Genomic DNA, 252,171 nt, shown 5'->3' on the forward strand with positions numbered 1-252,171 from the left:
ACATTCATACCAAAATGTGTAAGACATACCCTTTCTCTGAATTCTTGCCAGAAGTTGCTTTTTTCTTTTTTGTCTTTTTTGATTTTAGTCATTTTAACTAGTATGCAACAGTATTTTGGTTTTGATATGCATTTCTTTACACTTTTGTTGAGCATTTATATATCTCCTTTTGAATAATGTATGAAAGATCATTTGTCCATTTAAAATTATTTATTGTATTTTTTATTCTTTCTTTTCAGTTTATTTATTTATTTTGTTAGTTTTACTTCTTCTTATCATTTTTTGATATAATTCCTTAGGTCCTGGGATTTTCCCTTACTCCTTCCCTGACTCCCCTCCCTCACCCCCTCTGAATTCCTCTATATCATTACTATAGTATAGTTCTTCATACACAGTCGTATGTCCATCATTGCGGGCATGGACAATGGCAGAGAGTCCAGCGTCCTATTGTCAAGATATTGTTGACAGCTTCATTGGGAGTCCATCTTTGATCTGCAGGTAGAGATGAATACTGCATTGTATCCTCACATCTGGATATGATAGTCTCCATTTCACAGTTACTATACATCCCACAGGAAGAAAAAAATAGAAATTTACAGTGCCATGTGCTTAAATAACATGCTACTGGACACGATACTCCATTTCACAGTATATTTTATTTTTTTTTTTAAAGGTGAAGAGTCAGACGGAGGGGTACACTGAGAAATTTTGCAGCTACCAATGTATACCCCAAATGCCCACAACATCACAGTCTGGGCCAGACAAAACCCCAAGGCCTGGGACTCAATTCAAGTCTCCCTAAGGGCTGCAAGAAAGTCAAGTACTTTGATCATCACCTGCTGTTTCCAGGAGTATACATTACGGGAAAGTCGGGTCAGCACAACTTAACCAGGATTCCAAACACGTTCTCTAATTTGAATACAGGTACCTCAACTGGCTTCTAGCCCCCTGACTCAACAACCTTCCCGATTTACCAATTTTAAGAAATTGTATTATTTTGGGATCGGGTTTTTCAAGATCCTTATGTATTCTGAATGTTAATCCCTTGTCAATAATATTCATCTGTACATTTTTTTTTCCCATTTGGCAAGTTGCTGCTTCACTTTGTGGTTTCTTTTGCTGTGCAGGGTGTTCGTAGTTTGATATAATTTTATTTAGTTTTGCTTTGGATACTGGTGTTTTGGGGATCTTATACGAAAACCATTCCCTGTCTGGATCTCCTAAAGTGTTTCCCTTGTTTTCCCCCAGTAGGTTCATCGTTTCTCTGTATGAGGGTGTTTAGTTTTCCCAGAACTCATTACTAGATAGGCTGTGTTTTCTGCAGTGTATGACTTGGAGCTTTTATCAAAGATCAGGTTGTTGTATAAGAGTGGACCCACTTCTGGGTTCTTTATTAGCATTCTAATACTGTATTATATCAGAATATTCACTGGGCTCACATCTGTGTATATTTTGTATAACATTACCAGTTGTTTTGGTTACTATAGTTTTGTAGGGTATTTTGAATTCAGGAAGTGTGATGCCTCCAGCGTTGTCCTTTTTGCTCAGGATTATTTTTGCTACCTGGGATCGTTGTAATTTGGCATGAATTTTAGGATTTTAAAACTGTTTGTATAAGGAATTTAATTGGCATTCTCATCAGGATTCCACTGACTGTAAATTCCTTTGTGAATTAGGAACATATTAATATTCATTCATCCAGTCAGTAAACATTATAAATATTTAAATTTTCTGAGTCTTTTTCAATGTGTTCCGAGACTAATTTGTAATTTTTCTTGTAGAGAGCATTTATTCCTTAGTTCTAGGTTTTTTTTTTTTTGAGATTTTGTAGCTTTTGTAAATGGAATACACTTTTTGATTTCTTTTTCATCAAGTTTGCTCTTGGTGGGTAAAAAAATGTTTTTGACTTTTGTATGTTGATTTTGTATCCAAATCACACGGAATTGTTCATTAAAGTTATTGGTATATAGTTCCCCTTTTTTATGTGCATCTTTGATTTATATGACAGGGTAGAATGAGATTGAGAGAGTTCCCTCTGGAAGGACACTTTCAAAAAATTGATAACACCTGTTGTCTACCTGTTGTCTTCAAAGATGGGAAATTGATATCTGGCAGATAGAGGTGGGGGGGATTTTACAAGTACAGCTTTAGAAAGATCTTAAAATTAAAAAAAAAACTTGTAAGATTAACACATTTCATGGATCTCACAATATACATACAGAAATACAGGCACAGATACATAAGGTAATGATTCTGGATGTCTATTCAGATTTCTTTAAACAAAATGAAGTGTACATAAATGGAGGTATTCCTGATCACTCTGCAGGTTCTAAATTGCCCCAAATAATACACAGATCTGGTAGGCAGAGGTGGGGAAATCTGTTAATATATAGTAAAAGATGACTTTCAGTTGATTGGAAAATGTTTATTTAGATGAATGTAGAGTTTATTTTAATGAATAAGTATGTCCAGACTGATTCTGATTCTGTCCAGAATTCTGTTTAATTAAACTGTTCTTACATCCATTCTGAAATAGCTGAATTGTCACATTAGAAGGTATTAAAGGTCACATCTGGCATGAAGGAAAAGTCAGTGGAAAGGAATATTTTTATAGTTGAACTTTTGGGCACTTTACTCTAGAAAAGGACTTTATGGATGACTGTGTTTTATCTTTGGCATTGCTAGTAGCAAGTGAATAAATTCTTGGTCTATGGGAATCCTTGCACCTTCAGTTTTCTTTTGAGAAAATCATCTGAACTGTTACAGCACGCATTCTGTGAACCCTAACTCCACTTCCAGACACTGTTGACATTTATTTAATATATATTATGAAATGCTTATCAAAGAGCAAGGATGATCTGCCTGGGAGTAAGAGCAACACATCCTTACTGAGATGTGAACAACTCACTTTTTCATTCAAGGAGATACACAGCTCATGTTCATGTGACTTTCCAAGCCTCTTGCGAAAGAAGAGCATGATAGTACTGCATGCATACCTCTTGCCAAGACCTTTGTTTTCCCTTTTTTAAGTCCACAAGTGGGAATTTCCTTGGTTTATTTTCCTTTGTTAGAATTCAAATCCAATAGGACAGGTAGGAATGAAACTAGTACAATCATATATGCTCTAAAATTGGAGGCGGAACCCGAGACCTTGAGCACATTGGGACTTTGATGAGGCAGAAGTTAGGTGGAGCTGAAGCTGTGGAACTTGGCCTCTGGGTATCCTATTGAAGGGGAGGGCCTGAGTAGACAGTGTTGAAGAAATAGATCTGAGAAGACATCTTTATGTCTGGGCCTATTGAGAAAGGAGGTTGGGGGAGCTAAGGATATTTGTGAAAGAGAACACATTGGTATATCAAGGAAGGATGCAGAGATGGAGGAAATATACAATTTTTACAATTTAGGCATTTGGTATAGTGTTTAGGGAGTTGCTGGGTTTTTTTTTCTCTGTGTTTATGATCCAAAAATTGCTGGTAAATTTCACTACAAGTAATATCTTCGTTCAAGAATCAAATTCTTAGCCTTTGAGTGTTTATGTAACTGCCAATAAACTTTCCAACTGTTCAAAGAAAATAATATTTAGGAAGGGTTTCCCTTTTTGACCATAGAGCAGTTTCCTTGATGAAGAAGATAGCAAAATAAAAAGGAAATTTGGTGTCTTTCCAATTAAATTCTTTTAGAAATAGAAATGTAAGAAATAAGGTAAAACAACTAGTTTTCTTTTGCTTAATGGTGTTGCAACTGCAAGTATTTGCAATTTAACAGATACAGGAAGGATTTAAATTCGTTCTTTAGCTAGAAAGTTCAATTCAAATTATACGGCTGTAGCAGTGAGGCCTCAGTGAACTCTTTTCTGAAGAGTAATGAATGGAAGGTGGATTACTCATTTCTTCATGTTCTGTTAGGCGAATCATGTCTCTGAACATAAGCAGTTTCAGTGTTTGTTAAAAACATCATGTTCTCAAACTCATCCCAAGGCTTTTCTTTACCCCTCATCTGGGAATAGGGGAAGCAGTCCTGCATTTTCTAAGAAGCAGGGAATTTTTAAGGCTCTAAGAATAACTTATGATTGCCTTATTTTGATTGATGCCGAGCATGGCCCATACTGCAAGCATGATGCCATATCTATACACAGAGATTTGGGGTAGAGGAGAAGAATCTCTATTTCCATTGGATGTGATATTTTCAAAAACTTCCCTGTGCCTTCTGGAGCCTCAGTTTCTTTATAATTACATTGAGAAGTTTGCACTCAACCACTTAAAGGAACAATTGATTCTAATAGTCTACTGTATGGGATTGGCATTATTCAGCAAGCTCTGCTGCTGCTTACAATGCTGGCATCCGAGATGAAAGTGCCAGTTCATGTCACTGGCTCCTGCTACATATTTGGGAGACAAACATAGAGTTCCTGGATCCTGTATTTGGCCTAGCTTAGCCATGACTGTTATGACCATTTGGGGAATCAGCCAGTGGAGAGAAGTGTTTGCTCATGCACACGCTCTCTCTCCCCCCACCCCATTCTCTTTCCTTTTATCTAATACCATCTCCTCTCTTCCTTTCAAATAAATGAACTGATAATAATAATACATTACTGGACTGGTGTTATAGTCAGTGGGGTAAATGCTCTCTGTGTCTTGGAATTTAATCCTTCCAGCCGGCTTTGAGGTAACTGAAGTGACTGTTCTTCTGCCATAGAAACCACCAGAGACAACTGGTGAAGAATGTCCATTTATTCAGCACAAATTCCAGGATTTTAAAGATTAAGGAAGGGGAGGGCAGGAGAGCACCTTCTGGCTGTGACCCCTCCCGCCAAAGATGCTGTAATTGTCTAGAAGGCATGTCTATTACCCTTGACCTTCCAGTTATGTCAGAGGTCAGGTTCTGCATATAGGGCTGGAAGCTGTGCTTCAGGTGGGCTGGAAGCCACACCTACAAGGTAGCAGAGACCTGGGAACAGTTGCCCACATCTCCCCTCTCTGCTCTTGGAGAAAATTCTACCAACAAGACTTTTGCCAAAAGGGGGCCTTATGTTCTGTGAATTCTAAGATGTTGGAATAGACATTTGAGGGCAAAATTTAACGTAAGAACATCATCTGTTAGAATGCCTGTCACAACAATGTTAGATGTCTTTGATATAAGTCCAGTTTCTATTGGAAAGCTAGTACGGTGAATCTATAAGTAATTGACCTAATTTTGAGTCCCAAGGGCACAGGTGTCCCGCATGGTTATGTTAATCACAGTCCTTCCAGCGTGGATGGTTTGAGACATTGAGACATTGCAGTGGCAACCACTGCAGTCACAGGGAGACAGCAGTGGTGATGACGAGGGCAGGTACGTGCTGTGTCCAGTACAGAAAGGAAGAGGGGATCCCGTTGTGTGCCTGCTCTCAGGGTCCCTTCCATTGGTCATTCTGCAGACTGGAATCCAAGGCACTGGTATCATTCTTGTCACAAAGATTTTAAAAGACATATTAAGGCACATGTAATTAAATAACACAAGAGGTAAGATGCAAAATGAAAACATCACTACCATTAGTAAAGGCTATATGATTTCAAATGCACAACTGGTCGCTTTAAACCACGGTATGGGGTTACGGAGACTGCACGCTGTAGAAATGAAAAGGTGAGTTTGCCAGGGAGTAGAGATCCTAGCTGCCTGTTACCCCATCTGACTCCTCAGGTTCCCACCCTTCCTCCCCCCAGGAAAATGGGCCTTAGCTGATGCCATCAGGGACAGGGGCTGATGACCACTCTGGCTGCTTCATGCTGAAAAGAGGTGTTGAAAGCAGGGCATTCTCCAGGGGGTCCATCTAGAGGGTCCTGATAGAAGGTGAAAGACATCAGGTATTTGAAGTATTGCTTGGAGCTTAAGTGCTTCTCTTTGTTGAAGTCTAGATAACAAAACATAACACAGTTATGATTTCTTCCAAGCTAGTATGTCTTTAAGGCTTAGGTTTACACCTCTGTCAGAGTAGATGTTACATGATCTAGGTTAAGATTTACGAACAAGTAAGTCAATAAAGACAGCAAAACACAGGAAGCCTCCCTGAACTGCAAAGGATTGTAATCTAGATTATTGAAGAAGCACAGGAACAATGAAAGGGTTAGCATTAACAACAGGCTGTAAGTCCATCACATACGACAGTTACATACAAGTTTAATTTCAAAGTTTACATGGAGTCAGATTTTATCTGGCATTAACAGTTTTGAATTAAGAAAAATATTTTCATAGAGGATAAAGAACTTAAACCCGTAATCAATTAAACTTATTTGAACTTTGAAAAGACTAAAGCCACTTTGCATCTAGTCAGGAAATAGGCAAGTGTTAGATTCTCTAAACAATTATACTTTTCAAAATTGTTTTGAACCCTAAGAGTATCAGAAAGACATTTATCCTAGAATATAAAGCACAACAACAAAGCGCTTGTTATAAGACTTACATGAATCATACAGAGGCTGATAAAAGATCTCAAACTGATTGTGATTTACAATAACTCAGCAGCTTGTGGCACTCTAGTAAGATTTTACAGAACTTTATACACGTATGGCAGAGATAGGCAATTAAATAGTTCCAAAAGCCATATGTTGATAATTAAAGAATGGAATCATCTTAGGTAGGTAAGGAGAGAAATTCTCAATAAGTTAACAAACAAGGAAGACATGAATCTTGCTAACAGAGCAGTAAGGTTGTCCTTCCTCAATAGAAACTAGCAAAAACTGAAGAAAGATACTGACAAATAGCTCCAGAGGCTGAGTAGTAACAGGCCAGCCAACTTTCCTGGAGGATCTAAACTTCTATATTAGTTTCTATCCCTGTTCTAAATAAGAACAGTGGTCTTTATCTGCGCTAAGTTGTGGCTCCTGAAAGACCCTTATGGTCACACTAAGAGGAAAGGATAGCAAGGCTAGAGCTAAGGACAAGGAAAGCTGCTCTCCCATGTCCAGAGGAAACATAAGTTTCCCTTCATCTGTGATACTGGCATCTCATGTGATTCACATTCCAAAATGAACTAGCAGTAGGAAGATCTCTCTGTCTCTCCCTGTATCTCAGTAACTCTGCTCTTCAACTAAGAATAAGAAATGTGAGTTGTTGGAAAATATAAATCTGCTTCCAAATTTTTCACCAAGCTTGGGTTATAAATTTCAGCTATTATAGCCACCCATTTTGAATTAAGTTATGGAAGAAATCAGTAATATGAAGTATGGGTATTTGTTGTGGGTCATATATATGTGTATCAGTATTATCTGAAAAAAATTGGAGTTGTCATTTTGTAAAATGCAGTACCTGTGTGCCCTTTTAGAATTTATAAGCCAATAAGGGGTGGGTGTGTGGGTGTGTGCAATCCAGAGAAATAAATAGAAAATGCAATGATATGATATTGGCTATAAACACAGTGCTTACGGAGTGCTAAGATTTGAATATCCTCTCCATAATTCATGTTGAAATTTCAGTTGCCACTCTAATGATATTAGGAAATGGGGCCTTTAAGATTTGACTATGTTAAAGGTCTGCCCCCATGAATAGTCTGTCATTGAAGAGTGGGCAGCTGACAAAAGAGTTATTCTAGCCTGTCTTTTCTGACTTGGATGCGTTTTCTTACCATGTGATGTTTATGATGCTCTCATGTTATGGTGTATTAACAAGGCTCACACCAGATAAATGAGACCTGTCAGTCTTGGACCTCCCAGTTTGCAGGGATGTGAGCTTCAATTGCTTGTAACACATCCAGTTTGTGGAATTCGGTTATGGTGACAGAAAACTGACCAAGGGAGAGAAGAGCATTTCTAAGAGAGGCATCCAGCAGGACATCGAGGAAGGCTTCCTGTTGGCTGTGATGTCTCACAGAGATACTTCAGGATAAACAGGAGTAAGTCAGGGAAGAAGGGATGGGAGGAAGATTACAGGTAGGTATTCGCTTATGTGAATATTTAGACCCAGAGAGAGTCTAGAGGGTTTAGGAAATTTGGAAGTAATTCCATATGACAAGAGTCCTGCAACTGTGGGAGAGGATGGGAACCCTAGAAATAGAACAGTAATTCAAGTTCCTTTGAGATACTTTATGATGTGGGCTTTGGCTGACAAACAAAAACATGGAGGGCATGATCTTCAAAGAGGAGATGGTAGCCTGAAGATGATGAGAGAGTGAGAAAAGGGGGCACATTTATATTGCATCAAGAAAACAGAAATAGAAATCTTCAGCAGGTCACATGTAAGGAATGAGATAGAGTGGGGGCAAGGTGAGGACTGGATCCTTTCCTCGCTTGCAGTTCCATGAACAGTAGTGCCATTTGCAGATAGGAAATGGAGGGTGGGAGAAGCAGGCTAGGTAAAAGAAAAGCTTTAAAAAAACGAAACAAAACAAAAAAACCGAGTTGAGCCTCAAGTGATATTGCATAGCAGGTGCTCAAGACAAACTAATTTGGATAAACATACAAGTAAAAATTGCCCAAAAGGTATCTGGAAATGTGGATCTCTACCAAGAGGGGAGATCTTGGGTGTAGATTCCTATTTTGAAGTTTGGTGTACAGGCGAAATGTCAGACCTTCATGGTGGTCATCCAGGGGAAGGAACGTTGAGGAGAAAAGAGATGAAGGACCAGGGGAGCAGTAACACCTGAGAGTAAATGGAGAAAGAGGTTGGAAAAGATAAATCACTGGACTTGAACCACAAACCCTGTTAGTTATATGAAGGCTGAGATTTTTGTTTACTTTATGGTACCTTTTACAGGTTGAACTATGCCGCTTTCATATTCCTATGTTGACATATAACCTTCAATGAGAATGTGTTTGGAGGCAAGATCCTTAGGGGACAGTTAAGTTTAAATCAGGTCATCAAATGGGACCCTGCTGATAGAACCCTGCCCTTATTACAAGAGGAAGGGCCTTCTTTATGTCTTTCTCCCCGCTTCTCTTCCCCTTGTCATGGGTGGACACGTTGAGAAAGTGGATCCCTGCAAGTCAGGAAGAGGTCTTCACAAGAACTTAGCATGCTGCCACTCTGATGTTGGACTCGCAGCCTTCTGACCTGAGAGAGAATAGGTGCTGCCTAAGTCTCCCAGCACTATAGTATTTGATTAAATGCGGTGGGCCCAGACTCACCAAGCCAAAATCCCACACCTAGAAGTGGTCCTACTGAACAGAGGAAATCATATTTTTTCATTGAATTGAATGAGTCATTTGTTGGCATGGCTTTGCAAATATATTCCTCCCTCAACCCAGTGTAATTACAATTGAGGGGGTTGGGAGAGGAGCTAAGCACTTGGTGGCATAGGAATCCTGGGTTCTTGGTGGAAGAGGGAGGCAGCTATGGGAATGCAATTGTAAGGAAAAAAGAGACTCCAAATGCATAAATATCTTTTTTTTTTTGCCAAAAAGGTTAGGTCTGGCTCTGAAATTGTGGTTGGCTCATTCATTCACTCATTCATTCTCTCTGTCTTTCTCTCCTTCTCTCCCGTGTGTGTGTGTGTGTGTGTGTGTGTGTGTAAGTGTGTGTAAGTAAAGGACTTGCTTAACATTAGGTAGGATTATCTGATGCCAGCTGAAATTAGGCACAATCTGGCTATTGCTGTTCATGGAGAAATAATACCCCACGCTGGCTACAAGATTCCTCAAGTAAATAACAGAAAAAGGGAGGAAGAAGACACAGTGTAACAGTAATTAGGATAATTGGAATTCTTGTAGCACTCATGGCACTTATAGTGAAACTACTTTCTAAATTGTCTTTCTACCACATACAATATAGAAAAAAAAATTCCAAGAAAATGCAAGATGGAAGTTACTCAATTCTATCAAGCAAGTGAATTAAATCTGAATCATTCGTTGATTCATAATAATGATTAGCCATTCTTCCTGACAACCAAAAATTCAAAAGCTCTTCATCAAGTCCTGGGTAAGAAGCTGGGAAGTAGCATCTGAGGTTTGCAAGATTAAGGGCTTTTACTTGGTTCATGGTGCACAAATCATGTCTCTCTTCTCTGAGTGGCAGTGAGGAAGAAAAAGCGATCTAGAAAGATGTTTATAGTATTGATTCCACTCAGTGTCTCATTAGTGTGTAGCCTTGTAGGCTTAGGTAACATTTGAAAGCATTAAACTCCTGTCATACTTAAAATGTCCATGAACAGAATGATAGCACAAGTCTGTGACCATGAGGGTCCCCATTCCAGGGAAAAGGGCTTGAAATACAGGAGAGCCTGGTACCCTAGTGCCAGGTAAAGCCGCATACCCAGTCCTGGTTGTGCCAGGGGTCGGCAACGGGTCTTTCAATCTGTGAGATATCCCAGTGGCCAATTACATCTCTGGTAACAGGAATCAGAACCATGGTGACCTGAAGGATTTAGGCATTCGGCAGGATATGCATTCGGGTATCTTCTCGGGGTGATGGGAATGCTGTTGATGTTGTTGAGGCTGTTTGTTGCATCTTTGCAAACTCACCTGTGTCCTTCAGATATATACATTCTGTCGTATGCAGATTTCATCTCCAGAACAAAATCCAAGGTCAGGCGAGAATTGTGTAGAAGCGAATATAAAAGAAATCTTTAAAGCAAATGACTAAAACATCTGAAAATTAGTGGAGACGTGCAATGATTGGTTTTCTGTGTTGGAGAGAAACAGATGGTGTCAAATAAATGCTCAAAACTAACTCCTTTACAGAGCATTTATAATTCATATCTTGATCAGTTTGAACATGCCTAACCTACATCTCACAGGGAAGAACCCATTTCTAGTAATCTAAGCTATTACAGAGATATTTCCACATTTATTTTCTTTTGTGTTTCTGTTGGAGGAATAATGTTTTTGTAAATGTAAAAAGCTTTTAATGGAGCTAGAGAAGAAGCTATGTTTGGTCATAGTATTATCTGGTTATGAACTAAAAATTCAGAGCTCTCTTGTGAATCATGCTGCCAAGAATTGCAAGCTTAAGCCTCGAGATTGTACAGATTTGAATTTTGACTTCATGGCCTTAGTCGGTATGAAGATACAAGATAATCTTCTAGCAAAAACAGTTTTGAAAAATCCTAGGATATCACATGGAAATCAAGTTTTTAGAGATGGTTGTTCAGACCGGTGTGACATTATTTTATCCCTAACTATATGGATTAATGGGTGAGATAAAACTTGATGACTTAACATGGGCAGACACAGTTTGAGGCACCCAGAATTAAAAAAATAAATAAATAAAAAAAACTTTATCCAGAACTTGTCCTGAAGGAATTTCTGAGCAGAATGGAGGGATAATATGCAAATGCTTCCAATTCAAGGAAGAACATGATAAATAAAGCTGCCATGGATTTCAGAGGAGAGGACACTGTTCAATTAAGGAATGGAAGAGGTAGCATGGGTAGGGAAGCACTTGGTGTGGGCTTTTAAAAGGGCTTCCTTGCCCTGAGGTCCAGGACAATGAGGGTCCTGGGCAGATGAGATGTGTTGAGTTGTTGGAGCACAGACAACATGCCAGAGAGGGCAGGGGAGAAAGGGGGTTACAGGCAGAGCGGGTAGCGGTCGGACTCCCAGAGTAACTGTGGAGCTGGAAGATAAAGAACCAGAAAGATCTCAGGCAGGGGGCTCTAGGGAGAAGAGATGGGAGACTGGAAGAGGCAGAGAGGCTCCCCACCACGCAGGATGCTTTCCTACACTCTGTCACCAAGACTGAGATGGGCTTGCCAAGAAGGGTGTGGCAGAAAATGCCGGGGTGAACATGGCCAGGGACATCTTAGCTTCACTGTGATTGTGCTTTTCTGAGTTCTTGTAGTTTCTTATCCTGGATTCAACATTAACAGTCAGATTTCCTTTCCTTCCCTTTTTTCCCCTCTTCTCTCTGTTCCCATTTTCCTTCCTTGTACACTCATTTAATTTCAGCCGGCCTAGTGCGTGGTGGCCTTGGTTGACCTACAGGGGGAGTGTAGCAGTGTTTTCTCACATTCAACGTTTGTTATCATTGCTGAAACCGGAGGGAGCACTACTGTGCCCCAACAGTGTGATATCTTGCATCTTTCAAAGTTATATATATTTGCATTGTGACATATTAGCATTTATAATATCCTTCTGGGTACTGAATTCAACAGCCACTTATAAATCTCTTGGTAACTGTACAGGGTCCCAGAGCAAGAGACTAGCACTCCTGGCATTGTGATTACAGCCATTTAATACCACAGAGGGTGACTAATGCCTGGCCACTGTGGCTCCACTAAGCGGCATGTGTCCTGGGACCCTGGGTGCACTAGGAACACCTCATGGTCTCTGCTATTACTGTGGTCAACAGAAAAGTTGAGGACCAGGTGGATTCCTGTGGGCATGACTGGCAACCCAGAGACTTCTCCCCATGTGCATGACCAGTTCAACTTGAAAACTTAAAAATCAGTTTAAAACAAAAGTACCCACCTTTCTTTTATCTCTGTACCCTAGGTGTTTAATAATACTTTCTCATATGGATACGTAGAGCAGTCAATGTGACATTTGTGGAAAGATTTGTGGATTTGGTTAGCGAAGTAGAGAATTGCTATGTTTCAGCCCTGATACACATCCCCAGAATGCCAAGGCATTTATTCCCGAGCCCCATTTCCTGGTGCGGCGGCAGGGATCGGCCACGTGTGTCTGTGCTGACACTGGGAACTGGGGCCAGAAAGACTTTTGTTAGATTATTTAGGAAAAGCCACCCATGTCACATTTTGTAAACCTGATATCCATGCACTTTTGACTAGCATTCTATTTTAGCTTTAAGCCTATGATTTACAGCCAACCTGTTTTCCCTCTTGCCTGGGGTGGCAGTGGAAAGTAGGGGACATGCTCCAGGCTCCCCAGGTAAGGAGCACCAGGGGCTAACTTCCGTGTTCTGGGTGAAGCTGACTTGAGCTGTGCCTCACTGTTCTCCCTTCATTCCTTGCTGCCATTCATCCAGTTCCGTGCAGCAACCCAGCTGCCGCGTCTGCCGGGAGGGGCTGCCAAGTGCCCTGCCTACTGGCTGCTTCCCGAATCCCTGCCATTCCACACACAAACACATCCACACACGCTCTGCTTCGCTCACACACGGAGCCACTCACACGTGCAGACACACTCCTGCCATCCGCCTCACGCTCTCGGCCCTTGACTTCTACAAGCCCATGGAACATTTCTGGAAAGACCTTCCTGGTCCAGCAGGGTAATGTTTTGATTTCTTTCTCTGTAGCTTGAGCGTTTTGAGAAAGCAACTTACCTTCCTGCCTGGGGTCTGTATCCTAGCCGGGAGATGAGGATAGCTGTCTTCCGGGGTGGGGTGGGGGGGGGGGATATGTGTCTCCTTTTTCTCTCAGGACCTTTAGGCTTCGTTGTGTCATTTGTGTATAATTTGGCAGGTTCAGAATTTTTTAAGAGCCCCATGAAGTGCTCTCGCATGGCTTTTAAAGAGGCATTTGAAAATTGAAAGTGTGATTTTACAAAAAGTAAATCATCTGTAAAAAAAATGCTTTAAAAACTGACCATAAAGAGAAATATCTGTGATCCATATAATCTGTTTTTAACCCTTTCTTGGCTTATAATTTTTGGTTTCTAATGCCCACGTCAATCTCGGCTTCACAGTAAAACAGCTACCTTTGCACATTACTCAAAAAAGGTCTGTTTGGGTAAGAACTAGAAAAAAAAATGTGTGCTTATGTTTATAAAATTTTTTTTAAATGTTAGGATTAGCAATAACAACCTTGGCATTTATAGATCAACATCTGGCCAGGTACTCTGTTGGGTGTCGTGGTTGTCTATTAGCAAGGCAAGTTGATTGAAAAGTAAAAAATAAGATTTCGGATGTATGATATACTTACTGTATCTCTTGTCTCATTAAAAGGTGTGTGTGTGTGTGTGTGTGTGCGCGTGTGTGCACAAATGAGAGTGAATTCATATAAATACTTACCTTTTACTTTATTTCAAAACTTTCTTTTCCATCCAATATTTTAGCGTAAGTGAACTGAAAAGGGTCGGTTGTAGGATTTCAAGAACAGAAATACATTTAAAATTTGGTGGTGAGATCAGCAGGGTGATATAATTGCCAAAGCTTTGCTTAATGACCTGAGGTGATGTTCTGTCGGGGAAAGGTCACATTTCATGTTCCGTTTTTCAAAGTTTTGGCTGGCTAACCTGCCGTAGGCATGAATACCCATGCGTGCCTAACCGAAGTTTTTTTCTTTTCTTTCTTTCTTTCTTTTTTTTTCCTGAATCATTCACATGAGGATTTCTAATGGAAGAAAATAAAATGTTGCTGCCCAACCATAGGCAATTTTGTGTGTGTGTGTGTGGGGGGGGGCGTCGCAGAAGAGGGTGTCTGGAGGTACATGTTGCGCATGGGGAAGCAGTCCCAGCAGCTGTCTGCTGGGTGTAAAATGGGGTGCTTCCCATGTGTACACCTTGCCTCTGCTTCCCCAGTGCACCCTCCCCCAGCCCCAGATGCCTCCTACCAGTTCCTGAGGCTGCTAAATATAGCTGACTGTGGCTGGCTGCATATGCACCCCCCCTCCGATCCTATCTGCGTATCTCAGTTACACAGGAGCCCTCCCCAGGGTCATTCTATGTACACAGGACATCTCTCTAGCCAACGAGGAGCGTGAATCCAGCAGAAGGGGAGCCAAACAGAGATAGGTTGGAGTCTGGCACCGGGCACATAAGGCAGCGCTTTGGAACGCGCCCTCCCAGGGCTTAGTCCTTAGTGTTTGTTTTAAACCAGGTCTTTCCTGGGCCACCTTTAGGAGCTCGCTCTGCGCTCTTCCCCCGCCTGTGCTGGAATATCAGCCTTCAGCAGGCAGCGACCACAAGTAAAGTAAAGTTCAGGGAAGCTACTCTTTGGGACCGCTCCAAAATGAGTTGCGCCTAGAGTGATGTTTAAAACAATGTTGGTGCGAGGCAACTGTCCCTGGACAGCTTCCAGAACCTTTGTAATGCATATGAGCTCGGGGGAAGACTATTTAAAAGTTGGAGACCTAGGAGCCCACGAGTTGGCGGAGCCTGGGCTCCCTCACACCGGGGCTGCACTTGCTCGCCTCTGGAAGCCCCAGGTCCAGCCGACCCGCGGGCTCCGGAGCCAGGACCAGGGCTGGAACGCGCTCTAGGCAGGATCTGCACCGCGTTGCGTCTAACCGTGGACTCTGCTTTCTTTTTTTCCCCCCAGGTGCTCCTTCCTTTGCTGAGCCCCCTGCCGCACTGGGAGAAGGTTCTCACCTCGCCCGGGGCGACTGATTTTCATCATGACACTCCACACCAAAGCTTCTGGAATGACCCTGTTGCACCAGATTCAAGGGAATGAGCTGGAGCCCCTGAACCGCCCGCAGCTCAAGATGCCCCTGGAGCGGCCGCTGGGTGAGGTGTACGTGGATAGCGGGAAGCCCTCGGTGTACAACTATCCTGAGGGCGCCGCGTACGACTTCAACGCCGCGGCGGCCGCCGCCAGCACCCAGGTCTACGGCCAGTCTGGCCTTGCCTACGGCCCGGGGTCGGAGGCTGCGTTTGGCGCCAACGGCCTGGGGGGCTTCCCACAGCTCAACAGCGTGTCACCGAGTTCTCTGATGCTGCTACCGCCGCCGCCGCAGCTCTCGCCCTTCCTGCACCCCCACGGCCAGCAGGTGCCCTATTACCTGGAGAATGAGCCGAGCGGCTTCGGCGTGCGGGAGACCGGTCCTCCGGCGTTCTACAGGTACCCGTGCCGCCGCCACGCGCGCCGTCGGGGTGTCAGCCACGCGCGGGGCGGGAGGGAGCCAGCGAGCGGGTGGGCGTGCGGACCAGGGGGCAGAGCCTCCCGCAGCTCGCCAGAGGCCACCAGCCCTGGGGCTGTTCACCCTGAGAGGAGCCCCTGCCAATGCGGGACTGTGGGAGCCACTGGACGCGTGACCCGAGGGCGCACGCTGCGCAGGCAGGCGGTAATTCAGAGCCCGATGGGCAGCTAAAGGGGGAATGTAATCACCACCATCCTAGCTGTCTGTCCTCCTAGGAGTGCTGAGGATCTGAAAGCTCTCGCGCTTCCTTACTAAGCAGTCTTTGGCAAAGCTGGCAATGCAGCTTTTTTTTTTTTTTTTTTTTTTTTTTTGCGGGAGATGGGGTGGTGTTGGGGAACACCACAAGCACCCCAACACGAGGTGCTTTGAGGGGCTCAAGTCAGCTTTGGCATGGGAAGCTACAGGTGTTGGGGGTTAAAGCAACTCCACCTGGAGAGGTTTTTTTTGTTTGTTTTGTTTTTTTATCTTTCCTATTTACAGCCTGATTTTGTTCTGGCAGCATTTGTTTTTCTCTCGAATCTGGGTTGAGAAATGCGCAGGCTGAGGTGCAGAAGCCAATTTCCACAGCCCTCTCTGGCTTCCCCTTTCCTGTTCTCCCTCCATGCCATCCTGGCTCCGGGCTTTTGGGATCGAAGTGAGGGGCTCAGCAGGGCTGTCGCTGAGGGCATTGGGTCCCTACAAGTTGCTGCTCTGCCAGGAGTCCTGCAAACTCATCCCCGTCTTAGCAGACAGCTCCTGTGGAACGCCTGACTCCTGCCAGTTTCAAACCTGCCTTATCAGGGCACCAGTGCCTGCCTGTGGTCTGCTGGGCAGAGCATGCACCCGGTGCTCATGGTGGAGGGGCCCTGGCCCAAGACACAGGGCAGCACTTGGTCAACTCATTGACAGGTCTTTGTTGACCTTGTTTTAATTTTCTGCTAAAAGGGGCCAACAGAGTGTGTCTTCCTGGGAAACACCTGCCAGAGAGGAGCTGGGGCTCCCAGGCCAGGGTCGTGGAGGCTTCAAGGCCCACGTCCACCAGGCGGGCGGTGACTTTGGTTCTTCCCCACCATGCACCAGCTTCTACCCCGTTTCCTGCTCTGGTTCAGATGCCAGCGCAAGCTGTGGGCACCCTTCGCTCGAGTGTTGTGTTTCCAGAGATATTTATAGCAGAGGAAATAGGACTAAGGTGCAGGTTCGCCCCAGAGGGCACCGGAGGATAATTCTTGGAATCCAAACATAGCATCTTTGGTCTGCTTAGAGTATTCTAGAACATTTCCTAGGCAGTTTTAGGGTGCCATCACTTAAAACACAGTGGACAGAACTTGAAAAAGTTGATCTATTTCAAATTAATTTCTCGTAATTCAAGGTTAAAATAGAAAGAGAGAAAGGATTTCTTCTGCCCACTTTTTCTTTCTTTTTTTAAAAATTCTGAATGAAAGAACAGAACACTGCAATTAAGTTTAATTCACACAGCGTTTTAAACTGCTTGCTCTGAGGGAAGGCACTGGTGGGGTGTGAATTCCATCACCTTATGGTGGACTCTAGAAACTGTTTCTTTTCCATTTTAATTTTCAGTTCTTTCATTGCAAATTAATGCCACTAGATTTCAATGGGCACTAATGAGAAGACTCCTTACAGACTGTTTACTGCCTTGCTAATAATTACAAAGTGAATGTGGCCAAACAAAGAGGGGATCGTGTATTATTCAAAACTGTTCATCAGTCCAGTGGGGAATAACATCAGTATCATATACCCTATCTTAAACTTTTCCGATGAAATCATGGTGAAGTACATTTAGACTAATAGTACTGCTGCTGCTACTAATAATAAAAATAATAAAAAGCCAAGGGACTTTTAAAAATAAAAAATTTGTGCCAGGGGGATTCTGAGAGGAAATTCAGTCTTGGGCTGCTTTTTCCTCCAGGATTTATTCCCCATAACTTCCTTGCCTGGTTCAGATTCCAGCTACAATTACTTAGGGAGGAAAAAAGTTCCTATGAAAGTGATTCAAAGAATCGGATGTTATTACTCTTTTGCCTCTCACTTTTCCTTCTCAAAAATAACTCCGTAGAATAAAAGAAACCAATCAGTCATTTTTGGAGGATTTACTTTTCTTAAAATGTTACTAAAAGTTTTGGAGTTGTTTTCAATCTGTGTGCCTTGACCCAGAGGATCACAAAATCAATTTAGTGCACCTGTAACCTATTTTTTTTTTTTTTACTTAAAAGACAAAGTGAAAAAGAATATTGCAGGAAATATCAGAGTATGTTATCCTTACAGAGTTTTATTTAAATTTAATTATGTGTATGTATGCTTGGGTGTGCTGATTTTGATATAGAATATATCTCTTTGGGTTGAGGTTAAAGAAGTTTGAAAGACGCTGGCCTAAAATGTGATGTTCAGAAGATAACAAACAAAAAATGCAGGCCTGGAGTGGTTATTCTGTACACACAAACAAGATAGCCATTTTGATACTCTATATTGTTCTATTGTAAATTAATCTGGTGCCTTTAGGTCGGTTAGACTTAGCTGTAACGGTTTCTGATTTTTCCTTTTCCTCTGATAGAACGACACTTTTCATGAGACTTCGTGCACAGTGAATTTACGTGAAGTGTATGTTGTTTAACATCAGGATGCTAGGATGAGTCCCCTATAAGGACCGTAATCTCTAACAAGAATAAAGTAGATTAAATTGCTCTGGACATAAAATCGTGTGAGAAGGATTCTTCCGTATGCCAACAAATTATGATGAAGGAGTCATACATTTGTAACGCGGCAAGCAGGCAGTGGTTTGCAAGATGTGTCTTCTCTCAAATTTCATAAGGTGACTAGGATTCATGTTTTCCTGGCGTCCACTTTGGCAGATCAAAGAATTTAAGGACTTAAAAGAAAACTAAGATGAAACAATGATAGTTCCTTTTTTAAAAAAAGAAATCCAAATTAAATATTTGATGCTGTATGTCTATTTTAGCTTTATTACTCAGTATCTTTTAGGTTAATCACCCCCTCCTCCAAAATGCTTGACAAGGTGCACAGCACCTCTGCATCTAAGCCAGAGCTCTGGTCATTTGTATGTTTCCAAGATAACTAGTTTGCCTACCCATGGCCACTTAACATCGGGAGTCCATTGAGAACAGGACTTGGAGAAATCCGAGACGCTCATTTTCAAGTTTCCATAATACTTTCCTTGTACCTGGGTGATATTTCAGCCCCCTTTCTCTCTGTTCTTACTTTTTTCATTCATGTTAATTGTCCCTTATCAGCTCACACTCTGCGCTGATCTAAGAATAGTCCCCGGAGCCACAGATTGCCTGTGTATTTTCCGAGGCAAACGGAATCACATCTTCAATCTCCATTTCATTTTCACCTCCTCCATGTGGCTTGTGCCTGTTTGGTGGAGAGCTTCTGGAGGATAATTGCCACTTATTCTAATCTTTCTCACACTCAGTTAATTTGGATCCCTGGCTATAGCTGCCTGTAATTTACTTTTGTGAATATATTTGGGTTATGATGATCATCATTTGGGAAAAATCTAGGTTGAAGGTTTTAGTTTCTTAGACTTTTGAGGATAAAAAAGAGGGAACTCACATTAGGAAAAACTATAAAAAATGTCAAACTTCTCATGAAGGATGAGAAAATGGTGTTTTTGTCAAGTGAGATTATAGCTGTGAAAGAAGCGCATAAACAATGCAGTATTAACTATTTAAAAATTATTTTAGCTACATAATAATATGTGTCTTAGTGCATTTGTAACCTAAAATGTGGTGGGAAAGCACAGAAGTTTTAGTATGCAGACAGGAAGGTGTTCGTATGAAATCTTTTTCTGTGGAAGTCAAATTTAGAGAAGATTTTTTTTGTCATCTACAGCATTAGTTTGTATTGGCTGGATTATCATAGATAATACTTATTTTATGGGTACATTTATAAAATGTCAAAAGCCAGATCATATAAAAACAATTTTATAGAAATACAAACATACTAATTAAATTTCTGTAAAAGCCATGAACATCACACCGTTGATACAGCTAGCTCCTGCCTGTGATTTTAGCATTAATTTTAATATGACTTGTGAGGAGTCAGGTCGAGAACGCGGCATGCTAACTCTGTTCTTTTCCAGGATACTTTGAAAGGATAGGAGCAAAATGTCTCAGTTGAATTCCAAGTTTCAGGTTGCCTGTTTGAGAGAACAAAACATACAGAGGCTACACTTGTTTAGAACCCAAATGCATCCTCTGAGGAAGGTGCTATGTAAATCCACAAGCTGTTCCTCCCCGACACCCCCCCCCCAAAAAAAAGAGAAATAAAACACAGAGACACACAAAGGCAACCAAGCAAAGTGAAAGTGTAAGGGGTTTCACGGGCAGGAGGTAATTCATCAGAGTCACCAGCATTTTTTATTTTATATTTTAAAGTCTGTTGATGATTGGGTGGATAATGTCATCAAGAAAGCAAAGCCTTCCATGGGTTCTTACTCCATCGCTGCAATGTTCTCTTGCTACCCTGGGAAAGCCGTGGGCTGTGTGGCTGGAGGTAGGGCGGCACTTGTAGGAAACACTTTGATCTCAGGATGGAAGACGCCGGGACCCCTGGGTTCTGGACCTCCTGGAACAGTGTTAGAATTGTGATCACAGTTCTGTAGAATTCCGTGGTGCTCTACATTTTGTTTACATTTTCAGGTCCTATTAGAAATACAAAAGCTAGGAAGGGAACTTTTTTGGTTCTGAATGACAAAATTGTATATTGCTTAGTAAGAGAATTTAAAGGAACTTGACTAAATAAAAAAAGAGGATTATGGCCACTGCTAGTGAGTTGGAAGGTGGTGTGATGGGTTAACCCACAGATGATGATACAAATGGTGAAGATGAGGATGATGGCATGAAGGGTTGGTCTCCATTTTGGTAGGGGATGTTTCACCTATTGTATAGCCTGGATATGTTTATCTTCTACAGAAATCAAATCTTTCACATATTCTTATGTTTTATTTTGTCTGGTTATAATGTAATACTCTGAAAATTTCAACATTGATATTATCAATAATATCACAGGGCTATGATTGCTATACAGGAAATTAAAAACCAAACAAGTGTGGATGTTCTTTGCTTTTCCTCTTAACTTTGTGGAAGGACAAATTGTGCCCTTAATTGCTGCCATCACACCTCGTACTTTCGTAGAAATGCATCGTTTTTAATTAAGTTGGCTTCTTTGTTGTGTCGTATTCTGCTTTCTGAAGTTCCGGTGCATTGCAGTTCAGTGAAGTTACTGACATCAGAGCCTAGACATTCCCGAGGGAGCCCCGGCTAAGCACAAGGGGGGTTCTCTCTGAAAGGTCCCCAGATGTCATCAGCCCTGTGAGGAATGAGGGGGACTCTGCTTCTCACCGCAGTTGGGAGCTGAACGGCCGTCTGGCCCCGGCAGCCCTGCTCCTGGCTCTCTATTCCTGTTCTGTTTGATTAGACTCAGCCGGCTTGTTCCCACACAGTGGTTCCACCAGCTCACGCCAGTGTTCTTGGACCCCGGACTCCTTTATAGATGGGATTTCCTGTAAGGCCCTGAACATTGGAGAGAATTTTTGTTTTTTAACTTCTTGCAACTAAACGATGGTAGAAGCCATCATTTTGACCAGTATACTTCCTCTTTCCTCTGCTAATCTTTTTTTGAGTGAATAGTTTTCTTTTTTCCGTTGATGCCTGGACCTCCCTTTAAACTCTTTCTTAGCGTTCCATCTGTATTCTAACATTTTTCTTTTTGTGATTTGTTTTCTTGTTAATCTGTTTTTATCTGTTTTTTAAGTAACATTTGGAAAAAAGTTCCGCAGAATTCTTACTAAAGCCGATAGCATGAGAGTGACATTAATGAGATTAAATGCTTCAAAAGTAGTTTCGGTTCCCTTTAACTGTAAGGATAGAAACTCAAAATCCGAGAAGAAATGTCCACTTACTGGATTGCTTTGATAGTTCACTCATTTGGCTGGTTTTATTCCAAACTAAGTAGTTCACAGAGGGGCAGAGATTACATAAAATATGTTTCTGTATTCCCGGGAGTTCATATCATCATGTTGCATGTAACAGTTGGAAACTCTTACAGGGTAAGCTGCTGTCACTAACATTTGCTTAGAAAGGTAGAATTGAGAATAATCACCATGCTACCTTGGCTATTGTCTACTCCTGGATCATGTTTCACCATTCTACATTCTTACGGGCTTGAAAGAGGTATTTATGGCAACCGAGATTTCTCATTCAGTGAACAAATTTGCTCCCCCCCCCTTTTTTTAGCAATCATGGGTGCATCCCTAGCTACTTACATCATGAAGATATTTTAAATGGTGATTTTTGGGGCAAACTTTCAGAATGCCATGTCACACTGTCTGAAGCAATTGATTTCATGGGATTTTTGTGGTGACTTTGAATTTTACTTTTTTTGAGAGGCCCGATAAATTTATCTTGGTGCAGAAATATTGGAATGTATGCATAGTTTTTCATAATATGTATTCTCTGTCAACTTTTTGAACTATTTGCGTTATCTAGTTTCTGCTGGAATATTTCAAACAATTCAGACAAGGATATGCTTTTCGATTTAAGATACAACTCAGCTCCACTGAGAGCTTACTATCATTAGGGTCATTATTAATTATGAGAATAAATAACATGTGGCCCCTTAGGAAACCTCTGGAGTCCCTGGTCACTGGTCTAAACAGACACCGTGTTAGCAAATCACTTGACACATAACAGTCCTAAGAAGCTGCAGGTAGAATGAATGCATGGCGGTGGCAGGAAGTACCAGTTGTGTGGATTGGCTCAGATTTAAGAGCTGTAGCAGAGAGACCAAGGCCATTGTTGGAAAAGCATGGGGTATCTCTCTCAGAAATAAAGGACTCCACAAGACATTTCAATATTCACATTGCATCTGCAAATTTGCTTACTTGCTAAATTTTAGTTGTAAGATTCCTCACTGGGTGTTTTCTTAGCCCTTTGTGGATATGTGAGGAGGCAACAATGCTGAGTGTTCCACTGCTCACGTTTCCAGTTGAGGCTGAATAGGGTGACACTTGGCCTTCTCTGTTCCAGCGCATACTGTGAGCCAGTGCTTTTGCTTTCATTGTCAGGTTGTGGATTTCACTGCTTCCAATGGCCCAACCGTAGGGTGGAAGTACCTCCTGTAATCCTAGTGCAGCAAGGCTGTACTGTGTCTCACAGAGCACATGAAATAGCTGAACTTTTTTAGGCATGAGTTACGGAGCTGATGGCTGAGTTTGAGCTAATGAGGGAACTGTATGTATTAAGTGTTCTCAAGTAGATATGGATGCTAAACGAGGATGTGTTTAATTGGCTGACAAAAATGCCTTGATCAGAGACTCCCAGGAATCTACCATCTTCCCCCTAAGGTGTAATGATTCAGTCTCAGCATTTCGGCATTAACTTCAACTTGATGGAGGAACATGGTTTTAGTATGTGTTTGGGAGACAGGCAGCTCATGTTTCTTGATTCTCACCTGGTTGTGATTGCTGGCAGCAGTAGCTCAGTTTATTCACCTGTAAACACCAAGTCAGCTTGCATCTTTCACGTATTTTGAGGATTAAATGAATTCATAGATGTCAGGACTTAAGGCATGACTCGCATATGCTCAGCAAGCCACTTTTTTTTTTTAATTTCTTGTTTAGAAGATATTATTATTGATGAGGCTGAATAAGGGAGCTCTCTGGTCTGAAAAGTTTATATAACTTCCCTGCATTTGTTTTCACTTGTGTTCAAGGAGCCGACTTCTGTATTCTGTTGTGATCACAAGTTAAAATTTCCCAACCAAAAGGAAGCAGGAAGTTAGTATTTCTTGAAGTGCCTGCTACACGCCAGTTTCTTGGTTGGAAAAACAAAGCAAGACTCTATAACACATGCCAAAGAAGTAAAAATCAATCAATTAATATAAGAGAGTTGGAGGCGGGAGGGGCAAGAATGCTGTGCTATGAAGTAGTCCCAGAGAGGGTCGCAGTGGAGCTGTTAGTGCCCTGGCAAGGAGGGCACTGCTGTGTGACCAGGACCTGAGCAAGCCAGGGAAAGCTGTAGGGTGGAAGCTAGGCTTAAGGAGTGGATTTTCAGTGCTGGCTGCACAGTAGCATCGAGAGTGATTGCAGAATCATTCAGAAGTTTCAAAAACTACCGAGACCAAGGATCTGTCTCAGTGGTTCAGATAATTGTTCTGGACTTAGAGCTGAAATCGGCAATTAAGAAAAATAAGAACAAATGCAATTCCTGAGAACTTTTCTCCCTTGCAGTCTTGGGTTTCCCAGCTCGTCTGCAAGAGTCAGTGCCATTCAGATTCCTTTGGCTTTAGATGGATGGGGTGTCTTAGATGGGGAAGTGGAGATAGTAAAGGTCCCTGCCGGGCATCAGGACTCGCTCTATCTGAACCCTGTGGAGCAAGCGTGAAAGCTAGAACTGCCTGATTTCCACACCCTCATTTCTGTTTCAAAAGCAGAGGACCAAAGGGGTGTTGAAGAGGAAGATGGAGTAACATTAATTTCAACTCTGTCCTTCCAAAATAAGAGTTGAGGTAGACAACTGAATTTGATATCTACAAAGAAAGCAGATTGAAAAAGAATATGAGAATATAGACTTTTGCTGTAGGATATAAACATAAAACATGGATATTTACCCACGTAAACTGCCTTACAGAATCAGGTTTTTGTTAGCTGTTAAGGTAATTGAAGGTAACTGGAGTCCCCATACCTTTCCTGCAATAGTATTCTTTTTCATTCACATTCTGCAGAGAGTTGCCACAACACTGACTGTTAGCGGTAACTTTAACCACTGCCATTGCATCTACAATTTTAAATCCTAAGTATCAGGGCATTAAGTTAATAGCAAAGCGTTGACAGTAACGTGTTGGATAAGTCCTTCAAGTTCAAATCCAAGAACAAGTCATCAGTGTTGAAGCGGATTCGAAGTTCTCCTGGGGGACAGGCATTTGGTGATTGTGATGCCAGGTAGGGCCCAAACACTGCAGTACATTTCCCTAACCAGTTCCTGTTGCTAACTTCTTGTTGATGCAGACCCTACAAGGCAGCAAGTGTCCCTAACAATTGTGTCACTATCACCCCTGTGGGAAACTTAGATTATCTTCCTAGGCCTGGCTTTGGCCACAGTCAGAGCCGTTGTTGGCAACTGGGGAGTGAACCAAGGGATGAGAGCTCTTTCCCTATTTGTCTCTTTCTGCTTCTGCAAATAAATAAATATTAAAAAAAAACTTTCTAGAACCAATCCCTTCTGAAATATTTGCAGAATTCTTGACACAGGTAGTAGCATGTGGGCTGTCTTTCACACACCCACCTTGAATTTTAAAAGGCTATGCTGCTGCTGAGGGAAAGGCACTTAAACACTCCAGCTTGGCTCTGGAGCTTCAGGCTGTCTGCGCAGCCTCCTGTCCTGAGCTGTTTAATCAGCAGGGCCACTCTTTTCCTCAGGTGACTCTGCCCAGGATAAGCAGCTGAAAGCAAGTCTTTGAGATCGCAGACTCCCCCACAAATGCCACTCCTTGCCTTAGAAGTGTCTCTGGGCCTCCTCTAGTGCCAATACTACTTGACCAACAGACTGTAATAGCTCATGATGAGGAGCTAACAACCCACAGCTCCGTGCTGCTTTGGTCTTTGTTTTTGATGCTTAAAGATTGGGATGGATGAAATAAAAGTGACTTTTCTATAATGAGTTGAATAGTTTTCTAAGAACTCTGTGCTTGACATTTGCAAATAGTAAAGTGATAAAGTGACAGGTACCAGAATTTTGCATCCAGACCTTCTACTTTGAGCAACTGCAGTTGACCTAAGTACGATTTCCATCGTTTTCTGACACAGCTTCAAAATGGAATCGTTTCTTCTCAAATATCCTTGTGTCATTCTCTCCTTTTTTGTAGACATGACCAGTCCTCTGTTATTGCTGCAGTCAGTTTGCCACTGGTTTTGTAGCTTTTGCATTTTCAAATTCTCATATTGCTTTGACACCTTAAGGTACTACCCAGTGTGTGTGTGCGTGCGTGCGCACATGCACATAATCTATGTCACAAAGCTCATAGGAAATGGCATTACATGATTTATTTTGGGGCAAAATTTTTTAAAATAAATCAGATTTTTAATAATATGCATTTCTTATGAACTGTTTGAAGAATCTTCTTATGGATTTCAATATTTTAAAACAAAATTAAATGTTTAATTTTATTTTTTCAAAATTTTATTGAAGTCCTACATATGAGGACACTTCAGAAGTTCATTCAAGAATGGAACTGAAAGATAATATGTACTTGCATGTATTCTGGATCTAGTCCTGTCTCTACTTGAAAAACCTGTGGTGCCTTTTCAGTCATCACAGAACACATGCATGTTCCACAGTGTGGCATTGAAACCCTTTTCATTCTTTTCCTTTTAAATGACTGAAAAAGCTTTATTCTTTTTTTTTTTAAAGATTTATTTTTATTATTTTTTGATTGGAAAGGCGGATATACAGAGAGGAGAGACAGAGAGGAAGATCTTCCGTCCGATGATTCACTCCCCAAGTGAGCACAACGGGCCGATACTATGCCAATCCGAAGCCAGGAGCCTCTTCCTGGTCTCCCACGAGTGTGCAGGGTTCCAAAGCCTTGGGCCGTCCTCAACTGCTTTCCCGGGCCACAGGCAGGGAGCTGGAAAGGAAGCAGGGCTGCTGGGATAGAACCGGTGCCCATATGGGATCCCGGGCGTGCAAGGCAAGGACCTTAACCACTGCGCCACCGCGCCGGGCCCAAAAAGCTTTATTCTTAATTGAAAATCTGAGTTACAGAGAAAGAGGGAAAGAAACAGAGAAATCTTCCATCCACTGGTTCATTCCCTCTCTAGTCACAAGTCAGAGGTGGACTCCGAATCTCTGAGCCAGGAGCTTCTTCTGTGTTGCCCATGTTGGTATAGGGGTCCAGGGCTTTAGGCCATCTTCTGATTGGAAATGGAACAGCCTGGACTTGAAATAGTACCCATATTGGATGCTAGGCTGGTGCTGGCGCAATGCCTTACAAAGAAGTTTAGCCTGTTATGCCACCCTGGTGGTCTCTAGATGCTTTTAAAGATTTATTTATTTTAGAGTCAGTGAGAGTAAAAGAGAGAGAGAGAGAGAGAGCTAGAGAGAGCACAAGTGTAAGAGATTGATTACATCCTCTGATTTATTCCCCAGGTGGCTGTAATAGCTGGGGTTAGGCCAGGCCAAAGCGAGGAGCCAGGAATTCCACTTGGGTCTCCCATGTCGGTGGTGGGAGACCGAATACTTGGAATATCTGCTACTTTCCCACATGCATTAGCAGGGAACTGCATTAAAAATGGAGCAACTTAGACTGGAATCGGTGCACATATGAGATGCTGGCATTGTAGGCCATTGCTTAACCTTCTGTGCTACAATGCCAAGTGCATGTAATCGGATTCTAATCGGATTTTTATTGAGAGTCTGGAGCTGCTGCTTAAAATCATGTTCAGATGGCACTGTCCTACACTGTTCTTTATATTCATCCCATCTGTGCCATTTGTCTTCCTTTTGTTGAATCTCTCTTAGCCACCGCTACCCGGAAGTCAAGGCTCAGATGAATGCTATGTTTACTGGATGAGTGCCATATGGAATTCCTTTCCTGTACATTGAGCAGATAATAGAATCTTTTGGGTGTAACTATATGGTAGTTTCTGTGGACTCCCTTTCATATTTGTTGTAAATAGATTTGTCTCTCCTGTTTAATGCACTTTGTTATGGATGAAGGCGATTTAGTGGACACTGTTAACTCATTTCTGTACTCAGCAAGCTTTCCTGGGCAGTGTACTGACTCCAGTAGTAGCTACAGACACTGGGAACATTGTTATCAAGGAGTTTGCAGTCTGTGGAGGAGGATAATGGGCACAAAGACAAATTTAAATCTGTGAAGGGTTGTGTTAGAAGAAAAACTACCAGGAGTGTCAGAGATAGGTGGTTAACCATGTGGGCAATGCCTTGAGGCAAAGGTCTGGGAAGGGTGGATGGAGCAAGTGCTACTTCCAATTGAGTTTTTAAGAATGGGACTTTTTGCTAGGCAATGAAAGGCAGCTTGGGGGTTTTGTTGGGTATTGTGTGTACCACGGAGAGCTGATGCTGGCCCCCAATATGGACACTAGTTTGTGTCCCAGGTGCTTATCCAGTTCCCTGGTAATGGCTGAGAAAAAGCCTTTGCTGATGAGCCAGCAAGTGTAAGATCTCTCTCTCCATCTCCCCTCAGCCTTCTCTCTGTAACTCTTTCAAGTAAGTCAGCAATTTATTTATTTATTTTTAAAGAAAGATGAAGATGAAAAAGAAGCTATATTTTGTTTATCCTACACCCTGCAGTTCCATCTTAGGTTCTTGGACAGAATGAATGTTGAATAACTTACAGAGACAAATTGCTAAATCAATAATTTCATATTGTTAAGAATCAGGGAAATGATTCTAATACTGATAGCTAGTGGTTTTCTTTCTTTTTTTTTTTGAGCCCAGTGCCCCAGATACACCAAGCAGAATATTATATTTCTCCTTTTATACATAACAAAACAAGAGAGATGGGAAGTGAGTTTTCCCATGGTGAAAGCCAGTGTTGGAGGGTTCGGGATTCTAGGTCAGACTCCGGGGCCGAAGTTTTGACCAGACTATGCTTGTGCAGAAACACTGGCAGGGTGCTTTCTACTGCTGATGAACTTACTGGCCAGTTGGTTTAATTTCTTGTAACGTCTTTATTTTAGTTGTGACAATGCTTTCATCTTGGACTATGTCCTCAGGCAGCTGCTTTTAGTTTTATGGGAAATGGCTATTTTTATGTTTGCTAAAAGCATGTTTAAACAGATTCCCATTAAGTGGGGAGGGGGGTTGTTTTCCACTCTAGTATCAGAAGTCATTACATGAAAAAAAAAAGGAAGGAAGAAAAAAAACCCAAACTTGCTGAGAGTAACTTATTCATGTCTCTGCCTGTGAACACCAAGCGAAGTCTGGACCGAATTAAGCTGTATATTCGGTTCAACCCTCCTGCACAGGTAAAGTCAGAAAATCCCAGGAGTTTCATTCAGAAGGGACATTAAGCAGTATCTCATTCTGCCATTTTGATTTTGCACGGATAAAATCATGGGATGGTGGCATTTTATATCTAAGAGGGATCTTAGCCATTATGTATTTTAGATAGGGGAGTGATTTCTCCAAGTGGAGTCAGAATCAGAACTGTGATGGCTCGGTGTGCCCCCTGTCCAGTGCCTACACCTCCCGGACGCAGGCCTGGTCGGCGCCTATTCACAGAGGCTTTGGAGGTTCTGTTTTACTCATTGTTGGTTTTTTTTTTATATATTTATAGTGAAAATTCAACAAGATTGGATGTGTGGATTGTTGGTTTGGGGTACCAGAATTGTAACAATGGTAAAGTGAATGTGTCGTTGGACTGACCATATTTTATTGGCAAATGGTTTATTCGAGAGTTTTAAATCCGTACTTATTTGTGTTATGTATTTGAGAGGTAATGAGCAACAGGTTGCTGTGCGTTGATTTACTCCCTAAATGGCCAGGACAGGCTGAGCAGGACCGGGGGCCAGGAGCGGGAAACTCAGTGCAGGTCTTCCCCACGCATGACGGGCATGCGATGGCAGGGCCGCTCCCTGCTGCTTCCAGGAGCCACAGGAAGGCTGCTTGAGAACTGTATCTGCTGCGTCAGTTTTAGGTCTCGAGCGGGAATTCTCTTCTCCGCGTCAGTTCAGATCATCTCCTCTCAGGTCTGATCATTGTATCTTGTTTACTTTGTGCTTGAAAAAAATTCCTTTGTTGTTTTCCTTATTTCCGCTTCTCCAGTTTAGAAGTTAGGAATGACCTCGCCAGATGCCCCTGGAGATCCGTGCCAATTCCTTTCAGATTTCTGAAACAGCTCTGTTTTTATCCTACTATGACAATGAGAAAACAGAACTTGCATTGATTCATCAGAGATATTTCACGCTAGCATTGGCAAAGTTAAAAATTCAATCCGTGCTGGGTTCGAAAGAAACATGTGGTTACGTGGTTACTACGTTGGAAACCAGTATTGTGTTGGACTAATGGTTGGACATAGTATTCACTGTATACTATTGACTATTAAAATTTTCTCCCTGGATTTTAATATTGTCCCAGAAAATGAAATGTAAGCTAAGTAAGAATAGCAATTGATGGAGACATATGTCAGAAGTATAATTAATGTTCTTGATAAATGTGTTCAAAGACTGACTAATGAGTTATAATTGTAGTAATGCTAGAAAATAGGACAAAATTATTCTGTAGACTTTATAAGATAGGATTTATAATTAAGCAAGACTGTAGCATGTTTTCATTGTCATTTAAAAATATTTATTTATATTGTTTGGAAAGTCTGATATTCAGAGAGGAGGAGAGACAGAGAGCAAGATCTTCCTTCTGATGGTTCACTCCCCAAGTGGCCGCAATTGGCCAGAGCTGAGCCAATCCAAAGCTAGGAACCAAGAGCTTCTTCCCACACAGGTACAGGGTCCCAGGACTTTGGGCCATCCTTGACTGTTTTTTCAGACCACAAACAGGGAGCTTGATGGGAAGCGGGGCTGCTAGGGTTAGAACCAGCACCCATATGGCATACTGGCACGTGCAGGGCACGGCTTTAGCCACTAGGCTACTGCGCTGGGTCCTCACTATCATTTTAAATGTGAGTTAAATAACTGTTAATGTTATCAATGAAAACAGTCCAAAAGGAAATATTAATTTAATCATAGTAATTCACCACAATTTAAAACATGTAGGAGTTAAATATGTTTGTGCCAATATTTTAACACTTTTGTGTGTGAAAAAGAAATAAAAAGAAACCTTTGGGTTGGAGAAAATAAGAGATTGCTTAAAGTTGACCTTTACATTTATCTTCTTTCTTTGTGAAAAATTGTAGGCCAAACATATTTTCTTCTGATTCTTAAATTAGTGTCATTATCTTCTCAACAAAATGACTTCTAGCAAAGAATCGAAGACAAAGCCATCCCCTGCTACTCTGAGATGCATTCAGCCGGATGTGTCCTGCACTTTTTGCATCCTTGGTGGCAGGTAATACCAAACAGAGGGAAAATGACTCAACGGCAGCCTTGTGGAAGTCAGTATTTCTCTTAGAAAGGGGATCACTTTAAGCTTCTCAAAGTCTAGGTTAAAACTTTTTAATTGCATCTCCGGGAAGGAGAGGGGCAACAGGTGCAGGAAAGTGAAAAAGACATAGCGAAGCTACTTGCCTCGTGTGACTGGTGAGGGGGCTGCTCTCTGCGGACTTGGGCTGCGTGAACCAGGGTTCTTCAGTCTTTTAAACTCACAGGCCATTTCTGTAACCTAGTGGGCATAAAGTTAATGTGAAAGACTACCAGCCCAAGAGTGAGTGACTTTTACAATCCCTAATTATGTCCCAAATAAATTTTGTCACTTGTTAAAAAAAAGCATGAATAAACATGTGAGGGATTCATTACTTCTATCATCCTAAACAAATCATGCTTCTAGACTTTGGCAATTGTTTTTCCTTTTATTAAAAACACACTATTGGGCCCGGCACGGTGGCACAGTGGTTAAGGTCCTCGCCTTGCACGCCTGGGATCCCATATGGGCACCGATTCTATCCCGGCAGCCCCGCTTCCCTTCCAGCTCCTGCCTGTGGCCCGGGAAAGCAGTGGAGGACAGCCCAAAAGCTTTGGGAACCTGCACCCGCGTGGGAAACCCGGAAGAGGCTCCTGGCTTCGTATTGGCTCAGCTCCAGCTGTTGCAGCCGCCTAGGGAGTGAATCATTGGACGGAAGATCTTCCTCTCTGTCTCTCCTCTCTGTATATCTACCTTTCCAATAAAAATAAAATAAATTTTTTAAAAAAAAACACACATTGTTAGTGCCAGCGTAATGATATTGCAGGCTAATTCTCTAACTGAAGCGCTGATATCCCACACAGGTGCAGGTCCATGTCCCCACTGCTTTTTTGCCAATTTAGTTACCTGCTTATAACCTGGGAAAGCAGTGAAGGATGGCTCAAGTGTTTGGGTTCTTATACCCACGTGGGAGACTCGGAAGAAGCTTCTGGCCCCTGGCTTCGGGTTGGCTCAGCTCCTGGCATTTGGGGAGTAAACCAGTAAATAGATCTCTTGATCTTTCTCTCTATCCTTCTTTATCTAAATATGCCTTTTGAATTAAAAAAAAAAAATCTTTAGGACCCGGCGCGGTGGCGCAAGTGGTTAAAGGTCCTCGCCTTGCACGCCCGGGATCCCATATGGGCGCCGGTTCTAATCCTGGAAGCCCCGCTTCCCTTCCAGCTCCCTGCCTGTGGCCCGGGAAAGCAGTTGAGGACGGCCCAAAGCTTTGGGAACCTGCACCCACGTGGGAGACCCGGAAGAGGCTCCTGGCTTCGGATTGGCATAGTATCGGCCCGTTGTGCTCACTTGGGGAGTGAATCATTGGACAGAAGATCTTCCTCTCTGTCTCTCCTCTCTGTATATCTGCCTTTCCAATAAAAAAATAATAAAAATAAATCTTTAAAAAAAATCTTTAAGGAAAAACACTGGCCGGTGCAATGGCTCACTGACTAATCCTTGCCTTGTAAGCACTGGGTACCATCCGGGTGCCAGTTCATGTTCTGGATGCTCCACTTCCCATGCAGTTCCTGTTTGTGACCTGGGGAAGCAACAGAGAATGGCCTAAATCCTTGGAACCTGCAGGGGAGACCCCGAGGACACTCTTGGCTCCTGGCTCCTGGCTTTAGATCTGCTCAGTTTCTGCCATTTGAGGAATGAACCAGCAGATGGAAGATCTTTCTATCTCTCCTTCTCTTTGCAAGTCTGCCTTTCCAATAAAAATAAATAAATCTTAAAAAAAAAAGGAAAAACTAAGGCATTGTATTTAGAGTCACGAGGTCAATATATAGGAATTAATGTATAAAATGACATTGTTATTCAGGTAATTATAGTTCTTGATAACTCTGAATCTAGATAATGTTGCAGATAATGTATTCAGGGCATATTATGATGCATAAGGGAGAAATAAAGAAGTAAGAGTCCTTGGATTCAATACCATGGATAAAGTAATTTCTATGAAAGAGTAGTGTTGAGGAATATAGAAATTATATTTGCTTTGATTTTCTTGATAACATTTTGGGCTTTTTTTTTTTTTGGTGTTTGTATAGTTCAGAAAAATAAATCCCTGAAATACTCTGCAGTGCTTGAAATATAAGGAAAGAGCGTGCCCCTCCTAACTGGATAAAACCCCTGCTCTACACCCAGGCAGGCCTAGCGCTGTTGGTGAGGGGTTGGATTGACAGCAGGAGAACTTGAGCTTGACTGTGGCAGCATGGGATGCAGTGCGCTGTGTCAGGGGGTGCATGGTTACGATGGCCTTGTAGTTTTAGGGAATCTCCTGTTGGCGTGGCGTTTGTGAAGGAATCCAGGCCATGATTTGCAAAGGCCTGTATGTGGGCATCACTGAGATAAAGAAACACTGAAGTACTTTTTTTGAGTCTTGGTCTGTGCAGTTTTCTTTTTCTTTTTTTAGCATTTTTCTTAATTTAATACTTGTGACTTGCAAAAAGCATATACACGTGAACCATTATTTACAAATACTAATCCACATTTAGCTGTGAAGGTATAGATGAAATATATAACCAAAATTCAAAATGTTTCTGGTGTATAGTACAAATTCCATTAAGGGTATTATAGCCTACTTATGAAAAGGTCATTAAATCATTCCATCTTTTTAAAGTCTTATCCATAACATTTAGATCTTTGCAAACTGTGGGACCCAAGAATTTGTTTAAATCCTCTTACATCTTATGTCACATTACTTTGGATTAGTTATATATGGCAACAGTTAAGTATTCAGCCCATGTGTCAGCTTACTGCATTACTATATTACCAATGATAATAAAGTTTTCTGAAGGGAAATTGTCTGAAGTCTTTTTTGATGAAACCACGGAGAATCGATTGTGAGAGTCCTCCAATCCTCTGACATATTTATTTTTACTTTGTCCTAACCCGAGGGTATTCTAGAACTCTGAGGGTCACACTTGGAGGTGTAGTTGGGAAGAAAAGTTGGAGGAAGTAAAAATTAGGGGGAGAGGTGGATATTTTCAACGCAGTCCCATATTGGGGTATCTGAGTTCAACACCTGACTCTGCTCTTACCTCTAAATTTCTGCTCATGCACACCCTGAAAGGCAACAGGTAGTGGTTCAAATCATTGGGTTTTGCCACCCACATGAAGGACTTGAAACAAGTTCCCAGTTTAGCCACAGCGGGAGTAAGCCAGCAGGTAGGAATGCTATCGTTGCCTCTTTCTCTGTTTCTAACCCCTGCCCCTAAACTGTGCGAAGGACTAAAACTGTGCTCTGCAATGCTTGAGAAATGTGTCTCTTTGGCTGGTAGCAGCTGGAGCATGTGGCTAATAGCAGAGTGATTCTGCCCCAGTTGGGTGTGAGCCCAGGTTTGTGCTGAGAGCTGGGGGAGGGAAGAGCAGGGAATTGGAAATCAGGCCTAGTTTGCTTTTGGCTTATTGGCTTCCTAATATCTTGGAGAATAGCAGAAGGATCTGAGAAAATATTCCTGAGCTACATATAAAAGTCATAAGCACCACATACAGCGATAATAAAGATATAAAATGCCGATTTACCTTTGAGCATGGTCGATTTTTATAGAGTTGATGTGCTGGAGGCTACAGGTCTGAACTCTTATCCTTGGAGATTTCAGGTTCCTTCTGATTGCGCCATCTATACATAATTAGAAGAGACTATGTGGAAATGAGTGAGGGGTTTTCAAGTGCAGAGGCTAGGATGTGCCAGCCAGTGCTGGAAGACTGTGATGCCAACGTGTCTAAAAGCAGTGTAGCAGGGCAGCTTCATCTGCAGGCTCCCTGGTACCCAGGATTTGGAAAAAAATGTTCTCTCTTACCATATTAGACTCTTGTTCTCCTTCCTTGTAAGGGGTCATTGAAATTGTTGTGTGGCAATCTGGCTTGCAGCAAGCAACATGCCCATCTGACATGCTTTTATCCAACTCTGTGTTGTCACATATCTTGTTAACTTCACTGGATGGCTGCTTCAGTTCACTCATTCATTCATTCATCCATCCAACCATTCAACCAATGTTTACTGACCATTGCTTCCATGTCAAGTTCTGGGACTAGGCAAGTGAACAAATCAAAGAGATCATTAGAGTTTCCATTGTGATGGTGACGTTTAAAAGCATGGCAGTTGAGGGCAGAGTGGTGAAAAGCTCTGAGATAGGAACATTCCTGTGTTGTAGGTTAAGGTGCAGATGCCGGTTTGACTGTGGTGGAGTAAGTAGTTGGAGATACCTAATGAGGATGTGTGGTGAGAGCCAGCAAGGTCTTTGTGGATTCCACACAGAACTCCAGCTTTATGTCTCTGTGGACTGAAGGTCCAGTAGAAGGTGTTGAAAAGAGAGATGACCTGTTCTGGCTTTCTATTTTGCAAGTTTGCAAACATTTATAGAGATGGAAAAACATAACGACCGTGGTACTCATCACCCAATTTCAGCAATTATGTTTAGTAGGTAAATATTTTCATATATATCCATATGCCCTAATGCATGAGGATTAATGTGAAAGACCAATGTATTTTAAAAATAAAACTATTGGGCCCGGCGCGGTGGCACAGTGGTTAAGGTCCTCGCCTTGCACGTCCGGGATCCCATATGGGCGCCGGTTCTAATCCCAGAAGCCCCACTTCCCTTCCAGCTCCCTGCCTGTGGCCTGGGAAAGCAGTGGAGGACGGCCCAAGGCTTTGGGACCCTGCACCCACGTGGGAGACCCGGAAGAGGCTCCTGGCTTTGGATCGGCATAGTATCGGCCCGTTGCACTCACTTGGGGAGTGAACCATCAGACAGAAGATCTTCCTCTCTGTCTCTCCTCTCTGTATATCTGCCTTTCCAATAAAAAAATAATAAAAATAAATCTTTAAAAAAATTAAAAAAATAAAAACAATTTATTTAAATTTTAAAAATTGGAGTTGCTTTTTACGTTGGCAGTTGGGTTGGTGGGATTTTCTGACCAGTTTGCTATGGCCAGTAAAAGCAGGGTTAAAGACTGCTTGGGAGTTAGAATTCTCGATTTAAGTAGGATTTAAAGATGAATATCCAAACATCTGGCTTCCTAATTTAAAATTTCTTTTCATGAACATTCTGTGGTGCTAACAACTCTCAGGAGACAGTAAGTCTTGGTCCTCTTTTCAAATGAGAAACATGACACATCATTACTTACATGTTAAATATCTTGTTCTCTAAAGCTCCTTAGGTAGTGGTTTAGAAAATCCTGGTAAGCCACACGTGACTTTCCAAACTCACAGTTCCTTCTGGTGTATTATCTACTCTTGCTTGTGGGAAATTTGGTTAGGCAAATGGATGTATCAGGATTGATTTACTGACCTTTTAAGGCATTTTAAATTATTTCAAGGAACGTCATGGAGCCAGTCCTATGCAATTCAAATGAAATTATTTTAATTAAACACATTCAAAGGATTATTAGTTGCTTCCCAAATATTAGATATTGTTTACTGGGATGCTGCAGTGTGACAGGTAGGCATCCTAAGCAGCTGTGGGTTAGAATGGAGTGGGTCAAGAAAATGTGAACACAGAATAGCTGAGTGAACTTGGGGCCCCGGATTGGTAAGGGTTTCTCCAGGATCACAAGGTCTGTGAAAGGATATGCCTGGTAGGAACATCATGACTCAAGGCAAAGGGATTTGTGGCGGGAGGGAGGAGTAGGGAAAAGCATAGAAAGTTGGGAAAGGTATGCAATCATTTGCATCTTGCAAGGTATGCAGAAGGGTGGAGGAGAATTGGGGTATGAATCTGAAGAAAGAGGTTGAAATATTCTGGAAACCATGTTCATATGAGAAGTAGTACTAGCATGCTCCATGATGAAGTTGTTCTGTGTGAAGGAAGCTGTCTTTATCTAAACCCTTCCAAGCGGACTCCTATCATAGTGTCATGAATTTGCTTCATAGCTATCCCCAGCCTTGTATGCTAACCTGGGTCATACCACCATAGAATGGATTATGTTTCTTTTTACCTTTGATACCACAACTCGTTTTGCTGTTGTTGTCATTCTTGATGAAGCATAGTGAATTAAGATGAGGTCAGACACAGAGAAGTACTTTTTTCCTCTTTCTCTATATCCGTATATTCCTTCTCTTTGATTTTCCTTTCCCTTCAGTTTTCTCACACTTCATGTTAGAAAAGAGGCGTTTTTTGTGGGCAAGTACTTTGAGCAGTTGCAAGGACAATGGCTATTACTGATGGTCCTGCATGGTGGTTTTGAGTGCTAGTCCCTCTTCCAAACTTATCTGTTATGCATGTATTATTCTTAGGAAACAGTTTTGGAAAATGGGCCATGCTCTCAGGGGGCCCATTGGAGAAATTCTAGCTGACTATAAATGTTACTGTTGATCAGAGCCTTGGGATGGAATAAAGGTTACAATCGTAGAGACTGAGAGGAGTTTAGGAAACAGAGATCCTGAGAGGCTTGGCGACTTGCTTAAACCGCACAGCTGTCAATGGCAGCTTTTGGGATAGTGTCCAAGAATCTGACTCAGTCTAGAACGTTTCCACCACAAAACTCTGTCCCCTTATCCTGGCTTATCCCATTTGCAACAGTCTGATCCCTGATGATGTGCAAGTTCCCAGATGCATTTTTAGGAGAAAATTTCCATTTGCAATTATGGAAATGTTTATGAGGAATTCTAATATGGTGACTTGTTGGTTAATGCTCTCAGATGGGATCATAAAAGAAGATTTATGGATCACGATCAAAACCAAGCCAAAGTTCAGCCTTTCAGTGGGGTTGTTTCTGGCATAGGACTTCTGCACTTTAGTGCTAGAGGGTCTAGGATTCTTGCCTGGAGTCTGTTTTCCCGAAGGTCCACGTCTTCCTCTTGAAGTTGTCTGTGTTCCAAGCCAGATGTTGGCCTTCTACATTTCCTTCTGTGCTCCCTTCCTGTGCACTGCCCCTGGCCCCCACACCCTTCCTCCTCCTCCTCCTCTGACTGTGCTCCCTTCCCGTGCACTGCCCCTGGCCTCCACACCCTTCCTCCTCCTCCTTCTCTGACTGTGCTCCCTTCCCGTGCACTGCCCCTGGCCTCCACACCCTTCCTCCTCCTCCTCTGACTGTGCTCCCTTCCTGTGCACTGCCTCTGGCCCCCATACCCTTCCTCCTCCTCCTCCTCTGACTGTGCTCCCTTCCTGTGAACTGCCCCTGGCCTCCACACCCTTCCTCCTCCTCCTCCTCCTCCTCCTCCTCTGTTCTTCATCCCAGTACACCAATATGCACCCTTTCTGGTGGTAGCTAGATGCTCTCTCAGTGCTGTTGAACAAATGAGCGGATTTCTTAATTCTGCATGTAAGTAAGCTTATTTTTCTTTGATGATGGTGTCATCTGTGAAAATTAGACTGGAAATCATATTTTAAAAAAAGTGTGGTGTCAAACTGTAGTACATGCGCTCTCTTGTCTCTTCATGTACCTCTACTCAGCCATCCATACCCCTTGTGTCTGAATTCTTGGGCTCCTAGTCTGCAGCATTAATTAGCACTTGTTACATATGGGTGTGAGTAGAAAAAGAGAGGTGATGAAACCCAAACTGGGTCATTTGATTATATGTTAGTAACTGATAAAAGATACAAAGATATTGAATAAATGGAGTTTTTAGGCAACTTTAGGCCAAGCTCCTCTTATTTCCCATTAGTGTGGAAAATCAGAGCTTTAGGGTTGAGGTGAAGACATTTTGCTTAAGTGGGTGGGAAAACCTCTTGACATTTTTACAAGAAAACTTAAATTTGAATGGTGACTGCTAATGTTCTTTGCTTATAAAGAATTTCAGAACTCTTGCATATGCACATTAGTGACATCTGTGGGTTAAAGTAGATGCTTTCTGTAATCCTATTTTAAGACATTTTCAAACTTTGAGCAAGCCATTCTTCTGCAGGCTTGCAGCTCCACTGCCTCTTTAAGGAAAATCAGTTGAGTTCATTTTGCACTAGTAATTAATTGGCATTTTACCTAAAGAAAAAGTAAAATCCACAATTGATCCCGTAACAAAGAATTGTGGACAATTTCTAGTGGGATTTATGACTTTAGGGATGGGCTCTGAGGCAATGACTTTGTCCCAGATGTGAAAGACTTTGCCCTTGGCTTCTGTTGCGTTTGGGTGGAGTTCCCAAGGATTCTGTCCTCTGGGCAGCCAGGGCTCTGGGGTCACACTGCCTGGGCCCTTGACTCCAGTGTTTCCCGATTACATGACTGGGAGTTGGCTAATCTCTGTGTGCCTTGGTTACCTCACTTCTAAAACAACTGAAGTTACAATAACACTGTTTAGAGTCGTTTTCATGGTTATCTAAATACACACAAAGCACTTAAAATAGTGTCTGTCACAACCATCAGTTTATGATGGAAATTGTCTTGCCTCCTGGACACATGGCTTTTATCTTATTAGAACAAATGTCAGGTAGGTTTTCCAGAAGTCCATGGTATAGTCTGAAGTCAGGCTCTGAGTTTCTCCCTAGGTGATTTTCAGAGCCGCCTAGGCCTGCATTTATCCAGTCATTTTTCTAGGAAGTGTTCTTCTGTATCTTTGAGGGGAGGGTACCATCTCCCTCCATTTTCTAGCAAAAAGGCTCAATCAAAATAGAAATACAATTTATTCAATGGATAACATGAGGCAGAAGACATGTTTTGGGCTTAACCATGTATAATCACTAGAGTGATTTCCAACTCGGCCTTCAGGGACACATTTTGCTATGTGACAGAATATATTTAAATTTTCCTATTCCACAAGATAACTACTACGTGGTCCACAGGATTACCCTGAACTTGCCTAAAAATGAATCCTCTCTAGACTACCATTTTTGGTGGAGTTCATTTTTTAAATATAGCTACTTGCTTCTGTGAAAAATGGAAATTATATCTAAATTGAAACACAGGTAAGAAATACTTGAAAGATTTGCTGTAGTTACAGCTACAAAGCACCTTCAGCTAATTCCCATCCCTTCTGATACTTGAAGTCAAAAGGATTCACATTAGATTGATCTGTGAGTTGGTTTATGGACAAACATGAATAATTGCCTTTTCATTACCTCATCACATCATTCTGTTACAACAACAGATTCAGCTATGCCTCTGGCAACATTGTTCTTTGTCTTGGATTGGCTAACTTTTCCAGTAAGCATTTATTGGCTGCTTCCTGTATGCAGTGCACCATAGCACATACTTTGGTGGTCAGATACTAAGAAGGTACTATTCCTATTCTTGAATGGCTTATGTCCTCTCTGGGATGAAGAATTTTGCTCATTCCACAGTCACATATCGAGTGCCTGCTACTGGTCAGTAGTATGTTGGAAACTGGGAAATAATGTTACGGTATAACCACTTTTCCAGAAATCCACAGTGAACATGTTGTTCTGTGATTACCTGAAGGATTCTGAGAGTCACATATGTGACCGTATGTGGTACATGTGAGTTATTTGAGAAGGTCAGTGACTGCCATCTAGTAAGGAAGACTTTAATACAGGAGCTCTTGACTTTTGCCATAGATATGAAGCAGTGGTGCCAAAGGCCAGAGAGATATCCTAGCTTGGTTGGAGAACTGAGTGAAATCAGATGAGCCATCACAGGGCGCACAGTGGCTCAAGATGCAGACAGCAGCGGGATCACGAAGGACTGGTGCTGAGGAGTTGGTGTTCCTTCCTTAGGCCGGTGGGTCTCAGTCTGAAATCTCCCATGGAAATATTCTTGGATCTTTAAGGAGGACCGTGAAATACCTTAAGAATGTAAGCAAAATCAACTGTGTATATAAATAAAAGATCAAGCCTTCTTGGGGGAGTGGGCATTTAGCCTGATGATTAAAATGTCAGAATACCTGTAGTTTTCTATATTGGAATATTTTGGTTTGATGCCTGACTCTGGTTCCTGATGCCAGCTTTCTGCTAATGCAGGCCCTGAGAGGCAACAGAGATGACTCAAGCTATTGGCTCTTGCCACAGTTGCAAGAGATTTGGATTAGAGTGCTGGCTTCTGGCTTCAGCAGTGTCCAGTCTTAGGTGTTGCAGGCCAAAAGGAGAAGTTACAACACCAAGGGGAGAAGTTGATCTCTGTTTCTGAATGCCTTGCAAATAAATGGATAAATTAAAAAAAATCTCTTGTGATATAAAAAAGAAGTTTTATTATAGTTGATAAACCATGAAGTGCTTTGGAGGTAGGGGGCTTTTGTAAGGCAGAATGTAGTTGGTTCTGGAATTTTGAGGTCAGATTTGTGATGTGGGGAGAGAGCAGTGATGGAACTGAGTAGGTATGGGAGAAGATCACCATGTCTCTACAGTCACTCAGATGGCTAACATTTATTCACCACATCCCTGGGAGTGAGACGCAAAGGAGGATGAGCTAGGAGATCAATGGCACAGGGATGCCAGTCCTGGGTGTGGCGGAGGATGTGGTACACAGGGTAAAAGAGACCATTGACCAGAAAGAGCACAATAGAGAGTGAGCTTTCATCAGCACTTTATATATACATTTGTCCAGTTATTTCTATACTTGATTTTCTTCAAGGTGCTATGTCAATGAAACATGCATGTTAGTAGAGAAGAGACAATGAAAGGAACACATTCAAATGTGGTTTGATGTGATAGCATGACAAGCTTGTAAAGAAAACAAACTCGTGTGATAGAGTAGAAAGTAGTAAGGAGGTCCATTTAGCACGCTCAGAAAGGCTGCTCTGAGAAGCAACGTAAACCTTCACACCGCCGGGAAGCAGGTTACAGACAAGGGCAGAGACACGGGAGAACCTAATGTGATGGCTGAACAGTGGCAATGGCAGCTCCAGGCTGGGGTGCACAAGCTCTGGAGTGTTTGGAGACGAGGGTGGAGGGACAGCCAGGGGACAGGTAGTGCTGGGTCTTCCAAGTCACCAAATGGACGTTGTGGTTTCTTCTTGGCTTGGAGCTGGCAAGTTACGCGAGTGAAAGCATGAAATGGCCTGTGTGTTTCCAGGGAGAGTTCAGGGTCCAAATTACCTGATGAGTCAGCAGAGCTCAGGGAGGGTAGCCAGTTTAAACGGAAATGGAAGAAGCAGTAGTAGTTATTTAGAAAAAGGGATATGTGAGATAGTGAGGGCAGCAGGCCTGAGTGCTTCAGCAGTCAGACACAGGGGGAAAGGTGCTTGTGAATGATAACTGAGCAAATTGTACAGGCGATTGTGTGAGTTTCTTGGATTGATCCAAATGAGAGTGAGGTGTGGGTAATTTGCCTGGAGGTCTGAAGTCCAGGAGGAGGGTGGAAGGCGGCAGCTGAGTGTCTACTCTCAAGGCTGAAATGGTATAAGAACACACAACACGTGTTAGCAGAGGCTAAGGACAGAGTGCTGAAGGAAAGGAGCCTGGTGGAAGATGATACCTTTTGCCAAGAAAGTACAGATGGAGGAGACTCCACAAATAGAAGCCAATTTCTTAATGAGATGTTGAAACAATGTGATGAAGGTTTTAGATACTATTAGAATTCAAAGCAGAACCGGTATGAGTCAAAAATGTTAGGATGGAGCTCATGAGTGATGTGTGACTAAAGCTAGGTTTTCCAGGAGAGATGAGATGTATTTAGGTGTCAGAAAGTACTGAGAATGTGTGGGAGAATTGTGTGAGGAACTGGAAAAATTTTGCTTAGGAAGCTGCAAAGAGAGCAGTGCCAGTTTGGACTTAATTTTGTTATGTTCATGATTTCTTAAAAAATATGAATGCTCTTGGCTTACCACCTCTCTAATAATAAAGTCCAAAGTTGAGAGCTGTTTATTGTGTATTTTCACAGATACACACAGTGAAAAGTAAATGAGTAAATGTGGTGTTTTATGATAATTAATTCTTTAGCAATGGCTTGCAGCATGAGTCTGAGAAATGAAAGGATCCTGTTTAGAAACTCTGGTAATTCAAGCACAGAGAAATGTTGATCTCTTGGATAAGAATGATGATTACAAGGAAGGCAAAGAAGAATTGGTAGAAGGTTTTGAATAATAATCAACTGAGTTTGATGATATGGTTAGATGCAGGAGGCACACTTGGCAAATGTTTATTGAGGATCCATGTGTCAGTTAACATTGGGAACCAGTGAGGCATGCTACATACCCTCTTGGAAGGGAAAGTACATTTGCCAACAGCCATGTAAACAGAGCAGGTGGGAGTGATAAATGAAGCAAAGATGTCCTTATGTGGCATAGCAGGTTAGACCTCTTGAGACACTGGCATATAATCTTGAAGTCTCATCCTTGGCTGCTCTGCTTCCAGTCTAGGTCCCTGCTAATGTGTCTGTGAGAAGAACAGCAGAAGATGATGCAAGTATTTGGGCCTCTGCCATACATGTAGGAACCCACATAAATTCAGCCTTCTGACTTTGGTTTTATGCAGCCCTGACTGTTGTAACCATGTGGGATGTAAACCATTGGATGAAAAGATCTGTTTGTTACTCTGTGTCACTCTGCCTTCCAAATAAATAAAGTAAATCTCTTAAGCAAAGAAGTGGAGAGAATTTTGAGTGCACAAATCATAAGGGGCTTGATTTGGTAAAGGAGCTTTAAGAAGTCCAATCACTAGCACTTAATTAAGTCACATTTCATGGGAATGGACATTCGTTATTGTTTTTAAAATGTTGCTTTGCAAATTATTTCTTCTAGAAACCAAAGCTTTTTAGTTCTTTTTTTTTTAATGTTTGGCTAATCAGGGGGACAATGCTTTTGGATATCTGGTACTATTATTTATAATTGGAAAAATGACAGTGTTTGATTATGTTAGGCTTCAGACATTTCCTTTGCTTAATGAAAATATTGGCAAGTGGTTTTTTTTTTTAATTGTGTTTCATTTTGGCCAATGCAGCCCACTTTCTGGGCCCAAGATGAATCCCTTCAGATATCACTCTTTGCTACGTTAAATGGAAATATTCAGTAGTCAGTGAGCACAATGAACATGAAAGTGAATCTCTGCCGGTGAAGTTTTAGTTTCTCAAGGTGCAGTGGTGCTCTCCATTTTGTACTGTCCTGCATCTCTCTGGCCAGGCTTTCTCTGCCACTTGTGTGTTTCAAGGTTTTAGTGCATTGGATAATTCATATAAGATATACCTCTGTTCCTCACTTGAGCTTCTGCTTTCTTTTCCTCACATTATCTTGAAAGATGTCTGTGGACTCAAGAACATCTAATGTGTTAGTGTGAGGTTTGGTAAGGTGGTCAGCTTCTTGACACATGAGACAGTCTTGATATAAGATGAGAAACTGTAAAATCTCAGTGACAATTCAGTTAGATATAAGAATTTTGAAAGGAAGGAAATGTTAAAGAATTAGTTAAGCATTTACTTATATGGAATAATGCTTTTTAAGAATTTGTGCAGTTCTGGCCTACATTCATGTGCTCATGAAGTATATGATGGCATCATTTTTCCCAAGAGACTTCAGTGTTTGTCACGCATGTGTTGGCTATTCAGTGGTGTGTTTCTTTTTTCTGGGTGATATAACTTGTTGATGTTGTTGTTGTTCTTGATGTGGCTGTTATGAATTGATGTCAATCCGAAACAGTAATATTATTTCAACCCCAAACAGCCTGTATCTCATGCAAAAAGATATTGTGAAGTAACCAATGAATCAACAATCGATATGAGTCAGACTGCTTCTGATCTACATCAGAGAATTGTAAAACCTAATATACTTGTAAGGCCCTATGCTACTCAGAAATGGGGAGGGAGAGCAGAGAAATCTTTCATCACCCAAGAAGGTGTGAGGAAGACGGGAAGGATAGCCTGTCAGGATCATGACTGGTAACTCATAGACAACAGACTCAAATCAGCATTAGACAATAGCAAAACTACAAAGGCATATGGGGGGAATCAGGAGCAATCCCAACAACCTCTTATTAGGAGGTCATATGCACAGAGCAGGGGGGACCCCAGAGTGGAGCAGGCAGACAGGAGGAGGCTTGTATCCCAATCCTGAAGACTCCTAGATCCTCACCAAAGACTATAAGTATGAGCTCCGAGGATTACATCCCAACTGCCAAGGAGACCACGGGGAATTGGAATGCCTTTGGAGGCCGAGAACTCTGAGGTCACCCATCTCCATTTGGATCTCCCACATGGGATGGAAGAAGCCCATACCCTGTCTTGCAGGATCCAAGGTCATTGGAATGACAACCAGGAGCACTGAGTGGTCTGCAGAAACAACACAGTAAGCTTCCTTCGGGACCAAAGAGAGGAGCTTTCTCTGGTTCTTGCCTGGTGCCGTCTTTGGGTCCCCACCCTCTCTCATAATGACCATCAGGATTGCTCCAGAAACCCCTCAAAACAAACTAACAAATAAACAACAAAAAAAAACTAGACTAGATAGAGAACAGCAAGGAAAGCTTAGAAACAGGAAACAGGCAGTGGGGATGCACTTATAACTCACTGGGTGGGACACAAAGATTAGTTACTCCTCACTAGGGTATTGAAGATTTCTCTGCACACCCCTCCTAAAACTGTTCACCTTGTCTGTTGACATATGTCTTGTTAGAGTTATAGAGTTAGACTACTCAAAAAACAACCAGGTTCTGCAAAATCATGCTTCAACTCTATAAACTGCTAAATGCTAAAATTAAAACAGACAGCTGAATAGTAATCTATAGCCACTTCAAGGTGTATAGAACCCAGTTGTATATAAACTAATAATTGTAATGTCAATGTAGAAGTCATAGGATGTGGTTCAGAACTTGCACTCTTTTTTTTGTTTGTTTGTTTGTTTTTTCTCTTTCTCTTTTAACATGCTTGTTACACAATACCATGTCAACTAGTTCCATTATGTTATAAATTGTTACTGATGTAATGTCGGGGCTTTTAATTGCTTGGGATGATACTCTGTCGGCTCTACCTTCAGACCAGAGATGGTCTCCCCAAGAAACTGTTGAACTTATCTGGACAATAAGATGCTGGACTCTATGCTTTGTAGATGCTTGCAAGGAAAGAATCTCAACTGAATTTGAACTGTGGTAATGCAACAAGGTGGAAGAATCCACCATGGGGAGGGGGCAGGTTTTGGGGAGGGGAGGGAGGAATCCAAGTGCCTATAAAACTGTGTCACATAATGCAAGATAATCAATAAAAAAAAAAAAGAATTTGTGAAGTTGTATTAGGAAGGCATAACATGGAAACACTTTTGAGTATAAAAGGAATGATAGTGGTTAATTTTAGTCTTACAAAAGTAAGTTGAAGCCAAAGAATCTCAGGCTGGGGAAAGAAAAGGAAGGTTGTATTAGATGTGGAATAAGCACTTTGTACCAAGAAATGCCAGGCTGAAACCGCCATGTCTGTCACAAGTGCAGTGAGGAGACAGCAGAAAAGAGGTGAGGCCTAAACCCACAAACCATGCTTGTAGCACCACCATTTATGAGACTTAAAAGTTCTGCTCAAGGATGACTGGACAAATGTGTTGTACACTCAGGGTGGAATATTAGCCACTTTACAAAAAGAATTAGAATTAATTCTGACACATGCTGTGATATGAAGGATATATCTTAAGGATATTTTGCTAAGTGTAATATGCCAGGCGCAAAATGATTAATACTGTATGATTTTTCTAGTTTGACTATTAAAGAACAGTCAAATTTATAGAGACATAAAGTGGGATGGTGGCTGCCAGGAGCTGGAGGAGGAGGAAGCAAGGGGTTATTGTTGAATGTGTGTGAAGCTTCAGTTTTGTGAGAGGAGAATGTTTTGAAGATTTGTTGCACAACGATGGGAATACACTTAACACTTATAAATTGTACACATAAAAGTGGTCGAAGTGATGATAAAGTTTATGTTCTGTATAATCATACCACAATTAGAGTTTCTTGATTCATTATTCAAGGAGCTTTTGCCTGTACATATGCCATTCATTTGCTTGCTGCATTCATTCATTCATTCATTCCTTTCTTCATCCAATCACTCATTCAATACACAGTGTTGAATGCTGCTAAGTGCTGGAAACTAAGTTATTAGGGCAGCAACAATTGTAAGGTTTATAAAACAATGAATCTATCAACTCCAATCTGGCCCATTATTAATTCCCAGCCACAAAGGCATTATGCTTTTGTCATTAACAATTTGTAGTGCTCCCTGTTTGCTTGAATCATGCATACGATATTAGTAAATAAAGAGTAGAAAGCATTAGCATTGATGGTGGGGGAGTTCAACAGCATTATGGTGACATGGAATAAGATGTGTTATACAATATGAACTCGGCTTGAAAAATGAACCAGTGTTCTTTAAGGTCCATTAAAATTTCTCTAAGGATCTTTAAAAATAAAAAGCCTTGTTTGAGGCTGTCAACCTCAGAGCTGTGATATTTAGAATGGAAAATGTTGGCCAAGCCAGATGTGCTCAATCCACATAGCTGATATTTTGGCAATATTGTGGTAAATATAATTTTACAAGCTTTGCCACAGAATTGTATGCCATATAAATGAGTGAGAAGGAGGAGATGGTTGTAAAATCTGAGTAAGAAGCAAAGACTTTGCGTTGAGTCCTGCCAATTTGCTTCTGCTGCTTTTGTTTGCATACGCCTAGCAAGTCTTGAATGAATTATACTATCTCCCTCTATACCTGATCCGATCAGAGGTACAGAGCCACAGTCATCTAATTCTTTCTTTCACGTCTTTCTTCCAGTCTACTTCAAGGAGGTGACTATAATCCTAACTGATGCCATTTTCTTCATGCCTTTGTCTTTAATTCTGTTTCTGAATCTTCAGCCATTCCCTTCCACGGGCCAATTCCTTGAGCACTTTGTCAAGTCTCTTTCATTCTAGAAGTCCCTTTTATTTTATATTCCTTAGCTTCCCACCTGCTTCATTTTTCTTCAGGTTTTCATCCAGATTATTTTTTAAATTTCCTCACATCCCTCTACTCTTCCAGCTGATGGATTTTGGCTTGTGTTATGAATACTCCTCTGCAAGAACTGTTTGCTAAACATTCTCTTGGTCAACTCCATGTTCACTTCATGAGCCCTTGCTTTATTCAGATTTTCTGTCCCAATCAGCCGCACTCATTATATATTTATTAAATATTTCTTCTTTTTTTTGAGCTTTTTGTTACTCCATTTTCTTAGTTCTTCTAGAAGTTTCTCATTGCCCACTCTTAATTTCCTTTCTGTTATTTATTTCTTCCATAGCATCTTGTAAAAATTTGAGGTTAATTATGTCTCTGTCCTTGTTTGACATGTTGTTAAAGAGGAGTATTGATTATTAAACAGTATCCTGTTATGTTATAAAAACTGGTATTCAACATTACTGGTTACAATGACAAAATTTTTAGCTTTTAGTTTTTAGGTATGTGTTCTGTACAATGTGTCAGTTTATCTGACTCTGTAAAGCTCTATTTGCTGGTTTGTTTCCGGAAGACACACAGTGTGGTTGAGAATTGGAATGGATATTGGTGTCTGATGGTGCTGCATTAATTATGAATCTCTGAGAAAATGAAAACTATTAAAAATCATCTAATTTCCCTTTGTTGTTTTCTGAGTCATATATTCTAGGGTAGGCAGTCAGGTTTTTAGCAACTCTACCATGAACAATTTCCCCTGAAGGTTAATATAATAGGCAAACACCTTTTGCTGCAACAGAAGGCAAGAGGTAATGAAAGATTAGCTTACATTATGATTCATTATTTCAAAATGTCAGAATAAAGTGGGTCTGCTACATGTCCCCAAACCCTTACTCTTTATAAGAGAGTGAAGGTTTTGCTTTTCTAATGATAATGGAGGATTCACTGTTTTTTTCTTTCCCATTTTCCTCCCATAGGCCCAGTTCAGATAACCGACGCCCGGGTGGCCGGGAGAGATTGACCAGCAGCAGTGACAAAGGAAGCATGGCCATTGAATCTGCCAAGGAGACACGCTATTGTGCAGTGTGCAATGACTACGCCTCGGGCTACCATTATGGAGTCTGGTCCTGTGAGGGCTGCAAAGCCTTCTTCAAGAGAAGTATTCAAGGTAATGGTTATGTTGCCCCACTTTTGACCCTATGAACAGGAGGGACATGTGCTCAGCCATTTATGAAAAACGTTTCTTACCTGGTAGGTCCTCTAGTGTCCTTAGTGGAAACATGGGAAACTGACGGGGTCCCTGAAGGGCTTGATGGATGTAAACTGAGGTGTCACTCAGCAGTTCTGCTTCTTTCACTTGGTGAGAACCAAACAAGATTGAACAATTTCTATCCAAAGAGGATTTCCACTGCTGGTGTTTGAAGCGTACAGGAATGTCTCCACCCTGATTTGCGAGGGCAGAGTAGGGTGTTGTGTTTTCTCAGGCACCCAGGCCTCTGTGATGCCCTGCGATACCAACTGTTCTACGTCATTATCACTGCACATCGGCCTGTTCTATACACATAGTCTTCTCTGATCTTTGGTCCTTACCACTTCCGTGGTGTCTTCTCTTTCTTCTTCCAGCCCCGTCTGGTTTAAATGGATGGTGTAAACTCTTGTTAGCTTGAGCAGACTGGCTATTGATGACTTCTGATAGGGGAAAGGTCATCTGCACTAAGCGTTAGGAAGGATCCAACTGTAAAATCATATCTTTTCTGTCTACTTCGAGATTTTCTTGTATGTAGTTTATCAGTTACAGATGTTCTGATATTCTGCCAATTATATTTCATTTCTATCTTAGAAGTATCTATATAATTGTTTTGTATAGGGATACTTAGAAAAGCCTAGGGAAAATGGGATTTCAAGATGAGTTTATTTTGTTACAAAATTTTTTGGAAGCTACACTTGTTTTTTTTTTAGAATATACATTATCTATGACATTTGGGGGCACCCCCTGTATCTGATAGCTTGGGAAACATCAGTATTACTACCTAAAATACATATGCTACAGTAGCTTGGTCTACTGGGAATAGAGTCTGAGAGAAATTTCCGTTTATGAGTTTAGTCTTGATCATTCTAGAGGGTCATTTTCCTCTCTTTTTATTACCTAAGTTTAAGTGAAGCTTAGTGTAATAAATATAAGAATATTTCAGATGGAGTTTTGTGATTCTAGAGATATGCAGAGGTAAGTAACTTGTTGAAAACCCGATTTGGTTAAGAGACTGGTTCAAGAAGTGATGGTCCTGTACTTTGCTCATCTCTCCTGTCCCGATACAGGATGAAAGCTGGGGGTGGCACACTCTATTTTTCCTTCCATTGACAATGAGATTTCTTTCTTTAAAACTGTTTGTCTCTTAATCGAGTAGCATGTGAGGTCAGTGTGGTCTTTTTTAAAAAGCATTTTCTTTGACACTTATTGCTTTCAATGTCTTTTAAAGCTCTGCAGAACGACTTGGACTTTTTCGATAATTTTATAAAAATTAATATTCTCTGACAGAAAAGTTTTTGCATGTGTGCCTGGATGATTATGTTCACACAAATTGTTTATACCAGAGGTTACTATCTTAATTTGGACAAATTAATATTTATAAACTCTTAAAGGGCTTTAGACAGCCATTATAACTTGTGTATTTGGTTTTCTGTAATTTTAAATGCCACTATTTTTACTAAGTGTTTGCTCTGGTAGTGAAATCCTATCGGACAGTGTTGCAGTTAATGGGAAGATTTGACAGCACATTTAGATATGCTGTTTATCTGAGACTGAGTTCCCTCATCAGGAAAAATGATTAGGGCAGAGGTCAGTAGTAGTTTTCTGTAAAGGATCAGGGGATAATTCTTTTACGCTTTCCAGACTCTACAGTCCATTGTATCTGCTGGACACTGGCATGGTGGCTTGAAAGGAGCCATAGGCTCTATGGAAAGAGATAGGAATGGCCATGTGCCATTGCAATTTTAACCCTATAAAAAGATAACAGAAGTAGACCATGTGCTGTAATTTGCTGGTCTCTACTTCAATATTTGATTTCATGTAACTTAAGTACCATATTTTTTATGGATAGGAAATAGTTGGTTTTAAAATCTGAAGTTCTGGTTATTCACACTTTATTGAGAACTTGTGCTGTGCCTAACTAGATGTTTTCAGGGAAACTGAGAGATGTGCAAACACACAGTCCATTGTCTTACATTTGCAATTCATTTGAGCAGGCGAAGACTCTTGTTTTCATGACACAGTTAGAGAACAAGAATGTAGAGCAGATGCTACCTGTTTCACAAAGATAAGGAAAGCATTCAACATATCTGAGAAAACACATTGCTATCAATTATAAATGTGAAGATACAGAGGGTAGAGTTGTCTCTTGTCAAAAAAAAATAACAAAGCACTCAAAATTTATCCTCATTGTATTTGTTTAGCATTTAGCGGCATATTTCATAAATTACCATCAAATGTAATGTTATTTCTCAGTCAAAAGAGAAAACATGCAAATGTTAAAATACATATAAGCTAATGCTGAAAATGGAAGCTGATAAAAAGGGTGTTTTATTAGCATGGTGTCAAAATCAAGTATATTTAAAATTTTTTTTGCTGATTAAGTAATACATAACACAAAACATTTCTTTGTAATATTTATTCAGTTTTGTGGAACACAAGAAAATGTCGCAACATGTATATAAATCATGTACTGATAAAATTAGGTAACTAGGTTCATTTCCTTATCATTTGATAAAGTATTGGACCTTCAGATTCTTGTGATTTTTAATAAGATATAATATATGCATTATTTTGAGCTAAACTCTACTTTGCTTCTGTTAATTGTGTTTTGGTATCTGTTACCCAGGTTTCTTTTATCCTGCCTTCCCTCTTTCCTCTCTAGCCTCTAAGAGTCTAGTTTATGTTCAGATAATTTTTTGCCCACCTCAATATGAGAGGGAGCATGTTTCTCTGTGTCTGACCTAGTCAATTTAATAAAATGTCCTCTAGTTCCATCAATTTTCCTGAAAGTCACAGAATTTCATTCTCTAATAGAGCTGAGTAATATGCCATTGAGTGTTCATGAGTATTTTCCATCATTTCAACTTAATTCATCAAGACATGTTGAGTTCATGTCTGTTGTGAACAATGTTGCAGTCAACACAGAAGTGCTTTGAGATGCTGATTTCAAAACATGAAGCTTTCCATCTTGTATACCTAGACTAACCAGTTGGATTTCATTTAAAGTTTGCCATATCAAAAACAACAATTTTATACTTGATTTCAGGCACTTTTTATATATCTGCAGTCACACATATAATGTTTCTTTTAAAAAAAAGATTTATTTTTATTGGAAAATCAGATTCATACAGAGAAAGAGAGAGGGAAAAAACATCTTCCATCTGCTGGTTCATCCCCCAAGTGGCCGCAACAGTTGGAGCTGAGCCAGTCTAAAGCTATGAGAAAGAAACTTCTTTGAGGTCTCCCACGTGGGTGCAGGGTCCCAAGACTTTGGGCCATCCTCGACTGTTTGCCCAGCCCACAAACAGGGAGCTGGAAGTTAAGTAGAGCAGCTAGGGATGTGAACCAGCACCCACATGGGATCCCGGTGCTTTGAAGGTGAGGACTTCAAGCACCAGGCCACCGTGCCAGGTCCTGTAATGTCTGTTAAAGGGGATGTATATTAAATCCACAGTTTTATAAGGAGTTTAGATCAAGGTGAGATAATATATTTTTAAGGTAATGAACAGGCTTAAATTTGTTAAATTCACTATTTTATTAATTACCTCTATTAAGCAAAGCACTGTACAAGGTCTTGAAGATACATTAAGACGACAGAACATTCCTACCATTATTGAACTTACACTATTGAGAAAAAGATGAACAAATAAACTTGCAGATGAATTGAAGTGTGACAAGGGTTCACCTGGAGGTGAATACTGTGTCTTTCCAAAGTCCCCGAAGTCCTGGTAGGGAGCATCATGCTTTCAGAGAAGGTCTCTTGAATAACATTGTCGGGTGGATGAATCAAGTGAACATGATACAGGAAGGAATACATTTGTGTTCATTCATAGGGAATGAGCATGTGAATAAAGACCAGGAATAAAGGAAGAATGTGGGAAGTTCTGTGAATTAAAATAAATAAGCTTAAGCACTAGGTTGGACGAAGATGTTTCTGGACTTACAATGAATTTAATCTTGGATTATGTAAGATCAAGAGATTTACTTTGTTTTTCCTTTAGTTCCATTTCCATCTGATTAGCATGACTGTACATATAAGAGGGGAATAACAGAAAAAAAAAATAAAGGGTTTCTGCTCCTGTTTACTTACCAGAGTCTTGATAACTTAGAATTAACAAGTTGTACTGAACTTCTTGGCTTTTTATAAATCCTACGGCCCCTCAAATCCATTTAAAGGTAGTGAAGGACCTCACACATAGATGGAAAGTTCTGAAGATGCTACAGCTCTCCTTTTTTCTTGTTACTTATGAAGAGCTAGAAATAAGTATATATATCAGATTATTTCCTAAGTGTTTTGGTTGAAGAGTTAAAGTGTTTGGCTTGAAAGCACACAGATTTTCATCCACTACTTAGTGTACAAAATTGATTACTTAAGAAGTAAAGTAATGGTTTCCAGTTGAATATTTATGTATATATATATTTCCCCATATATATCTTTATATGTGCACACACATATACATATATACATATATAGACACATACTTATATATGAAACGTGCATATATATATAGAGAGAGAGAGCATAAAGGATGTGTTTTAAGTCAGAAAAAGGAAATTTGGTGCTATGAATTTATTGATAATTTGAAGCAGAAGTAGTGTTCCTTAAGATGTGTTCAGATAGAGACCCTGGGGTCAGTTATACAAGTGATTCTCATTCAGGGTTTAGCTAGCCAGGTAGTATATTTGCATTTTATTCCAAGGAAGAGGAACTCCACTGAGCTCATTGCTTATCTTGAATTAGTGTTTCGAAAGATGATTAAGCACAGTGTAGGGCTCAAGTCTATCTACTTGGTACTAACTGTGCCACCAAATCCTATTCCTTTGGTGAGATTCATGTATAAATTGCTGAATATGCTATCATACAGCTGATGACGTCAGACTTCCAGGCTTACAAGTTATCTATGACCATAAGGAGATCATCTCAAGGTGGAGTCTCATTATGATGCAATGTGGTGGTGGTCCTAGGTCCAAGAAGGTTAACTGGGGTCCTGATTCACAGACCTTAGAAAACTCCATGATGAGGTAGTCCAGCACCCTGGATAGCTCCCATAACAGCTTTGCATGGTAAGCACAATTATAATTTTTCAAAAAAAAAGTTATGGCCATTGGTCTGACTTGTTCACTTTGTTTGTAACTTAGTTAATGGGTAGCAGGTTACTCTTCATATTTATTGTTATGTTAGTTTCCCAATGCATGTGCTCTCATATGCAAAAAAAGTGAGGCAGTGGTGGAGAAGTAGAAGTTTCTTATCACAAAGCCTTCCAGGGATCCTGAAAATATTTACCCTCAATCTTTGGCTGTCCTACTTCTCTACAGCCCAGTCTCTTCAGAACAACAGCAGGAGAGGTCTTTTAGATCTGTCCACCAAACCATAATCTCTGAAGCTGGGAATCCTCAATATAGAGTACTATCAGCCAGATCACATTCTCTGAAACTTGAAATCCCCAATATACTTAGAGTACCATTTCCTTTCTATGACTTAAAACATTCTACATATTACTATCCCTGCCCGCTTTACCAGGCCCCTCTCCACCATTCACTTCAATAAAATTACTCTGATATTTCTCTTTGCCCAAGAAACTTGGATGTCCTTCATTAGTAACTGCACAGGTCTCCAATGGACAGCTTCGGTGCTTCAGGTCTTTGCCCAGATTTGCTTTCCATAGGTCTTCCTCATTTATCTTTCCAACAGAGACTCTGTAAACTGTTGCCCCTAGGTTAAAAAGTATTTCCTTACCTTGCCTTTCTCTATTACCTTTCCCCACTATGATTGACATAAAATTACATTTATGGGGTATCCCATGATGCTTTAATACATTTATCAATGTTCAATTAAAGCCAACCTTATTTAACTACTAACGTATTTATCACTTTTTTGTGTTGAAAAATCTTAAAATGATTACTTTTTTGGCTTTGTTTGAAATACACAGAAAAATGCAGTGTAGCACCAGAACTTCTTCCATCCCACTGTTGCTTAGTACCCATTGGCCAACCTTTCCCTATGCCTCTGGTAAACACCATTACATTTTCAATATCGTATATTCATGTATTTGTGAGAACACACACTATGTCTTTGTGTGACTGATCTGCTGCATTTCAAACAATATTGTTCAGGGGCTGACGTTGTGGCACAGTGGGTTAAGCAGCCCCTGACAATGCCAACGTCCCAGATGAGTGTCGGCTAGACTCCTGGATGCTTCACATCCAACACAGTCTCTGTGACTGTACTTGAGAAAGCAGTGGAAGGTGTCCAATTCCTTGGGACCCTGTCACCCACACTCAAGATCCAGTTGGGGTCCTAGGCTCCCAGCTTCAACATTTTTCAAGTATCTATTGGCCATTTGTAATTCTTCTTTTAAGGGATGGCTAAGTTTATTGCCCATTTTTAATGCGGTTTGTTGGCTTTTTCTTGTTGTTGTTGTTGTTTTGTTATTTTCTTTGTGTGTTCTGGACACTACCCTATCTGGCTTTCACACTTCATGACTTGGGGTCAGTTGTGTCCATCATTACACTTTGCAGCCTTTTCTCTTCCTTTGCCATTAAATCTCTTATGTAGTTCTTGCCTTCTTTTTTAAGGAGTTATTTATTATTTATTTTTATTAGACAGTCAGATATACAGAGAGAAGGGGAGACAGAGAGGAAGATCTCCCATCTACTGATTCACTTCTCAAGCAGCTACAACAGCCAGAGCCTGCTTTCTGACGCCACAGGCAGGGAGCTGGATGAGAAACAGGTCTGCCGGTATTAGAACAGGTGCCCATATGGTATCCTGGCATGTGCAAGGCGAGGACTTTAGCCACTAGGCTACCGCACTGGACCTAGTTCTTGCCTTCTTGTATGTACAAAAGTTCCTCAGAAGGTTCATAAGCAGTACATAACATGAAGGAAGTAACTAATTTTGTATCGACATAAACTTACCTTTTAATTTCATTCTTCATAAACCTTTTGGAGATCTCTTGTATTTCCAATCATTCCCTTTATGAAGATCAGCCCCATCCTCTTTTGCCAGGGCCATTGCCACCATTTGGTGTTTCTATTTGCTTTGTCATTTGTGCATTACAGATGTCATTGGCTTCACTTGCTTTCCTATCATGAGGAAATTTGGCACACTGCCAGGCTAGTGCTGTTCTTTTTTTTTTTTTTAAAGATTTATTTATTTTTATTGGAAAGTCAGATATACAGAGAGGAGGAGAGACAGAGAGGAAGATCTTCTGTCCAATGATTCACTCCCCAAGTGGCCGCAACTGCCTGAGCTGTGCCAATCTAAAGTCAGGAGCCTCGAGCCTCTTCTGGGTCTCATGTGTAGGTACAGGGTCCCATGGCTTTGGGCCATCCTCAGCTGCCTTCCCAGGCCAAAAGCAGGGAGCTGGATGGGAAGCATGGCTGTTGGGATTAGAACTGGCTCCCATTTGGGATCCTGGTGCATGCAAGGCGAGGACTTTAACCACTAGGCTACTGTGCCGGGCCTAGCCAGTGCTGTTCTTAAAACAAAACAATAATCATGGCAATATTCTGCACAGAATCCATCAATGACTTCCATCTCCTATGGAAGAAATTTAGACAATTACACAAGGATTTTCTGAATCTTTTTCTAGTTTTATTTCTGTTTCTGAAGTAGTTACCCCCAAAACACTTGCTTTTCTGCATATATCAATATCTGGCTAGAAAAATCTCTCATGATTTACATATTAACAATTTTTCTATCATAATCAAAGGTGACTGCCATCAAATGCTTTTGCCTTACTTTCTGTAGGGACCTCCAAATTGCTTTGTTTTACTCTATTGAATATATTTGTGTATATTCTTTTCCAAACAGATGGTGAGCTTTTTAAAGAGAAGGATAAAATTAAGGCTCTATGTTTTGGGGGTGCCTCTATGAATGAGCTAATGGTGGAAAGGAGGGTTGGGATCCATGTGTAGGCTTTAGGCAACACTTAAATATTTTTCTCAGTATGTAAGAGATGGGATGAAACAATCTTAATGGGGATTGAGCTGCCCGAAGCATATACAGGAGAAGGCAGCAAAATGATAGAATGAAAGCATAGTTTGACCAGTTTTGAACTAATTTACTCACACACGTTTGCTCTTTTTGGTATTCGTAAAATGGGAAAAAGGAAATAGGATGAAAGATATGATGAAAATACATTGCTTTCATGTGATTAAATATAGGCTGTCCACAAGAAAAGGGAGCTGAGCAGGTTCAGATAGAGGGAGAATGAACAGGGAAATGGGTGAACTGTGGAATCAAGGAGGCCAATTCGGTGGGGGTGGGAGGATGGAGCAGATTCGGTGAGGTTGAAGTGATGTCTGAATACCAGAACGGGATTACCTGGTTGCCACAAAAATGCAAACAGCACTTTGCAGATTTTCTAGGGGTGGAGATTTGGATCACTTTCGTGATGAATTTAAAAGGAACTTGATGGAGAGAATAACTTGAATACTTCTTGAAGGCTGCACATCCTCTGTAATGGAGGAGTAACTTCTAGAACTTCCTGATTACAAAACCTTGTAAGAAACACTCCTATGATCAGAAATGTAGCCCCAGGGACTTGTTTCACAGGAAAAAATACAAGGTAGCTTACAGGGGCAGTGGCACTCTGCAAGGGCTTACGATAGAGAAGAGAATACGTTAATAGCAACACATTCATCTTCACACATGGAAAACTGTAGGAACAATCTAAATATTTTCATGGTTTTCAAACAAGAACAAAGATTTTTTTCTTTTTTTTTGGCAAATGGTTTCTAATTCAGCAATTCATACCATCATTTCCTGACCTAGAGTTGGCTTGATTTGTCCTTTATTTCTTCCTCTAGTTTTTACTTTCTGTCTTGCAGTGATGGCATATTGTACAACAGAGAAGCCAAACTATTGAGGTCCAAGGGCAGAAGTGTGTGAGTGCATACACAGCACTCAACTATCATAATGTTTTTCTTTTAAAGAAAAGTTTGAGAGGCAAGATGTTTGGGAGAGGGAGAAAGAGAAATGATGGAGAGGGTGAGAGAGAGAGGGAAAATGGGTGGCAGGGAGAGAAGGTCTGGGAGAGAGACTTCCAACTGCTTGTCCACTCTCGACTGCCTACCGTGGCTGGGCCAAATGAGAACAGGAGTGAAGACCATCCATTGAGTGACGAACTGAATTACCTGAACTGCTTATTGACTTCACCTGCTGCGTGCCAGGGTCTGTATTAGCAGGAATATGGCATCTTCAGCTGGAGCTGAGAAGCAAACCCAGATATTCCAGTGTGGGATACAGTGAGTCTCTATACATGACTTAGCCCTAGACTCTACCCCACTACTTATGTAATTTTCAAATGAAAATATTTATAATGAGCCTTTTTAAAAGGAAGCTATTTTCCCCAGGTTATGATAACTTTATTAGGCTTTTAGCTGTTGGTTCTTTGTGATAAAGAGACATATCAGGGAACTCATGTCTGGAAAGTTTCATTCAACTTGACAGTGTTCTCCATGATACCAGAGTCAGGATAAAGTCACTCTCATTTTTGTTTTTATTTGAAACAGTTACAGAAAAGGAGAGACAGAGACGTGTTCTGTTCACTGGTTCACTCACCAGATGTTGCAATGGCTGGAGCCTTGTCTCTTAGGTGGGTACAGGCCCAAGGACTTGGACTATCTTCCATGGTCTTCCAATTTGTATTGGCAGGGAGCTGGAATGGAAATGGAGCAGCAGGGACTTGAATTGTCATTCATATAAGAAGCTGGTACTACAGATGGCAGCTTAACTCCCCACACGCCAACAGGCCCCAGGTTTCTGTTTCTTTCTAGTGTTATAGAATGAAGATGAGACTCTTGTGTATACACATGCTGTGTGCATCTCAAGAAGGGCTGAAAGGCACAATCTTCCTACCTTATAATATGACGATATTTCCTCCTCCCTTTTGGCCAAATGATCTTTATTTTGGAGCTAATTAAGACAAAATGCCTCTGACAAAATCAATATAGAACCCCTATTTCTTGGCAGCTTTTGTGGACACAGCTGAAGCTTTCAGAGGTCTTTAAAAACCATGGCAACAAATGCCTTTGAAGGGTAAGGAAAGGTTCCAAATGTTTTTAATCGCCGGCATTTTTCATGCTACTACTTCAAGCATTCTTCTTCACTTTTTGTTCATCTGATTGAAATTTAATTTTCAATTTCCCTACTAAGTGGAACTGGCCTGGTCAATGGCATCGACTATTTCCATTAAAGTGGTAGTTTGTGGCTGTATATAGTGGTTAAGCTCATCAACAGTTCCATTAGAAAGCCCTGTTTATGAGTGGTGATAATTTCCCATAAAAATTATAGGTAGGCTCTAATGGGAACATTTTCAAAGGACACCAATGAGGCCTCAAAATTATGGCAAACATTGTCCTTACAAAATCTTCCAGCGTTGGTCTGTGACCCAATCCTGCCAAATTTCAATCCACAGCTGTCTTTAAACCCCTTAGAAGAGAATGGTGTGTTTTTTTGATTCTCATTCAGAGGACAATATGTTTTCAGAAGCAGACTGGTTATTTCTGAACTGAGTACTGTGCTGTCTTTGGTAGTATGTATTCTGGTTGTATTGCAACTTGCCTGCTCGGCCTCTTGGCTGAAAAATTGCGTGCAAGAAAAGTTTATTTCAGTCTTCCATCAACTTCGCACAACTTTTTCATGCTATTATACTGATTCTCAAACTTGATTTGTTTTCTTCAAAGATATATATGTCTTAGTTGAGAAAAAATAAAGTGAGAAAAATACTCATGATTTTTCTCATATTTCTGTGTTCCTTTATTGGAAATAAACACTTGTTTTTGTTTTAGATGCTAAGAAGTAAAGGAACAAAAACAATTTAATTATTAAAGTACATTTTTTTGTGTGGAAATAGGCATTTGTTATGTTTTCTTTGAGAAACAATTGATGGATTTCAAATTTTGGCCAAATGAGCATTTTATACATCTGATTCACTTGTACTGCGCAATAAGGACAGAGTGCATGAGAAGCATGTTCTTAAATCATTATTCAAGATGAATGGCTGGATCATGTTGATAAACATGAGTTATTTGTGGCTGAAATCTAAGTGTAATTTTGGTTCAGAAAAATGCCATCGCTGCTTAGAGTAGCTCATGATGTGTGATCCACAATACTGTCCTTATACATCTTAGAAGATAAATTACAGTTTTTTTAATATCATCAAAACTTATAATTTATTTTGCTCCTTTTGTGTTTTAGCAATGCTAGTAAGACTTGCATTTGAGCATGATTCAATTTGTATTTGAGCACTAGAGTTAGCCCGTGTCTTGGTGATGTAACATGATCCTTGAGGAGATACTTTTCTCCCACATTGCGTGTTTTCCTGAATTATAATATTCAGATTGCTCTTCTAACTCGCAAGCCCCTGGCATCCAGTCTGCTCCTCACCCTTTGTGTCTCAATTTTTTGTTTCTCCTCATGTCACTTTTCCTAGCACGAGTGTACTCTATGTGCATTGAGATACCCCCGTGTTCACATTACCTATATCCTCTTCCCTCGACAGGGTTAGCTTGTTGAGCTCAGGAACATATATATATATGGATTGTGCTAGAAGGATTTGTGGACAAAAGTTTAAGTTGGTATCTACTCACAGCCTGTGAAGGGAGAGCTGCTTCACTGTTACCATACTGCACTTTGTTGATGTTGAGTCCATGCTCAACTCTGCTTGCTCAGTTCGGGGTAGCAGTATATGGTATTTTTTTTTTAAAGATTTATTTTTATTATTTTTTCATTGGAAAGGCGGATATACAGAGAGGAGAGACAGAGAGGAAGATCTTCCGTCCGATGATTCACTCCCCAAGTGAGCGCAACGGGCCGATACTATGCCGATCCGAAGCCAGGAGCCTCTTCTGGGTCTCCCACGCGGGTGCAGGCTCCCAAAGCTTTGGGCCGTCCTCGACTGCTTTCCCAGGCCACAGGCAGGGAGCTGGAAGGGAAGCGGGGCTGCCGGGATTAGAACCGGCGCCCATATGGGATCCCGGGCGTGCAAGGCGAGGACTTAACCACTTGCGCCACCGCGCCAGGCCCCAGTATATGGTATTTTAGAATAATGAGGATTTGTGCTCCATTTAAAAAATATTCTTATTCCTTACCTATCTTCTCAATGTCATTAGCAAAAAGCTTATTTTCTCCCCTGAGACTGAGTAATACTTTATTCATTTTCCAGGATGAGAGCACCATATTCTAATTTTGGAAGTTTAACATGGGAGTGGTATCAAATCAATTTAAACACTGTTCTCTGTAGTCAATTTGTAGAGAGGAAAATACGCTGCATTTGATTGGGGGGAACCCTTGGTCTTTAGCTAATGTTTACTTACCCAGCGTTTGGACTCTAACATTGGGTTTGCAGTTCTCTTGATTCTTTTCCCCTGGTTTAAATTCTATGAGATATTTATGAAAAGATATTTAAAAGATAAAAGATATTTTTTAAAAGGTGGAAACTTTGGCTTCTAAGAATTAATGTTCAATTTTGGGGCAAGACGCCCTTCTGCTCTCCCCCGTTTTTACTCCAATATCTTCTTCTGAACCAAGTAAGGGTGTCATCATCTCTCTCTCAGGTTTTATTTTCCTAGAAATGCATGGACGGTTAAGTGCCCCATGTAAGAGCTATTGCTTTTAAAACACTTCTTTGTATATATGTGTTCACTTTTTCTGAATACAATGCAAAAATAAGAGTTTGATTCAAACTCATTTTTGTAAAACTTTCATTTACGATGTGTGTATCAAAATAAGCAAATACGAGTATATATACAAAATATGAAGTTGTTGCTTGATATCTGAAGAGGACTCATCCTGCTATGCCAAAATCCAAGGATACTCAAGTCCTTCATTTACAACAGGGCTGTATTTGTGTGTAACCTCTGAGGATGCTACTCTATATTAAAGCTAACATAGTTAATGCAATGTAAATTGTATGTGAACAGTTGTTATACTGTATTGTTTGGGAATAATGTTAAGAAAAAAATCTTTTGATGTTCGGTACTGAGGCAATTAGTTTTCAAATATTTTGATCCACAGTTGTTTGAGTCTTTGAATGCAGGGTATTAAGACAGAAAAGGTTTTGTATTCACACTGTGTGTGCACAAGAGAGAGAGAAATGAGAGAGAGGCAGATGGACAGACAGGGAAGGAGGGAGGAAGAGAAAGGGGGAGAAGGAGGGAGGGAGGGAGGGAGAGAGAGAGAGAAGAGGGAATATATTTAATGTGTGCTAGAATATGTACTAGAAAGCACCAATGTCACTATCTATGAATGATAGGATAGAATTATTGATAAATTTTATTCTTTTTATGTGTCTGTGTTTCGATTTTTCTACAATAGTTATCTCTTACTTGTAAAATGAAATCATCATTTTAGAGATCCGTTACAACCTCCTGTATGCTGCACTGAGTGGAAAAAGGGTGTTGTGGATCTAGCAACTCTTTATGCTTTGTTTCGAGATGCCTTTACTCTCTGCAAGAGGATAGATTTGCCCTGAAGTGCTGCTTTCATTCTATGGCTCATGAGCCCAGGTGAACTTGCATCAGGTAGACTTAGGTAGGCCAGTACAATAGCATTCCTTCAGGGCTGTTGCGAAACTGCACGTAGCAGGTGAAAGGCCTTGTGTTAATATCACCAGGAATCCAGGGCCTTCTAGGTGCTGGCTTGACCAGAAAGGGCAGTGTATTTCAGTCATTCTGCCAAGCAGTAAGTGTTTGCTTCATCCATAGTTCTGGTTGTTGTTCGTCACTGATTATAGTTTCACGCATAGCTGACATGGGCTGTACATGCGATAAAAACACCCTGCACAGGTGAACTTCAACATTTGAAAACTGTGCTTGGTCTGCCTCTCAATGGCGTACCTTAAGCCACAACTCCACATGAGTAAGAGTGATTCAAGACATAGACACTAGCAATTCATTTTTCCCCCACTTCTTTGGAAGTTATGAATTTTTGTCTTTCTTTAAATAATAATTTATTTTATGATTAAGTTCCAAAGGCTCTGGGATTGCCCCTCCCCTCCTTCCATCTCTCCTTCCCCCTCCATTTTCCCTATTTTATTACAATAATATAGTCCTTTAGAAAACAGTTGTAAGTCCATCATCTGGTATTTAAGTGGATATGCAAAATGGCAGAGTCCAGCATCCTATTGTCAAGATGCATCTCATGGTTTCAGTGGGAGTCCATGTTTGATTTGGAAGTGGAGATGCATACTGCACTGAATCTTCACATCTTGATATAATAGTCTGTATTGTATAGTTCCTCTAGGTGACTGCATGTACATCCAAGTTTACATATATGTGTATATATATATATATATATATATATATATAGATCTTGTATTTTGCATGAAGGTTGCCTTATATCAGAGAGAACATATGATGTTTATCCTTTTGGGATTGACCATTTGGTTTTGAATGCTAGAATCTCATTCTTTTTAATGGCTGAGTAGTATTCCACAGAGTAAATGTGCCCCTGATTTCTTTATCTACTTCTCCTTTGATGGATATCTGGGTTGTTTCCATTTCTTTGCTACTGTAAATTGTGCTGCTGTAAATATAGAATTATAGATCTCTTTCTCATATGCAGATTTGATTTCCTTTGGGTATATCCTCAGAAGTGCGATAGCTGGGTCATACGGCAGATCAATTTTCAGTTTCCTTAGCACTCTCCACACTAACTTCCCTCGTGGCTGTGCTAGCCTACACTCCCGCCACCAGTGATGGAGAGTGCCTTCCTTCCCACATGCACGCCATCAGGATCTGAACGAGGGTGACTGCATTTTCCTTCTAGCATTTTTTCATAGGAAAGTAGCTATACGAAGGATAAAAAAGTCATCTTGAAGTGAAACATATTGTAGACCATGAATTGTAGTTGATTATGATGGATTTAGATTTGTCATGGCAGTGGAGGCTATTTTTGTCCTGCTTCTACAACGCTTCTACCATCACCATCACCTCCAGCTCCAACTCAGTCTGCACCTTTACATGTTCTTGTGACAGAAAGCTATCATTGCAAGACACTGATGTTCCGCTCTTATGAAACCAAGTCATCTGAGGCTCTGGGGATATCTGCAGTAAAATTTCTCATGTGATTCTCACAGTGCTGGAAAACTCCTGTGCATGTAGTTTTGAGTCATTTGTTCTTTAATACCTTCATTTTCATCTTTTTAAAAAAATTGAACTCTTTAAAAAAAACTTGGTGAGGTTAATGATGATGTGGTATGTTGATGGCAATAAGATGAGTTGCTTTGCTCTTGTGCAGATTTTTTTTTTTTTTGCATATAGGGAAATATGGTTAAGTGAAGACACCATTGAAATAGACAAGGGGACCAGTAAGGACAGGTGAGTGGAACTGTGGAGACCAGTGCAAGTTTAAGGATCTGTGGCCTCATCCTCTCACGATGTGAAGGAATGTCTCCTTTGCCCAAGGAGAGACCATTGGGAGTGGAATTGACAGCGATTCACATCATATTGACTTGTGAAGACTGAAAAGGTTTACAGGTGTTTCTGAGAAGTTGTTGGTAAGGCTGGAAGGATGAGACTTTAAGAAACATTTCAAAGTGATCTGTTTAGGCTACTGAGCACTAGGATTGGAAGGGAATTTTATTTGAAATGTACTCTGGCCCAACACCTGCCTGCTTCTTGTTTGTTTTGGTGTTTTAACTGTGAATTAATGGATTGCTTCCAAGGGCATAATGCTTTCCAAGGGGTTTAGCCTTGTATTTTAAGCAGATTCAAGATCACAGTTTTACCTGGTTTTTGATGCTGTCTTGTTTAGGACACATTTATGGTTTAAAACTGTAACTGCATCAAATGACTGTGATTTATGTATGGTTCATGGTATGGAGCCTTTTAAATACTTAATAGTATATTTGAAGTGGAAAGAATAGAAATTAAAGACTGAATCATTTTCCAAGAAACAGCAGGTCAGATTGATTTATTTCTGCAAGACTTAGAATTGTGCCTTTCTTCTACATCAGCTTTGTTTTCGTTGCCTATTAAGTGGAGCTTACTGTTTAAAAAAAGTCTGTGAGTCAGGTTGCAGTACTGTTCTTTTAAGACAGGCTTCGCAGGAGCTGGCATTATGTAGGACCTGCCAATGTAGCAGCAGTTATGGGGGAGCAGAAAAAGAGGATTTCTGGCTTGTTAACTTTTCTTGTCTTGATTCCTTCAATTTTTAAAAACTTCCAAGACTTATAAGGCACAAAATGACATGTCTCTTTTATCCTCAGTCTATTTTTGCATTCTTAAAAAATGCATCGCATTTGTCACAATTTATAAATTGTAGGTGATAGAAATGGTCTTAACATGAGAACTTGTTTTACGAGTCATACATTACCACAGAAATACCAAATATTGTGCGTAGTCCTTAGGGATTCTAGTTTGGAGTGAGTAGCTCAGACTAGCTTTTGGGAAGGTGGAAGCGGTTGTCTGGGGTAGCAGAAGTCTCACCTAGCAATGCACCTCCCTCCTGCCCCCACACCTAATGTCTCTGAACTTCAGTTCTTCCATTATAAATGTTCCGGTAGTGCTCTCTTGCTGGGATGGAGTAGTGATTGGTGATCTCACTCCATCCCCAGGGGGTGCTCTCCGGAGAGCGAATGTCACGATTATTTCAACTGGTTCCACCCATTTTAGTTCTGTTCTGCATAGAGCAAATGGCTCAATATGTCACTATTTCTCCTCTAAAGCTACCATTATTCCATTTTTATTCATTGATAGGTTTTTTTAAAAAAATTAACATTACACAAGCTTAAGGTCAGCGGCATGCTGTCTTTATACACATATATGTATATTCTGAAATAATTTCAAAGTATATTTTAATACAAAATATTTTAAACATATACATTTTTCCTAATGCACATTTCTATGCAGTTTTGACTGCCATGTGTATGTGAATGCATGTGCACATATATGTAGTTAATTCTTAAGGAAATGAGGTTCTGCCATTTGGGACAACATGGCTGTGACATTGTGCTGGTGAAGCAGCCAGACGCAGAGCGACGGGTGCCCATTCCAGAGCGTGTTATTTTTGTCATAGCGAGTACCTGAAAAATTAGTTATCATTTCTGCTACAAGAGAGCAGAATCTGAAAACCTCACTGGATTTATACCTTCTAACCTTTGATGGTTTTTAAAAAAATATTATTTTTACTGGAAAGGCAGAATTCTAGAGAAAGAAAAATCACCCAATTGCAGATACATTCTCCACATGACCACAAGGGCTGGAGCTGAGATGATGCACCCAGGAGTTTGTTCCAATTCTCCCACATGGCCGCCAGGGCCCAGGGAGTTGGGCCATCCTCCGTTGCTCTCCCAGCCCATATGCAGGGAGCTGGACTGGAAGTGAAGCAGCTGGGACATGATTTGGAACGCATATGGGGTGCCGGCGCTAGCAGGTGGAGGATGAGACGGCTACACCATTGTGCCTGCCTTAACTTCATAGCTTCTTATATCGAACAGAGACCTAGAATAGTCCTTGAATTATTTTTCTTTGATTGCTGTATCACTTATTTTTGTAAGCTAGGAATCCTTACTTAAAATCTACTTAAAAAATAGCCAAGGTATGGGAGAGCGAAGATGGCCGACGTAGGAGGAAGGCTGTGAGGGAGCGTCTAGTGAGAGAGGGATAGAACGCTACAGAAGCAGCAAAGAGGAACAGCAGGGAACCGCAGGGAGAGGTCCGTGAAGCTCCCTGGGACAGTGTGGAGCCAAAAAGATCCACACAACTCGGAAGAACAACGAGAACGGAGCAGGGCAAAGTCAGAGAAACCGACATCCCACTCTAGAGCTGCTGAGTCACTTTTGAAAACGGCCTGACGGGAGACGCGGCCAGCTCGGAGGCAGGGAGATCAGGGGGATCGTCGCTGGCGGGAGGCCTTCGGCAGCGGTTTGGTGAGCTCGGGGTTGACGTGGCAGCCTCCGCATTTCTCGCCCCCTGCTGAGATTCCAGCCTCTGAGAAGGCGGAGCAGGCGGCCGAAACTGTTGGGTCTGTGTGGAACTACGCACAGTGGTGTTGTGTTGGTGGCTGAGGGGGGCCGCGGGAAGGCGCCTCGGAAGTTCCTGCGCTGAGGGGACCAGTGCGGCTCGGTGCGCAGAGGCAGCTGGCGAGGGTCTGGAGTCCCCCACATCCTGCCTGGTGAGTGCACGAAACCACCGAGCGCACTGGTGAGTGCGCGCCGCACCGAGCGGGCTGGGCGCCCCGCCTGCAGCAGCAGCACCTCCGCAGTGCAGGTGTCAGGTGTCAGGAGAGCTCAGATTTGGGAAATGTAGCGCTGTGTGTCCCTGACACGCAGGTACCACTCCCATAGAGTGAACTGCTCACTTCTCGCCTCCCACCCTGCAGTTCTGAGCGTGGGCGACCCACCAGGAGAGCCCTGAAAACTCCTGCACCAAACTGACACGGTGCGAACCTGCCGTGAAGTCATTATAACAGGGCGCCTGGGTCACTCCTCCGCTAAGGGCCTGTGTGGGGGAGCCACACGGGAGCAGGGGCTCTGAACACCCACACACCACGAGTGGTGGATTCACTGCACAAGAGCCACGCCTGGAAAGTGCCTCACCCACAGTCCCGTGTGTGGGAGACGCACCAGGTGGGCTCTGAAAAACCCTGCAGTCCCTGACACGGAGAACGCAGGGAGAAAGCACATAAAACCTTCTACGCCCTGCGGATTCCCGTGAAGGGGGCACACCCAGAGAGCGCCTCCATCCCTCCACGCCCTGGGGTGTCACACCTGTAGAAGAGGTGCCCAGAGTGTGCCTGGAATCCACTGGGCCCCCAAGGTGGTGCTCTACAGCCCCGGGCCCTGAGAACGCACCAACGGTGCCTTGAAAATAACCACGCCCGGCAACACCACGCCTGCAGGCTCCAATCTTTACAGGAAAGCACCTGACAGCCCCTCAACACACGGGTCCATTTGCCTCACCAGAATACACCAACGCAATGGGAAAAACCACCAGAAAGAGTTGTGCTCCAGATGAAAGAGCCAGCACCCCACCAAACAAGGGCCAAAAGCCATTATCAATATCGACGATACGAGATGAAGACATGGAAGTGTTACCAGCAAAGGAATTGATGAAAATAATGCTAAAATTTCTCAGAGACGTGGACACAAAGCTGGAAGACTACCAGAACCGCATAATCACCGAAATACAACAAATCAAAACCAAACTGGACGCCCAAGATAATAAGATTGAAAGCCTCATCAACAGAATAAATGCGGCAGAGGAAAGGATCTCTGAAACAGAAGACACACAAAATGAAAGTGCCCAGCGAATCAAACAGCTGGAGACAAACCTCAGCAAAACTAATAAAATGATGCAAGAGATGAAGGATTACCTTAGAAAATTGAATATTCGGATCATCGGCCTCCCCGAGGGAGTAGAAAGAGAATCTGGGATGCAAGCAGTGCTCGATGAAATTATACAGGAAAACTTCCAAAACACTTGGAACACGAATCCACCCCGCATACAGGATGGACAGAGAACTCCCAACAGACATGATCCAAAGAGATCTTCACCCAGACACACGGTGCTCAAGTTCTACTCCAATGAAGACAAAGAAGGAATCCTGAGACAAGTACGAAGTAGAGAAAAGATCACATACAGGGGAAAACCCATCAGAATCACTGCTGACTTCTCCGAAGAGACCCTACAAGCAAGGAGAGAATGGACAAAGATCTTCCAAGTCCTGAAACAAAACAACTGTCAACCAAAAATAATCTACCCAGCAAAGATCTCATTTGTATATGAGAACGAAATCAGATACTTCAATAGCAAAGAAAAACTAGAAGAATATGTCTACACAAAACCAGCTCTGCAAAGTCTCCTTAGAAATGCGCTAGTCCCGGACAAAAAGGAGGCAAATCACAAACAAAGTTGGCAAATAAGAAGGTCTCCAAACTAAAGGCCGCACAAACAAGACAATTACATAGGCAACAACACACACACAACACAATCACATGGCAGGGCAAAATTGCAACCTCTCAATTTTAACTCTCAACACAAATGGTCTAAATTCACCAATCAAACGACAGAGATTAATAGAATGGATCATCAAACAAGACCCAACCATCTGTTGCCTACAAGAAACGCATCTAACCAGAAAGGATGCAAAGAAACTGAAAGTGAAGGGATGGAAAAAGATATTCCACGCCAATAGACGAGAAAAAAAAGCTGGGGTAGCTATCCTAATTTCAGACGAGATAGATTTCATTCTAACTAACATCAAAAGAGACAGGGAAGGCCATTTTATACTGGTGAAAGGAATGATCCATCAAGAAGCAATCACCATCATTAATGTTTATGCACCGAATCTTAATGCACCTACTTACGTAAAGCAATTACTTACAGACTTAAGGGAAGACATAGACACCCGCACAATTCTTGTAGGCGATCTCAACACACCTCTAACAACAATGGACCGGTCTACGAAACAAAAACTCAACAAAGAAACAACAGAGCTCACACAAACAATAGAACAACTGGACTTAGTAGACATATATAGAACTTTTTATCCTAAGGCCACAGACTATACATTCTTCTCAGCGGTGCATGGCACCTTCTCCAGAATCGACCACATGATAGGACATAAAGCGAATCTAAACAACTTCCAAAACATTAGTATCATACCATGTACCCTCTCAGACCACCATGGGATGAAACTGGTAATCAACAACTCAAAACTCCCCAGGAAGTATAGGCACTCTTGGAAATTGAACAATATGCTATTAAACAAACAATGGGTCAGAGAAGAAATTAAAGATGAGATCAAAAAATTCATGGAAACCAATGAAAACTCTGATACAACATTCCAAAACTTGTGGGACACCGCCAAAGCAGTGCTACGAGGTAGATTCATCGCAATCGGAGCGCATGTCAAGGCCCAAGAAAGACGCCAAATACAGGAACTAACCTCACACCTCCAGGATCTGGAAAAACAGCAGCAGAAGAGTCCCACGCACAATAGGAAACAAGAAATCATCAAAACAAGGGAGGAGATAAACCAAATAGAAATCAAAAAAACTATACATAAAATCAACAAATCAAAAAGTTGGTTTTTTGAGAAAATAAACAAAATAGACACTCCACTGGCCCGATTGACAAAAAAAAACAAGAGAAAGTGAGAATCAACAGCATTAAAGATGAAAAAGGCAACATAACAACAGACACTGCAATCATTAAGAAAATAATTAGAAATTACTACAAAGAACTGTACTCCCACAAATTTGAGGACCACCAAGAAATAGAAAAGTTCTTGGACTCCCACCATTTACCAAAACTCAGTCCGGAGGCAACTGCAGAATTAAATAAACCCATAACCGAGGTAGAGATTGAAACAGTCATCAAGGATCTCCCAACGAAAAAAAGCCCAGGCCCAGACGGCTTCACTACAGAATTCTACAAAACATTCCGAACAGAACTAACCCCAATCCTCTACAAGCTCTTCAAAACAATAGAGGAGGAAGCAACCCTCCCAAACTCATTCTATGAAGCCAACATCACCTTAATCCCAAAACCGGATAGAGAACCATCAGAGAAGGAAAACTACAGACCTATTTCTCTGATGAACATTGATGCTAAAATTCTCAACAAAATCCTAGCCAATAGAATTCAAAAAATCATCAGACAGATCATTCATCCGGATCAAGTAGGATTCATCCCTGGAATGCAGGGATGGTTCAACATTCGGAAATCCATAAATGTTATAAACCATATCCAAAAACTGCAAAACAAGAACCACATAATAGTTTCAATAGATGCAGAAAAAGCTTTCGACAAAATCCAACACCTCTTCATACTAAAAACTCTAGCCAAAGTAGGCATAGATGGGAAAATCCACAACATAATTAAAGCAATTTATGAAAAACCCAACGCCAGTATCATACTGAATGGAGAAAAGCTAGAACCCTTCCCACTGAGATCTGGAACAAGACAAGGGTGCCCACTATCACCACTGCTATTCAACATAGTCCTAGAGGTACTTGCAGAGGCCATAAGACAAGAAAAAGAAATCAAAGGCATACGTATAGGAAACGAAGAAGTCAAGCTTTCACTATATGCAGATGACATAATCCTATACATAGAAAAACCAGGAGACTCAATACAGAAACTGCTAGAACTTATACGAGAGTTTGGCAGAGTGGCGGGGTACAAAATTAACGAACGAAAATCAACAGCCATAGTGTACGCAAATAACACCAAGATGGAAGAAGATCTAACCAACAGGATACCATTCAAAATAGCAGAGAGAAGTATGAAGTATTTGGGAATAAATCTAACCAAAAGTGTAGGAGACCTATTCGAAGAAAACTACAAACTATTTAAAAAGGAAATTGAACAAAACCTCAAAAGATGGAATAACATCCCGTGCTCCTGGATAGGCAAAATCAATATCATTAAAATGTCTATACTACCACAAGCAATATACATTTTCAACGCAATTCCAATCAAATTGCCCAAAACATTCTTCACGGAACTGGATACAATGATTCAACAGTTCATCTGGAAACACAAAAAACCACGAATAGCTAGAACCATCCTGAAAAATAAGAAATTAGCAGGGGGAATCACAATCCCGGACCTCTGGACATACTATAGAGCAGTGGTAATCAAAACAGCCTGGTACTGGCACAAAGACAGAAAGGAAGATCAATGGAATAGAATAGAAGCACCAAAAGGGAATCCACACAGATACAGCCAATTAATCTTTGACAAAAAGACTAATGACAGCTTAAGCAAGTGGGAAGGACTCTTTAGTAAATGTTGTTGGGACAACTGGCTGATAGCCTGTAGAAACAAAAAGATAGACCCACATCTATCACCATACACTAAGATCCAATCTACATGGATAAAAGACCTAAACCTACATCCAGAAACCTTCAAACTCTTGCAAGAAAATGTAGGAAATACCCTGCAAGACCTAGGAGTAGGTACCGACTTTCTAAGAAGGACACCAAAAGCAATAGCAGTTGAGAACAGAATAAACAAATGGGACCTCATCAAACTAAGAAGCTTCTGTACAGCAAGGGAAACAATCAACAAAGTAAAAAAGCAACCCACAGAGTGGGAGAAGATCTTTGCACATGATATAGGCGATAGGGGGCTAATTTCCAGGATATACAAAGAACTTCAAAACAACCAAAAAACCAAAACAAACAAGCCACTCAAGAAATGGGCACGGGAAATGGGCAAACATTTCACAAAGGAACAAGTCCAAATGGCAAACAAACATATGAAAAAATGTTCCAGCTCCCTAGCAATAAGGGAAATCCAAATTAAAACATCGATGAGGTACCACCTAACACCAGTAAGATTGGCCCACATAAACAAGAACACCAACGACGCTTGCTGGCGAGGATGCGGGGAAAAGGGAACCCTACTCCACTGCTGGTGGAGCTGCAGGTTGGTACAGCCTTTATGGAAATCAGTCTGGAGAACACTCAAACAACTCAAAATCAGCATACCATATGACCCAGCAATAGCACTCCTAGGAATATATCCAAAACACCTGTTTTACGACAAACCAACATGCATCCCTATGTTCATTGCAGCACAATCAGTAATTGCGAAAACATGGAAGCAACCGAAATGCCCATCAGCAGAAGATTGGATAAGAAAGCTTTGGTTCATCTACTCCATGGAATACTACTCAGCTATTAAAAAAAACAAAATGCAGTTCTTTGTGGCTAAATGGGCACAACTGGAAACTATAATGCTAAGGGAAATGAGCGAATCCCAAAAGATTAGATACCACATGTTTGCCTTGATTTAACCTGTAATTTTTTGTTTGGTGGTTTGTTATTTTTTGAACCTGTCATTGATACTGTCTCAACCCAGATGTTTCGAAGAATGGAACTTGCATTATTTTTAACATATTGTTTACCCAATACTATGTCAATTAATTCCATAATGTTGTATAATGATACTGAGGCCTTGTTGGGGCTTTTAACTGACTGGATTTTTACTCTGTTAGACCTATCTTCAGACCATAGAAGGTCTCCCCAAGAGGCCACTGAACTTATCTGGACAATAAGACGCTGAACTTTATGCTAGGCAGGTGTTTGCAAGCAATGAATCTCAACTGAACTTGAACTATGGTTATGCAACAAGGTGGAGGAATCCACCATGGGGGGAGGGGTATGGGAGGGGTGGGGGGGATCCCCAGCGCCTATAAAACTGTACTACATAATATAATGTAAGCAACAATAAAAAAAAAATAGCCAAGGTAATATACAGGAAGCAATGATTTTAAAGTAAATTTGGAATGCATAAATTATTTAATATGCTTTCTCTCGTGACTGGTCTCCTATGTCTTTGATAGTGATTCCTAGGAATGCAATCTCTGTTGATGAAAGTGTAAGCAAAGAGTTGCTTGTATAGCCGAACAGCTTAGAATTTTTACTAAACGTGGAAACCCCCAAACTTTGTAATAAGCTGTGTAATTGCTACTTCAAAATCGTAGTTTGGAATGCACCAAATTATTAATTAGTAGAAAAAGAATAGATTTCAAACAGCTCATTATACATATTTAACACTTCTTCAAATATATTCTGTTAGATCAAATATAATCTATTTTCCCTGTTCTCACTAGACAATATAAAAAAACCCAGGTGGTGTGACTTGGCGAACCGTGTATTTCTGTGCTGGAGGTTGTTGGAGTCGTACCTGAGACTACAGGCAACTTCTGTGCTTTGACTTCCTGAACAGAGGAGGTGACCAGGCTCACATCGAAGCCCAGGAGCACGGTTTGAGTCCAGGTCAGACCCTCTCAGAAACTGCTGCGACTTTCCCTCATTCCAGGCTACTTAGACTGAATCCTGGTGGTTTGATTCTATTTTGCTAAGCAGCTCATGACTGTTTTTGTTTCATTTTTACTTGCTTTCTGAACCATTAAAATAATTTCCAACCCTGATTTTTTGCATAGGAGCACATGTCTGCCTGTTCTGTACTTCATTGAATAAATGTAGCCTTGAAACTTACATGATGTGAAGAGAATCACTTTAGGGTAAAAATGGATTGTTTACTAAGAAAATGATATGTTATTCTAGATTGGGTTGGAGGTATTGCTTTTTAGATAGTACAGATTTGAACTCTCCCTGTCTGGAGATTTAGGATCAAATAACAATGCTGTTTAACTTTCAGCGAGCACCTGCCTTGCCCCAGGCTTTGTGTTCTGCGTTTTATATGTGTTGTTTCATTTAGTCCTGCACAAAATTTTGTGAAGATGTTCATCACTCTAATTACTCTCCTGTTTCAGACAAGAAAAGTGAGATGTGTAAGAAACAGTTCAGTTGAACGATCTGATTACAGAGCCTGACTCAATGACAGTAATGCTTGTTTTATTTTAAATTTGTATTTTATATAAAAATCTAAGAAAATGTATTTGAAAATGAAGGTGAGTTGTGCCCGGCATGATAGCATAGTGGTTGAAGTCCTTGCCTTACATGTGCTGGGATCCCATATGGTCGCCGGTTCTAGGTCCAGGTGACCCTGCTTCCCATCCAGCTCCCTGCTTGTGGTCTGGGAAAGCAATCAAGGATAACCCAAAGCCTTGGGACCCTGCACGTGCATGGGAGACCTGGAAGAGCTCCTGGCTCTTGGCCTTGGATTGGCTCAGCTTGGGCTGTTGAGGTTGCTTGAGGGATGAATCAACAGATGGAAGATCTTGCTCTCTGTCTCTCCTCCTCTCTGTATAACTGCCTTTCCAATAAAAGTAAATCAATCTTAAAAAAAAAGAAAATGAAGATGAGAGAGTGAGAGTGAGTGAGAGAATGAGTGAATGAGAGAGAGACTGGCGTCTCGGGTGGTGGTGTTGCAGATCACAGCTTAACCTGTTGTGTCACAATGTTGGTCCCTAGGACTGTAGTGATTCTGAAGAACAGTGGAGGTGAGGGCTGCCATCTTGTGCTCCCAGGTTGGCTGGCAAGAGGAGGGGGCCATGGGACTCTATCAGGCAATTGACAGTAGGAAATGGATTTGTTACCATGCAATGGGCAGGTCCCAGGAAGCCATCCATGTGGTTATTACTATCCTACCAAACATAAGATGGTCGCAGATGATGCAATCTTCCTCTGCATAGAAGACCAAGCCCCTTAGCAATAAAATTTTGGATTCATAGGGAAAAAATGCTGGTCCAGTTTGGAAAGGAGAACCATGGATATATTCAGGTGACTTTGTGATGAAATGAATAGAAACTGAACATTGGCCCACACTTTGACTTTCTGCTGTTGTTTTCATTGCTGGAGTATCAACACTGACAGAGGTCAGGACAGGTGTTTGATCCAGTGATGAAGGAACCAGCGTGGTGCACAGCACCGTGTTGACTGGGTTCAGATGCCAGCTGGGCTCCTGACTGCAGTTTTCTGCTAATGTGCCCTCTGGAAACAGCTGCAGGTGGTGGCTCAAGCAGGTGGGCGCTTGCAAACATGAGAGATGTGGACTGAGTTCCTAGTTCCTGAGCATAAACCAGTATATAGATTTCTCTTCCTTCTCCTTCCCCCTCCCTTCTTCCCTCTCAAAGTAAAATAAAATAAAATAAACCTATAGCTCACTGTTGGTCTCCTTTTTTATGCTGCTTAAAACAAATGATGTAGTTTTCTCTTGCTTAATAATGTTCTGGTGGTGAAGTTTATTGCTTAGTCTGGGGGTGGCTGAGTAGAGAGAAATAACCACTAGTATAATAGCAGAGCCGAGAAAGAGATTGTGGCCACTAGGCTGGTGGTAATTTGGACTTTCTCTCTCTCTCTCTCTCTCTCTCTCTCTCTCTCTCTCTCTCTCTCCATCCATCCATCCTCCTGAAATAATTTTTTTAAAAACACAGCAGCAAATGGCAATGTTAAGGAATACAACATGGTACATAATGAAAGTGAAGGTTTTCTATTTTTTATACTAAAACACAGTCCCTTTCTCAGTAGGCTAAAAACTAACGTTTTTTTCTGAATTTTAGCATTTGTATGTATATAATGTACATACAATATATATGCAATGTACTTAAAATGTATACACATATGCATAATGTATTTAATGTATTGTACACATATATATACTATATATAATGCATAGACAATGTATATATGGATGCAGTGTGTGTTTATCTTCTCATTAGTCTCTACTTAGTTTTCTCCCACAAAGTAATGTAGATTGGGTATTTTCCTTTTTCAGTACATATAGCATTTACTCATTATTTTTAAAGGGCTGTTCTTAACATGAAGTAAATTTTTTATTGGTACAGTTTGATGATTGACAAATTATTTATGCATATCATCTTACTGGATAAAGTTGTGGTCATGTATGTAGGTAGAGTTTATGTAGTTCATCCAGGGTTGCATGGAGCCTGGGATTCAAATACTCTGTCATTTCCTAAACATATCTTTATTGTGACTGTTTGGCACAGTGGCCAATAAGTGAAGCTAAACTCTTTGGAAATAAACGATTACTACCCAAAATGTCGAGAAATGAAGTCAAAAGATATTGTGGGACTAAAAAAGTGGAAAAAATAGGGTAATTGAAGTTTAAAGATAGGAGATCCTGTAGTGATTCATGGGTCTCTCTTTCCTTTCCCAGGGGGAGCTGGGAGTAGCCTTCAGCCCTGTGATACCTTCTGCAGGCTGCACCCCAGGGCCATTTGCTTTTCTTGGGTTAGTTTCAGACAGGGGCAAACAGACTCCAGAAGACTCCAGGCTTGTTTATTCTCATGAGCTAGAATTGGTTGTGGACAAACTGTAGACCCAGTAGGCAAACAGGTTTGAGGAATGTGAGCACCACTGCCCAGTACTGTGATGTCATCTGAGAGAATTCTCCAGGCCATGCAGGGGAACCACATGGACTTCAGTGTTCTGGATGGACAGGCAGTGTAGGTTTTCCTGACACTTTTTGCTTTCATTCACGGTTCATCTAATATTCATATTACTGTTTGCCAGGCTGTCAGTGCTATGGCAGTATATGCATTATTTTTAAAAGTTCATAGAAATTAGACTTAAAAGATAAATTTAGATTGATTAAAGAAGTTTTGAAATCCATGTCTATGAAGCTATATACATGCATCTCTTTTTTTTGCAACAAAATAAAATTAATTTCCATTCTCATGAGTTCCTTAAAGCCCTTGTTCCAGATACTGTCCCCTATCATGAGGATTGTCGTATGTTTGAGTTTATCTGGGCTCCTTTGGATTAAATTTATCATACAAGTAACTAAAAATAAGTACAAGTCATGTCTCTTCCTGCAAAGATTTAATTTTGTTTTTGCAACAACCATTCCATAAAGTCTCAATGGTAATAAAAGAATGAAAACTGGCATTCATCAATTCTTACTGTTCGAAATTTTTATCTCACTTGAGAAAGTAGGCAAGTAGGTTATTTCTACATCTAAGAGACTGTCTTTTGGATTGTTTCCCTATTTGTGAAGTAGATTAGGATAAATTTTTTAAAGTATGAATGGCGCAACTTATGTGGTAAAAATGTGCATGGGATAGGTATTTTGGCATAGTAGGTTAAGTTGCTGCTTGTCATTCCGTATGAGCTCCAGTTCAACTCTCAGCTGCTCCACTTTCTAATCCAGCTTCCTGCTAATCGCCTCGGAAAACAGATAGATAAGTTCTTCACCGCCTGTATCCTTGTGGGAGATTGGAAGGAAACTCCTGGCTCCTGACTGCAGCTTGGCCCAGCCCAGGTTGTTGCAGCCATCTGGGGACTGAGCCAGTGGATGGAAGCTCTCCCTTCCCACGTCTCCTTCTATAACTCTACTTTTCAAATTAATCATTAAACCAATAAATGAATCTTATTTTTTTTTAAAGAAATGTGTTTGAATATTCATCTTCTCATTGAATCTGAGACTCTGCATTTATCTTATTGGGATGCCTGGGAGGAATTTTTGCAGAACACAATTATGATAGGATTTTTGAAGGTGAATCAAATCCCTTGCATGCAGTTAGAGGGTCAGAAGTGGACAAGGAAAGACTGAGGTGTGGCAAGCCAAGAGTACATTTATATTCCATGCCACACTATATTGTAATAAATATAAACATTTCCTTTTTTCCCCGAAGCACTGATATGACCCGTTTGAAGAGTGGGAAGAAGCACTTATATATGATCCTAGAAATGTGGGCTGGGAAACGCAGCCCTGCTGGGGACTTGTGTGTTGTTATCTGGTTTTCCTCTTCCTTGCTCCTTCAGCTTGGGAGAAAAGCAGTTTGCAGTTTTTTTTCTGTTATTTTGACAATGGGATTTGGACTTTCAGTAAGTTGAAATGGGGAGAAACCTTGAAGAACTTTCTGGAAACAGCCCCCAGGAACAAAGGAAGGGATCCAGAAGTGTGCTAAATGCTGCCTGCAGTTGAACTGACCACACCGCTGTTCGCTTTTCTCCTGTTTGGTGCTTGGCTATGGTCCCAGAAGGGGCCATATCACAAGGCTTTTTTTCTAGGCTTCAGAACAATGGAGCAGGGAGAAAGGTTTTCAAGGGTGGTCCATTGTCTTGGAGGCTTTGCAGTGAGATGGTAGTCCCTGATTTCATTATGTTAGGTTTCACTGAAGCTGTTGGTGTGATGCTTTTCCAGGTGCATAAATTGCCAAGTTAATCTTCTTTCTTGTAATCTCTTCAAAAAAATACCCATTGCAAATATCCCACATGCCAATAACATTTTTTTTATTACACTTAAACAATAAAAATAAAGTGCCAATTGGATTTGATTGTTTTCACTGATTAAGTAGAATCAGCTATGGTTTGGGAGTCATTTTAAAGCATGCTGATTTTATTTGCATGCTGTTCCATACAGATGTGGCTGGGAAATAGTTCGAATCATGGCACACTGAACGTCCTCAGTGGATTTTTAGGACTGTGTTCACAGGGAGAGCCAAGTTATGTTTCGTTTTGTTTGGCTCGTTGTGTGGGCTGTAAATTGGAGGATATTTGCTTTGCTCTCTGAGTCAAAATTTATTTCCAAACATAATAGTGCAGTTCTCTCATAGGATGTAAATTTCTCATTTATTTCTTGAATACTCTACTTCCTGTTATCTTATTCTTTCATTATTAAATGCTGGAAATTTTCAGAAATATTTGATAACAGGTTTACTAATCTGATGACTACCTTTCATATGATTAGTGTATCTCACATTTGGGCTTTAGAGCTTTGGGTGTGTTAAGAATCATTGATTCTGGGCCCGGCGCAGTGGCGCAGTGGTTAAGGTCCTCGCCTTGCACGCCCGGGATCCCATAAGAGCCGGTTCTATCCCGGCAGCCACGCTTCCATTCCAGCTCCCTGCCTGTGGCCCGGGAAAGCAGTCGAGGACGGCCCAAAGCTTTGGGAACCTGCACCCGCGTGGGAGACCCAGAAGAGGCTCCTGGCTTCGGATCGGCATAGCATCGGCCGTTGTGCTCACTTGGGGAGTGAATCATCAGATGGAAGATCTTCCTCTCTGTCTCTCCTCTCTGTATATCCGCCTTTCCAATAAAAAAAAATAATAAAAATAAATCTTTAAAAAAAAAGAATCATTGATTCTGGAAATAATTTTATAGTTTCTTATGAAATCCTTCCTGACAATACAACTTAATAATTTTGATACAGGATTATACCTTTATTAAAGTATAGTTTGCTATGTAATGTTCTGATTTAATATTAAATTATTTTTGTTTCATCAAGTCTGTCATGGTGTTTTGAACTTGAAGTTTCAAGGACTTTGGAATGACATAGTCCTGGATTTCAGTCATAGTTCTCTCCACTACTAGCCAAATGACTTTCAAGGAGTTAGTCACCCTCTTAGAGTGGCAGTTTTTGCTGCTGCTTTTTCTCTTTTAAATATTTGGAAAGGCAGATGTACAGAGAGAGGGGGAGAGACAGACAGAAAGATCTTCCATTCATTGGTTTACTCCCCAAACGGCTGCATCAGCTGGAGCTGAACTGATCCAAAGCCAGTAGCTTCTTTCAGGTCTCCCACATGGGTGCAGGGTCTCAAGGCCCTGGGCCATCATCTACTGCTTTCCTAGGCCACAAGCTGGATGGGAAGTGAAGAAACTGGAACACAAACAGGTGCCCATTCGAATGCCACAAGTTAGAGATGGAGGAGCAGCCAGTTGAGCAATTGTACCTATGCTTGATTTTTGCTTCTACAACTTGGGATTTAGGGCAGCCCAACTCACTGTTTGTGATGACTAGATTAGACAAAAAGCTGAATTCACCAGGATAGCACCTGGACCAAGGGAAATACATGAGCCATTCTGCTCATCAGTTCTTAAATCCAATTATTGCTGGGCAGAAAGAAATCTATATAAGTCACTATATCGGATGAAACAAATTAAACCACCCCTCCTCATGTAGATGCTCCTAGAACTCTAAGGTTATTTTCAAACATTATGTGTGTGTGTGTGTGTGTGTAGTTTTAACCATTTTGAGTACACAGTTCAGTGCAGTAAGTACATTCACATTGCTGGGTAACCAGACTTTTTTGTGATCACAAACCAAAACCTTGTATTCATTAAACAACCCTTCCCCATTCATCTTTTTTGTAATTCCTGCCAACTCCTTGATCTGCATTCTGTCCCTATAAATTTGACTGCACTAGATACTTCATTTGAGTAGAATCACTTTGTTTTTCTTTTGTGTCTGGTTTATTTCTCCTCTATTAATGTCCTCAAGGTTCTTTCTTGTTCTAGTGAGTCCGAATTGTATTCCTTCTTAAAGGATGACTCCTATGCCATTGTATTTACCTATTACATGTTATATATCCACTTATCTTTATGATCACTTGGATTAGTTTTTTTAAATTTTATAGCCTATTATACAATGGGAATGCATTTAATACATAAGGTTTTAGGGGAAAAAAGATGCTTTCCACCATAACCCCCTTTTCATGTCTCCATATTCTATACTCCTTCCTTGTTCTTCCTTTAACTTTTCCTATGACTTATTTTCAATTTACTTTATACACACGGTCTTAACCATCCACTAAAGAAATGGTTCAACAGATAATAAGCAGGAAAACCTCTGTTCTCAGGAGAAAAGGGCTATTAACCAATCATCAGGTTTCAAAATGCCAATCTCCCTCATATCAATTGCATTGTTTTACTCTATATAATAATGATAAAAGTTCAGGTGAAACATGCAGTTTGCCTTCTTTGGACTGCCTCATTTCACTAAGCACAATGGTATCCAATCATATTCCTTTTGTTACAGAAGACAGGATTTCATTCTTTTTCTATGTCTGGGCAGTATTCCATCAGGCCTATATACCACAATTTCTTTATGCAAACACCAGCTGATAGATATCAATGTTGATTTTATTTGGTAGCTATTGTTCGTAGGTCTGTTATAAGCACAGCAATACAGAAAGCTCTTTCATAAGCTGATTTCATTTCCTTAGGGTAGATTCCCAGAAGTGGAATGGCTGAGTCATAAGGTAGATCTATTTTTACCATTCTGAAGAATCGCCATACTATCTTCCATACTGGTTAGAGTAGTTTACAATCTCACCAACAGTATATTTCCCCACATCCTTGCCAGTATTTTTAAATTTCTGAATGAGATCCTTACTGGGGTGAGGGGAAATTTTTGTGGTGCTTTTATTTGCATTTCCCCAATGGCTTGTAATCCTGAGCATCTTTTCCTGCGTCTGCAATTTGTATTTCATCTTTTGAAAAAATACCTATTCATACACATAGCCCGTTTTTCAACAGGAATATTTTTATTATTGTTAATTTGTAGTTTCTGAACTCCTTATGTGTTATCTTAATCCTTTATCAGATAAAAAGCTGGGGAATGTTTTCTCCCTTTCAGTTGATCGTCCCTTGCATTTGCTGTGTGTTTCCTTTGCTGTACAGATGCTTCTGAACTTGATATAATCCTATTTGTTTTGCTTTTATTGCCTGTGCTTCTGGCGTTTGACTTGCCTAGCCTATCTCAGCATCTTGCAGAGTTTTCCGTAGTAATTTTTTTGGTTCACATCTTGACTTCAGGTTCTTGATGCATCGCTGGTTGATAGATAGGGTGTGAGACAGTCTTGTTTCGTAGATGCGCACATGGTGACTCAATGTCATCGTGAGGAGACAGTTCTTTCTTCAGAGAGCATCTTTAGATCGTCAAAGATCCCTTTGTTGTAGAAGTACGAATTCGTTTCTGGAGGTTCAAATCAGTTCCGTCGATCTGTGTGTCTATTCTTGTGCCAGTATCAGACTGTTTTGATTATAACTGCCCTCGACTATAACTTGAAGTCTGTTTTTGTGATTTTTCCAGCTTTATTTTTATTGTTTAAGTTTGCTTTAGGTATCCATGTTCTTCTGTGGTCCCATATGAATATTCAGGTCATTTTTTTTTTAAGATCAGAGGAGAATTTCTTTTACGGTTTTTATTGAGATTGCATGGAGTATGTTCATTTCCTTGGGTAGTATGGACTTTTGATGTTATTAATCTGTCCAGTCCTTGAACATGGAAGATTTATTTCTATTTTGGATGTCTCCTTCTACTTCTCTCCCTTAATGTTTTACAATTTTCATTGCAAGTATCTTTTATGTCTGGTTAACTTTATCCCAAGGCATTGCCTTGTTCATTTGTAACTGTTGTTAAGGGAACTGATGTTACCAGTTCTTTGTCAGCCTTGGCATTGTGTTTGTACATAAATGCCATCAAGTTTTGTGTATTTTGTATCTTGCAAATTTGCCAAACTCTCTTACGCGTTCCAGTAGTATCACATGTATAAAACCATGCTGTCTGAAAGCAGGAGAACTATTTCCTCTTTTCTAATTCTGTGCTTTCAGAAACTTCTAAGACCATGATTATTGAATACTACTTTCAATCTTTCTAACTTTTTTTGTCTGGTTTATTTTGTTATTGGTTGAAATATTCCTAAAAATCTGTCCTTCAGATCGGATTGTTTTTTTCTGCCTCACCAAGTCTGTTTTTAAGGCTTTCCACTGTATGGTTTGTGTGTCAAATTGAATTATTCATTCCTAACATTTTATTTTTATTTTTCTTCATTATCTGTATTTCCCAGTAGATTTTTTTTTTCATCCGTGTCATGTATTGTTTTAAACTCATGCATTTGCTCTTCTGTTGGACATGGCAGATCTCCTCTATTGTCAGCAGGGAGGAGGGTGTGATCCGAACACCTGATGTCTTCACGACCTCAGGTGCCCAGTCTGTGCCCGTAATGGCGGCACACCTACCCCACTCCATCCCTGAGGCACACAGAGGATCTGTTCTCTCCTCGGTGTGAGCACGGAGCCCGCTGTGAACGGTGTGCTGAAGCTCTCAGGAACCCCGAGCTCCTGAAGCCAGAGGTAGTGATTGCTTCGACTCACCTATGCCTTATCAGGGAGTCACAGAATTTTCACAGTCATGGAAAGCACCAGTTGTTATGCAGTCCCTTAACAATTCGTTCCTTTTGAAACAGTAAATAACTTGTGTAGCACTGCCTAGACCAAGCCGTGCTCATGGGTGCATGGCGGTAGATTCAGTTAACGTATGAGGTTGGTATCATTCCTGGGACGTGAGAGCATGCTTCTGCTGATCAGTACACTGATGTCCAGGAGAGTTGAACTGCAGCTTTCCCCTCTGCAAGTCAGTGGAGAATTTAATTATTGCCCATAGAGTTAAATCTTGGTATTTATTTGTAGTGTGTGTATGTTAGTTGGAAATCAATAATATTGACTTGGCTGAATTAATGCTTCACTTTTTAATTTTTTTTAATTTTTATTTTTCGTGATTCAGTTCCATAGGCTCAGGGATTTCCCGTTTCACCCTTCCCAATAACTAATGCCATTGTTTCTCCTTATGCTGTTAAAATAGTATAATTCTTAAGCAAAACTAACAACTCCATCATTCTGCTATTTGAGTGTATCATGACATTGTAGATAAGGTCTATAATTTCATATTTGCAGCAGTACAATCTGCAATAATAAAGACAGAAAAACCTAGGAGCCCACTGAAAGAGGAATGGGTAAAGAAACAGTGGTGTATCTACTCTATGGAATATTACTCAGCCATTAAAAAGAATGAAATTCTACATGGACAACAAATTGCTCCAAACTGGAGACCCTTATGTTCAGTGAGAAGCTTCACTTTTATTTTATTATGTATGAGTTCCTTACACAAAAGAGTATTTAGTGGTCAGATAGTTGCAGATAATCTTCCTGTTAATAACATCTAGAACACAGATACACACTGTCCTTGAGTGAAGATCTTTTAGGGGAAGTTGAGTCCTCCATTGATACAGGTGGCTAGAAACCACAAGAACACAGTGTCTAGAGTGAAGGAGACCTTTGTTCAAAAACGAATGTTCCAATCCTTGCTGTGGGGCTTGGAGTAATTTTGGACTCTGTTTTTTTTTTTTTTTAAAGATTTAGTTTTATTATTTTTTATTGGAAAGGCGGATATACAGAGAGGAGAGACAGAGAGGAAGATCTTCCGTCCGATGATTCACTCCCCAAGTGAGCCCCCACGGCCGATACTATGCCAATCCGAAGCCAGGAGCCTCCTCCGGGTCTCCCACACGGGTGCAGGGTCCCAAAGCTTTGGGCTGTCCTCGACTGCTTTCCCGGGCCACAGGCAGGGAGCTGGAAGGGAAGCGGGGCTGCCGGGATTAGAACCGGCGCCCATATGGAATCCCGGGCGTGCAAGGCGAGGACCTTAACCACTTGCGCCACTGCGCCGGGCCCATGGACTCTGTTTTATATCTGTAAAATGGGGATTAATATGGTTCCTTCCCAGTTAAATGAAGTAATCCATGTGAAATACAGTGGCTGACACATAATGCTCACTGCCTAACAAGGTCAGTTGTCTTGGAGAGAAAGATGAGACAACCACATGAATTCATTTTCCAATTAGAGTATTTTCAACTGATTTGGAATTTATTGGGATGTAACCTATCGTAGATTGAGGAGCATTTGTTTGAACAAAATCATGTACTGATAAAACTGAAACATCCTCGATTTTCCTTTGGTCAAACATGTGTAGGATTCCACAATTAAAATTTTATTAAGCACCTTATAAGTACATGTTGATGAACAGAATTTAAAAGAGATCTAGATATTTTATATTATACTTTGGCAACTTAAACTGCCACTTTTAATCTCTTGGCTACATTTAATTATAATAAACTCCCATTAATTTTTTGCAGCTATTCAATGATAGCATTTAATAATGACACATTACAGTAATCTGGTTCACTTGCCAAGTGGCTTCCATGGCTGGTATTGGGCCAGACAGAAGCTAGGAGTCTTGAGTCTTTGTTGGTCTCTGGCATGGATGACAGGAGTCCAAGTGGTCTGTCTTCTGATGCTCTCCCAGGCTCATGAACCACAAACTGAGTTGGAAGTGGTAAGGCCAGGACTCAAACCAGCACGCACACCAGATGCCAGCTTTGTAGGCAGTGGTTTAATCTGTTACATCACAATGGCACCCTGGCATGCATGCTTGATAGATCTTATCTCTGTTTATGAATAAATCAGATATAAAATAATTTGATTTTAAAGATGAAGTAATACTTTGTTAGCATCTTCCAATGATTCTTTTAGAAAGAATTAACTGAAATTGGCTGCTTAAATATTGGAAAGTTAAATTTCCTTGAGAATTTATCTTCATTTTCATGGTTTGGAATATGAGCAGCGAGCCCAGTGTTCAACCCTGGTGATAGGAAATGTTAAATATTTATTCCTTGGCATAAAAAAACCTTTTTAGTTTTCTTACTTGGCCTTTTGCCCATCCTCATGAACCACTCCTTGAGTTTAATGCATTTTTCATGGTAGTGTATAAATGTTTACTGAGTTCATTTATTAAAAAGGTAATAAAGTAAGAGCTGACGTCATGTATTTTGATGTTTTCTGATCATGATTAAAACTGTGTGTGTACTTCGTCAGGTAAGCTGAGAAGCATTTTGAAAAGTATCAGTTGCAAGTAGAAATAGCTAGACAGCCCTGCTCAAGCACAACTTCTGACTCCATGAAGTTAGAGAGTAATAAAAGGAGAAATGACTGTACTGCACGCCTATGTAACAAAGCTGAACTGTTGGCAAAAATTGATCTTCAGATTCATGGCTTGTGATCTAACAAAATGTTTTTAGTATCTTTATATTCACCCATAAGTGAAAAACTTTGAACTTCAGTTTGTCTTGTAAAATGAGTCAGTCACTGGACAGTCTAGATGGTTGAGTAGGAAACCCGTTAATCAAAATGTCCCTTTTCCTCTAACAAATGTGTGTGTGGAAGAGCCTGTGTGGCCAAGAATAGGGAATGCGTGCTCTCACTAGCAAGAACGCATGCAGTCTGGGTTTCGGAGGGTGCATGGTTAGGTTGAACAGAAGGCACTGCTAGAACTTGTGTGTGTTTAATAGAGTCAGGAGGGAGGCTGAGAAAGGAGTTAGGAAGAACTTTGACCTTGTTAACAATTCATTTGTAAGAACTACTATTCATAAAAGATTCATAAATGCATATAAGAATTATTATCTTCTAAAGTCAATCAAAATAGATGCTTTGTATTCATACTAAGTGTATTCACTCATGATACTGTGATGGAGGATAGAAACTCAAGAAACTGCCAATCCTGAGGGTTTAGTAAAATCATGAAGTAGAAATTTCATATCCTATAAAAATCATTAATAATAAAATTGACTCTATTAAAATTCATATATATCCTAAATGTGAAAGGAGTAAAAATAATTTTGAATTCATGATCACATTTCTGTATACAAAAAGTGTATGTTGATTTTTATTTAAAGCAAGCATAAAATGCTCTCATGTTAAGAAATCAGCAAGGTATCCAAACCAAAACAGTAGTGGAGATAATTGGTGAGGATTTTATGCATCACTCCTTCTCATCTGTGAAGAACAGCTGCTGTATAGTGAAATTGGTTCCCACCCAATGTTGAAAAGAGGGCTTCTCTCTCCCATGGCTGGTTTCTGCTTCCAGGACCATCTGAGGACACAGTTTCATTCTCACAGACCCAAACCTTGGGGTTCTGGGTTCAGCAGTCTTTTCTTTTGCTTCTCAGTTGTCCCTCATTTGTAGGACCTCAATCTTTATGTTCTACAGATGAATCTGGAGGAGTGGGGACAACTCCAAACTGTAGCATCTCTGCTGGAGCTCCACCATGTGCCTAATTACGTGCAGGACAGAGGACCAATGGTGATGGATAACAGATGGGGTCATCTCTTGCTAAACCAAACTTGATCTGAGGAATGACACAAGCAGTTACAACCCAATGTATGAGTTCTGTGTTAGGACACAGACTAGGTATGGTGGGAGGGTCACATGAGTTGATATTTTGACTGACATGCTTGGAAGATAAAACAGTGGGACAACATTAGGGAAACTGTCATTCCCATATTAAGAGAACATGTAAAAGGATGCATTTGAACAGCAAGTGTAGCTAGAACTTAGATATTACTTAAGAGAGTCAGGGGAGAGGCTAAGAAGAGAGTCAGGAAGAGCTTTGAAAGATTTACCAAGACATTTAGATGTTAGTTACCCTTAGAATATCCAGTATCCTTAGAAACTGAAAGTGGGAGAATGTCATGATAGTATATTGTTTAAGAAAAAAATCACACTGCTAACATGGTACAGAATGGTTGGCAGAGGGAGGTTGGAGGCCAAGCCATTTGGTTTTTTCTGTCATTCGTAAGAAGGTTGAGCTGTTGTGTTTGGGGCATTTCCAGCCTGAAGAGTCTGAGAGAGTCCTGTCTGGATGGACAGAGACAGGTGGACATGCAATCTGGAGTTCAGGAAAGGGATTTGTTCTGTGATGATGGCTACATTCCTGAAGGAGAGTGTGACACGAGGAAAGAACCACAGTATTAGATTTCTGTCATGCTACTGCTTGTTTTAATTCGGTCCGTGTTCACATTGCTCTCACATTTCTGAATCTGGATTATTGTTTATTTTCATAATTCACAGCTGTAAACTTTCTGAGTGGTGATAACAGGAGGGTTAGAGGAGAATGGAGCTGTGAGGGAAGCTTGGCAATGGCTGCTCACAGGAGTTCTCGTCTCACTCTTTTTGTCTTTCTAGTTCCTTCACTTGTTTTCTTTTCCCTTTCACTTCCTGTTATTCAAATCATGGATTTCCCCAAAGGCTTTTCATGTGGTTGTTTTGGTGAAAAAGAGAATAGTGGTGATTATATTCTCAAATCTCCACCTGATCCTAATTGCATCTTGGCTTTGGAAATCCATGCTTCATCTGAGCCCTTTGGGCCAACATGGTTACAGGTACAGAGTTTCTCTGCCTACTGAAAACGTTGTATGTTTCACTAATATAACTGCTAAGAGGATTTTTTTAAGCACCAAAATAGAATTTTTCCCAAACTTTTATTTTAATGGATCAAATAATGATATTTAAAAAAAATTTCATTTTAAATAAACTTAAACCAGGCTCTTTTATAACACATATCAACCAAGTTAAACTCATTAAGGAGAGGAATAAAAGCCCATATCACTGTTTTTCTTGTTCTAATGTATGTTGGAGATATGCAGAATTTGTTTTAATTATATATGTTAAATATATAATTATTTTTGCCTGTTTAGCATTTTAAAATTATAATATATTTATATATTATTATATATAATTATATATTATTGGCAGGAGGAAGCCTGGTGGTGTCATTGTAGGTTTTGGAAATGATTTCATTGTGTATCTATTTTTCACTTTTTTTAAGGAATGAATTTAGTTGCACAAGTACCATGCATTTTAAACATTAGACATGTTAGTTTGGCAATGTCACTTGATTCTATAAAGATAGCCAATAGTGGAACGCCAATCCAAATAAAAGATGCAGCCAAATGGCTGATGCCCTAATTCATTCCTCCTATCTTTTTCTGTGTTGGAAAACACATGACTATGGGGGAGAAAAAAATGAGCCAAAGCAATATTTGGATTGAATGACTCTTATTTGTTTTCTTTTGAGACAGCACATATATTTATATTTTTAATGAAAATGTATCAACGTATATTACATAAAATGTACCATAAGATGTAAACACGGCACATTTCCTTATGGTATAAAAAAATCTAACTTTTGCTTTAAATTAGCGCCTGCTCAAACAAGTTTTGTTTTTAGTTCCAGTATTTTCTTGTATTTACATTTCGTTGTGGACAACTCAATAAACTTGTGCTCGAATATTTGTGGCTGTGTGTGGTCTCTCCCTGAAGCATCAAGCTTATCACTCTGCTCGCTGATTTACTGTTTTCCTTTATGTAGCAGAAGAATGCAGATGTTAGCTTGATCTAAAGCCTGTTTATAGTGACTTTTATAATGGATACCTAAAGATAAGAACTAAATTTTATAGGACCAGTATTTCAGTCCCCACTTCACCCTATTCTAAATGAAATGACTTCTACATCAATAAGGAACAAAGAGTTTTATCATTAAGATCTGTCACTACGTGCTCCATCTTGCCTTTAGTAAGTGAGAGACTAGAGCCTAAGCAGAGAATCTGAATTAGCAGGTGGAATACATATTCACTTTTAGTTTTATTTGGAGAATGAGATGTGTTTTAATGCAATCTGTATCATTTCCTTAGTCTAAATTCAGGACAGTTGTTTAAGATAAGTAGCAAGTTATGTTTACATAGAAACAGATTTCTGTATAAAGACACCAGTATTTGCCAATTTGTGAAGTGATAAATTCTGCACACTCTAAAGTAGACTTTCATCGATGGGTAAGGAAACAGGGCAGCAAGTATTAAGACAGATATTTCCAATGGGTACTTGTATGATTGAGGGTTTATGGAAAAATGGAATTAAAAGGTAAGCTTATTTTGGCGAGAAAATTCTGGTGAAAAGATTTCAAAATCTGTGGGTAATTTTCACAGTCATTAACTCCTTGAAGGTGTCTCAACTGTACCCATTTGAAAAATCAGCTTATTTTCATCCAATTTCACAAATTTTTTGACGTACTCTTGCTTACATTGTGAACTCAGAGAAGAAGGGTTGTTTTGGGAGTGCACATTGCTTTGGGTGGCAATGGAAGCCACACACACACAGCTTGGCTCTGTCCTGGGAGAACCTGAAGCCTTAGAGGAGAAGGTCCCCGTGAGCTCTCTGCAACTCTGGCCAAGCACTGAATGGAAAAGATTGGATCTGCCACAGCACTGGGAAAGCACAGTGCAGAAGGCAGAAGGAACTCGGGCAGAGTATGGCGTGATGGATACCAAAAAGAAAGCAGGGTTCCAGAGGCAGAAAGGAGTGGCTGTGCTCAGCTGCTTCTGCAGGTACTGCTGCTTTCTGGGAAACTAAGTGGTCCAATGGTTATGCTGGAAGCAGATTGATGTGAGTGTAGGTGGAGCAAAGGAGACTCAGGTGTGGGAATTTGTGAGGGGTCTGATGGACTGAAAGGACAGGGGATAAGATGGAAATTAGAGAGAGAGGTGAAGTCGGGAGCAACTGTCATTTTAGGACGGCCAACATGTGACAAAAGTCAATGAGAAAAGCAGCATTTGTGCCCGAGAGATTCAATACACAAAGAAAATGAAGAAGAGGAATATTAAAACAGGAACAACAGCCAATTTCTTTTGAGTACTTTTCTAGGGCATGGTGGTACATGGTAAACCTACATCCTCATGTTTAGTTCCTGGATTACTTGCATATTGTGGATGCTGTTTTTTCTCTTTTGGTACATCTCCTTTTAAAATTTGAATTCTAATTAGTTGTTAACAAGCAATCTGATTTGTAGATAAACTTTTGATATTCTGATATTCTCTTCCTGTGTCTCTCCCTCCCTCCCTCCCTTCCTCCTCTGCTTTCTCCCCCACCCCCCTCCCATCCTCATTAGAGAAGGAAGTGAGACATGAGTGCTAACTTGAGTAGCTTGCTCCACACATTCTTTACTATCAAGTGATGGATTAGTTTACTGACTTACAGATGGAACATTCCGAAGGCCCATCCCATAACACTCAACAGGAATTTAGGTATTCTGTGCTTCATTTTGTGTATATATTTGGCTTTTTCCCCCACAGTAGAATGCTAGAACAAAAGTGAAAGAGTGAGAGTAAGACCAAGAGAGATATAAAGAGATAGAACTCCTGTTTGCCCATTCACTCCCTAACCAGACACAGTGTGGGGGCTGGGATGGGCTAAAATCAGTGAAAAAAGAAAAAAAGGAGGGCCCGGCGCAGTGGCGCAGTGGCGCAGTGGTTAAAGTCCTCGCCTTGCACACCCGGGATCCCATATGGGCGCCGGTTCTGTCCCGGCAGCCCTGCTTCCCTTCCAGCTCCCTGCCTGTGGCCCGGGAAAGCAGTCGAGGACGGCCCAAGGCTTTGGGACCCTGCACCCGCGTGGGAGACCCGGAAGAGGCTCCTGGCTTCGGATCAGCATAGCATCGGCCATTGCGCTCACTTGGGGAGTGAATCATCGGACGGAAGATCTTCCTCTCTGTCTCTCCTCTCTGTATATCCGCCTTTCCAATAAATAATAATAATAATAAATCTTTAAAAAAAAAGAAAAGAAAAAAAGACTAGGGGACACTGCAGCCACAGTTAGAGAAGGACAAAGGGAAGGCAGAATGAGTTGCTGCAGGGCAAGTTTAAGGGGGTGATGGGGGACGTTCTCCACTCTTCTTTCCCTGTGAATTCCCGCTGGCTGAACTTCTGGCAATCATGATTCCGTCTTGTTGCTTTCGTAGGGCATAATGACTACATGTGTCCAGCCACCAACCAGTGCACGATTGACAAAAACAGGAGGAAGAGCTGCCAGGCCTGCAGGCTCCGGAAATGCTACGAAGTGGGGATGATGAAAGGAGGTAGGTGTCTGTGATGCAGGTGCCTGATACAGATGGCCTTGGGTACCTCTCCGTGCTGTGTCTGTTTCAGTAGCCATTGGTAGTTAATGTTTTCTCATCTAGTTAGCTTTCTCCCATTCTTAATTTTCTTTACCACACAAATATTTACCTAGTATATTTCATTTTTTTTAAAAAAAATTGGAAGCATTTGGAATCAGAAACTCTGTCATGCCCATGTTTTATATTTTCAACATAAATAATTGTGTTTTAAGCCAAAAATGTGTGGGAGGTGGAGGAGAAAGAGGAGGCAGACTGTTCAGTGAATTATTCAAGAAATATTTTTCTGTTGCTGTTTCTGTTGCTAATGCTAGAAAATGATCATTGGATATGGATATGTGCTTTCCCGAAGTTGAAACTACTCCATGTGAAGGCTAAACAGCTAATTTATAAGCATTCAATTTCTTAAAATGTCCAAGGAAATTTGAATTTCAGCCAAAGGCAGCTTTGTCCTTTAGAAGCCTTGCAAACGTCTAGCATGATATTGGGAACTGTTCATGACTGGAGCGTAGACAGCTCCCAAGCCCTTGGCAGTCAGGCTGTGGGCCCGTGTGCATAGGGTTTGCGCACGTCCCTGCCTTTGCATGGATCCAATCTTCTTCTCATTAAAATAGAATGCAGATGCTTGGTGGGAAGGAAGGGAGGGACAGTGATTGTGCTGACCTGCTGATGGAACTAGAAAAGGGCTTTCTTAAGAAGGCCAGTGGTGTCATAGTGTGAGTTTGAGAGAGCAAAGTTACAGCAAAAGAAGAATTGCAGAAACTAGCTAATGCTTTATTTATGCAAAGATGAAGAAAGAGGAAAAACACAGAAATAAGAGCAAGAAATAGACATGCTTGTTTGTACCAGTATCTGCATACACTGCATGTTTAGTTCAGGGGTCTAAGTAAGCCCACTGGCTTGAGATTTTGAGTATAGCATTTGACATAAATTTGGTAAATAGAGGGCATTTATACATTTGGTGAGCTTGATCTGTATTTTTTTTAAGCTTTATTATTTGTATTGGAAAATCAGATATACAGAGAGGAGGAGAGACAGAGAGGAAGATCTTCCACCCACTGATTCACTCCCCAAGTGACTGCATCTACTGGCGCTGAGCTGATCTGAAGCCAGGAGCCCAGAGCTTCTTCTGGGTCTCCCACATGAGTGCAGGGTCCCAAGGCTTTGGGCTGTCCTCAACTGTTTTCCCATGCCAGAAGCAGGGAGCTGGATGGGAAGTGGGGCTGCTGGGATTAGAACTGGTTCGCAAATGGGATCCTGGCATCTGCAAGGTGAGGACTTTAGCCGGTAGGCTACTGTGCTGGGCCTGATCTCTAGGCTTTGAATGTCTGAAAAATCAGCCTTAATCAAAGGATAATTAATTCTAATCATTTAAGAGCCACATGCAGAAAATGACAATTTGATTCGCAAATTGATTAAATATTTGAGCAATTCATCTTTGTACTGTAGGAAAAATAATTTTAGTTAAACTCACCAAAAACTTAGGAAGGTAGCAACTTGCTAAGTAACAGAAATAAGACAGCTACCTGAGAACAGTTTTATCTGAAGTACTGGAGGCTAAGCTGAATACTGTTTCCTGGAAATTAATGATAGATTAAGCAGCGGCTCTCTGGAAACTACGATAATCAACATGTGAGTGTGCACAGAATGTGTTTTTTTTTTTTTCAAGCATACATTGGCTTGAATGTATAGAAATCCTTATTTTTTCCCTCTAGCTATCTGGATGCTGTTATTATAAATTGTAAATCCTCATTTTTAACCTAACAAAAATTCTAATATGCAAAGAAATAATAATGTAGATAATTTACACACAGCTGGTCTTTGTGAGCATGCAAACACTAGCATATGTATATTTATGACTGTAAAATAAATATCCATGTTCAGTTTCAGGTCTACCGTAGTGAAATACCACATACTGGGTAGCTGGAACAACAGAAATCAGTGTTCTCCATGGTCCTTGAGGCGGGAAGTCAAAAATTGAGATCTTCAAATGGCCTTTTCTGTGCTCGTGCACTCTCTGGGGGTACTGATCCCGTTGATTAGCCCCTAACCTTATAACCGCACTTAGACGTGTTTATCCCTGGAAAGGACTAGTCTCCAATTATAGTCATATAGGGAGACTTTGACCCCAAACCGGCTGCAGTCACAAAATCCCGCGAACTGAATGGCTTAGTCATAAATTAATGTTCTCCCGTTGGTGGAGGTTGCGGTCAGAGATTGAGGTCTCAGGGTTGGTTCCTCCCGAGGTTTCTCTGCTTGGTTACACAGGGCCACCTTCTCCTTTGTCCCCAGATGGCTTTTCCTCTGCTCTCACAGTCCTGGTGGCTTTCTTAGGAAGACGTCTGTCATGTCAGATTATCATCCTAAAACTAGGATCTCATCGAATCTTAATGGCTTTATAAGGCCCTATATCCAAATACAATCTCATTCTGAAGTCCTGGAGGTTAGGATTGCAACAGGAATTTCGGGGAGACAAGCAGATACATATCATGAAGACTTATGTATTTATGTCAGTTTATATACTCTAAAGCCAAACTAATAAAGCTGTAGAATTTGACCAATTCATTTTACAGATAAGTACACAAAGCAGAATAGCTTGTTTTATGTCCCATTACGTAGGGTAGTAAGCACATAGCCTCAAGACACCTTATATAACAACTCAATATCTCACTGAATGTTTGTTATAACTGGAAGCACAATGATAACTAACATTTGTCGTTTAAAATTAATAGTGGTAACTTAATGCATCTATACAATTTTTTTCCACTGACTTTACATCAATTTGTTTCTTAAAGTAGTTACCAATGAGGATATGAAATATTTACATGTGGGATAAAAAGTTTGGTTTCAGAACCTGGCACGGTGGCCTAGTGGCTAAAGTCCTTTAAAGTCCACGCGCCGGGATCCCATATGGGTGCCAGTTCTAATCTCAATACTCCACTTCCCATCCAGCTCCCTGCTTGGGGCCTGGGAAAGCAGTTGAGTACGGCCCAAAGCCTTGGGATCCTGCACCCATGCGGGAGACCCAGAAGAAGTTCTGGGTTCCTGGTTTCAAATCAGCTCAGCGCCAGTAGATGCAGTCATTTGGGGAGTGAATCAGTGGGTGGAAGATCTTCCTCTCTGTCTCTCCTCCTCTCTGTATATCTGACTTTCCAGTAAAAATAAATAAATCTTAAAAAAGCTTGATTTTTAGATAAGAGAGATTGCATACATATTCCTATGTTTATAGCAAGGAGAAATAAACTTACTGAAGAATGATTCTAAACATTCAGGAATGCACGATTATCTACATGATTGAATCTGTTTTCATGTTGGAAAGCCTATAATTCCTGCAAATATTGAAATCCTTGTGAGATTATGTTCTGAAGCATTAGATGCAGAATGTAAGATGTGGCTTAGAGGGCGTGCTTCTGCATCTTAATGCGTGTGTTGGGCTTTCTGTCTTTTTTTGGTTTTTATTCTACATCTGTCTCCATCCCCTTCTACTTAGACTGTGGATTAAATGGCTCTGCAGGGAGACCCTCCTTGGTTCTGTGCACAGGTTGCATGTTTATGCTCTGGGTTTATAGCGAGTAGTTTGTATCTGAGTCCCAATGACTGCTGCTGTACAATGTCTGTCTGCCTCCATAGCCCATTAATCCCACGATGAAGGCTGCCTCTACTGATCCAGCCACTAGACGTTAAGTCCCAAAGCAGGTATTTAGTAAAATGTGTTTGTGTGAATTAATTAATTGATGCGATTTATTCAAGCAGTTATTTGTTTAGAGTAGATTTCACCCACGTTACTTTGGATAAAACAAGCATAAATAAGAGACTGGTCCCTTCTGTCAAAGTCTTCATTGTGCAAAGAGGATATTGGCATGTGAAGACTTGACTGAGTGGAAAGACGGTTCGAATAGTTGAAATCCAGGCTGGAAATCCAGAGTGTTGGTTAACCAGTCCTGGCTTTATTCCAACTAGAATATTGCACAGGTCATCTCGCTTACACGTTATATATACCAAGACATTTGTATTCAGACAGTGGCTGTTCCTGATGCTTGCTGAGCAGCTCAGTTAGTCACATTGTGAGCTTCCTTGTCCTCAGACATGGGATGCAATTACGTGGCTTATACTTAACCAATTTGTCGTGCTGATCCGAGATCACAACATGTGAGACTATGAACTTAAATTACTGTGTAAGTGTTAAAAGTAATGCCCCATCTCATTGAACTTTACCATATCTGAGTGTTACTGCTTTTTCAATTAAAATAAAAATGTTAATTGTGTGACTTTTACTGTGAGTAAATATCTCATTTCTTTGTAGAGAATAAAATCTGGCTTAGTTGTGATCATGAGGCTGTCAAGCTCTTGGTGTAAACTTGTGCTGACGGATAAACAGAGTTCAGAGTCACTTATGCCCTCAGTTTATGCCTTTGGGAAAAATCATACAGATAAAGAGCAGAAAGAGTATACAATCTTCAGGCTCTTTGGTAAATTTATGGTGAAAGTGGTTTTGTAATTTCTGATGATTTATAAGATTCTTGTATGATTTTTCAGTACAACGGGGATGGATATTTTCATTCTAAATGTTGACTGTAATTGAGTTGGGGCAGGAGACAGCACCAGCCGTGATTTCTTAGACATCTGTTTTTTTTTTTTTTTTTTACGCGTTGGGTTCACATGCTGGATATACTTGTAGGTTGAGTAAGATTGGTTACTATTTTATAATTCCAAATATTTCATTAATTTTTGAAGGTTTTTCCTTATAATACCTTCCAAAGGTGTGTTGGTAGCCAGGTTTTCATTTTGTCAATAATCAGATGGGCACACAGAAAGTAATCAACGTGCTGGACTCTTGCATGGCGCTTTTGGGTTATGATTCCTTGGTTTACGTGAAAGAGAAATTTGAGTCAAAGTAGCGGCTGTCTGCTAGTTCTGGTTTATTTTGGTTATAGTGCCGTGATGTAATTTTTGGAAATATTCTAAAACAAGAATTCAAAGTTACTAGTATAGTTTTTTAAAAAGATTTATTTATGTACTTGAAAGGAAGAGTTGCAGAGAGGGAGAAGGTGAGAGAGTGAGCGAGTGATATTTCCGTTCTGCTGGATCACTCCTGAACTGTCACAACGGCCAGGACTGGACTAGACTGGAGCCAGAAACTAGGAGCTTTTTGGGAGTTTCCCATGTGGCTCTAGGAATCCAAGGCCTTGGTCCACCTTCTGCTGCTTTCCCAGGTGCATTAGCAGGGAGCTGGATTGGAAGTGTAGCAGCTGGGACTCAAACTGTAGCCCATGTTGGACGCTAGTATTGTAGGTGGTGGCTTTGCCCATTACGCCACAATACCAGCTCTTACTGTTAGAATTTTAAAGTGAGACAGTAATAAAGGAAGAGTGTTTAGAAGCTTAATGGAAAATTCATATTTAAATAATTTTGTGTAGAAATAAACTTATTTTATAATTCTGTTTCAGTGATTGTTTTCAAATATCCTGATTCTACTAATGTAGGTAGGAAAATATATGTATCTATCTAGAATAGCTCAGATGCAGAGAAGAATTACGTAATTATTTTATTTCCAAAGTTTAATATTTGTTATTATGAGTTACTCTAATTCACTTTGTGTATGGAATGAACTTCCCTTTAGTTTGACTTTGACTATCTTTTAGCAAAAGTTTACAGTCAATTTAATGTTGATAGTGATGGGACCAAAGCAACACATTGCAAACCGAAATGACAACTGGTTTCTTGAGATTGCCCACTGATTTCAGAAGAAGTGTAAGTGCGTCTGATTTCAGGGTTTCTTTTAGAAATACATATGTGTGTGTTCATGTTTAGTATTTGATTTGATAAAGAAAAGGCACTTTCACTTTACCAAAGAGATTGTGGTTATTTTAAGCAAGGCAGTATACATTTATAACTTTAAATATTGTCTGCTCATACCATAAACATATTTAATATATCCAAAGCTTTCCTCATATCCAAAAATATTTCTCCTACCATCATTTTTCATTTGTAATAAGAAACATGTTGAATTGGGTAATTTAATCATATAGGTCCTTAAGGACGAATGAACCAAATGCTTTGCAACATTTTAAAGCAATCAAACTCTTGAGAAGCAGAAACAGATACTGAAAAAAAAAAGTTTGATTTGTCATGCTCTCTATTCATGCAAATACGGTATTCATGAGAAACTCTTTTTTTTGGCACACCAATGTTCCTAGGAACACAGTTTACACATTACTGGTCTAACCTAGAAATTCCTCACACCAAGGTCCACAGAGATTGACTTGAAGAAGTCTTAGAATTACATAGCACAAGTGAGTTTGGAATCTCACATTCTAGACTCGTGGTGCTTGTTCTTTAGGATTGTTAATTGTCAGGAGAGAGGGAGGGAAGGACACACACAGAGAGATGCCGTCTGCTGCGTCACTCCTCAGATCGTCCCAGTTCCCAAGTGTGTGCTGGGCTGCAGCCAGGAACCAGAGGTTCTTCGGGGCATCTCACGTGGGTGCAGCGGACCTGGCGCTTGGATCATCTTCTGTTGTTTTCCTAGGCGCGTTAGCAGTGGGCTGTAAAGAAAGTGGAGCAACTGAGACTTGAACTAGCACTGAAATGGGATGACAGCATCGTAGGCAGCAGCTTAACCTGCTATATCACAGTGCCAATTCCCAGCGTGCTTTTCCTGTGCTGAACATCTCTTTACTCTGGTTTGCCATGCTAACACATTCATCATGAAAAATAACATTAAAAATACGGGTGATCTATAATTCAATGTACATGCACACATGCATATACTCTGGAGGGGTACAGTTAGCCATCTTTTTTTAAAAGCTTATTTATTTTTATTACAAAGTCAGATATACAGAGAGGAGGAGAGACAGAGAGGAAGGTTTTTTTGTCCAATGATTCACTCCCCAAGTGAGCACAATGGCGAAGCCGGGAACCAGGGTCCCAAAGCTTTGGCCCGTCCTTGACTGCTTTCCCAGGCCACAAGTAGGAAGCTGGATGGGAAGTGGAGCTACCGGGATTAGAACCGGTGCCCATACAGGATCCCGGCGCATTCAAGGTGAGGACTTCAGGTGCTAGGCCACGGCACTGGGCCCACAATTAGCCATCTTAATCTTCCAGATTTTTTTATCATGCTGTCAGTGCATCCTCAACCTGGGAACTGAGGAAATTGGCCCTGGAAGATTCAGAGTTAACTCTTGCATGGTTTTTCATTCCTGCTTCAGTAACAGTAGCAGCTGTGTTAGGAGCAGGGGACTAACTGAATTGTAGTTTGAAACAAAATGTAGGGAAAGACTACAGTGTTGCCAGACAATAGAATCAGTGAGATCATATTCCGGAGTAAAGGAATTGTACGTATGAAATACCAAGGAAAAAGGAAATATACGTGTCCATTAGTTTAGCATGGATGAGAAAAATGAAGCAATTGAAAAAATGAAATAATAGTGCATTGAACAGCATTCATTTGCTAGGGACCTCAGACCTTGTGCTTCCAGCTCAAGCTCCCTGGCTGGTCACTGACTCCTATGTGCGACTGCTCGTGTCCTCTTCAGAGGGGCATCAAACTAATGAAGGCTTCTCAGTGTGTTCAAATGTGAATCTGCCGTTTTCCTCCCATCCCCGCTCTGCAGTCTCACCCATCTTAGTCCACAACTCTAGGTCTCAATCCACTGAAGCCAAATTACTGACTCAGCCTGATTTCTCTCCCACCTCACCGCACAGGAAATGCTGGTGGCTCTACTTCAGCGCGTTTTAGAATCTGACCAGTTCTTTCCTGCTTTCTTAGGTGAACCATCGTATGCATATGTGTGGCTAACCCTTCATGTCCCTCAAGCTCTTTGCTCTGCATTCTTTTATGTAGGAGACTTAATCTCACCATCTTATTTAGCAATGCTGTTTGCTTCCTGGTTGCTGCCCTCTTAATGTTCCTATGTCCAAATTCAGTTTTTCTTCTTTGTTCATTGATAGCATTTCCACCTTTTAATATATTCAATTAAGATGAAAGTGCTTCTTGTTATTCAATGTCTGCCTCACTAGAGTATAGTGGCTTTTAGAAGACAGCTTACAAATAATTACCAAGTGCTTATTTTACTTTTTGTTCCATAAGTTTTTGTAAGCACTTGGATAATGGCCCACATGTCATAAGCAATCAATAAAATGCTGTGCATGAATTAATTGAATGAATGAATGAATAAAATTGAAGATCCGGGGACAGAGCTTTGAATGTGTTGAGAATCAAGAGTTCTGTTTTTCCAATTAAGAGAGAGTATATGCTGAAAATAAGATCTGGCATAGTAGCTAGTCTGTTATACATCATCCCCCAAAACACAATCGTTGATACATTTGAGCGTCTATTACTCACATGTCAGGGAGACGCAGCGAGGAGCTGCCTGAGTTGGCTGCTCACTCTTCTCTCTGGAGCTGTTTGGCAAGAGCAACCGGGAAGACTCAGTTTTGCTTCATATGTTTCGTGTCTTTCCCTTCCTGTGGCAGGCTGCTGCAGACAGGCCTGCATGATAATGGCAGACTCCAAGATGATAAAGCCCCAAATCACGAGCTTGCTGAAGCCTTTCCTTGTATTATGTGATGCTATCCAAGGGTTGAACAGCTCAAAAGTTTGAGTCTCGGGGCAGGGAGACAGAACTATAGGCTGACAAATTTGGACTGTTTTTTTTTTAAATCTATTTCTCAACCAAAAATATGAGCCTTTCAGATTTTGAGCTGTAAAATAAAGACAGTCATAAAGTCTTCGACTTGGGAAGGACCTAGAACTTGCCTGCTTTTCTTCCCTGATGACATAGGACTCCCCCTGAGCAGTTTTGTTGGGAAATAAACTTTAGAAATATCGTTCTTTTCCTGCCCCTCTTGTGCACATGATGCATGGACACAATAAAGCAGGACTGCCTAGAAATGGATGTATCAGTGCTTCGGAAGAAATACGGAATATTTTCAGGTGTGCTAGATTTCACTAATATACACAGATGTAGTTATATATATATATATGTATGTTATGAGTGGTTATGAATAGATATTAAAGGATCATGTATAAGGTATGTTGATATTTCAGTAAATTTTCTCACTATATATTAAAGTAACCAAAAGTATTGATAATTCTGCTTTTATCTTCACTTATGTTTGCAATGTTGATTCAATTTAAAAATTAGTTTTTAAAAAATAAATCATAAGCATCTTATATTAATGATGTTTTAGAATATCAGTGCATCGTAGGATGTGTAAATCAAGCTAATTAATATATTAATTATGTACCCTACTCATCTGTTTATGACGAGAACACTTAAAATGTACTGTACAGTAATCAAGATCCCAAGGCACAGGCAATAAAAGAAAATATCAACAAATCAGATTACCTCGCGCTCTGAAATTTGTGTACTGCAAATGAAACACTCAGGAAAAAAATCGCAGTTGACAGAATAAGAGAAAATATTGGCAAACTGTGCAACTGATAAAGGAGCAATTTGCATCCAGAATCTATAAGAGCTCAGGAAATGCAACAACAAAACCACAGCCAGTGTGAAATGCACACAGGATGTGAACAGGCACTTTTTAAAAAATACATTCAATTGACCAACAGACACGTAAAAATATATGCTCAGCATCACTGACCATCAGGGAAATGCAAATAAAACCACAATGAGGTTATACTTTACTCTGGTTAGAATGGCTGGCTATCATCCAAAAATAGAGAAACAATTAATGTTGGTGAGGATATAGCGAAAATTGAACTCTAATCCACTCTTGGTGCAAATGTACACTAATGTTACATTATGGAAGACAGTATGTAAAGTCCTCAGAAATTTGAGGATAGATCTATATTATGCCACAGCTATTCCACTCCTGGAAATTTACCTGAGCAAGTTGAAATCAGCACATGAAAGGGTTATCTGTAGCTTCATGCTTATTGCAGCTCAATTCACAATGGCTGAGAAATGCTCGTCAATTCATGACTGGATAAAGAAACTGTTGTGGACATACATTAGGAAATACTGATCAGTTATACAAATGAGTGAAATCCTGTATTTTGAAACAAAATATATACAACTGGAAACCATTGAGAAGTGTCTGTGTTGAGCTTCTATGTCTGTTTCAGTCAGGCTGTTTTCTGCCTGAGTTGTTTTGAGTTGCTTACGTATTTCGGTGCTATGCATTTCTTAGATTGTGTTTGCTAATATTTTCTCATTCTAGAGGTCTGTGCTCTGCTCTGTTGATTGGTTCCCTTGCTGTGGAGCAGCCTTTTAGTTTGATATAATCCCAGTAGTCTGTTTTTGCATTTTGAAACTCTTCTCTGTGATATATGTATGAAATTATGGTTTAGATAAGGCTTGAGGAACATGCATCCAAGGGCTGTATAAGACCCATGAAATCACTGGGTTTGTCCAAACCAAGGCAACAGCAGGTTTATGGCAAGTTGAATTTTATGTTGATAATTTTGTGTGATACACCCTTATGTGCATTTAGGAAATGTACTAGATAATGGGAGCCTTCTCCCTCTCTCTTTCTCTCTAATTCTCTCTCATTTTCTCACTTACTCTCTCTCGCTCTCTTCTCCCTTCTCTTTCAACTTTTTAAGTGGCTGTCTTGCCTTGAATGTTTGAAGAAGTGTTGGCAGTCACTCAAGGCCAAGCAAACATTTTAAATGCATCTCTCTTGTTCCTATAATTAGTTTTCACAAAATTAGAAACATTTTGAGAAGATATAAGGACTCTTTGAGGTGACAGACCAGGAAATTCAGAAATTTGGGGAGCAGTCATTGAATCAATTGCTACTTTTAAATTCTGTTAGACTAAGACCCCAAGAATTTTCATATGCTTGCTGGTGTTTCACTGGTTGTGGTTAGGGTAATGAATACTTTTAGGGCTGAAAAGAACTTGCAGTCACTAGCGCACTTCATTGTTTCTAAGCTCATTGTTCTTGTGCAGGTCATATGGGCAGTTAACTGCTCAGGCAGGAAACTAAGACATCTAACTGGTTCAGTGCACTTTTCATTGTGCTGCACTGCCTAACTGATCTGCACATGACATAGAATATGAAAGATAGGTGCATGCATAATAAGTTGCTAGTATTCCATAGATCAAAATTGTGACTTCAGAATAATTACTGTGTGGGGCCATCAGTGCCTCAATTGGCTAATCCTCTGCGTGCAAATGCCCGCATCCCATATCAGGGCTGACTCATGTCCTAAGTGCTTTATTTTTCATCTAAAGCTGTGGAGGATGGCTCAAAGCCTTGGGACTCTACATCCATGGGGAAGACCCAGAGGTTCCTGGCTCTGGCTTTGGATGGCTCAACTCTGGCTATTGCAGCAATTTGGGGGAACAAATCAGCAGTTGGAAGATCTTTCTAAGACTCTCTGTCTGCAAATTTGCCTTTCCAATAAAAATAATTCTTCTTTAAAAAATAAAAATTACGAGAGAATCAAGATGGCGGAATAGGGTAAGGACACGTTTAATCAGATGGAGAAACATTTAATCAGCATGAAGCAGAGAGGACATATTTCAGGAAGTAGAAAAGGACAGAACAACAGCAGAGGGGTACCTGGAGACTGACACACACAGGAAATCAGCGGGCACAGCAGTGTGGTGTTGCAGTGAATGATACTCCAGCACGGCAATCAGAACTCCAACAGCAGTCGGAACTCCACCAGCAACAAGGTGGGAAGGGGCTTTCACTGGGAGCTTGGGAGGTGAACCCAGACAAAGTACTGTCCATCCTGCTGGTCCGTTTGATTTGACCAGGAGCAGAGACAGAGCAGCAAATCTCAGGCAGTGCGAGAATAGAGTGAATTTCACAGTCCAGTCAGCCCCCTAGAGCTGAATAGGGCGCCATTTTGCGTAAGGAGAAAAGGGCAAGGGAAAGGACTGAGAATGCTCTGAGAGGGAGTGAGCTCATTTCTGACTCAGTGAACTGCAACGAAGTGGCATTCTACGGGTTCCATCTGGGGCAGGTCTGGGTAACCCTCGGATCTGACAGCCAGCAGATCAAGAACTGTTGTGGTAGCACGTGGAGCGCCATTTTGCACACTGTGGCAATAGCTGTGGGACTGCAGGGGACAACAGAGAACTGCTCATGTGCTGAGCTCGCGAGAGCTTGCTGAGGTCCCGCAGGAAAATAATACCGACTGTGACATTGTACCAGTCAAAATAGGTCCATGTGGCACCCAGACCTAACGTCCAACAAGTTACCACAAGATCAGCGCCACCAACAACTTAACTAAATAGGACACCTGGCATCTCTCTAATCCTGGAACCCACTCCAACCGGAAGAGGGAGAAAGGTTGCAGAGACAATGGTGCAGCCTCAGCATGGTATCACAGGAGGTGGAGAGTGGTGAGCCAAGAGCTGGGGCTATGGAGACCACGGTAGATATCTGACATAAGAAGCCAGACCTGGAACTCGCTGGAGGTTGTGCCACAAGTGGCTGCAAGCAAAAAGTTGTGTGCCAACTGCAATAAGTAAAATCGCATTGTAGACCTGTGGGGGGGGTGACACAGCTTAGAAACCTGCCCCAAGAAGAAGACTCTGTTAACCAGAAGTACAATGATCAAGAGCAAAAGAAGAGACAAAGGCACAATGAATAATACTGAGCAATCCCCTGCAAAGGAGCAAAACCCTATACCAACCTCAGAGTTAACTGAGGAAGACATCGAGAAAATGGGGGACACAGAATCCATAAGACTCATTTTGAAGATTCTGGTAAAAAATAAGCTCATGCAAAAGTTCAAAGAATTTAGGAAGCAGTAAAGGAAATCAAGGCTGGTATATCAGAAATTAAGAACACAGTACAGCCAATTACAAGTCCAGTGGAGAGTCTCCAATATAGAATGAAGCAAGCAGAAGAAAAAATCTCAGAATTGGCAGGTATCTCCTGTCACCAGGGGGAAGCAAACAAAAAGCTGGAAGCAGAGCTGGATCAAGCCAAAAAAAAGTATTCAAAATTGAAAGACACTATTAAGAGGCCAAATATAAGAGTTATGGGAGTCCCGGAAGGTGCAGAAAGAGAAGCTGAAATAATAAAGGAAAATTTCCCTAATCTGGAGAAAGAATTTGGAAACAAGATCCAGGAGGGACATAGAACTCCCAACAGGCTTGATCAAAGGTGATCTTCACCAAGACATATGATTATCAAACTCTCTTCAATTGAACATAAGGAAAAGATCTTTAAATCTACACGTGAAAAACATCAATTGACATATAAAGGAATGCCAATTAAGCTCACAGGAGACCTCTCACAGGAAACTCTACAGGCAAGAAGAGAATGGAGTGACATATTCCAGATTCTAAAAGAAAAAAATTGTCGGCCTACGATAACATACCCAGCAAAGCTTTCTTTCATCTTTGAAAATGAAATAAAATTCTTCCAGAGTAAAGAAAAGCTAAAAGAATTTGCCTCTTCCAAACCTGCTCTACAAATGATACTTCAAGATGTTCTCTTGACAGAGAAGAGGAATAGCACCCAACAAAACCAAAGGCAAATGGGAAGAACATCCCAGTAAAATGACAACAGAAGACTAAATCAATGAACAACCCATTCCTAAAATGACAGGACCGAAGTACCACCCATACATTTTAAACTCTGAATGTAAATTGCTTAAGCTCAATCAAATGTCATGGATTAGTAGACTGGATTAAAAACAAAACCCACCTGTTTATTGTTGGGAGGAGAGACACTCCAATAAAGATCAGCGGAAACTATATCACATGGGTTTTGTTTTCTGTTAGTTTCATCTCTTCAAAACACTTTCTTCTGATTAAATCATTCAATGACTCATAGATCATAGAGTAGCATCATTTTCTTCATGAATGTTCTTTATTTTCACTTCTTCAGCTACACGTTATACATTTAATAGCATGTTGTTTAACTTCTTGGTGTTGTTAATTTCTTTTTTCTCCCAGAAGTTGATTTTGTTTTGTGGCTCTTCATTTAAGGGAATGTATAGTAGCTGTGTAATGGAGACTGTCATATCTAGTAACATGTCATTTAACTTCATGGCATTGTAAATTTCTATTTTTCTTTGTATTGTTGATTTTGTATCATGACTTTTCATTTAAGGGAATGTACAGTAGTTATGTAATGGAGACTAACAACCAGATGTGAGGATGCAGTGTGGTCGGCATCTCTGTTTCCAGACAAAGATGGACTTACAGTGAAACTGTTTATATTATATTTTGACAATAGGATTCTGGACTCTCTGCCATTGTCCATGCCCGCAATGATGAACATATGACTGAGTATGAAGAACTATATGTTAGTAATGATATAAAGGAACTGGGGGGGAGGGAGGGAACTAGGGATGGGATAAGGGAATATGGAACTGTATCGTAAAATGATAGCAATAATAATAAAATGTTAAAAAAAAGAAAAGGAGAAGTCAGAATTTAGAAATAAAAAAAAAATAACAATTACTGTGAACCTAGAATACCTTTTCTCTTCAACAAAACATCTCAGTGTATTTGCACTAGCTGTGTGGTTGAAGGTCCCAATAACATTTGTGTACAGTATAATGCATATTTTAAGATTCATCTCATGTTAATTTACTATTTAATATTTGTTATAATTTTTGAAAAGACACTTTATCCTGCATTCTGGAGATTTTCACTGTGCTCAGATATGTGATATGATCTGCATTCAGATTTATAATGGAGTGAACTGTTGCAATGAATAAGGTTATTTCCTTGACTGACTTATGTTAAAACAGTCTCTTCTGAAGGTAGTTTCGCTTCTGTCATCACGGCGAAGTTATTGAATTACGTGAAAGAACTTAGTAACAAAGTGTGTTGAGATAACCAGTTACCAAAACTCTCCTGGTTTTGGCGATGTGATTTAAGTGGCTAAAATTTGGGGCCCCAGAGCTGGTGACTGCCTTGGTCCCCATTTCTGCATTGTGGAATACAAAAGGAGTAAGAAAAAAATGGATACGCTAGTGATTTTCAAGAAATGTCTGGTCAATATTTCATAGGCTGATCAGGGACTGCTTGCTTGAAAAATAATCCAGTGCCTATAAGCCAGTATCCTTGAGGCCAGAATTTTTGGAAATCGGAAAAGTATATGCCAGGCATCATAGGGATCTTAAGGTGAAGTGTAGATGCAGTCATTTATAAACAAAACACTGATCAGGCCTGAACAAAACACATGGTTTAATTTATGTTTGTCTGGGCAAATGATAATTAGTAAAAATAAATTACAGAATTATATTTAGTGTTTATAACTTGAAAATCTTCCTTTAAGGGGCTAATCATTATTTGTTTTATAGCTAAATTGTTGGCTATTTCAATGAGAATATCTTATATTATAAATGCCAAACCCAGCTCTCACTAGCTAACCTATATAATTCACAGGTTAACATTTTCTTGAACATCCACTGAAGGTGTTACAGACCTAGGGGGATTTGAAATGTGGTCACTCACAGCCCACAAAGACTAGGCAATCTACTGATGTGAAAGTCATTCCCATAAAAATGATCAAACCTTGTCATTCCTCAACAGACCCAGATTGGGAGTTGCTCCAAAATTCTTATTTTTTAAGATTTATTTATTATAAAGTCAGATATATATAGAAGAAGAGAGACAGAGAGGAAGATCTTCTGTCCGATGATTCCCAACCCAAGTGAGTGCAATGGCTGGTGCTGAGCCGATCTGAAACCAGGAGCCAGAAACTTCTTCTAGGTCTCCCATGCAGGTGCAGGGTTGCAAGGGTTTGGGCCGTCCTCGACTGCTTTCCCAGGCCACAAGCAGGGAGCTGGATGGGAAGTGGGATGCTGGGATTAGAACCAGCACCCATATGGGATCCCAGGCATACTCAAGGTGAGGACTTTATGTGCTAGGCCTCTGCGCTGGGCCCCTATTTTTAACTCACGCATGGGTTCTGACTTCATTCTCCGGGATCAGGTTTGCTGGCTCTCCGTAGGTTTTAACTTTGAGTTAATGTTTGTAGAGACACGATGCATTCAGCTAAAAGTCGTTCTTGATTGGTTGTGTTTTCTTGGAAAAAAATCTGTGTGGAAATACTGTCTCATAGGTGTATTCTGATAGTCAAAGGCTTCAGCTGTGTTTTGTTAATTACCCAGTGGGAAACAGATGCTAGTTTTCAGTATTCATACATGGTGTAGCATCGTGGTTTAAGTCTCTGGCTTTTGGCATCGGAGTACCTGGATTCAGATCCTAGCTCTCTTTCTTGGTGTGGGAAAATAGGATACTCAGCCTCATCAGCCTTCAGTTTTCTTATGTGTCACAAACGATAATAATGGCGTATACTTAGCGAGCCTGCACACGTGGGAATGTCAGAGTGTTCAGTTTGTGTTTGGCTTGTACTGAACCCTCAGGATGGCTGATGAAAAGTGCGCTTGCTTTTTCTTTTTGCCTTGTGTACTCAATGTGAACTCTAAATGAAATGCAATCCGAATTCTGCCATTAATTTCGTAGGTATTCTTTCTTGTAGGCCAATAATAACCATGCTTGGTTTTTAGCACATTGACACGCATACATACTCCTTCTATGAATATGATTTCAGTTCATTAAGTGAGTTTTCAAAACGTGTGAAGCATTTAAAAAAAAACAATAACTGATTTTGCAATAGCTTCTTTTGTGTGCTCTAGGGCTGTCACTTACCCTTTACTCAACTGAGTCTTTCCTTGAAATAAGTAGAGTATATGTGGAACTGATTTGCTTCAGAGACGTACTGGATACTACCTTAAGACAGGAAAGAGAGCGGAACAGATTAATAAAGGGAGAATACTGACGTATCATACCCGGACAGTCCTTAAAACACTAGACGTAGTAAAAAGAAGAAGATACGAAATATCCAGCAAATAAAATTGCAAATATTTGGCATAAAAGTCATTTCTAAATTGCATGAGGTGTTAATTATACCGCAGGCAAAGTTGGTGGACCTAGCAGTAAAAAAACACAGATGTAAAAATCAGATAACAAGGTCATGTAAGAACATATAATAAGGGACATAAATTAAAGGGATCGTTCTTGTAACTAGAGACCTACACTTAGGGCATAGTCCTCGAAGACGGACTAACAGAATTAAAAAATAAAGACATTGTTGTGCGTAAGAGTAGGGTAGCAAGGGTTCCAAGAACTAGATTTTCCACATTTGAGACATTTAGGGATTTAAGGAAAAAATACAGAAATCTAAAACAGATTTTATAACTTGTAGGCAAGATAACTGTTTTTAAAGATTTATTTATTTTTTATTGTAAAGTCAGATGTACAGAGAGGAGGAGAGACAGAGAGGAAGAACTTCCATCCGATGATTCACTCCCCAAGTGAATGCAATGGCTGGTGCTGAGCTGATCCGAAGCCAGGAGCCAGGAACTTCCTCTGGGTCTCCCACACGGGTGCAGGATCCCAAGGCTTTGGGCTGTCCTCGACTGTTTTCCCAGGCCACAGACAGGGAGCTGGATGGGAAGTGGGACTGCTGGGATTAGAATCGGTGCCCATATAGGATCAAGGTGAGGACTTTAGCCGCTAGGCCTCTGCGCTGGGCCCAAGATAGCTTTCTTATGTGACAGCAGAAAAATAGTGTCTCAAACTGTGAAAATAAAATTGATTTTAAATTTTAGTGCAAGCCTGAACAAATTTCTGCAGTGTGTTCCCTGTTCATACCTGGGAAAATGGTTGAAAATCAATTATTTATTTATTTAAAGGGAACAGATTTCCTGTTTCACACACACACACACACACACACACACACACACACGAGAGTTGTAAGCACGTGACAGATACTTCACTCCCTTCTTCCTTCCTTCCCTCACATCCACTTTCCCTCTTCCCTTTCCTCTTCTTCTTTTTAATTTTTATTTTATTATGACATATTTTCAACTGATTTTATAATTGCAAGTTGAATCCCCCACTAAATAAAGAATTGAAGAAGTTGTCAGTAAAAGGACTACTGTTCTTGCACGCTGCAGACAAGGGCTGTTATGGTCATCAAATCTCAAGATGTCAATTTCTCTCACATCCGTCACATCGCTGTTTGTATTGCATGTGTTCGTTGACGAAAAGAAATCAGAGAAAATACAATCCATGTCTGTGTGAAACTTGCTTATTTCACTGAGCTTAACATACTTGAAGGATAATAGATGAATACATTAATAAAAAGTTAATGTTAGAAAGTGAAATAATCTAGTAAATGGAACATGTCAAAGTTGCATATTATAAGGCATTAAGAAGGATGAGGTATTTTAAAAACTATCAACTGAAGTGGGAAGGTGGATCAAAAGGAGTGAATTCAGTTGACTCCATATCCCCGATCCACTAAAATGACAATTTAGTTTCTTTTTCAATTTAAGAAACTTAATGTGTAAGTTCTTGGTACAACAGATAACAATTGTTAAGAAACCATAGAAGTTCTTATCTAGTTAAGAAGAAAACAGCTTGAGATCTTGAAAGAGAAATGAACAGCAAATAATTACCATTAAAACAAAGTTGATAGTGAATTTTACCCAGGACTCATAAAATATGCATAGCATTTATTGAAAATGGACTGCACAAATGGTAAGAAAATAATTGACTAGATTTAAGAAATAATCCCTCGGGCCGACTGAGTGCTTGAGTGTACTGTCACACCGAGACGTCAGCAGGAAAGCCCGTGCAGGAGCTTTGTGCTTCTTCCTGAATCTTCAGGGCTCTGCTTGTACTTTGAATGCTAATTTATCCTGCGTGTTACTTGACTTTGTTTAATGTGCTGCACATTTCAAAAACGAATTTTTAAATTCTGGAATTTATATTATTTTTTTTCTTTGTAGTTTGTGCTTTGAGTCCTTCCCTGCCTAAACTTCTGGTTTTAAAATTATTTATTTATTTGTTTGAAAGAATTATGTGGAGACTGGGTGGGAGGGATGGCAGGAGGAAAGGAAAAAAAAAAAAGGAAAAGACTGGGAAAGACAGAGAATAAAATGTCTTCCGTCTGCTGGTTCACTCCCCAGATTGCTGCAATGGGCAGGACTGGGCCAGGAGCCCAGAGCCCCCTTCACATCTCCCACATGGGTGTAGGAGCCCCAGCCTGGGGCCTGTCTTCTGCTGCTTTCCTGCTAGCTGGGAGCTGGATTGCAAGTGGAACAGTCAAGACTTGAACTAGCCACACGTGGGGTGCTATAAGGCTGTGTGACCCACTGTGCCGCAATGCTGGCCCCTAACTTTTGTTTCCACCATCGTGAAGTTTTACCTTACTTGTGTGTTTTTACGAATTGCAACTGATGAGGAGATTTCTGTATATTCAGTGAAGAGACAGTGTAATTTCATTTTTTGCCAGTTGCTCCAAGGCTCTACATTAAATAATGCACTTGCCCCTCCCCGCGTTGACCTGGGGAACGCCTTCAGGTGTATATGAAGTTTTCCGCGTGTGAGAATCTGTTTCTGATGCCTCCGCCATTTCTCTGATCCATTCGTGGATACTTACACTAAAATCAGTTTTAATTTCTGAAACTTTGAAATTAGATGTCATAGTCCTTCTAGAATGGGACTTTGTCATCTTCCAAATGATTTTTGATGTTTATGTTGACTTTTGCTTTTAGATGAATTTAAAACAGACCTGTTGATGAGATTGTATTAAACTTATAAATTAATCTAAGGAGGATTGATATGTTTGTGATAATCTTTCTTCCCATTAATGTTACGTAACCCTCCATTGATTTTAGGTCTTTGAAAATGACTTACCCAAGGTTTTTCAATTTTCTTCAAGAGATTGTACACATTTACAAAACTCATAGCTATCTTCTTGATATTTTCTTTTTTTAAGATTTATTTATTTTTATTGGAAAGGCAGATATACAGAGAGAAGGAGAGACAGAAACTGCGACGGCCAGAGCCGAGCCAATCTGAAAGCCAAGAGCCAGGAACTTCTGGGTCTCCCACACAGGAGCAGGGTCCCAAGGCTTATGGGCCGTCCTCGACTGCTTTTCCAGGCCACAAGCAGGGAGCTGGATGGGAAGCGGGGCCACTGGGATTAGAACCAGTGACCACACGGGATACCGGTGTGATCGAGGTGAGGACCTTCACCACTATACTATTGTGCCGGGCCCATTTTCTTGGTATTTTGAAGACATATTTTAAAATCACATTGTTTAATTGGTCCATATATATTTTTAAAAGTATTACAAATTTGAGATTATAGCATATACCCATTTAACATTTTCTCATGCTAGTGGCTATCTGCAATGCAAACTTATTGGGGGAACTTCATCAATATTCTGCCATGGCATGCTATCATTTATTTGATTATTTCCTAAATTATTGCTTATATACTTTGCTTCTAACTTAAAATTTTTTAAACTTAACTATAAGCATTTTTTGAAAAAATGTATTTTCATCTTATTTGAAAGTCAGAGATACAGAGAAAGACGGGATGAAGAGACAGGCAGACATTTTGTCTGTGTTGATTAACTCTCTGGATGTTGGTGACAGTCTAGGTTGGGCAAGCAAGACTACAGCCAGGACCCTGGCACTCCGGCCAGTTCTCTCACATGGGTGGCAAGGACTCATGGCATATTTGAGCCATCATTGGTTGTGTAACTGGATTGGAGGTGGAGTAGCCAGGTGGCAACCTGTATTTTGACATGAGATCTGCGAATTCCAAACTGCGAGTGGTTAACTGTACCAAACCACTGTACCAAACATCCACAAATGTAAACATCCATTTTGTCAAATATTTGCATACTGTGATCATTATTCGTAAGATTTACTCCTTGAATTTGAAAGCCTGGTTCAAAGGTATGCACTTTTTCTTGATATAATCCCAATTGTGATTGGTTTAGACTTGATAATATATCATATATGAGTCTGTACATAGAGTATATGCATTAAAATTATGAGACATTGATATATATTTATTGATTCGGAACATGTGGAGAAATTACATTTTTAGTAGTATGTAAGCATTTTATGTCATGTAGGCTGAATGTGAAGAGGAGAGTGGATAGATGAATGGATAAGTTATTCTGGAGGTTACATGACAGTTAACAGCGTGGAGTCCAATGAAAGCAATTGTATCTTGCTTTGATTTCTTCTCTGTATAACACAGCTGAATTATTTGTGAATGTAACATGTAATTTAGTTTTTATTTTTATGTAATTCTTTTCCTTTTTATATGACAGCTTCAATTGTTTATTCCTATCACATAGGGAAGGATGGGAAATTGACATACTGTCTTGTAATAACTGTGTGCACCATCATTGTTATATGTAGCTCATAAACTTTATAATTTGTGCACTTATTTTTCATTTGATATTTGATTACATTGTAGGAGAACTCATAAATGCTGTTGAGTGGACTCTGCAGTGTCATCCTCATGGTATTGAGGTATCACTAGCAAATGGCTGGTTTTACTATTTTGTTAGATATTGAGCTGTTTGTTGCTTACACACTTTTTTTTTTTTAAATGAAGGAAAGCAGCCACTACTACAAATGGCAAGATATGGAGAAGCTGCTAATTACATGCTCATGTCCCTCCTTACTTAACCTTGTCGCTCACTCAGGAGTTGACTTCATGAAACCAGAGAAGTTAGCTTTCATTCTTTAAAAAACAAAACAAAACAAAAAAACACTCTCCTTGCTCTCTCTTGAGATATAAATAAGGAACAAGTAGGTTTCGGGAAAAATGAACTCTCCCTAAATGATTGAGAACATCTTTTTCTGACAATAACTTATGTCTGCTTCATATTTTTATTTGAATGTATTTTCTGTAGGTAATAGTGGAGAACAAGTCTGATGATATTATGTTTAAGACATTCCTCCCGCCCCCAAGCAACAAATCTTACTGTCATCAGGAGTCTTTTCAGAGGATTTTTGTAGCAGCTACAATGCAGCTCATCCTGATTGCTAGCTGTCACTCCATTACCAGTACACATTGTTCTGAAAGATCTCGAAGTTGCAATATTTTTATTTGGTCAACATCTGCAATCAATGTAATTCACCTCTTTGGGAAAAAAAAAATGGAAAAATGGCAACCCAATCTCTGTGACCTTAAAATCCTCCTGACACTTTGAGATGGTGTGCTCAGCTGGTGAGAGCTTGGGATTCATGATACCAAGGTCATGGATGCTATCTCATTACCAAAGTGAATCGCACAGAAAAAGAATCCAATGACACTTACCACAGACTGCTGTGTGTGCTGACCATGCTCAGCTCGGGCGAAGAGGTTGATTGTTTTAAGTGAATCAGATCATGGCATGGCTCTTCAATTTGAGACTTGTAGGACCAAGGAAGAAGACTGAGGCCTAAATGAGGAAACTCTAGAAAACTTTAGGCTAGGCTCCGCCAAATGAAATGGCTTCAGAGAGAGCTATCCCTGACACTACCCAATTTGATTACTTGTTTAGCCTATTCTCATATATTTTGATAATCTAGTAATATGTAATGTTTAAGGGATTATGAAAAGTGAAATTTCAAGATAAGTTTATTTTGGCACAAAAACATTTTGAAATCCAAGTGTAGTTTTTCTTTCATAATGTAAATTTTTTATGATCTTTTGAAAGACTTCTCATATTCACGCTTCTTTGATTATTTTTGCATCCTCTTTCATGACCTTTCTGGAGTATTGTTGTGTGGTTCCTGAATGGTTTTGTTTTCTCTTTGTGATGTTTTCAGTCGCGATCTCAGCTAGTTTTCTTGTTACAGAAGTCACAGTTCTGCTTGTACTCAGTGCATTTCCTTTCCATCGCTTTACCTTTTTCCATGTCCTATTGCCTTCTGTCTCTGTAGTTTCCTCTGACTTTATCAACATCACAGAGCTTTTGGAATGGAGAATCTCCCCTGGTACCTGTGCTGACCTAGCTTTGGGAGGCTTCATTTTCTGCTCAGGTGCAATTGTCCATAATGAAAAATGAAGAAAACGACAGAAGCTGTAGTGCTGGGATCCTCTTCCTTCACATAGCCTCATGCATTCTCGTGATTCAGAGGCAGGAATGCCATGTTGCACTTCTCAACTGGTTGAATTAAACTCTGCATGGTGAGAATGGAGTTGTGGCCCCAGCTACCCAGGGCAGTGTAGTGAGCATCCAGAATTGTGCTGATTTGGTGGCTGCAAGTTAGTCTACTGCATGGTCCAGTGAGTGCCACCAGTAACAGGTGTCTATTGACAAACAAATTCTATAAGTAATGTTGTACAGTGCTTTGTGGCTGCAATATTGGAGAACACGGCTCAGGATATCTGTGAGCACAGGGAGTTCTGATGGATAGTGTTAACAATTGAGATTCATTGAGATGGGATATGAAGGACAAATCGCCATCACCTTCGGCGGGGCTGGTTGATGCTGTGGCTTATATCACATCAGAAACATAGTCTATGAATGTTTAATGTTTATTTTTTTCATCTGTATGACAGAGAGGCGGGGGGAGGTTGATTGAGATTGATTGGTTGATTTCCACCTCAAATGCTCACACCTCATATGCCCACAGAGCTAGGGCTGTTCCAGGCTGAAGCCAAGATAATGAAAGTCTGCTTGGGTCTCCCACGTGGGTTGCAGCAGCCAGAGCCCTGGGCCATCTTCTGCTACAGGACGCATGTGCAGGAAGCCCGATAGAAAGCAGCACAACGAGGTCTTAGTACGATTTGCTGTACCACAATCTCACTCTATTTAATTAAAACTTTCAAGTTTAATTGAAATTAATTGTGGTTCATTAATACCCATGACTGATGCCTGCTTTAGTTTTACATGATGGGTTTGGCTTGCCTTTGTCCAATATATCTTGTCAGTGTAGCAGAACTCAATCTCTTTTTTGTGTGTGCTGTGTATACCATTTTAAAACAATTTAATCATGGGAGTGATTCATTCTGAAATCTATATTGTTCTATGGAAGAAGTGCACATCTGGTGAAAATAACCCCAAGGTTTCTCATTCCACTAAAGGAAAATATCGCATCAGTAATGCTTTACACCGTGGCATTTGCAAAATCTCTGGGAGGGACAAATCTCATACTCCAGTGATGCATTGATGGAAACATCTGAAGAGGGCAGGTGCAACACAATCAGAAGGGACAGAGCCACTTCCTTTAAAAGTTTTTCCACTTATTGAAAGCCTCAAAGGTACAAGTAGCCACTTTACCGGGCTGAATATTTCCTGACTTTTGGTGAATCTCTCTCTTTTTTTTTTCTTTCCAAATGTCTTGAAATCCGATTACATGATACCTTTACTTCCAGCGTGAGGTAGATTTCCAACTCCAGCGCTTGTTTCACTCTGTATGCCCTCCTGCTCTTGACAGCCCTTGTATTCAGTCCCTCCTCACACACATTCAGAACACTTTGGTCCATTAATGGACCTCATTACGCTCGTTTGTCTTTGCCAAGGACGATTGAAAATGATCGCAAATGACTATGTAATTATAATTAAGATTCTGTAGCTGCATACACTTTATTTTTAACAAGTTCATTCTGTTAAGTTTCACCCTCCTTTGAATAGTGACACTTGCAGGTACAAGAAAGAATTATTAAAATGACAGTTCAACTAATATCTTGAAAGGTAAGCCAGTTATTGTGTTCGGTAATAATTATTAGCTCATAATAAATGGGTAGTAAATCTAGGAGGTTTGTCCCAGAAAAATACCTATAAAACTTAAGCAGAACAACTTACTCTATAGGATTTGTTTACAAAAGTGACTCCCCCTCCCTTTTATTTCATCTTTGACTTCAGCTTTAATTTCATGGTCCCAAAGGAAGCCACTTCTCAGGTGAAATGTTTCAAATTTTGCAAAAGTATATTACAAGGAAAAAATACGACTATCTTCTTTCTATGTATTGTGCTAAAAATTATAAGCATCGCCCAATTACTAGAAAATTCTTTTGGCCATCAGCTCCTTGGTTCAAAAACAATTCCTTTTCTAACAGTTGTGATAATCTTGTCATTTCCCAAGCAGCATCTTAAGGAACACTTTCATTTCTCTTCTTGTTTCCATTCGGGACATTTAATCAGAACTTAAATTTTCCTTTTCTTGACTTCATGTGGTCTTAATGTGCTTTCTTCTTGAGAAATAAAATCTTGAGTTTAAGGAGCTCTATGTTCTATTCCTTCCCTTTAACATCGTGGGAGAAATAACTGTCATTTCTCTATCCCTGTCTCCAATTCCCTCATCATTTTTCGCAAGCCAATTTTCTCCCTTTTCTTGTGTCTCTTCTAAGGAACTTTTTACTCAGCCCCATTCTCCGCTATTCAGGCCCACAATTTCTTTGAGCTTCTCAGATTATCCTTTGTACGTGTGTCTACTTTTTTTCATTAAAAAATAGACTTCAGTGTTTTGGCTTCATCAATATATTCTCATATTTAAAAGTTATCTGCTTACTGATTGAGGAAAACGTCTCGTCCTCCTTAATCATACTGAATTAAGTAAATCCTGAATGGGGTTTATAAGTCATCATATAAGGTGAAAGAGTTTTCTAGCATATTTAGGTTACTACGTTGTGTGCAGTGAAATTGAAGTGAGATGGTTTGATAAGAATGCAGTATTGAACGAATGAAAAAAATCTGCGTATATATAATACATCAGGTGAACAAGCCCATGAGGCAAATCAACATTTTATTATAAACTGAATGTATCTCGACAGTAGTGGGGGTAGTGGAAGGGGAATAGGGCATAGGCAAAGGGTGGAGCTGCGGCTTTGCTGATCTTTGTTTTCAGTCCTGAATTGCGTGCCTTTGAGCTAAGCAAAATTACTTTCTTTTATTTATAAAATAAAGATTAGTATCTCATATCTCAACAAAGTCACATATGAAACACCACCAAAATATGTAGCACAATAAGCATTCCAGAACATTCCTTTCCTAAAGATAGACACCTGTGTTTTTTGGATTCAGGATAAGAAACTTGGAATTCTTTTTTCAACTGAGAAATGTTTTCCTTCAGTCATTGTTGATCAACTTACTGTGTGGATCACTCTCTCATATCTTTACTGTCACCATGAAGCTGGGTATTAGATGCAAAGAATTAACAAATTGAATGAATGCAATTTTTGACAAAATCATTTTAACAGATATTGTCAGTTTGGTTGAAGTGCAGGTATGATTGCTAGCTGCAAATAATGTTCCTCAGCTTTTCTGTAGTCCGAGCATTCAGCTATCATTGTTGGCCGTGATTGTACACATTTCTGGAATGTTTGAGATCCCAGGAACAGTGGTATGCTTGGAAATGCACTGAAAATTGGGCCCGGCACAGTAGCCTACTGGCTTAAGTCCCTGCCTTACAAGCACCAGGATAACATATAGGCACTGGCTCATATTCTGGCCATCCCACTTCCCTTCCAGCTCCCTGCTTGTGGCCTGGGAAAGCAGTAGAGAGTGGACCAAAGCCTTGGGACTCTGTGCCCATGTGGGAAACCAGGAAACAACTCCTGGTTCCTGACTTTGGATTGGCTTTGCTCCAGCCATTACAGCCACTTAGTGCGTGAATCAGTGGATGGAAGCTTTGTTCTCTCTCTCTTCCTTCTTTTCTCTGTGAATCTGCCTATATGATAAAAATAAATAAATAAATATTTTAAAAATAAGAGAGATGCACTGAGAAGTTCAATAGCTATTCAAGCCTCTTTCTCATGGAATTAAAGCCTTGCAAATTTAATTAGGCACTGTCATACTGGTTATGGGAGATTTACAGTCACAGTGAAAGTAAACTTCAAGAAAAGTCTACCTTTGCCAGCTGTCAAGTACCAAAAATTTGATGATCTTGTCTGTGTATTTCCCACTAGTTTGTATGCAAGGGGTCTGCATGCCTTCTGCATTCTCTTGGTAAGGTAAAGCAGAAACCCTAATATCATCAGGATACTTGGAACTGGCTTGTTAATTCTACTTTAAACCCTTGTATATATATTTTTAAGATTTATTTACTTGAGAGAGGAGAAAGGGAGAGAGAGAGAGAGGCAGGTACAGAGTTCAGTTGGCTGCCAGAGCTGGGGCTGGGCCAGGTGGAAAGTACACGCCAGGTCCTGAACTGGCTGCAAGGCCAGGTACCTGTGCCATTTTCAGTGTCCCTCCCACCCCAGGCCACTAGCACGTTACTCAGTAGGAAGTGGAGCAGCTGGGATTCAACCCCATGCCCATGTGAGATGGTGGTGCCACAGACGGCAGCTTAATTCTCTGTGCCACAGTGCCAGCTCTGTAATCATCATTTTTGAACTGCAAGTAAGTTCTAAGAAGAATTTTTTTTTCCTAAAATTATCTTAATAGGAGCATTTTTTCCTTCAGGCTGAAATATTCCATTCTAAGTCTGAATCCTTTATTCACTGTGATAACTTGTGACTTCTAGTCCACATGTGAAGAATGAATTACTTGTAGAAATGAACACAGGGCCAAGGTCGGCAGGGTCAGGAAGCCACTCAGTCATCTTTACACGGTGTTAGGACTTCAGAAGATGGTGAGACAGAGCGAGCTCTAATGAAGGGGCTTCAGAAATTTAAAAAATTGCATGTATTTAAAGTTTTGGCACCAAAGTAAAATTATCTTTTAATTCAATGTTCCTTCAACTTTTATAATACTCTTGTATGTTCTGCTTACCATGATTGGACTACTAACCATTTCTGAGGAGTTGACTACATATAATACTTGAATAAAAGACTTTCAATATATCTTACCTGGTGAGCTTCCTTTGGGATGTTATCTGTCTCTCTGGCTATTACAGACATCAATGGAATATGCTTTTGTATTTTGAATGAAGGTGCTTTGACTCACTATTTCTCTCTCTTACACACACACACACACACACACACACACACACACACACACACACACTGTTGAGCCCTTGCTTGGAAATAAAATCTACATTTTGTAGGAATCCAGCAGTCATGTCAGGTTGCTAAGTATATTTCTACTAAAGTGCAAATATTCTGGAGCAATTTGTATTAGCATTTGACATTTGATGATTAAGCTTGCTTAAGATATTTTCAATGCAATTTCAGCTTTGACAATTGTCAGCAGAGGATAGAGTTGATATTTGGTGAGGTGAACAGATGTGGACATGCCACCTGCATCATGATGCATTAATTTTTCTGAAAAGTGGATAAGAACTTGTGAGACTGAATAATGGAATTTAAATCAGATGGGTGAGATATTTGATATTCAGGAATAAATCACACTCTAACAAACCTGCTGCTTTGTTTGAATACTTGAGGAGTCACTAATGCTGAGATGTAGTGAGAGTAAAGAAAAAGGAAAATCCCATAGAAGAGCACTGACTCTGGAGCACCAGGACTGCCCTCTGTGGAATATCATCAGTATATCCAAAAGTCATTGATCATTCTTAGGAAAGACACTTTATAAGACAGGCAATTAACTAGAGAACTGTAAAGAACTTAGACACAGTCCTTATTGTTAGACATTTATAAAAACATTTACTGCTTTATCTACTTGAAATGGAGGCTTGGGGAGAGAAACACAAACAAGAGATCTTTGTTCCTTGGTTTGCTCTCAGGAGCCCATAACACTAGGGCTGGCACAGGTCAGCACCAGGCGTGCAAGGCTACATCTTGGTCTTCCACATGGTAGAAGGTGCCGCAAACGACACCATCCTGTCCCACCTCCCAGGGGCATCAGCAGGGAGTTTGAAAGGTAAGCAACCAGAACTTAAACAGGCCATTTGTTAGGGTGTGTGGGTGTTACAAATGGCATCTTAACCGGCAGCTCCACAAGTCAGAGAGAAATTTGGACATGTTTCAGACAGAAGTACTACGATGGGGACTTCTCTTTGAGATGAGTATAGTGAGAAGGAATTGGTGATCAGAGTTATTTTCTTTGGATGACTTGTGCCTTAAAATTATAGCAGTAGAACTAACAGAACTTCGTGATCATAAATGCTGTTGACAATTCTCCATTTTATCATCCTTCAATATGATTAGTATTGTACAGATTATTACTTTAGAAGAGAGCCCTGCTTGACATTTCTGCTCTGGATAGCTCATGCGTAAGGTGATATAATTCACACATAAGACAGTGAGAAGGAATAGCCCTCTTTAAGCTTCAATAACTGGGACTTGCTCCCAGTTGTGAGCTTTGGGGAGCTGGTGTGTGAATTCAGTTGTAGGACAGTTGACGGGCCAACTGGCCCACTGGCAAGTGCTTCTTGCTCAGGAGACTATAATTTTATGTCAGGGACCATAGGCAAGGCCCAGACATTTCTTCCACGATCAAGTAAAAGATGAAGGGAATTTATTTATATCCAACACTGCAGGGGACTAAGAGTTGTATGGGGAGTTGAGGAAAGAAACTGTGTCTTTTACAAGTCAGAGAGAAAAAAAAAACTACGATTTTTAGCTGTGGAGGAATAGGAGGAAAAAGACTTCCCAGGCTGAGCCTCGCTGAACCTCTTGGCTACCGAATGCCTGCCAGCAGGAGACTCATCACTTAGATATTACAGGGAAATGAAGCCAAGCAAGAAAATACAAATACAAAATATTGGTTTTCTCCTCACCCTTATATTTTGTTAGTAAGTTTGATTCCTACAGAACAGTCTGCCCAGCTGTCTCTAGAAACAGGATTTTTATTGAGATAAAATGCATAGTCATTTTTTTGAAGAGTGAAAATTAGATTTTTGACTCTAAGCTTGTAGCATTGGGAACCTACGTGAAACAGTTGCTTGAGTTGGCCCTCGCATTTTGCTTTTTGAAAATGGAAGAAGGTAACAGGATTTGATATGCAAATAAAGGTATGACAACCACGGCTGATTCTCAGTTTTTCACACTCCCTCCCTGGACTTGTGGGTACCTTCTGAAGTCCTTATCTAAGGACCACCTCCTCAATCACATTGATTTCCAACTGTGTTTAAACAGCACAGTAACCAGTCAGGACAGGAACAATGAAATGCCTTTTAAGAGTTAAGTTTTGAGGGGTTGATACTGTTGGCATAGCAAGTTAGCAGCTATCTGCAGTGCCGGCATCTGTTATTTGCACTGGTTAAATCCTGGTTGTTCCATTTCCCTTGCAACTCCCTGTTAATGTGCGAGGAAAGCAGATGAGGCTGGTGAGTACTTGGAGCCATGCACTCACATAGGAGTCCAGGAAGAAGCTTCTGCTTCCGGTTTCATTCTGCCAAAGCCCTGAGTTATACAGCCATTTGGGGAGTGATCCAGTGGATAGAAGAATTCTTTCTCCCTTCCTTGTGTAACACTGATTTTCAAGTAAGCATTTTAAAAAATTAAGCAGGAAAAAAAATTTCAGTGTGAAACAATTATTTTCAAGGTAATGAGCATGCTATATGATTTGGCAAAAGAGGAAGCTTAACACTTGGATGTATTTGTTTTGCAGAAGAATTGATTTTAAAAGCATAAGAGTACTTCAAAAACCTGGAGGCAATGAAATGAAAATATAACTCTATATTATTGCCCAAAATTTTGAAATCCACTCATGTGAGGCAGTCTTCAAAAAGTCCATGGAAATTACATAATATGGAAAAGTTATGCCTGGATGATGAATTGTTACAGCAAAATATAGCCACTAGTAACTTCCATTTTCCCACAAAATCACTGGAATAACCTTGCCCATGTTTATTGCAAGAAAATACCTGTTTCTCCCTGTTGGAACGTATGTGCTTGACAGGGCAGAGTTAGGCAGAGCTCAGCTTATGGGTACATGCCCTGTGGTGGGGAGGTATGGCCAGGCAGGGCTGACAGCAGCATTATGGTTCCCAAAGTCATGCTCTACAGCTGCTCTGTGTGCTTTCCTTGTTGAGTTTCTGTTGTCACAGGAGGAACCTGGCTGGGCCATGGGTAAGAGAGAACCAGGCTGAGCCTGGAGAGCAGCAACTGGTGGGCTCTGGTTACTCGTCATGCAAGGGAGGCAGACTGAGCATGATGGCTGTTCTAGGTTAACACGAGAGTGGGAAATGTGCTACTATGCCTCTGAGCCTAAAGAGAGTCATTCAGAAAGGGCGATTGATTCTCTGTGGTCAATCAGCTCTTGAGGGATTCTGGTATTTAGAGAACTTTCTGATCTGTTTGAATGTTGATGTAGGCAAATGACACCGGGGGGCGTGATGGTCATCTGTGAATATGGCTGTTCATTGTTGGGAGATAGTCTGTTGGACCAAGAGAAAAGGACAAAGTTCTTAAAAGGACCCAGAAGAATTGAGATTCACTGATAGCCGCATGGTGGGAAAGTTGGCAATTCATTACTTTTATCATTATTACCAAATGTATTCCAAACCTGTACATGGTGAAGAAAACAAAGCTCATCCATATGGGAAGAGAACCAAAAGATGTAAGATGTGGTGTGGTCATCTGCTGAGATCCTGGACTATAGAGCTTACATGCTGTATCAAGAGATGTTACAGTCTTATTTCTTTGACTAGCAATAACAAAATTTCTATCACATTCATTATGCAAAGCGAGGTACCCTTGGGGCCAGCATTGTGGTGTAGCATTTTAGGGTACTGTGTGTAGTGCTGACTTTTCAGGTTTGAGTCCTAGTTGCTCCACTTGTGCTCCAGCTCCCTAGTAATGCGACTGGCCAAGCAACATAGAATGGCTCGACTGCTTGGGCCCCTATACCCATGTGAGAGACTTGAAAGGAGCTCCTGGCTTCTCCATGGCCCAGTGCCAGCTGATGTGGCCATTTGGGGAATGAAGAAGTGGGTGAAAGATCTCTCTCTATATACACACAACTCTCCCCATCTTCCTTCCTTCCTCCCCCCTCTTTTTCTCTCCTCCCTTTCTCTTTCCCTCAGTGGCACTTTTGATTTTCTCTCCCTAATTAGAGAAAATTTTGTTTGCAAGGTAGTTGGACCAGAATTTTTAGAATCATACAATTTATCATCTAGGCTTTTAGTTTTCTTAGAACTTTTGAGAGGTATTAACTTTGAAAATGATAATAATTGCCAACAACAAATACTGAAGACTACCACAGTTAGTGGTAGACTTTGAGGTTACCACATGTTACCCTCATGTTGGCTGTGTTGGATCTCAGTGCCATTTGAGAACACGTGTTCAGTTAAGCACTGAAGTGCAAGTTGATATTATTGTAATTTTAGTCATGATTTTGACAAGTGCCATGAAGGAGAAGCATCAGATGCTATGACAGCAGTACTTTGGGTGGCCAATGGAGAGGAAATTTCTTTGAGAAAAGGGCATTTGTCTAGGGTCAATGAGATGAATAAAAACTGACTAGGTGGAGGAGAGGAGACACATGATGGAGGACATGAGTTTCAGGCACTCTTTTGAGGTACAACAAAGGCATTTGGAAGAAGGATCTTCATAGAAAGGTATCATAAAAAACCCTATGCATGGACTTCAAAAAATTTTGGCACCAAGTAAACTTATCTTTACATTGCATATTCCACAAGAATTTTGAAGTCCTCGCAAGTCTCCTGTCCTGTGTGTGTGCTAGTCACATAGGAAAAGCTACAGCAGGGTTGGAGTTTGATAAAATCTATGTGGTTTTGCTTTACACATTGAGGTTGCTGACAGCTTTCATTTTCCTATTTGCCAACTTGATGGTGTCCCTCTGTATGATGTAATCATTATATAAAATTATATCCTGGCTCAAACTTTTAGCAGGAGTCATCTGTCTTCCTTCACTATAGCAGGTTGAGTGACACAGTCATCTTCTGGATAGTGAAAGGGCAGCATATTACTAATTTTTCTATTTTATAAAACTATTCTCAGTATTTTGCACTTGGCTGCTTTTAAAAAATAAACTTAATTGCAGGTCACTTTAAGATTGGTACAATCAGATAGTAAGAATTCTCATAACCCCTGTGCAGCCTGCTCCATTGTTAACATTGAATTATATGATCCAGTCATCACAGCTTATGGATTCTTCATTAAGTAACTTCCATACAGTATTCAGATCTCCTGTGTTTTTGCTGTATGTGTCCATGGATACTGGCAGGATACATGATATTTTGTAATTGTGGCTCCTTATGCTGTCCCTGGTTGCGATAGCTTCTGAGACTTTGGTTTTGATGATCTGGACAGTTTTGTGCAGAAATAATCAGATATTTTGTAGGATGCTTCGCAGTTTGGGCTTTTCTGATGTCATTCTCTTGTTAGTATGTTTTGGGGAAGGTAGATAACAGAAGGTGAGAGTCCTACCACCTGTTGTCAGAGGTGTATGTAATTAGCATGCCTTAGCCCTGTTGATGCTGACACTGATTGCTTGATTCAAGTAGTATTTCTTTTTTCAGGGTTCTCTACAGCTGGACAACAACCTTGTCCTCAGACCATTATAATTAAGATGGAAGTGGAGGGTGTATTCTCATGGCAGCCAGTAAGGAGGGCAGGGATTGAAACTGGGAAGCCATGAAACAATGAATCATGGTATTAAGAAATAAAGAGAACAAGGTTCAGGAGACGGGACCCCTGAGCTTAGTGCTTGATGGAAGAGTTAGCTGTGGGCAGGTAGATTGGATCCCTGTGCTTCTCTGTAGTAGGTGCCCTCATGTAGTCAAATTGGGCTTGAAATTTTCTTGGCTGTTACACTTTACAGGAGACAAAAAAGGGTAATTCTAGCAAGATCCTTGTGAATAAAACTAAAATAAAGAAAAAAAAGTGGGTGATTTCAAGTTGGTAGCTAACATAGGCAAGATAAAGATAACAGGGTTTTGTTAAACCTAAGGTCCAGATAAGCATTGGTAACTTCCACATTTGGCAAAGATGGAGTAGCATAAACAGACTTACCTGCACACCAGAAAAGGAAAGCAAACAAATAAATAAGAAACTAGACACAGTATCTGAATGGCTTCTTATAATAAGCCTTGGATATCAAATAGCACAGGCCTCTTCTCCCCTGAAATGGCAAACAAATGGATGAAGCCCTAGGATGGGCGCGCTTCCTGCATACAGATTGAGGGCCACAGCAAGTGAGGAGGGACTCATGTATATTTTAATTTGGAGCTCAGTACATGACATGATAGTTGCCCAGTGAATGGCACAGGAAAGAAAAGCTCCAGGAACGTTGTGGTGGAATCAGTAGAGTGTAACATTGACTTTCTGCACGAAATGGGACTTCAATTTGTTTTTTGAAGCTTAAACTAGAGGGTGGCTAAGACAAACACAATTCAGTGATTTGGGGAAGTGGTATGAAACAAACAAAAACAACAAACAGGCGAACAAACAAACAAGGACCTAGCTCTCCCTGCTTCATAAAAATAATGGGATTTATAAAGAGAGCTGAAGGGTACCCTAGGATAGTCTGGAAATTCATGAATCTTATTTTTTTTCCCAGCAGATTATTGAGTTTTAAAATTTAAGATGCAAGCTGGCATCATGGCCTAGCAGGAAAAGCCAACACCTGAAACACAGCTTCCCATCTGGGCTCCAGTGAAATGTCCTGGTTGCTCTGCTTGCAGTCCAGCTCTTTGGTAATGACCAGTGGAATGCAGTGGAAGATACTCCATGGTTGAGCCCCTGCCACCTATGTAGGAGACTCAGATGAAGCTGCTGGCTCACAGCTTTGACCTGGCCCCAGCCCTAGCTTTTGCCGTTATCTGGAGAGCAAATAAGCAGATGGTCTCTTTCTCCATCTCTCCCTTCTTCTGTGAAACTTGACTACAAAACAAATTAATATTACCAGTAAACTTCTTTTCAAGATACTCCCAATCCCCATATAATCATGCTATGCACATATAGAATGGTAGTTGTGAGTTCAGGGAAAGAAAGAACAACCAGTAGCTTTATAGGAACTGAATGTTTCACAGTTCCTCGACATAGTTAGGAACTTCAATTGAGATGATAATGTTCATCTTTGCTTGAATGAAGTTAAGCTTATAGCCTGATGCAACGGTCTTATGGAGGCTTCATAACGCATGCTGCTGTGGCCCAGAGTCTTGGCAGTCTGCTGCAGCTCAGTTCTGACCCTTATGCTGCCCTGGGTAAGACCTTGAACATTGTGGGACTTTGGCATTTCTTTCTTTGCTAATTGGGGTATAGTAACAGTACCTACCTGACGGGATTTATATTAAGAATTTGAAGGGAGAGCATTCGAACTAATCCTTTCCAAGACCAGTTTTACTGATTCTTATTTTAATTTGTCACTGATCACCACTTCTGTTTCCTTCAACGTCTTGAATTTTAAAATCCTTTTAGTGTACTTCTTTAAATATCTCATGAGTAATGTGAAATATCTTAAATATCTTCTTTTTAAATATCTCATGAGTAATGTGAAATAATTGAGCAACAAAAGAAAGATGATTGCAATTTTTTGAAATATTTAATGACACTTTAAAGTAGTTATAGGAAACTGGAAAAACAGCTTCATTAATGTTATATTAGTTTTGTGTAGAATGCATAGGATATTAAGAGAAGATAAGATTAAAAATTCAATGGTTTAAAAGCAAAGAACTCATTAGATTTGATCATAAATGAATATTCAGATATGTTAATTCTTCTGAAGATGCAGTGGCCAACACACACAGCATAAGGAGCAATGGAAATCTCAAACTCTAAAGTAATTAGGAGTAGTTTTTCACAAGATCTAAAAGCATTTGGTTCATTTAGACAAGTCTTTTACTTTTATGGCCAGGACATGACTGCTCATGAAATTCACAAGTCTACCTCCTTTCCTTTGGCAAGACTTAACCTCTGTATCATGGCTTAGACAACCTCCCCCAGACCGGGCACCCTGTGGAAAGATTCACCATTTGCTACCTTCCTAGAGAATGCCTTGTGCATTACCGATCTCCCTTTCGTTCTCATTCTCATTGTTTACTGGCATAAACTGCCTTGAATTTGCTCTTCCTACAGTGGATAACTCAAATCCATGTCAAGTGCTATCAAGTGGAGGCTTTTCCTTTGGTCTTTGTAAATCCATTCAACAGTGTCCTGAGGATACTAGAGTTGGCTTAACCCAGAGATAGAATTCAAGTGGATGGCATTCCAACTTAATGATGAGCTTGCCAGGTTAAAGAGTTTGCTTTCTCAGTTTTTTCTAAAAAAAAATCAGAAGCCTGCTAAGGAAAGTGCTCAGCTTGAGTTTTTATAAAGAGGGCACAAAGTCACTTGTTTGGTTGTAAATATTATATAATCAGTAATACAATTTGTGTTTGCACTGCATATCCCATGTATGACATCTCTATTGTGCTGTTGAGTGTATTGCTCAACCATTCTGGAAAAATGACATCTCCTTGAACTTTATAACAATTCATTTTGCTTGTATGGCATGACAAGCTAAAACACTGCCACAAATAAATTACTTGGCTGCATGATCTAAGCCAGTTGATTTCTTTTCTCTTTCTGTTTTATGGACTAGTCATTTAGTACTTTTACTTTTTTTTCTTTATAATGAAAAAAAGATTAGACGAAGTGGAGTGAGCGTAAGGTAATACTATTATTCTGTGGTGCAGCTTTCCAAATAATTCTGGAAATGGTCTTATAAGAGATCATTCAATGAGTTTTTAATTTTATCTTGAGTTTCAATTCTCTGGGCCACCTCTGTACTCCACTATTCTGCATAAGTAAGAATTATGTATGTTGTTTTGAAACAGCTTTCAGTCAGTGGTTCTGATCTTCAACCTGGAGTAAATTAGAAATAGAGGTTCTATTGTTTTTATCTTCTTCCATTTTGTTTTGAACAGTTTTTTTTTAAAGCTGCTCTATGTGTTTAATATTTTTACTGTGATATATGTAATTGCTACTTACAAGTCAAGAAGTAAGCCTTTGCCTTTGAGTCATATCCTGGATTTTATCATTTATAGGTGGCTAAGTAAAATCTAAAATTTTCTAGTTTTGTTTTGCTTGTACATTTTGTAGGAACTTTTGTTCTTAAAATATAGTTCATTTGGGGTAAGCTAGAAAAATGCTTGTTATTGCTAATTTATTCTACCATATTTGATGATTTTATAGTCGACTCTCTTCTCACATGTCCAGTTGTACTTTATTGTTATTTACTTATTTATTTTTATTGAAAGGCGGCTATACAGAGAGGAGGAGAGACAGAGAGGAAGATCTTCCTTCCGATGATTCGCTCCCCAAGTGAGCGCAACCACTGGAGCTAAGCCAATCTGAAGCCAGGAGCCAGGAACTTCTTCCGAGTCTCTCACATAGGTACAGGGTCCCACAGCCTTGGGCCTTCCTCGACTGCTTTCCCAGGCCCCAAGCAGGGCTGCTGGGATTAGAATTGGCGATTATATGGGATCCCGGTGTGTTCAAGGCGAGGACTCTAACCAGTAGACCATCACGCTGAACCTGTACTTTATCATTGTAAATCCCAAAGCCATTGTCAGTTTTATCTTGTATTTAATAGTCTCCATAATTAGTTGTGACACTCAAATGGCTTCCTGGTTGAACTTACTGCACTAGATACTGATATGACTAAATTGGGAGATCCATTTCTAAATTCTTTCAAGAAAAGAACATTAGTGGTTTGTCACAAATACCTCTTTATATTTTTCATCTACCCCATTCTTGGAACTCTCCAGAGATCCAAAACACCATTTCCCATGACACTGACCTCATTCTTTGTTATTGACAATGACTGATACAAACTTTTCATTTAGTTATACTGTAAGATTAAATTCACTGTTTATATGCAGTGTTGATGTTTTCAGCCTTTAGGCTCAAAAAGGTAAAATTTAGTGAATCTTCTAGTGCCCAGCCCATTTGAGAGCACTGCTTGTGTTTCCTCTGTCTTCCTTTTTATCTCTAGTAGAGTCCTCTCCACGTGACCCAATTTCGTATATTCTCGCTATTCTAGTTACTCTAATTGGTACGTGTGTTCTCCAGTGAGTATAATACAGAAAGTCAATGAAAAATTGAATTAAGAAATAAGTTTATTCTGATGCAAAGCAGAATTGAATCCATGAATGTAGGGGTCATCAATGATTGAATGGAAATGCATATGATGACAAAGTGTGGCAAAGATTTCATATTTGGTTCTACTATTTTCCATGAGCTTTCTGACCTATCCTGGCATAGGAGACATCGAGCCATGAGCTGGATGCCATGTATATGATCTTTGAAGCGGAAAGTAGAGGGGATTTCCATCTTTCTAAATGATTCCTTTAGCAATCAGTTGAAGTATGAGATGATGACTATTCCAACACTATTTGGACCCGATTTACTTTTCAGTGTGCCTCAAATGATTAATTTTGTGTTAATAATAAGTAAAATTCAAAATATCTGGTTAACAAATCAACAAAACAAAGAAGCAACTCCTTCATTTCAGAACCTACATATGGAATCTGACTTTACAGAAAACAATCACTCATCTCTCTCAGTATTGATTTTCCAGGATTTACAGGATAATTGTGAGGACTAAATCAGCTATAATCTTCCATTTAAACTACATACAAAGTACGAAACATGTCTTTCTCAGTGCCTATTAGCGGTAATAGTTTCTGTAATCATTTATTAAAATCTAATAAAATGCTGCTTCTTACAGCTGAAAAAAAATACAGGAAGGGGAGGTGCCTTCTCTACTTCTGTGTAAGCTGTTGTGTACAGTGGATAAGGCCTCACCTCGAAGGTCTGCATCCCATTTGTGGATGTTGCTCTGAGTCAGAGCTCTGCTTCCAATCTCACCTGCCTGCTCTAGCGAAGCCTGAGGCTGCATTTCTCTACATCTCCACCAGCACTGGTTATTTTTTGTCTTTTTGATAATAGTCTAAAGTAAGGGGATCTCCCACTGGGTTTTGATTTGGAATTCCTTCATAATTAATGAAATGGAATGTTTTTCATCTGTCTGTGAGCCATGTGTGCATCTTATTCTGGAAAAAAGCCTGATTTCGAGTTATTGCACATTTTAAAATTGGATTTATAGTACTATTTGGAGTTGACTTGGTTCCTTCTATATTCCGGTTATTAATTTGTCAAAGATGTAAATTGCAAATACCATTCTGTAGGAGATCTCTTCACTCTGTTTATTGTTTTCCTGTGCAGATTTTTTTTTTATTATTCTGACATATTCCACTGGTATGTTTTTACTTTTGTTGCCTCTTTGTGTTCCTATTTAAAAAATCTATAATCATTCCAATGTCTTAGATCATTTTCTTTTTTGTTCCCACTAGTTAGTTCCATAGTTTTATACCATTCAATACAACCTCTGTTGAGCAAGGCAATATTTAATGAGAGAAAAAATAGATGCTAAGCAGAAAATAAACCTTAACAGCAGCTACAACTTATCTGACAGGGAAGTAGCCGTTAGTTCCTCTGTTTGCTAGATTCTCCCCAAGTATAAAGTCAAGCCTGAAGCAAATATAAAGGGAAAAAAAGTAGGACATATTATATTTATATTCAAATATGCACATCAACTGAATGTATCTGCTATCCAGAAGAATGCTATGAAGTGTAGGTGTACAAGAAACTGTGAAACAGGACACAGAAGGATAGAAGGATGCAGAGCAAGAGAATGGATGAATGACAGAGTTAGGGAGAATGAATCATATCTGCTGGTTCACTCCAGAAATGTCAGCACCTTGAAGCATTGCATGGCTGTTGCAGTAGGTGGAATCAGGCTTTCCTTATGCCTTTTGGTCAGGGCACTGGCCTGTGGTCATTGCTGTTCTGGAAGCACTGGATGGCGTCCTACATTCAGTAGCACTCCCAGACTTCTTTCATGTGTAGTCACTGTTTCAGCACAAGAGGATAAGCCAAAGCCAATCTTTCCTAAACCTGCAGTTAGTATGTTCTTTGTATTGGACTTGAGGAATGCCTGCCAAGAGTAGGCATACCCCACCAGCCTCCACCCTAGGCTGGCATGGATCCAGAAGATTTGCCTGTGGTCAGCAACATGTGATGAGGCCTTGCCTGATTCTGTCTGACACTGTAGAGTCTAGTCCCAGGATCTTAACCAATTCTTGTACCTATCACCACCACAACCACCACCCTCCACCACCCTCATTCTTTTCCATAACAGAAAATGACTCTCCTTGTTGTGTTCCCTGGGCTTGGGAGTGAGATGAGATCTGGTGACTTTGTAGATGTAGCAATACCAAATCATACCCAGACTCGGAGCTCACTAAGACAGGCGTTTCACCAAAATCCATATTGCTGTGATGTACAGGTTGTTGTAGTCTAGTGATACCTGGAATTATTGCTCCCAGGTAGAGCTGATGCCGGTGGCTAGAATCTGTCTCATCTGGGTTTATTTCTGTCCCTGCAAAGGATGGAGGTTCTGTTGTGGTGTCCTGGTCTGGGGACTAGGATCCACTGTGTTTTGCTTAGTTGTTGAGTTTCTTTCTTTCTTCTTTTTTTTTAAGATTTATTTATTTTTATTGCAAAGTCAGATATACAGTGAGGAGAAGAGACAGAGAGGAAGATCTTGGATCCAATGACTCACTCCCCAAGTAACCTCAATGGCTGGAGCTGCGCTGATCTGAAGCCATGAGCCAAGAACTTCCTCCAGGTGTCCCACATGGGTACAGGGTCCCAAGGCTTTGGGTCGTCCTCAACTGCTTTCCCAGAACACAAGCAGCAATCTGAATGGGAAGTGGGGCTGCTGGGATTAGAACTGACTCCCATATGGAATCCTGGACATTCAAAATGAGAACTTTAGCTTCTGACCTGCCGTGCTGGGCCCTAGTGTTGAGTTTCTACGTAGGGAACCCAGTCCTGCATTCCAAGGCATGATGTTCTAATCATTTCCTCCTACAGTGGACTCTGCTCTCTTCTGTGCTTCTTAAGATTGGGAAAAGAAGATTGGCTGTGTCAGTTAAGCTGGATTCAGGTGCTCTATTCTCAGGCACTGACTTAGCAGCAGGAGCTGTGCGTCTCTTCTAGTCCTTGGTTTTACCGTGTTGGATTTGGCATGAGTTACAAGACTAAGGGTGGATTTTGTTTACTTTCCCTCCCCCAGGCAGTCTTGCGTCTCCATTTTGCCCTGCTAGGGGCTGGCACCTGGATGACCTGAACAACTCTTTCGTTGTTGTTGGGCGCACTGACAATTTCCTGCCCTGTGATTGGCCCTTTGCCCTGATTGGTGTGCCTTGGTGATCTGATTGGACAAGTTTGACAGATAAGCGGGGGGCTTGGCGGGGGAGGGGCTGGAGCGTAATGGAATTAACGGTCATAACGGTTTTTAACGGAAGATCTGAATAAAGCACCTTGGAGACTCTCAAGTGTTGGGTGATTTCTTCCGGGACGGGAGGACCACCAATACCTTGTGTTACCTGGTTTTTGTGTTACCTGGTTCGCTCATCTGCTTACTTAGTTCTCAAGCATGTTGTCCTCTGGTTACTTGTTGCAGACATTTCTGTTGGGAGGTGATCACTGTGTATACACACACCTGGTGTGTCCCTGATTACTGAAAAAGGTCCTTTTGCTTTATGATTGAAAGACTATTTATTTACAAACGTAGCCTTTGATGTTTCCTGTTTGTCAAGAATGACTGTTACAGTTCTAGTTTTATGACATTTGTTTTACACACACACGCATTTGATATGTCAAAGCCAGTTTCTACTCTACTGGTTTACAAAAGCTGTCTTGAAATTATTAGATTTCAGTATTTCTATCAGCTATATGACATCAGAGAAGTGTTGTGAAGTTTTTTATGATGGTAATATTTATATCACGAGACTGGCAAACTCTACAATTCCAATTGCTGTTGTTTTTCTATTGGAGAACCAGTTGTTATGACCTAAGTATGTATTTGAATAAAATGAAGAGAAATATATTTGAGATTGGACTTTGCGTGGAATTTTCCATGAGAAAAAAAATTAATTTTTTCACCCATACTTTCAGGTATTCGGAAAGACAGAAGAGGAGGAAGAATGCTTAAACACAAGCGCCAAAGAGATGATGGGGATGGCAGGAATGACACAGGGCCCTCTGGAGACATGAGAGCTGCCAACCTCTGGCCAAGCCCTCTGTTGATTAAGCACACCAAGAAGAATAGCCCAGCCCTGTCCCTGACGGCTGATCAGATGGTCAGTGCCCTGATGGATGCTGAGCCCCCCATACTCTATTCTGAGTATGACCAGACCAGACCCTTCAGCGAGGCTTCAATCATGGGCCTGTTAACCAACCTGGCTGACAGAGAGCTGGTTCACATGATCAACTGGGCAAAAAGGGTTCCAGGTAAGAACACTAAACCTCACCTGTATTTTGAGCACCAGTATCCTTTCAAGAACTGGTTGTGATGGCATAGGAGAAATTGCAGCAGAAAAAGAAATAATGACTTGCTAGACAACTGGTTTCAAGACTACATCAGAAATTGTTAACTTTCAGTATCCACATGCAATGTTTCTCTTATAAATCAGGAAACAATGTTTTATAATCAAAATAGAAATGGTTAAAATTATTACTTGGTATCTGTTTTCATCCCATCATATATGTCAAAATTATTTGGGTTAGACCCTAACTGATGAATATATTTACTATCAAATGATCACAATGTTAGAAGAGTTTAACATTAAATGAGCCATAAACCATTTTTTTGTAATATTATTGAGAACTGTTATTTCAAACACTTCAATAATTAGCATTCTACCTTTAAAATCTTTTCTCTGGACTGAAGTGATAATGGTAGGTTTATATACTGTGCCAATTATTCAGCTAAACTAGTCCATGCTTAGTAGTTTCTCAGAAAGGGAAATAAAATAGAAAATAGAAAAATCAATTAGATCTTATCCTTGGGAAGAGCCTTTAAAAAGATACAATGGCTCAAGTGACGCTGTAGTCCTTGCATTGATTTTTTCAGAAGTGGTGTTTTTGTAAGACTTGACTGCTGCTCTTGTTGATGCTGGAGAATAATTCTGGTTATTATGAAAACACGAGTAGAAAGTGACCTTCTCCATTCGCTGATATACCCAGTTCGGGAATTAACAAGGATGAACTCAGGCAGGAGGAACTTAATTCTCTTTCTTGACCCATAGGGCAAATGGATGATGGGTTTAGATTTGTTCATTTGATTCCTTTTATAGATTAAGCTAATTATTATCTAATCAAAGATTATTTTGAAAAATAAATGGAAAAATGTGGAATATTGTACTTCAAGGACCACTGATATGATATAGGTCATGTGTCTGGCCTCAGATATTCTTAACTATATTTTTTTATATACCAGGATTTCAAAATGTGGTGCCTCACATGAGAAGGCACCGATGCCAAGACTCGTTTGTTAAAGGGTTTCTGTATAAATGAACTGTGTCGCAAAGACTGGGTCCTTTGAAAACATGGAAAGTAATAGGAAAATTTAGGTTTTCAAGAGTTCTTTCTTAAATGAAGCAGATACATTAAATGTGCATGTTGGAATCCAAATGCAAAATAACTGTGTTTTTTCCTTTATATTAGCTATAATCTTGTTTTTTTTCTTATAATTTTGGAGAAGAGAATAAAGCAGCAAAAGACCTATGCCCACTTCCGTGACAGCCGAGTTGTAGTTGTTACTAAGTTTTACTGTCTTGCTAGCATATATTTTTCCCTCGTTAAATCTTGGCTGGCAGAATACAGGGTCATATTTTCCATACTTATCAGTGGATTCCCATCCTGACATTTTTATAATTATCAAACTTTGAAGAGCATTTGAAGTGATTCAAAATTAAGTTAAACTGCATTACTGGTAGATGAAAGAATCCGTGACAATTATCTTATGAATTTAGGGGTTGAAAGGGAGACAAAAAACAGGGACAGAAAAAAATAATGCCCATGCATACCCCGTCCCATTGATAAACCCTGGACAAATTTGTGGTAATATGACAATGTCATTATGTTAATTTAAAAGACCTGAATGATTCCAAAATAATTGGAGCAGACTATATCTTGTTACTTGATAATTTTAAAAATATAAAAATCAAATTAAAAGGTATACATATACATTTTTAATGTGTATTTGTGTTACTGGGATGCAGTTTTGGTGTATTAAAAGCCTGCTTTCCTGACCAAGAAAATTAGAAAGAGCCATTGATTTAGAAAAGTTGAAATAAGAGATAATAAAAATGTCTTCAGGAAAACTGTTAAGACTGTTGGCTTCAGAAAAATTAACAAAGCTACAATTTAAACCTTTTATAGATTCAAACACCATTTGTCATATAAAAAAATAGCCCGAAAATCTGATGTCGACAGTGTTAACACTATGTGGTAAATGTGTGACTGTAATAACAACTTGTAAAGGAGGGCCTCAAACACATCATTAGCAAGAATAGCAAGGAACATGGTTCTAGAAGTCCCCGGAATTAGCTCTATGGTACCTGCTGAAAAGATGGGTAATTCTTAAGGTGACTATGAATAGAACTGAAATTGTGCATTAATTTAATTCTAAATGATGAATGTCAATTAATCAACACTTTTGGGCACTTAATAGTTCCAGAAATCTTTTTCACTAACAATATTGGCAGAATTTCAGATGTGGTGATTACAAGCTGAATTTTCCTTTCTGTCTTTCTCTCTCCCTCTCTCTCTTTTTTGTAATTGGTTTTAATTTTTAACACATTCGAAATGTTATTTTGCAATTTGCACATACATTTCCAAGAAGGTAGTGACAGTCCCATCCTCCCTCTCACACTTCCTCCTTTTCCTTTACTTGCTATCTTTTTGCTTTGGCTTTTTTAAAAAAAAAGATTTATTTATTTTTATTGCAAAGTCAGATATATAAAGTGGAGGAGAGACAGAGAGGAAGATCTTCCATCTGATGATTCACTCCCCAAGTGGCCGCAGTGATTGGTGCTGTGTGGATCCGAAGCCAGGAACCCAGAGATTCTTCCAGGTCTCCTACGTGGGTGCAGGATCCGAAAGCTTTGGGCCGTCCTTGACTGCTTTCCCAGGCCACAGGCAGGGAGCTGGATGGGAAGTGGGGCTGCTGGGATTAGAACCAGCGACCATATGAGAAACTTGTACATGCAAGGCCAAGGCAAGGACTTTAGCCACTAGGTCATCGCGCCGGGCCCTTTAAGCTTTGTTTTGTCAGCCAGATAAAATAGTTCAATTTACATCATAGTAAAAATTAATAATAGAATTTTCCTTTATCTTTAGGTTTTCACCACATGTCTTTTCTTGGTATTTCTTTTGACTAAGAATGGAGATGTGGAAAGTATAATACATCACACAATGTGATAGGCAGGCTCCGGTCTGTAAGGTCTGACCAAGATGACATCGAGGAATTATGTTTCCTTTTGTAATTTACAAATAACTGTGGCAACAAGAATGATCAAATGTACTTACCCAGCTCTGACAAGGGACTCTGTCGTAGTCTGTGCTGTCTGCTTGCTCTTTCTATCTCACTCGTTTTAGAAAAGGTTTTTCTCCTTATAGTTTAAATTAAAATTTGTGTTGAATAGCACTTTATAATCTGTATGTAGGTGGATATTTAGTTTCAAAGAGTCAAGTCATTAAAGCTTAATTTTATTACTATCCTGCGCGCTGTGTAGCTAGTGAGTAAATGTTAACTCACTTAACTGAAGGTCAAATACTGGGAAATTGCTGAAATCATTCCATCTTTAATTTCTGCATCGTTGAGTGGTAGATTCTTAACTTTGGTGTTATGAAATATGTTTTCTTAAGCAGGGGCTCAAAATATGTCACCCGTCACTTTGCAACTTTAAAAATTAAGCCTTTTTTCCAAACTCACTCTAATTTCACATAGTTCAAATGGCATTTCATTCGTCAAGTTTGCATTCTAGTTTTATATGCTAGCTGAAGATCTGGATAGATGTTGACTGGTAGCGAGAAGGACGCTGGCCTCCTGCAGGCTGCGCGCAGCCCTGGAGTCCCAGCGAGAGGGGTGTGAGGGAACGGCTGCAGGCGCTGGAAATGGGCTGCCTCTGTCTCGCTTCCAGTCCAAACCAGGCAGCCTCCCTCCTGCCCTTCTTATGCCATGCTCTTGTTGCTGCTTCCCCGAGCCCTGCTCCATGCTATTTTATCTTAGACTCTTTCTGCTCATTGTTGATCCAGGAACACAGGATCTGCATTTTCTGGACGTGCCTTCCCCCATTTCCAGGCTCAGAATTCTGGGATGTTCCTGATGTTGCGTGGTCGTCTCGGCTCTAGCAGCTGCAGCCTGCTATACTTCTGCCTTCCACAGGGATCCAGAAGTTGCTTTCCTGGCTACACTATCTCCATCTTTAAAGTTCACAATGGACCGAGCTTAGGAGGAGCTTGAATAAAGGAATAAATGGCTCACTGAATGGCAACTTTGGAAACTTGCTTTTCAAGGTCTCTGAGTCCTGTTAGAACTCACCTTTTGCCACAATTCAGAGCTATTTCATTCCTGCTTCTTAAGGCTGTAACGTTTACATTTTTTACCTCTCCTCAAAATCCACCTGTTGCTCTGACATCCCTGGCAGCTGTCCCAGGGAGACCCTGTTTCCAAACTTTTTTTTTTCTTTAATGAAGAACAGAGAGAGCCATGTGGAGGAAGCTGATGACAGGAGTGCCCGCTCTAACAGGCTTTTGTTGTCATCACCTAATGAGTCTCACTTAGTGAGGGGACTTGAAAACTTCCAGTGGGTGGGGCAAGAGGGCAGGGAGAGGGCATGATCCCTCCGTCTGGGATTTGGGAGAGTTTTCAAGGAAAACATTCTATTTTGGGAAGCTCCTGTGGATTCCAGGGACTTGGCCAGGCTTCCCAGTGCTGTGCTGCCTAAGTGTGATCAGGCCAGCAGACCCTGCTCCCTGACGGTCGACATGTTCTTGCCTGCTACAGGACAAAGATGACCGGGAAGGAGGGTTGCTCCTAGGAGAGGTGACAGATGCAAGTACTGAAAAGGCACCGTTTGACATTTAGGTTCTACAACCTGTCCTTCCCGAGAGCCTTGAGGCGTGTGGCATGAACGGTGGCACTCCTCTGACTGTCACTGCCCGGCAAGGCTCTTTTTTCATGTCAGCCTTGCCCAGCTTTGCATGGCTGCTCTGAAGCTCTGGGCAGAACCCAAGGCAAGCAGCTATTCATTTGATTTTCCTTTTGTCTGAAACTGTGAAGCCTCATCAGGGCTTCTTGGCTTGCATGCTTTTAAGCCTTTGAAAATTCTGTACTCATTTGGAGAGTATTTGAGCAGAATGGCCCACCTAAATCTCTTTGCCAGTCTGTACTCCAGGCTCTGTTCCAGGGAGCATGGGCTGGACTCAGAACCTGCGTGTTTGCCTTGAGCATTGTGACTAAGCGATGCTTCCTCCGCCCCGGTCAGTCATTTTTGTCAAATATTGGCTCACAGATATGACATACCCAAAAGGGACTTAGAATGGACAGTGTCAGGTTTTATTAACTTTTTGTGAGCTATGAAGTAATATTACTATGGAAGTCTTAGAGTTGATTGTGTCTCCTTGAAAAGATATGTTGGTGTCCTAATGTGCAGTACCTCGGGGGTCTTATTTGGAGGTAGGGTCTCTCTAGAGGTTCAAATTCAAGTTGAAGTCATCAATGCAGAGGCCGAATCCAGCGACTGGGGTTCTTACTGCACAGGACATTTCGACAAGGAGATAGATGTGCACATGGTAAAGGTTATGTGGTTGGAGTGGTACATCTCCAGATCCAGGAAGGCAAGGGCGTGTGGCTGGCATTCTAAGCTAAATGAGGCAGAAGTGACCTTTCCCCAGGACCTGGAGAGATCACACCCTGTGCTAGCACATTGAATGTGGAGCAACTTGAAGGAAGGCTTTCCGGCTCCAGGACTCCATTTCCGTTGTTTCAAAATGGCATCTTTTTTCTGCGTTGAATGTGTGCCATTAGAGAACGAGTAGAAAGTGTACTGAAGCTGATGGAGGAGGAATGTTTGGTTTTGTAGGTATGGTTAATCATTTACTCCTATGCATTTTCTGCTCTCCCTGCAAAAGAATGTCGTTAGCGTGTGTTCTGACTTTGAATTTGACTTGGCACTCCAGTAGTGCTATACATCCGCCTGGTCGCTCCCTTGTAAAAGATGCTAACCTACAGAAGAATGTTTTGTCTGGTACATTTGTGTCTTTGTTCTATTTGAATTCACTGTGGCATACAGCAGGAGGTATGACTCCAGGGTGGGTTTTACAATAGGAGCTGTCCAGATTTTATTTCCATTTGTTAAGCACGCTTCCATAAGTCTTTTTTTTTTTAAAGATTTATTTTTATTATTTTTTCATTGGAAAGGCGGATATACAGAGAGGAGAGACAGAGAGGAAGATCTTCCATCTGATGATTCACTCCCCAAGTGAGCGCAACGGGCCGATACTATGCCGGTCCAAAGCCAGGAGCCTCTTCTGGGTCTCCCACGTGGGTGCAGGTTCCCAAAATTTTGGGCCGTCCTCGACTGCTTTCCCAGGCCACAGGCAGGGAGCTGGAAGGGAAGCGGGGCTGCTGGGATTAGAACCGGCGCCCATATGGGATCCCGGGCGTGTAAGGCGAGGACCTTTAACCACTTGCGCCACCGTGCCGGGCCCACTTCCATAAGTCTTTTAGACTTCTTTCATTAGATGTTAACTGTTTTATAGTCTTCAAAGCAGTGTCAAAGATATGGTTAACTTTCCCCAAATCTGAAATTAAAAGAAGAAAATCATTTATTTATAGCAATCCATCTAATTAGTAAGCAACAAATATCTGCATGATCAGTGGTTCTGTTTGGTAACTGGGGTGATTTGGATGTGATTCGTTCCCCAGGATTACAGGAATTAGAGGCTCAGTTCCCTGTGTGGTGCGAACCTTTAAGAGGTGGGACCTGGTGGGAGGTCCTGCAGTCGCTAGGGACTCTGCTCTAGGAGCTGGGTTACCTTCAGGACTCTGCATGGGCCAGGAGAGCGAGTGAGCCTAGCCCCTGGCCCTCCCTCGGGCTTCCTGCCTGGATTGTTCTCTGCCTCAGCTCCTACCCTGGCAACTGACCTTAGGTCCTCACCAGCAGCCATGTGGACTGCTCTGCGCTTTTTTGGACTTTAAGCCTCCAAAACTGGGAGTTCCCCAAGTCTCTTTTCTTTGTCACGTATCTGGTTCGAGTGTTTCTAGCAACGCTCCATTCATCTTAGAAAGAAAAGACACAAGATCTAGAGACTTGAGATGTGAGACAACGCCAGGGCTGTGAGGTATCCACAGGTACTATTGTTTACTTTTCAAAGGAAATCAAACTGTTCCCCTTGGAGAAAAAAAGAAGGATGTGCGAGGTTTTCCTTGTCTCTTTTCCCTTCTGTTCTCGGTGACCCGCAGATGCGCCTGCGCGTGACTCAGCGTGCAGCTGAAGCTTTCAGCCAAATGGAAGCATTAGTGCATTCAGAGCTGCAGCCATCAACATTTAGGTTCATGAGTCACACAAGTCTAAGCATCTCACTGGTCAGTTCTTTCAGCCACAGACAACAATTTAATGGCAATCTGTGCCAAACTAGTCATTATTCCCTTTCTCCAATTCACTAGCAAATCCGTTTGTTTCTCCTGGTCCATCTTTTCCAGGGTCTCCATCCTTCCTTACTCGGCTGTGAGACCATCTCTGGGCCTGGAGAGTCATTATCCTCTGTCAATCACTCTTCCTTGTCAACACCTCCGTGATTCTCCATTCCAATCTCACTAATCTGGGTCTGCTTTGGAATTTGTTTTTCAGGCTTCAAGTCTAAAATATCCTCCTAACTGATCTTTTTGGTTGCAGCCTCTTCTTTCAATTGATCCTCTTTGTTACTTCCTTCCCCAAACAGTTTCTATAAATCATCATGTCACAATGCCACCCTTCCTGTACAAATCCCCTGTGGCTGCTGTGGCAGGTTGGCTTAAGACAACAGTATGCTCTTGCAGAAATCAAAGGCTGCATGGACCGTGGCTTCCAGAGATTCCATGCCGCATCTTCCCAGTTTTGGTGGCTGCTTGGCATCGTTGGTATTGGTTGGCTTTTAGCTGCATCTCTCCGGTCCCTGCTGTAGTTAGTTGTCATCTGATATTCTCTCTTGTGCCTATGTCTTTGTTACCAAAGTACCTTCTTCTTAAAACAATGACGGATGTCCTAGATTTGGATCTTACCTTCAGCCAGAATGCTTTCATGTTAACTTGATGATCCCACCAAAGACCCAATTTCCAAATATAGTTGCACTCACAGTTTCTGGTTGAATATGATTTTTAGGGACCAAATATTCAGTTTCCAATTGGCATCAGGACCTTATTATCTAATTTATTGTTCTAACATAAATGATAGTAACATCCTTTGAAGCTTAATTGCAGAACCTCATGTGTTTCGACAAGCCTAACTAAGAAGAGTTAGTTGCGTCCTGTTTGCCAGCGTGTACTGCCTATGTCACACAATCTCTTTGCTTCATTCCTTGCTCTGTGCTTGTCTTCTTCACACGAGGTGTTTGTTTTGGTTTTGCCTGCCTTTTCTGTTCAAAGTTTATGCTTTTTTTTTTTTCCTAAAGGAGAACTTTAGATTCTGCTTCTTCTCTGAAATAAACTGCTTCAACACTATAACGTTGATTCGAGTTCACTCCACAGGACAACCAGTTCTTGGTCCCAAATATCTTGCCGGAAGTAGATTGCACAACTGAATAACTGGGGCTCAAAACACAGAAACAGCTGTGAAATATTTTCTTGTTTCCTTCATGGTGGATTTGTTGCTGGATAATTCATTTATCGTGTTAAATAAAACATTATAGCATGTCATTTTTTTGGAACAAGCTCCTGCAGTAGGCACCAACAAAAAAAATCAACATGGAGTCAGTCATCGTAAAAGTCAAAGTGAAACTAAATTCTTATCTGACCTTCCGGGAATCTAAGAGAGAAATAGCAGCCAAGATTCCCAAGCAGGCCCGTGTCAACTGGCATGAGAATGAGATTCCCTTTGCTTTAATTATTGCCTCCTCAATCCTTACAAAAAGTGACATGAAGTAATCCGAGATTAACCAATCAGCTATTTTTCTCTTGCTCAATCTCTTGCTCCTTCCTTACAAGGAAAGTAACCTTGGGATGACCAATCCACATTTTATTCTTTGTTTCTGTTCTTCAGTATCTCTCTGCTTATAAAACCAACCTTGCCTGTTCTGCAATTGGAACACTTATTCTATTATGTGGAATGAAATATTGCTCAATTCCATCATAGCAAAATAAAGCCAAATAAGACCTTTATGATAAATTGTTATAACTTTGGCTTTTGACAACACTGTAACTGATTATTTTTTTTTCGAAATAGAAAGATGAATAGATTTTGTTGACTGGGTTTCTAATTTTGTCTAAAAGATTTTGTCAAAGGAAAAGTATTTCTGTGACATGGCTTTAATTTGCTTAATCCGTGAACTTGTTCTCTAAAAGTTGTGTATATGCACAATGAATGTGTATTCAATGAATCATGTTTTAATGTAGGAAAGGTGTCTTTCATTTAAATGAGACAGACCTACACAGATAATCCTATGAAATGTGCATTATTTGACAAACAAATCTTTTTATTGAAAAATAAGTTTTCACCAGGTTTCATGTAAGTTGAATATAGTGCATATGTTAGACCTTTGTTCCTAGGATGGTTTTGATTTTTCACAACTTCTTAATGTTAAATGCAGGTGACTATGTTGAATGGTTCTGTCATGCTGGACTGTATCTAGATCCTTGGAATCCATTTATCCCCAACAGTGGTATTCTTAGAATTTTTTGTGCCCCAGGCATCCATATAATCCATTCATGTTAGATGCTAATTTTCTTTAGGGTGAAAGGTCAGAAAGCTGAAAAGGGGGTAGAAATTCAGTATCAGCCTCAATCAGATCTAAGTCGGTGGAGCCATCAGAAGCAGTGAAAACACTGGTAGGAATCTGTTGGTTAACAGTGAATTCGTCCATTTCCCATGCAATTTTCTATAGAACTAACAGCTGTCTAGAGAAACATCACTACACAAATTTGAAGTTTGATTGCCACCGACCTCTGTGCTTTCCCGTCTTTTACCAGAACCAAAGGTCTACAGTAAGTAGACTTTCACGCTAGTCTATAAAATGGACTAGAATCTAATCTGTTTACTTTTGGCACAATTATTATTTCTCTCCCCTCATCTCACTCCTAGCCTCCAAATACTCTTGCTAAGTATTTTCTTGCTAGTTCAGAAATAAATCTGCTTTCTCAGGCAGGTGCTTAACCTTGAAACAGATTGAACAGTGTTAATACTAGACTAGATGTAATATGTGTTTCTTTTCTCTAACTCAAATAACAATCTTTTCAAACCAAGAAATGCATTGCTCAGAGCAGACAGTGTTAATTGTTGTTGTAAAGGGATTCGTAACTGAGAGGTACTTGTTTAAGGGAAGCAGGTGCCCATTCTACTTGCTGGTATTTTGCATGGAGGACGAGGTACTAGAAAACACAGGGGGGAAGTCCTGTTATTGCTTAAGGTGTTTGAACATTAAGTAGGGAGCATGGGCTTGGGTTGTTCATGTTTGCTTTCGCCTGAGTCACCACAAATTGCCCAGTAGATATTCAGTTCATCTTCAAAAGGGTAAGTGATGAATTTCCTTCTGCCCAGTTGGGAGCCCCTTCCTGGGGAACCTTAGGATTTCAGTTCTGCTTCCTTGGTTACCAAGCTGTCCCATGAAGTTTGAGCCACCCTGAAAGGCTGTTTCCCCTTTGTACGTAGAGTGTTGCAGTTTTAAAAGTCTAGGTTCTCTTCAAATGTTCTTGAGACTGATTCACTATGGTTTAGTTTAGAGAACAAGTGGCCTTGACATTCAGATTAGAATTTATTGCTTAGTTGTATCTATGGGAGTCCCTAATGCAGTCATAGGGAAGTGTGGTTGCTAAATGAAGGGGGGTTTAATAAAGTCGTGCCAGTGTCCTCCTGAGGAAATCCAAGCTTCTTTTTCTAGTGTTTCAGTTACTCGTTATCTGATAGTTTCTTAAACAAAAAAAAAAAATCTAATAAAATGGGGGGCAGTCCTCTCTGTGGAGGAAATTAAAATGTCTGTTCCTGAAATCGTGCGTCACATTGTAACATTTGATTCTTTTTACATGGTCAAAGTACTTGCCTAAATTAGCTTAGGCCATCGGAGACGAACTGATAAAAGCTTTGGATTTAAGAATCAGCCAAAGCTTTTCCTATGAAAGAGTATTTGTCAAATGCACACATTCAGGCTTTATCTGCAGTATTTTTCTTCTCATATCAATAAGGCAAACATGAAAGATCATCAAACTTGATTCCTTTTATTGTTGGCAATTCAGAGATATGAGTTCAAAAATATATTGTCCATGGGCCTGGCATGGTAGCCTAGCAGCTAAAGTCCTCACCTTGCATGTACTGGGATCTCATATGGGCTTGAGTTCTAATCCCGGCAGCCCTGCTTCCCATCCAGCTCCCTGCCTGTGACTTGGGAAAGCAGTCAAGGACAGACCAAAGCCTAGGGACCCTGTACCACATGGAAGACCTGGAGGAGGATCCTGGCTCCTGGCTTCGAACTGATGCAGCTCTGGCTGTTGTGGTCACTTGGGGAGTGAATCAGTGCACAGAAGACCTTCCTCTCTGTTTCTCCTCCTTTCTGTATATCTGACTTCCCAGTGAAAAATAAATAAATCTTTGAAAAATATGTATTGTCCTTTCCCAGATAGATTTTGATTTCCCAAAGATGTGATCCAGAACAGTGCTGCCCTGACTTTGATTTTGTGGAACTGAAGGGCTCTGCGGAGATGGGTCATCAAGGACTTAAATATTTCAAAATTAATGTACAAATATATAGTCCAATGGAATCAGTGTGTCTGCTAGTACTTAATATTTGCATATGAAATATATAATTCCAACCTTATGAAATTAGAGTCGACTATTTAAATACAGTCTTTAAGCTGTCCACACTAGTTCTGGAATAAAATCTGACTTTTTTTGAATATGACAAGTTGAATGGACAGTTGTCATAAATATTTCATCAGTGTAAAAACGAATCACAGGGCCAATGTTGTGACGTAGTCAGTCAGTCTACGCTCTCCTGCATTGTCTGCGTCCCGTATGTGTTCCCGTTCGTGTCCTGGCTGCTCCACAGCTAGTTCGCCTCCCGGTAAATGACCCGTGAGAAGAAGCGGAAAATGGCCCACGTGTTTGGTCCCATTCTATTCATGTGGGAGACCTGGAAGAGGCACTCCCCTGGCTTCAGCTTTGCCCAGTAATAAATAATAATTTTTAAAAATTAATCAGAACTGAATGATATGAATTCATAACACAGAAGGGCTTATTGGGAAAAAGGTTACCACCTCTGAGTGTCTGTTAAGTCCCCAGTCTCCCTGTGAGGTAGATATTACTGTGGTCACTTTATGGATAAAGAAGTAGAGGGCACCTTTGCCAAGAAGCTTTCCCAAATGTGTTATCGTGGAAAGACTTGCAGAGCCCCAAACAGCCTACTTCCTGTGTGCCCGGAAGTCCATCCTGTGAGCATCTGCATTTTGTGACTCAAAGCCAAGTTTCAATATTGCAGTCAGTCACCATCAGGATTGTACTGCTCTGTCAACAACTCTGGCCCAACTTCTGACTGCTGGAATTCTGTATGCATGTGATTGCACTGTATGCGTAGCTTTAAAATGTGAGTTGAAGACCGAAAGGCACTCACTTATATTTGAGAATTATTGTTATTCTTCATAAAGCAATTTCTTTTCCTACGTGAGAGGATGTTTTCTGAGCATAATGGCAGACATTATTATTAACATCCCCTGCTTGTCTTCAGGAAATGCCAGTTTCCCACCTGCGTGAATCCAGCTCCGTGCTGGTGATCAGACAGCGGGCTCTGTCACCTCATGTTTTTGCATCACTCATACTTTTGCCCTATATTTGAATTTTTACGTATTTATTTATTTACCTATCAATTTACTTATTATATTCTAAAGATTTATTTATTTTTATTGGAAAGGCAGATATACATGGAGGAAGAGAGACAGAGAGGAAGATCTTCTGATGGATGGTTCATTCGCCAAGTGGCCGCAACAACTGGAGCTAAACCGACCCAAGCCATGCCCAGGCACAGGGTCCCAAGGCTCTGGACTGTCCTCGACTGCTTTCCCAGGCCACAGACAAGGAGCTGGATGGGAAGCAGGACCATTGAGATTAGAACGAGCGACCATATGGTATCCTGGCATCTGCAAGGCGAGGACTTTAGCCACTAGGCTACCATGCTAGGCCCCTCTATTTGAGTTTAAGTTGTGCCCTACCTCAACTATTTTGAGTGTGTGTGTGTGTGTGTTAGGACACTCCATGTATCTGCTTGGGGACTGGCAGGAGAATAGAATGGGTGCGGGGGGGGGGGTTATACTAATAAGTAGGTCACCTTTAGCAGGAAATGTCCTCTCTTCAGCCCTTGCCTTCTCGGTTACAGGGCTGTGCTGAGTTCTCCCGTCTTTGTTTGGATGATCCCATTAATCAGGCTCGGGGAAAGGCTGCTCAGTCACCTGTGCAAGCCCGAGCTCTTACATTGTTGGAAACTACTGGTGCAGCACACGCCTTTCTCTGCTGTGAACAAATGCAAATGATTATTTTCTCATGAGTCAGTCTTTCTTCCCACCTCTCTCTTTTCTTTCTTCCTACGTCTCCTTTCTCACTTGCTTCCTTCCGCTCTTTAGCTTTTTTTCTTTTCTTTCTCTTTTTTAATTTTTATGAATAGGCACTCCACCCCCTTGTCTCATCCCCTAAACTCATCCTTTCCTATGTCTGCATTGCAGCCTGTCAGGCCTGAAGGGTAGAGCTGAGTGCTTGGTGGCTTCCACCCAACCATTAGCTTTGTGAAGAGGTTGGTGAAGGTGGCGGCTGCCTGAGAAACAGGGGAAAAATGTCAAGTTTGTAAGCACAAGGGGGTTGGCATCAGGATGTGTCTCAGCCTTCCCCTATTTTTACCCCTTCCTGCATCAAGGAGAAAAATTGAACTGAATTGAATTTTATTTAATTTAGGGAGAACAGCTAAATACTAAGCAACATCATTTTGCCTGGTAGCTTGAACTTCAAAAGATTTCTTGACCAATCAAAAGTAACCTTCTCCCCCTTAAGACGATGGTTCCCTCCTCTAAAATTCCATGCATTTGGCTAAGATGTCTACTCGTCACATGACCACATGGATCAACATGTCTCGCCTGTGTGTGAACTATGTGTTCAACCAGCCAGTACCGCAAGGAGCCAGGAGAATGGACTTTGTATGAAGGCAGACACTTTTATCATTTCATTTTATTTTATTATTTTATTTCTAGTTCCTGGAACGATACATGTTACATATAAAGTGTATATACAATGGCAACATGACAGATTTTGTTTATGCATTACTGATGCCAGTGTTTTCTGGTTACTATGTAGTTTTTCAATCAACATTCCTAAAATGACATTAACTGATATATGTGTTAAGTGACGAGCGTTGGGGATGGATCCTTAGTTTTTGCTGTTGTTCACATGGAATCTCCGCCCTTGGAAAAATGGCCAAGCACTGCCTTAAGGAACCTGGAATGTGGCAAGAAATGGCAACGCCAGGTTTACTCGTTACTTTGTTCACTCAGCAACCTATTAAACTTGCCGTGGGACCAGTACTGTGTGAATGCTTGGGGTACAGCAAATTCTGCCTCCATCTAGCTAACATTCTACCAGGAAAGGCAGAGAACAAGACAATTAGATAAGTAAATCAGCTTTTTTTTTTTTTAATGACTGGGATTTTGGACAAAGGAAGACAGGACCAGCAGAGCTGGAGGGAGGTGCTGAAGAGGAGTGGTGGTGGTGGTCGGGAGCAGGATGAGAGCCCCCAGTTAGAGAAGACTCCTGGAGCTCATTGGAGCAAGCCTGAAGGAGGAAGCAATTATTGCTGTGGAGGAGAGAGTCACGCAGTGGGAGCAATATACCAACATAACTGCAGAGTTCCGATACAATGGGCAGGTCTGCAATATTCTAGGCACAGGAAGGAGACCCATGTTGCTGGCGCAGGAGAGCAGAGTGAGCCTGGGATGGGAGGACCATTCAGTCAGACAGCATTGGATGAGTGAGTGTGAATTCCTGTGGGGATTAAAATTTTCCTTTTTATTCTTAGGGAAGTGACGTTTTCTGGCAGGATTTTAGAATTCATAATATGCTTTACATTTTACAAGAGTTCATTCAGGGAGCTGGATTCAGAAGAGACCTAAGGGGGATCAGGGATTGGGGCAGGAGACTAATGCAGCCAAATAGTAAGGGTTGAGAAATGCTGGCAGCTCTGGCCAAGGTGGGGACAGCGATGCTGGGAGGGCTTGTATCCTGTATGTATCTGAAGGTGGGGCTGTTGGTTCTTGGGGAATCGGTGCACGTGGGGATGGAAGAGTCAGGTTGAGGAGAGCTAGGAGGTGGACGCACCGACCGCTGACATGGACGCATCTGTGGCTGAGACTGTGACTAATGCCACGTGCTCTTCCTGAGCTGCTGCTCTGTCTCTGGGTACGAGTCTGCTGCTGTCTGTATGTTGATTTTATTACCCGCAGCTTTACCAAACGCTGTTATGAGCTCCAAGCATCTCTTGGTGGAGTCTTTTGAGTCCTCTCTAGATAGAATCATGTCATCCATAAACAGGGGTAACTTATTTTCTCATTTTGCGTTTGTATCCCTTTAGTTTCTTGTCTAATGATTGTGGCTCAAACTTGTAAAGCCGTATTGAACAACAGTGGTGAAAGTTGGTATCTTTGTTTTGCTCTGGATCTTAATGGAAATCCTTCCAACTTTACCCCTTCTAAATGGTACTGGTTATGGGTTCTTATGTATTGCCTTCATTGTGTTGAGGTGTGGTAAAGAATTTTAGTATGAAAAGATGTTATATTTTCTCAAATGCTTTCTCTATGTCCATTGAGATACTCATATTATTTTATTCTTTAGCTTGTCAATGTGGTATAGAGATTTGCTGATTTATATATGTTGAACCATCCTGACCTACCAGGGATAAATCCCACTTGGTCCAGATGAATGATCTGTCTCATATGTTGTCAGAGTCAATCATCTAGTAGTTGAGGACTTTTGCATATGTTCATCAGGAGTATTGGTCTATAGTGTCCTTTTTTGTTGTGTCTTTGTTCTTTTTTGGTGTGTCTTCACTACTGTGAATTCAGTAGTGGAGTGATAGGAGTCAGGGGGTATTTTTAATACCTCTGCATGTGGACATTGTTGCCAACAAAGTGCTGTGGGTTCTTTCCTAAGCTTAGAATAGAAGTAAAAAGCTGGGAATCGATTGTGGAAAAAGAAGTTTCATTGTCGAAGTGAAGAGGTGAATGGGAAGAGAAGAAGAAAGGGGAAAGCACCTCCCAGGAAGGTCCTAGGAGGTGGGTGCCTCTTGAAAAGAGAAGGAGAGACACACCAGGGTTTTAGGAAGCATCCTGGGTTTTATCCATTTCCTGCCTCTTCTTTGGGTAGGAACTTATGGGGAAGACATTCCCCATTTGTGGTCTCTCAGTCAGTTGGGGAGTGGCTGGGCAGTTCCTGCGCCATTGACTTGAGAATGTGATTTCCTGGGAATTGAAGTGTTAGACTTCTCAGGATGTGACTGCTCTCATGTTTGCCAGCAGTCACAGTATGTGCAAACATGGAGCAGTGAGATGATACCCCAGGGAAGAGAATCTCCTAAGGCTTGCCCTGGACCTGACACAGGGTTTCAGTGGGAGGGATGGTCTCAGACATCCATTGATAAAAGAGGCTGCCCTTTGCTCACTGAAAACTCTTAGCACCTTTGTTGAAAATTGGTTGAATATGAATGTATGAGTTTGTGTCTGGGTTTTTAATCCTGTTCCATTGGTTTCAACATATCTGTCTTTCTGCCAGCACCATAGCTATTTTTGATTATAATAGATTTAGAATATATTTTGAAACCATAGAGGATGATACTTCCAATTTTCTTCTGTTGATGAAGATTTTTTCGGCTTTTTAAGGCCTTTTGTTGTATCATATGAATTTGGGGCACTGGTGTTATTTTTTTCTTCAGTGATGAAAAAAGATCCAGAAAGTTTGATAGAAACTGCTTTGAATGTATAGATCCCTTTGGGAATAATAGGTTTTTTAACAGTATAAATTCTTCATATCTGCGCATGCACTGTCTTAGTATAAATTCTTCATATCTGCACATGTACTGTCTTCCTACTCGTTCATATTTTACGTCTCTCATCAGCGTTTTATTTGTTTTAGTAAAGAGATCCTTCACTTTATTGGCTAGATTTGTTTCTGTGCAGTTTTTAATTATTATAACTGGAATTATATTCTGAACTTCCCTTTTAGTTAAAAATGTTAGTGTATAGAAATGCTACTGAGTTTTGCATTTAATTTGGTGTCCTACAAGTTAATTCATTGTTCAGTCCTAATACCTTTGGTTTATTTTCAAAGTATTAGATTGTATCATCAGCACAGGAAGGCTTTTTTACTCTATTTTCTTATGTGATATACAGTCTTGTTGACAGAACTGAAAGAGTGGAAAAATTTATATATTAAGAGGAAAAAGCTATGTGTTCATTACCTCAAAATTACTCCCATGAGTGAACATAATAAAAGTTCTATGAATCTACACATACTTGCATAACTTTTACATGGTTACATTAACCTATTATCTGCTCTGAAAAATTATTCTTTTCACTCAATATTCTGTGATCATCTACGAAGACTGTAAGATATATGAAGCTATTTTTTTAAAGTTGATAGGAACAGAATTAAAATAAAAATCAGAATAAAAGTAAAATAAAATTAAAATAAAAAAACAGAGTAAAATAAAAATGATGTAAAAGTTTTGAAATCCGTGTATTTGGTCTTGAAAATGTTCATGGGGATTACTTATTATGAAAATATTATGTGTGGATTTCAGAGTTTTTGACACAGAGCAGTTGTATCCTTTCATTCCACTTTCCCATGAATTGTCTGAAGTGCTCTGAGAGCTCTAACTAATATATTTGACCTCTGTAAACACTGTGTTGTCAAGGAGAGAGACCCATTTGTGTCCTCTGTCATTGTTTCTGAGGAGTGAGACTTAAGTTTTTACAGAGTGACTTTCCCTCAGTGACTCAGGTTATAGAAAGAAAGCATGTCCCACTTCTCCCCCAAAATCACAGTTTGCAAACATCACTGAGCTTAGTAAACTCCCCTCTCCTTTTGTCCTTACCCACTAGTAAAATTCTAAATGCATTTGTTGCATCAGTCAGTTTCCTAGAGAAACAGAATTAGAGTTAAGTCTTTTTAGTTTGTCTATTCATTTGTGGAGAGAACAATCCATTTGCAAAGAACTGGTACATATACTTGTGGTTACTGGCAAGTCTGGAATCTATAGAGAAAACCAAGAGTCTAAGGACTCAGGCAGAGTTTTTTGTTGTTGTAATTTTGAGGTAGGAATCATTCTTCTTAAGGAAGTATCTGTCTTTGCCTTTAAGGATTTCAACAAATTGGGCAATATCTGCCCACCTTCCGGAGAGTCTTCTGTATAGACTACCTAGAGTGGGATTTACATCTGAGTTGCACCTAAAAGCACTTTCACAGTTACGTTGAGGGGGGAGTTGATCAGTGGGCACCAGGTTGATCTCATAGTAGCCATTTATGGAGAGGGCATGTAGCCATGGTTGAGATGCCCATTTCCTCTGTTGCAATGCCTGGTTTCTGCTCCTGACTCTGTGTCTTTACTGCATTTAACAGTAATTCTGACTCTGGGGGGGGGCAGTAGAAATGGTTCTAATAATTGAATTCATGTCCCCCTCCTGGCCCCCTGCTTAATAAACTCTGCTCTCCTTTTTTCCTTAGCCTCTGGTCCTCTAGTAAAATTCTATATGCATTTGTTGTATCAGTCAGTTTTCTAGAGAAACAGAATCAGAAATTCTGTTCTGTTCATGTGAGAGTTGGCTGAGTTCAACTACGATTTTGTTCAGCTGCTTTTGTTTGACGCCCATATTCCAGAAAACTTTTTTGCAGCACTGTTATATATGTGCAAATATGTGTAATTATATAAGTATGTAGTTTTAATTTGCCATTCAAAAAAATAGGAACATTTTAAATGGAAGCTTTTTGAAATCTTGGACTCCACTTGGAGAGTGACTTTGCAGGTAGTTTGGTGGCAAGATAGCCCACAGAACCCATTTGCAGATAGTTTAAATAATGGATTACGTATTAAAAGGCGTCACTCACAATGCACTGCCGAGCTGGCAAGCAAGTATGCCATCGTAGACAACAAAAGGTGAAAGCAGAGATCCCAGGAGGGAAGAGAACCTGAAGACATATGGATATCTCCCGAACAAGTTTCCATTTTGACCTGTACACAGTCCAGTAGAAGTCTCCTGCATACATCCGAGGCTCCAAAAACTTCATCCTTAGTAGTGTTAACATGAACAAGAAACAAACTCCGGGCAGAATGGAACAGTAACCGGCTTGGCTGATGCAACGGTGGCTCCGGGTAGAGGAAAGCAACATAGCCTCCCGGGTGACAGTTACCTGGAGCTGACGGCCTCCCGGGTGACAGTTACCTGGAGCTGACAGCCTCCCGGGTGACAGTTTCCCGGAGCTGACGGCTTCCCGGGTGACAGTTACCTGGAGCTGACAGCCTCCCGGGTGACAGTTACCTGGAGCTGACGGCCTCCCGGGTGACAGTTACCTGGAGCTGACGGCCTCCCGGGTGACAGTTACCTGGAGCTGACGGCCTCCCGGGTGACAGTTACCTGGAGCTGACGGCCTCCCGGGTGACAGTTACCTGGAGCTGACGGTGACGTGATTTGTGATTAGGACCAAGGTCATCTGTGTAGTTCAAAAACTGCCCCAACACAGCCGCGTGCAAGCCTGTGGAGCTGGGTTGGAAAGAGACCATTGTCAGAGTGCAATTGATCCTCAAGTATTTCAGACGAGGCATCCCTCGTCAGAAATCACAAATAAGACAAAATGCCATGAGGGAGACAGAGCCAAAAGACAACACTGTTAAAATAATGCACTGTGGGTATTGGAGGTTTTGATACTTGACAGACAAGGAAATGCATTTAAGAAATATAAGTGGTTAAATTTTTTTTTCCTAAAAGTTTAAGTGAGAGTAACAGCTGTTAAAAGATTAAAAATGGGGCCTGGCATGGTAGCCTAGAGGGTAAAGTCCTTGCCTATTATGCCTGGGATCCTATATGGGAGCTAGTTCGTGTCCCAGCTGGCCCACTTCCCATCCAGCTCCCTGCTTGTGTCCTGGGAGAGCAGTCAAGGATGGCCCAAAGCCTCGGAACCCTGCATCTGCATGGGAGACCTGGAAGAGGTTCCTGGCTCCTGGCTTCAGATCGGCTCAGCTCCAGCTGTTTCGGCCACTTGTGGGGTGAAGTAGTGGGTGGAAGATTTTTCTCTCTGTATTTCCTTCCCTCTGTATATCTGACTTTCAAATAAAAATGAAATCTTTTAGAAAGCTGAAAAATGACAAGATTTGACTTAAATAGACAAAATAGTGAAAACAAAGTATAAAAGTGATGTTGAAGAAAGTCACGGATGGATTGAACAGTGGAACAGATACAACAAAACGAAAACCTAGTCAACATGATAAGCAGAAATTTGATCTAGAATGAACCTTAGGGAGAGAGACACATGGCAAAAAGTGGGTGCTGGTTTAAAAAATGTGAAAACAATTATATGAAAATATAATAAATTCTAATCAGAGCCAGATAGAAAATGACAAAAGGAATAGAAATATATATTAAAAAAAATGGCTGAGGATAATCCAGAAATGTTGAAAGATACAGATCCTCAGGTCCAGAAGCCTACAGACTACAGCAGGGAGAATCATGTCCAGACACCTGGAAAACATCAAGAAGGATCTTCAATGCAGCCAGAGAGAAAAGACAGATAACCAGCGAGAGGCAATGGGATGATTGGCCTTTTAATAGCAACCATGGAAGCGAGAAGCTGATGGAATGCTGTTGACACACACACACAGTATAATTTCCATTTTCAAGTTGTGTAATGGCAAAATCACTTTAAGAATGATTGTGATGAATAGTATCATCAGATAAAATAGAACCAGGGAGCATTTAGCAGGATGTAGTTCAGGCTTAAGACATATAGTTGTTCTAGCAAGAATACTTACAGAAGAAGGAACAGTGAGCACAATATTTAGAATTATGTGAGCCAAGAAAAATATGCATTGATGAATGAAACACTAAACATTGGATTTGAAGGTTGAAAGATACATGTGGAATGGAATGGGAGGTGATGACAAATTTTAGGAATCTTGAGCCCTGATGCCCCTTCAGTGTAACCAATACCAGTGAGACTAGATCAAACTACCTTATCCCTTTGACTGAGTTATAGCTTATTCTTCTTTTTTAAAGCCCTGCACCAAATATAGTTACATTCTAAGGAACCAGGGAATGAAGATTCAGAAATCACCTTTGAAAGGACAGGGACCAGCCAAAGCAATCATACATGTGTTTGTGGTGCATTTCCATCTTGCAGAAACGGTAGAGAACAAAGCTCTTTTGGAGGATTAAATTTGGCTCTTTATCCTCCAGTAATTTTCAGAGAAAATGGATGTTACATATGAAATTGCTCAAGAGGCTTTATTTAAGTAAATAAAAATAAGTACCAGCTAATGGAAATGGAAATAAAATTTAGGTTTATTTTTGTGCAACTTTTTAAAATTCATGCATAGTTTTTCATAAAGCATATTTCCCATGGACTTACTGAGAATGCCTCTATTTATGGCTTTCAAAATTTTTGCCTCCAAATAAATTAACCTTTAATTTGATTTTCCATGAGATTTTGAAGTATTTTCCCATTTTGTAATTTTATTACTGGGCTGACATGTTTTATTTTTAAAAACCTCACTGCTCTTAATTCTACTTTTTCTGTAAAAATAAACTCACATAAAATCGTAATTTGACTTATTGTATAGAAGATACAACAGACTAAAATTGGAAAGGAGATTCTGAAACCCATTTTATTGAATAGAAGATAATAATTGGCCATTTCAAGATTAGTAGTTCTTCTGAAGTTCTCAAGGAAAAATCTCTTTTGACAAGAATAAGTTTTCCTCTTCTTTAGTAGTGTTTGTGGTTTTGCTTTGTTTATTAATCAGTATTTTCCATATTGTGAGCATATTTGGCATTGAAATGTAATGAAGTTTCCCTGTTCTCATCTTAACAAGGCATCTTTTAGAGACTGTTGATTTTTTTTATTTTTTGACTAGAGTACAAAGGGTCAAGGGTTACAGGAAAGTGGGTAATACCATTGTTTCCACACTAATATCCTTTTTTCCCCCCTGTATCTGGGGTTAGAGAGTAATGATTTTTAAATATGAGGTGTTTTGTTGTTTTTTACAGTAGATCTTGCAAAAACTTAAAAATAGTAACAGATTTTTCAAATTGCTATTTACTGTCTATGTTCACACAGATTTTTAAATGAAAGACATTTTATTAAATATTTGCTTCCTTGCAATTGAAGGATTTGAGCAACCAGTGCACTTTTAGTTGTCACATTTGCGGACGAGCCCTTTAGGTGATTGGTAAGTGATGGGTTCTTGGAGCACATTGCTTGCTTATTTTACTAGACAAGAAAATAAACCCAAATGGTCAGCTACATTCCCACTTGTACTCCTCCTCTGGCGTCCTCCCCTTTCGCAGTCTTGCGTTTTGACACTCCCACACCAGTTAAAGCAGCTGTTGGCGTGTCCAAAAGAAATTGTTGGCAATTAATTTCCCGTTCTTCTCTCTTTGATGTGTTACTATAATGCTTTGAGTAATTTTCAGTGTCTGGCATTCATTCAAGGACCAATTCTGGACTTTGATGGGGTGAAAATCAACAAAGGGAAAAATAATTATTTCCCTTAAAAGGAAACATTTTCCCCCCTAAATAATCTAAAGCTTTTTGAGACAGGTGACAAAATGTAGAAAACTAATTGGCACAGTCAACTACTCTTCAGAGAGCCTCTCCTAGGAGTACTTATCGAGGGCAAGATTAGCCCATCAGTCTGTAACATGCAGTTTATGTTATCTTGCCTGAAATTCAGATAGATGAGTATTGCTGACTAAAGCCATCTGAGGTTTTCAAATGGCTGCAGGTGTCTTAGTAGGAGATATTATTTTCTGATGATTATGAGTGACCAGACCATGAACTTTAGATTTGGACTTACTTCTCAGGTCCTACCCAGTATGTTCTGAGTAGTTTTTATCTGTAGCTGTGCAGTAGCTCTGGTCCTCTTTATTTCATACTTGCATTGGGGGACTTAGGGGCCTTTTATCTCGCCGTGCTGCTATATAAGCTTGTATTTTCTAGTATTCCTAACCCACGTGGTTCCACTCATAAAGTAATGACTCATTTTCAAGGTTCTGTAAAAACGGAAGGAAGGAAGGAACGGAGGGAGGGAGGGAAGGAGGGAGGGAAGGAGGGAGGAAGGAAGGAAGGAAGGAAAAAGAAAGAAAAAAGAAAAAAGAATGACCAAAGATATCATTCATTATCTTGCTTACTTTCTAAAATCCAGCATCAAACACGCTGAGCTTTTGGCTAATTTTGTGGAATTGAATTAGATTTGTTCTCTAAGAAGAGTCCATGGGTACAAAGAAAATAGTGTTGTACGATTGTTCAACTTCAGGAAAATACTAAGATTGATGTTTCTAAACAGTTCCGAGGCACCTTGAATTTGTCCCCCTGAAACCTATCAAATTGTTGGTAACACACCAAGTCCAGTAGGGTGGACTTGACAAACATGTATAGAGTGCCAGTTAAAAAAGTGTGTGGTGAAGTATAAACCTAAGAATATTAGGTTGTTATATTTACATAAAATGACTGCTACACGAATCTGAGCAACTTGAACTATTTGACTTTTAAAAATTCTCTATACCTACAATGTGAGGATATATTTAAATAGCAGAAAGATGGACTTGTGACTGTTGCTGGGGGACCAACTGTTGTTACAATACAGGGGAAAACAGTGGGGAAAGAAGGCAGGCGAAGGGGAAATCCCTGAGCAGAAGGAACTCAATAATCTCTCTTTAAAAAGGCAGGTGTATGTTATTATCTGGTAGCGTTCCTCCTTTGCTGGACTTTTGTTTCCTCCCACCTGCTTTTCCAGCATCTTGTCTGTCTGACCTGAGGATATACTCTTCACGCGCAGCTGAACCCATTTTCTCAAAAAGGAGCCTGTTTATTTTGACAAAAGCATATGCTGCGTTAAGGAGTTCTGCAATGTTTCTTTATCAGATTCTTTTTCCAAACTGTACTGTTGAACTGAATTTAATATTACATCATATTCAAAAAGTCATTTATATGCATTGGTAAATCTCATTCATTAATTATGTATTTAATCTGTTCAGTCAAAACTGTGTTGACTGTTTCTCTTGCGTATGTTGGTGAATGTGTAAAAATGATGACGGCGTGGGCCTGTGCTGAAAGAGGTCATATTCTAATGAGCTGCCCGACACACAAACACCAGGGGAGGGGGTGGTGAGAGCTGGGACCGGACATCCCTAGAGACCCGGTCCAAAATCTACTTCTTATTCTGTCTCCTTACTGGTTAAACTGGCTTAAAGTATCAAATTTGTATTTCAATGAATCATGTTTAAAATGTTTTTCAGAATGTCGAATAGTAGTACAAGTCCAATGGAAATGTAATTCAGCCCACATAGGCAATCTAAAATTTTCAAGCCCCACTAAGACAGTAAAAAAACAGTGGGCTAGATTAATTTTAATAGTGTTTGTTTAATCAAATACATAGCATTTCAATATATAATCAATATAAAACTAGTTTTGTTTGTTTTATGCTAAAGCTTTCAATTCAATTTGTTGTACACTCACAATTTTTCTTAATTTGTATATTAAATTTTCACACAAAGGGTAGGCATGTTGTACAGCTCTTGGGGTGCCATATTGGGGTCTCTAGTTTGAATCCAGGCTCCTCTTGCAACGCCACCTTCCCCTTGATGTGAGCCCTGAGAACTGGCTGGTAATGACGTCAGTAGTTTCGTCCCTGTCTCCCACGGGGGACCTGAATGAAGTTGGACGAGCTCTTGTAGGCATTTGTGGAGTGAATCAGTGTCTCAATGATCTCGGGCTCCTTGTCTTTCAGATAACATTGGGAATATACTTTAAATTGAAGAATAAATCCCCACCGGAAATAGCCGTTCTTAGATCTCGTGAATTTTAGAATCAATGAAGTATATTCATGTTGTTCCGAGTGTCCTTAAAGTAGTTTGAGAACTGAATGATAAGTCTTAAAATGTAGGTTCATTCAATAAAATTTTGTATTTATTTTCTGAGCAGCATAGTCATATGTTAAATGCGACATGACCGTAAGTGGCTAGTGGATACAATATCAGCTGGCATAGCTCTAGGTTGATTTGTGATAAGTGGTGTATGATATAGTTGGACACCCAGATCTAGATGTTAATAAAGAATCAGGACAGTGGATCTTAAAATGCCAATTGAAATTCACCACATAAAGAGGTGGTGTTTTCACTCTTGAAAGAGTGAAACACAGCAACAGTTAATGCTGTTAGCTATTAATGACTTTTATTCTACCTTTGTTTTTGTAAAGATTTATTTATTTTATTGGAAAGGCAGATTCTAAAAAGAGAGAAGGGGAGGCAGAGAGGAAGAGCTTCCATCTGCTGGTCCACTCCCTAAGTGGCTAATGTGACAAGAGCTGAGCTGATCCAAAGCCAGGAGCCAGGATCTTCTTCCAGGTCTCCCACATGAGTGCAGGGTCCCAAGGCCTTGGGCCATTCTCGACTGCGTTTCCAGGCCACAAGCAGAGAGCTAGAAGCAGAGCAGCTAGGACAGGAACCGGTGCCCACATGGGATCCTGTTGCATGAAAGGCAAGGACTTTAACCCCTAGGCTACTGCTCTGGGCCCTTTATTTTAATTATTTAAAATTTTAACATGTGCAATATAGTTAATACATACAGTTCAAAAAGATATAGTGATATTCTTTTTTTTCTTCTTCCCTCCCTTCCATATCTGCTTGTTTCTTTCTCTGGATCTTCTATTTCTCTCTCTCTCTTTCCCCTCTCCCTTCCTCCTTCCCTTTCTTCTTTCCTACTGATTAGTTCATTGGTATTTCCCAGTGAACCCAAATTGAGTCAAATTCTGTTCCTCATTCTAGCTCTTTGCTTGACTCTTAGAGGACAATGGTGGCAATGAGCACTGTTGGTCATGTTCCTAGGATGTTGGGACTGTCCCTGGGACGAATAGATGATTTGTTAGATTCTGGTCATGGTTGACCGAGGTGCTAACAAAGATCTTTATAGAGCCCTTAGCCTGTTGCTTATTTTATAGGCCTGAGTTTCTGGTAAACTTCTAACTTTGCAAAGCTCAGTTGGTTGTCGCTGCTTTCTTTCTACTAATCACTTTCCCTAAAGATTAAACAGATGACCAAGCCAAGCGCAACCCCAAAACAACAAAGTCACAGACCGGAACAGGCTGTACACTTAGAAGGCTTTTCAACACTAACTTGATAAAATGATTTCTACCCTTTAGAATATTCAGTACAGGAGATTTTCGACAGCTCTCCTTGATTCTGCTTTTTTTTAAGTGTATCTTTGTCCTTCCAATGACAGGAGGGAAGGTTTCCTCAAATTCTAACCTTCTGTTTGTAATATTGCTGTTCCTCATCCGTGTTATTATTTTTTCCTTTCAATAGACATAGCTTAAGGCAGCATCAGACACATTGCGCTGAGAGCTAGAATGATCATTGATAATCAATTCCATGGAAGTAATGAGTCTTAGTAAGCAGAGAAATGAAATTCTAGGAATCAAAAGTTGGAATTGGTTTTTGCCCTTGAAAATGTGCTGAAATCAACAGCTGTGGCATCTGTGTGCAAATCCAGAGCTTTTGTGCATAATATTTTAATCTTTATTATCATAAATGATTTGTTTGAATATATGGTATCATTTGAATGTTGATGGACTCCTCTTTGTGAGTGTTTTCTATATGAGTCTACTTTGTCTCAGGACCACAAGTACCTTGCTTTCTTAAGTAACCGTCTTCATTGCTCATTGGCTTATCCTGTGTTTGTATGACTCACTGTTCTAGAAACTGAACTACACTTATACTGAAATCTCAGAAAATTGTAATGAATTTATAGACTATTTAATTTCCTTTATAGTCCAGTATCTTATACTAGTTTTCCCTAGATATTTTTAAAAATGCTACTATAATTTTGTAAAATAATGCAGAAAAGTGTTCATATTTATGGGTCCCGTGTGATTTTTTTAAGATTTATTTTTTATTTTAATTGGAAAGTCAAATAGGAGGAGAGACAGAGAAGAAGATCTTTCATCTGGTGATTCACTCCCCAAGTGGTCACAACAGACAGAGCTGTGCTGATCTGAAGCCAGGAGCCCAGAGCCTCTTCCAGGTCGCCCACATGTGTGCAGGGTCCCAAGTGGTTGGGCCATCCTCGACTGCTTTCCCAGGCCACAAGCAGGGAGCTGGATGGGAAGTGGGCCCGCTGGGACATGAACCAGCACCCATATGGGATCCTGCCGGGTGCAAGGCGAGGACTTTATAGCTGCTAGGCTACCAAGCCAGGCCCTGATGTTTTGATATACACATTCAAACAAGGGTAAGCATATTTAGATCCTCAAACATTAACTGTGTTTTTGTGGCAAAAATACTCAAAATACTTTCTTTAATTTCTTTGGAACATATAATATCTAAGTAGTATCCTAAAGTGCAGCCTAACTGCTGTGTGGTGGAATCCCAGACCTTATTATACCTTCTATTTGTGACTCAGTACCCATTTTGCTTGAATATTTTCGGGCAATCATAAAGGAAAAAGACATGATCCTGGGGCCCTGAAACCCAATTTCAAAGTCAATTTCCTATGTAGTTTTTGAACAAGTAATTTAATCCTATGTCACCTTAGCAGCTTCATCGCTTAGACTAGAGATGATAAATTGATGCAATAGGAAGTAGTATGTCAGTGTTGGTAGAAACGTCATTCTGTTAAGTGTTGGACAAGTGCAATGCAGCCCTCCGTATGGCAAACGGAGCACTGTCATAGTAACTGTATTGCAGTCTCCCTGGTCTCCATGCTGGTGGAGTGACTGTGGTAGGACACTGGAAATTTGTCTTTGAAACTGGGCGTGGTCTACAGAAACGCTGCTGATCTGCAGGAGTTCTGCAGTCCGGGTAGCCCTCACAGTCTGTTGAGCAAGGCAATACTTAGAGCTTTAAAATGGTGTTCATAATATTTAGCTATTAGTTAATACATAGGGAGCAGATTTTATGAATTTCTTAGATAGTATCTCAAAAATATAATGCTTTCCTCCCTCCTCTTTCGTTTCATTTCTTTTAACATTTTGTGATAACATACATAACTGACTTTCTGATTTCAGACTCAGTGCTTCTCTAAACTTAGTCGTACAAGTTACAGGCAGATAGACCACTGTTCCCTGGGGATATAAACAAGGATTATGGACAAGCATCGAGTCACAAGATGTCAGCTTAGCTTGATATGCAGTAAGCTTCTGTGTGTATGTGTGTGTCCTACATATTAGCTATAATCGCAAAAACTCTTAAGATAGTTGTCTTTGCTTAGTTGGACTTATTAAACTAAGCATAATGGTCTCCGGTTGCATCTGTCTGTTGCAAAATGACAGTTTCATTGATTTTTAATGACTAAATATTCCACTGTTTACTACACTGTTTAGTCATCAGTTGATGGACGTCTGGATTGATTGTCTTAGCTACTGTGAATTGAGGTGCTCTGAGTTGCAGGATGGTAGAGATAACTCTTCCATATGCTGATTTCATTTTCTTTGGGTATAACAATTTATGTTTATTTCAATTTCTAGGTCCTTTGTGCCTGTGATGGCTGCTAGGCACAATGCTATTGGTAAGATTGTAAAAGTGGACAATAAATTGCAATCAGTGTAACAGTGGATTATAACAATGGATGTTTAGTAGTTGCATCACATGTTATGGACTAATTAAGCTGTTAGATCCACTTTTGAAGAATCCTTAGGTATATACATGAGGCCAAATGCTACATGCAATTGTGTATGAACTGAAAAATATCATAAATTGTCCCTTTTGTCCTAGTCCCTTTAAAATCTTCATTGGTAGTCCTGGAGACCACAGCCACAACCTTAAATATTTTGCTTGTGTTTTTCATACTTGGTTTATCAACTATAAGTAGAATATCCTGACTTCTAGCTTTGATGCATTTATAAGGGTATAATATTTGATCTATCCACTTTCCTTTCTACTTTATCTTCTCGGTTTTTGCTGTATGATGAGAGGGAGAGAGATTTAAGTCTGTTTTACCAGGCAGGCTTTAGTTTGGAAGGTTGGCCAAGGTAGCTGAACCATCCGTTTACCTTACATGGACGAATTGCTACCCTGGGAGCACTGGCCTTTTAAAGGCAGTTACTGAAACTTCTGTACAAGCTGTTTCTCTTCCCTTAGCCTGGGTCTACAGGAGCTTTGCTCTGAAGAGAGGCTCTCATCCTTGAGTCTGTGGTGGCGGTAGTCTAGTTTAACTGCACTCCCTTCTCATATTCTATCACCCCTCAGTCATGTTTTCCTGGAAGAGACTGTGGTTGAGGTTACAGCCCTCCAGTGTTAGCATTTGTAACATTGTGTCCTTTTTGTATGCTGTTATTATGTAATAAGTTCTTAAATATTATTAATATATCCTTTAAGTATCAATCATGTGTAATGGTATGCATGTATGTGTGTGCGTGCTTCAATCCTCATGTGAGACGAAGAATGCAACTTAAGGTTTGTCTGTTGTGTTGATAACTGATGTCTCCATAAAGGTGGTATCCTACTTCTTGAGTTTTCTGATGTGTACCCTAGATATTTAGCTCCATAAATTTTGTAATATGAAATACTTCAACTAGAAGGCAAGCATTCATGTACTAACAATATGTAAAGAGTTCTATCTATTAGTCATTGTGAATTAAGTAGGAATACTTTTATTGGTATGTGTTTATCCGACCTTGCTTATTTAAGGCCTTTAAAATCTAAGACCTATTAAGCAGACCTGCCTTTAGCAATGTATAATTTCTTAGTTATTGAAAATATAAACCAAAAACAAAGGGAAGTGGTAAGTTACATGATGTAATGAATATGATAGATTTACATATTATTTGTGGGGTTTTTTTTTTTTGCCTTCTCCAGAATTCTAAGAAAAGTAACAGCAGTGCTTACATTATGGAATTTGTGGTTCTCTGTGAATTTGAAAATAATTAGCTTCATGAGTATTATAGAATATTATAATTAGGGTCATGGCCAGGAGCAGGCATTTGACTTTGCAGCTAAGATGGCTGTGTCTCTTCCCTGGCTCTTCCAGGAAGGTGCCCTCCGAGCCTCATTTTCTGCTATCATAGACCCTGCAGGCTGGGGTGATAGCATGCACCTGTCAGCACATGGGGAATCTAGGCTGAGTCCTCTCAGCTCTCATCTTTGAGCTGAGCCAGCCCTGACTGTTGCAGACATTTGAAGAATGGGCCCCTGATAAATGAGATACCTTTCTTTCTTCTGTCTCTTGATGTTTGAAATAAATCAGTAGCTAAAGTATTATAAGTTTAAGTGCTTTATTAAGCACAATGAAAACAATATACACATAATTAGCATATAATGACACTCTGAAATCATTGGGGTTTTGTGGTAAGCTGAAGGCAAGATTTTGTGCATATTTCCAATACAAATATTAGTTTCATTATAACTTTATGTTAAGTATTATGACAGTGATGCTTAAAAGGTAGACTACATATCTGTTAGAACTTCAGTGTTCTCTAAGTCTGCTTTGTCTACCTGTGTTTAGAGTGCGGATTGATTTTTGTTTATTGTAGCTATATCACTGTCCACTTTTTTCTTTCCTAGTTTGTTTTTCTTGATATCTATAGTTACATTATCTGTCACGTGGGCATATAGCATTCTGATACAACTCCATTTCTTGAGTCTTCAGTGTGCCTTGAACAGACAGGTGTTTAGCTAATAATGTTGATAAATATTGATAATATAAACTACATAATACATATACATTATGTACTAGGTAATGTATATGTAATATCAAATATAAGTTTACTGAATTTAAATAAGTTATTTAAGCATTCTCTGAAATTCAGTAGAAATCATGATTATTCATTACCCATACGGTGCTTTTTGCTTATTTATTTTCTTTAGTGATATCCCTTTTGTGAGATGTGTGTGTGTGTGTGTGTGTGTGTGTGTGTGTGTGTGTGTGTGTCCTGGAAAGGAGAGGGATAGAAAAGAGAAAATACAAATGTATATTGCATAAAATCTAGCTATGGTTTTTGTTTGTATTTCCTTGATGACTAGTGAATCTGAGAATTTTTTTCATGTGAGTGTTGGTCATTTATATTTCATTCTTGGAAAATTGTGTGTTTATTTTCTTTGCCCATTTTACAACTGGATTGTTTGGTTTGTTTTTGTTAAATTTCTTAACCTCCTTATGCAACCTGGATATTAATATTCTATCTATTACAGAAATTTGTAAATATTTTTCCTCATTCTGTTGGCTAGCACTTCACTTTGTTGACAGTTTCTTTCAGTGCGCTGAATTTTTGCCTGATGTAATGTGGTAAGCCAATTTTGAAAAGGACAATGCTAAGAGCCCATTTCCCATTAGCTCCATCGTGATTGCACATTTGTGGCATATGTGATTCCTGTTTCCTTCGATTGCACAGAAGATGTCGACTTGGCTTTTGAGTGGCTCTGAGGTGTGGAAATCCTGATTCATTTTTTTACTGCAATCTTGTGTTCCTAGGCTTCTTTATCCATAAATGAATTATATCTTAGGAGAAATTTGTCTTATGTAGAATTTGAGTTTGCAAACTATACAGAAAGGAGGAGAGACAGAGAGAAAGATCTTCCATCCACTGGTTCATTCCCCAAGTAGCTGCAATGGCCAGAGCTGAGCTGATCTGAAGACAGGAACCAAGAGCTTCTTTCAGTTCTCCCGTGTGGTGCAGGGTCCCAAGCCTTTGGGCCGTCCTTGACTCCTTTCCCAGGCTACAAGTAGAGATCTGGAAAGGAAGCGGGCTGGATTAGAACCAGTGCCCATATGGGATCTCAGCGCGTTCAAAGCAAGGACTTTAACTGCTAGGCTACAGTGCCAGGCCCAGAATGATTGTTTTTATGAGGAATGTGAGGGATACTATCCTAGCCACTTATCTCAGTGGCAGAAAAGAGAACCAGCGTAAGATGGCATCACACCTCAGGAAAAAGTGAGTGGCCTGTTTTCTGTAACAAGTGGCAGGAGCTCTCTGTGTTGCACGTGTATGTATACTTAGCTTGCTAATTTCAGTGGTTTTGTGTTTGTGAATTTGGTTTTTGGCTTGGATGCATAATACAGGCATGCGGAAAACTTTGAGAGACCTGTGTGCCTTCACACACACACATACACACACACACACACACAGAGAGAGAGAGAGAGAGAGAGAGAGAGAGAGAAAGAGAAAGAAACACTTCTATCCACTGTTTGACTCTCTAGATGCCTACAATTGGCAGGACTGTTCTAGAGCTGAAGCCAGGAGCTAGCAATGCAATCCACATTTCCCACATGCATGACAGGAAGGCAAGCAACTGAACCCTGTCCCTGCCTCCCTGGGCTGAGCATGCTGGTGTTAAAAGAAGTGAACTCGGCTAAGTTTGTAAACCTTCCACACACGGCTCTGGTTTCCCACTCGTATTAGCAGCCCGAAGTACATGTACTTAATAGAAACTTCTTGAGTTGCACAAATATTCCTCAAAAGAAAGTGCAAAGCAAAGCTCGGTGGTGCTTCTTGTGTGTCGTGCTCCGTGGCTGCTGACTCGGGTCACAGGAATGTCAGGTCCACTCCTTCTTGCTCCATGTGTGGCGGAGGGAAGCATCAAAAGCCATTTATCAAGAATGAATGCTGAAAATGCTGTCAGGTAATTACAGAGGCTTCATTCTCTATACAGTGCGGCATAGAGCATTCTGAAGAGCTTGCACATTAGGTCTCATAAGCCCATCTTTAGAACTTTTTACTTTTTTTGAAAGGCACAAATCTAATGTATTTCATATATAAAGTTTTAAGAACATAATAATACCTTCCATGATTCCCTCCCTCCTCTGTGCTAGCCCTTCTTTCTTTTCTTATTTTTCTTTTAATTTTTGCAATGATGGTATTTTTCAAAGTACTTTATAATTTCAAGCTTAACCCTATAGTAAATAAAGAATTCAACACCCAGTAATTAGAAAAACAATGACTGTTCCCCAGGAGTATAGTTAAGGGCTACAAATAGTAATCAAATCTCAAAATGGAATTTATCCCAGGCATTCAGGAATAATTCTACACACACAAAGAAATAAACATGACACACCAAAAATTGAATAGGAACAATTTCATTTTTTCAACAAATGTCAAGAAAACATTTGGTAAAATGTTGTATTCTTTCAGGATGAAAAGCTCCATATAATCAAGGCGGTATATCACATCCAGCATCATACTAATTGGGGGAAAAGCTAGAAGCATTTCCACTAAGATACATAAACAGAAAAATCACACCCACTCTTATCATTACTACTCAGTAATTTTCCGTAAGTTTTTATCAGTGACATCAGACAAAGAAAAAAAGGGGATACAAATGAGAAAGGGTAAAGCCAACTTATTGAACCTAATAGAGTTTGGCAAAATTGTAATATGTAAAGCCAACAGATACAAATGAATCACATTTGTATACACAGATAATACCCTGGCTGAAAGAGAATGTGAAGAGCAATTTCACACACAATAATTCTGAAAAAAGTTTAAATGGCTTGGGATACGTTAGTCTTCAGTACACATGTAAATGATGAAATTTTTGTTACATTGATTTCACTGAGCAAACCCAGAAGGAAGGGTCACACTCAGAGGAAAGTGAAGGGAATCCCATGTTTTTGGGTATGGAGCCATTTACTCCTTGTTTTGTAAAGGACAAGAGAAATAGGAGTGACAAAAAAGGGTGGGGATGTCAGATGCATCTTAGGTTGTCATCCCAAGTCTTCATTCTAGCTGACAAAATGGGGTTATATGAACCTTTGAAAAGCAGAGCTCTCTCTCTCTGCATTGACACTCTTTACAGTCTTGGCTAAAAGAGAAGCAAAACCAGCAACTGAAAATAAAGCAAGAATGATAGGAATAGATTTGATTAATCTGTATGAATAGTTAGGTTGTATAGGTCTAGGTTTTGGATTTTCCCCAAATATGATTAGTTTAATGATACATGTTATCAAGACATAATGTGCTAATTAACTACTAAATAATGACATATCTGTAGAAATAGAAATTGAGGCATTGGATAGTACAAACCCAACCCCCTGAGCTCGAGTTAAGTGATATCGTTTTTGTAATAACCTTGGGGCACTTGGGATGCTTTTTACACTTTGATAATTTTTTAAAACGTAGACCCACTATTTCAAAATGAGCTGGAAGTTCCTGATGTTCTCTGGGATGACTATTATACCTGCAGGAACTTCAAATGGACAAGTATAACCCATTATGATTGTTAATACTGATGCATCAGGGAAAAAAACCCACCATGAGAATGAAATATAGAATAGCTATGATTGCTGAAAGCTAATAGTCCCAAGAGCTTAAGGTGTTTTTCAACAAGCTGCCATTTCTCTTTCTGTCACTTTTTCAACGCTGACTGTGCTTTTAGGAGGGCAAAAGTTATCTAGAGTGTTTGCTAGAGTTCACAATTTAAGTCATGTTCACTTTGCTAAAACTCTGTTGGAAGGAGCAGCTGAAGAGAAGAATACAGAAATAAAATAAGGGCAGTAACAGAGAATGGAGACATTGACTCAGAAGCAAGTCAAAGGAAATCTAGGGTGTGTGTCCCTGAAATCTCTCAGGAGTGACGAGAGAGAGTCCACCCCTTCTGGTCACTTTGTGTCTTGCCCCCCAGATGGAGGATTTATTCAGAGAATCTTCCAAATGTTTTATTATCTATGTTTTGTATGGATATTTGGCATTAATCTACTGATTTAATATTCAGTTGAACAAAGTAGATATCATTCTTGGGCCTATTATTAGAAAAATATATGGTCCTGATTATAGTGCATCATTAGGACCATTATTTGTTTTCTTTGCCTTGGTTATTTCTCTGAAGAATCCTAATTTAAGTAGTATTTAATGGTTAGGGAAAGTGTTTGTGAAATATGTGACATTTACACAAATCTTCAAAAATAAGGATGTCCAGTATGGCAAGCCATGTCATATAGGATGTTATAGTAGCCAATAAAATCAGTCCATTTTTTCTTGCTTATTTTCTGAACATTATTTTTGTAAAAAAAAAATGCACACAGTTCTAGAATTTTCGAGAAAAGCGATGAATGAGTGAGACTGTATTCTCTTCTCTTTTATGTCCAATGTCATAGTTCAATACTGGAGGTGGAACATTGTCTAGAACCTAGTTCTAGAAGGTTAAGGAAAAGGATCAGAAATGATTCAGTCCAACAATTACATTTTTCCCCAAAGCACATGCCATTGTACATGTATAGTCCTTCTGACTCTACTGGAAACTCAACTGATAGTCTCCTTAAGCGTATTCAGTTGTGCTGTGATCGACAATTCTCCATGCATTATGAACAGTTTCTGCACAGGTGACGTCAGCAAATGTCAGTATTTTCACTTCCTTTTACCATCCAAAGCAGACCAGCTCACACTATGCATGGTGTTTACATGCTGAGCTGTTGTCCTTGATCCCTAGTTCTAAGATCATTGGTCTTCAAGATGCTGTGGGAAGAACCCATAGACTGTCTTCAAAGCAGGCTTCATGAACAGTCTGACTGTGCCAGCTGCCTCCAAGGTTTTGTCAGCCTTAGGGGCTGAGTGGATGCTCCCTCTGTTTGGGCAGCCCTTCGCCAGCCATTTAACATTCAGAAACCAGAGAAAGCTTCATAAGCAGGCAAACTTTGGGGAGAGATTTTAAAGATGAAAGGAAGTGATGTTTTGGAGATTTTACTTGTGTCTTTTATATGTAACTTTGCCTTAACAGATTTTGCTGTCACTTAAATAGCATATATATTTTTAGTACGTCAACATCCTTCTATGATTAGTTAAATTAATAATCTTAGTTTAGGGCTTGGTTTTCTAACCTTTGAATTTTGAGTATTTTTCACAGACATTCTTTAGTTAGATAAGGATATTATTCATTTCTCTTAATAGCTTATGAAGTGACTCATCAAAATTGAGTCATGAAGGCCGATTGCTGCACCTGCTCTAAAGCAGAAGCTGTCTCATTGTTATAACCGTTTCTCAAATATCTTTGCTTCATTTGTACCAAACCCTTCTGATAGTTAATAATGCTTTTTGCCTTTAAGTAATTTTGTGAGTATTCCAAGAAAAATGGAAAATAAAGAAGGGACTTTCCTGTTTGTATCGTAGCACCCCTGAAATGTTCATCTAGTTTAGATTCAGAAGTCAATATGTAATGAAGCAAAGCATGTCTCAGTTTTCTGAAAGGATGTAACAAGAAAAACTGCCAGCATCTTTGTTATCTTGGAAATCACAGATTTGTGCCTTTAACCCAACAGAGGCTGCTAATGAGGGGCACATGAATGCCCAAAGATCTTCGGAAGACCTGGATATCAGTAGACTGTTTTGCCTTATGATTTTAATAATCATGCTGTTTTATGCACTCAAGATCTGATTTTGAGAAGGAATCCATAGATTCCATCAGAATCCCAAATAGAACACCAGTGTTTGCAACCCTCTCACAAGTACATCTCAACATACAAGTCTTAAGTTGAGAATACTTGTCAAACAGAAAGAAGAAAATGCATCACTTTAACAGGATTTGGTGCTATGTACTATTTAAAATAAAATATTTTGTTCCTGTGTTACTATTTTAAAATTGAACTAATAGTATTGAGAGCTGTTATTTAGTTGTTGAACACCAGTATGTACAGGCACCACAATATGTTCTTCACATATATTCTTTGTAATTCTCATCATAACATACCTGGATAGTAATAGTCTCATTTTTCAGATGAAGAAACTGAAGCCTAGAATAACTCATTCATTAAAAAAATTTGTAAAACATGCAGTAAACAGAATTATTCCAACAGTAATAAGGTTCTCCCAAGGCCACATAACTATCTAGTGGAAAAGTCCAGCAGTGGACAATAACCTTTTCACTGCATATTGGATCTTCTAAATACCTATTCTACACAGGAAAAGTTAAGGGCCTGTGAAGTCGTAATTCTACTTTTGTCCCCTGAAGCAGTGTCTGAGTCAGTCAAAGACCAACCAGGATGTCCTGGAATAATCCAATTTGCTTCCAGGTCTGCCCCTCATCATATCACCGTGGCATAAAAACAAGAGGCTGCCACTTCGCTGAGGGCAACTGAATATCCTTATTTTAAAGAAGAGACACCTATTTCCTCACCTTGCTTAGTATTTATAAACTTTGGTCTAAATTTGGTCTATGTGTCCTTCCTTGTGTGTTTTTATTTTGTTGTGAGTTGTTTCTGTTTATTTTTTATTTATTTTGGTGGGGTAGTTATTGTTTTTTAGTTATCTCAGTTCAGACCATATCCCATTTATAATCTGAAAACAAGAGATTTTATGATCTTCATTAGTAGGCTAGGCTGGTGCCACCTAGGTACTAGTTATAGCAGTCCTAGACAACTAACAGAAGGAATGTTTTTCTTTGTTAGGGATGCAAGTGTAGTTTCTGTTGTAATCCTTAGAAACACATCATAATTGAAGGCATGCAGTTTGGAGCCAGGGATCGTGTTGGGCCAGCAACTGATGGAATAGTTTTTACCCCTAGGCTAATTCGAATTTATAGAATCTTGTAGACTGTTCTATCTATCCACATGTAGAATAATTTTTCTTCCTTTTGATAGTTGTGTTCTCTGCTACTGGTATTTGTTTAGGGGAATTGAGCAATTGTGGGAGGTGGGAAACTGTAGGAAGACCAGAGAGAGGGAGAAATTTTTTCTAAATAAATAGCTTGCGTGCTCATAAGATCCCCCTCTCACTCCTGCAGAGCCCCCAAAGTCCTCCGGACTTCCTGGTGCATGCCTTCTTGGTATGCAGTGTGGGACTCAACAGAAGCATTATCATGTGATTTGATGCCCAAACCTTTGGAAGGCTCCTTATGATTTTGCCTTACACTACTCTGAATTTACGTAAAAAGGTAGAATAAGTTTGTCTTTTTTCCTGATTTGTTGTAGAATTAGAATGCCATGCGCCATTGGCAATGTCAGGCTTTCCTGCACTTTCAACTCAGATATCTGCATGTGTATGCCTGACAGAGCCCTCACTAACACTAGCAGATCGTTGTCATCGTCAGTTTTGCCTTCACGGAGGGGAGGTGGGAGGAACCATCACTCTTCATTTGCTTGGAAGGGCTTGCTGTAGAAAATAGACTTCTGGAACTGGCACAGTGTTTCAGTCGCCTGACCCCTGGCTGCAAGTACCTGATCCCTGGCTGCAAGTACCTGACCCCTGGCTGCAAGTACCTGATCCCATTTGGGTGTCATTTTGTGTCCCAGCTGGACAGCTCCCTGCTTATGGTCTGCAAAATAAGCAGAGGATGAACCAAAGCTTTGGGACCCACTACTTGTAGGTGACCCAGCCATTGTGGCCATTTCAGGAGTGAACTAGTAAATGGAAGATTTTTGTCTCTACTTCTCTCTGTATTCTGCCTTTCTAATAAAAATAACTTAATATGTTTTCTAAGGAGACTCCCTCACTCTTTTTAAGATCTTTGTATTGGTGACATTTATAGTGTTTACCCAGAGCATATAGTCATCTGGACAACTCAGACTAATTGCAATTATATTTGAAATGTCCTGTAGGTCTGCTTTGAGGTGAATGGGAAAGAATGTATGTTCCAAGGTACAAGTGCCTGTTGACTTTTCAAATACAGCCAGTCTGTGCTCTTTGTCAGGTAACTCAGAATCACTCCGCAGTGGCTGGCCTTCCTGCTCATTTGATGAACCCTTAAAAGGACATTCTTAAGTACTTCACTTCATGGCTTATTAATTTCATTTCCTCTTTTAGTTTGCCAACTACTCACAGGAACAGGAAAATAATTTTTTACTTTTTCCCCTTTCTCATTTAAGCTGAAATTGATTTCTTTCTGAGTTCATAAAAGGAAAAAAATTAAATTGTAGTTAATATAATAGCCTTTGCTGGATAAGAAATTGAAGACGGATTTACTTTCAAGCTGTATGGTATCAGACTAGGGTGTTGTTCTATGCCTTTCAGGGGGATTGTAACATGAGCGTAAAGTCGCATGTCCGTATAGAATGACTGTATTCCCTGCCAGAAGCAATTGAATCATTTGTTTGGATGGCAGTGGAGGTTGGCTTTTCATGTGTTTGGAAAAATTGGGAAGCAAGAAGACATGCTTAGATTCATCAGCTTCTCTAGAACTCTTCTCAAATGCTTATCGTCATGACAACCCTCTCTCCATAAACCAGGGCTCTGAGTGCAATACAGATGGGATTGATAACAAGGTACCGTTGCCATCTGCTTTGTTTTCTCTGAGGGACTATTTTTTTTTTTTTGATCCCCAAGAGTGATCCTGAAATCTGAAAGTCCTAAGATTTTTTTTTTTCTTTTGGGAGTCAGATATGGCTGCAAGATGAATTATGAGTGAAACTACTTCCTCACCTGTCATTATGCAACATAATTATTGCTAAATAAAGGAAATGATGCATAATTATGTGTGTGTGAAAGCAAATATGGATGTTTTCATAACTTCTCTGTTTTGCAAAGTCTGATTTGAAGTGCACATTGACAATGAGGTCCAGAGGAAGGGATTAACAGGCAAGAATTTTCCTAGGAAATGGAAGTTGGCTTTGTCTGAAGATCCTGCTAAAATCTTCTGCTTCTAATGGTAAGGCTACACACAGTCTGGTCAGTTCTCTCAGTGTTGATAGCCAACAGGAAAGAGTACGTATAAATTCTTCAGGAGAAGAAAATTGTTTCCTCCTACTATACATGGAGAGCAATTGGCTTACTCAAGGGAAACCACCCACTGTCTTCTCTCTCCTTTGGCCATGATGTAATGGCATCTTATATCAACTTCCTACAGAAACTGAGGCTATCAGTATTAAGGGAACTTAAACAATATTCAATATTCCAAGCTTCTTTGGGGTGGGGAAGAAAACATTAAAGGTTATTAAAGGTGTGTGGCAAACTAAATTGATAAGTAAAAGGTAAGAGAAATATATCCTGGAATTTCCTCTGTGTTGTAAGGACATTGTATCCATTGGAATCTGTAACTCTAACTGAGGCACCTTTTCACTCCAGTTCCATTTTTCTTTCATGTAACATAACTGTATTATGACCATGTGGGAACAGAAGTAATTCTTTTTAATATAACATATGCTGATGTGTAAAAATAGTCAAATGCTGCTGGAGGAGAAGATATAATCACAATATATTACACACAAAAGCACACACTTAGAAATATATTTGATGAATAAATGGTAAACATAGGCCAATGTCCAGATCAGGAAAAATTGCTAGGAAAGGTTTAAAGCCTGGTAAACTCCTGGGCTTAAGTTTAATAGTTTTTCAGAGGAGCATTACAATACATATGGTTCCTTGAAGATGATTCTGGCATGGCTTTTAAAACTGGATGACAATTGTTTGCAAACTTGAAATCCATTTTGCCTTCAGATTTCTTTTATCAGAGAGTAGCCTACAGTTAGTAGGCTGCCTCTTCTACTTAAGATCATTGTCAGAGGAAAAATAGATTTCTGCATTTGGTTTCTACCTGCTGCTTGTATTGCGAGAGGGAGGTCCAGAAAGTGCCCCATGCCTTCTGTTTATTTTTCTTCTTTTGTTTACATCAAGGCAGGTGCAGAATTTCTACAAATAATACTTGTCAGTTTTTATGTTGGATGGGCATTAGAACCATCATGTTTGAATCTGAAAATGCAAAATTAGTTCTCAGTGGAAGAGGTCTCAGAGTCAACTGCATTGTTTTGAAGGATCCGATGACAATGTCATCACAAGAAATAACATGATTCTGCTCTAAGACTACACAGTCAAAATTGTCAAGTTTGTAGTTGACAACTTTGTAAAATATGTGAAGGTTCTGATTTGGTCACTTTCTTAACTCAGAGTTACTGTCTGTGACTGTATTTTGAATACATTATTTCCTTCAAAAAAGTCATGTTGAAGTTTAATCCTGATTGTGAGGTGGTGAGAAGGCAGGATCTTCATTGAACCATGACATTTGGAGCTGATAATTTTGGAGGAATGATTTGAAGTGCGGAGCTGTGCAACTAAGCATTGGTGGCTTTATTAGAATAAACACACGTGCATCCCTTTCTCCTTGCTGTGTGATGCCTGCTGTATCCTGGGACTGTGCCAGCTAGTACGCCATCACCGGATGCGAGCCCTTAAGCCTGCAGAACTGTGAGATGACTAAACTTCACGGACTTTCCACACCTCCGGTGTTTCACTATAGTAATGAAAAATGGGATAACAGGCTATCCATGGCCGTAAGATTGATACAGTTTTAGAAGTTGCCTTAAGAAAATTGTTTTGTTTCCCAGGGCAAGCTGTCAGCACAGGGCAAGGTCTGTCCATCCCTAAACATGTGGCGAATGCAGTGGAAAAGATGACTGACTCAATAGAAAACCATCCCATCTAGACTGGAAATGTTCAAAACCAGTTCCCTTCTAGAAATGCTGAACAGCTTGAAATGTTTTGAGTGCAATACATCCAAAATGTGTTTTCTTCTCTATTTTGCATCTGTATTTTCAGTAAAATATAACCCACACGCTCTTGTTCCGTCTACTTTTGAGTCATGAAAAATGTTTTGTGAGAGTTGTTTTATGTCCAGAAAGCCTTTTATCCTTTTTACCAGTCCATTTTATATAAATCAAAAGGAAAAAATAAACAGAAAATACAACGTGACATCATAAACTAGTCAGAGCAAACACAAAATGCCATTTACAATTGCAGTTCTAAAGCCAAAGTATTTTCAAACAAAATGTTTCTCTTGGTGTTTTATGAAACCAGTGTTCCCTTCAACTGGGCACACGTTGCAACCTGTTGAGATGACGTAAGGAGGAGAATGCTCTAGAAGCCTGGGTCGTTTGCTTACCCCGTACATCTTATGGACTTGTTAGTCTATCTGTATTTTATAGGTGGGGCAGGCTCTCAGACATCTAAAATAATTGGCCACAGGCCACCAAATAACTGCAAACCAAGTCCACTTGAAATTTCAGCTCCTTACTCTTTTGATTTCTTGATCTTAACTCTCATGGTGGTGAATAGGGAGAGGTATTCATTTCAGATAACCAACATGTCCCATAAAGAGACAGAATTCGGATGTAACTCATCATGAGGGTTGAGGATAAGAGCTATTTAGCCACAAGAAAAAGGCAGCTTGCCATCGTCAAGGTGGCTATTAATGGGGTGGCTATGTAAGTGCATTGGATAGGTGATGTAAGAGTTGAGGTCACAGTGGGGCCCGCTCATGCTTCCATTACTATAGCAAAGAAAGCCAGATTACCCAGTGGTGGTGACATAGGGCAGGTCGGGGAGGAGGCCCGTGCCTTTGCACTGTGTTCCAAAGCATTTTCCCCGAAATAAGCACATACTCAATTTCTGTATATTTTAGTGAGCTGTGCTACACTTATTTTATGGATACATATTCAATAAGAATGTTGTATGATATAACTTATTTCAATGAATTGAGTTTATTCTTATAAAAAATAACTTTTCAACGTTTGTGCTATTGCTGGTAATATCTATAATGGGAATCTGTGTAATGGGTCCATTTTCAAGAAGGAGTTCAAAACTTTTTTGAGAAAATGAAGGCCATAATCAGCTATACCTTAAGGCCTGTTTTTCATGATACGTCATGAAGTTAGTATTTTCTGGGAAAAAAAAATCCGAAGTTCTTCTGACATTATTGTACCAAAGATTTTCTCCCAGAATTTCCAGTTTTATTTGGTCTGTATTTGTTTTTGCACTAGCATCTTACTTTCCATGGTTTCTTGATTTATTTTTTTCTAACTTTCTCCTCTCGCATTGAGTTGCTGTAGCTAAGGAAGAGAAATGAATTATTCAGCTCTTTTTACCTTGAGTGAAAAGGAAATGCAGAAAAAAGATGCAAAAGGCAATTTTGAAATTGACATTTTGGAGACTATTGCTGTCATCCTATGACTGAGAACATGATTAATTTTTGAAGGTCAGAAAACCAATATTTTTTTCCCAGTGGATTTACAGAGGGAACCAACCACCTGGCCTCTAGTTTTATAGATGGCACTCACCAGAAAAATATGCTCTTTTATCTCTCACAGTGTTTCTCCTTTGCTGTGTATTTTCAAAGACTGTATCCCTTGGAAATAACAAATGCAATTACTATAGTACTTAGTTTTTCTCATGTCTCTACTGAAGGGTTACTCTGATTTATGTATTATTCCACGGCACTGTGTAACTTAACAAACATTCAGATGCTGTGAGTCATTTTGCCTAAGGATCCCTGAACACGTTCCAACCTTTCCAAGAGCCTTGCCCCACCCAGTAAGGGAGGATGGGACCTTAAGGATCTGTTTGTGTGCCAAGGAAGATTAAGCAATGTGTGCTGCAGTGCTTCTCAGAGGACAGGCGAGACGTGGGGGGCACCATACTTGCCATCGAAACCAAGTTCAAACCAAACGTAACCATCTTGAGGAGAAAGTGAACAGGTTCCTCGGTCCTGGAGGATGGAAACTGACCTGCCTTTACTTGGTGCAGAGACTATAAAGAGCGGGGTGCACGGTGGAGGGAGCTGCCTCTTTCTGTAAGAGAAGGCTCAGCTTCCTTAGCCAGCTCGATCTTCCCTAGGCATAAGAATTTAAGATCTCGCTATACTAGATCTCATCTCTGGATACTTCTGTACTAGAACTAGGAATGTAGATAAGGGGAAAAGACTCTTCTATGATTTAATTTTTTAAGGATTTATTTGTTTTTCTTATTGGAAAGTCAGGTATCCAGAGAGGAGAGACAGAAAGGAAGATCTTCTCTGTTGTTCACTCCCCAAGTGACTGAAACAGCCAGAGCTGTGCCAATCTGAAGCCAGGAGCCAGGAGCCTTTTCCATGTCTCCCACATGGGGGCAGGGTCCCAAGGCTTTGGGCCATCCTTCACTGCTTTCCCAGGGCACAAGCAGGGAGCTGGGTGGGAAGCTTGGCTACTGGGATTAGAAACAGCGCCCATATGGGATCCCAGCAAGTGCGAGGCTAGGAATCTAACTACTAGGCTGCTGAGCTGGGCCCAGTGTGATTTAATTTAATTAAAAAAATTTAAAATGTAAGTTTTAAAATGACATTTCTGAATATCTGATTTCACCTTGTCTAAAGAACGTATTCTAGCTTTTTGTAGGACTGTTCTGGCCCTTTGGTGTGGACTCCACACGCGGATGGGCCTCTGCTCGTGGGCGTGGACGTGGGGCTCCTCCGCTGATACGGGAGCAGTCCCTTCCCACTCTGCCCCCGGTGAGGGTCTCTACCTCTGACACCAAAGCCACTGCCATGTTCCTGTCTATGTTTATGCCACCCTGAGTTGTTCAAGAAAAAAATACTTTTAATCCCTGACGTCATTGTAGCAGTTGAATGTGTAACTGTGTGTTACATCATTTTTCATGTTTACAGGAAAAAATAACCTAATGATTGAAAATTAATATCTATGCATAGTTGGATTGATTTAATTCTGTTTGGGATTTATGTTAATTTTCCCTATTGTGTATGAATTGAGAGTATTTGTGCATTTTTCTTTTCACAACAGAATGAGGAGCAAAAGAACATCCAAACTAATAAACTGTAGAAATTTGATCTTACAGCTTTGTTTCACATTTACTGTATTATTGAAAAGTTAATTGACATGTTTTTCTGCGCCTTCCCTCGACTCTGTCCCAGGAACTTGCAGAAGACGCCGTGCAATAGATGCCGGCACTTATAGGTTCTGATGAAAGCAACTTGTGTCTAAGGAGCAGCTGGCAGTACTTCTACCCATAGTTCAGCTAACTGATGTTTTTTCATCTCCCTTTTTTCTCTTCTTCCTCTACCTCCTCTTCACTATTATTAGTTAACCAACATATTTTTATTAATGACTAGAAAAACATTTGTCCTCTTAATCAACCGATGGGAAACAAGAGCACACTTCACTGGTTTTTGCCAGAAGTAGCCATAACGTCTTCATTGCTCATCTGGATTGTTATTCCAAGTGATGTATTGGCCCATTCTTGTATCAGTGACGTTTCTTTACATGGTTTAAAAGGAAAGACCATGGATTAGCAAAGACATAGGAATTTGGTCCTGACTGGCGTTAAGTCAATAATTTATATTACATCTTTGGTCTTCTAAATAAAATGATTTATAATAGTCATTTAAGGCTATTAAAAAAGTCTAAGAGAACGAATTGACATTTTTAATGCAATTTTAGTACAGAACATTCTAGAAGGCTAAGAGGGTTGCATGAATTGTACATTTCTGTAGACATGACACTAAGGCTCTAGAAAGCTGAATGCTGAGATTCATTGTTACCACTAGATTGAAAAACAGTATTTCCTTGTAATATGTGCTTCTGTCACACCTGATTCCATCAGTTGAATGTGGACACTTACGTTTAAATATATGGTTGGATAAGTTTCACCAGTAATAAAGACTTTTCATTTTAAGTCAACAAAGTTCTCTGTCTTGTTTCAGGCTTTGTGGATTTGGGCCTCCACGACCAGGTCCACCTTCTGGAATGTGCCTGGCTAGAGATCCTGATGATCGGTCTAGTGTGGCGCTCCATGGAGCACCCAGGGAAGCTTCTGTTCGCTCCCAACTTGCCCCTGGATAGGTGAGTGTCCTGATTATAGCTTGGGAGATTCCAATTTTTCTTGGTCACTGACCTTGTTTTATTCAGAAGTCTCTGAAACTTCAGGAAACAGGCATGCGTGTCTTACAAGTGGCTCAAAGTGGGTGCGAAAGGCCAGTAAGTGCATGGAAAGCTTAGGATAAGGTTCTGCTGTAGTCTTCTCAGAGGAGCCCTAATGGCTCAAACGCACACACACTCGCACACACACACGCTTACCACACCATGCCGTGCCACACAATGAACTGCAATTACTTAGCTCTTCTTCAACTTGGGTCATAATAAAAATGATTAGCTTTGCTTTAATTAAAATCAAATTGTGATCCAGACAATAATATAGAAGTTTTATATATAAAAAAAGATGTAGTTATTTTTATTGCCAAGTCCTATTTACAGAGAGGAGGAGAGACAGTGAGTAAGATCTTGTGTGCAAAGATTCACTCCCCAAGCAGCCGCAGTGGCTGAAGCTGAGCCAATCTGAAGTCAGGAGCTCCGATCCTCTTCCAGGCCTGCCATGCGGATTTGGTGTCCCAAGGCTTTGGGCCGTCCTCGACGGCTATTCAAGGTGAGGAATTTAGCCACTAGGCTACTGTACCAAGCCCAGAAGTTTTATTTTTTATCCATTATTTCCACCAGTAAAATGAACTTGACCAGAATGTTCTGAAAGTCATGGAGTCACTTCAGTTTTTAAACATTGCCTTTTCAAAAGAATTACTCTTGAGCTCCCTTGGGATGTGGATCTTATATTTTTCTGTCTAGGTCTTTGCTTGGAGTAACAGAATTTAAGCATTACATTGTATCAGCTGCCACCCTGTACCAATAACTATACTAAGTATGAGGGGCACATGGTCTTATCTGATCATTCACAGTGCCCTGGGAGATGGAACACTCAAAATTCATTTTTCGCCACCAAGTCTCAGATACAAAAAGCACAGAACCATCTGGGAAGGGCACGAGAATCTAAATCCGGAATCTTTAGGCCTCAACCCTATGGTCTTCTGTCTTCGGAACTTACTTAGTCTCCTGCATTTCTTTCTCTTCAGTAATGCCTCCTTTGGCTTGGTACCACAGCGCTGCTTCCAGATATATCTTGGCTTTTGTCTAGGAAGGAACCATAAACTTACTGTTTCTTGCTATCTCAATTCACACTCCAATGTAACTTGACGTCCTATCATGCATCTCATGAAATTTCTCATTGGAATATCATACTCTCTCCCCATTCCCTGTCCCACTCCCTGGATCGCTACCCCAGCATTCTCTTGAACAGAGTTACAGAAACATTAATCAGGGTTCAAAAGAATTCAGTAAGGTACTGTTTACTGTATTGTCATTTTGTATTAATAGATATTTTAGCTTTAAAGTCAAAAGAATTTCATCAAAGGATTATTTTATTTATCTGAAGGGCAGAGAGAGAAAGAGAGAGAGAAGGAGGAGGAGGAGATAGAAGCAAGAGATATTTCTTCCATCAATTGCTTTATTCCCTTGGGGCCACTAGAGCCATGTCTGGGCCAGGCTGAAGCCAGGAAACGGGTATTCCGTCTGAGCATTGCGCATGGGTGGCAGAAATGCAAGTACTTGGGCCAGCTTCTGCTTTCCCAGGCACATTTGCAGAGAGCAGGACTGGAAAATGAGCATTCAGGACTTGAACCAGAATTCTGATATGGGAATTACAACCAGTGATTTAGCATGCTGTACCACGCCATTGGCTTGTATGCATATTAAAAAAATTTGATACCTACTAATGGGTTACCATATGTCGTTTACATATATTGCATAATAACTGACCAAGGAAAACATATCTATCTCCTCAAAATCTATCATGTCTTTATGGTTAAAACATTGAAAATAATTTCGTCCTAGTTTTCTAAAAGAGAAACATATGGTGTGTAAACATTATGTATTATTACTCTGAAGGTATGATGGCTCAGTAGCTAAATATTCCCCTGGCAAGCACCAGGATCCCATATGGATGCTGGTTTATTTCCAGATGCTCTACTTCCTTTCCAGCTCCCTGCTTGTGGCCTGGGAAAGCAGTAGAGGATGGGTCCAAAGCCTTGGGACCCTGCATTTGCCTGGGAGACCCAGAGGAAGCTCCTGGCTCCTGGCTTCAGATTGGGTTAGCTCCGGTCACTGTGGCCACTTGGGGGAGTAAGCCAGCAAAAGGAACGTCTTTCTGTCTTTCCTTCTCAGTTATAAATCTGCTTTTCAATAAAAGTAAATACATTTTAAAGGAAAACTGCAAAACCAGTATAACGGAACATCAAAACTTTTTACTCACATCTAATTATAATAAAGCTGTTATTTAAAAGCTTCCCACTGTTAATGTACAGCAGTGCTAATGAGTGTACATTTGTACACAGGCTTTGTGTCTTGTTATCCTCCTGAATTGATTCATTAATTCTAAATTTTTCCAGAATCTTCAAGATATTTTTATATAAAACCATGTTGTTTTCAAACATTGACAATGTGACTTTCTCATATCCAACTTGAATGTATCTTATTTCTTTCTCTTGCCTGGTTGTTCTGGCTAGGGCTCGCTGAACTATGGTGACAAGATCAACGTCCTTGTCTTGTTCCACATTGTAAAGAATCAGCCTTCAGACTTCCACACTTTATTGTGAAGTTAGCTGTTGGTTAATATATATAATCCTAAAGATGTGGAGTTATATCTCTTCTATCATTAATCTATTCATTTTTTTTCTTGTGAAGAAATGTTGAATTTTACCAAATATCTTTTCTACTTCTATTGAGAAAATCATATTATCTGTATCTTTTATTTTGCTTTTGTGGTATATCACATTTGTTGATTTGCATATTTTGAACTATCCTTGCATCCTTTGTGTGAATTTCAGTGAACATAATAAATAATTGCTTTAATGTTCTGCCAGATTTGATTTATTGGTATTTTGCTGATTTTCCCGCCATACACTCTCAGCAGCGGTATTGGCGCTATGCGTCTGCCGTGTCCTCCTCTGGTATCAGGATAACGTTGGCCTCAGATGAAACAGGGAGAAATTCATCCTCCTCTACTTCGGGGAATAATACAAGAGGAACTGGTATTAATTCTTCTTCAAATGTTTTGTAGGATTCAGAAATCAACTGATCTGATCTTGAGTTTTTCTTACTGAAAATATGAACATGATATTACTCATTGTTAATATCTTGGGCATTCTATTACAAAATGTGTCGCTTTAACAAGGTCATCATAATTTCTGAAGAAGGTCTGTGTTTCTCTTGTGTCAATTGTAATGCCTTTTTGTCTTAAATTTCATGTTTAAACCTTCTCTCCCTTTTGTTAACCTATGTAAGTGTTTGTCTTGTTTTGTTTATCATTTCAAAGAGCCAGCTCTTTTTTTTCATAGATTTTTGGATAAATTTTTAAAGAATTCTATTTCATTTACTTCTTCCTGGAGTTTTATTATTTCCTTCCTACTATTAATTTTGAGTTAGATTTGTTCTTGTTTGTCTAGTTCTTTACTCAAGGTCTTCTTGCTCCTTTGATATAAATATTAACAGTGGCTGTTAAGTTCTCTGCTGTGCTTCTCTTGCTATATCTCAAGTTTTGGTGTGTTTTGTTTGTGTTTCATTGGCTTCAAGAAATTTAAATCTTCCTTATTAATTTTCTCTTTCTTTCCTCACTGATTGTTCAGGAGCAGGTTGTTTAATTTCCAGCTTCTTTGTACTTTTGAAAGTTTTTCTTGTTACTTATTTCTAATCAGAAATGCGATACAATACAGAAACATAATACAATAGAATACAATTTATCTTTTTTTGTTTGTTGAGAATGGTTTTGTGATGTGTCATACAATATATCCTTGGAAACAACCTATGTGCTATTGAGAAGAATATGTAATGTACAGCTGTTAGATGGAATGCTCTTTATCTATTTTCTAGGCAGTTTGATCTAGAGTATGATTTAACTGTGCAGAATCTTTGGTGAATTTCTTTCTGAATTATTTTTGATATTTTTGGTAAAATACAGTGTTAAAATTCCATGATATTCTTATCCTGAAGTCCATCTCTCTTTAGTTCTGTTAATTTTTGCTCCAAGATTACAAACACGTATGTTACAACTGGTATGTCATCGTGCTGGAGTGAATCTTTCATCATTATAAGATGTCATTCTTTTTTAACTTTAAAATCTATTTTATCTGTTTTAAAAAGTATGGGTGTTTCTGCTTTCTTTTGAATTTTTATGCCTGTAATGTCTTAACTATCCTGATATTTTCATTATATTATGTCTTTAGAGAAACAAAGTTTATTGATTTGAAAATTAGAATTACAGATAAGGAGTAGGAGAGAGGGAAGGAGGCAGAGTGGGAGGGTGGTAGAGAGAGAAAGGAGAGAGAGAAAGAGAGAGAGAGGGACAAGAGGGAGGAGCAGGGAGGAAGGAAGGAGTTAATGATAGAGAATGAATCTTCTGTTTGCTGTCTTACTCCCTAAGTGGCCGTAATAGCCAGGATGGGACCAAACTGGGGCCCCTTTTTGGGTCTCCCACATGCATGACAGGCACCCAGGCAACTTGGACCATCCTCCACTGCTCTCTGAGACATATTACCAGAGAGCTGGATTGAGCAGCCCGGATTCAAATGGGTGCCCTAAGGGATGCCAGTGATGTAAGCAGCAGCTTTACCTGCTCCAGCACAATGCCAGTTGCTAAAGCAAGTTTTCTTCAAGTAGTACATTGCTATGTCTGTTTTTTTTCAATCTATTTTGTCAGTCCGAGTATAATAATTAGTAATTTTAATCTATTTGCATGTGTGGTAATTATTATAGGTAGGATACTTTTCTAGTTTTATTACATTTCCTTCCCTCCTTCCCTACAATATTATTTCTGGTTAAGTGATTTTATATAGCAGTAAATGTTGATTCAATTCTGATTTTTTTTTTGCTAACTCTATAATACTTTTGCTTTGTGTAAATGTAGTTAGACATTAGTATAATTAGACAATTATGATTTTATATATTTGAAATAATGACTTGAAATGCTATAAAGCTAAAAGAATCACAAAAGAAAAGGTATAAAAAAAAAGACTAGCACTCCATTTGTTCCCACATATTGAATTATTTACCATTTAAAATCTTTCTATATTTTCTGTCTGAATGCACTGTGATTATTTTAATTTATTTTTAAAATTTACATAGTAAACAGAGGGTTTTTTTTTCTGTTGTGCTGGTAAACTAGAACATTTTACATCTTTCTGGAGTGTTTATTCTAGCCAGTGAATTATCTATTTCAGGATATTTTTCCTTCTTTATCAATATCTCTTTCAGTTTGAAGAAGTTCCATCATCATTTTTTTTTAATTTATTTTTAACTTAGTGGTTACATTGTCTTATGGGATACAGTTCCATAGGTACTGGGATTCCCTCCCAACCCTCCCCCATGGTGGATTCCTCCACCCTGTTGTAAGACCTCAGTTCAAGATCAGTTGAGACACCTTCACTACAAGCATATGCCAAGCATAGAGTCTAGCATCTTATTATCCAGATAAATTCATCCGCTTCTTGGGGAGACTTTCCCTGGTCTGTAGGTATGGGCCATACCTACATCATCATTTCTTGTAATGAAGCATTGATTGCTACTAGTTCTATCAACTTTCGTTTACTTGGTGATGTCTTTATCTGTCCTTTTGAGAATGATAGCGTTGTTGGGTATAATATTTTGTTGCAAGATTTTTTCCTTCGGTAATGCCAAAATCTCATTCCGGATCTTACAAGACTATGAGATTTCTGCCAAGAATTCCTCAGTCAGGTGAATTGTGGCCTTATCTATGTGTTCTTCTTTTTTTTTTTCTTTTTTCACTTGCTCTATTTTTGTTGAAACATACCTGGTCATTGAATTTGCCCTGAGAACTCTAAATGTGGCATGATACATTCAGTCCTCTGAAAAGTCTCCCATCTCTACAATTCCTTGTCAGACTCTTCTGTGTTCTTTTTAAAAATATTTATTGGTAGGGTAGATTCTCAGGATGGCAGCAACTACGTGATAATTACTGTACAACTCTCATTGATTCTTGTGACAATATTGTATTAACACAAAAAGAACAGATTCAATGTTGCTCATTTATGCAATCCTAGCAATATAATTGTATTTTCCTACCTCCCTCCACCCCCCTTCTTTATTTATCCTTCTTTTGTTTGGAATTTTACTCATTTCTGAAGGCTCATCCCACTTTTCTATAAGCCTTTCTTCAAACTCTCTCCTACTAGGTAAAAATAGTCTTTCCTTTATCTAAATTCTTACTGTATTTGGCTTGTTCTTCTCTAAAAGTATTTTCTATAAATTTATAAACTTCTTGTGGTTAGCAAATGGATTTGTTCACTTTTGTGTCACCTGCAGTGTACAAAGTTTTCCATGATACCCAACACATATTAATAGCACTGGCAAAGGTCACCCGCGGCGGGATGTGGAGAACCCACAACTGCCAGTTATCCTTCAGCTGCTGTGGTCGTTACAACTCCTTGTCAGTTGCTGTTCTGAACTTCCTGGCTTATTCCTTTGGAGACTCTGTAGAATTTACAACTTACCTATTCTGGAAGGATTTAGCACTTTCCTAGGCTTAAACTTCTATTTGTATTCTACAAACTTATTATATAACACATAATTTCCAGGTGTGGATAAACAGAGGATTTTATTTTGCTAGAGTTGGGTCTAATATGAATGCATAGTTGCAAGTTAAGGATGAGTAAAGTACATAAATAAATAAATGTCAATAGTATTTCAAAGTATTATAAGTAGTATAAACACATTTTGTAATCATTAGCATAAGCCTTGTTAAATTTTAATTTACTATCTTGGTGTTTGAGGATATCTGCTTCAGATGACATTGTGGATGCATGAAAAAAAGACATACTATGACTATTAGTCCATTCTAAATTTTTACATGTGTGAAATGGCTTCTGGGTCATAACTGAGAAACAGTTTATGTTTGTTCCTTGTATGTTTCCAATGCCATGGTTAAACGGGATCTCCCTGATTCTCATACATCGTCTTGTTCTTCCTGTTGCTCTTTCATCACATTTTGTAGAGTAAATCCTTTTGTCAACAAAATAATATTTACCTGTAAATTCCAAAGCAAAGTGTTTGATCTTGCGCTGGCAGCAGACATCTGTCATTTTTATTACACTTCAGCCTAGAATGCCAAAATCCATCACCTTCACAACCTGCTTTCATTTGTGTAGAAATGCAGACAAAATAAAGCCAGAAGCTGCAAGTAGCCTGGCTTGCTTGCTGGGATTAACTTGTCAATAGGAATCAATGCCTATCTGCAGTCGATTAAGGCAAGATCCTGTTCTCTGAAATCCATTGACATAATCCAGACCTCTGTGCCTTACAAAACCATCCCGTTCTTCTCTGGCAATTATTCAGATATCAGCATTGGCTAGTAACGTTTGATTAAACAGGAAAAGGAACATTTTTTTTGGTTTGCCTTCTCACATTTGAGGTAGCAGATGTATTGCCTATCTCGCCCCGATTTACAAAGAGTTAACTGCTTGATTTACTCTCTGATCACAAATCTAATCTTGGTTCAGGGGTTTTATAACTTTCTTGGTAGTCATATGCTTGTAAGATAGTTTTATGTGTTTTTAGATATTCACAAGGTCCACTTCTCCTCTCTATCCTCCAGCATGGAAGGACAAGTCATCTCTTTTGTGAGAACTGAAAAGTAAAGGTTATCATAAAGTGTTAATGAAGAACCCAGTGATTTGGAGGCTATATGTGTGCATATTTTGTGAGAGAATTAATGCTAATAAGAATACCTGTGAAAATCATCAGGAAATGGAAGATTCACTTTCCATTTAGCACCCAATCCTTTGCTATGTTTTGACATCAGAAAACACAAAATACGTCTGCTATATCCATGCTATGCCCATCCTGCAAAACTATAGGCTAACGACAGGGGCAATATAGGTCTTTGTGCATTGTTCTTAGTGGTGTTTCTTTTGCCTGTGAGAGTAAAGTTTACTACCTCAGGAAGGCAGATGTTTTGCTAGAGGAAATCATGCAAATTGCCTGTTCAATAAGACTATCCACTTTCCAAGGGATGCCTAATTCTGTTTTGCTGGCACCATCTGTACTAACAAATTCTAAGAAATATTTGTGGATTTTTCAGGGAAGCTGAAGTGCTCTCTTTTGACTTCTGTTCACTCGGGGGTGGGGGCATTCATGCATTAGAAAAGCAGGTCCTAATTTAACAAGCAAAATATTCCCTCTACCAAGCCTCTGACCAGGAACTTGTTGATCTAGGTGTTTCCATTCTCAGTCATCAGGAGACCCTGCCTGCAGGAAATAGTATTGAACAAAAAAAAAATTATTTGTAGGCAAGGAGCAGGAATGAATTATCCTTAAGAGAAAAACAGGTTGCAGAAGCAAAGAGAACATTGTCTCTTCTAACAAAATGCAGACTATTTTCCAATTATTATTCATTTTAAGCTGAAAAAAGTCATTTTTTTTTCTAGAAATAAGATGATTTTTCATGGAGGTTGTTCTTTCATAAGTATTTAGGACAGATCATACATCAGAGCGATGCTCTACCACTTTTTTGGCTGTGTTTCTATAGACACCATTAGAAAATTTATTTTCTGGTTTTGTTCTGAGAATACAAACATGAAGTTTGGCAATAAGTCGAATTGATGGATTCACAATGTAAATCAAACATTTGTGCTTTGGGGGCATGAAATGAGTGAATTCCTTTTATGGTCTCAGAAGTCTCTTAAAAAAATGTGTGCTACACTGGAGGGGTAGCAGCAGGTGTTAGACTGGAAGGAGGGGAAGCTATGGGCTATCTATGAGCAAATCTGCTCTGTGCAAGACCATTCCTGAGTGCCAGTGACTCGGCTGTTTGTTGCTCTTCTTCCTGAAGGGTGTACATTTGTGTGTGAAGGCTTCTCTGCCAATCCATATGGTAAGAACATTTCTCATACATCATATGGAATTGGGTAAGAAAAAAGCAAGCCAACATGTAGTAAACTCTAATGTATTCACTCTGGCTATGGGTTCTATTTTCCTTCATTGTATGAGGCTAGTGGCAGTGAGAAGTTCTGCTGGCTTACATTCTCGTCTCACATCCAGTTCTGACCCCTTCAGTATTTAATAAGGTTCAAAGGAGGGTGCCAGTTGATTAATTCTTGAAAGTCTTTGGTTTAGTGCCCTGACAGATCCTGGTAATACGAAATTCTAAAGGAACAAAATTGAGGCCAAAAGAAGGAAAAAAATAGCCAAACTATCATTATTATTGGCTCCTTCTAACAGAAAAAGAATCAAAATAACTATTGGAATAAACTCCAATTGAATTATACACTTTAAGCTTAGTATGTGAGCTGCATCTCAATAGAAGTACTCAGTACGTGCAAGCAGACATAGGTTGGAATTATCACACAAGTCACTTTTACCCATAGGACCATCAGTCAGGAGAGTGGTCGGAAGGTTCCTGCTGGAAGCAGGTTAGCTGCAGCACCATATATTCAAACCAAGGTTTCTCCTTAAAAACAATAGCTGTTAAGCAACCTCGCATTATAAAATCTGCTAAACCACAAGTCTGTTATTCCTTAAGAGAATTAAACTTGTGAACAGCCGCAATGCGCTCAGTATAATGCAGCTTCACTCCAAGAATTAATCCTGTGTAGGAGAAGAATCGCCTTGCATTACATTTATCATGCATTTAAAAAAATTTCCAATTTATTATCAGCATTCAGACATCAGGTAAGTTGGTTAAAATATAAATTAAAACATAGTTTGAGAGCTTAATTTTAAAACCGAGTTGATATATTTCAGTCATACACATTAGCCAAGTAATTCCACCCTAATATATTCTTTTTCTAGAACTTGCTCTTTTTGTTCATGTTTAAAAGTCCCTTTAGTCAGTTATAAAGGGGACATGATTATTTTCTTTAAAATAGAGGGGCACGGGGAAAAATTTTTCATTAGAAAGTCAGATTTATAAAGAGAAGGAGAGACAGAGAGAAAACATCTTCCATCCATTTGTCCACTCCCCAAGTGGCCACAGTGGCTGGAAATGAGTCAATCTGAAGTCAATCCTGGTCTTCTATGTGGGTGCAGGGAATTGTGGGCACAGGATCCCAAGGTCCTGCACCATCCTCTACTACTTTCCCAGGCCACAAGCAGGGAGCTGGAAGGGAAGTGGAACCCATGGGATATGTACTGGCATCCATATGGGATCAGCATACATGCAAGGCAAGGACATTAGCCACTAGACTAACATACTGGGCCCAAAATGGTTCCTTTAATTTTTTTTTAAGATCAATTTTTATCCCATTCAGTAGACATATATCATTTTTAGGCTATATGCATGTAGCTAGAATTCAGTTGGATACAAAATAAGAGATGTGAAAGAGACGGGTATGCCCCTGGGGACTTTACTGCCTAGCTGTAAAGGAGCATGAACAAACGAAAGGCATCAGAACAGACCCTCACATTACTCACAGCTGAGTGGTCTTTACTGATTTCTAAAGTCGGTGTGGGTTTGAGCAAAAAACAATCCTTATCTTACATTGCATTTGTAAACTGATTCATTCTTGACATGCAGAGAATTCATGCAGAGAATTCATCATAGCTCTTTTGATTTATCACATCTCAAAGCATAGCCTGATCTCGTATGAGTCTAACAGCGGGGTCATCCCATCGATTGGCCTTCTGAAGCCTGGAAGAAGGAGAGTAGGAAGTGCTGATGGGGCTTACCAAGGGAGAGATTAGCGATGTTTCCGTATCTTTGACGTCTCATAGACCAAAGCCTGAGAACTGCTTGGATAGTAACGTCTGAATGAATAACGATTTGACCTTAAAGTAGACAGTACGTCTATCTCCATTGATTGTTAAACTTGAAATTGCCTTTATTATTAGTGCCATGGTTATTTGCCCTTGTAGTCTATAATTATGTCCCAGTCTCTACACTTCATATTATTAATAAAAATTCTTGTGGGCTCCTAAATAAAAATTAAAAAAAAAACATACATATAGGTGGTGTTTTTCTTCTGATGCTTTTAGAGATGTTTTAAAAGCTCACTTAATATTCATATTTATTATTTTCTGTTTTTGTTTAATTGAATAGAAAGGAGATATAAAGTCTCCACCATCAGTTTCCTGTTTCTTTTTAGACCACAGCGGAGAACCAGTTTCTTGACAAAATTACATATTTATCGCTCTGTATTGGCATAGGTTGCAAGATCCATCAAATATCTTTTATTTTTTGTCTTTGGAGAGGGACATGCTGTTCATTGCATCCTCACCAACCAAGGTACCCTTTATGTCAGATGTCTATAATTTTGTGTTAGGTCAAGACAAGTTTGATTTCTCTGTACAGAAATCACATAAGTCATTGAGCCTGCGACTGATCCTTGTTTGTGAGGAGGGCAGAACCCGAGAGTACTTGAATTTTGTTGTGAGTGTGTCTGGAGAGCAGGAGAAGGATTTCTGGGTTGTCATCTTGGCAAACAAAAGGATTTAAAAGACTGGAGGAAGAATGTATGCTGTGGGGATGTTTTTCTTTATATATTTGTTCTTTAACTTCCTATTGATGTTGTGGCCCCACGAATGCATTAAGTTGAAGATATCGTAAGTTGGAAATACCTAAGAAGAAAATGCACTTAGTACCACTAGCCATCACAGTTCAGTGCTGTAGAGTGTCATCGGGTGGCTTCCCAGCATGCTCAGGAGGTTCCTGGGAGCTGTGCCTCGGCCACTGCCCAGCGCCACCATCTTCGGGACACCTAGTGGTAGTTCAGGGGAAAATCCCAGGTCCCAGTGCTTCAGGTCTTTTTGATTGGAATTTCACTTTTTTTTTAAAAAAATTTTATTTTATTTGGTATTCTCTACCCCCGACCCCCCCAAACTCCCATTCCTCCAACAGGTTTTTCCCCACGTTGCTGCAATTGTAGAGCCCTTCATAAAGAGTCATGATTTCGCCAGTCTCTTACTTAAGTGTGCCCCGACATTGCTGGTGCAGATATTGTCTTCAGATCTTAAAGGTCTTTGCCAGTGAGGGAAGCAGGAGGAAAGAGGTTGGGGTCCAGTACTTGATATCATTGGCACAGGGGGAACTTGTAAAATCAATTTTTCCCTGATGTATGTGCGAAATAAAGATTGACTTTCATGTTTTTTCAAATGACTGTTCAGTTGTCCCAACACCATTTACAAAAAAGTCAATATTTTTTCCAGTGATTTGAGAAGTATTCTTAATTGCATACTAAAGGTCCCTGTAAACTTACATCTTTTTTCTGAGATTCTAATTATCTACTAAAGTTTTAAAAATCTATTTATAAATCAATACAACACATGTGTATTTGTGGAAACTCCAAAATGTTTTAAATCTGGACACACTATTACCTAATTATTGCCCCCTTGGATTTTCAGAGTTTTACAAATGGTTCTTTGTATCTTATTCTATGAGATTTTTAGAATTCACTTGTTTGACACATGAACATGTATTTTTAATTGCTGTGGGATTGTGTGAAGATGAAGTTAGCTCGGGGGTATTGATATGTTTTTGACACTGAATCTTATTCAGGAAAGTTCACAGTTGGTCTTTCCAGCATTATATATGCCTTTCACCTATCTGCAGGTTATGCCTCACCGTTAAACACAAATGTATGCAAGTAGCTACAATATTTAAAATATGTAAACATATGTATAAACGTACAGATGTACATGTGTAAATTAATTATGGATAGTAATATTAACAGACGCTTCTATTATACATCTTAATTTCTTTTTTATGGTGAAATTAAGAGGTATAATTTATGTTTTGCATATTATAGACAACTGCTTGACTAACTTTTGATTCTTTAGCCTTTCCATTAATTCTCATGGTGGTATATAACCATGTAACAGCAAATAGAAATTGTTTGATTTTTTTTTGTTTAATCCTAAATAACTAATGCATTTCTCATCTGATTGCATAAATAACACCCATAATCTTGTAACAAAGTAGGAACAATAGGTACCATTTTTTTATTCCTATATGAATATATGACAAGGTTTTAGGCATTTCTATATTATTAAATTCTTGTGTTAGTAATAAAGGAAATGGTTATTTTTGCATCAAAATATCAAAATATTTTGCATCCAGAACTTTAGAGTGCTCAGGGAAGTTTAAGTGGTATGCTAACTAATTTTTAATATTTGAAGTAATGGTAAAATTCCCTTTAAATCCTCTGAACTTGATGTCGTCTTCTATGGGGGCTCTTTTCAAAATTTGGATCTCCTATGGTAGTTGATTTTTAGACTTTCACTTTCTATTCCTTCTGGAATCAGTTTTGTGTAACTGTAAATCACTTTTCTGATAAAGCAATGTCCCTCATCCGGGTTTTTGAATTTGTGGCATTTGGTTGACTAATGTTTACTTATGATTTATTAAAAATTTACCCCTCCTTACTGACTATTTTCACCTTATAATTTATTTTGTTTACTCATCCTTCTTAGAAAGTGGAGATCAGCTAATAACCTGTTCTCTGTACCTCTGTTTTGTTGACTCTTTACTCCAAAGGACTAACTTGATTTTAAAAACTAGTTCTACTGATTTTTTTCTTTTTAACTTATTAAGTTATACTTTGCAATTCAGTCAATCCTTTTTAAGCTTTGGGTCAGGTAACTTTAATTTTTCTCTTTATATTTGATATATTCTCTGTTTTCATTTTGTGGGGTGTGTGTGTGTGTGTGTGTGTGTGTGTGTGTGTGTGTGTGTGTAATTAGTGCTCAGAATTTCCCCAAAGTTATTTTTCACAAATTCTGAAATATTTTGTTTTCCTTGTCTTGATTTGCTGTAAAGCCTGCATTTTCATGTTTCATTTTCCATTTTATTTGAGAGTTTTGAAACAGTGTAATTTCTAGATTGTCAGGGCAATCAATCCTTTGTTCTGTTTTTAGTAAATGTATTTTACTTTAGAAACATTGTTTCCATTTCAATGGAACATACAAATTTGTCATAATAGCCTAATTCTATATGATAGCTTTTCTAAATGTCGTATATATGTGTGTGTGAGTGTATAGATTCATATATATTCTTGGGATAAAGGTTCACTTATTCTAAGATAGAAGATAAAAGATGGTCTTTCCATGTCCACCTTGTAACCTGCAGTTTCTCCTTAGTGGAAGTATAACTCATTATCTGCTGCGTAAACATTTGTATTTTCTTTGTCTTTATTACACATTGTACTTTTTGTGCTTTAAAGTTGTTGGTTTATTGGTCATTTAGGGGAATCAGATCTTACGCTGTTTGACATCTGGATAATGACCACTAACTGCTTTTTATTCTTCATATAATTAAAATATTGTTCTTATTCTTTATTTCTCACATTGAAATAACCATTTTAGGTCTCTATTTTATATTGTGTACAATTAAATTTCACTTTGTTAGCCAATCTAAGAATGGCTTTAACAGGTGGCTTAATAAATGCTCTAATAGAATGTTTTAGTAGGTGGGTTAACTTATGGATAGCAACACTGCTTTGATTAACATTCCGTTTTATTATTTTACGTTTCTGAAGTATTAAATTATTCCATTGTTACTTACTGATCGATTTGATTTAGTTGTAGGTATTTTGTGGTTTTGTTCTTGTTGTTAGATTTATATTTACTTATTCAACTCTCACTTTAGAAATTTTTAATTCCTTACTCTATATTAAAGTGAAATGAACTGAGTAATTCAACACCCTGACCATTCTCCTATTATTAATCTTAGTATTATCCTAGTATGAAATTTAAAAGTGTCAAGTCTGCTGCTTGGCTCGTCAGAAGCACTTAACTCTTGGTTCATATCCATGAGATAATTGATTAAAGTAGTAATAACTATGATGACTATTGCATCCTCATCTAATTTTCACTACTGATTTTACATATTATTAGATCCCATCATTTGCAGCCTGTTTTCTTTCACCTTGATCCCAATTTTTAATGTCCACCCTCTCACTATATGTTGACGATTCTCTAATCTTTTTGATTGTCTAGCGTCTTTCTTCTTTCTTTTGATTTTTGAAAAAAAAATTCAGGAGACTATTGAAGACGTATTTTTATTTTTGAATGTTTTTAATTGTTTTTATATGTTCTTTCCACTGCAAAGTTTAACGGGATACAAAATCTTGGTTCATTTTTTCTTTAAGTGTTTTAAATTATGGCTCCATTATTTGCTGCTATAAAATGTTGCTGTTAGGAAATTGGATGACAACCTGATTTTCTTTCCCATAGTTGTTGGGAATTTAAAAAAATTGACTTTCATTTTAAGGACAGTTTTTGATTCAGTAAAATGGAACAGAGGATGTAGAGATTTCCTGTTTCCCTTCCACGTGCTTTCTCTGCGTGTAAATTCATGGTGACTTGTGCTCAATATTAATGTATGTGTTATGCAGAATAATTTTAATAGACTTAAAACCTGTGCTCTACCTCTTCATTTGGAGGTTTTTTTTTTCACACTAGTGAGAACCTGGAATCTGGAACATGGGCCAACACTGAGCCTGATGTACTCTGCTCTGGCATGGTGACATCTAAATTAGCGTCTCATCCTTGCACACCATGCCTGTCCAATTTGTTTCACTTTTACCTTTCCCTCCTTTACTCCTTGGAAAACATTGGTCATAATGGATTTGTTGTTTAACCCTGCATAATTTCATTTATGCTGGGAACGACTTTCCTTTACTCGAATTTTATTTTCAAGTCTTACTTTTTCTGGTATTTAACACTATTATTTCTGACTTCTCTTTTTGAGAAATGTACAAACAATTTTTTCAAGTCTTTGGCTATTTTATATTTTAAGTTCATTCTGAAATATTGGGTTGCAATTTGTATTGACTTTGTGGCTAGCAGTCTGTCAAAGGCTAAATTGTCAAAGCAGACCCATATAAATAACATAACCAAATCATTGTAAATAGTTGCTAACAACTGGCGAAAGACACAAGCTGAAAATGAAGCAGACACAATAGGATCTGCCATCAAACAGACTCTGAACCTGTACAAGGGCTTGCAGAGGTGGGTTTTCCTTGGTTGGCATGTCTTTTTAATTCCTGGAGCTGTAGATGATTGCTAACCTTACATGAGGCTTACATTTGCACAGAGAAGCCAGTTTAGAGTTGTTATACTCAGTTTCTACATTTTGCTAGACATGAGATAGAAGAGTTTATGAGATTATTTTACAATGTCTAGCAGCTGCATCCCATAAAATAGAAAGTCCAAGTATTTAAAACCATGGACAAGTTAGACAGATTTAATACATCCTGCTTAAAGCATTTTTAGATAAGAACTTATCTTGTTGTTTTCAATCTCATCAATATGTTTAAAAGAAAGCCTACTTAATAATAAAATAAGTCAAATCGTGATCTAACAGTTAAGATGCTAGTCAGAAAATCCGTGTCTTAGGTCAAAGTGCCTAGGTTTAATTTTGGGCTACTTTTCCAGACTTCTGCTAATGCAGATGTCAGTGATGGCAGAAGTGACTGGGCTCCTGCCACCCATGTTGAAGATACGGACTGGATCCCTGGCTCTTGGCTGCAGCTTTGGTTGGAGTTTATTTGGAGAGTGAAGTGGTAGATAAAAGCATCTACATGTCTCTCTCTTCTCTGGTTCTCACCCTCTCTAATTAGTGAACAAAAACTGCACACATGCATATGCTAACCTCCTTCTTAACACTGCTTTTTTTTTTTCAGTGTCTTACAAGTTTCAGTATCTTTGGTTTCTATTTTCATTTTGTTTAGAAAACATTTTAATTTCTCTTTTTCTTTTTTAAATGACCCGTTGTTCAGCTTCTGTTTGTTTGTGTAGCTCAAATGCAATATTCATTTGGAATTATTCTACTGTGGTCAAACACGTATTACAATATTGATATTTTTGAACTTTCTTAGGCTTGTTTTGTGGCATAATTATCTGTTCTAAAGAATGTTCTGTGTTCTATTTTTTTAAAATGTGTATTCTATAGGTGTTGGGTGAAATGATCTTTAAATTATTTGTTAGTCTAGGTAATCTGTGGTATAGTACACTGGTGTTGTGTTTTGGGTGTTTATGTCTGGATTATCTTTTCCATTGAGGAAAGCGAGATGAGAGAGAGGGAGAGAAAAAGAGAGAGAGAGAGACAGGGAGATGGGGAGGATTAGATATGGGTACCAAAACATAGTTAGACTAAATAATTAGATGTGGAGATACACAGTTGACCATGCGACTGTAGATCATGATAATCGTGATAATATTTGACATACTATGTAATGATCTAAGGGAGCAGAGCTTATAGGCACCAAACCTGGAGAAAAGGTGGGGAGGTAGGAATACCTGCTTTGATTACACTGTGTACATGTATTGAAATACTGCACTCTACTCCAGAAAACACAAGTGTTACCTGTTAACTAAAAAACTGACTAATAAAAATGATTCCAGCATCAGATATAAATAATAGATAAGTTTTTATTTGTAATTACATGGGTTTTACATTAGCAACAAAAATTAGAATACATTTTGAAATAAATTTCATAAAGAAATTGAAAACTCCATAGTGATTATTATGGGTTTCTGTTGAAAGAAATCAAGCATAAACAATATCAGAAAATAAAAATATGCTTTATTTATTGCTAGGAAGATTGATTCTCAAAAATATTTGAGTTCTCTGCAGAGTGGCCAAATTCAATGTAGTTTTAGTCAAAACCAAGATGATTAAATCCTTCTGAAGACTCAAAGGAAGGTTGGGAGAAAGGGTAAAAAAAAAATTATATTTTTGTTATAAAAATGACCAATCCTTAATGTGATATTGGCATAGAAATAAGCCTACTGATTAGTGAAATGTACAGGTGATTGGAAACTACACTGATATTCATGAAATCTACTTGCTCCAGAGTGAGTAATGAAGTTGAGTTAATGAGGCTGAGACATTTGGCTAACTATAATAAAATTATGATTCTCATATCATCTGAAAAAATTAATTCCAGATGAATAAAGAAATTAATGGAGAGCCAATACTAAAACTTTTCCAAGAATCTAAAATTTGGAATTATTTTTTTAAACATGATGCAGAAAGTATTAGCCATGAAAAAATGACAATGTTGTCTGTCTTTCAAAAAAAAATCTTTAAGAAAGTAAAAGAGGAATAATTTTGCTGAAGTAGGTATTTATTTGTATTATGATTTATAGTATATATTAATGCAACTGTTTGTGGATTAAATTATATTAAAGATATATTAAGGGAAGAGAAATAAAGCCCCATACCACTGATAATGGCATTCTGTTTACATCTGGGATCAAGGAAGTTAGGAACCTGCATCACTCTTAAGTTTTCTGAAATGTGAAATGAAAATACTTGTGGAGGGCCCTCACCGATACATTTAGAGATTGGATGCTCAGGAAAATGGAATTGAAATGTTTTAGCAAGAGTATGGGCCCAATCTTGAAATAGATGTTTGTTGAGTTTTCTATAGCATGTAATTACAACACAATAAGACTCAGAAGCATTTCGATGAAGTGTGGGTGGAAGAGAAGCAGGCTTTTTCAAGGACTTCATTAGCTTTCTCCTGCCTGGAGCTCTCCAGACTCTTGGGAGGAACCCTGTTTACCTTGGTTCCGAATCAGCTTTACCCGTCATCGAGGCTGGTTGGGGAGCAGTCGGAGTACAGCACCGAGTCCTTGGGGATAGGCTGAGTGGGAGAAGAAAAGGTAACAATGTATTTTTTTTTTTTTTTGTCTAAAAGCCCAGAAATGGGCTCAAATTTTGTTTACCACTTGTTCCCAGGATAATGTGGTGGCGCCATTCACTGGTAAAATAGTAGGGTTGTACTTGTGTCAGTACTTCATTTTTGTTTTTTGAAGAAGCTTCTGGCAAACCAGAGAAATGGCGCTGGCTTGATTTCGTGTTGTCGTGTTACACTGAAGATACTGTGTTTTTATGTATGCTATAGCTTTAAGATACGGGAGAACAGAAGTGGAGGTAGTGGGGGGGGAGGGATAGGAAATCAAAAAGGAAAACAATACCCTTTGTGGGACAGTGGGGAGAAAGAAATACTGATCCAGAAAATCATCCGGAAAGTGACTTCTTCTTTGAGAATGCCAGTAAGCGCGATTGCAGCAGCAAGGATGCTGGTTGGATCACAGAGGTTCATGTTGCCTTTGAAACTGCGTGGGTGATGCTGAGCCTTGAGGTTAGTGAAACTCTGTGAATTTTTCTTTTTGTTTAAAATTTATGTATTTTGTCTTTTATTTGGAACACAGAGTTATAGAGAGAAGGTGAGACAGAGGGGAAGATCTTCCATCCACAGGTTCACTCCCCAAGTGGCTACAATGGCTAAAGCTGAGTGGATCCGAAGCCAGGATCCAGGAGATTCTTTGGAACCTCCCAAGCAGGTGCAAGGTTCAAGGTCTTCAGCCATCCTCTGCTGTTTCCTCAGGCCATAAGCAGGGAGCGAGGTGGGAAATGGAACAACCGGAACACAAACCAACATCCACCAGGATTAGCCTACTATGCTCCAGTGCTGGCTCCCAATTTTTCTTAATTTTCATTTCCACTTCTCATATACATTCCTGAGCTATTACCTTTCTTCTCTCATACTGCATTGATTTGAAAGAGCCTTACAGTCAATTATTTTAGAAAAATATAGAAAATGTTAAGTGATAATTTGATCACCTGTATCATTCTTGCGGTTTATAATCTGCCATTCCACCTAATCTCTCATGTGTCCTTGGGGTTTCTATGGTAGACATTACAAAGCACATCCTTCTCCTGGAAAAGGAGACTTGACACAGTTAAGTTCGCTGCTCGTGAGTGCAGGTTAGATAGTCGCAGGCATTAAGGCCAGGTCTCTGGGTTATGCTCCCAGTCCCTCCAGGGCTGCTTTGGCATAGTTGGAGCATCACATTTTATTTAACTGATTATGAGTGTACTGCTCCTCAAAATGGTTTGAAAACCATTGGTGTAATTCAGCCTCCTGGTTTGCAAATAAAGAAATGGAATTCCAGTCAGGCTGAGTGATGTGCCCAGTATGGCAGACCACTGACCCACAGACAGGTGCCAAGGACACCGATTCATTCCTTCCCAATATACTGTTCTTCCCCAGTGACATGACGCTCTTCAATGTGGCACTTCTTGTATTTTAATATGATCAAAAGAAATGTTTTAGAAAACATGCTCCCGGTTCAGCCTGGCCATGTAAAACCTTGAAGCAGAAATGAGGCTTTGAGAGATGCACAGCCTCTTTCTCCATACCCATTGGGGAACAACCCAGTGACACCTGCCAGCTTCCGATAAATGTACTTATTTTACATTTGCGTTTTTATTTAACTCAAAGATTTAACAAGTATGCAAGATACAAATTGTTTGATGAACTCAAGACAATATTAACACTAATTTGAAAAGACTAAAAGGAATGAAAGAAACTAACAGCACGAGTCAGACACATCAGGAGAGATATACTACATGAACACGGCCTGTGGCGGTGACTGATGGCAGGCCTCATCGGTGGCCTGATTCAGGGAAGGCCAAGACCCTCTCAGGATTGCGGTTCCAACTCGCGGATGCAAAGATTTGACTTTTTAAGAGGAAGGCAATGTAGAAACCACTGTTAACTTTTTAAAATTTTTGCATTGTTTGACTCAATGCATTACATTTCTTCGTCTTCTTTGATTTCAAAAGCAGTACACTTTTTCCTAACCTTATTAAAATAACTACATCTTACTTGCCCGAATACGTACTTTCTAGAAATTTCTATTCTGTAGATTTGAGATGATCTCAAAGCAGCCTGATACATACTTCAAATGTCACAGCCTCAACTACAAGCTAGCCAGTTTTGTTAGAGCACATATTAAAATGGGAGATTATTTGGTTCCTACAGACAGCAACTGGTCTGAGGCTCTGTACACTGGGTCACTGTAGGTTCCAGAAAAGTGAGGGACCTTGAACAACCAGCAGGTGCTGAGGATCTAGCAAACTCCTAACTAAGGAATCTTAACTCTAGAATTTTAGATCAACATGAGAATTCCTGGTCATTAGTTTGATTGTTGAAATTCCAACACTTCATTCATCCTGAAGGATAGTGACTAGATTGAAATTTTATGTAAAAGGAAGAGTTAAAGAAAGGCATGTATTACTCTTCATACATTTTGATGGCTATGATCAACTGATTCTAAAATATTTTACATTGTATTTTGTTTAGATTTTTGTCTACACAAGATCTTTTGCAAATACAATGTTAAGAAATGTCAACTTTACCATTAGACTTGAGACAAATATTTTGTCTGAGTTCCATGAGGGCAGATTTAGTCTTCCTTAAAAATAAGGGGGTTGGGGAGAGAAGGGTTGGATGAGTGGAGAGAGCTGCATTCGCTGGTTCACTCAACAAATGGCAGGATGCCTGGGGCCAGGCCAGATGAAAGCCAGAAAGGAGGGGACCTTCAGTGGCAGGAGGTTAGTTACTCAGCCATCACCTGGCCCCCCCCCAGGCTCCATGTTAGCAGGAAGCTAACCCAGAAACAGAACCCAACAGTTTCAATGAAGGAAGAGGGTCTTCTACTTAGGATTTAACCTGTAGGTAAAAATGCCTTCCCCTACAGTCTTTCAAAGACACAAGTCTTAATCACTCTTAAGCCTGCAGTGATGCCTCTTGCTCCAGATGTTAAAGCCACATTCCTATGGTGTTGTCCTGTAGCCTTAACCTGTGCCACCTGTTCTTGGGAAACCTAATTTCCAGGACATCCGTCTTCTTTCAGCTCCTCAAATCCTTCAAGCATTTTCTCCTAATGTCCACACAATCTCTTTCCTTGGAACACTGTTCCAATTTTTTTCCCTTTGAGATTGAATTTCACATCCTTAAAGAGGTTTCCTCTAACACTTCCCACCTTGCTTGCCTTTTGTTCATTCTCATTTCCATTGCCATTTATCATAATTTATAGTTTCACTTCAACATTGTGTGTGTACACTTGATGTCTGTTCCCTTGCAGAACTGTCAACTGTAGCAGGGCAAGGCTATGTCTAATTTTGTTGTCAAACCCTTTGTGTTGGTTCAGTTTCTAGGACAGACTACGTTCTGATGCAATTGATGTCTATTAAATGAATAAAGGGATGAATGAATGAAATTGATTTTTGTTTCCCTAGTAACTAGAAGGAGCTCTAGTATAGATGGGCTGGAGAACCACTGCCCAACTAAAACTGACATAAAGATCAAGAAAAGTATTAATACTATTTTCTTTATATAGAAGTAATTCTTGATTTATCAGCAATAGAATCCTCACTAGCACTCTTGTCCACTGATTTCCCATCATTCCAGTTGGTTACTCTTAGTGGGAAAAACTGCTTGATTACTCTGTATACTCTGAAGTCATCCCTATGAAAGATGAGTAACTGAGACCTTTCTTATATTGCATAACCAATAGGGGTATCTTTAAAGATTGATTGGATTTATTTTCTGCTGGGTATTTGAGTAGGCACAACTGTTATGGAATTTTCCTCCAGGGACTTGCTTCAGCTCTTAAACTGTACAAACTCAACAAGGAAACTTAAGTGGATCATTATCTATAGAAGTGCAGAATTCCATCTCCCTTTGGCAAACCATTCAAACCCAGAAGTGTGTTTTACACGTTCTGAAAGAAGCATCTCTAAAAACCAACTTCAACCTCCCTTCTTGCCACTTTAGCACCTAAAAGTATAGGAAAAGAGTGCATGTGAAGGTTTGTTGTATCTATTAGAAAATATCTCTCTGCTTAAGAACACTTTCAGCTATCAGCCTCCTTATGTGAGAAAAGTAAGCGGCAAATGGTCCTGTGAAGCTTTACTCCTGTGTGCAGGTAGCATAATAAAGATAAACTGGACATTGTATGACTGCGTGTTTGTTTGAAGTGCTTGAAAATCCAGACACATCTGTGAGATAGGTCAGTCCGACATCCCCTGTGCAATTTCTACCACAACCATTTGCATTATTTGTAGTCTGAATCCTCTGCATGACTAGTGTATGTCTCAGGATCTGTCCGTGTGCCTGGGATTTGGAGAGAGGCTCCCAGGTACAGCCTCGGAGATGACTGGAAAGACTCAGGCGAGGAGGAGCGTCTTCCTGCTGCAGTCAAGGGCATGGTTGGAGAGCACGGTCTACACCTTCCCTCTGGGAGGGGTGACATGTAAAATGATATGGGCAGTAATCAGAGTCTCAGAAGAGGAAGTCTCTGTTCTCTCTGAACTTGATTGTCCTTACCTTGATGAAATTGCCTTAGAAGAATGCACCTTTCTTGATTTTCAATGATCACAGACTTACACTTTAAAGCATCGTTCTCGCCTTATTTTTCTAGTTATTATTATTTCATTAAAAATCTGGTCACTGGGTGCCTATGTGGACTGATTTTCTAAAAGAGTTCCACAAGTTTAAAAAAAAAGGCGTAAATATTAGTGTAGCATTTAGCACTGTGGACAGCGCCATCCATGTTAGAATCCTTGTGTCTTTGTGTCTGAGATCTTCCTGGCAATGGCATACCCGAGAGAGCCTGGGAATCTCTCAAGCTCCTGCCGTGTGCGTAGGCGCTGTGTATGCATAGTTCCTGCCTCATACATAGGAGTTCGAGGCTCTTGGCTTGGGTCTGGCCCAGGAATGGTTCTTATAGGCATTTAGGGAGTAATCAGGTCTCAACATCGGCCATTCATTCACTCCTTTGCTCTTTCACTCTCTCTGTCTTACAACAAGGAAACATACTCTATTTTATAGCCTGTGTCACTTCCTAATCAACCATTATATATGGATTTTTGCTATAACAAGAAAGACCTTCCTTTCTGTTTTTTTTAAGGTTTTAAAATTCGCTTCTCTGAGCTCTAGCTTGCCCAATTCTAGAATTGAAAATTAAGCCAATTTATATTAAAATCAACAATAGCAGCAAAAGTAAATCTGAACACATGCTAATGAAAATAAGAAGCTGAGGGCCCGGCACGGTGGCGCAAGTGGTTAAAGGTCCTCGCCTTGCACGCCCGGGATCCCATATGGGCGCCGGTTCTATCCCAGCAGCCCTGCATACCTTCCAGCTCCCTGCCTGTGGCCCGGGAAAGCACTCGAGGACGGCCCAAAGCTTTGGGATCCTGCACCCATGTGGGAGACCCGGAAGAGGCTCCTGGCCTCGGATCAGCATAGCATCGGCCACTGCACTCACTTGGGGGGTGAATCATCAGATAGAAGATCTTCCTCTCTGTCTCTCCTCTCTGTATATCCACCTTTCCAATAAAATAATAATAATAATAATAATACATCTTTAAAAAAAAGAAAATAAGAAGCTGAAAACTTTTTGTGCTTTCTGGCTTCTTTGGCGAGTTCTGCTGGACTTGGAGCATGTGTTTTCAGAGTCTTCCCTTTCTGAAATGCTAGCTAAACGGCTCGGTGCGTTTATTCCTCAGACTCTTCAGTGAAGCAAGTCTTGGCTCTCTGTCTCATAGCAACTCTTCTCAAGGTAATGGACCAAAAGTCATTTCCACTTGAAACCCAATCCTTCTAAATGCATCATACAACATAGTTTTTATTTCCATTTTCTCATAATAACTCTTAAAAAATGATCCTCGGGCCATGTCCTTAAAATTTCTCATTTTATTTCATTCTGTTTTTCTGCTTCAGTTTCCAAGCAAAACATTCCCCTAAGAGGAATAAAAATTTTGCTAGTCATCATTATATGTTTTGCATATTTTCCTTGACAGATAACTCGCGGTAGTTAAAGGATACTGACATACAAGGACAGTCATAGTCTGGGGCTGTTAGGTTCACATGTTGACAGCTGTGAACGAGGAAGGCCAGGCATGAGGAAGATATGTTCTGATGAGCTCATGAAGCCCATTTCTTTTTCCTATTTCAGTTTTAAAAAACATTATTTTTACTTGAAATGCAGAATTTCAGAAGAAGAGAGGGAGAAAGAGGGAGCAACATGAGAGAGAGAGAGAGAGAGAGAGAGAGAGAGAGATCTTCCATCCAGTGCTTCATTCCCCAAATGGCTGCAGTGGTCAACCAGAGCTGGGCTGGTCTGAAGCCCGGAGCTTCATCCGAGTCTCCCATATGGGGCAAGCATCCAAGGACTTGAACTATTCCCCACACCTTTCCCAGGCACATTAGCTGGGCGCTGGAACAAAAGATGAAAACTGGCACCTGCTATACCATAGAGCCAGCCCCCATCATTACCATTCCTATAACTTAATGTTCAGATCGTTCCATTTGTTCAGCACAATCATCATAAGAAAAGACATCAACCTATGCAAGACTTTGAAAATAAGGAATAATGAACTCATCAGATTTTTATTTTTATTGGAAAAGCATATTTACAGAGAGAAGGAGAAACTGAAAGAAAGATCTTCCATCTGCTGGTTCACTCCCCAAATGGCCAGTTAGCAAATCTGAAGCCAGGAACCTCTTCTGGGTCTCCCACACGGGTGCAGGGTCCCAAAGCTTTGGGCCGTCCTTGACTGCTTTCCCAGGCCACAAGCAGGGAGCTGGAAGGGAAGTGGAGCTGCCGGGACCAGAACCGGCGCCCATATGGGATCCCGACATGTTCAAGGCGAGGACCCCAACCACTGAGCCATCGCGCCGGGCCCTGGATTGAGTTCTCAACTCTGAGCTCAATCTCACTCAGCCTGTAAGGGAGTGAGCCTCTGAAAGTCCTGCCCCTCCCTCTCCTCCCAACCACTCTTGTTCTGTGCCTTTCTCTTGAATAAGGAAAAATGCAATGTGTTTTGTTGGGATAATATTGCTGTTAATCTCAGTGTTAAGGCTCTACGTTTTATGTCCTACAATACTGGAGACCTTCCCAGGAATTTGACTGCCAGTGCATCTTATGTTGGAAGCTCCCTGTCTTACCATCCTCTTCTGTAGTTCCCATTTGTCCCATCCCTTATGCAGTCGGAACCTACTTGAGCTTTGAGACTCATTGCTTCTATTGATATTATTCTTTTACAGTTCCAGATCAAGCTTGGTTTATTTAAATGGTAGAGAAAGGAAGAGAAAGATTTACTCCCAAAGTGTTTACAACAGCCAGGGCAAGGAGTCAGAGTCAGGAGCTGGGAATCCAATCTGTATCACACACACTGGTGACAAACCCAAGTATTTGAACCATCACCTGGTGCCTTCCAAAGCACGCACTGCCAGTGCTGGCAGTTAGGTACTCTGCACAAGGCAGGCTCCAAGTGGCATGTTACCTGCTATACCAAATGCCCACCACTATTTCAAACAATGTTCTGATTTCCGTCTCCACCCCACCCCTGCCTCACTGGGCCATCTCCAGCCCTGCAATCAGTCAGTCATTGCAAGATTACATTCTAGAATCCCTGAGCCCTCAACTTTTTTCATGCCCAAGCAGCCAGTCTTCTATCTTGGGTCATACCCACCGTCTTCCACTTTCATCCCTAGGCTTTGCAAGGCTGCTGGGAAACAAGCCACACCCCCTTTGGGTCTGGCCTACAAACGCATTCCTATACTCCCTGGTTTTTCTAAACTGTACACATTACTGACACCCATCCTGCCTGGGCCCTTTGTAGCCTCTGCCGCTTCTCTTCTGCGTCTTTTACAGGGTCATGTTAGTTCTAGGCTCTGTTCTCCAGGATTCTGTATTCTGGCCCTCTGTGCTCTCCTTTGGCAACTTTCAGAGTTTTATTTCCAGATCAAATATCTGTAATCCTCGGATCTACAACTCTCTAAGATCTATCTGAAACCGGCCATTTCAATTTCTCTTCCACATAGAATCTCTTCACGGGATTGTGAAACACCATAATTTACCGCTTCACGCCACATACTTTATTTTTAAAACTTTCTATATTTTTATAAAGCTCCATCCATATAGATAGTAAGTTTGTTTTGAAAGCAGCCCATTTCCTTGCTGCTTTTCACTATATTATTAGCGACGAATCATGGCACATCATCGGTACCCAATATGTTGAATGAGGAAGAATGTTATATGGTATGGAAGACAAATACAAGTAAGAAGAATCTCATTGACATTATGAGGTTTGATTATTGTTTTTAGATTTTGTCTATACTTTTAAAGAATTGTGATTTTTCTACATACTACACTTTGAATTCTTTTATTTTAGCAATTAAGCTTGTGATTATAAACTGAAAATACTCCATTACAAAAAGTAAAAGAAAAAAGAGGAATGAGGATGAGATTGAGGCAATGAGGAAGGGTTGGATGGGAAGTATTGTTATATTCTTAAAACTAAAGATGAAATAGGGCCTGGTGCGATAGCCTAGCAGCTAAGGTCCTTATCTTGAATATGCTGGCATCCCACATGGGCGCTCGTTCTAATCCCGGCAGCCCCGCTTCCCATGCCGCTCCCTGCTTGGCTTCGGATCAGCTCAGCCTCAGCCATTGTGGCCGCTTAGGGAGTGAATCATCAGATGGAAGATCCTCCTCTCGTCTCTCCTTCCCTCTGTATGTCTGCCTTTCCAATAAAAATAAATAAATTAAACATATATATATATGATATACATGAAATTTTCTCCCCTTTTATAGATTTAACAAAATGTGTGTCCCATAATAAAAATTTCCTGTGAGTAAACACTAAATTACAATTTTGAAAAAACACAATGTATTTTACAGACACATACTGGATGTAATGTCAGTGCCCACCAACAGGGGCGCTGATACATTCGTACACGCACACTCACCCACTGGCAAGCTTTCAATGATCTTTTTATATCATCCCATTACTGTTATCAACTCTTTGGACACTGACTGAGCTACTTTTGTAAGTTTCTCTCTTATGAACGCCAAACTCCATGAGTCAGGTTACTCAATATTCCTCAAATATTCCCTGGGAAATAGCTTGCATGCCCCTTTGTTTATTTAGGGGCCATGCATACAGGAGATAACTGTAGTTTTTGAATAATTAGAACTATGGTTTTGTGCAATTATGTGTGTTTGGAGTATGTTGAGATAGAGAGAAATCAGATATTCCTAAATGTTAGTCATTTGATACAATAACCATTGGTTGTTCAAGTCACTGTCCTTACTGAGTGACCGCCCCATTGAGGAGCCCACACTCTTGCTTTGCCCTCTCTTGGGTTTATGAAATGCTCTTAATTCATAGTTGATGAGGGAGAAGTACCGAGAAACCCTATGTCTTACTTAACTACCTCACCACAGAGGTGATGGAAAGGGCTTCTGCCCACTCTTCATCAGGCAGAACTCCGTCACCTACTCGCCTTTCACAACAAGGAAAGCTGGGAAATGCTGCAGGAAACACAGGCGGACAGGGAACTCTGTGGTGGTGACAGCAGGCTGTTTCTGACGGACTTCACTTCTGGATTCCAAGTTTCCATCATGCGCTTCGTGTGTCATACTCTGTCACTCCCCACGGGAGACAAAGTCACACCCACCCCCAGCAGCCAACTCAGTGACTTGTCTGTGATGTGGGTTCTGTGTGTCAAGCATTTTGCAGCTGCAACTGGTCCGGCACCCTCATCTCACCCAGGCAGCGATGGGGAAAGGGCAAGTGAAAGGCAATGAAAATTTCTATTCATTAAAGAAAAAAAAAAGCAGAGGGGAGCTAGCATAACTTTCCCCCAAAGCTGTGGAATTTTACTGTGTAGAGCTGATGTGGATTCTGCTATGAAAAGGTGAACAGTTCTTTGATTAGTTAACACTCTCTGAGAAAAAAGTAACTTCATATTTTTCTTTTCTCCTACTGGGGGATTTTTTTTCCCCCTTGTTCTCCATGGCCGTATTTGAAGTTGCTGTTGAGAATCTTGTCTTGGTGGTGCTCACGGCACTTCTAGTCAGTAGACATTTGGGGCCCAAGGGTGGAAGTGTTGAAGATCCAGCAGCTTTCCTCTTACCTCAGGCTCACACTTTCTGTGCTTGTATAGTTCTTTGAGAAGCATAGGAGACTTGTATTTGTTTTTTGTCCGTGTCCATTCTTGGACATTATTCTTAAACCTCATGTACTCTCATAAATTATTGTCATCTATTTTCTCAATTAACAAACAGCAATGGTACTTATTTACAGAGTACAGTGGGTTTTGAAATATACATCCAATTTTGATCGAATAAATCCAAATAATTAACATAAAGATCATCTCACCTCTCACAAGTATTGTTTACTTGTAATAAGAACATTAAAATCTATTCTCTCAACAATTTTTAGATGCGCCGTATACTACTATTATCCACAGTCATCATGTTAAACAGCAGATCTTACATATGTTCTTCCTGTACAACTGCAGTGTTGGACTTGGACCAACATCTCCTTGCTAGCCCTGTCTCTGTGCACCACCATTTTCTCTCTGCTTCCATGATTAAAGGGTTTTTGAGATTTTGAGATTCCATGTAGGAGGAATTGTGTGATAATATCTGGTTTCCTGTGCCTGGCTTATTTCACTTTAATGTCCTCCAGTTTCATTCATGTTACTGTAAGTGACATGAAATCATTCCGTTTTAAGGCTCAGTGATGCTGCTAGGTGTGTATCCTCTAAGCGCGTGTGCAGTGTGTGTACGTGTGTGTATCATACTTAATCCCTTTCTCTGCTGTGTTCCCATTAACAGTGTATCATTGTTCCCCTGTCTGCATGTCCTCAACAAGTTTAATATTCTTAGGTTTGCTTCTTTTTTCTCATGATTTATTAAAACAATTCCCCTGAATGGGAAGGTCGGATATTTGGATGTCGCCCTTTTCCACAAGACTGAGTTACCTTGTCAGTGGAAAAATCTTACCAGGTTTTTTCATATGCACTTTGCTTTTTCAATTGCATCTATTGGTATTTTCTAACTAGAAGAAATTTTCTCGGCTAAACTTGTAGTAAGAACATTTAACTTCAGTCTCTTTCCATTCTCTTCAATTTCTGCTTGGGACACCTTCAATTCTTGCTGAGCTCACACCTTTCTTGTGATACCTGCTAATGGCATCTCTGGTATCCGTCGGACAGACTCAGTTCGTGCCTTCTGGCCACATCTGCAGGCATGTGGTCTGCCTTTGAAGTTATTTCAGAATAAACTTTCTGCAGGCTGTTACATATTTTCCTACTTTGTTTTAAGTTCAGTTTCCACACTGCGTGAAATTACAAAGTAAACATTTTTAATGGGAGTACTCTACATCTAGTACCAATTCCATTAAAATTTTAACAGTAATTGTACAGGATTTTGATCTGGATGTTGACATTGGAATGCATATATACACAATATATACTTATCAAGTCAGGGTATTTGATATTTCCCCTTGTTTTTTATGACTGCAGACTTGAAGCTTCTTTCTTCAAATTTTTTTGTAAAATATATCTGGGTTATTATGAACTGTGGTCTGCTTACTATGCAGTGCAAGAACAAGGAATTGTTACTTTCCCCTAACTCTGATATGGCTTTATACGAGCTAGCTTTTATATATAATAATCACCGAGTCCCTGTGGCTTAATTCTTCCCTATTCTTCTTACAGTGTAGTGTGCATGATTCTTTCTTTGTACTCATGCAAAACTTGCCTCAATTGGATAATCCTCCTTCAAGTGCCAGAATCCCATAGAGACACCAGTTTGTGTGCTAGCTGCTGCAATTCCAATCCAGCTCCCAGCTTGTGGCGTGGGAAAGCAATGGAGAATGGCCCATAGCCTTGGGACCTTATACTGCACGGGCTTCCCAGAAGAAGCTCCTGGCTCCTGGCTTTAGGTTGGTGCATCTCCTTCTTTTGTGGCCATTTGAGGAGTGACCCAGCAGATGGAAGATATTTTTCTCTGTTTCTCCTTCTCTCTGTAAATCTGTCTTTCCAATAAAAATAAATAAACTTTTAAAAATAAAAAAAAATGGAAGGGATGGTATCGGGACGTAAACTCAGGCAGTTGGACTCCGCAATCTGAACCACTTTTCTTTAATTTTCAAGATATATACAGTTTACAGGTTTCCATCTTTAGCACTTTTTTTTAATGCTTCCAAGAGTTACAGATATAAACCTCTTGCTCTTACATTTAGCGAATCAGTTTTTCAGAGTACTGGCTTAGAGATTTTGTAGCATCCACCTACAAATAATCTTGCCACTGATTTCAAGGGACGTCTCTTTCCTAATCTTATGATGCTTTCTTATGGGATATCTGCATTAAATATAGTGGATTCATCCGCTGAATTTTCTGCTTGCACTTTGCGATTTTCTTTATACTGACAAGTTCATGGACAAGTTTATAAGGTGTATTTTTGAAGACTTACAAGTGCAGTTTGGTTACGTGCTCCTTAGAGCTCTTTATTTCTCTTATGTTGGGAGAGGTACCTTAGGGATGTAGGGAAAATAAACTTTCAGTTTTATAGAGGAGAAACTTCCAGGGCATACCGTGGGCAAGCACTCTTTCCGGTCCTGTTCTTTTCCCCATTACCCAAGTGCAAATGGACAGCATTTGGAGAGGATACGTGGATGAACAACTCCCCACAAGGGGATTTTGTGGCACGCAGCACACCAGACTGATATTATTGGAGGAGGAGTCCTTCCGTGCAGGCTGTCACGTCTCACAGTGGGAGATGGAGTCTGCTCTGTTTTCTGATCTGTGTTTGAAGCTGTGCTTTCTGTAAAAACCATCTTGTTTTTCCACAACCTGCACACTGACCAGCTTTGAGCTTTAAGACTCACCTTGGCTTATACAAATAGTACCCCCCGATCCTGAGTTATCACTTAGATTCTGCTTGCAGCAGTTCACCCTTTCCCTCTGAAATGGAGCTAACTATCCTGGCCTACTTTGCTCTCGAAAAGCACTATACACTATTAATAGGACTTGAGAAATGAGGTCCTGATCACACTGTGCACTCACTGCAACTGATGGGGAGGGATTCTTTGTGTCATGTAAGTGACTGGTAACTTGCAAAGTCCACATAGGTTCATCCAAGATGTCGTATGTTGGTTTATCCGTTGTTCCTCAGCTTTGATGACATGGTTTTTCACCTTGTAATCACATACCTGAGAGACAAGCAGATGTGGCATAAGCATCCAGTCATTAGGATTCAGGCAAAATTTTAATAATTTAATGAAAATCTCATCAGGAAAATGAAAATCCACCATTTCATTTATTGCACAAATAGTGGATTGGCTGAAGTACTTGGGCCAACTTTGCTGTTTATGTTGCAAAGGCTAATGAATTCATTCTCACATTGTCATCAGGGTACACTTCTTTGGCCTGCCATATATCATTGCTTAGAAACTATGATTTCGCTGCCTTGAATATCATTCCAGGAGCTCTCCAAATTCAATTATCCAGTAACAAAACATGCAGCATGACCTGGTCGCATGAAGGCAGCCTGGAGTGTCCCCCATAATAGTGTCTCTATTGACAGATGGTCACCACTTGTTCCCTTCACCTTCGTGGAGAAAATAGACACGCCCACATATGCATCCATGTGTGGAGAACTGAGTTTAACTTGTAGTACACCTGTGTCTGAGGACACATGCACACCTTAGAACGTGCCTGGCTGAACAAGGATTCCAGTGTCAACAGGCACAGTCCCTGGTCGGGAATAACAAAATTCCACTGAGACAGGGCTGAGAAAAATATTCCCCCAGTGGAAGATCTTAAGACCAGCTCCTCATGGGAAAATGTGCAAGACTGTTGAAAAGGTACAAGAAGAGAAAATTATTGAGAATCCACTTTCTCAGTTTTGGAGCTGAACTTTTGCTCACAGCGGGCAAGCACAGGCTCCCTCCCACACTGAGATCTCCCCCCCTGCCGGTGTACAGTCTGTTAAGAAAACAGAGGTTTTATCCTGAGAAAGGAACATTTCTCTATTTTGGCTGTGAGCTGTTATTTTTAAAGCTCCATGCTCCAAACATTTTTCTCTTCCTTGTTTATTTTTTTCACTCCAAAGAAAATGCATTTTTTAAAAAGAAAATCAGATACCTGACCAAAACCCAGCTTCTCTCAGGCCCTGTCTAAATAGGGCTGTATGACCTTTTCGTGTGACCATCCTTGTCTCTGCAATGAGAGTGTTCAGACATTGCTGGTCCGGAGGGTCCCGATTTCCACAGTTATTTCCTTAATACTAAAGATAAAAAGGTCAAATTCTCCCTTGAAGTCTATAAGTTTATATGTGTGCGTACTGTAGCTACAGCTAATGATTAAGGTGAGTCCCACTGCCACGCTTCAGTCTAAACACTTCATGTGAAAACTCATTTTAACTGTTCTGAGAATGCTGTGGTAGTTGCTTCAGTATTATCAAGGGTTGATCTCGGGAGAATTAGCATTTGATTTTAGAGACTTCCTTTCTATACTTTTTCTGGAGATGTACCCCATGGCACTGCCTCTGTTTTACTTCTTGTTTGTCTTTTTCTGACTTACATCTCTTTATGAAAGCACCCGTGATTTCAGTCTCTGTATCAAATGTCTAGCACAAGGAATGGAATGCAACTGCCTCTAAATAAATTGTATGTAGGAAGGAAGGCAAAGCCATCCTGTTGGAATCCTTTCTTCCTATTGGAGACAATGTGGTTTGCCTTATTCGGAAAATTAATGCTTAGCTTAGAAATCAATTTTAGGAAGCAAATTAAAACTATATACCATATTTCAAGCCCGTGTGAAAAACATGACTCATTCCATAAGTAACACATAGCTACCTGGAGAAAATATTAAGCTGAATCCTTGCCTTGTGTTTTACACCAAAATAATCCAGTTGACGGCAATGCAGTTCTGTGAATAAACAAACCATCTGGAATGTTTTTGTTTAAGTAAGTGAATTGCAAGTTATATCATTGTAGCACAGTAAAGATTTTATTGAAAATTCATACATCCAATTCATTAGGACAAAGATTTAAAGATAAACTATACTAGAAGGAAATGTGATACTCATTTATTTTTAAAAGAATGATAATCTATGCAAAAAAGATAAACTAGATCCATGAATGAAATTTATTGCATTTGATTCTGAAATAAAATTTTAAAGATATTTTATTTTTATTAGAAAGGCAGATACATAGAAGAAGAGGCACAGGGAAAAATCTTGTAGCTGCTTGTTCACTCCATAAGTGGCCGCAGTGGGTGGAGCTGAGCCTAGCTAAAGCCAGGAACCAGGAGCTTCTTCCAGGTCTCCTACATGGGTGCAGGGTCCCAAGGCTACAGACTGTCCTCTACTGCTTTTCCAGGCCACAAGCAGGGAGCTAGATGGTGCTGGGCCAAGCAGTTTTTGTTTTGTGAAAGAAAATAAAAGATGAAAGATTAAAGATGAGAAAAAGACATTCAAAATATATTTGAGAGGACTGATTGCCATCATATATAAATAACTCTTCAGAATCAATGTGAAAGAGACCAATAGCCTACCAGAACAATATGGGCAGGGAAGTGGAGGAGACATCTCAGGGAAAGAGCTAATGTGAATATGTTCTCCAATCAATAAGCTATTGGTATAAACAATTTGAAAGCAACAATTGAATTATAAAAACTAAAAATACATAGTTCCTTTGGTCTGGCAATTTTATCTGTAGTAACTTTGCTATAACTATTTATATCCAAAGACAAAAGGATAGTCATTAAGTGAAATTCTGTACCAGTAAAATCCTTGAAAACAATAAAATGTAGGCCCAGAAAAAGTGTTAAAAATGTGCCATTTTAAGTAAAAAAAAAAAGAAATAATCTACTTGTTTTAAACAGTTGATTATGAGATTCACATCCTATTAAAACATAAGTATATAAACAATGCGTTTTGTTTTGATGTTTCAAATGTTTGCATATTTCATATGCTTGGTTATATAGGATATTTTAACTCTTTTCTGATTTCCTCAAATAAATCACATTCAGCATTTAAAATGGCAACAAGAAATGAATGGATTCTTTCATACATAGTATTTCACTAATACAGGAATCAAACATAGGGAAAGACAGTGACATTTACATTTTTAAATATTACATGGCAAGGAACATCGATTTTAAATATATAAAAGTTTGCAACTATGGATGCTAAATCCTAATTGTAAGGCTCTCCTACGAAGAATCTTCAAAGTTTGCAGCAGGTCCTTTCTCGCCTGACATTTTCATCTCCTAGGTCCTTCCCTCCAGCGTACGGCTCCGTGTTCATTCATGCTGCTCCTCCTTGGGTTGCCTAGGACCCACTTCCACGGTTCAGGCACACCTCTTTCATGAAATCTTGCATCCTTTTAAGATGTCAATTCAAATAGCACTTAGTAGGCACATCTTTGCCTATCATCTTCTGCAATATCAGTGGTTGTAGCCCAATCATTCTCCAGTTATTGTCATTTTTCTTGCATTTCAAAAGCACTTCAGAATACGTTGCTTAGGACTTGCAATGCTAATTCAAGGCCATTATCATCTTGAGAGTAGAGGTTTTATTTTTCTTCCCATAACTACCACATTGTCTAGAATATAGTCGTAGCTGAATAAATGAGTATGATAAAAATCATTTATACTCCAGTCATTTTTGATTATCCTCCCTTTTGTTAAATCATCCGTATTTAGTGTGGTATCTTTTTGAATTTAACAATAAATCTCTTCCAAGAATTAAAAATTTTTTATATAAAACCCCCTTTTTATCACCTTCTCTGATTAAAATAAATATTTGTGCTCTAAGAACGGGCTGTAGTTTTGTGAATGTAAATCTGATCCTGTTTACAGAAGCTTGTTTGTTCCTTAACACTTTTTTCCCTGTACTTTCACAGGAACCAGGGGAAATGTGTGGAGGGCTTGGTGGAGATCTTTGACATGTTGCTGGCGACGTCGACTCGGTTCCGTATGATGAATGTGCAGGGAGAGGAGTTTGTGTGCCTCAAATCAATCATTTTACTGAATTCTGGTGAGTTGACAGCATGAGTGCCTACAATTGTGGATTCTGGAAAATATTCATATCTATTTTCAATCAGATGGAATCTACCCACTTCAAAAGAAAAGTGTCATAAATTGAAAGAAAATAGTGATATACATTTAAAATAAACCATTATCTTATAGATTGTTTACGGAAGTAGAACCCTGCTGGTCAAATATGATGAAAGACACATGATGGCGGGACACTGAATCAAATGGTCTTGTTGAAATGTGTGTATGCTTTCACATACATGAGGATATTGTGGTTAAAATGTCATGTGTCAGTAAATATTACTATACTTTAGAAAGTCAGTGGAGCAAGTGACTTTGTTAAGATCTTGTTACTGGTTCCAAGCTCCAGATACTGAGGGTCGTTTGAAACTGAGCTTTTTTTTTTTTTTTTTTTTCATGTAATGGCTAATAATCTAAAGTTAGAGTTGGCTGAACTTAAAAAGAAAAAAAAACTGATTTGAAAATTGGAGAAATTCTTGAATGCGTACAGGTGAAAAAGCTTTTTCATTTGATATGTAGGACCCAACTCTATTGTTTTCTCCTGTTTTTTCATTTGAACAAAACCTTAGCTAAGAGCAACATCTGTTGGTTTATTTGTTTTGATTTGGTATAAGGTTGGCTGTCGTGGGAGGGTCACCTGGACGGAAACTGTGACTGAGCCCAAATTAGCACCCTGATTCCGTCCGGACCCTCAGCGTTTGGGCCGAGGCGCTGACGTTCAGGATCTGGGATCCGACACTGACAGTCGGGTAGCAGCTGCACAACAGGTGCAGCTAACCTGGGTTTGGACTTCTGGCCACACTGCTTGGGTCATTCTCATTTCCAAGGAAAAATCAGAGCTGTTTGCAAGCCTGGGTGCGCTCTAGTTTCCCCTCCCATTGTGTATAATCTCAACTTCTCAACTCTACAGCCGCGGTTTGGATAGATCACACACGTGGTGATTCAGTGCTTCCCTCACTTTCCCGTTTTTTTTTTTTTCCTCTCTTCATTTTGAGTCTCGATCCTATTGAGCCTCCCCTAACCATTTCCCTAGTAACTCATACTGTTGAATGATTTTTGCTCTAATCATTTTCACTTATCAGCTGCTAATTGGAAGTCTGTAGTATTCTGCAAGGCAAGGGGATGAATCGCTCGGTGAAGTTGCATGGAAAATAACATGATCTGCTCTAAGCGAGTGATTGCTGCTCATTCGAGTTTTAGGTCCCACTCACTTGCATTGTGCCTTTCATTTGAGCTTTTTGTCCTGTGCATTGAAGGGTTCGGATATCACAATGGCTCTTTATTGGGAGAGAATTCTGGGAGCAGCGCCACTCGGCTGCACGGTGCCAGGTCCTGAACCTGCCCCTTCTGCACTGGAGGGCTGGCACGTGCAGCTCGCTCTTAGGGGGGCTGTTCACTTCAGGGAACACGCGTCTGTCTAGGATAAGGCCTTCCTCCACCCACTTCAGTTAGGCAAGAATGCCACAGGGTGGCAAGTGAACTGAGCCGGAGTTGTATCAACACACAAGTGAAGGCTCTAGTTTGGTAATTAGAAATATTTCCTTCTCATTCATCTGCCCTTTTCCTGCGCTATTGTTCCATTACCATTTCTGGGACAGGGTGGGTTCTCTTTAGCAAGGAAAGTCAAGACTTTTTTCTATGAGAGCATGGTTTCCATAGAACCGTAGAGCCAGTTTTCAGCATAAAAGTGGAAGTGCTCAAAAGTCATTCATTCATTCATTTATTCATTTACGTATTTAAATACTAGCAGCAGATCCTCAATGCTATCCTTGCCATTCTAGGCTCTGGTCTTCATCTGACTTCTCACCCTGGTTGGGCTTTCATCCTCTGTCCTCTGGTTTCTTAGAGTTTTCTGTGTGTTTGCTTGTTCCTGGAGGGTTGGAGCGCTGTTCTGGAAATGCAAGACATCGTATGCTGACAGAGTTTGCAGTTTTGTTTTGCTCATTGAGGTAATGGGACAACAGCTCATCTGTTCTGTCAAGGTCGGTGCTGCTGGCTCAGGAAGGCAGTAAACAGAAGCTGTCCCTCTGCCCCAGACAAGGGGATGCACTCGGCTCATTGTGAATTTGAGCCATGTTTTGGAAAATCAGATATCCTACTGAACCCAGCACCTGGTGTCTGACATCGTTCCTGGAAACTCAGAATCTGGACTGGTGCTTGGAATCTTTTATTTATTTATTTATTTTCAGAGTGAAAAAGTAATCCTTGCTATGAAGGGTACTGCCATGAGCAGTTTTTGTCTGCTCGGCTGGAGAAAGGAATTTTTTTCTAGAACACCAACTAATTCATAGCTCCAGTCTGGGATAACTATTTATCATGAGACAAATTACAAAGTGATTCCACCTTCAGGGATCTCCAACAGAAGCCAAGCTGGGAAGGATTCAGGAAATCAGGAGAGGCCTTTCTGATGTCTGGGAAACAGAACCTCCACATGTGGAGGAACCCAAGGTCTTAGGTTGAGCCCCTGTTGATAAAGGAAGTTGTGTTCATATTGACCCTGACCCGAAGGCAGAGAGATGCAGCAGACTGAAAGGTGGTTGTGAGAACCTGCGAGGAATGCCCCTCTGAGAGTTTTGAGGTGGTCACCAGGTGCCAGGATTTCCACGGGAAGCACTCTTAGCGGCTTTTGGGAGGTGGGAGATACTTTGTCATGATTTCTGCGAAATCTCAGAATGCTCCATAGGACAAACGCTATTTTTCCATGCCGCCTCAAAGGACAGGGACATGGCAATTCCAGCCACAGGTGCCTGTGCAAAGTCAGTGTCAGCTTCTAGAGTTACTGAGAACAAGGAAGCTAGCTATGAGAGAGCAGATGAGTTCAGTTAGCAAAAGGCTGGGAAAAAGTAGCCGAAGGGTGGAGCGGGCTCTGCCTGTTCGTGGTAAACCTTCCACTAACTGTGGCTGCTTCATGATCATTTAAATATGTGTGAGTCTCCTAGGCCTTGCTCAAATCGTGCTTTAGTCAGGAAGCCTTGCAACTACCTTAGTCCTTAATAAAATTTCTTTGGATTATTTTCATTCTTTAAGTCAGTATACCTTCTATATTAGTTGGGTGACTGGTTTTTTGTTTTCTTTTTTTACTAATTTATTCAGTAATTGCCTTCATTAAGCCAATAATTAAAGATTTACTGAGTTGCTCTTATAAATTGTGTGCCAAACAGTTTTGTGGGATTTTTGGTACCCTTTTGTGTGATTAAGTCTGGATTGTTTTCTCTATTGTTAAGATTGATTTCTTTTTATTGGAAAGTCAGATATACAGAGGGAAGGAAATACAGAGAGAAAGATCTTCCACCCACTAATTCACTCCGCAAATGGCTGCAATGGCTGGAGCTGAGCCGATCCGAAGCCAGGAGGCTCTTCCAGGTCTCCCACATGGGTGCAGGGTCCCAAGCCTTTGGGCCATCCTCGACTGCTCTCCCAGGCCACAAGCAGGGAGCTGGATGGGAAGCTTGGTGACCGGGATTAGAACCAGCGCCCATATGGGATCCCAGCACGTGCTAGGTGAGGACTTTTAGTTGCTAGGCCATGCCGCCATGCCTACATTGTTTTCTTTTTTATGCATATATGTGCCAATTTCCCGATAAGCTCTTTATTCCTCCCAGTGTTTAGCTCGTGCTCTGTCAACAAGCCTAACATGTCATTTAATAGATGCTTACCTGCTGAACCTAGAAAGTGCATGTTTCCCTGAAACATGTTCTCCTTGTCACTGTGCCATGGACTGAGATCAGATCAGACTAATGAGTGGGAGAGACACTGTCCGTTTTCTTGGTATGGTGACTAAAGGAGAAATGGTATATAAAGACTCATTATACACAGCTAATGCAACACAGTATGCCATGGCCAGGGGCAGCTGTTACACTCGTTGACCAGAATCTCTGGCTTACCCTGAGTGTACTCTGTAGTTTTTGCAAGGTGATTAAGGGCTTTAGTTGAAAAGCCTCCAATGATGCTTACAAAAGAAATGTGCAGCTCTCGAGGATAACAATAACAGACTCTGACCTTACACTAGACTCCATTAATTACCCTACTGAATGATGTTTAGAAAAATGTTAGAGGGAAACAGGTCATCTGGATATACTGATTGGGATCTTGTCATTCTTCAGAATCAACACGTCCCACTATAACACACATATTTCCTAAGGTTTATTTTGACCTTCAATTTAATCATTGTTTATACACCCTTTTTGAGTCTCTTTTTTTAAAAAAAATAATAGATTCATTTTCTTTTTGGTGATGTGTACATAGTTGAGAGGGATGCATGCCCATGTGGACCACCCATTAGGGTGGGGAAGGTTGAGGAATGGGGGAGAGTAGACAGACAGCTGCCTCCAATTTCCATTTCTCTTCCTGAATCTGGAGAAAGTGGAAAGAGAAGGGGAGAGGGCCGTTCCCAGCAGCACAACTGCATCAGTACCCAGGAATGGGGCACAGTCACCTGAAGCCATCTCAGGGGCCCCGAACTGGAGCTGGGATACTACTTAAGTGGTTTTCATAGTTCTGAGATGCTGGCGATTTCATTGCTCCAAGGTTGAGCAAATCATTCCAAGGTCCATTGAAATGACATACACAATAGCGTAGTGGCTAAAGTCCTCGCCTTGTATGCCTGCGATCCCATATGGGTGCCGGTTCTAATCCTGGCAGCCCCACTTCCCATCCAGCTCCCTGCTTGTGGCCCGGGAAAGCAGTCAAAGACGGCTCAAAGGCTTGGGATCCTACACCTACATCAGAGACCCGGAAGAGCTCCTGGTTCCTGGCTTTGGGTTGACTCATCTCCAGCCGTTGCAGCCACTTGGGGAGTGAACCATCAGATGGAAGATCTTCCTCTCTGTCTCTCTCCCTTGCTCTATATCTGCTTTACCAATAAAAATAAATAAATCTTAAAAAAAAAACTTAGAATCTTGATTCACCCAGATATTCATGTCAAAGCTTGTCTGGAAGAGCTGTCTAATTTATTCTGCTTTCCATGGTACTAGACGTCCTCTGCAGGCCTCGATGAACTGATTATCATATTCCTCATGAGCATGTGGGCATGCTGTCCACTGCACAGGCCTCAGCAACCATGGAGACCCAGTTCTAGCAAATGCACTCCATGGTCAGACCACAGATCCTGTGATTTTCATCGCGATTGGGGTTCTGAAACCAGCAATCCAGGTGAGGGGGTGGTTCCCAAGGAAATCTTGCCAAAGGTAACCCCAGACCAAATTCCTGTGTGTGCCAGCCAGTGCAGGATCTGGCTCAATTTATCACCCACATCAGCCTCCACAAAGCTGGCCTATACACAAATCACAGCCGTATTGTGTGCGCAAAATAATGGGTGCTGAGGTCCAGCCCAAACCTGCCCACCACACAGTCGGCCTTCACGTGTGGCAGCAGGAGCTGCAGCCTAGTCAGAGTGATCCCTAACTATCCCCACCAGGCTTACCTCCAGCCCAAATTCCTGTGCATGCTGGCATGTGCAGCAGACTGGTTCAGCTAGTCCTGCATTGCATTTGGCTCTTGTATACATCAATGGGTGCTATAGCCTTGCTCAGTCCAACTGAACCCACTGTCTCCAGGCCATACTCATGCCAGCAGCTGCTATCACCTGTCTAGCCAGGCACATCCCTAGCCCTGGTTCTCATGCTCTACAGCCTATCAGAGGGATACCCACAATTTCCATACTACGTTCACTCCCAGCCCTGGATCTTGCACTATCCAAGTGACTCTACAATCTACCTAGGCAGGACTTACCCCCAGTTCCAGCACCTGCTAGCTGACACTGTGGCAAAACCCAACCAGCCTGCACTTACTCTGACTAATGCATGCACTAGTGGATACGGTTATGTAGCCCAGGCTGGCTTTCACTCTAACCCAACTCATATGCAGGCCAACAGGCTTTGTAGCCTTGCCCAGCCTGGTCTGCCCCTAGTCCCAGCTCTCTGGCTCACCAGTGGGAGCAATGGCCCAACTGGGGAGCCCTTTGGGCTCCACTGCTGGGTTCACCCCCAATCGTGGATCTAATGTGTGCTGGTAGCAGCTGTGGTCCAGTACTTCAGCACTCACCAGCAGGTGCTGCAGCCTGACTTGTTCTAGCCTCCTCCCAGTTCCAGCTCATGCTGGCAGGTGCTATAGTCCAGCCCAGCCCAGCCCAGCCCAGCCATCTCCCAGTCCCTGCCCTAATGTCAACCAGCTGGTAGTTGTTGCCCAGCCTTGTCTGGCCTGCACCACATCCTGGTTCTCACACCTGCCAGTGGCTACTATGAACTGTCCCAGCCTAGCATCCCCCCAGGCCTTATTCCCATGTGTGTCAAGGTTAAGATAACCTAACTTTGTCTGGGCTGCTCGCAGCCTTGGTTTTTGCTCTCACCAGTGGGGACTGTGTCCTAACAGAAGAGTTCCCCACACTCCTGTGCCAGGTCACCTCCCATTGGAAGAGCTTGTGCACACCAGTGTCTGCTTGGCCAGCCTGACTTAGCCTAGCTTCTGTTCTGCCAGGCATCACAACCTGACCAGCCCACAACCACTCTGGCAGTTACTGTTGGGTGCTGCAACCCAACCCTACCTGGTCTATTCCAAGACCCAGCTGTGCATGGTTCAGCAGATACAGATACCTAGCCCAACCTGTCACATACCCATTCAGTGGGTAATGGAGCCCAGCCCAGTCTGGCATACCCCAGACCCAGTCCACACCCATGTCAAGGGATGTTATAGCCATGTCCACCCTGGTTTGCTGACCCTATTCTGGCTTTCATGCTCATCAGTGGAAACCACACCTCAGCCATAGGATCCACTTAGCTGCCCCACCAGGCTCACTTCCAACCACAGATCTTGTACACATAGGTTTTTGCTCCAAACCAGCCTGGCATAGCCCATCACCCAGCTTGGCCTTTGCCATCAGCTGCTGCAGCCTGGCCTGGTCTGGCATACCCAAGTCCCAATTCTCACTGGTGAGTGCTGCAGCCTAGCCCTGCCCAGCTTGCCCCATGCAAACTTTCATGCAAGCCCAAGCTTTCATGCAAACTGGTAGGTGTGATAGCTTAGCCTAGCGTGGCATAGCCTGCATCCCATCTTGGCTTCCCACACATGTCAGTGCTATGATTTGGCCTGGCCTTGCCCAGTCCATCCTCCCAGATCCAACCCACACACCTTCTAACAAATAAAGTACTCCTTCCTGGCCTTACTGACATCTGGCCCTGACTCATGTGCTCATAAGTGGGAGTGACAGCCCACCAGGATTGTCCCCAAGTTCCCCCACCAGACCCAGTCCCAAACCCAGATCTCCTGCATGTCAGTGGGTGCTAGATCCTTACCCAGCACAATCTGCTTCCTAAGTATCAGCCTTTGTGTTGTGCTGGTGGATGTTGTGGGCTGCCCTGCCCACATCCAATTCTTCAGTGTTCCCGTGGGTGCTATAGCCTGGACCAATCCCAGAACCTATGAATGTTGGTGAGTTCCATGGTCATGCTTAGTTCAGCCTGTCTCCACCCCTAGCCCTCAAGCAAACCAGTTGGTATGGCAGTCCCACAAGGGTGAGCCCATGATCCCCCATAGAATCTACTCCCAGACCTTGTTCTCTTGCAGGCCGGTTAATGTCATGACACAGCCAGATGTGGTCCATCACATGCCCTAACATTCACTAGTGGGTCCTGTTCAAGCCTTGCCAGGCAGGCCCCCAGCCATGCTTTTGTGGATATCAGTAGGCAGTGGTTTATACTAGCAGGCCCAGCTCAGGTCTCCCTTGTTGGTGGGTATATTGGTTTGGCCCCTAAGGTCATCCAGTTTCCCTCCTGGAAACTACCCAGTCTCACCCCCTTTGTCTCCCAGCAAGTGCATAGTCTTGTTGCTGGAAGTCCCTGAGAAGTCACTCCTCACCTGTCATGTTCTCTCTCAACAGTCCTCCCTCCCACACATCTCTAGACCCTCCTCCTTGGGCAAGCTGGAGCCCCCTATGCCCACAGATTCCCAAGCTTGATCCTCTGGCAGTGTGCTGTGGCAACCTGGGGCCTTGCCTTCCCACCCAGGGCCCACAGACTCAGGTGCGCATCCTCAGGCTCTGTCTGCTGGCATGCTAGCATTTGCCCCCAACATATCTTAAAAAAAAAGACAGTTTCCCTGGCACACTGGCAGTGCTAACATAAATTTGGCATTAAGCAAGCTCAGAATGTCTGCCAGCTATTAGCTGCTTTTTTCCTAGCAGAATAACACTTGTCTAGGTGCAGTGAAACCTAGTCAGTGAGCAGAGTGGTGTATATTTCATCCTGAAGAGCTTCATAGTCTTCGTTGCTCAATACTTTTGTCCAGTTGGTTCCCTGCATAGCTGGTCAGACTCCTCATTGTGGTTGCTTAGTTCTCTGCTCATGGACACTCTGTCCTCTTTGGACCCATAAGCCTTTAGCAGCTTCACAGAATCTTCTCCGTGCCTGCTGCTCCTCTGGGACCAGCATCCCTGTTACACCTGCAACATCTGTCTGATGAAATACGCCACGATTACCTCTTCACTCAGAACTGACCTTTAGTCAACGGTTCTCTTTTAATTAATGAACTAATTTGAACCATGTAGCCAAATCCATACACACTTAAAACTCCAAGGTTAAAAGTCAAGGGGAATCAGGGATACTAGAAAGATTTACAGCAACCTCTGTAAAGCATGGGTGATGGTCTACATTTGGCATAAAAACGGGACATGTTTTGCTGAACAGCAATGTATAGATCACAAACAAAATGGTATGAGTCCTTGTCTGTCACTTCTTGGAGATTTGTCATGATGCATGGTGTCACGGTGGCAGCTTTTCGAAGCGGATGATGAAGAAGCCAATGTCATACTGCTTTTGCTTAAATATTTCCATCTCAGGCCACACTTTGGTCAAAGCAGCATTTATTTCATGACTGATCGCAACAAGCTCTTGCCAGAAAGCAAGCCTCTGCCCTCCAGAGTCACTGTGCTCACTGTGTTGTATTAGACCATTATTCAGAGCATTTATATATTTCAGAGTGGAAATAAATCAAGGATTCAGAGTCCCAAGAGTTAGATGAAGGAATGTTTTGTAAAACATGATGACTGTCAACACTGAGAATCACTCATTTTCAACCACTGGAAGCTTCTGACTGCAAAAGGCACTGGAAATCGCAAATGGGCACATTGTCAGGGATGCCCAGTGCTGTCATGTTCATGGAGGTCTGATTATGGTTTTGAGGGTTTTTTTTTCCCTTAATACCTTCCTCTCCAGGGAGTTCACTTATTATTGTTATTTTGCTAATAAACGGTGCCTCACAGCTCCTCTGTGGTCACGTGTTTTCTCATCAGCACCTGGACTGTGTAGGCAGCCAGTTTGATATCTGGAGGCTTTCCCTGCCTCATAACCTCCATTCTTTTCCTGGAAATGTGAGGTGTCACAGACTTTGTATCAGAAAATACCTGGATTCAAAAGCAATCCTGTCCCTCACTTGTTGGATGCCAGCAAACCTTTGATAAGGTGCCTCCCTGAACCTGAAGTGGAAACTGCCACTCCCATCCCAGACTTGCTGCGGTGGTTAGAAGCAGCATATAGCTCTGTGCTCAGCACATCAGCACGCATTGGTGGGTGTCGTCTGTTCTCAAACTCCCCGGATTACACCTGACAGATAGGAACCTGCTGCGTGGAAATTCTGAGCAGAATTTTGCCCCTCCCTTCGGAGTTATAGGCTGCAGTCTTGTGAAGGAGAGGTTCCTGCAAATGTTGGTTCAGGTCCTGGCTGTGACGCATTAGGCTTTGCATTGTCTGGGAACAGTCCCTTGACCTTTCTGAGAAATGGGGAAACCAACCAAGTATGTGTGGCCTCAGGAATGCCTGTTAAGATTTTATACTTTCAACTTCATCTGCTTACATTTTTTTAAAAGATTGATTTACTTTTATTGGAAAGTCACATATACAGAGAGGAAAAGAGACGGAGAGGAAGTTCTTCCATCTGATGATTCACCCCCAAAGTGACCACAACAGCCAGAGATGAGCCAATCCAAAGCCAGGAGCCAGGAGCTTCTTTCAGGTCTCCCACATGGCTGCAGGGTCCCAAAGCTTTGGGCCGTCCTCGACTGCTTTCCCAGGCTACAAGCAGGGAGCTGGATGGGAAGTGGGACTGCTGGGATTAGAACCGGCGCCCATATGGGATCCCAGTGCGTTCAAGGCATTTTAGCTGCTAGGCCACCAGGCTGGGCCCTCATCTTGTTTCATTTTTTTTTCTTTAACGAGAGAAACAGAAAGCAAGAGAGAGAGAGAAATGTCTGCAGTGATTGGCCAGGTTAGGCCCGATTGCAGGTGGGGGCTGAGCACTCAATCAGGTTTCCCACATGGGTGAATTGCAGAATCAGCTACTTGTGTCATTGCCTACTTCATCCTGGGATGCTCATCACCGCAGGAAGCTAGAAGGAGCAGGCAAGCTGCATCTCACACCCAGGTCCTCTGGTATGGGAAGCTGGTGTCTCTGTTGGTCCTTAAATGGTAGGGCACATATCTGCCACTTTTAAAACGTTTTTATAAGCATTAAATTTTATTTACTTGAGAAGAAGAGAAGGAGGAAGACAGAGCTTCTACCTGCTCATTCATGCCTTAAATACACATCATAACTGGAGGCAGGCCAGGGCTAAGGCAGCGCTGAAGCTGGGATCCAGGAACTCATTCCAGGCTTCCCACACGGGTAGCAAGAATTCAATTACTTGAGCCGTCATTGCTGCATCCCAGTGTTGTATTGGTTAGTGGAAAGCTGGAATGAGGAGCTGGAACCAGGAGTAGAACTTATCACTTTCATTTATTTTTTATTGGAAAATCAGAGATAAGGAGAGACAGAGAGAAAAGATCTTCCATCTGCTGGTTCACTTCCCAAGTGGCCACAGAAGCTGGAGCTGAGCCAATCTGAAGCCAGGAGCCAGGAGCTTCTTCCTGGTCCTTCATGTGAGTGCAGGGTCCCAAGGCTTCAATCTGTTCTTAACTGCTTTCACAGGCCACCAGCAGTGAGTTGAAAGGGAAGTAGAGTGGCTGGGATATGAACCAGCATCCATATGGGATCCCGGTGCATTCAAGGTGAGGAGTTTCACCACTAGGCTGCTGCACTGGGCCCAAACTCAGTACTTTTGATACTCTGATGTGGACATCTCAAGGACCAGACTTGGGGAGGTGTATTTTTAAGGCTTATTAATTCTGAAAATCATTGTTACAGGAAAGCAGAGAGAGAGGGAGGGAGGAAGAAAGAGAGAGAAATAGAAAAGCACCGCTTGGCTCCAAGTCCCATCTCCCCGTGATGTGTTCCTCCTCTTGGACACCAAGTACTCAGATTTCAGTGTATTTTTGATTGCGTGTGATGCAGGTTGGATCAGCTCTGTTTCTACATCTTCATCTTGCTTTGGGGATTCTGTTTTTCTTTTGGCCTCTAGGGAAGCCAACAATAGCCTATTGAAATGAATGATGTCCATGGCTGTGTGTTCTACTAGGCATTACCAGCCTACCGTCTGTCAAGGACTGTCTGCTATATATTGGGGAACACAAAAGTCTCTGTGCTTGTTCCATCTGTAAAATCCAGGACAGAATAGTTTCTACTTTGTGGTTTACGTGGAGCAAGGCACGTGAGTTCCGAAGTTCTCCACGGAAGTGAGTGCATGGACGCATCGAGAGTGGGCACAGTGTGAACAATGAAGTCGGCCCCAAGTCAAGCACCATTTCTGCCTGTGCTGTCTTGCTCCTGACCGGGCATTGTTCGTGCCAGTCAGCTTCCAGAACAATGCTTGCTCTTCGTGTTGGGTGCTATTTGCTTTTCCATCTCTAGTGCGTGTGCCACCTAACATAAAACAAACGAGCTGAGAACTGCATGTGAACAGCATGTGGTATGCGTACTCCTGGGTGGTGTGAGTCCGTCACGTAGTGTGGACCTTTGCACAATCTGGACACACAGTAGGCACAGGATTTGTGAGGCTGTTGTTGCCATAATCCAGAACACTCTTTTCTACTATTTTTATGACTCTCCCATATATTCAAAATAATGCAAATCTAACTAAATACATATACTGGGAACATAGTTCTTTATCATTCCAAATAAGTTTGGAAATGTGATCAGTTATGATGAAATAACATGATTTGTTCAACAAATTTGATATTTTTAAATATTTAAGTGGTTTTTCTCCTTCAGTGTTATGGAAAAGCATTGCTTTGCATTCTATTTTCATACATATTTTGTTCACATGTTTTTAAAAAATTAACATTTGAAAAATATTTGTTCTATTTATTTGCGAGAGAGAGGAGAAAAACTTTAATCTGCTGGTTTGCACACTAAATGGCACAATTACTGGATTGAGCCAGGCCAAAGGTCAGAGCCAGGAACTCCATCTAGGTTTTCCACATGGGTGGCAGGGGCCCAAGTACTTGGTATATTTTCTGTTAATTTCCCAGGCTCGTCAGCAGAGAGATTTGGATGAGAAATGGAGCTGCCACATCCTTTGCTCAAGTTGTAGGCAGTAGCTTACCCTGCTGTGTCACAGCACCAGTCCCTAGCCCCTTGTAATTACTATTTTTTCACTTGTCGCTGGGAAGGTATCTGCTGGGATGGAAGGAGCGTAAGCATTTTTTAAAGCTCTGGATGTAGTTACCCATCATTCGAGCAAACTATGGAAAAAAGTGAATGTAGGCTGAGATGAGTTCAGAGAATACACACCTTCTACATGCCAGACACTGCCCTCTGCACTGCACGGCGCAGCTGTCCAGAATTCAACAGTCAGCATGAACGAGATTTCTTTCTGAAGAAAGTCATCTTTCAGCATGAATTTTGCTTTGACTTTTTGACGTACAAAGGTGCTTTTTATGTAAACTGTAAGTTTTATAACTTCAGGGGGACTGGCATTGTCATGCAGCACATGAAGCCACAGCATGCAATGCCTGCATGGTATATGAACACTGGTTCAAGTCCAGGTTCTTTCATTTCCAACCGAACTCCCTGGTAATGCACCTTGGAAGGCAGAAAATAATTCTTCAGCATCTGCAACCCACATGGGAGACTTGAATGCAATTCTTAGCTTTGGCCTTTGTAACCAGCTGTGGAGTAAACCAACCAATGCAGAATCTCCTCCTTTCTATGTAATTCTGCCTTTCACATAAATACATCAATGAAAAATTTTTATTACTTTCACAGATTACTAGCAAACAGCCCTTATTCTGAACGGTCAGGTGATCAAAGCAGTAGTACTATTTTTATGTCTTACCCTCTGCCGCTGTTCTTAGGTAATTGAAAGATAAGAAATGAAGTAAGTGTATTTTTGTTTTGAAATTTTTCTATGGAAGTGCAACCTGGCTCCTCAGAGATTTCACTTGCTGTAGCTTCTTGGTAGTTGATGTAATGTTCCTCATCAGTAAAGAGCTCGAGGGAGGCAACTTAATGCATGGCTCAGTGTCACTTCAGTGATGCCCTTCGCCTGTCATTTGAATGGCACACTTTCAGTCCCATGGAGACTGACAGAGGGAGCCAATGTTTTCTAACCTCTTGGTTCTCTGCAATTGAAGGCAGGTGCTGGGTTCCCTGGCCTGGTTTGGGACAGCTAAGCCTGAGTGTTAGGGGGACTGGCAGGGATGTTTGTTTATTTATTTTCACCCACTGCGTGCCATTTTTTCTTTCTTGCTTGCTTTTTTGTTTGTTTGTTTGTTTATTCCTTAAAATTGGTATCAATAACAGTGATGAGTAACGCCCAGAATGTAAAATTCACTTTAATCCTGCGAGGGAAAGAATTGTACTTTCCTGTGGAATAGCATGTGTTACTCATGCAGTTGAATCACAACTTCACATTAAGTAGGAGCGACCCCTTAGTGCCTTTGAGTCAAACCAGCACACTGTTTTCTTAGTGCTCCATCTTGCAAGACCTCCAGGAATGACACGTTGTCGTCCTCTGGAGCCTCTGTGTACTTGGATGTGCTGCTTCAGTTCCAGTGATGTACATAGCAGACGTATTTCCAATTAGAAGAATTATACAAGAAGTCTGTAGCAACAAGTGGCTAGCTCCGCATCATGCTGAAAGGAGAAGCTTCGTAAAACATTCAGAAATGTGCACAGTCTTAGAAGCTATGTAAATATCGGGAAAGTAAGTACCCAACAGCAGTCCTTCTTCTGGGGACTGTCCATTCACCAGCCATGCTTTCCTTTCCATAGTCCAGGTGTTGACACAATTCATAAACATGACAAGCAACTTAGAAAATGCAAAAACGTTCCTGACTAAAGCAAAGAGGACGGCATAACCCATTATAAGGTTTACAGATTTTCAAGTAAAAATAAAATGGACCAGTTGCTCAACATAGAAACCCTCCTTCAGGCTGACCCCCAATGAAGTCTGTTTCTGAGAACACAGGCTTTGACGAGGACTGTGCAGTTGAAAAATCAAATTTGTTTATCCTCCGGGGAGAGGTTAGAGTGTAGGTTTGGGGTTGACAATTTAGTGCCATTCTATATGTTTTGGCAGTCATCTGGGCAGTGGGCAGGACTAAAGGGATGCTGTAGCTACTGCCCTATTCTCACTGCACCAGCAGGGCTGGGCTAAGGCACTGATAGGCAGCAGGATTCCCTTCATGGTGAAAGTACCCAAAGGCATACCAGACAGGGAGCCTCGTCCCCAATCTGCCTGTTTTGAGTAACTTTCTCTTTCCTGGTATTTATGTGTTTCTGGTTACTGTGATGTGCAATAAGTTAACACAAAATTTAACAGGAAAGAAGAAAAGTTTGGAACTGGTTATGAATTCTCTTTGGGGCATATTAGGAATGATTTGTCCGTCTCTTCCTCATAGTATATGGAGTCTCAGAGAAGATAATTTACTAGGATCACATGATGGTTATGAGCTGGAATCATACTGGGTTATCTTTTTTCATATGCCAGGAATTAAAGCTGGCTGTTGGGTAGACCACCTGCTGGAGCTGCTGATTGTCTGTGGGTCTCTATAGCATGGCAAATGATCTCCAAGCAAATATTCTAGCGGACAATGCAAAAACTAAAGATCTTCTATGAGTTGTTCCTAGAAGTTGGCCGCTCTGTTGATTATAGGTCAATCATGAATTCACCAAGATCCAAGGGTTGTGGGGCGGTATGGATATTACATTGCCATGAAGAATGTCAAGAAGGCCTTGTAAAAACTGTAGATGGGAGATATTGCTGTGGCCATCTCTAAAACATAAACTCTGCAACATGTGAGAGTGGTACTTTCTGCTCTGTGAACTTAGAACTGTCAGATAGAAACAAGTGGAGTTCACGGAAGCAAATTCACCCAGGTTGCCTGAACCTACCTTTTCTAGGATAACAAGGTAAACTTGAAGGCCTAGTGAGATAAGGCCAACTCAGTGGGCCGAGGAGTGAAGAATTATAACATGACATTTTGTTCGAACTCCTATTGGGTGTGTTGGAATAAAATTCTTCATCAAGTGTCATCACGGAATCTCCTATTTGAATACAAAGATAGTAATTGACTAGGAAATAGGAAATTCAGAACTTTAATATGTTATATGTATAGCGAACAAGAATAAGGCTCCTAAGCAAAGTTTACAGCCTGGATGGCTTAGTATGAAAAGGTATAAGAATGCATGTATATACATGTTTATCTATATATGTGTTTATTTTTATTGTGCATGAAGGTTGGCTTAAATTGGAGAGAACATAAAATATATAACACTAAGAGAGTGCTCATTCCAAAGATTAAAAATAGCTCATATATAAAAGTGAGATAGAAGGCTGCCAGTTAATTATTCTTAGAATTCATGCGTAAGATTTTTTTCTGGTCAACTGGAACAGTTAGTCAATTTTACCAACTGAAGTTATCATTAAGAAATTTGTCTCTGAATCATCTTAAATGTACGGATATTCTAAGCCTGGGAAATTTTTACTAAAATATCTCACTAATATTGATAAGTGTCACCAAGTCAGAAGCATATTGTTGCATAGTAGGCTGTGCTAAGAGGTTATCTGTCAAGATATGGCAATACTAAATAAGGAAGACCAGCATGTTCTATTATTGGGGTTCTAGGAGGAACACACATTTTCACTGGGATTCCCCTCTGTTTGATGTCACTTAGAAATTTTAGGAGTAAATGCATGGGAAAAGCTTAAATGACTATGAAAACAGTTGTCATAGATTGCTAGAATTTACATTATAATTTTTATAATAAAGTGTGGCAGTGTGTGTACTTGGAGAAAGACATGATTCTTAGATCAACTGTGAAACATTAGGTCTTGAAAATGTAGGTACAAGCAACTAAAGGAAATCTACAGAACTGATTTTATTTTTCCTTCTTTTGTACAAATGTATGCATTTCACCACCAGCAGATCATGCAAAACTTCTTTCTCTTCTTGTATCGGAGCAGGATATCTGGCCCCAACAGCTAGATTTTCATTTCTTGTTTACTTTCACTCGTGCTTGGTCCACAGGGAGGTTAGTGTTCTAATCTGGCTTGTGGGAATTAGGGACTCAGGCTGACATGGGCTTCAATATCTTAAACAATAGGCATTGCAGATCTTCCTGGGAGCTCTGTTCCCTTTCATCAGCCCAGAGATCATGCAACAAATGGTATGCAGAAGGAAAAAGGTGACATCTCTTTAAAGTCAGTATATCTTTTTGATGGGGCATTTTTCAGAGAAGAAAAATGTAGTCCATATTTTCAAGATTTCCTAATGATGATGCGAATAAATATGGTAACTATGTGATTGATCATTATAACTCATTAATGGGGAGCTGTGAGAAGTACACACTTCAGGGCTGCACGCTTGGCTTCCAGCCAACAGGTTTGGGCGGAACTGCCTCTTATAAAAATGCACAAGACCTGTTGCTGCAGAGGTGACACAATGATGACATCCATGACATCTGGCAGGGGGAGTTTTATAAGTTTCACCTAATAAGCGCTACCAAATAAAATAAGCACACCAAATAGTCTTCTTTGAAAAAGATTTATTTATTTTTATTGGAAAGTCGGATATACACAGAAAAGAAGAGACAGATCTTTCATCCAAAGATTCGCTCTCTGGATGAGAAGAGACAGATCTGAAGCCAGGAGTCAGGAGATTCTTCCGGGTCTGCCATGTGGATTCAGGATCCCAAAGCTTTGGGCCATCCTGGACTGCTTTTCCAGGCCACAAGCAGGGAACTGGATGGGAATGGGGGCAACCGGGATTAGAACCGGCGCCCATATGGGATCCTTGCGCGTTCAAGACGAGGACTTTAACTGCTATGCCACTGTGCCAGGCCCCAAATATAGTCTTCTATTATGCTCCAGCATCCAGATTTTCTGCTCAGTCACAATTTTACTTGAAAGCAACAATTATCCTGGCTCCTTTTCCATTATTAAACTACTGAACAGTTAATATAACAGATAGCATAATTTCAGGATAACATTTGATAAAACATAAGGAGCCCATTGGTTAATACTGTACTTAAAATAGAGTTGAGCACTTGAATGTGCAATTTTTTTTGGAACTTGTCTAAGAATCACCTTATTCTATTTAAATATTTTGCTGTTTTATTTTATAAAATTATTATGCTGAATTCACAAATAGAATTTGATTTTAGAAGAAAAAAAAGTATAGGACATTCTGAGAGATAGGCAAGCTTGAAAATTACAAAGCTTGGGGAAAACTCCTGGAGTTCACAACAAAAAACCATTAGCCTAGTGAAACATACACATCCATTTCACTATGAATATGAAGTAAATGCTAGACTACTATACAGATAATTCAACCGGGCTATAACCAGAGTAAGAAGGTCTGAGATTCTATTGCACACTAAAAAGAAAGTAGATAACAATAGTACATGACATATTTTCTACTTGAAAACATTAAGAGAACTTTTGAATGTTTTCTCTATGAAGAGTTGTGCAATGTTAGACCAGATCAATATACTGACCCTCGTTGGATATTACACAGTGTATGCATATAATGAAACTTTGCTTAGTACTTTTATATCTGATTTGGAGTCTGTTTTATTTAAATTTTTTTTTTTGTTTAGGGAGAACACTGTGACACAGGGCAATAGACCACTGTCTTGGATGCCTAAATCCCAAGTCAGAGTGTCTGAGTCTAGCCCTGCCCCTGCCTTCTGATCCAGCTTCCTGCCAAGGTGCCCAGGACACAGCACATGATGGTCTAAGTGCTTGAGTCTCTGCCACCAATATGGGAGATCTGAGTTCCTTCTCCTGGCTTGCTCAGCCCTGTCGATTGCAGGCAGTTGCAGAGTAAACCAGGGAATATAAAATATTCTTTATATGTGACATATATAGATATGTAATGTCTAAGAATATCTATCCTTCTCCATATAAATGTATATGAGCTTTGACATATATATTTCAATACAGATTCCCAGGCTTAACTGAAGTAGAAAGCATAGTAAAATCTTCAAATGCTCATTTGTATTTATAATACAACATAATGAGTTTCTAGAAAAAGATGGTTAAAAGTCTTTCTGTCCAAAATGTATAGGCATATGAAAAAGAGCTAGAAGTGTACACCAAAATAAGAAAAACAAAAACTAACCCAAACTTATTCGTATAGAAAGAAATCAATTTAATAATAGACTGCAAATGAAAAATAACTGTGGAAATGAAAGAAAAGCAAAAAAGTAATGTAATTTTGCAAATGAGCTGGGTTTTATTAAAAGTCTATTGTTACGCTGATCCCCTTTGTCATACAAATGAGGAAAGACAAAGTGGATGGCTCTCTTAGGATTCCGTTACCTTCAAGGCAAGTGTATAGTCCAACGCTAGAACTTCAAAGGCCCTGGAGACAATGTCCATTGCCTAAACAGCAAAGAAGGGATGATGGATGAGAAAGGAAGAAACACCAGGGCCCAGGTGGCCTAGTGGCTAAAGTCTTCCCCTAGAATGCAGCAGGATCCCATATGGGTGCCTGTTGTAATCCCAGTGGCCCTGCTTCCCATCCAGCTCCCAGCTTGTGGCCTGTGAAAGCAGTCAAAGACGGCCCAAAGCCTTGGGACGCTGCACCTGTGTGGGAGACCCAGAAGAAGCTCCTGGCTCCTTGGCTTTGGATCGACAGTCGCTGTCACTTGGGAAGTGAATCATCAGATGGAAGATCTTCCTCTCTGTCTCTCCTCCTCTTTGTATATCTGACTTTGCAATAAAATGAATTTTGTTTTAAATTAATAACACACAAGAAGCTATCAAGAAGAATGTGAAAAAGAGACAGTTTCGATGAGAGCTAGAAAGAGCCCCTACATGCTTTCAACATGTACTTTTTTTTTTATTGTTGCTTACATTGTATTATGTAGTACAGTTTTATAGGCACTGGGGATTCCCCCCACCCCTCTCATACCCCTCCCCCCATGGTGGATTCCTCCACCTTGTTGCATAACCATAGTTCAAGTTCAGTTGAGATTCATTGCTTGCAAACACTTGCCTAGCATAAAGTTCAGCGTCTTATTGTCCAGATAAGTTCAGTGGCCTCTTGGGGAGACCTTCTATGGTCTGAAGATAGGTCTAACAGAGTAAAGATCCGGTCAGTTAAAAGCCCCAACAAGGCCTCAGTATCAATATACAACATTATGGAATTAATTGACATAGTATTGGGTAAACAATATGTTAAAAATAATGCAAGTTCCCTTCTTCGAAACATCTGGGTTGAGACAGTATCAATGACAGGTTCAAAAAATAACAAACAACCAAACAAAAAATTACAGGTTAAATCAAGGCAAACATGTGGTATCTAATCTTTTGGGATTCGCTCATTTCCCTTAGCATTATAGTTTCCAGTTGTGCCCATTTAGCCACAAAGAACTGCATTTTGTTTTTTTTAATAGCTGAGTAGTATTCCATGGAGTAGATGAACCAAAGCAGATCTATATTCCAAAGTGAAATTTCAGTTGGTGGTTCGGAGGCAATAACTCAATACATCAATGTGTACTAGTTTATACCTGTCAGTTCTAATTTTCATAAGAACCTTATATAGCCACCACATTTACAAGCACTTGTGTTTCTGTAGTACCTCTACATTCTCCTGAAGTCATTACAACCGAATGGACAGTTACAGTTTCTGTAATACACTCAATGGCAGGTTGCATGAAGTGAAAACTTTAATGACTTGGAGAGAAAGTATTCCATTTAACTTCCCTCTCTATAACCAATTCAAATCCTGGACCTTTTGGTTTTAGGTTTGCAAAAGCTTTTTGAAGCTTGTCATTTCAAATTTGCATTTACTTTAGACCAGTAGGAGATCGAGGGAGTATGGGGAAGGTCCTTGTCCTTCCAGGATATCCACCACAGCCCTTCCCAGGGGTGGCAGCAGAGACAGCAGGCTGGGGAGAGAATCACCCCTAAGAGCAAAGCACTGCGCATAGGCAGTACATCTGGGGCAACAGCCCCTTAGTCACTGGAGGCATCTCCAGCAGAAAACCCAAAAGGCTCACATGCCAATTATCTACTGGATCTTCTCTAAGCACTGGAAGTTGTTTCTTATCCTTGCCTAGTGGCAGCTTTCTGGCACTGGCTGTTCACAGCCGTCAATGTAAGGAGTTTTCTTTGCTATCTTTTTCCTTTTGATCTTTTACTTTTTTTTCTTTTTTAAATGAAGCAGTCACAAACTGAATTCTCTCAGGGTCTGTTGAATCACTCTTCCCTTTGGAAAGAATAACAAAAGCATGGCCTTACTTGAAATATTTGTCCTAGTGCTTCTGGTAAGCTGCTAGCCTCAGCATTCCTCAGTTCTCCCTGAACAGTCAGCAGTGGCCCCTGGGGGAGATCCATGCTGGAGCTGACCGGGGTCCCCTGATGGTGGCAGTGCTGGCTTCTGCTCTGTCATGCATTGGCTGCAGTGGTAGTGTGGCACACCTTCCTCCAGCTGACTTCATTATCTGGGAAAGCACTGAGGAATGGAAAAGGGGTTTCCATGGGTGAAGCCTGAAAATGGGAATGAAAGTGTGTTGCAGTAGAATGAGGAGGTGAGAGCGAGCAGCAGGCAAAGTTATGGAGAAGAGGCACTCAGTCACCAGCTCTCTGATAGATACTTCAAAGGGTTCCTGAAATGCAGAATTAGAAGTTTGGTTTATTCTGGAGCAGAGTTTGAAATCCATGTGCAGCTTTTCTTTAATCATCCGCATTCCCATGAACTTGTGGGAGACCCCTGTGCATGTGGACGCCATGTGGTTTACTCCCCATTCCTTTCCCCATGGCCTCTGCCCAAGACACCCAGGATTGGACAAGATGCTGAGTGCTCAGGACCTCAGATTTGCCTGCCAAGCTTCGAGACTGGCTAACAACATGCAGATTTTTTTTGTTGCTGTTGTCTTCAGGATGTTAGGCAGGCCCCCGAGTTGCAGAAGCTTGTCTGGTTGCACGTATCCTTCTCCGGGTCCTTGCTGCCTGCTTACTGGCCTTGTGCTGCTGGGAAAGCAGGTATCACCCCATCCGGGCTGGCACAGGCGACCAGGAACATGGGAATTAGTGCTGCTGTAGCAGCTCCCCAGTTACTTCTCAGGAGCAACAGGTAGCAAACTAGAACTGATTTTTGCCAGAAAAGACCAAAAGATGATGGCTGCTGTTGTCAATTACTGGCATTTTCAACAGTGCTGTATTTTTATGTGTAAGTATATTGGTGCAGCTAGGAGGCATCTGCTGACAAGAATGAGATGATAAGCTGTATTGGTGCCAAAACAGGCCTGGAGAAACAGGCTTGCTCGGAGAATGGCTCGTATCCTCAAAGTCCATGATAAGAAAATTTGCTCTCCACAGGCTATAGCTGCCTTTCAAACATTAACACTTGAAAGGAATGCCTGTCTCTTCATAATGTCATGCACTCAATAATTCTCAATAAATGCATTCCAGATGAAGGAAGACACATGTGTTATGTACACACTGAAGGGAATGGGGAACTGCCAGCCCAAGAGAAGGTTTGATTGCTGGAGCCTGGGTGCCAAGTCTCTTACCTCTTTGGAAAGAACACCATGAAAGCCCATTCTTAGGAATTGCTGCAATTCTATCCCAGTGTTCTTTAACACTGGGCACACAGGAGCATGCATTGTGAGAACCCCCAAGCACTTGGATTCTCGATTTTTGGGTTTCCTTGAACAAGGAAAGGATTATGGTGAATGAGGGCAGCATCCTGGGTGGTGACAAAGAAATTGGTACAAAGTACATCTTCCAATAGGACTAATTCATCTCTGTGGCCTGGATGGCTTGCTGGGGTGTTCAGCCAGAGGCAGAGCCTCTGAGGGATGTGGGGCTGAGGTGTTTTTGATGATACAGGACCTGGAGAGGCAGAAGCAGACTGCAGCTAAGGCCACCCCAGACTCCAGCTCCCAGCACATACCTCCCTGCCACCTACATCGTCCAAGCCAATCCCATGGCTGTTGGATGTCTGCCTGTCTTTCTCACGGGCACGTTCTTCCCTCTTAGCAGTCCAGATGGAATATAATGAAGTCATCAAGCAATTTTTCTGCTGCTTACTCATTCTGAGCTGTGTTTGCTTTGGATCATACCTGAAACTGTATTATTGTACTCTACAGCAGCTAAACTCCTAAAACCCTCAGCATTCTGTTTGTGTTGCTGTCATTGGGGTTGGTTTAAGCCTTGGCTCTTTGGGTTGGTTTAGGCCTTGGATATTTTCCATTCTAGGCAATGACAACCCCATCTAGTGTAAATTATGCTGGGTAGGTGTTTTTCTTGCCAATCTCCAGGAAGCTGATGGGAGCAGTAATTCCTCACTACATGACCACTGTAAACACTTAGAAGCTTTTAATGTGAAGGCACTAAAGAGGGTGGAGACAGAAAAAAAATTGTGTGTGAAGTGGTCAGCATGTACAGTGGTCAAAGTACAGAATATGTAGTTTGATACGTTCTGTGCCATCTGGCTCCTGGCCGGCAGTGTGACAATGCAGGCTGTAGCTTATTTCTGGGGTAGATGGGTGCTCTGAAGACTCTCTTTGTGACCCATCCTGCCCTGCTCTAATTCACCTTCATCATCCTCATGCTGAGCACACAACTTACCCTTTCAGTTGTAAAAGAAGCCCAACTTGCATTATTTTGAGCAAAAGGGAATTTGTTGATTCATATGTTAGGAAGGATACTGTGAAAGAACTAAGGTCAAATGACAACAGTCAAGTAGTAGGACCCTGCACTGCAACCTTGATTGATTTCCATCTCTTGCTGTCTTCTTTTCTCCTTCCTTCTCTCTTGCCTTGCTTCTGTGTCTCCCTCCCTCACCTTCCTCTTCCTCACACCCTCTCACTCCCACCATCTCTGCTGCTGAGATACATACAGCTATTACTCTGTGTGATGTGAGGAAGGATGTTAAGAATCCTGTACAATTGTCATTATTCCAGCTTAGCAACCCTGGAGGAAAAGTATCCTTTCCTACAGCCTCTATAGTTCATATAGAGAAAGTCTGTGTGTCCAGGGTAAGACTAATGCTATCTAGAAACCTGGAATACCATGATCACATTGACTTTGACCTTGTCTATGTGTGGCCCTGAGATCAGAAGAAAAAACATGAGAAAACACGCATGATAGTGTTCCCAAAGTCCCCATGTGTCCACTCATATCACAAACCTTTCAGTTGAGGTTGAAAAGTACTTAGGCGTCAAACTTCACTCTAAACAGAGAAACAAATTAAATCCTATTTGGAAACTTAACTTTCCTTTCATATATCAGTCCTTCTTCAATTTCTCTTGTGAATTTCACCAGGAGTTTCTGCTGCCTCCATGTTCTTTACTGGCTGTGGAGTCAGCAGACTGTGTCCCAGTCTGAGTTTGGTGACTGCTGTGAAAGTTACCTCTGTTGGTTAATGCATTCTCTGTCTACATTTTCTCCATTTTACAGCGATGGCTTCCTCTCAGGGTTGTTTCAGTGTTACGTGGGCAGTGCATGCTGATATCTCTTTGAGAAGGAGCAGTAGCCATCTCTGTTACGGCCCTGGTGCCCAGTTTCTGTCTGCACAGGCAGCCATGTTGGTACCTTGATGCTCTCAGACATGTTTGTTCATTAGGAGTTGCACATGGTTATTTGCTCCCAGGTGGGTCTTAAACATCCCCAGTGTTGTCCTACACTATGCAAGGACAAGATTGTGTCCCATGGATTGTCCAGGTCCCCTAGACCACATCCTCTATGAACCTTTCTCTTTCTTTCTCCCCCTGCACATTCAGGAGTGTACACCTTTCTGTCCAGCACCCTCAAGTCTCTGGAAGAGAAGGACCATATCCACCGTGTCCTGGACAAGATCATAGACACCTTGATCCACCTGATGGCCAAGGCAGGTCTGACTCTGCAACAACAGCATCGACGCATGGCCCAGCTCCTCCTCATCCTCTCCCACATCCGCCACATGAGGTGAGACATCTATGCATGTTCCCAAAAGAGACAGACACAGAGCTTGCTGAAAATCTCGGGGAGCGCTGGCCTTGCAAGACTTAAGCCTTGAAATTGCTCCTGGTACACAGTAGGTGTGAATGCTACTGGAAGGGGGGGAGTAAAAGAATGGAGCATTGAGTCTGCCAGGAGCTTGAGGCAAGAGCAGTAGTTGGTTTGAAGTCATATGAATGTTCTAATGGCAGCACGTGGGCTGTGTATGGAGGCATATACAGTGAACAGGGGAAACAGGAAGCCAATCAGGGGAGCTCTTTGAGCCTACTTCGCAGGCACGGAGCACACCCATGGCTCTTTTCACCTCATTGTCATCCTAGTTACCCTGGAAAATCCTAAATGACGAACTTCATTCAGGCCAGATGCCTCATTTAGAGTCAATGCAGACTCTCCCATATCTCTCAACCCCCTTCTTGTCACCCCATTGCCAATATCTCAGTTCAAGTCATCACCGTTTCCTGCTGGCTGTCTGCCCTGGTCACCCACCACATCTCCCTGTCTTTGCTTTTGGTTATTTTTTTAATTTGCTATTCATGATGTGGTTGTATGGGATGATTATTCTAAAGCCAAATCAAATCACTCTATCCTGTGACATAAAACTCCTGAGTGGCTTCCTGTTGACTTGAAAGATACATCCCTACTTTTGTGTAAGCTACTCCTCATGATCCTGCTTTGCGAGTCTGAGTTTGTTGCCTATGATAAGCTGTTGTAGGAGGCACCTGGGAGATTACACTATAGAGTGCAGACTGGCAGAACAGACCCGTTTATTGCAGCTCGGTTCATACATATGTCAGACATGTGGAGGGGAAGACTCAGCTTTAAGCCACGGCTCAGCAGGTTGGTGAGATGATCCTGGTTAGGCCAATGACATGGCAGAATGTATAATCAAGGATCATAAAAACCTGGCAGAGGCTGTGATTTTTTTTGAGCTGTAATCAGTCCAACCTATTAGTGCTTAGGTATCACTCCTTGTAGGAAGCATCCTCTGATTCATTTGACCTAGCTGAGACTTACGTTCTGTTTTCCCTCTTACAACTGACCCTTTTCTGTCTTACATGATACTAAACCATGTGAAGAAATTATCATCTGTCTTGCATGCTCTTTGTATCCAGTACCACCTAATGCAATGTTGGGCAAAACAGACAGAAGGGAATTTCTGTAAGACTCAAGTAGAGATACCAGCAGAGTACATAATTGTGACAATGTTAGCCATGTGCTTTGACTGCCAAGAGCCTAGGGTGTGCCATTCTCATATGCCACGCTGATCCACCAGGGAAGAAATGAAGAGTGGTAGGTTCTTTTCTTCAGATTCCAGAAAGGCTATGAGAATGGCATGAAGTGATGACACACTAGATGGAGCCCAAGTGACCTTGGTCTCATGCTGGCACCCAAACAATGGAACAAGAGTTCCCTCTCTTAGTGACTGGGAGTGAAGGACTAGAGTGCACAAGAGACATTGGATTGATTTATACAGAGCCTTTAAATCTTGAGTTTATGGCTCAAGTTTGTTCCATCAAAGCCACAGGTGCCATCCTTTCTGGAGCCACTCTTGCAAAATCTGACTTCTTTTAGAAATAGATGCATCTTTTTTTATATTTGTATTGCCACAAGTGTCAAACAAAAAGCCTTACACATTGTATGGGTTCTCAGTATTATCGGTGAGCAAACAAATTAACAGATGAGTGGATGAAGAAATGAATTGTGGCAGCATTTTCACTGCCTTACAAATTCAGAATTCGCAAGGGAGAGGGTTCCACCCTTGGCAAAATGTTGAGGGAATGGTTGTAATCTCTGTTCTTAGGACTCGCATTTGCCAGGTAGAGTAAGAGTCTGCATCACAGTAGCCGTTTCCATAGGTTGCTGCCCCTTTATCTTTTTGATTATCACACAGTAAATAGGCAGTAAAGGGATTAGGGATCAGAATAACATGCCCTCTGCCATGTCCTTTGTGTAAACCAGTAACCTAATCATTGGAGAAAATGCGTGGGGGCATACTCCTTTATCAGGGAAAAGTTATTTCTCATTGTTGCTGTTGATAGAAACGATTGACTTTTTACCCTCCTTTTCTGCTTACGAGCACTTAGCATGCCTTATTAGTTAATGCCCCACATATTTGCAGTACATAATCATGCAGTACATATCCAGCTCTGATGGATTATGCTGGCAGTATTTGACAGATGGCAGCTGTGATGAAAGAACTGTGTGGATTCAGCTGGAATTGTGTGCAAAACTGGAGAGGTGTGGTTAGTGTATTAAAAGCTCAAAATTTTCTGCCTCCCTCTCTCTCACACACACATACTCATGCAAATATTTTGGTGCCTTATTGCAGTTAATCACAGATCTCTGTTTTGTTAGCTTGGACTCAGCCATATGGTGCTAGTCAGAATGCAACAGTGGGTTTCTTCTGATTGTAAATATGATTCATTAGGTTTTAGAAAGAAGACAGCAGCGGGTCCAGGGGTCCAAGGGACATTCAACTTTGACAGCATTTTAAATGAAAAAACAAAAGTAACACTTAAACATCTGATTGTGTTGCTGGCTGGTTTGACCCAGTGCTTTTCTCAGTGGCTTTCCCCTTGCTAGTGATGTAGTAACTTTCTAAGACATATTGGTAATACCTACTTATGATGTATATTTCCTTTGGAGAAAAAATCCAGGTGGATAATATTTTTTTCCTTCATGCTTCCACCCCAGTGGTGTGGTGGGGACAGTGTTATAACTGGTGGAGGAAAAAGAGAGAGGGAAAAATTATTTGCCTACATTCCCCTCTTACCATTTGTCCCATTTTCTGAGTCTTTACCAAACATGATCTGTGTGTAGGGATGGGAGATGGGGATACTAAACAAAAATACAGGGGAATTACAAAAAAAGTTGACAATAGAATTGTAAAATCAGTTTATTTTTCACATTTTAAAAAATAATGTGCTTTTCCCATGAACTTCTTGAGGGCCGTTTGTAGGCAGCCAACATTTTTGGTTGATAGTTGTGATAAGGATGGAGTAATGCAAGACAGTATTTGTGGCTGCCAGGGCTTCAGACAGTGGTTATAGATCTCATAGAAGGAAAGGTGCAACTGGCATGAGGCTAACAGTGGGTATAGATCACATACATGTGGGAGAGCCTAATTCCTGTAAGTGGCAGCACAATGGGCTCTGTGAGGAGAATAAGGGAATAGGAGAAAGATGAGCTCTGTGAGGATACAGAGGCAGAATTTCTGGATGCTGCATAGCATACACAGAAAACTCAATCTCCTGCTGAGGCCAGTGAGAGGCCATTAGAGACAGATAAACTGCATTTAGAACCTCAAGGTAGGTCGGCTTCCCCCATTTTGGGGACAGAGGGAGGTCTCACTTCGGGTCACCTGCATAACAAAGTCCCTGGAAGAGGCTGAAGGGAGTGGTTAGGAGAGTAGGACTGCCCTTACAGGAGGTGGGAGATGACAGCTATGCACATACATTTGAAACCCAGGCTGAAGATTCAGAGTCTTTTGCCTCTGCAGCCACCAGCTAAAAGTGGTTCTTTAAACAGTGGAGAAGGATTGGAGTCTCTCTGGGGTTCTTGCTCTGGCTTGCTGGAGAGCCCAGCCATCCTGAGGTTCAGGCTGTCTCATGTGGTCCTTTCTTTGTTTTTCTGTAGTAACAAAGGCATGGAGCATCTGTACAACATGAAGTGCAAGAATGTGGTGCCCCTGTATGACCTGTTGCTGGAGATGCTGGATGCCCACCGTCTGCATGCTCCAACCAACCGTGGAGGTGTGCCCATGGAGGAGCCCCCTCAAGGCCAGATGACGACCACCAGCTCTGCTTCGGCACATTCCTTGCAAACTTATTATATCCCCGGAGAGGCTGAGAACTTCCCCAGCACGATCTGAGAGCTCCCCACATCCCCACAGGTTCTGCGAATCCCTGTAGCATTTTACCCATGCCATGTATCACTTTAGTGGAATTCTGTCTCCAGCGCATAGTTCAGCATGCATCTACCACCAGTGGCTTTCTAATATGAGTGGCCATTCATTTGCTTGCTCAGTTCTTAGTAGTGGCACGTCTTCTGTTGGGAACAGCCAAAGGGATTCCAGGGCTAAATCTTGGAAACAGCTCTTTCCCCACCTTTGCTCCATGATTAAGCAAAAAGGATTCCTGTAGCTCTTGCTGACAGAACTCAGTCCATGGGATGACTATGTGCATTTAATCTACTTGTTGAGCCAGGCCTGGGGAAGAGACAGTATCACCTCTGAAAAGCTCTAAGAATAAGACTGTATAATTGTAATGGCTCTAAGAATAAGACTAGGAAGGAATTTAAAGTGACTCCTTTCACTGCTGGCTGGGGGAAAGCTAGCTCAAGGGTTTGGTCTAGCATTCTCTTGTATTCCTATAGTCATGCATCATTTGCTGACAGTGATGACATTTGTCACTTCACTGCATGACTAGCACAAGGTTTGGTTGATCCATTGCCCCTATAGGAATACAAGATGCATGGGGGAGGGGGGAGATTCCATACCTGTCGAGACTATTGCACCTTAGTACCTTGCACCTCAGGCTTCAAACACTACTGCTGGCATTCTATGGCACCGCAAACAGGTCCTGGGTTCCCATTCACTCTTGGTTCCCATGGACTTATGGAAAAGAATCAGTGGAAAGAATCAGTCACCTCTACTGTCGACCAAGCCAATCTCACCATACAAGGAATGGGTTCCAGTTTTACTGTCTTCATTTTCATTTTTCAAAACAAAATCTCCTCCCGGGAATTGGAGCAAAGTTGACTTTCAGACCTATTCTGATCAAGTAGGGGTTGAGGAGCATTGGGGATGGGGGTTTCTGAGGGGGCATCTTGAATCTACCCATAGTGGATGCTCTACTTGGCTCATCCTTGTATCAGCCAGCCAATGAATGACCCAAGACATTTCACTGAGCCAACACCCTGGTGATACTTTTTAAGCCCTGGGGTACAGGGCTAAGTAATAAATGTGTATCATGACTGTGTCTGCTAGAGGAGAGAGCTGAAGGGAAGTGGGATAGGAACTACATCAAACTATGAGGCATGTTGAGCCTTTGCTCAGAGTCATTTGGCACAGCTGGCAGCTTCCAAGACCCTGCACTTAGTAGCAGGGCTGCACAGGTACACACTGAGTGGTTCTCCCATTCTGTCTTGCTTGGCAAAGCCAAGATGGGAAGCAGTGTAGTGGGTACTTGTGTTCCTTCAGCAGGGCTGGATAGCTGGAATCTGACTACTCACCACTCTCAGGCTGCCAGGCACCTGGTCAGACTCATGTGCCCTTGGTGGTTTAGAGATGACCCAAAATCAGGGTTTGGCTTTAGAATCCCTCACAACACTCTCCATGGCCCATGTCCTTACATTTCATAAGGCAGGATAATCAGAAGGCCAAAACTGGGTCACAGGAATCCTTCGACCCTTGGAAAAAAAAAAAGGCTTATCCCACACACAGGGAGGACTGCCCTGGGTCTTGGCTTCTCTAGTGCAATTAGAAGTTACTATTTTTTAGTTCACTAGAAAGAAAGTAAACTTTTACCTTTATTGCTTTCACTGCCTACAATTTCAACCCTGTGGAGAGATGATGTAAGCCAAGACCCAGGTGAGCTGCTAAGCTCTCTCCATGTGCTCTGTCTGGTTAAGTGTGTTTCACTGTTTTTGGATTACCCAGTTAAGTGAGCACCAAAGAACTGGGACTGGGAGGGCCAAATAAACTGTTTTTATTTTTCACATATGTGTTTCTAAATTTGAAGATAATTTCATGTATCTGCATTAAGAATATGTTTAAGAGCACGATTCTTTTGTTTGTTGAAGAGGCACCTTATATAGTATAATATATATTTTTTTGAAATGGCATTGTTTATCAGACAATTGAATGTAATGATTCTGTTCTGGATTTAATTTGGGTTAACATGCAAAAACCAAGAAAAATATTTAGCTTTTTGTGTATATTTTTCAAGGTATCTTGTCATGTATGCAGTCATGGATGCTTAAAGCCTGGTGATTATTCATTTAAATGAAGATCACATTTCATATCAACTTTTGTATCCACAGTAGATGAAATAGCACTAATCCAAATGCCTATTGTTGGATATTGAATGACAGACAATCTTATGTAGCAGAGATTATACCTGAACAGGAAAATTATTCAGGGCAGCTAATTTTGCTTTTACCAAAATATCAGTAGTAATATTTTTGGACAGTAGCTAATGGGTCAGTGGGTTCTTTTTAATGTTTATACTTAGATTTTCTTTTAAAAAAATAAAAAGAAAACCAAAAAAAATCTTTAGGACTATAGATGATGTAATACCAGCTAAATCCAAACACTAAGAGGGTTTTACATTATTCATCTAATGTGCTTGTATTCATGTTAAGATATTACTACATTTGAAATGGGCAGAGAACATCAGATGGTTGAAAGGTTAGCCCAAGAGTCTCAAAGTCTTGGAAATTTCTTTTGAAGCTGATCTGAAGTGCCACTAATGGGCAGCTTTCTCCAGCTGATGTTGTTGTGGGATGGAGGGGACCTGCTAGATTATGTTACCTGTGCCATTTTTTTCACTCTGAGGAAACTTCAAGTTGCAAAAGGCTGATTCACCCGAGGAGTCTAGGGAGAATCGGAAAATGGGCCAGGGAATTTGGAGAATGGGAACTATGGTAATAAAAGTTATGAAAGTATTCTGAGGCAGATCATTTCTGGTGCCTGGAGTGTGCACCAGGTTTTAGTAATCGAAATCTGCACTACTATCCAAAACAACAGACTCCATTGGCAGCCATTCCCCAAATGGCAGCATTAATTATGGAAAGAAAACAGGCCCCTAGCTTTGAAGTCCAAGGAATAGCGCGTGGCTCCATAGTCTTCTCAGCTCTTGCTTAGGCTGTTGCATAGATCCTGTAAAGTTACCATGCAGCAGTAGGAGAAACAAAGTCATCCAAAGAGAAAATCCCACTGAACTACATTGTAGAATCTAACACTTAAGTAAGTGCAGCCTTGGTTTGCATTTCCTTAATCTAACCAGGGCATTTCCCATGTCTTTAGCTAGCTGAACAGATACCATAACATTTGCGTTTAATGACACTTAGGTAGTCTCACATAGAAATCATCTACTTTGAAGTGCTATTGTGTTAGGCTGTTGGTTTAGAATACCCCTATCCCTACATGAAAGCAGTTACAAATCTCTTATCATACTTTTCAACTGTGATATGGACTGTGGACTTTGGGAACGATTACAGAACTGTGATAATGTCCGATATTCACAGGCAGATTAGCATGGAGAACCCAGTTATTGGAAAGGTAGATGGAACAGCACAGTAGCTCCCAAGGCAACCAGGAATCTCTTTGAGGAAAAAACATTTACTCATTCTCAACTGAAGCAAATGAATTTACCTTTGGTCCCAAATATCCATCGTTTCATCCGTGTGACTGTTGTTTCTAGCTGCATTGCCTTTACATCTAAAGAGTATGGCCTCTTTTTAAGTCATTCAAAATTGTTTCATAAGTAATTGCTGCCTCTAATGTGGCACTTCAATTTTGCACTGTCCTTTGAAAATTCAAGACAAATTTCTATTTTTATTTTGCATCCAGATGTGCCTGAATTTTTAAAATATGTAAATGCTGCCATAGCCCAGATCCATGTTTCATATGTGTATATGTGTACAGAGCTGTGCACCCTGGAAACAACATACAGTCCCATGAGCAGGTGCCTACGACACGGACCCCTTTGTGTTCGCAGAGAGGTCATTGGTCATAGAGACTTGAAACCATAAGTGACATTTTGCCAGTTTATGTTCTTTCACAGCTTATAAACATGCTTTTTGTGCACTACCTACTCTTCAGTGTAGAGCTCTTGTTTTATGGGAAAAGGCTCAAAAGCCACATTGTGTTTGGTAGATTAAATCTACCCTTCTACCAATGCATACTATTATTGATGTGATTCTGTTTTGTTGCTGCACTGCTTTGTTTAATGAAATTTACACTTGTAAACCTCTTTTGCACCTTAAGTAAAGAATTTGGCGGGATGCTCGAGCACCTGTAACCATTTTCTCAACTTATTTGATGTCAAATAAAAAAATAAACGAAGAGTGTGTGTGTGTATGTGTGTGTGTGCTTGCAAGCCTAGCTCATTGCTTTTGGTTCACTACTGACTACCTGAAGTGAGAATTATTAAAGGATCTGCTAATTACAGTGAGTGTGTATCTAAGCCACCCCCCACCTCCTCCACTCCCCCTCCTGACACCTAGGCATGTGTGAATCCTGACATCTGGCAGACTTGGCCTCAATGTTTGGCTCTAGCACCTGCACATCTCATGATCATTGACAGTTACTCAGAGCTTCAGCCTCCCCACAAACACAAGGGTGATAATGACAACAAATCCACAGGAAAATCGTGAGGATTTGAGAAGATGCTCAACAAAATAGCTGCCTTCTAATGCCTTGTCCCTTTCACTTCCCTGTTAGGGAGAAGATAGAAGAAAGTTCATAGTGAATCCATTAGAGAATGGATGAGTCAAGCTTAGGACACACAATCAGCTCAAAGTCCTTCCCAGGACAGGGTTCCATTTCAGTGCTCCCTTCACTTGTCAAAATCACCTGTGTCTCTTTTTACTCACATCTACTGTGTGTTACCTCTGTTGAGTTAAGGGATGAATTGATGTTTTGGTAGTGGAGGAAGAATGGAGGTGTTGAGAAACACTGTAATACATACAGCTCTTCAGCTTATTGATCTGCTGAAATCCTCATTCTACTAATCATTGTATAATCTTGGATAAGGGGATTTTTCTACATCTTCAGTGTCCTTACTTGTAAAATTCATTCATTTATTTTTTTATAGCAATACAAAATACTCGAAGCCGGGTGACTTACCAAGAAAAGAGGTTGGCTTAGCTGAAGCTTTGAAGGCTCAAGAACAGCAAGGCATAGGAAAACATCACAGAGTAGACGTCATTCTGGCAGGAGTGAATGTGATAGAATTCACCTAGTGAGCCACTTCTGTTCTAACAGAACTGGAGTCCTATGAGAACTGTGTAATTCATTCCAAGGATAGTGCCCGGAGAGTCATCTCGTACTAGGTCCTAGCTGCTGAAGATCTACCGCCTCCCCATACCTCCACACCGACAGGAACCCTTGGGTTATACAACCAGATCTTACTCAAACCAGGGCATGAAGGAAGATGCTGGTGCCACTTACCTGGGGCATGACTGGGGGGATGTGGGTTCATCCGTGGAGAGCATTGAATGCCAACAACTGACTCTACTCCGTTCCATTGTCCTCTGCAGCTGTCCATTTCTCATTTCTTCATTAAGACAAGTTTCGGGGTGTCACATCCACTGGAGTTCAATAAACATTCTTGTTGCATCATTCCCTTTTCAGATCCTTCAATCCGTCCTTGGTTTTCTCATTTATAAAATGTAAATAAGAACAGCACCCACCCCATAGCAGTCCTGTCGACCCCAAAATATAGCTATCTGCCAAGACAGGATATAGGCCCTGCCAAAGCAAGCCTTGGTGTCTCAATTCTTGTGACTATTGCCCTTTCTGGGTATGGACATTGAAAGGTTTGTGTTTACATTTGTCATCATTGTGTACATGTCTTCAGTTTTGTTATCAGTCCTCTGTCCTTCCTTACTGCTGATCTTTATTGTTCTTTGTGATTTCCTGATATGGCAAGAAACAGGTTTATGCCAGATTTAAGTTCCCTCCACGGCAGCCTACAATTGTAATGTTTGTGAATACCACGCAAAGCATAATGTCCTGGTCAGCAGTCATAGGGGATAATCTTCCTCATGGATCAGTCTGTGGATGAAGTGGGAGACTGGGTTGAAGTTTAAGGACGAGGAGTTTTCCCTGTGACATTGACTATGCCCGAGAACGGCCACAGAGGCTCCGAGCGGGTGGAATGCTAATGGTTGGCACATTGGAGGGTACTTCCAAAAGTTCATGGAAACAGTAAATCAATCTATTCTGGTATGAAACATGTTTATTTCATACGCAGCTCTTACATGGTAGTCATTTCCATGAACTTTTTAAAGACCCCTCATATGCACAGAATTCTAGGCAATCTTTGAAGCCGCCTTATAAAGGCAGTTATATTATTATCCTTGTATTATGCAATGAAGGCACAACACTTCCCAATGTCAGATAGCTAGCTACGACTGATCAAAGGACCAGTCTTCCTAGCTGCAATGTGAGTGTCCAGAGCCACTACTTTGAACTTGATAGGAATTAGTGGAAGTACACTCAAGGGTCAGAGAAAAATGTACCTTTTCACATTTCCAGAAGTTTTCCCATTGCATGAGTAGAAAGAAAAATTGGTGTGAACTATAGAGACAACACATGGTTCTTCAAAGTCAGACAACACTTTGGGCTGGTTCCTTCATAGTCTGACCTTGAGTTTTAGAGAAATGTGTCCCACTATCAAGGTGAGTAGTACCTGACAAAGAGAAATGAGAGTCCGTCTTCCTTCATTGTTACTGGAATCGAAGAGGTGCCGGTGTGCTAGGTTTTCTTAAAAATCACTTGAAAGGCATAAGTAGAGAGAGAGAGGTATGGGGATACATACACATGTGCGCACACATACACAGTTATTTCCGTAGGCTGGTTCTCTCCCCAAATGGCTACAATGGCGAGATTTATGCCAGATTGAAGCTGGGCGCCTGAAATGCCATCTGGGTTTCTCATATGGCAGCTGGGGCCCAAGCATCTGGGTCATCTTTCTTTACTTTTCCAGGACTGTCAGCAGGGAGCTGGTACTAGAACCAGTGCCCATTTGGGATGCCAGCATCACAGACGACAGCTTAATCTACTGTAACACCAGATTGGTGCTGGTACGCTCAGTGTCCTGCCTTTGCTACTGGCAGAGGTGATGGGTGCGGTGACCATGGCCTCAGGAGGACTGTTCTTGGGGTGTGTCTGCAGACGTTGGAGTCTGAGGCACAGGTGTGCACATTAGCAGCAAGGCAAGGTTTAGAGTAAAATCATCTAGGCCAGGTGTGATGTCCCCTTCTACCCTGCCAGCACCACTTTCCACAAGATCACCTTATGTTTCATTGCCCAAAACAGAGACCATGAACCATCACTTAGTACTTAGTACCAAGTACTAGGTTTCATGCAAACTAGATGAAACTAAACAACAAAAAGTTCTATAGCAAATACACCAAAAACATTTGAGGGGAACTATGTTAAAATACTTTGGAATATACTATTGTATTTTGAGTGGCAGGCCCCGCTGGGAACTGGGAATGCACTTCTAAGTGCTCCACTTTAGATCCTCAGTGGACAGCAGTCTGGGAATCTGTTGGATGTGTGCTGCTAGGCCTCTCTGCAATACAGCGGGCTGTCACCAGCTACTGTGTGCTGAGAAATATATGCTTGTGGGAAATGTCAATGAAAGGGCTGTGAGTTGGTAAACATTTTAATGATCTGATTGAATTCTCTACATCACCCGCAGACTGCAGTTTATGCTGGCAAGTTTCCTCAGTATTTCCACATTTGAACCAGAAAGAACATGTTTCAATACCCCAGGCCCCAGACCAGAGAAGGGAGGGGAGAAGGGACAAGAAGGAGGAACACAGCCAGTACTAAGGTCCTGTCTCAGCCTCTGGGCACTGCTGCATACTTCCCCTCTGCCAAGCACCAGCTGCAGTTCTGAGGCACATACACAGCCAAGGAAGCATCTGCCTCGACTGATCAACCAAGTCAAAGTGGAAGTTTCTGGACACTTCACTAAGATGGGATTAAAAACTAGAATAAGTGACCCATTTGGTTTGTATTTATTATTAAACCATTCCCATGGCCTTTAATCCTTAATCCAATCTAGTCTCAGCTTTTGTTACTATGAAATTTCTGAGACTATTAACTTCATAAAGAGAAAGGGTTTATTTAGCTCACAATATGAGAGGTTCCGGTTTAAGCTAGGATGGCCCCTGGGCCTTTGTTGAGGGTGGTAGATAGCAATGGAAACACATGCTTCGAGGATGGAGTGTGTGACATGCCAGGAAGCAGAGAGGGAAAGTCAGTGGGCACCAACTCAGACTTTTTATACAACTGTCTTTAAAGAAATCAGGAGGACACAGAGGAACCTCTTTCTGAAGCCAATGAATGACTTCAAAACTTCTTAGGAGGCTGGACTTCCTGTAGATTCCATCATCCCCCCAAAGACGCCAGCCTGGTGACAAAGCTTATAAGGGACAACACTTCTAACACATGGGATATTGAGAGGCATTCAACATCTAAGCCAGTACCCCAAACATAGCCTAATCTAAACTCCACCAGGGTGCTCAAACATTCTAGATTTTACAACATTATGGATTTGGGACTTTTAAATTAGAAAAACTCAACATGCATAAGGAAAACCATTAAATAGGCTCATGAAAAACAAGAGATTTGGACAGAGAAGTTAATTATAATTGCTTGGCAATGTTAATACCAACTGGCATTTGTCCAGGATCAAAAGATGCTGAGTCCAGGAAGGAGAAAGGCATAAACCTAGAACTGCAGAATTCAAGGTGGCTCTAGGCATATCCTCACAGAAAAAGTAAGAAATATTTGGCTTAGGTTTTATAGAAAATGAGAGGGCCATGTCAGAGAGCTTAAAGCCTTATGGAAAATGTTCAACTACTTTTCTGTAGTTACACAGAGGCAGAAAAATAAGCTCTGGGGCCAGTGCTGATATCAGGTCAAGCTATCACTGGCAGTGCTGGCATCCTGTATCAGACTAATGATTCCAATCTGCTTCTGAATCAATTCCCTGCTAGCATACCTGATAAAGCACAGTGAGCAACCTGAGTCTTGAGTCCTTGTACCTACTGTGAGAGACTTGGATGAAGTTCTTGGTTCCTGGGTTTAGCCTAGCCCAGCCCAGCATTGGTAGCCATTCGGAAGTGAACCAGCAAATGGAAAATATCTGCTTCTTCTTCTCCTCTTCCTCCTTCTGCTCCTGTCATTTCGTCATTCAAACAAACATGTAAACAAACAAATATTTTAAGGAGGTTTTCCTGGACCCCACTTTCAGTGAAATTTCTACTCACCAGCTTCCAACTCCTCTGTGACATTAGAGACTCAAGATCTCGGCAGTTAACTGTCAGTGCTTAGAGACCACTGGAAGATGGCCAAAAGAAGGAATCTGCTATTACATACCCAGGAAAATGGTGCTAGGGTCTCCTTCAGTGAATCTAGAAGGATCCCCATATCCTAAACAGACAAGGTTGACTACCTACTAAATGATCAGTA

General features: G+C 40.5%; 1 protein-coding gene across 3 annotated transcripts; it reads left to right on the forward strand.

Moving 5' to 3' along the window:
* The first annotated feature begins 13,018 nt into the window (after positions 1–13,018).
* Positions 13,019–243,203, forward strand: ESR1 (estrogen receptor 1). 3 transcript variants are annotated; one of them, XM_040965414.1, is made up of 9 exons: positions 13,019–13,134; positions 15,124–15,645; positions 48,516–48,712; positions 91,368–91,484; positions 133,104–133,439; positions 178,789–178,927; positions 214,483–214,616; positions 238,739–238,922; positions 242,592–243,203. In XM_040965414.1, exons 2-9 carry the CDS (start codon positions 15,200–15,202, stop codon positions 242,824–242,826), a joined length of 1,788 nt encoding a protein of 595 aa, XP_040821348.1. In that variant the 5' UTR covers positions 13,019–13,134; positions 15,124–15,199; the 3' UTR covers positions 242,827–243,203. The 3 variants fall into 3 exon arrangements, with proteins under 3 accessions (XP_040821348.1, XP_040821349.1, XP_040821350.1); XM_040965416.1 differs by lacking the exon at positions 13,019–13,134 and having other exon boundaries at positions 15,141–15,388; positions 15,452–15,645; positions 48,516–48,706; XM_040965415.1 differs by lacking the exon at positions 13,019–13,134 and having other exon boundaries at positions 15,081–15,645; positions 48,516–48,706.
* Positions 243,204–252,171: the final 8,968 nt, after the last annotated feature.

Source organism: Ochotona curzoniae, unplaced genomic scaffold, assembly GCF_017591425.1.
Source record: "Ochotona curzoniae isolate NIBS_2020 unplaced genomic scaffold, NIBS_Ocur_1.0 scaffold_3890, whole genome shotgun sequence".
Classification (NCBI taxonomy): Eukaryota; Metazoa; Chordata; class Mammalia; order Lagomorpha; family Ochotonidae; genus Ochotona; species Ochotona curzoniae.

What these genes read in the sequence shown, in the direction of transcription:
- ESR1 (XM_040965414.1), top strand. Translation starts at nt 15,200, where the DNA reads ATGACACTCCACACCAAAGCTTCTGGAATGACCCTGTTGCACCAGATT. An exon ending in GAGAAGTATTCAAGGTAATG is followed by an intron (nt 48,713 to 91,367) that starts GTTATGTTGCCC and finishes TTGCTTTCGTAG; the next exon opens with GGCATAATGACTACATGTGT. An exon ending in AGTGGGGATGATGAAAGGAG is followed by an intron (nt 91,485 to 133,103) that starts GTAGGTGTCTGT and finishes CCATACTTTCAG; the next exon opens with GTATTCGGAAAGACAGAAGA.